This window comes from Equus asinus, chromosome 7 (genome assembly GCF_041296235.1).
Source record: "Equus asinus isolate D_3611 breed Donkey chromosome 7, EquAss-T2T_v2, whole genome shotgun sequence".
Classification (NCBI taxonomy): domain Eukaryota; kingdom Metazoa; phylum Chordata; class Mammalia; order Perissodactyla; family Equidae; genus Equus; species Equus asinus.
This window is the reverse complement of record NC_091796.1, coordinates 59,855,924-60,137,890: the sequence shown is the minus strand read 5'-3', so window position 1 is coordinate 60,137,890 and position 281,967 is coordinate 59,855,924. Positions and strand designations below refer to the sequence as shown.

The following is a 281,967-nucleotide window of genomic DNA, read 5'->3' as shown; positions in this document are numbered from 1 at the left end:
TCTTTGGAGTCCATATCGTTACTTAGGTAAAAACGACTACCTGCTCCTGGTTCGACCTCAAGGCCTAAGTTCCAGTCATCAGCTTTTTAGGCACAGAAACTCAACTTTGAGGTAAGCAAGGGTAACCTCATCTCTTCCTTTGCATTACTCACCCCTAAGTCCCTGAGGTTGAATTAAGGTCCTGATATGTCTTACTGTCACCCCAGGGTCTCAAGGCTCCTGGATCCCAGTCCAGATCTTTTTCTGCTACATCAGGTGACTTTCAGAGGAAGCTTGCATGATCAGGAAATAAACCCTCCAATGTTAAAACTAGGGGGAACCTAGAATAACCCCCTAGGTTTGTGAGAAAAGCAAGTACCAGAGAAGTGAAACTCCTAGTCCAAAGCCACACAGCTGGTTAATCCCCAACTCAGCCTGGCCATGTCTCCTGACTCACTGACGGAGCTCCTCCTCACATTGCCCACTTCCCCTCTCTCCCAAATCATGTTAACTGTGTGGTACTTTGCCCAAAAATCATGTCCCTGAAATGTCTGACTGTAAAGCAAATTTCTATAACCCAAACACCACTTTTTCACTGACTGCTTTCGTGAAATGGCAAATCAGTCCTGAGCAGATTACGTGGCTGAATTCAATATGGTAGAAATCAGCTGCAAATTATAGTAACAGTCAAAATAACTCAAAATGACTCAAAATAAGTCAAAACTACTGACTAGGACAAGTAGGAGCATTACGTCCATGTTGATTTTTTTCTTACTAGAAAATACAAAAATTTCATGGTATACGGACACTTTCCTCACCACATTTTAAAAGATTAAGTCATTCAACTAACGTTTATTAATGTGCCAGGCTCCACTCAAGGTGCCAAAGATACAAGAGTGATCAAAACAGTTCTAAAAATCACTGCCCTCATGCAAGTACACGCTCTTACATTCTAGTAGGAATCACATATTTAATTTTTTTTGTTTTCATAAATCAATTCAAGTTAAGACAGTTTGTTGATGCGCTTGCAAAGCACTGTGAAAAGTACACAATCCATGGTCTTTGTCCTTTAAAAATTTAAAGTAGCTGGGGAGAAAACAGACATGCAGCCACTCACCAAAACAATTATTGATAAAACATATACATGATGGAGCCACAAAAATTCATGATCTCAAAATAAATCCTGAAAATAAATCAGAGGAAGAAAAATCAGAGGCAACGTTTCAAAGCAACAATCTTGTCAAGGGAAGAGAGAGGGGAGTCTGGTGTGGAAAAGGCAGAGCCAGAGAACGTGACCCAGCAAGAGCTGGCCTGTTTGAGGTACAGTGAAGATGCCTCCCACCTGGGCCAGGGTGGGTAAGAATTGCCTGGACCCTTGAAGGCCTGACTGAGATGCTGTAGATTCAGCCTATAAAAAATCAAAGCTACCAAAACTTTTAAGCGAGACACTAACACACGTGGAGTCCTCTCCTGGCAGAACGCACGAGTCCCCGTGCTCGCTCATCAGACGCATGCTGCACGCTGTGTGTGCTACGTGCTGGGTGAGGAACCCATGTGATGGCCACCTCCCCTGGGGAAACGGACACTGAACAAACGAATGTCATGCTTGGGAAGAACTGTGAGTGAATTAACAGGCCTCAGAGACAGAGCTTCACAGGGAGACCCCGTCAGACATGAAAACCTCTAAGGAGGCAGTGGTCCCGCTGGACCCAGATGAAGGGTGAGGAGGACCAAGTCCCAGGGAGAGGAGGGCAAAGCGTCCAGGGAGGAAGCAGACTGTGAGGTCTGAGGCAGGGACAAGAGGTGGCTTCCTCAGGCAAAGGTGGCCCCAGGCCCCACAGCAGGGCTGGGGACAGGGGTTGCAGAGAGGCAGGTCAGGTCAGAACTAGGAGGATGTCACAGAGCTTTAATAAGGAGTGCTAGGATTGCTTTTTCTTGTTTTAATTCTAGCTGCTTTGTGGACAGTAGATTGGAGTCAGGAAAACCACCAAGAAAAGCAGTAGCTAGGCTGCACTGGGGAAATGCTGAGAGCCCGGTGAGGGCTCTGAGAACCAGGAAACAGAGCGTTTGCACTGTCCCCTCTGCTCTTTCCTCGTCTCAGCCAGGCTCACAGGGAACAGGGGCCAACATTACGGACAAGTCCAACACACCTGACAGATGCTGCAGCCCAGGCCAAGAATCTCTCTAGAAACGACGTGTCTGCCCCTTTGCCCCAGTGGCTCAGTGGTGCTGTAGGTACAGAGGCCGGCCTGACCGTGGGAGGTGAGAGAAGAGAGCAAACCTGTCCCTGCTTCGCCCGTCCCTGCCCTGCTCGCTGCCTCTCCAGAGCAAACTTCCTCCCACACCTGCCGCCCCGGCAGGAACATCCTGGCCCCTCCAGCCCCCGTGTTCTCAGGACTTTGCAACACCAAACTTGTGGCTGGGAACTTTTGAAGCACAGAATCTGGAAGAGTCAACAGTCTGACGTTCGCGTGTCCCTCTGCCTAAGCCCAGCCTGTGCCCGGCAGCACCTTCCAGCTCTTAAAGAGCCAGCTAAACCTGCTTCTTGTAACTGCCCTGGGGTTTTAACAGCTGCTCCGCCCGTCAACTGCTTCCATCAACTGCGGCTAACTCAGAACCGCCTCTGAGTTCTCACCCCCACACTGACCCCACACTCTTACCTCCTCGACGTCTTTGCTTTGCTTCTTAGCCTCCTCCTCCGTGCTCTTCCCCAGAACCAGCCTACCTTCTGAGAGTTTCTCAATAGTGCTGAGCGCTGGTGATCACCTCCATCAGCGAGTGTCAAGCCTTTTCAGGACACACTTAAATGCATTGTCAAAAGCATCACCAAAAGCTATTTCTTAGGAAGAATATAATGCTATGGAGCATTGTTCTGCCTAGGTTGACCATTCATAAGATTTGTCTGAAGTCCTGGGTCTGCTCTTCCGTTCTGCATCAACACCAAGGTTGTGACATCTGGACTCAATGTCCAGAAATCCATTATTTCCAATTTTGCACAGTTAGAACTGGGGGCTGCTATGTAGCCAGACTCTGCCCTGAATGTGCACTTTCCCCGGCCTAGCCGGCCTCAACCTCTGCTGGCCAAGGTCCTCCGGCCCATTTCCGTCCCCTCATCCTCCACCTTCACTGGAGACTACACTCTCTTCCCCTCACAACCAAATTTCTTGAAAGTTTGCTCAGTTTGTTCTCCCTTTCCTTACACCCCTCTGCCCACTCTTTAATCCACTGCCTTCAGGTGTCCCCAACCACAACACGGCCAAAACTGTCTTCTGTTAAAGACACCAGGGAGCTTCTCGTTATCAAAAGCTACGGATAGGTTTGTCCTCATCTTGGGACATCCCTGGGCCACTTATTCCATCATGTGAGCACTCTGTTTTGAAACTCTGAGCTCTTTGTGTTGCCAGGCTCCATAGTCCACAATCGGCTACGAAGATGCATTTAGACACAGCGTCTTCAAGAAGTTCCGAGTCTGGTGGGGGACATAGGCTGTTTTTTGAAATTTGTTGTAGCCAATGTGCTTACTCTCTAATCTTCTGTGAGTGGGTTTCTACTTCCCCAGAGGTATTTATCCATCTGCAACAGGAGGTGTTGGCCACTGCACAGACACCTCCCTGCTCAGCAAGTAGATAATGAAGGGCTTATGCAATTACCCAAAACTCCCTTGGCCAGTGAATTAAGCGACCATAGCTGAACTAAACTTGCTTTAGATATGGAGTGGGCAACTCTTCTAGTATCAGGGAGAGGTTTTGACCACGAGCAGGTTTTTAATTGAGTCTTGATGCTCCCATAATAAACTATCTCCTCACGAATAGAGCAAAGCTCCCACATGTGTGACCCCGTCGCTCTTGAGTCTTCTTTGCCACCAGGCACTCCTGGGAAGCACTGTGCTAAGAAAGAGCTGACTATCTGTTCGGTTCCAGGGGCTCAGCCCTCCCTGATCTCCTTCTTGGAGTCTGACTCGATTCCTGGGACTGGACAGTCGCTCGGGCAGTAGTGCTGTGGCGCCCAGGACTGGGAACCCTCCCAAATCTCTTTGCAATTCGACTTCCCTACAGCTGGCTGCTGAAGGCGAAGAGCGCCGCTGCTATGAACAGAGACTCTACTGCTGACCAAAGCCTTGCATGGCTTCCACAGAGAGCGCTGCCATGACTTTTCCTCTACCATTCCCAACAGTGGGCGGGAGCTCTGCTATTGGTAGCTGCCAGAGTTCTGCCAAAGCATGCAGACACTCCATGATGCAGACGGCCCAGTCTCTGTCCCGGAGTCACCTGGGCCAAACTTTGCAGCAGGATGCACTTCCCACATTCCTAGGGAGCAGGTCTCTGCCTTGATCCTTCTCCCCTCTGGGCCTGTGTGGGCGCCTTCATAAAACTTCACAAAAGCCTACCTGAAATACTGCCACACCCCCCAACCCCCACACACACACACACAGTTACTTTAGGTAAACCTGGCATCTTCAAATGTGCCCACATGTCCATATGTTGCAATTGGCATTGATCTCCGTTCAACACAATAGAGTGGGTGCCTAGAGAGGCACATGAGGGTGGGGATTGGGGATAAAGCAGGAAAAATGAAATGAGATGGGTGCCTTTCACAGACCAGTGATGATAATGAGCCAAGAACCAGGGAGTGTGAACAAATCTGTCTCAGCTTCGAGTGCTGCCTGGGAGGAGATGCTGCCGCTGCTTTGACTACATCCTGGGGACATAAGTCTGTCCTCCAGCTTCTGCTGTCTTCTTCAGAAGAGTACCTCTGGGCTACTGGAACCGCTTCAACTGGATGTGCTGAGAGCTGGAAGGTCCTGGGAGTTTATGGCCCTTGAGCAGCCCCTCACCAGCGGTTGATCACTGAAGTACAGGAAGCCCGCCGTGCAGCCAGGCAGGACCAAGACTGCAACGTGACTTAGGCTCCAGGGCTCCCCGCTGGGTCAGCAGAGGCTGAAACTCCACCTGGCTTGGCTCCTTCCTACTTGCTTCCCCTACTCTCTAACCGGTTTCTCCTGGGAGAATGTTCTTAACCAATCACTTGCGTCTGCCTCAGGGACTGCTTCTGGGGACCCCACCTAAGACAATTCCCAGCACGCAAAACGAATAATAAATTGCTATCGCCAACCTTGTGCATGCAAAGAATAACATGTATTTTCCTATAACCCAACCAAATTTCTACTGAGACCTCATGTCCCCCAGATTGAATAAATTCTTCAGTCAATTACAGGTTTGTTGCCTGTGATATACTAGTAAACCAGGATCTCCAGGGAAAAGAAAAAGTCCTGACTTCTAGCTTTTGCTAATTTCCGTGATATAAATGCTCCCACCATGGCCAGTGTCAAACTCCCAGTATGATTTCACTCAATGGGGCTGGAAAGAGGCGCACACAAGGGGATCTTGTAAGCCAGAAGAGCCAGCTCCAGCATGCCACCTTCCGTTCCCCAGCCCCCACTCTTGGGGTTCTGTCTGTGTTACTGTGAACACAGGTGATGTTGTGACACTGGGTGTGGTGTTGCCTAGTCCTGAGTCACCTGTCAGACTTTCCTCGTGCATGGCCAAGTGGTCTCTCAGTCCTGCTGATGTTGTCCGCTACCTTCATGACATATAAGGCTGTCTGTGGCCCTGTTTTCAAACTGCAGCATGACCTCATAATTCTCCCCCTCTGGGTCTTGCTGCAGTCTCTGTGTCCCACCAGGAAGTAGGGCACATCTCCTTACGCTTCTGTCTCTTCCTTCCCCAAGCTTGGAAAATCTACCAGAGGATGGGAGGTGAAATGGGTTAAACGGGGGTGATGGGGCACACCACTTTCTTTCTGAACGATTTTCAGCACTTTGCCCCATCTCTTCTTCCTTTGGGACACTATGATTAAAATAACATTAGTTCATTCATTCACTGAGCTAGACTTGGGGAATACAGTGAACTAGAAAAACCAGCTTCGTACTCCCACGGAGCCTGTCTTCAGTTTCTGTTCCTTACATTCAGCCATGTTAAAAGCTACCAGCTGCCTAGGAAAGCTTTCTAAGCAGAGGAAAGGTCAGTTGCAAAGGCCCCGAGAAAAGAACAAACTTGGTGTTTAAGTAACAGAAAGAAAGCCGGTGAGAGTGGCCCAATGCATGTTATAGGAGGAGAAGTAGAATAAGATTCAGAGAGGCAGGCAGAAGCCAGGTCATGCGGGGCACATGAGCAAGGTGGGAAGGGAGATTTTTATTCAAAATGCACAGGCAAACCACTGAAGGTTTGTAAGAAATACAGTGATATAATTGGATTTATGTTTTTAAAAGATTGCTGTAGCTGCTTTGTAGTGGAAGCGAGGAAATCACATAGATTAGGCTCTTGCAGAAAATTGAGTGAAAGAAAGTACTAGTTTGAATCAGGGTTGAGATAGTGGAGACAGAAGGAGAAGTATTTAAGATACATACTGAAGGTAGAAGTGACAGGACTGATCACTGATTGACGTGGAGCATGAAGAAGATGAACAGAGGAAGCCTCCTTGGTTTTGGGCTTGAGCAATGGATGGGCTGTGGTCTCTATCTGAGTTGAGGAAGACACAGAAAGGACTCACTGTGTTGGGGGAGTATGAATTCTATTTTGTACATGTTAAACTGAGATGATTATTAGACATCCAAGTGGAGATGTCAGGTAGTTAGTCCAGTATGAGAGTCAGGAACTCAGGAGAAGAGGTACAAGCTGGAGACAAAAATGTGGGTCATCAACATGTAGGAAGGATGTAAACCTTCCTTTATCCATGACCTGGGAGGAGAGGGAGGGTGGAAACGAGGTAAAAGAAGTGGAGTCAGCAGAGGAGCCTAAGAAGGAGCAACTAGAGATGAAGAAAAATCAGAAGAAAGTGACCACAAAGAGAGGCAAATTTTAGGAAGCGTATCGAATGTTGCTGAGTCCGATGGGGAAACAGAAGCTCCGCATGGGTGGGGCGGCATGGAGCTCCCTGGCAACCTCGACAAGAGCCATTTCAGTGGATGGTGGGCGCAAGTGCCAGAAGGCAGGGGGCTGAAGAGTAAACTGGACCTGAATTCCTACTCAGAATGACTCAATAGAAAGCAAGACATGTGTGGTGCAAAAAAGAGAGGAGATGATTGCAGGAGAACAAATGCTTGAGAGAGTAAGAGGCAATGACAGTCCAGGCAGATGCAGAGGGACAGCCCTTGATAGAAACAGAGACACCAACCAAGAGGAAGACAGAAAATAAAGGTATAGGAGAAAGTGGGTTTACGTATATGGCCATGAGAAGGTGGGGCTTCTGTTCATTTTTCTCTGGTTTCTTGGTGAGGCGTGAGGCAAGATCTCAGACTTCATAGGTTCTCATACAAAACAGATCTATTAAGGACTGTCTTGAGAGTAGAAAACTGCTTCCCCACCACCACTGGTACCTAATTCAAGAACTTACATGGAGCATTCAACAGTGAATGTTTACTGAAGACTGCGTCTGTGTTAATCCAGAATATATATAGCTGTATCTGGGCCTAAGATCATTATTTCATAAATCTGAATGTAATTTATGCATAGGCAATTGGACTATTTCTGGACGAACCAAACTGTCCCTCTAACCATGATTTTGGTGTCAAAACAAAAGCCATCCTTGACTGAGTTCTCCATTTCACAAGTTTTGGTGTCTAAAAGAGGCAGGCCTAGTCTGACTAATATTGCCGGATTATAAAGTCTTTTTTAAAAAATGGGGCCACAATAGGGCCTCCTTTATATCAAAGGGTTATGGATATGTATTTTGTGATACAAGATGTGCAGAGAGTTTATTGACACATATTTGACAGTGCCTTCTTTGCGGTTGGTTGGAAGGGTAAAGTGGGTTGACAGAGAATAGAGAACCTGACAAACTCTTTCCCGTTGGGAGTTGGGAGGGTGAAATGGTTGATGGAAAATGTAGGTTATGACAACGCCACCACATGGAGGTTTGGTGGACAATGGAGATTATGATGCTTTCCCCTTGGGTGGGTGGGAGGGGAGTGGGACTGAAGGAAAACAGAGATTGTGACTATGCCTCTCCCCACATGGCCAGGGAGTGGCAGTAGTGGAGAGCATGTGGTGACTTGACCCCACAGGGCCCTGGGTGGGGTCTAAACAGGACCATATTGACCTGCTTGGAATGTGCAGGATTGGGAGAGCAGGGGGGAGCGCTGTCTGCTCTGAGGCTGGAAAGATCAGCAGGAGTCTCTACCCAGCCAGACACAGAAAGGCCTGTGATACCAAGGAAAGCCGCGCCCACGCCTCAGTGTAATTGGCCCTTGAGCTGCCTCTCTTCCGCCTTTTGGCCAGTCCCAGCTGACCCCCAGGGCCCTCACCTCAACGCCTCCAGTGCTGCCCAGTGACCCCCAGTCTCTCTCCTAGAGTCCACCCGCATCAGCAACATCTAGAGACCACCTACCAATCCCTGATGTGTCTCCCACCCACCGCCTAGCTGTGGTGGAGCCAATGGGTGCAGAGCTCAGAGCCCGCATGATGCCCCTGGGTCTGCACCTCCTCAGACTCTACCACAGTCTGTCCCACTCAGGAACTTCTTCCTTGCTATGCTATGCCATCCTCCCCGTTGGCCCTCAGTCATCTCTGCCACCTCAGGCTCTCAGTACCTTCCCTAGTTGGCCCACATGCAGCCTCCCCTAATAACCTCACCTGTCCGTGGTCCAGCCCCACAGGATCTCCAGCCTGTGTCTTCTGGAGTAGGGGAAGGATGTCTCCAGGCAGCAGATGGGAAGGTAGGGTGTGGTCGCTGTGTGTCTCCATAGCCATTGTTGGATGCTGGACAGGCTGATGGATTGCCTTGTCACCTCTTTCATCAGCTACCTCCAAGGATAGAAAGTGGAAGAATGTCCTCAAGCTAGCAAGGACCTGGGTAAAGGGAATCCAGAGTTGCTTGTGTATCCACCTTGGGACTGTGATGGGCAGGAGGTGGCCCGTGGCAGGCAGGGAGCCCACATTTTCATGTGCTCTTCATGGGTTCTCCTCACGGCCCTGGGGGCTGGGTCTCCCATCATGCCCACTTTCAGGGTCACAGCAGTCACCTACTTGAAAGTGTACCATGAGAGAGGGGTTGGGCAGAAAATCCATGCCAGGGCCTTCTGTCTGAGGCCAACACCCTTGCTGGTCCTGCCTGTGCTGACAGGAGCATCTTGACCTCTCAGAAGCAGAAACACGAAGGCTCATGAGGCCCCGACTCAGACTCAGCATGTGTGAGCACCTTCCTTGTGTGGGGACCACGCTCAGGACTGGGGATACAGGGGGTAACGAAACGGGGCTGCCTGCTTTCAGGTTGCCCAGTGTCATGGGGAAGGGAGATAGCAATCAGACGGACCCACAAACACATTTGTGATTACAGTGGTGATAGGACAGTGAAGAAGACAGGGGGATCTGAGCTAGCACGGGGCCAGGAGGGCACGCTCGAGAAGATGACTGAGTGGATGATGGGCATGCCTAGCCAGGTGGCTGACACCCAGTGTGAGGGAAGAGCACACGCAGAGGCCCAGCGGCGTGAAGGAGATGGGCCAGTTCTGGGAACAGCCGAAGAGGAGGGGGCTTTAGAGCTGTGGGCATGGGCAGGTGAGGAGCCCCGTTCCTGGGACCGCAGCAGCTGATCGGGAGACGCAGGCCTGGCAGACCCCTTCCCTGGGAGCTGTGGAGTGGGGAGGAGCCCTGGATAGTCAGGGATCAGAGCATCTGCATATAACAAAATGTCAACCTAGCAATGACTGGGAAAAAGAATGTGAAGTTCTTCTCTATCCTGTAAAGAAGTTTGGATTCTCTGTGCCAAGATTAGGGCCCTGTCTCCGTCTTTCTGCTCCATCACCCTCCCGTGGCTTCCACCCCCGAGGTGCCACATGAGGGGGTCCAGCCATCACATGCCCACTCCATATCTGCAGGAGGAAGGAGAGGTGGCAGCGAAGGGGCTGCTGCCTCACTTCCAGATCCTCCTCAGAAATCCCACACAGCCCTTCTGCTCAAAAATTAGTCACGTGGCCACACCAGGGCTCAAGGGAGCCGAGAGACTGGTCTTCTTGGGATGGGTGTGTGGCTCCATAAGGAAGAGGAAGAGGGTGTGTGCATTGAGATGACAGGAGCCGCCTGAACAACTGCCAACCCCCTACTGGCATGTCCCCGACAAGCTCATCTGATGGTCCGCAGACGAATTCCTGGGCAGGAGGCAGGTTCCCTCCCTGCAGGGACTGGGGGACACAGGCCCTTCATCCTCGGGGTCCTCCCTCCTCTGGGCCAGGCCAAGACTTGTCCTCTGACTTGCTTTCACAGCAGAGACCCCAAGGAGTCCACTGGGCTGTTCAGGTTCTCCATCTCTCTCTCTGTTTTTTCCCTTGTTTTGTCTTGTTTTACACTAGTAAAGATATTGATCTGGGTGAAGGGCTGTGCTCTGTCGATGGCCCCGACTGTAAACCATTCGTTACACACTTGTATTCATTACACGTTTAGCACTGACTGCGAGGGAAGCAAGAGGCTAGGACACTGGAGGACACAACAGAATGAGACATGACTTTGACCTACAGCAGTCTATGTCTCATCAGGAGAAACACACATTTTGGTAGTTAGTGGAATCAGCACAAGAAACATTTAGATATTTAGATTATTCTGGGGATGAAGTGGATCAGCTAGGGTGCCTTCAGCTTCATGTCACAGAATTTCTGGCCCAAAGTGGCTTCAGTGAAGGTAGCTATGATCCCACCAACAAGGAGCCCAGCGTCGGGAGGCCCCAGGGCTAATGAATGCATCCTGTCAGCAGGGGCAGCCTTGCATCAGCTCCTCTGGGATTCTCTCCACCTCTTTCCTCAGGGTCTCACTGTGGCTGCTACAGCTGCTAACAGCACATACTCACCCTACCAGGTCAAAGGCAGAGAGCGATGACTGATTCCTCCCATCTGCCTTTCTTTAGTTAAAGAGAGAAAACTTTCCCAGACACCACCTGCCTCCTACAGAGGCGTCCTCTCGGGCTCTATTGGCCAGACCTGGGTCAAATGCCCTCTTTGCCCTCAGCCACTCCTAGCAAAGTGGAAGGGGAGGACTGTGACTGATTCCCTCCAGTCAAGATTCATTCCCTGGGAATGGGCCACTCCCTCTGGCCCACTGCATCAGGAAACCAGACGATTTACATTTTATTTATTGGTATTACTGTTATTCAGTGTAGAGGAAAGAAATGACTGCTGGGGAAAATACCAACAATGTTTGCAACAGGAGGCAAGGAGGTCAAGGACCAAACGTCCAGGTGTAGATAATGGATTGTCACTGTGGATGTAGAAGTCACCGAAATGATGGCAGGGGTGTGGTGGTGCCAGCAGAGAGCAGGGGTAATGTGTTCAGTGAGGATCACAGAGATGGGGAAGGGGCAGACAACTGCATAGGAGGGGGGATGGGTGCCGTCCAGGAAGGTGCTTCCACCTTCTCAGATGGGCAGCCTACTCCCTCTGTTGCGCTGGACCCTCAGCGTGAGGACCCTTCCTCTTCTTGGAATCTCGTCTCCTCTGTCCTTGCCCCAGGCCACCTGCAGCCCGCCTACCCTGCACTCGATCTCACTTTCCTTGAGGTCCCCTCCTCAGAACCGCTGTCAGATGGGAAAAGCTGCAGCCGCAAAGGGAGCAGTTGCAGTGTTAGGATCCAGGTGCGCTTAGTGTCACCATGGAAACCCAGGGCGGAGCTTTGGCGATGGGCGGGGCTCCAAGGAGGACCCGAGGAACAGCCCACCCTCCGCCGGCTCTCAGATCCCAGCTGGTCCTGGGAGCACCTGTTGGGGCTGCCTCCTGTGGGCAGGTCACTGCCCCCACCCCCAGTGGTTCCACCTGTGAGATGAAGACTGCAAGGGGAGAGGGAGCCAGGCGCTGCAAGGGGCAAGGGCCTGTGAGGGCACCTGACCGCCATGTAGTGGATTAAGGATGGTGTCTGCTCTGTGATGTCAGGAGGGCAGTGGTGAGAGCCTCCTGGCGATTGGCCAGCTGACCTGCCTGGTGATTGGACGCACAAGCAAGACTTCGCCCCACCCTGTTGACAACCATCTGGCGATTGGTACGGGGCACGGTTGTGACGGCAGGAGGAGGCAGGGTGATTATAAAAGCCAGGGTGCCGGCGGAGGCCTCACTGAGGGGAGAGACGGCATTTCCACGGCAGCCTTTCTTGCTCTTCCCAGTGTTGTCTGCTCTGTTCTCCAGCCAGATGACCATGCCCTTCCACTCCCACCCCCACCCACCCCACACCCGCCCTGCCCTGGGCCTGTCGCCCACACCCTGTGCTCCATCTTCGTGTTCAGGTTCACCTTGGCGTCCCTCTGGGGTCCCGCAAGTCCCCGCATCCGTAACCGGTGCCTCATGGATTTGCGCCCCTGGGCGCTCCTCACCTACTGCCTTCCCAATAGGCAGGGGTAAGTTGAGCACCAGGAGTCGGAGTACAAAGGGAGGACCTCACCAAAGAGTACATCAAGACAGGGAGGACCTCTCCCAGACCTCCAGCATGGCAACCCAGTTCAGCACAGGGCAAGTGAGTCTGCTAGACACCCAGCCCACTGGAAGCCCCTGACCCAGGGCAGCTGCTGACACACACACACCCATCCTCCGGGACCCAACCCACTTGCACATGATGTGTCCAGCCCCAAGTCTTCCATGTCCATTTCCCGAGTCCTCATCTGCCTGTGGCTGTCAGCACCTCTGCCAGGCCCAGGTGAGCTGGCTGGAAGAGGCTGCTCCCTGGTAGAAGAAATACCTCTCACAGTAGTCATTGTGCACCCCGCCACCATGCTGCACTCTGAGAATCTGAGCCCAGAAGTCGCAGACAGTGAGGAGAGCAGCCTCAGAAACCTCCCATCGCCTCCTGGCAGCCTCGTCCCTGGCCATGTCCTTGGCTCCCAGGTGCTGCCCCAACCACCAGAAAGGGAAGAACCAGTCCCAGCAGCCCCTCCTGCTCACTACAATTCAATCAGTCCGTAAAAAAGATGGAAGGTCAGGAAATAGAGCAGGGAGAACAACCTGAACACAAAAAAGTGGGGCATCTTGACCCACACGTGAGACATCCAAGGCTCCAAGTCTAGGCAGAAATCCATCTTCCAATGGAGGTACCAGGTCAGGGGCTGTCTGTCAAGGCAGAGGTTGCTGCCTCTGTTAGAGGCGGGCTCAGAAACATCAGTGGTTCACAGCCAGGTGCCAAGGTTTGGAGCTACTCAGAGCAATCTCCCTGATGGTGTTAACACACAAAATTGGAGTTCTCTTACCCTGTGTGCATTTTAAAAGCTAGTTATTATAGCATCAGCTTTTGGGAAAAGAAAACAGCATTATTGCTAGATCAATCTGCAAGGAACCAGGGAGCGTATGCCCACAAATCTGTCTCCAAAATCCAGAGCTTGGGGTAAAATTTATAGGATGAAGGGTAGGGCAGTCTGAAGTGTGGAGATAGATGATTGGAGGTAAGGAGAAGAGAGGTAATTGATGATCTGCCCAAACATAGTCAAGCTTCCTAGTTCGTCATAGGACACATGTTCACAAAATGGTGGTGTTAGCATGATCTGAGGGTGGAGTTTTCAGCTGTTTGATGTCAAAAAGGTCACTTATCAGGCATCTGTGCAGGCCCAGTTGGGTTGGTGGTCTCAACTGACCTGAACTGGTCAAGGGGTCTCAGTTCCTGAAAAACCACTCTTAGTCACTCTATTGATAAGATTGGGTCAGTTAAACTGGTCCTAGAGTGCCCATGATTATAAATCCCCACCTTTTTTTTTGTTCATTACCCAATCTTGAGGGAGATGGGGTGACAACTGCTCTAGCTTCTTCCTGCTGATAAGGGGCATAGGTTGTGCCATCTCATTGAACCAGTCTCTTAGTAAGACAGTGATGCATATGGGCTCCCAAAGTTAGGCCTATATTGTGTAAGCAAGTAACCACATATTGAACAAGAAGTATTTCTAGAGAAACAAAAAGAAAAACAAGGTTAATGATGGGAGAAAATTATAAACAAGTTTCTGAGCCTAGGGGCAGTCAATTAAGATTTCTAGATGTCAGAGTCAAAGCATCTTTTTTGGTTTAAAATGTCTCTGATGATGTCACTGGACATTCAGGTATCTGTCTGAGTGGCTTATACAGCAACAGGCATGAATCTCTCTTAAGTTTATATTGAGTTTTCCAGCTTCAGTTTCAGGCCTCTGGAAAAAGTGATTTCAGTTCTCAATGATCCCAAATGAAAATGATGGAAAAAATTGAAAACATTAGTTTGGAGATTTGTAGCCAGATATCTCAGGAGAAGGAGATATCTTAGGAGAAAACCTCAAAGATAATTAATAAAACTAGAACCTAATCTGCACAAATGTGTATTATGGTTTCTACTGAAACATAACTTTTCTCTCCAGAATCACCCTCATTTTTACCAAAGATAGCCAAATTAAGACTAATTGGCTGGCAAAATAAGTCTAGTTTCAATCAACTTGTCCCAGCTATGTACATTCGTACAGCAAGAATAGCAATTGATCATAAAGGCTCTTTTAAATCTACTTTGCTGGAACTTTTTATAAGGAATCTCAGATTGAACTTCAAAGGCCTCTTGCAGCCAGGAAAGTCAAGCCAAGGACTTGTCATCAGACTCTGCCTGCAATACCTGTAGATTTTGGTAGATTCTTCTCTTATTGAGGTTTCCCAAAATGACCTGAGGTTCTTCGCACCTGCCAGACAAGTGACCTTCTTTACTCAGTAAGATTGCTAGGAATCCTATAAGCAAGGTACCCAGCCAATATTTCCAAGTAGATTTATTTCATAAAGTCAATCGTTGTTCCTCAAAGCTGTCTGGCTGTATCAGAGTCTATGCATGTTTTCCTCAAATACGACATTCCAGACAAAGCCTTGGTAATCAATGTTTCCAACTGTGTCCTGTAATGAGGAGAACAGATTCTTATTGAACCTATGCAAATGTCTATATTGCCATGAAAATAAGAATACTCATTCATCAGGAGTTTCCAAACTCTGGAGGGATCAGGTAGGGAGAAAAAACAAATGTTTCCATTTTGCTTACAGAGGTATAATTTTACCAAATTGCTATAAGTCATAGTTAGCTTAAGAGGAGAAAAGCTTTCCTTAAATCTGGAAAAACAAAACATTTTTAAAAATCAGCAATATTTCAAATGAACAATTGTCAAAATCATAATCATCCTCATCAGTTCGTTTAGTCCCATGTAATCAACTCTTCACCTTGATCTTCTGTTAGTACTTTTATGAGGACATCAGTTTCTCTGTTAGAGTTCTATAATTTCTTACCCAGTTCAGTTTTATAATCTGAAAGTTTATCAGAAACCTTCATTCTAGAGCAAGTGTCAGAGTCCTCTGCATGAATCTCTCTGAAGATGAAATACATCTGCAAATACATCAGAGTAAAACAACTGTCTGAAAATGACAAAAGACTCAAAAAGGGCAATTGACAAAGAAACTTGATTATTTCTGTGATGTACAACACTTTAAAATAATAGCTAGAATTATGGATGACAACTAGGACAGATCAGAATTTTAGGAATGTTATATAATATTTAAAACAGTTATATCAATAACATTCACCCACACAATATAACCTAAGAAGATTTATCATCATTTATTTGACAATACTTCCCATGTAATTCAACATACCAAATAAGTTTAATTAGTTTAATATCTCCTTCTTTATAGAAAGAGAGAACAAATTCTTTGAGAAGCCCAGGGCCTCATTGGAAATTCTCAAAGTTTGAATTTGAGAGAAGTTTCAAAAATATCAAAAGGTTTTAAAACATTTAGGCAAATAGGAAACAATGCTTACTGTGAAACAATGCTTAGTTATCTACCCAACCAAAGTGACAATAGAAGATGTTAATGGCAAATACACAGAGTTAAAACATTTTTTTAAAAAAACAGCCCTAAGTTCTCTTAATAGAAAGATTTCAGCCTTTTAGAACATAGGAAATTATTTTGACAAATCACAGAATTTCTGTCTTTTAGATAGACTTACTCAAAAATAAAGAAAAACCTCTTATAATCTTTTTATCAAGAGCAGACAAAAAGTTTAAGAAAATTATCCTTTTAAGAGAGAGAAAATCAAATTCTAATTTTGTACCAGCTTACTTTTTGATATTAAAACTCATTCACTTAATTAAATTTATTTTAATCTCAACCAACTTGACCATGCACAAAACTCTTTCCTCAGGGTTACTCTTCCACAAACCTTCCATGACTTTCTTTTTACATTCAAAATTTGTCCCATGCCTTCTTTCTTTCTTCCTAGTACTTTAGGACAAATTTGTCTTTCTTAACAAAACAAAAATATTTTCATTCCTTAAATCTTCTTTACTAAAACATACATCTCACATTCCTTAATTTTTTATATATTGACATAATGTAGATTGGCAGATCCACAAATACTGTATAGAAAATATCTCAGTATGGCACAAAACATGTTTATCAATAAAACCCAAGTATTTTCCATTTTCTCTGTAATACAAAGACAAAGGTAGATAAATCTATGTTTAGTAATTAATATCTAATATTGTATCTTACATAGAAATGACCTAGGTACTCAGTAAATTCTCTCCTTTAACTCAATGTAGCAAAACTCTAAAGTTTCAAGTTACCAAAAGGTTTTGAAGTTATTTTAAGTATATACACCACAACACATAACTATTGTTAAAAATTTCACCCAACACTTTCATCTTTTTCACATCTATTTCATTTACTTGTTCCCAATAATTATTTAGATTGCCTACAAAACTTCATGAGACATTAGACAAAATAAGCTATTATTTTCAATTATTTTTAAAAACCAGTTTTGTAACAGAGATAGCATGAGCTTATTTGACCAATCAATGTAGGATAAAGATTGCATGTCAGCATTATGTCCATTGCTGATGACTTTGAAGACAGCCTATTTCAATCAAGTCAACATACTTAAATAAACTTCCATTTACCAAAGATTATTTTGTATCATGTTAACTTGAAAACATTAGGGTCAGGTTTTATTACATTTAGAAATAATTTATATAACCACTTACTTTAAGCCAATTGAATAGAGCTCTTTTAGAAATTATACCATCCAGAGGTAAGATATCACACATACATAACATACATATGGACACACATGCACAAAGACTACACAGTTTTGCTGGGCTTTTTGTATGAGGGTTCCCTTTTCTCCACATCCTTTCCAACAATTGTTGTTTTGTCTTGGTAATTATAGTCATTCTAACAGGTGTAAGGTGATATGTCATGGTAGTGGGGTTTTTCATGTTCACACCCAAAGACTAATTACAGTCCATCACCACACACATGTGCCTGTTCATTCCTTTCACCCTCATCCCTCCCCCCATCCCCTCTGGTAACCACCAATCCCATCTCTGTCTCTACGTGGCTGTTTGTTTCTGTTTTTATCTTCTACTTATGAGTTAGACAATGTGGCATTTGACTTTCTCCCTCTGACTTATTTCACTTAGCATAATACCCTCCAGGTCCATCCATGTTGTCACAAATGGCTGGTTTCATCATTTCTTATGGCCGAGTAGTATTCCATAGTGAATATATACCACATCTTCTTTATCCATTTGTCCTTGATGGACACTAGGTTGCTTCCAAGTCTTGGCTATTGTGACTAACGCTGTGATGAACATAGGGGTGCACATATATTTACACATTCTTGTTTTCATGTTCTTTGGATAAATATCAGCAGTGGAATAGCTGGATCATATGGTAGTTCTATTCTCAATTTTTTGAGGAATCTCTGTACTGTTTTCCATATTGGCTGCACCAGTTTACACTCCCACCAGCAGTGTATGACAGTTCCCTGCTCTCCACATTCTCTCCAACACTTGTTATTTCCTGTCTTGTTAATTACAGCCATTCTGAGTGGAGTGAGGTGATATCTCATTGCAGTTTTGATTTGCATTTCCCTGATAGTTAATGATGTTGAACATCTTTTCATGTGCCTGTTGGCCATTGGTATATCTTCTTTAGAGAAATGTCTGTTCATATCTTTTGCCCACTTTTTAATTGGGTTGTTAATTTTTTTGTTGTTGAGATTTGTGAGTTCTTTATATATTTTGGACATCAACCCCTTATCAGATACATGGTTTGCAATATCTTCTCCCAATTGTTATGTTGTCTTTTCATTTTGTTGATGGTTTCCTTTGCTATGCAGAAGCTTTTTAGTTTGATGTAGTCCCATTTGTTCATTTTTTCTATTGTTTCCCTTGCCCAGTCAGACATGGTACTTGAAAATATGCTGCTAAGACTCATGTCAAAGAGTGTACTGCCTATGCTTTCTTCTAGAATGAAGTGTCATTCTTTTGCATGTGGCTGTCCAGTTTTCCCAACACCATTTATTGAAGAGACTTTCCCCTCTCCATTGTATGTTCTCAGCTCCCTTGCTGAAAATTAGGATGTCCATATATGTATAGGTTTATTTCCAGGCTCTTGATTCTGTTCATTGATCTGTGTGTCTGTCTGTGCCAGTACCATGCTGTTTTGGTTACTATAGCTTTGTAGTATATTTTGAAATCAGGGAGTCTGATACCTCCAACTTCGTTCTTTTTTCTTAGGATTCCTTTGGCTATTCAAGGTCTTTTGTTGTTCCATATAAATTTTAGGATTCTTTGTTCTATTTCTGTGAAAATTGTTGTTGGAACTTTGATAGGGATTGCACTGAATCTGTAGATTGCTTTAGGAAGTATGGACCTTTTAACTATGGTAATTCTTCCAATCTAAGAGCACAAAATATCTTTCCATTTCTTTGTGTCTTCTTCAATTTCTTTCAACAGTGATTTATAGTTTTCAGTGTACAGGTCTTTCACCTCTTTAGTTAAATTTATTCCTAGGTATTTTATACTTTTTGTTGCAATTAAATGAGATTGTATTCTTAATTTCTCTTTCTGCTATTTTTTGTTAGTGTATAGAAAGGCAACTGATCTTTGTATGTTGGTTTTGTACCCTGCAACTTGACTGTATTCATTTATTATTTCTAAATAATACACAGATGCAAAGACTCCACAGCTATTGCTTTAAAATTACTGCCATGAATCAGGTACAATAATATAAGGTTCACTTGGTATGAAAGAATAATTGAATCCAAATTTTGTTTCAAGCTTTCTCTACTAATATTTGTGGTGAAGACACTGAGGATGCTAGATTTTAGGCAAAGGCACTCTATAGGAAGTTTTGCTTTCCTTTTTTCTTTTTTTTTTCTCTTCAGTCTTATGAATTGGTGGTGGGCTAGGTAACCATTCCCAGAGAGGAAATAAGCCTTTTTGAGATAAAGGAAATGGGTGGAATCTGAACTGCCTCTAGAGTGGCATTTCCAGTTTTGCAATGATTTTTTAAGGACAGTTGCTCTTAATTCCTCAAAACTTGGTTTGTGACTTAAATGATCTACCTGTTAAATGTAACTTAAGTTGATCTACCTGTCCAACTACATCATCCTTTGTTTGTTTCTTTCCCTTTGGGTACTTAGTTGTATATTAACTCAGGGAACAAGGCCCCCAGAAAAGTCCCTATCAGGCTCTGAATGTCAGCTAATTTCTGACTGTAAGTTGCTAAATCTGTTCAAATATCTTGTCAGCTCTTAGCTTGGATGAGCAGTAACTATACCTGGCAGTAGTGAACAGCAGTTTCCCAGGAAATCTCTCAGAGTCTCATTAACTCTAGGAGTAGATTATGCAAGTGTCTACAAAGCCATGACCTAATATGCTTTTCTTTTAGGTACCTTTTATAAGTGACTTTCTTCTTTCTGCAACAAAACTTTCAATAATGTTACTTCAGAATTTTGAAGTCTTTACTTTTAAGTGCACTTTCAAATGATCTTATCTAATCGGAATATTCCTTCTAATGGCCAATGTAATTCCCCTGAAGCTGATAGCAGTGTGGTAGGACCCTTAACCGCATAAAGGAGTGTAACCCACATTTCTGTCCAGCCATCTCTGACCGAAAAATGGGGTGCAACTGCATTTTTGTCCAACCATGTTTTGGAGACCTCACAACCTGATGATTGTCAAGCAAAGCTCTCAGGACATGAAACAAGCTTGGTAAGACTTTGCAGTTCTTTGTAAATATTTACAGCTTCTGGAATCTTTAGGTTTTGAGTAATTGTGCCAGAAGATGGAGCACTTGATTCTTTAAAGATTAAAGACTTTCCCTGTTCCTTGGTTTGGAAACTCAGAGCTCAAAATGGCCACAGTAATTTTAAATGATCTCAGATTATCTTTCCAGCTGTTCACAGTTATCCCATTTTAGGGGGCTTTTCCCAAGGTGGCTGCCACAAGTAAGGTAATTTCTAAAAAGAGTTTATTACCATCACCAAGAAACTCAGTCCCCAAAGAGCCAACTTTAATAAATAAAACAGGGGCCGGCCCAGTGGTGCAGCAGTTAAGTGCGCACGCTCTGCTTCAGCAGCCCTGGGTTTGCCCGTTCAGATCCTGGGTGCAGACAGGACACTGCTTGTCAAGCCATGCTGTGGTAGGCTTCCCACATATAAAGTAGAGGAAGATGGGCATGGATGTTAGCTCAGGGCCAGTCTTCCTCAGCAAAAAGAGGAGGATTGGCAGCAGATGTTAGCTCAGGGCTAATCTTCCTAAAAAAATAATAAGAATAAATAAATAAAACAGTCAGACATAGACAAACATGAACAGACACAGAAATCCAATACTCTGGGACTCTAACCAGGATGCTCTGGGACCCTACCCCAGAGTTCAGGACTCTAACCTGATCCTTTGAGTGCCCCAGTGGCCGTAACCCTTTTATATTTTGTCCCTTGGAGCAGGACTCAAACCTACAATTCTAGCCTTGGGACTTTAACGCAGCAAAAGTCTCCCCAGTGGGGACTCTAACCCACAATCCTGACAAGGTTGTTAGAAAATTTAGGCACAGGCACATTTTAATGAGGTCACTCACCCAAAAGACATCTGATCCTGGTGCTGTTTCTTCTCTTAAAAGGAAGAAGGGTTCCTGGGGGCCTGGGGCACCATGGCAGGAAATGGGATCTAATCAGTTGAGCCTCCAGACAAAATCGTCTGGGCAGCCACTTAGGGTCAGTGAAAAGACCCCACACCCCACTGGGAGCTCCAGAGCCTCGGGCGGGCAGTCACAGGACCTAGTCCCTTTGTAGTCGCCAAAGTTGTTACCACACAAAACCGGGGTTCTCCTACCCAATGCACATTTGAAAACCAATTATTGCAGCATCAGCTTTTGGGAAAAGAAAGCAGCTTTATTGCTAGATCGATCTGTAAGGAGACAGGAGGCATATGCCCTCAGATCTGCCTCCCCAGTCCTGGGCTTGGGGCAAAATTTATGGGATGAAGGGCAGGGCAGTCTGAACTGTGGAGACAGACGATTGGAGGTAAGGAGAAGAGAGGTAATTGAAGATCTTAGCAAGCATAGTCAAGCTTCACGGCTCTTCATAGGACAATGTTCACAAAATGGTGGTGTTGGCATGATCTGAGGGTGGAGTTTTCAGCTGTTTGATCTCAAAAAGGTCACCTATCGGGTATTTGCACAGGCCCAGTTGATGGGCTGGTGGTCTCAATTGGACTGAACTAGACAAGGGGTCTTAGTTCCTGAAAAACCACTCTTAATTACTCTGTTGTATGAGATGGGCCCAGTTGAATTCGTCCTGGAGGACCCATGGTTACAATGGGTCACAGTGCCCAGGTGCTGGTGGGCTCATGGCCTGAAGACCTTTGGCCTGGGACTGACTTCAGCCTGATGTCCTGGTGGCACGTCACTTGGGGAGCCTTTCTGTGGGGAGTTCTCTTGTCCAGAGGGAGCAAAGGCCGCTGTGTGTTAGAACAGGAGAACGAGCGGAAGTTGGAGGAGCTGTCCGTGGAAATCCGGTGTCTAGAGAAGGGTTTGACAGACTCTGAGGGAAAGCTCAAGGTGACCAAAACAGCTCTTACCACCGGCAGGGAAATTAATGAAGATCTGCGCAAGGGAGTGTCCGAGCCAAAAGGTTTCCTAAAACTGTGTGAAGAAAATCAAAAGCCAAAAAAGTCTGCTTGTCAACTTGGCATCACAGCAAGGACATGATTTAAAGCATCTTCCAGACGACCAGGCCTCCCTGGACACGGCACGAGATGAGGAGGTGGGGGTGCCAGCAAGTTCCGGAGGAGACCGGGCCCTGAGCCCAGAGGAGTCCCGGCTGAGCCCCTCCAGGCTGAGGACAGGGCCTCCCGAGGAGGTGACAGGGCGGGGTCACAAGGACAGGCCGAGCAGTGGAGCTGGCTGCTCCCGGGCCGTGAGCTGGGGAGCTTCCACCAAGAAATGCGGGGTTCCTGGAAGCTTTTGCCTTCCAGGCGACATTTCCACAGTACCAGGGGCTGACATCCTCACACACGGCCACCCCAGGAGGACATAAAAGAGAGCTGGGGTGGAATGTGGTCCCTCCTTGAGTGAGGTGGCGCGAGCTTCACGACGTTTGTGGGTTTTAAATACAGAAGTGTCCCGGGTGGTTGTGATGGACAGCCCGGGGTCGCAGTCACTGCACGGCCGCACGAGCAGTCGCATCCTCCAGCTGGCGAGTCCGGACAGGGCCAGTATCTAATTTGACCCTGAGAGCAGAGCCGTGAGGGGGCAGGGGTCCCCACAGCTCTGAGAAGGTGCCTGGAACCACAGGGAGGCGACACTGAGCACAGCCTGCCCGTTCCGTCAGCGCTTCTCGCACGTGGTGACTCCTCTGAAACTCAAAGCTGCGCTGAGGTGGGTGCCCTCCTGCTGGGAAGGAGGCGAAGCCGGGTCCGCACCCGATTGTTTCTGCCGCGACCGCTTCTGGCTAAGACCTCCCAGCCAATTTGTGGCAGACGTGGGCGCGGACCCCGACAGGACGGCTTCCAGCTCCACCCGCCCGGCAGCAGGTGCTTCTCCCCCCGCAGGCTCCTGTCTCCTGCGGGCCTTTGATGAGCAGATGTGCCGAGCAGATATGCGGGGGAAACCCGGGGTGGGGAGAGGCTGGAGGCAGGCAGGGGCAGCAGGCCCTGACCCTGGGGCAGGTGGGTGGGGTGAGGGCGGCAGGGGAGGGACTGGAGATGGGGGCCAGGGTTGGGCACTGCGTGCTCAGGGCCACGAACCCCTTGAAGGATAGGGGAGAGACGTGGGATTCGCTTTCATGCTCTGGGGGCAGGGGTGGAGGGACAGAGCAGGCGAGCAGGAGACAGGTGGACACAGGTGCTTTGGGAGATGGGAGGGTGTCTGTGGACATGGAGGCCGGGGCCCCTCCAAGAGACAGAGCTGAGAATCGGTGATGAGTTGGATGCTGGGGGCAGGGAGGGAGGAGGCGGCCAAGGTTCCAGGCTCAGCCCTCAAGTGCGATGGGCCCCTCAGCTCCAGGGACTGTGGCTGGAGCTCAGGTGAGGTGGGGACCCCATGAGTGGGCCACCTGAGGCTCAGGCCGAGGTGGAGGTGGAGAGCCTGGGGCTGTGGCCCAGGGCGGTGCTGGAGGCCCACGTGCTCATAGCAGCCGGGCCTAAAGGGAGGAGAGTCATCCAGAAGCTGGGTCTGGGGGAAGGTGACCTTGAGGGGGACTGGGACGCTGTCTGAGCCATTTCCTGGGCTGCTGGTTTCAGGAGCCAGTGGGGAGGGTGGTGGAGCCCAGGTGACTGGGAGCTGAGGGGAAGTGGCTCAGCGCTGGTGTTAACGGGATAAATGTGGTGTCAGACGGCGAGGACCCGGAGGAGGTGCAGTGTGAGGAGTGACATTTGGTGAAGGTCTGCCATGGGGTGGGCACTGTGGGACCTGGACCTCTGGGCCGGCCCTCCCACAGGCAGAGGCAGCATTTCACAGCCATTTCCTATCAACTGGGGGTCCCAGGTCTCCTGCACTGGGTGCGGACTGAGGGGCAGAGGTCAGAGGGCGCATGGTGCACTTGTGTGGTCCCAGCCCTGGAACCCTCCACTGCTCAACTGCTCAGACCCGACTCACCTGCATCCCAGGTCCTGAGACACAGCAGCCTCCTGGAGGCCAGAGCAGCAGGACCTGAGTTTGGGGGTGTGATCTGAAGCTGCTCATTCCTTCCCAGCCCCCAGTTCCCTCCCCTGTAAAACGCAGATGATTTGGGGATGGGGTGGGATGAGCAGGAGGCAGGAGATGACAGGGGTTGGGGAGGGGGCAACAGGGGCAGGGGCCTGATGGAGTCCCAGGGAGGCAGGGTCCACTGTGAGCCGGCTCACCTCCTCGTCGTGGCCCTTCCTTCCCGAAGGCAGAACATCAGCTCTGGGAGGAGCGCAGCCTGAGTGCTGTCTCTGCCCCACACCCGGCCGTCTCTGCCCGCTTTGTCACAGGCTGCCACAGCCCAGCACCTGCATTCCACAGACCCCTCCTGTCTCCTCCACTGCTGCTCGGCACCCACATGTCAGGTCCTGGGCCTCAGGGAAGCTTTGAGCTCCAGGAAGCCAGAGTGGGATGGCTAGCTTTAGGGAGCTATTCTGTGACATGTTGATAAATATGGCATATAGTGTGTGTGTGTATATATATATACATATAGAGAGAGAAATATTTATAGATTCACAGAAAGCTGCAGACTGTACAGAAATGTCCCAGGTACCCGTCACCCATTTTGCCCCAGTGTTAACATCTTAACATCACTTACAGTACTGATACCAGGAACCGACATGGGCACAGTGGGCGTGTCTGGTTCTGTCATTTTATCATGTGTACCTTCTCGTAACCAGCAGTACAATCCAGGTGCAGAACTGCTCCATCAGCACAAAGACCTCCCTCATGCTGCCACCCCTGCTCCCACCATTCCTACCCGTGGCGACCACCAATCTGCTGTCCACCTTGGGAGTTTTGTCAGTTCTACAATGTTACATGAATGGAATTTTTCCCACTCAGCAGCATGCCCCTGAGATCCAGCCAAGTTGTGTGCGTTCTTTCTCTGTTGTTGCTGAGTAGGGTTCCATAGTGTAAACATACCACAGTTGTCCATCCATTCACCTTTGAGGGACACTTTGGATGTTTCCACTTTTTTGGCTATCACAAATAAACTGCAGTGAACATCTCTGCACAGGTTTTGGTGGGAACTTAAGTTTCGTTCTCTGGGATGATGATCCAGGAGTGACTGCTGGGTTGTAGGGTATGTTTATGTTTAGCTTTTTAAGAACGTCTCAGACTGTCTTACAAGTCTGGCTGTACCATGCACGTCCTCACCAGCACATATGAGAGATCCACATTCTTGCCAACATTTGTGTTGTCACTGTTTTTTCTTTTAACCAGCTGTTCTAATAGGGGGGTAGTGATGTCTCATTAAGGTTTTCATTTGCATGTCCCTAATGGCGAGTGATGTGGAGCATCTTTTCATGTGCTTATTTGCCATCTGTGTATTCTCTTTGGTGAAATGTCTATTCATGTCTTTTGACCATTTTCTATTTGGATTGTTTGGTATTTAACTGTTAAGTTTTGGGAGTTCCTCATATATTCTAGATACAAGTCCTTTGTAAGATATGTGGTTTACAAATATGTTCCCCTAGTCTATAGCTGTCTTTTCATTATCCTAACAGTATGGTTAATAGAACAAAAGTTTTTAATTTTGTTCAAGTTCAGTTTATCATTGTTTTCTTTCATGGATAGTGCTTTTAGTGTCATGTCTAAGAATTCTTCACCAAGCCCTAGGTCCTGAAGATTTTCTCCTATGCTTCCTTCTAAAATTTTTGTACTTTTACATTTTGTTTTTAAATCTATGCTGTGACCAATTTGAGTTCGTTTTTGGATAAGGGATGAAGTTTAGGTCAAGGTATTTTTGTTCATTTGTTCTGTTTTTCCTGTGGCTGTCCAGTTGCTCTGCACCATTTGTTGAAGAGACTATCCTCCTCCATTAAATTGATTTTCACCTTTGTCAAAATCAGTGAGTTGTGCTAGTGTAGGTCTACTGCTCGGTCCTCTATTCTGGTTCATAGAGCATGTCTTTTCCTCCACCAATACCACAGTCTTGAGTCTTGAGATGGAGCATACTGATTCCTCCCATTTTATTCCTTTTCAAAATTGTTTTAGCTATCATAGTTCCTGTGCATTTCCAAATAAACTTTAGAATAATCTTGTCTTTGTCTATAAAAGAAAACTTTCTGGGATTTCTATAGGAATTGGGTTAAACAAGCATATCAACCTGGAGAGAACGGACATCTTTACTGTGTTGCATCTTCCAATCCATGAGCATGGTATGTCTCTCCACTCACTTACATCTTCAGTTTCTTTCGTCAGTGCTGTGTAGATTTAAGCATACAAGTCTTGTACTAGATTTTTAGATTTATATGTTTTAATAATCATAAATGGTATATTAAAATTTCGGTTTCCATGTGTTCATTGCTAGTGTATAGCAATAAAATATCTGTGTGCTTATGTTGTATCCTGAAACCTCGCTGAACTCACATATTAATTCTAAAGTGGTTTCTTGTTGTTTTGTTTTGATTGTACATTCACTGGAATTTTCTACGTAGACAATCATGCTGTCTACACAAAGGGACGGTTTTACTTTCCCCTTTCCAATCTCTCTGCCCCCCTCACTTGCCTTACTGCACTGACTAACTTCCTGCACGATGCTGAATGAGAGGGACGAGAGCGGACATCCCTGCCTTGTTCCCGATCTTAGGAGAAGAGCATTCAGTCTGTCACCATTCGATGTAATGTTAGCTGGAGGTTTTTTTAGATGCTCTTTATCAAGTTGAAGAATTCCCTCTGTTTTGATTTTTTCTGAGAGTTTTTATCATGAATGGGTGTTGAATTTTGTCAAATGCTCCCTCTGCATCAACTGATGTGCTCATGTGATTTTCCCTTTTTAGCCTGTTGATATGGTGGATTATGTTGATTGATTTTCAAGTGTTGAAACTGCCTTCCTCCCTGGAATAAACCCCACTTGATCATGGTGTACGGTTCTTTTCATATAGTGCTGAATTCTATGTGATAAGGTTTCTTGTGGATTTTTGGCATCTCTATTCACGGGGGATATTAGTTTGTGGGGTTTTTTCTATATTATCTTTGTCAAGTTGAGTGTCACAGTAATACTGGCTGCATAAAATAAGGTGGGAAGTGCTCTCTTGTTTCCTATTTCTGGAAAATATTATGTAAAATTGATGTTAATTCTTCTTTAAATGTTTGGAGGAATTCCCAGTGATACAATCCAGGCCTGGATGTATCTTTTTTGGGAGCTTTAAAATTATCAATTCAATTTCTTTGATAGTTATAGGGGTATTTAAATTACCTATTTCAAGTGGGGGATGGATAGTAGTTTGTGCTTTTTGAGAAATTGGTCCATTTCACCTAAGGTGTCAGTTTCTGTCGGTGGAGTATTCCCTTATTATTCTTTTGTTGTCTGCAGGGTCTAGGCTGATATGCCTTGTTTCATCCCCAATATTGATAATTTGTGTCTTCTCTTTTTATGTATCCATTTTGCAAGAGGTTTGTCAATTTTATTGATTGCTGTTTCATTGATTTTCTCTATTTTTCTTTTTCAACTTTGTTGATTTCTGCTCTTACTTCTATGCTTTCCTTCCTTCTGTTTGTTTTGGGTTTATTCTGCTCTTCTTTCTTCTAGTTTCTCAAGATGCAAGTTTAGATTATTGACATAGACATTTATAAAACACTCCAATCAACAAGAGCAAAAAAATTCGTATTGTTTTCAAGTCCCCACAGAACATATAACGAGATAGGCTGTGTCGTGGGTCATGAAACAAACCTCAACAAATTTAAAAGAATTGAAATCATACAGAGTATGTTCTCCAACGACAATGGAGTCATACTAAAAAATAATAGAGAGATTACAGGAAAATCTCCAAACTCTTGGAAACTAAACAACACACAGCTATAGAATTCATGGGTCAAAGAGCAAGTGTCAGGGAAATTAAAACCATTGAACTAAATTAAGCATATTAAAATTTGTAGAACACAGTTAATGCAGTGCTGAGAGGGAAATTTACAGCACTAAATGCTGACATTAAAAAAGAGGAAAAATCTCAGGGGCTGGTCCTGTGGCCTAGTGGTTAAGCTCAGCATGCTCTGCTTTGGCAGCCTGGGTTCAGTTCCCGGGCGCAGACCTACACCACTTGTCAGCAGCCATGCTGTGGTGGTGTCCCTCATACAAAATAGAGGAAGACTGGCACAGATGTGAGCAAAACTGATAAGAAGAGGAGACAGACATTAGATGGTGTTGGCTGGGGGTGTTGCTGAGTTTCTTCTCTATCCCTGTGCATTTTCCGTGTAGCTGTTCTATTGCTCGTTGAGAGGGCAGCGTTGAAGTCAACCACCAGAAGTGTTTTTCTTCTTTCAGTTCCATCAGTTTTTGCTTCCTGTGTTTTGCAGCTTTGTTGTTTGTTGCATACACACTTAAGAGTGCTGTGTCTTCTTGGTGAAAGCATACTTTTATCTTTCTGTAATGTCCCTCTCTGTCTCTGGAATTTTTTTTGCTCCAAAGTCTACCTTATGTGATATTAATATAGCCATCCCTGTTTTCCTTTAATACTCACATGACTTATCTTTGTCCATCCTTTTACTTTCAATCTTCCTATATTGATACATTTGAAGTGAGCTTTTTGTAGACAGAATATAGCTGAGTTACATTTTTCTAATCCACTCTGCATATCTCTCATTTGCTTTATTTAGACCATTTACACTTGATATAATTATTGATATGTTAGGGCTTAAGTCTGACATTTTATTTTTTGTTTTCTGTGGGTTCCCTCTGTTTTTTGTTTCCATTTTTTCTTTACCTTCCTGTGGGTGACTTGAACATTTTTATAATCTTATTTTGACTTGTGTTTTTCAGTGTATCTCTTTGTATAGTTTTTTGTGTGCTGGTTCTAAGTGTGATGTTACACGTACGTAACATCACAGTCCACTGGTCTCCACACTTTACAGTTTGAGTGATGTGTAGGCACCTTACCTCCCCTTAGGTCACCTTAGCCTCCCCTGTTGATAATATAATTGCATTCAATATTCCCTTTTCTTATATTGAGAACCACTATCAGAAAAAATGTTATAATTTTTGCTTCAACCATCAAACATAATTTAGAAATATCAAGAGGAGAAGAAAAGTTTATTGTATTTACTCATATTTTCACTCTTTCTGTTTTTCTTTCTTTGTGATGTTCCAGGATTTTTTTTTTTAATTTCTTTCCTCTCAAGAACTTCTTTCAACTCTTCTTTTAGGGTAGGTCTGATGGTGACAAACTCTTAATGTTCCTTCATCTGAGAGTCTTGATTTCATTTTCGTTCTTTAAAAATATTTTCACAGAATATAGAATTATGGGCTGGCAGTGATTTTCCTTCAGCACTCGAAAAATGGCATGCCACTTCTGGTTTCTAATGAGAAAGCCACTGTCATTCAAGTGTTTTCTCCTCTATAGGTAAGACGCTATTTCTCCCTCACTGCTTTCACGACCTTTTCTTTGTCTTTAGTTTTCAGAAGTTTGATAATCATGTGTGGTCTTAGTCTTCTCAGGCTGCCATAATGAAATACCACAGGCTGGGGGGCTTAAACAGCAGAAATTTACTTCTCACAGTTCTGGAGGCTGGAGGTCTGACATCAGGGTGACAGCGTCTCTTCTCATAAGGGCACTAATCCCATCATGGAGGTCCCACACTCACAACCCCATCTAAACCTAAGTACCTCCCACAGGCCCCACCTCCAAATACTGTCACATGGGGGTCAAGACGTCAACATGTGAATTCTGGAAGGACAAAACTCAGTCCACAGCATGTGTCTTGGTGTAGATTTCTTTGGATTTATCCTGTTGAGATTTTGCTCAGTTTCTTGAATTGTTCGATTAATGTCTTTTGCCAAATCGAGATTATTAGCCATTTTTTCTTCAAAAACTTTTTGATCCCCAATTTTTTCTTTTCTCATTCTGGGATTCCAATGACACGAATGCTAGATTTTTTGCCATAGTTTCACAGGTACCAGAGGTTCTGTTCTTTTTTTCTTTTCAGTCTATCTTCTCTCTGTTGTTTAGATTAGGTAATTTTTATTGTTCTAGCTTCAAGTTTACTGACTCTTTCCTCTATCTTCTCCAGTCTGCTATTGAGCTCTTTTATTGCATTTTGAAATTTCAGTTTTTGTGTTTTTTCAGTTCTAAATTCTCAATTTAGTTCTTCACATCTTCTATTTCTTTGCTCAGACTTTGTACATTTTCATTTCTTTCAATCATGTTTGTAATTGTTTGTTGAAGCATTTTTATGATGGCCACTTTAAAAACCTCATCAGATAATTGCAACATCTGTGTCATCTCAGTGTTGGGGGTCTTTTGATTGTTTAACTTGTTCAAGATAGTTTTTTCCTGGTCCTTATCCCCTCATCCCCAACACCAAATTGTAGTCACAGAAGGAGAATAGTCTGCAGGTCACCTCACCTGGAAACGCCAAAGGCCAGTCTGTCCCTCTCCCTGCATCAGCCCAGGGCAGGCCTCTAGTCCTCCCACATCCACCTGGGCACTCCCTTGGGGGAATGGACCCCTCACCAGCAACTCCAGGACCAGGTGTCTCATGGAGGATTCTCCCTCTAGGTAGCCATCTGGGACCTTTCCCAGGCTCCACCCAGCCTCCTCTGGCTGCAAGCCACAGATGCCTCTGATGCATTCCCTCTTGCTCAGGTTAATCAAGGCCAATCTCTCAACTTGCACCAGAAAACCAGGTAATACAGAACTGCTAAAATAAGTTGACTTTTCTCATAACCCCAATTAGTTAGAATGAAGGGAATATCCTCACCTCCCCCAAAACATGGATCAGACATTTCAACCTGAGTCCATCTACACCCAAAGTGCCTCACCTACCATGGATCATGGCTGGCCCCATAGACAAGACAGTCCATTCACTCATGGATAATGAAAACATATATTTGGGAAACACTTTTGACAAAAGTAACCCCAAACCCTTTCTACATGGAAGCTGGCTTGATGAAATGGAAGTGATGACCTGAACCACATTCTCGAAGTCAGGAAGTGGAAGTTCAATTCCACAAGACTTCTTCAGCTGAACTAAAGATGAGCTCACCGTGTTCATCTCATGCTCCTCAGTGTGGCAGCGGTGCGAGGCCTGGACTGGAGCGGGTGGCCCAGGGTGCAGCTGCAGCGATGCCCCAGATGCAGCTCGCTGGACTCAGGGTTCTGTGGGTATCGCAGGACAGTCAGCCTGGAGGAAGCATCCCTGTGCAGAGTCTTGTAGAAGCCCCTGCCTTTGTAGACATCTGCTTTCTATTATGAAAATGAGTGCAACTAGGCGGGCTGAGCCCTCTGTCCAACATGGCAAAATGAGAGATCAGATTCAATGACATGGGACCCAGGAGAAGAGGTGCTGGCTCTCTGGGAAAATCACAGAAGTAAAGCTGATGTTTCAATACTCCATTTTTGAATATCATATTTTCTAATGCAGATATAAAATATAATGTATTCATATAATAGTTTGCAGTAAACTGTGTTTTCCACAGCTCGGCAGGAAGGAAGATTTCCCCCCATTTCTGCCCTGATTGTCCCTGCTGCCCCCCTTGCTCTCCACCATCTGCACTGAGGGCCCTGAGGCGACCTCTGTCCTGCTGGCCACAGGGAAACTGAATGGACGTGTAGTAATTTCTGAATCAGAGCAACATAGATGTTGCTGAAAACACAAAATGAGTTGAAAGAAGAGGCAGCAGAGAAAGATGGAAGCTGAGGACTCTGTCCATCGTCCACCCGTTTGACAAGGATGACCACAGGGCTTCTCCCGGCTTCGAGGGCAGGGGCCATGCTGGGCACGGGGCACAGAGGGGGCATGGGTCTGTGGGACAACGCTGAATGAACCTCACAGAAACGGTCACCCCAACTCCCCACTTGCTCTTCCTCTCACTTGCTTATGCCCCAAAGTGTCATCCTGGCCCCCTCCTCCCAACACAGCCCCCGCCCGGGCCGCCGTTCTCCCTGCAGAAGCCTGAGTGACCCACGGTCTATCTCATCCTCTGCATCCTGCCCAGCCCTGCTCGAACCTCCCGTGGCTTCCAGGACACACGCTCCTCACCTGCCCTGCCCTGCCCGCGGGAGCCCCCAGGCCTGGGTGTCACCCCCTCCTTCACTGATCACCTCCCCTGGAAGGCTCCTCCCCATCTCCATGCGCCTTGGCCCCCTCAGGACCTCCCTGGGGACCCCGACAGAGAGGGCCTGCTCCCCCAACTAGCCTGTCACCCAGCCCCCTCTGTCCATCCCCTGAGCTCACGTTGCCCCTCCTCACACACTGGACTGGCTTCTGTCCCCCAGAAGGTGACCTCAGTGGGCCCAGGGACTGCTCTGAACCCCTCAACTTAGTGCAGGCCCAGCAGGTAGTTTGCGCTAACGAGCGCATGCTCTGTAGGGGAGGCCACGTTTAAGGAAACAGGCAAACTCGAGCTGGTTGTACGCAGTAGAGAGTAACATCTGACAGTAGCTGCTCGTCCGTGGTCCCGCAGTGACCCCAGATCTTTGTGAAGGCCTGTGCCTTAGAGCATGGGCCCCGTGAGCAGGACGGGCTCCGCCCGCGGACGGCGTGGGGGGCTCCGTTGCTGGTGAACCACGCGGTGGACGCAAGTGGAGACTGCGAGTTCCTGGGGCAGACGGAGCCTCGGGACGCGGGACCCCGGAGGGACGAAGGCCGGCTCCGAGGGGCCCGCGGCCGGCCGTCGGGGCGCCGTCAGGTCCGCGCTGCTCCAGCCTCACCCGCCTCCCGCCCGCGCCCCCCGCGCAGCATCTCGGCCTCCGCGGCCCCCGCTCCAGAGCGCAGACCGGGCCTGAAACGGGAAAGGGGGCCGCAGCTCGGGTTTCCAGAGCGCAGAGGAGCACCGGGGGAGGCGAACGCGGCTTGTCCGCCTGCAGACGCTGGAAAGGCGCGGGCCGCCCCGCCCAGGGCCCTCCGCCCCGCAGCTTCTGGGCGGTGCCGGCCGTCACGTGCGCGCCCTCCGAGCCTTCGAAAGGCCGCCGGAGCTCGGGCTCCGCCGCCTGGGGAGGAGGGACCCTGCCGCTTCTCACGCATCGCTGGTCCGTCGCGGCGGGTTTAGGGGACGAGGCGGGTGAGCGTTTCTCGCTACAAATGCTGGCGGAAAGTGCTGGGTCGAGAGGCACTTGGTTCTGGCTGGGTCGGGGTGTTGAGCGAGTCACGCGAGTGACCTTGTCTCGTCTGTCCCAATCTGACCCCACCCAGGGCGCCCTTCACACACCGGTGATGCAGAGAGAGACGCGGCAAAGGTTTGTTGAGTGAACCTGTGCACAGAGGAATGAGGCACCAGGGCCAGAAGGGGTGTGGCGGCAAGTGGCCACACTCCAGATCCGGGAATCGGGGATGGGGCACCCTCAAGCTGGACTCCCACGCTTTTGATTTCAGGAGCCAACCGTCCAGGGCGTGCTGGAGGGTTGGCACCTTTCTATTTTAGGAATAAGAGCATGAGGGGCAGTTCCGTCCACACCGTCACCGCCTCATCTAAGGAGGGAGATTTTCCCAGCCCCTGGGAAGGACGCAACTTCAGAGACAAGCCAGACCCTTCCAAGAAACAGGGACAGGTGGCTGATTGTCCTGGCCAGACCCCTTTCAGGGTGAAGGGACGTTCCCCACCATCATAGGACAGGGGGACAACAGGCCTCACCAGTGGTCAGGCACAGAGGATGTGCAGTCACCTGCCAGGAGAGGGCGCTGGGACGCAGGTGCACTGCGGAGCCTGCTGTCCTGGAACCCACACGGAGAAGGTGCCTCAGAGAAGCAGGTGTGGTCAGTGTGTCAGTTGCTGAGGGGCCAGGACGGGGGCACAGTTGTGCACCAGCTGGTGGGGGTCAGGTGGTCCTGCTGGTCCCCTTGTGTCCCTCTTGCTGGTTCCGTGGGCCGCCCCCAGCTGCTGCATCGTGGGCCGCTGCAGGCTCCTGCAGAGCACTGCCTGCGTGATGGGCCACTTAGGCCCAGGTGCAGGGAGTGGAAGCGACGGGCACTCAGGCTGCCCCCAGGGCTCCCGAGCCTTTGAGCCTTCGGCTGGCTGGCGCTGGAGGAGGCAGGTGTAACTTGTGCCCAGGGCCCCACAGGATCAGATGGCGCCCGTACACCACGTGGCCTCTGGGGTGCTTTGCAGTGGACGTGGCCCACTGGGAAGCAGCCCGCCAGCCCGGACCGCCATCCGCACTTAGAACGCCGCCGACCGGCGGCAGACGGGCTGAGCCTGGAGGGGAAAGCTCTCCCTTCGGAGCCACAGCGGGCGTCCTGGACGGCCAAGGGCTCTGCCCCAGGCTCTGTGCCCTCCTTCCACACACAGTGGAACGAGAGCACGGGACAGCGATGGGTGGATGGGCAGGTGAAGGATTTCCCACCTTTTGTGATGTACAGGTAGCTGTTTGAAGTACTCTGATGTCCTCTATTTAAATAAGCTAGACGTCCCCTGCTTGTCACCATCTCTGGTCCAACCTTTCTACAACCACGTGATCATTTAGGAAACCTCTTGTGTGACTTGTGACCAGTCAAGCCCTCAGCCGGCCTCAGGTCAGGTCACCTGCCAGCTGCGGGAGGAGAACTTCCCGGGCTGGGCGGCCTCCACCCATGGTGGGGGCCAGCTGCTGCCTCTGACGCCCTGTGTGCCCAGCTTCTGAGAGAACGGGGTCTCGGCAGTGCTGAGAGCCAAAGTCAGAGGCTCACACACCCCGAGCCAGGTCAGCCCCCTGGCCCTCATCCCCCCTCATCCCCAAACAGAGCCAGCTGGGACCCTGCAGGGGCTCCAGAACCATCAGCATCGGCACCACGGGAATGCGGACCCGCCCGGGACCAGGATGTCCCACCCTCAGAGCAGTCAGGGGTGGGGCCGGAGGAAATCACAGGACATAGGATTTGGAGATGGAATTTGGTGACAGCTGCTGACCTGTCCACCAGTCAAGACCCTCCATCAGCAAAAAGATTATGACTCGCTGAAGGCTCAGATGATGGTTAGCACTTTTTAGCAATAAAGTATTTTTTAATTAAGGTGTGGACATTGCTTTTTTAGACGTTAACGCTATTGCACACTAAGTAGACTACAGCACAATGTGAACGTCACTTTTACATGCACTGGGAAACAAGGAATCCACATGACTCGCTTTATGGTGACACTCGCTTTATTGAGGTGCTCTGGAACCGCGCCAGCACTACCTCTGAGGTGTGCCTGCATTTTGAGCTCTTGAGTTAACAATAACTACCATTTATTAAGTACTTGTTAGGCACTTTTCATACTGCATCAGTTGGAGTATTTTTCATTACAAATGACAGAAAACATACTTGAAATCTGTTTGAATAAAAGGGACTTCAGGGACCAGCCCCATGGCTGAGTGGTTAAGTTCACGTGCTCCACTTCAGTGGCCCAGGGTTTTCTGGGTTCAAATCCTGGGCAGGGACATGGCACCACTCATCAAGCCATGCTGAGGCAGCGTCCCACATGCCACAAGTAGAAGGACTCACAACTAAAAATATACAACTATGTAGTGGGAGGCTTTGGGGAGAAAAAGGAAAAATAAAATCTTTTTAAAAAATTGCCATTAAAAAAAAAAAAACGGAACTTCAGGGCTCACATAACCAAAATAGCATAGGGACCAGATGAGGCTTAAGTGGGCACTGGCTCAGTTTCTCCCAGCTCTTTCTCCACTGGCCTCCCCCCATGGTCAGCCTGTATCTCAGGATGGCTCCCCCAGTAGCCCATGGCTCTCAGGGTCACAGGTCTCATGGAATCTATGTCATCAGGCAAAAGAAAACGTTGCTTCCCCAAACCATCTAAATCCTGAGCTTGGCTCTGATTGGACCAACCCAGGTCACACGCCACAGGTCACATGACTGGGATTAAGCCAATCAAGCTGTGACCAGGTTAATCCCACCCAAGCCCCATGGTTGTTCACTTTCGGAAGGATGCCAAGGAGCTGACTGTCATTCAGAGGGTCTGCAATGTACACGCCATCTCATCTGATCCTCCTAACAACCCCAGGACATGGTCGTTAGTTTTCTCCTCCCAGATGAAGAGACTCAGGATGATCGGCAAAGAGGAGTGACGTGCAGAATCGGCCGGCCTTCCAGGGTGGAGCTGGGGCTGAATCCACGTCTGTGACCCCCAGCTCATACTTTTAACCCCGTACCTTACTGCCTCCCGTTTTAGAGATGGTTGACAGCACAGCTGATGGAAATTAGCGCATCTGTTTGGCAGCGTGGGGTGGAAATAGGCTGGAATTACACAGAAAGGAGGTGCTTTGAAAAAGAGAAGTGGCAGAAAAGAATGAGGTTCTGAAGCAGGAGAAGGAGCTGCCAGACTCTGTGGGGGCGAGGGGAGGTGAGAAGGGCCTGAGAGCAGGGGGCCGGCTCCAGAGAGTCTCTGTGGAAGGGAAAGTCTTGGGGAGAGGGCGCCTCCTGGAATCCAGAGAGAACCACAGTATTGGAGTCCAGGTGGCCATGTAGCGGGGAGGTCAAGCCTGAGGGCTGGGAATTTATACCTGGCAGTAAAATACCCTGTTTCATAGGAACTAAGAAGCCTTCCATTCAAAGATGCACCCAGATCACCGCGGAAGAAAAACTGGCAATAAAGCTGATATGATGCATTTTTAGCCGTGCAAACTTTTCTTTATATTTATTGAAAGAGCTCTTTTGGACTTCATAGACATGGATTTTTATCATCCATCGCTCTTGTGCTGACATAAAATTGAACGAATCAGTGCAATCCATCAGTTAGGGTATTTCCGATCAGCTACGTGGCGTCCCCCTTGGGTTCAGGGCACGGGCCTGTGTTTCCCGTGCTCACTAGACCCTAAAGGGTGGGAGAGAAGCAGCTTTCTTCTAAAGGCTTTTCCAGGGTCTCGTGACCTCTCGGCATCCAGTTGCGTCTCTGATGGGGACAGGCAGTCCATTGTCACGGATTACTCTCCGTGGGCGTCTCCTTTCGTTAGGGCACTTGGCTGTTGCTTTGCAAGAAAACATGAAATTGCAATGTGAAGTATTTGCTTCTTTAACGTCAAATTTACACCCTGACACTCTGTGTCCATGCTCATCACATACACAATATTTTTTCATTTCAAGGCCGAATCATACTGTAATATTTTTGAGAATATTTTAAAACAGCAATTGAACTCACTGCATGTAGTACTGATATTGCCTGTAACCGGATTAAAGTGACGACCACAGGAAACACTTTGATGGAGTGAGCACACGCATAGTTAACGACAACCATGGCAGGTTGTCATACCTGTCACCTGCCTGACAGTGTTGTAAGAAGCATCCCTGGCTCTTAAAATGTGCCGCTTTGATTCAACTCAGTGTGGTGGTTCCACGAGCATGTATTACCAAAGGCAGGAGAGGGCCCAAGGAAGAGCTGTCCGTGGGTCTGGCCCGCACACTGGGATCACCTGGGGACTCTACAGATGACCTCCGCCCAGGTCGCAGCCCCAGAGTTTCCGATGTGGAACAGGACTGAAGTGGAGCTCCCTGCATCCCAGTGGTTTAGAATGTCCCCAGACGATTCTGGTGTGCCTCTAGGGTTAGGCGGCAGGTGGCCAGGAGGTTCCAAGGTTTCTGGGAGAGGAGGGGCGTGGCCCCTATCAGGGCTGCACCTGCTGCCTGGGTGGGTCCCCGAGAGCTGACTGTGTCCCCCCGCAGTGCTGCAGCCATTTGCTACCAAAACACAAAAGCTGGAAGTGCGCACCCGGCTGTGGCCCCTCAGGACTCCCTGGCCAAGGAGAAGGCAGATTGTCCCTGTCCCTCACTCTGTGGAGCACCTGGGAGGAGTGTCCCAGGTGTTCCAGGACAAGAGCTCTTTAGGTTTTGTTCTGTGGCCCTGCCCTCCAGGGGGGACCAAACAGCAGACATTGGTGTGGCTCTGAGACACCTGGCTCTGCCTCCAGGTGTGCACTCCTGAGGACCCGCTTCCCCGTGCAAATCGCCTCCCATAAGGATGGCTGACTATCAGGGCACGAACTCTCCAGCACACCCGGGCATCTGGGCAGAGGCTCAGCCACCAGCTGTGTTAAATCCAGGGGGACCTTGCATTTCCTGTTCAGATGGGGCGCATTTGTTGGAAACGTTCCCCTCGCGGTGGACAACACGTACTGGCTGATCACAGAGCTCTTGTGGCCCAAGCTGGGTAATTCCAGCAGCCAGGGCCCTTCAACTGGCACTGCCCCGGGGGAACTCTGCGCCCATTCCAGTGAAGCCTCTCCTGGGCCACGGGACACAAATTTCTATGCAGTTAACTTGCAAACTATGGTCTCCGGCTCCCTGACTGATTCCCTGGGAAAGTGTGCGCCAGAGGGGTTCAGGATGGGGACTTGTGGCCAGAGCTGCAGGCCTTCAGAGGGGAGAGGCAGGCGTGGGGAGGACTCCTGTTCGAACAGGACAACGGAGGCGAGTCTGCCTCCTGCCCCGCAAGCTGTCCTCTCCGGCACCTTCCCTCCGCGCCCGCCCGCGTCTGGCTCTCTGCGCCCGCCCTGCCCTCCGGGGCCCTGGGAGCTGCTCCCTAACCCGGGGCTGTCACCCCGCTGAGGTCCGCGCTGGGGAAGGTCGCGGTGCAGACATTGAGCTGTGCGTAATCCTCCGAAGCGATGATGCGCTTCACGCAGCGTATCAGCCATGCGCTGATTTGAAACTTTGGGGAAGAAACTAATTATCCAGAGCAGAGATAGACGTGTGGCCCGAGGATGGGCTTCAGGGATGGAAACGGAAGCCGCAGTGTTTGTGGGAGTGCGTGCGCTTTTTTAAGTGGGACAGGGTTCAAAACTTTTTTAGATTCTCGAATGGGTTGGTGGCCCCAGAAATGGTTAAGGACCTTTTTGTTTGTAGGAAGGCTCATTTGATTTTGGACTTTCGTCTCTCACATCGATGTTGGAACTCCTGCTGCTTAGGTAGTTTGACAGAATTTCCTGAGGGGCCACAACGGAGCCTGGTGTCAGTCACAGGGAAGCATAAATTAGAAGTAGAGGAGAAAGGAAAAGGAAAACACAAGGGTTGGAACACAAAACAGAATTAAGACTGTCGAGGCCAATACCAGCCTTGTTTACAATAGCCCAAAGGTGGAAACCAATCAATGTCCAGTGTCAGATGAATGGACAGACCAAATGCCGTCCATCCACACAACGGGATATTATCCCGCCTTAAAAAGGAAGGAAATTCTGACACGCCACAGCGTGGATCAACCTTGAAGACGTTATTGCAAGTGAAATAAGCCTGACCCAAGAGGACAAATACTGTATGATTCCACGTATATGAGGTATGTGGAGGAGTCAGATCCACAGAGGCTGAAACGGCGGGTGCCAGGGGCTGGGGAGGGAACTGGGGAGATAGTGTTTGACGCGTGCAGAGCTCCAGCTGGGGATGATGAGACAGTTCTGGAGACGGATGGTGGTGATGGTTGCACACAATGTGAATGTACTTGGTGCCACTGAACTGTACACTTAAAATGATACATTTTATGTTATGTGTATTTTACCAAAATTTTAAAAATGAAAAAAAAAAAAGACTGAGGCCAATGTCAAAATGCCAGCGTCCTATACATATGTTACAGTGGGTTACACACTTGGCTCTAAGCTTTCAGCAGCCGAGTCTCAAGCCTGTTTCCTTGGAGAGTGAGGGGCTTACCTGACTTATGAAGCAAAACACTTTGTCATAATGGCCACTTAAGTACTGACAATTAAAACCAATACCTATTACACGGCCATTTAAACATGTGACAATTTGCTAATGCTTTCATAAGCTAATGGGACCTGAAAGAGAAGGTGAATTATGTTTAAAGTGATATATGTAATTTAAAATGAGAGTAATATCCGATAAATTGGTGTTTTACCAAATAGATGGAGATGCTGAGACAGCATGAAGAAGCGGGGAAATTTGGGAGAATGGACACAGATCCCTCTTTAAATCAGCAGATGAATGAAAACCAAGCATTCTGCCTCAGGTTGGGGAGGGAGAGCCAGCCCTGGGGTCACGTGCATCCCCAACCCTACGTTTCCAGCACCAGGAAAATCTTGCTTCAGCCCAGGGAAGGCTGCCACTAGCTTCTGCACTTTGCTGACCAGCCAGGACCCATGAGGTCTCATGACCCAGGATCTAATGATGCTGGAAGGATGCAGAAGCCCTTACACACAGCCCCTGAACGGCACATTCTCTTGCCAGGCTGGAGCAGACCCCCAGGAAAGCGCAAGTGCCCCTGCTGGCCAGCTCCTATAGTGGCCTGGCTCCAGCACAAGGTGCCTGGGGGGTGGAATCCGCCTGGGTTGCTAGTCCTGTCGTCCTGGTCCCCTGCTGGTGTCACCTCGCAGGGAGTTCTAGGCTCCTTTCTCCTGTTGCCAGATCACACTCCCTGGAGGTGGCAAGCTGGCCTGAAAGTATCCAGAAATACAGTCTCCTGCTCTTCCAGGGAGGCCAGGGGTCTCCCTCACCCAACTGCGCTTCGGGCCTGAACTCTCAGGAAAAGACCCCTTGCACCCCACCGAGAGATGGCTCCCCCAACCCCCACCTCCTGGCCGGCCCCATTGTCCTGATTCAGTGCCTGTGTGGGGACTGCTCTGTCAAAAACCCACCCTAAAGTGCAGTGACCAGGGCCAGGGCAGGGTTTCCCTGCCTCACAGGGGCTGCATTCTGCTGACCCGTGGGTAGCAGGGCCAACCCGCGATCGCCCGGGGCCTCCTCCTAGGCAGCAGGAGTGCACCCCAAAGCATTAACAGCCAGTGGGGGCGGGTGAGGAGAGGGGCCACCCTCAGCCTCCCTCCCCGAGGGGGCTTCAGTTCCAGCACCCCCTGCAGGACTGCCCCTTCTCCATCCTTCTGCAAGGTCCGGGAGGAGGGAGGCGTGGGTGCCGGACAAGGCGGGGGCCGCGGGCAGCCGGGCCTGTCGGGGGCAGGAGGGCAGCTGCCATTCAGCCTCTGGGGCCCCGGGGGCCTCTCTGCGCCCCGCGCTGTAACCCGAGAGTGCGGGCCAGCGGCCGAGTGAGGCGTCCGCCGGTTTCAGCGCTCCCTCCAGCGGCCGGGGGACTCCACCGTCCAGGAGCTTGGGGCCGCCTCCGTGCCTGCCGCGCGCGCCAGGGTCTGCGCTGGCCGGGGAGGCCCGGAGCCGGGGGTCCCCGCGCCTCGGGCGCCTCTGCGTCTCCGCAGCACCGGCCCTGGCGGTCCGCGCCGCCCCCGGTCCCCGGCGCTTCTCGGTCTGGCCTGTTTTCCAGGGACCCCCGGGCGGCGCTGCAGCGAGCGCTCCCCCGGCGTTCACGCGCGTTCCCAAGGCTCGCCGATCCCAGCTGCGTGTCCTCCTTCCGCGAAGTCGCCGCTCATCAGCCGGGTCCACACGGAGAAAGTGGAGGGAGACGCCTCTGAGGAAACGCGCCGGGCGGACTGCCAGGGCGAGAGCAGGCGTCCGGCAGCGGTTCGTCTTCAGAGAGGGGGAAAGGAAGGGAGGCAAAGAACCCACGTGTTTTCTCGAAACCTGCCAGCTGCCAAGAAGCGCCCGACCGAGCTGTGCAGATGCGGAAACTAAGACAGAGAGATTAGATAGTAGATGGACTGCCCGAGATCAACAGACGATGAGGGGGCCGGCCTGATGGCGCAGCAGTTAAGTTCGCATGTGCCGCTTCGGAGGCCCGGTTCGCCCGTTCGGATTCCGGGTGCGGACAGGGCACCGCTTGGCAAGCCATGCTGTGGTAGGCGTCCCACATATAAAGTAGAGGAAGATGGGCACGGATGTGAGCTCAGGGACAGTCTTCCTCAGCAAAAAGAGGAGGATTGGCAGCAGATGTTAGCTCAGGGCTCATCTTCCTCAAAAAAAAAAAAAGGCCAAAGAGTCAAGTGGCCGTGGCTTGAACCCAGGATGTTGGTTCCAGAGCCTGGACCCTCCGGGGAGGGCCTGTGGGGTGCGGGGGTGCAGGCAGCCTGAGTTCAAGTCCTGCCACGGCCCCATGGCGATGGCGCAACCTCGGGGAACCCCCCCTCCCCCCAAGAGCAGTCTCTGCGCCTGAGACACGGGGTTGACAACACCAGCTTCCTGGGGCCCTTTGGGAGGAGTAAACGGCGCAGTCTGCCGCGAGCTCGTGCGGACAAATGGCTCCAAGGCCAGTGTTTTCTACACCGGGAGCAAGGGGCGGCTTTCAGACGCGTTCTTAGTTAGGTTAGCTGTGGTAATTACATTTTCATTCGATCATTTATATTAACATGGAGGGATAAGGGGGCATCTTACTGTGCTTTGATGAACCGAGAGAAACCTCCGCGGACTGCCCAGCAGAGCGTCTGCCGCCCGTGGTGGCAGCATCTCTGTTGACGGGCCCAGTGGCTGCTCTCCGAGCTCCAGGGCCTGGAAGCCCGGCTCGGCCATGGATGCAACTGCAAGAGCCTGGAGTCCACGCTGGCATCACTGCCCAGACGCAGCAACGAAGGGCGACTTCTTCCGATGCCTGACGATTGTCATTAGCTGCATGGACCAACACTGTATTTACCACAATTTTTACTTTCTCCCTGCGAAAGTCCTTGGGTAGATATAATTCCTCACCCTGACGCCATGTCGGCTGCAGTGGACGTCCATGTGGCTCCTGTTTCCTTCTGTCCCATACCACATCCCTGTGGGAAACAGGGAAGACCCTGCCTCTGGACAGGTGAGGGAGTGGAGGCCGGGCAGTGGCCGCCCAGGCGGGCCCTCCGTGGGCTGTGGAGGTTTAGTTTCATTTCTGTCTCACAGGGGGCAGCAGGGGCTTTGGGACACAGTTTCTGCTCTCTTAGAGGAAGAGAGAGGAGTGAATCGCTGTCCTGTTCTTTCTCTAAATACTAGAGTTCTTCCCCTCTGGGCTGGGGCACGTGCCCTGATCCCCTTTGTATTTCACCACAAGCTATGTCTCCATCCCAGAATGAGGCTTTAGACAACTCCTTTGAGAGGGATGAGGCCTGTCAAGAAATATAATGGGTCTGAAATTTTACCCACCTTAGACTCTAACAAGTTATCCTGTTACTATTTTGTGGATGCTGGCAGGAGACACAAGACTCCTGGGTCAGAGGTAAAGGATTTTATTAAAAGCACAGCAAACAACATGAGCACATTTGCGTTAGTTCTCCTTGTCCCGACATAACACAGGCATTGTGCAATGGTCCCAGATGAAACCCGCACAAGAGTAGGAGGCCTTATAGGAGAGGAACCTCGGGTCAAGGGCCCAGCACTTGAGCAGGCAGCAAACAAGGCACCCTTCCACTGTGACCTACCTAATCGTCCGGGTGACTAACTTGAGAAACTGTTCCATATTGGAAGACAGAGGAGCTCAACTGCCCGGTGCACTCAGCTAGAGCATGCGGGATGGTCAGGGCCTATGGCAGACTGCCTCTCCCAACAGGGCCCACATACATTTTATACCTCCAGTCTTTCCTTCAGAATTACTTTAATCCAAGAGCGCACAACCCTGAGCGCTGATGGCCCTGGGCTGGCTGTTGAAGACTGCTTCAAACGTTGTATTCATTGCTGAAGGAAAATGGGATTGTGGGATGTAAATCTTTCTCCCTATGTTTAAACAAAAACACTCAAAACCCTGCCCCCCCCATCCATCCATCCGAGGTTTCAGTTCCCGCTTTGCTGTTACATAAACTCTCAGTTCCTGTTAGATTGTAATACTGAAAAAGAAACACCACCTACTCTCAAATTTGGAAGGGGAACTCAACATAAAAAGGAAAGCAGTATCTAACAAGCAAATCAAACTTCACACGCCCTAAGCCAAACGTCTGCTCTTCACACACCACATTTGCTCCTCCTGGACGCCCCACAACAGCAGAAAGCAGCTCCATCCTCGCGGTCTCTCAGGCCAACAGCCTTGGACACTCGCCTGCCGCCTCTCTGCCATTTCGCAGCCTGCTCAATGAATCCAGAACCTGGCCTGTGCCCTCCTCTAATGGGGAAGCCTCTGTAATTTCTTGCCTGGATTATTAAATAGCCTGCTAATTGTTTTGCTACTTTCATCTTTGCTTTCTCATGTTGATTCTCAATCCAGCAGCCAGAGTGATCCTTTCAACATGAAAAGCTAGATCCTATCATCCTCTGCTCAAAACCTCCCACTGACTCCCAACTCCTTCAGAGTAAAAGGTCAGGTTCTTACAGTGACCTGCCAGGTCCTATATAACCTGCAACCCTCTCTGGTCTGATCTCTGACTTCTCTCTTCTAACGGCCTCCATTGCAATCACACTGGCCTCCTGCCTACTCTGGACACACTGAGCCCACCCAGCTCCGGCACCTGCACTGCCATTCCCTCTGCCTGGTGCGCCTCCTCTAGGTGTCCTCAGGGCTTACCCCGCTCCTCCTTGGCTCTACGCTCACCGCCTACCCCAGCACTCCCCACACCTCTGTGCTGTATTTTTACCCATGGCAGTTGTCATCATCTGACACGCTACAGATGTTCATATCCTGGTTGTTGTCTGTTTCCTCCCCCAGACGAGAGCTCTGTGAAGTCAGGGGTTCTTTTTGCACTTATGCTTATTGTGCTATGCCCAATGCCTAGAACAGTGCCTGCCATACACTAGGCATCCAATAAATGGTTGTTGAATTCATTAACTCAACAAGTATTTATCACCTGCCTTGTCAGTTTGCAGTCCAAGGCGGTGAGAGAGACAATCAACAGAAACTTATAACACAGTACACTTAGTGCCACCTTTGGAGAAGTGCGGGGTATTACAGACTCATAAAACAGGACTAGACTGGGGAGGGTCACGTGGAAATTCTTTTAAAAATAAGGACCCCACAGAAGTCCCTGGGACATCCTGTGTGTCCCACTTTAGCATACCCAGCATCCTACCCCACCCAAGGAGTTCTGGTGTTTTTGTTTTAATTGTGAATATATGTGTGTCAGTCATTGCTTAATAGCAAAGTGAGGGAAGATTTACTTATCAAAAGTGATAGCCCAGGAATCAACTAAACAATGCTAAATCAACTAAAACAATTTTTAAATAATTTTAAATTATTTTGTACTGCTTTGTATACTTTTTATATTGAATTTAAGTATCTTTAAAACTTTACTGAACAATATATTCCAATTATGCCAATTCTCTCCTAATTATTATTAATGTGGGTATATGTTTCACAAAATTGTCTCTCTCCTTCTCTCCCTGGCCCTGAAAGCTCCTCTCCTCGAATTCAACCTAACTTCGGCCTGAATTGGCTTCCCCTATACCAACTGCAGCCCGGAAGTTTCTATGGCTCTGGCTCCTAGAAGATCAGAAGCTGCCCTTGTCTTTGCCCTCTATCCTCTTGAGTTGCTCCAGATTCTATCTACCCACATGCCTTTTCATGGAATATCACTTCGTTCACACATACCTCTCCATTGCATGGTCTGTGTGGCTTTCTCACACCCCTTCATTCACCTTATTTTTCTGCTTTTTCTGGTGACTTATCTTTCTTCAAACATCACGGGTTCAAATAAACCATAAAATGGAAATTTTTCCTATAGGCCAGGGTTACAAAATCAGCTTTTCTGGTTGTTTTCCCTTCCGCTTCCTCCTTCTTCTCCTCTTGTCTTTCGTTCCTAGAGGTTTGTGTGTTTTTGTTGGGGTTTGGTTCTGTTTTGTTTTTTGGTCTTTTTTTTTTGACAAGGAATATAGATGACACCCACAACTTATAATTTCTTTTCCCGAACACCATGGAGCTTTGCCTGAGAGCCTCTCTGCCATTACCACCCACTCCTTGGCCTACCTTTCTCTTCTCCCAAGCCCACGGGAAGCAGGAATCTCAAAACAAAAGTTCCTTTCAGTTTATAAAAAACAATAGCTAACAGCTAATATGTATTAAGTACTGACAACGTGCCAAGTGTTCTGCATGCACCCTGTCACTTGAACTTTGTGACACCACCTTGAGGCAGGCACAAACGCAAACCCTCAGGCTCAGGGATCTGAGTGTTCAGTGGTGGAACATTTTTTTTTTCCTTTAAAAGGTAAAAATTTTATTTTTGAGGACCTTTATACTGCACATTTTCAAAGAGCATCACATGAGAAAGCAAAAATGTTATCCTCCCTTCATCCTAGAAATAAATAAGAGTATAAAATTTCTTTTTAAGAAATTTAATTTTAAATCATGACACTTGGAAGTTTAGCACCAGCATCCAAAATGAACAAAAAAGAGAAAAAAACATTTACCATATACTTCAGATTTCTTTCTTTGGGGTTCTCTCCATATGGTATCGATATTTCTTCTTTCAATTCATATTTCCAAAATAGTAAAAACCAGAAAAAATATATAAACCTAGTGGTTGCTGAGTCTGGGGATGTTGCTCTCTTGTCTTCTGCACGGGCCTTCCCGGGATCTCAGCGTGCTGGAAAAATCTGCTGACATTTTCCCTTTGTAGTTGTTTGTTTCATAAAGAATATAGTGAACATTCTAATGTCCACATCTTGGTTAGTCTTCCACTTTACTGCATGGATGTTTCTTTGGTGTTGGTAAGGTGGTGTTCTGCTTTTTGATCTGTTTAAATTATTGAATGGTCATTAATTCTTTAGGTCCTGCTGATGGTGAACGTGCCCGGGAAGCCTGGTGTTACTAAACCAAGCTCCCACCACCATGCGACGCTGGTCAGGGAGGCTGACAAGGGATAACAAAGCAGTAAACAAAATTGCAGCTATCACAAGAAATCATTAGGAATTGCTGATTTGTAGAATACTGGCAAAATTTGGTCCTTGTCTTTGAGGAAAGGTAGTAGGGTTACTTTTAAAATGGCTCCTTTCCTGGTTCTCTAGGTTTTGCTCTCCGGTGAGCCTCACCCTATTGGGTTTGAGTAGAATGCTGGTAAAGCTCCTCAGATTTAGGTCCCAGGATGATTCAAGTCAGCATCCCTGAGGAGCACAGCAGTGAGATTCTCAGCAACTTCTAGGACCTGCCTCCCTGTGCTGGTTCCCTTCCCACCCATCACACCTCTGGCCCAGGACCAAGCTTTACTTTATCCCAGTACCTGAGGACACCAGAGCCTGCAGGATTCTGCCCGGTCTCTGGGTTTTCTTTCTAATTAAGGCCCCTCTCTCTGGCCCTGAAGCTTTCTCTCCTCAAATTCAAGCTAACTTCCACCTGAATTGACTTGGATATATCTTCCTTCCCCTATACCAACCACAGCCCAGAAGTTTCTATGGCTCTAGCTCCTAGACGATCAGAAGCTGCCTTGGCCTTGGCCTTCTATCCTTTTCAGTTTGTCTAAAATATTCATCACCAAGCCATTCTGATTGGTTTTCCCTTTATTGAATCTCAGCTCCCCTTCAGTACACTGTTCAGTTGGCACCTGGGGCCATGATGGTCTGGTGACCACAATGGCAGGTGCCACTATAGGGGAACCCATCTGCCTCGCATAGGATCTTCCAGCAGCAGCTGCTGTTTCCTGTTTGAAAGCTCAAGCCCCGAGTAAACCCACTACTAAGTCAGAGCTTCCAGTCAGGGGACTGTTCTAATTCTCCACTCACCTGCACAACAGAGATGACACTACACCCAGGGCTGTCACTGCCCCTCCCAGTCCAGGTGACCAGCTCTCCCAACCCCAGTTTCTTCCCTTGGCTCCCTCCGATGACTCATCTGTGGGTTACATGCCTTCCGCGTAAGAGGAGTGTCCTCTAGTCTAGCCTCTACTAGGACATTCCCACAGGACTGAATCGTGTTTCTCACACCTCAGTCTTTCATATACGTAGTCACAATTTTTGTCACAGCTGGGTAACACCTATATTATTAGTTGTTTTTCTTTGAATCAACTCAGCTTTTAACTTTAAATTTAATTTACTTCTGTGTTGTCCTAAATAATATCATTTGATTTGAGGTGCAGTTATATATTTGCAAATACACATTAACTAAACACATAATTATGAGAACTGAGTCCCTCTGGGTCAACTGTTTGTTCCAAGAAATTCTTGCCCAAGAAGATAAGACTGTACATCATTTTTCTTTTCTTTTCTTTTTTGAGGAAGATTAGCCCTGAGCTAACATCCACCATCAATCCTCCTCTCTTAGCTGAGGAAGATTGGCCCTGAGCTAACATCTGTGCCCATCTTCCTCTATTTTATATGTGGGATGCCTGCTACAGCATGGCTCGATAAGTGGTGCGTATGTCCGTGCCCAGGATTCGAACCTGTGAACCCTGGGCCACAGAAGCCGAGCATGTGAACTTAACTGCTGTGCCACCGGCCCAGCCCCAAGACTGTACATCAATAAATAACTTTACTGTTTGCTTCAGGAAGTCCTTGCAAATGATTTTATTCAGGTAAACAGTTTGCTTACCTGAGCAAACTGTTATGAGATAGCAATTTACTCTTCCAGACTGTCACCTGTGTGTCCTCCATCCTGAACCGCTGTGTCATAAACTGTGCCCAACTCTAATTCTTTCTCTGCCTTGAAAGACCCACCTTCAAATGCTTGAGCCCAGACCTCAAAACACTATGAATATTCTTCCTTGAAGTTTTCCTTCGGAGACACAACTAAAACTGTCAAAATGGTGGTCTCCGTTTTTGCAGTGAGTCTAATAAACAGCTCTGTTCACTCAACGGGTTTTTCTCATGGTCTTTTGGGAGCTGACAGTCAGGAACTAAAAGATTTTAAAATGTTCAACTGGGCACCACGTGAAAGCATCCCAAACGCTCTGACTGGGGCACCGAGCACACTGACCAACATCCCCTTTAGAAGCAAACAGGAGAAGGAAAGGGCTTCCCCCAGCACCCTTCTCTGACACTCCCTGCCTTTCTCCTCCCCTCTCTATTCCCTTCTCACCCCATGTCCTCGCCACCATGGCCCTTTTCGCACAGAATCTCTCCCTGCCTTCCGTGACTCTGAAGGCAGGGCACAAACTAAGAGGGAAAGGTGATCACCAGCAGATGAGCGGATCGTTGTAGAGTGAAAGTTATAAAGTCATATTCAGCCTCTGTGGTTTGAAAGATTGTTAACTTACAACAGAATGGACCATTCATGGAACTAGTCATTACACTGGCCAAACTAAAGCCAAATTTCAAGTAAATGAAGATTCACCGTCCAATACAGAGCAGCATCCCACCCAGCTACTTGGTCAGGTGGTATGATTTGAGAATGTCAAGAAGACACCTCTGCCCCAAATTTCTTGCCTTTCTCCCATTTTTCCCACAATGCACAGGTTGTATAGGGTATGAAATTTTAACTTTAAACTTAAGGAAAACGGTAACTTTAACTTTTTAACTTTAACTTAAGGACTGCCTTTCTGGTCTTTCGAGGACACAAGATCTGGGGAGATATGATGCTAACAACCATTGGTATTTATTGGTCATTGTCTTAGTCAGTTCCAGATGCTATAACAAAAGTACCACAGGGACTGTGTGGCTTAAACAACAAACATTTATTCTCACAGTTCTGGAGGCTGAAAGTCCAAGATCAAGGGCCTGGCAGATCTGTGTCTGGTGAGGACCCTCTTGCTGGTTTGCAGACAGCTGCCTTCTCTCTGTCTCCTCACACAGCAGGGAGGGAGAGAGAGAGAGATCAATCTCATGTCTCTTCTATAAGGACACTAAGCCCATTCATGAAGGCTCCATCCTCATGAAAATCACCTCCCAAAGGCCTCACCTCCAAATACCATCTCACTGGGGATTAGGCTTCAATATGTGAATTTTGAGGGACATAAACATTCAGCTCATAGCAATCGCTTACTACAGCTAGGATCTGTTTCAAGGTGTCTAGGTGCATTATGCATTTTGACTCTTAAAGAACCCTGTGAATGGGAGATACTATTTTCCACAATTTAGAGGTAATGGAACTGAGGCTTCAGAAGGTTTGATAACTTGCCCAAGGTCACACAGCTGGTAAATGGCAGGCCCAAGCAGTCTTGCCTCATTTCTGCTTCCCTACCATTACCATGAGTGGATTCATAATGTAAAAACAACATCTGACGTGGGTATAGCCCCATCGTTCTTACAGCTCGCATACTCATTTTCTTATTTCCTCATCAGGATACCCACCTTGAGGAGGCAAAGATAAGTGCTAATACTAGCAATAGTTTGTCAGTTCAGTTTCCTCTGGGATAAGGCTGCAGCAGGTTGAGGAAGGAAGGAGGAAGAGGCAGAAAGGGACTGAAGAGAGACCAAGTGGAAGGGAAAGGGTGCAAAATGGAGCTGGATACGGAGACCCAGAGAACACACTGGTGGCTGCCGGGGCCAGGGAATGGGTGAAGGGGGGAAAAAGTTATAAACTTCTGGTTATAAGATAAATAAGTCCTGGGGGTGTAAGGTAGAGCATGGTAACTGTAGCTAACAATACTGTGTCATATATTTGGAAGTTGCTAAAAAGAGTAGATCTTAATAGTTCTCAATAATAAGAAAAAAATTGTAACTATGTTTGGTGACAGATATTAACTAGACTTATTGTGGCGATCATTTCACCACATACACAGGTATTGAATCGTTATGTTGTACACCTGAAATTAATACAATGTTATATGTTAATTATAACTCAATTAAAAAAAATAGAGCTGGGTCCTCACTCTTCTCCCAGGGCCTCCTCTGCTCACACAAAATGCTGCTGTTGTGTTTGGGTAGAAAGTCCCCCAGGACAGCGTCCCACTTCGAGAAGGAAAAACCATGAGAGAACATGTTCTCTGTAAAATATAGAAGGCACTACAGAAGCAAGGAAAACATTTCTACTGAGATTTACAAATAAATTAAGCATAGCCTTAAACAGAGTAAGAAGGTGCCACACCAGACTGGCCGGAGGAAGAAGGAAAATCCCTTACTGGGGTTCTGGCTCCATCATAGGTTTGAATTTATTTTAGGGATATTTGCAATTCTAAGATACAGAAATCTAGGGCAATAAAGGAAAATGAAAACTACTTAAAATGGTATCAGTGAACTGGTGACTCTTGCTGTGTCTAGAGAATTGTGTACCCACCACATGACGGGCACATCGTCTACGTGGCCCATTTGTTTCTCACGACAATGCCATGCAGTAAGAGTTATTAGCTTCATTTTCAGATTAGGATGCTGAGACTCAGAAAGCCTAACATACAGCTGGAAGTTTCTGTGTCAGAATTTAAAACCAGGCTTGTCCTACTCTGCAGGCTGTGCCTCATCACGATGGAGCTTCCATATCCATTATCCTTCCATCAAGGAGAACGAAAAGACCCGGCGGCAAGCACAGACGTCCCATCTCTATGCATCTAATTCCAACCCGTTTGCTGCCTTGGGATATCTTAAACTGCCTTTTGTAGAAATAGAGAAGTGTGTTTACATACAGGGAAACCTCATTCATTCGGAATACAACACAGATTTTAGCTTTCATTTGATTTTGTTGAGAACGATAGAGCAGAGGCTTTTGAACTTTTTTGAACTTGACCCACAGAATGAAAAGTGCTTCACATCACACCCTAGTGCACACAAATACACATGTGTGTAACAGAAGTTTCACAGAACGGTACTCACTACACCCGTGAGAAGCACTCCGACATTTTAGATTCTAGTCTAGTCTTTCTATTCTTTCTTTCTTTTTTTTGTTCATAGTCTTCCTTAATGATCCTTTTTTAAAAATTGTGGTGAGAACACTTAACATGAGATCTACCCTCCTAACAAAATTTTAAGTGCATAATACAATGTTGTTAACTACAGACACAACGTTGTTCAGCAGATCTCTAGAGCTCATTCATCCTATATAACTGAAACTTTAAACTCATTGAACATCTCCCCATTTCTTCCTCCCCTCAGCAACCACCATTGGCAACCACCATTCTCCTCCGGCTAGTACGTGTTTGGCTCTTTGAGATACCTCATGTAAGTGGAATCCTGCAGTGGAAAATAGTATGGAGACTCCTCAAAAATTGAAAAATACATATTTTCTTTTTTTTTACTGGTCATGACTCACTATATTAATGTCAGGATCCACTAACATGTTGTTACCGCAGTTTGAAATACATTGCAAGAAAAACCTAACTTGCTTTTTTCTTTCAATTACACAGTAGAGTAGTTAAAGGTGGTGTTGAAGTCTTGTGAAGTAGGTAGGAAGAGACAAGGGGAGGGTAAAAAAGAGAGAAAGGTTTTTAAAATTAACTATTGATGGCAACTCAGTGGAAATATTAACATCCTTATGCATTTTTAATTATTGAAAAGTAGAAGAGATGCTACTTATAAATGTTGCTTATTTTTTCCTACAGGCTGATCAAAGATGGCAAAATACCAGATTTGCTTCACTAAAAAGTCATTTTAAAGTCCAAATGGAACTAACACTCAAAAGTTAATTCATCTTCTGTGTCTCAAATAATATTCACCAGCTCTTTTACTGAGTAGGGCAAGTCTCTCTGCAGCGAATGCACCAAAGCACTTCCATGTCATCATCCACTAGATGGCGATGTAGATCGACAGTAGCTCTTCCTTTGCCTTACTGACTCATTTCTAGGCTGCAGAAGAATTTAGAAACCCAGGGTTACCCAGTAATTCACATGAATTCGGCCTGAAAGTTTACTTCATTTTCCTGGCATGTTTCTGCCTTTTCTTGGAACGTCCCTGGATTTCACCTTCACTCTTGCTGACAGGCTGGAATTTAAAATTAGTAATATCCCTGGCTATTTCCTCGTGGCCGTACAGATGAACTGCTGCTGTGTAGTCAAAACCATCATAACACCTGTATTTATCAATAATCTGTAAAGTTAGTGTATGCCACTAAGCTTTTATTTCTTGCCCCTTCCATGTAACATTTAAGAAATACCGTGGGGACTTGTGTCATGTCCCACTGTTAACATTTCTGTATCTCTTAGTTGTTCTACATACTGTAGTCATCGGAAATTTTTAATGGACATTTTGTTTAACTGAAAAGAATGGTCAGATACACATTGGCAAGCCATTTTACCTGAAGGAAACAATAGCTGATAAGTTGGAAATGTATCATAAACAAAAATGTATGCTTTTTGTGATGTGGAAACAATCTTTGGAAAGAATCCCATATATGAGAGATTTTAAAAATTCTCTTCAAGTGATGTCTATATATAGATTTATTTACACTTACTTGGAAGTCTTATTTTTACAATAATTTTTGGTGTAGGTAAAGAGAAGGTATTTATGAATGATTTTCTCTTGCTATGTATTGCATTTGTATATCATTTCAATTTTCAGAATACATGCTACTTTCACAAACAGGAAAATAAAGATGTTTTGCTATAAAAATAATATGTAACTATGACGAAAACCTTGGATTTTAGTATGGCATAACCTAGAAAGTTGTTACTAACATTACTATTAGGTCAGCTGAATGAATTTAAGTGCTGTGGAGGTTAATCTTGACTGTGAATCGCTGATTTAGGAAATAATATTTCTGAATTTAGGTCATTTCTACCGTGATCCTACATATAATTAAGTATCCTTCTTAAAGTGGAAAGAATATCAAGCTGTTCATTATTCTTACTGTAAAACAATTAGTAAGACAGCTGTAGCAGCACCTTTAGTTGTTAAATCAGCAAAATGAGTATATCTAATATTCTACTATTCTTCAGGCTGCACAGTGACCCACATCCATGCGGTGGTCCATAGGTTTACAGAATGAGAAGCTCTTTCGCTGACATTAGTTCATTTTGTACTCCTGATAACTGTATGACATAAGTGGCGCATATCGAGGTTCTAAGGCATAAAGTTAATAAGTTCCATGTAAGTTCCTCCATCCGAGGAGTTGCAGAGCCAGGGAAGGGCCAACCATGTGATCCTGAGTTCAGGCTATTTGCCTTTCATTTTTGCGGCCTTGAAGACTGTGCCCACAAATGCTCCCTACATGTGAGTGAGGAAGAGGGAGTCTTTTTAGCAGCCATTTAAAGCATTGGATGCTCTTTCTTGCTTTTTCTTCACCTGCATGAGGGGAGTGAGCCAGGGAGAGCAACAGGAATGATTCAGAACAGGCTGCATGGGCCTATCATGCTCATACCCAGTGTTGACTGAGTTCTTCATGACACCTGTGGGCAAGGCTTTATAGGTCCTATTGATGCTGTATCCTGAGGCCATATTGATTTGTGTCATTGTCCACCACTTTTCAGACTGCATCTCCCTAAGGCTACTGGTGTGTTCATTCAAGTGATGAGTATGTGTTGACCATTCCTGAGTGCCGGGGACTTCTGCCGGGTGGTGCACCTGTGGAGCCCAGCCCAGCAGACAGGCTCCCTGCCCACGTGGAGTCTGAAGTCCAGCAGGGGAGATAGACATTAATGAAATGAGCACACAGACAAACGTATAATCACTAATCCTACTGTGAAACAGAAGTAAAGGTTTTATGAGAGACTGTGACAGGGTGAGACATAATTTAGATAGGGAGGAATGTGTCCGGAAGTTTCTTTCAGAAGCGTTCCTTAAGCTGAGACCTAAACGAAGAGTAGGGATTTACCAGGAAAGATTGTAGGAAACGTCCTAAGAAGAGGAGCCGTCCTATATGAAAGCCCTGAGGCAGGAAACGCTTCGCCTGTGGGAGGAATCGAAGCTCCTGTGGCCGCCCTAGAGGAGGAAGGGAGCGGTGGCGGCAGGCGGAGAGGGGGCGGGCGAGGCCCCAGCGTTGGACCCCCTTGTGTGTATTAAGAATGTTGCACTTTGGGGGGTGGGGGGAGGGCACAGAGGGGGAAGTGGTGTACCCACAACATGACTAACAAAAATGTACAACTGAAATCTCACAAGGTTGTAATCTATCATAACATTAATAAAAAAAAAAAAAACTAATGGGGGAAAAAAAAAAATGTTGCACTTTATCCTAACGGTGGCAAACCATCGGTGAATTTTAAGTAGAAAAGAGGTGTAATTAGATTTATGTTTTCAAAAGATGACCTTGGCAGCTTCGATTCGATTAGAATGAGGTGAGCGTCTCGGGGCAGACCAGCTTGGAGGCGCCTGCCGTGCTCGGGGGACAGATGGTGGCCGCTGCATGAGGGCGGTGCTGGGGGTGAAGGGGAAGAGAAACGCCCCGGCGGGGGTCGAACAGCGTGCGAGGGGATGTGCTCAGCTCAGGTGTGGGCTTGTCAGGGATCAGACACGTGGGAGACGTTCAAGTGGAGACGCCAAGGAGGCATTTGGATTGAAGAGGCCATTGTTGAAAAGATAGCATCGGCCGGAGCTGCCGCTTTGGGAGACGACATCCTAGACGTGGTACTGAAATCCACGAAAGCCCGTGAGACCAGCTCAGGAGAAAGAGTGCGGGAAAGCAAGCAGGCCCAGCACGCAACCCGCGGAGGCCTCTGCGTGAACAAGTAGGTAAAGGAGAAGGAAACAGTGGAGGAGCTTGAGAAGGGGCCATCAGCAAGCGAGGAAGAACCAGGACAGCGTGGCGTCTACCAAGGCAGAGGAGAGGCCGCTTGCTGAGGAGCAAGGCTGCCCAGGCCAGATGCTGCTGACAGGCGACAAGGTGAGGACCGTAACCTGTGTCTTGGAAAAGTACCCGACAGTAGTTCAAAGAGGACAGCGCTGCATATTAGAAATGCAGTTTGGGGGCGTCCCGAGGCCGAGTGGTTAAGTTCGCACGCTCCGCTTCGGCGGCCCAGGGTTTGGCGGGTTCGGATCCTGGGCGCGGACGTGGCACCGCTCCCCAGGCCATACTGGGACGGCGACCCACATAGCAGAGCTGGAGGACCTACAACTAGAATATACAACTATGTACTGCAGGGCTTTGGGGAGAAGAAGAAAAAGATGATTGGCAACAGATGTTAGCTCAGGGCCAGTCTTTGAAGAAAAAAGAAAAAAAAAGAATATGCTGTTTCAACTAGAAGGAACTGGTACCCTTCTTTACTTCCAAGAAGGATCTTTTACCACATACTATAAAACTGTCCTGACTGGAATATTTTATTTCACAGCATTCAGATTTCTGAGCTTTCTGTAGCAGCCAGATTGGTACAAGCTGTCAGGATCACTTTTTTCCCCCAATATTTAATTATGAAAATTTTCAACCATTCAGAAAAGTTGAAAGAATTATACAACAAACATTCGTGTATCTCTTATCTAGATTCTACAACCAACATTTTGTTACACCTGCTTTATCATATATCTATCCATCTAACCATCCCTCTATCCACCCACCAATCTATCGTATTTTTGGATGCATTTCAAAGTAAGTTTTAAGTATAAGAAGATTTCACAACTAAAAACTCTAGCATCTCTGTCATTAACTAGAGTTCAACATCTGCTTATGATTCTATTTCTTTTGAGGTAAAATTTAAAAAGAATGAAATGCCCAAAACGTTAGTGTACCACTTGATGCCTTTTGACAAATGCATACCCTTGTGTACCCATCCTATTAAGTTATAGAACGTTAAATCACCCACAAAGTTTGTCACTGCCACTTTATCTTTCAGAAAGTGCAGGAAATGTAGGTAAGGAGTCCTGGCTGTGCTCATGGTAAGAACACAGCAAAAGTTAATTCCCTCCTCCCTTCTGCCAGGGGCTCTGCCACTCACATAGATCCACCCACATTTTCACCAAGATAGAAACAGATATTGAACTCTTCCTAAACGTGCTTTTGTAAACATTTCACAATAAACCCTTTGTAGAGAAGGACAATGGTGTCCAGTGAACCAAGCCCAATCCGGGAAAATCCTAATTCCTCACTCAGAATCCTGCTCTGCTGGTGCTGAGCAGGCTCATGTTGCAGTCTTCTTATTTGTCAAACAGCAACAATAATCATCCATATCACACAGGTATAAAAATTACCTTGATATTTTAATATAATAACTAATATAACCCCGGGGGAAGGAAAGGTAAAAAAGACTTCAGTTCCAGGTTGTGAACATTTTGACTAATCTGCCATATTTTCACAGTGTGCCCTGTTGGTGCCATGGCCTCACCTCATTACTAAGGTAAGGCCTGTTGGGCAGAGGCCTGAATCAGGGACGTTCCGTGTAAAGGGTTGTACCTGCTCAGATTTGGCTTCAGAATCAGGACTGGAGATGCCAACTAGGTCTGACAGGTTCAAACATCTACTGTTAACCACCCCTGAAAGAGGCTGCGGGGTTAGTTCATTTTCTTGCTATTGTTTTGTTTTGTAACTCTGGGCTTTAGGAGGATCACACACAAGACTGATTTGTTGGAGTAAAGAGAGTGTTTCTCAGCTTACGCTGGTTTTAAGGAACCTGGGGACATTAGCTGAGGTAACAGCACCTTTTAAGATTTAATTAAACTTTGTTTGAGCCATCTTCCCAAGCTCTGTGAGAAGTCTAATGCTCCCTTATAGATTTATAGATTTATGTTCCTCTCTAGCTCCTGAATCTTGCTCTTGCTGAACTTATACCTCTGTTGGGGTTCACTTCACTGCTGTCATCTTTTTTTCTGCTCTGGGCCAACCCAGACATGGAATTCAGCTTCTTTCCTTTGATTTCCCCCAAGACAACTTTCCTAAGCAAATCCCTGTGGAATCCTATTTCGCACTTTAATCTCTCTCCCTTCTACTCTTGGCTCCCAAATTCCTCTTGATGCTTAGATTCAGGTTCGTTTAGCTATGACTTTACTCCCTTGTATTCTTGCATCCATGGCCCCGGGACCTTACTTTCTACCACAAATGGATAACCAAGGTATTTTTCTAAACAAAGATAGTTCTCTAAGAGGAACCGTGGTGCAAATTCTTTAAAGTATATATGTATATACACATGTATACACACACACATGCACAGACACAAACATACTTACATATATATACATAATACATATATGCATATAGGTGTCATACATATGTACATAATATACAATACATAGAAATATATAATCACATGAATGTGTGTGTAATTAAATATATGATACATAACCTACATGCATACACATGAACACACACATATATATACCCTACAACATACATCTACGTAGCTATCAACTACCTTCACTATGGAATTGGTGCACTCTTTAGTCCTGCGTCATTCTGCTGAATTCTATTTCTCCTCTTTTTATTTCTTCATTGCCACAGATCATCCTCTATGATTGAATGGACCCCATCTAGTTTGCACTGTTTAGTTTAGAAAATGAGAGACTGGCAATTTTTGTTCGGTTACTCATTTATTCGATCACACATTCACTCAACATATAATAATTGAGCACTTATGATGGAATATCATATTGGATCCTATAGAAGAAAGAGATGGGTAAGGGTGGGGTCCTTGTCTTTAGAAACTTAACATCCATCTGGATGAGCAACACTTAACACACATGAAACAAAACGCCCTCAAATGCACAATTCTCATCAGAAGAACAGCAAATTAGAGCAGAAAGCTAAAGCCTTGCAGTGTTCCCCAATGCTGCTGTTTCAGCAGAATGAGCAGGAGGAAAAAAACCACTGTGGTCAAAAGAAACTGCTGGCTTATGGATTTTTTTAAAATTACAATTTGCATGCTCTTCTAACAGTGTTAGTTCTGCTTAGATGGCAGAGTGGCTTTCATGAAAGTATGAGCTCAGCCTTGTCTCATGCCTGTTTAAAGAAAGAGGTCAGGTAAAATGACTGTAGTTACAGCATGAGGCTAATTGAAAACCACAGTGTCTTTCAGAGGAGACGAAAAAACCACGCCCTGGAAATTTTTTGCCCACTAAAAGCCCCACGAAGTTGTCTCAGAAACACACATATAGGCAATGTCCTCTTTTCTCCTTAGGAGCGTCCTCAAGGAAAACAGCTTACAAATCTGAAGTGTAGACCAGTAGAACAGTTCAGCAGCCTGGGTTAATTCTGAATTGAGTAGCACGTGCTCCCTGAGTGTGAAGGGAGCTCCCGGTCAGGAAGAACTCTGAACTCGTCAGCGTCTGGCTAAATTGCACGTGCCTTGAGAAGAAGTTGTGATTGACCAGGTCTACACAAACACACAAGTCACGAGCACTAGGAATCCAGTCCCTCTAACACACTGGCCATGCTTTGGGTGTTGTTTTCTTTTCTGCTGATTTGATTTTAGACTGTGGCAAAAGGGGAAGATGCAGCACTGAGACAAGGCAAAATAATAGGAAATGTATCTTATTTTTTAACCTCTCTATATGGCTGTTTGGGATGAAGGACTTAATCCTTATGTAGCCCTTCCAAATCTCTTCATATAGTGCAGCAATTTATGACTGAGCTCTACACTGAATATTCTAATCATTTAAGACATTTTAGACCACTTTGGAACAGAAGTGAGTAATGACTGAATAAATTAGCAAAAACCCATGCTGTATATATTGCAGGATGTCTCCATAAAAGTCAGTAACTTCATCAGTGTTCATTTGACATCAAAGTGGACCCAAGGTCAGAAAAGAGAAGGACTCTCATCGTACATACTGATAAACACGGTCTATCTGTGGGGTTTTTTTCTTTCTGCTTTTTCTCCCCAAATACCCCCAGTACATAGTCGTATATTTTTAGTTGTAAGTCCTTCTAGTTGTGGCATGTGGGATGCCGCCTCAGCATGGCCTGAGGAGCAGTGCCACGTCCACGCCAGGATCCGAACCGTGGAAACCCTGCACCGCCGAAGCAGAGTGCACAAGCTTAAGCAGTTGGCCATGGGGCCAGCCCCTTATCAGTGGTTTTGGTAATTTTTTTTAATTTGAAAATTAAATGTATTTTTAGTGTACCCATGGAGGAATTTACACACAAATTTCATGAAGAATAGCAAGTATGAAGGTCCTGAAGGGTGATATTCTTGTATGCAGAGGAAAGACGTGACCACTCCTTTCTGGATGGTCGTGAACTACGATAAATGACTTCTTTCCACAGAATCTCCAAAAGAGAGTGGGGCAGGCATTCACAGTCTATCAAGGTTAGTTAGACAGTACTTTTCTAGGAATTGGCTCTGTTTTTCCTTCCATACTTCTGTGACAAAATGAGAGATAAATTATTTGTTAGAGGAAATACTAATGGTCTTAATTCAAAAACGTTAGTAAGATGAACCTAGCATGTTGGATGTGATACTACAGAACTTGTGCCTCAGTTTCATAAATTTGCAGGTCGTAGATCTCATACTTCCCCAAACTGTAGAAAAACTGGCCATTTCTGGGAAATCCTTACTTCTCACATTATGCTCCTTTTTATTCTTTTTACTTATTTACACTGCTTAATGAAATCAGGAAATCATATGATGTAGTCTAACTTGAAAATCTTTTAAATTGATACTTCAAATTCTATAAATTATATCCAGATTTAGTATTGATTCTCTAAGTTTGCCTGAATATTAGAAAAGTTCTCTCCTTGTGTGACAGAGGTGGCATTATAAACAAGTGGGGAAATGATGGACTATCAATGAATGATGCTGAAAATATTGATGGTGACTATCTTAGGGCAGTAGGATTTCAGGTGAACTTTTTATGTATTTCTTCATATTTTAATAATTATTTGAATTTTAACAATGACCATAAATTGTTTATATAATCAGAAAGTTATTTCCATTGTAAAAATTACAATATTGGAAAAATTGGCTTCCTATATGTAGATAAATAAAATTAGATCCTTACCTGACACTCTATTTACAGATAAGTTACAGAAAGAATAAAGACCAAAATATGCCAAGGAAAACTTTTATACGATTAGCAGGAAATACACAGGTTATCTTCATGACCTTGAGTTAAGCAGAATTTCTTAAAACAAGACAGAAAGAGCATGAATCATAAAGAAAAAGATTTATAAATTAGCTTATAATTTTTCAATGATGCCAAAATTCAAGCTTAACTTAAAAATTTAGTTAAAATACAAGTCACAGACTAGAAGATATTTGTAATGTATTAGAAAGTATCTAAGATATACAAGGAATTAAAGTTAATAAGCAATAAAACAAAACCCCCAATTTAAAAAATGGGCAAAAAAAAAAATGAACAGGAAACAGAAAAGGAAAACAAAATCACCAAAATTCACAAAAATATGCTCCTCCTCGCTATATTTAGAGAAACACGAATTAAATTAGATGCCACTTTATATCCCTCTGATTGTCTACAGGACGTTTGACCTGACAATACGAGATGCTGGAAAGGATGCAGAAAATAGGAACTTGCATATTCTACTAGTGGGAGTGAAAACTAATACAACTGATATCAAATTAACAATATCCAGTAAAGCTAAAAATTTACCTTCCTCATAACCTAGAAAGTCCTCCTCTACAGAAACATGCAAATATGTGCACAGGAGACAGCTACAGAAAGCTGGGAACAATCTAAAATCCATCTGAGGGGAAATGAAAAATGAAGTTTATATTCCCAAGAAGATTAAAATAGCAGTTTAAAAAATAAACTAGATCTCTATGTATTAATGTTACTAACATAAATCCCAAAAATATACCATTGAGAGAAGAAAAAAAAAGCAGGTTGTGAAAATACTTAAACAATATGATACAAATTATTTTAAATTTAAAAGATACTGTATATATTGACAACGGATACGTAGATTCATAATCACTAGAATCATGTGCTGGAGGATACTACCAGAGGTTGTCTCTGGGGAGAAAAGTGGGGAAGGCAATTGAGGAGAGGAACAAAATGGCCCTGAATTTTATCTGAATATTATATTATTTTATTAAAAATACTTATAAAGCATATCGTAATATGTAAAGGAATGAACTTAGACTCTCGTCCCTGCTGGTTATAGAGCCTGACCATCAAACCAGAGTCGCCGAGCACTGGCTTTGCGGGAAGAGCATCCGCAGGGCCCTGGGCGGGACTGCCCTCCAGCAGGAGTGGGAATAGAGAAGTGCTCCAGTCTCAATCTCTATCTATAATCATGACGTGGAGCAAACACTGCTGGATGCCCAGCACGAATCTAGATGATGTCTCTCAGAGAGCACCCACTGCGATGACCCCTCCCTCACAGACACCACGGGATACTGACAGAGTTTCTGAAATAGACATCTCGTAGCACCGGAGGAAGAAACAGATCTCAGCCTGAAGAAGATTATATTGAGACAAGAAACAAAACATTTTGAAAAAAACCTCAGATTGGATATGGGATTGGTCAAGTCTGTCTGAAAAGAACCCCCCTCCCCTCCAAAAGACAAACTTGAAACTTCTTTAAATATCCAAAGCACGTGGCCTCTTGCAGCATGAGGAACACATGTGTTATGAAGAAAGGAGATGTTTTCTCACCAAAATTTCTAAAAGATTTTCTTCTGACTCTGCTGTTTTCTCCCATCTGCTGGTCACTGGACTGCGGATCTATGTTGGAAGGCGTCTGACAACCTCTATCGGCACCTTTGACAAAGACTTGGAATCTGACTTTGTTCACATAGTGGAGGTTGTCTGGTAAAGACTGCACTTAACTATGCCGTTTATTCTTTGTTAAGCAGGAACCAGGAAACCAAGGTGCAAATACAAACTCCACAGTAGAGTTTCTACACTAAAATATGTATGCTTTTACAGTGTAAGGACAAACTTCCCACTGTTAAGTAACAGTTAAGTGTCAGTTTTCTATCAGAGGACCTGCTCAGTCTATTTCAGACTCTTCATCAGTGTAGGTTGCTCTATTGAACCTTATCCCTTGTGCTGAACTTTTGAGGGCTTTTGGAATCAGCATTAGTCTAAGAAATGCTGCATCTACATTAAAAAACTGGAAATAGAAAAAAAATAAATCTTTGCCAAATCCTCCAGAGATTACTATATTTGCATACAGTTTAAAACCAAACTTTATAAAAGCTTTTTGGTTAAACCAGAAAAAAAGTAATTTATTTAAAAATAAACGTTTGTTCTTCCCCAGTGTTGCTGGGGACATTTCAGGCTTAGTTTGGGTGACTGTAGGTGGAGCCAGTTGCAGCAATGGGAAGCGACCCCATCTTTGGCTTTTGCTGTTCAAGAGCTGGGAGAGCTTAGGAGGTCAAGAGCCCAATACAAGAGCATAATCACCCCTCTGGGACCTCAGGGACCTTGCTTGGGGCAGAGGTGGGGCTTGATGGGGTGACAAATCTTAAAGCTTTGCTGAAGGCAATCAAGCCCTGTGTTGATTTATAGCTGTTAGCAACTATTTTATTTGTCAATATTCTAAAAATTATTGGGAAGTCTGCATCACTTAAAAAAAATCATCTCTCAACCCAAAGATAAGGCAAGCCGTTTTCTCTTGAGAAAAGTACAGCTTGATATTTTTTCCCTCTAGATTTCTAGGTCAGTTTAAGGATATTTGATACAAGCATCATAAGTGTTGTGATTAAATAGCTATATTTCTCAGAAAACTCCTGTTTTTGGTAACCTCCCCTCATTTCTAACAGGCTTAATGCAAACTTAACTTGATAAGTGTGCTTGGAAATAGAACATTCCGCAGGTTCTATGTATTAACTACTGCCTGGAGCACCCACAGATATGTTCTCACGCTGCTACTTGGCAGATCCTTGGAGATAGGGCTGAAAATCAGCAGGCACTGAACTCCGTCCAGCATACAGCCACTGTCGACCTACTTAACTCGTTAGTACTGAGCTTCACCAGGAGTTCAGCACTGTGCCTATCACCCTGTCCTGGAGGATCATTATGGCCACAGTTGCCTGGGTCTTGGCAGATTTAGTGTTTCGAGTCCTTCCTAGTCCACTGCTTCTCCAGCCTTCCTTTCCCCATTGCTGGAGCAATCTGGTCCCTGTTGCCACCCTTCGTCTCAGACAGTCTCTAGGACTCATCACCCTGGATCTAGTGCTGAGTATCTAGTAGGGAATACATGACCTGACCCCCTGAGGATCTCTCCTGCTTTATCTCCACTCTGTCCCTCCCTCGGCCCCCGCGCCTCCAGTCCATGTGTACGCACACACATGCTATTGCTCTCAACCGGTGCCAGCCTGTTTAACATCCCCAGTCGTGACTTTAGTCAGGCTGCTTCCTCTTTCCTCTGGCTGGAATGCATCATTTTCACCAAAAGGGAAGCACCATGACTAAGAAAGGATATGATAGGGTTCCTTGATCATTCATGCTTTTTAGAACACTGCTACATTCTGTCTATGTTCAAGGCAAGTTCTGGCTCCAGTGGAAAGCGTGGCCTCTCGGGGTCACTGACCCTGCTTACTCAGTCGTAGAAATGGTACACTTACCTTGTATTCCAACTTTACATTTTATTGTGAAAATCTTTCCACAACTTTCTGAGGGAAGAACCATTGTCTTCATTCTCCTGTGAGGAAACTGAGCTCAGAAAGGCTAAACATCTTGCCCAAAGTCTCCCTTCTGGAAAGCTGGGAAGCTACGATTCAAACCAGAGTCTCCAATTCCAAAGCCCGTGCTCCTCATCCGTGTCTCCACGATCCTGATCTTGGACTCACTTCTTTTTTGTCCCTGTTGCCTGAGTCCATGTGTCGTCTCAGGGTCAGTACCAAAGTCTCTCTAGGACTGGGTCCTTGCTTTGTTCCAGCAGCTGCTCCTCAAAGAATGGAAGGCTCCCTCAGACCTGACTGAGTGCCTGAGTCCAGCTCGCTGCTGATAATGCTCTGGGTCACCGCCTGGCTGCCTGGCTATCCAAACGCAACCCCAAGTTGCCCTTTCTGTGCTCTCCCCTCTGCTAGGGTACTAGACCCCTACAGGCCCTACATCTGAAGCTGACTGCTGACGTAACCACAACCTTTTATTGCCACCCCCTTGGGCTACTGCCCTGCAGCCTCATTTTCTCTCAGCGCCAGCAGCTGGATCTGAGCTCCCAGTCTTCACCCTCTCCAGCAAGCAAGTGAACTTACATGTCCTGCGCTTCCCAGCCTTGTCCACTGATCCCACCTCACCAAGTTATGTCTAGTGCTTTCCTGAGGCGCTTAAGCAAGACAGCTTCAACCGGACTAATTAAATCAGACTCTGACTTAAGCCTCCTATCTTTATTTGTTCACTAGGGTATTAAGTGGAGTTTCCCCAGTAGCCAACTTTGAGATGAAGATTTAAGCCCAAGTAGTTTGTTCTGAGGGTGACCCAAGGAGGTGTTATTAAGTGGGTTACCCTTGTGAGTACCTGGGTTCAGTGGGGAACTATGGATGATAGCACAGAACACGCTCAGAGTCATCCCATCGAAGGAAGGCAAGGAAGTTTTGGGGTTTTTCCTGCCGTTCACATGGCCGCTGGCTGAGCACTGCGCCTGCACGCCTGGCTGAAGCCCTCAAGTGGAAGTTGTGCGTGCTTGCGGTAGGTTGTAGTAGGGAGTTGTGCGTGCTTGCGGTGGGTTGCCCTGGCATATACTGTGATGGCGAGTACCTAGAGGTTATAGGCAGAGCACAAGCAGCATCTGCCATAGTCAGTAAAAATAACACTCAAAGCTGTTGTTTTAGTCATTCTGGAAAGCTTCTGGAGGAAGTATGCAGTGTTACAATTAATATGACCCGTGGAAGTCTTCCAAAGTTTCTTATGTTTGCCTCATGAACCGTGCGTCAGAGCTCTGCGTAGGACCGCTTTGGCACCCCCTCGCTCCAGCCTCTCTCCAGCACGTGCGCCAGAATTCTCAGGTTTTTCAGGAAATTCAGAAGTCTTTCATGTGTTTTTTTGCTTTTTTACCAACTGTGAGAACAGAGTTTATCCTTCATAATTATTGAGCCCTCCCTCACATGAAAGAGCATGAACTAGGTGCTATGACAGAGGAAAGAAAAAAAGAACTCTTCTTACCCCCAAGGAACATGTAGTCTATTGGGAAATTACAATTTGTATCATCATTCTTCTTTTCATACGGAATACAGGGTAAGAACTAAAGGGATGGAGTTGCTCGAGAGCCTTTCCAGCTGGAAAATCTATAAGAGCAGAAATCAAGTTAGCTTGAGACTAGAATTAAAATGCCAGAATCACAGAATTGAGTCCCTGATTTAAAGCTCTTCCAAGTTACTCAAGATGGCACTTCTTTTATTAACATTGTGCTATAGTTACTGTTCTGAATCCAGCTAAACTGTCAACTCCTTAAGAACAAGGATAATTTCCCTATTAGTTATCTACTGCTGCATAACAAATTACCCCAAAGCTTAGCTTAAAACAAGATATGTTTATGATCTCACAGTTTCTGTGAGTCAGGAATCTGGGCACAGTTTACCTGGGTCCCCTGTCTCAGAGTCTGTTACAAGGCTGAAATCAAGATGTCACCCAAGGCTCAAATCTCATCTGAAGGCCTGGCTGGGGAGGGATCTGCTTCCAAGCTCACGTGGTTGTTGCAGGATAAAGTTCTTCACAGACTGGTAAACTGAGGGCCTCGGTTCCTAGACTGCTTTTGTCTAGAGGCCACCCTCAGTTCCTTGCCGGGTGGGCCTCTTCAATATGGCTTCACCAAAGCATGCAAGCGAGGAAGACAATGGAGACAGAAGTCAGAGTCTTTTCTAACCTAGTCATAGAAGCGACATTCCATCACCTTTGCTATATTTCACTCTTAGAAGTCACTAGGTCCAGTCCACACTTAAGAGGAGGAGGTCACATAAGGCATGACAAAATCTGTCCTTCTTAGGATTTGTTTGCCCCAGGGTTACACATTTAACACAAAATGCTATGCCAATTTAGAAAGCAGTCATGGAGAGGGGAAGTTTACTTGCAGCGATACTAAATAAATATTTGATTAAATGAATGTTAACAAGGTGTTCCCCATGTTGGCACTGGCATCTTCATTTTTCAATACCTTTTAAAATGCTAATCTGAGAAAGCCTATAATATGAATAGATAGAAACTGTATCTAGGGGCCAGCCCAGTGGCATACTGGTTAACTTTACACACTCTGCTTCAGCGGCCTGGGGTTCACAGGTTTGGATCCTGGGTGCAGACCTACTCCATTCATCAGCCATGCTGTGGAGGCATCCCACATACAAAATAGAGGAAGACTGGCACAGTGTTAGCTCAGTGACAATCTTCCTCACAAAACTGTCACTGAGCTAACACTGTGCCAATCTTCCTCACTAAATAAATAAATAAGAAAGAAACTGTATCTAGTAAAATCTGCAATTGCTATCACAGTCAGATTGAGTCTTTATAGCACAGTCATTGGGCAAGCAGAGTTTAGAATCAGGTTTATCTAGAGAGGTTGACCAGCGAGGATTCAGTATGCATGTATCTGGGGAGAGTGTTTCATAGAGACTTTGAATTGGAGTTCAGCAGAAGAGCGAATTCATGTGAAAATTAGTGCAAACCCTTATCTACACAAGGTCAGCTATACATTGTTGTAAGCCCTTAGAAGTCTAGGATTGCAGTGGGTTTTAAGAATGTGTCATTATTTGTCTCAGATGAAATGCTGGTTACAAAAGGAAGTTCTCTTTTTGTGCATGTGAGGAAGATTCGCCCTGAGCTAACATCCATGCCAATCTTCCTCTATTTTGTATGTGGGATGCCTCCACAGCATGGCTGATGAGTGGAGTAGGTCCACACCCAGGATCTGAACCCATGAACCCGTGCCACCGAAGCACAGCGTGCAGAACTTTAACCACTGGGCCACGGGGCCAGCCCCGAAAAGGAAGTTCTTTTATTCTGAGAAATTAATTCTTGGTCTCAGAACTGATATAATTCTCTCATTCCTCTCTCTGTCTCATTTCCTCTATCTCAAGGAAGAGTGATTTCCTGATTCTGTACACATGAGATATTTGTGGAAAGTCACAAACATTACTGGCCTATTCAGCCTTCTTAACTCTGTTTTGGGTGATTTAAACCATGCATATTAATACTAGCATTCCTGAGATGTTGACAGATGAGTAAGAATCAGACTGTGTACTTTGTAAGAACAACAGAGGGGCTCCCAAGAGCTACAAATTCTGCAAAACAAATCTCTTAAGTAAATAATGGGAAATGATAGTTTATTTTAAGTCCTCTGAAAAGTTGAAAAATGATGCAGAAGGAAAGGGCTCATCTGTTTTCAGTCAGCTTTTGACCTTTGACTATATAAACACAAGAAACGAATGAGCTAGAGCTAGGAAACAGAGCTGTACCTCTCTACTACCCAGATGAACAAAATTCATCTTCCCATTAGGTTTTACAGAGATATACTAGAGCACCACCACACAGAACATTACACTGAATAGTTTATTATCAAAGAAGAAGGCAGTTGTTAAGACTCTGGCAATCTTGGTAACTTTTTTAAAATCTGTAAAGCAAGGAGATTGGATCAGGTCTTTTCTAGTCCTTCCTCCTCTAAAATGCCGATTCCAAGACTCATTAGATCGAGCTACCCCAGAATCCACATGACAATTCCTGTCTTCCACCTCCCTGATATCACAGCCCCTTCTTCTCTGGCTTAAAAATTCTATCACACGCCACCTTGACATTAACACACAACCGTTAATACACAGTCATGTGCAAGTCCCCGCCAAAAGCATATTGCTCCATGAAGAACAACGCAGGCCTCAGCACCAGTATCAATCGCCTTTGTTACCACACTCTGAAATTACCTGGGAGGGAGTGGGCCCCAGAGGAAGTGGGGAATCGTCTCCTCTAACCCTTTTTATTAGCAGGATCAGTTTAGGAGTTTAGTTATTTGCCACCTTGACCTTTTAGCCGCTCTGTAACAATACTTATCTTTCATTTCTTTGGTGAAAACTTACCTTCAAGAAACCATATTTATGACAAATCCCTATGTAGTCTTCAGGGGTCTGCACTACACCAACTCCCCCAGTAATATTTTGGCACTCCTTCCTCTGAGTTCCCATTTCATCTTGCACACAGACTCCTTACTCTAATTATTTCCCTGTAGCGTGTAAAGACTTCCCAAGAAGGGACCATGTCTTCTATCTTTGTATCTCCACTGCCCTAGTGCCTAGCACATCAAAGGGGCTGAATATATGTTTGTGCAGAACATAAATGAATGGAAGTCTTTTCTGACCAATTTCATCCTGCTCTGTATTTTTCACTATACAGCTTAGGTTATTTACATCACACTGCACAAGTAGAGGAAGCAAATGAACTACTGAGATGAAATATACTTTTTCTTAGTCAAGGAATATCTTCTATGAGCAAGGAGAATTGGCTATTTCAAAAAACGTTATATGAATCTTTTTGTAACTGGTCAAGGAAGACAGAAATTCAGATAAGCAAAGAGATTTTAAGGGGCAGCCTTGTGGGAAGGAGTCCAGAGCTGTTCCTTCTGCCTAGAATTAAAACTGCCCAAAGAGCCTAGGAACTGCTCTGTTTCCCTCTTCCCAGCCCACATTCTTCAATGCCCTAAATTAAAATCTGAATAAAAATTAACACCAGTAAAAGGAAGTACACACTAAAGAGGTTTTCATTCACTAAAAAGAAGTGCGTATAGAAGAGAATTGTGATTTTTTCTTTATTAGACTGTTTCTCAAAATGAACACAGCTTTATTTTTTCTTGTAATAAAAATAACATTAATTGAAATAAATTCAGACAATACAGAAAGTGTAAAGAAAAAAATGAAAATTACCTTTAATCCCATCACCCAGAGAGAACTCTTATCAACATTTTTTTTAATTCAGGGAACATTGGTTTATAACATTATATAAATTTCATTGTACATCATTATATTTTGACTTCTGTAAAGACTACAACCTGTTCACCACCTCTTATTAATATTTTGATATGTACCTTTCCATATTTTTTCTATGCACATACAAATATATATCATTATATGTATAACATATATAACATGTATATTATGTTATACATTATGTCATGTTATACATGTTTTCTAAAATTTTTAAAATTAAACTTAACATATCATGGGCATCTTTCCTTTATGATAAATACCAATCTTCATTATTATTTCTAAATCTGCAGAGCAACATGCCATTGTATGGTTGTACTATAATTTGTTTAATCAACTCTCCATTGATGATGATAATTTACATGGCTTTCATGATAATATTCAGTATTATGAATAACACTGTGATGAACATATCTGTACAAGCAACTTCGTAGACTTTTCTTGTTATTTCCTTATGATAAATTCACAGAAACAAAATTGCTGGGTAAAAGGCTTTGCAAATTAAGAAAGTGAATACATACTGCCTAATTACTCTCCGGGGAGGCTGATCTTAGCACATTACTACGATCCTTGGAGGAGAGACTGTTGCTCCACACACAGCCAATACTGGCAATTAACAATCTTAAAATTCTGTCAATCTATTAGGCAAAAATTATATTCATGGTTGTTTAATTACTTTGATAACTTGATAGGGAAGCACTGATCAAATTCTGGAGAGAAAATTTCACTTGAGCCATGGAAGCCACCAGGATTCAGTCCTACAGTAGGGAAGTTACGAGTGACCTGACTCTGATGTGGCTTAAGGGACTTTCTGCTTCTTATGTTTTAAACAGTCCGTAGCTAAAGTCTGCATAGTTAAGTTACCGGCTGTTTTGATTTTCATTTCCTCTCTTAGTCCTACACGTCCAAGATTAACTTGAGAAGAATTTGAAAGGATCGCGAAGAAGTTATTCACTACCCTACATCCCTCCTCATCCTCAACGAGCAGGAAACAGGTCTACCTTCAGTGTGCCACTGTGACCACATTACTCTTCTTTGCATCATCAGATTTCCTGTGAAAAGTACTTTCTTCCCTCTCTTTCTAAAACTCTCTCTTACTCATCTAGCAGTAAGTTTATCCCTTTTTTTCTTTCCTTTGAGTTCTGACTTCATAACAACTGGCTCTTAGTTTCTCTTCTTCCCTCAAAGCACAACTGGGCCTGCATTTCACATCATTCATTAGAAAAGCCAGCGAGGCAGGCTGGTCCGAATTGCTGGAGCGGGCATGTGAGAGGCTGCTTTAATAAGTAAGATGTGACCTAGGAGACAGTTATAATTTAGAATACCTGACTCAAGTGTTGTAAAGATGGAGCAGACCACATTGTTAGATACTTGAGAGAACAGTGTGCCAGGAACCACATTAATAATCTCCCATAAACTGAAGGATTTGATATTCTAATTGTACTTTTAGAAACTGAGAGCCAGCCTTGATGACCTTGTGGTTGAAGTTCAGTGCTCTCACCACTTTGGCGCCCCAGGTTTGGTTCCTGGTCACGGAACCATACCACCTGTCTGTCAGTAGCCATGCTGTGGTGGTGGCTCACATAGAAGAACTAGAATGACTTACAACTAGGATATACAACCATGCACTGGGGCTTTGGGGAGGAAAAAAAAAGAGGAAGATTGGCAACAGATGTTAGCTCAGGGTGAATCTTCCCCTGCAAAAAAGAAAAAAAAATAAATTGAGAACCAAAGCTTCACAGAATCTAGTAAGTGACGAGGTCAGAGTTCAAATCCAAACCCTTGTGATTACAAAGCTCATGGTTTTCATTATACCATGAACTCTACAGTGCCTATTTGTGATGGTTTAAATGGAGAAGAAATCACAAGAATTGCAGAGCCAAAGTTCCCACACTTCGTCATTCTTCCTGACTATTCTAGGTCCCCTAGCACCCAGACTCCCATCCCCTACCCCCAAAGACATGTACTGTTTAATTAAAGGGTTGGTCACTATAGTTAAGGCCAACTTCCCTGAGCTTATAGTAGTAGCACTAACTTAGAATAGTGGAATATACCTAACCAGGCAGCCATAACGTTCATCACATGTATGTAATGAAGCCAATCTCAATCAAGCCTATAGGGTTAGGTCACTAACATTTGAAATCACTGATGTCCATGTTAGTCTGTGCCCAGAAACAATGGCTTTGAGAATGGAAGGAAGAACAGAGATTTTTCAAAAAGCCCCCACGATTCTATCCTAAGGACTCTGGGAAGAATAGTCGATTGTGCATTAGGTTACTTTATAAGTGGGGTGGCTCTAGAAATGAACTCACATTACTGAATGTGAGAGAGATTAATCCTAATGTTTTCACTTGAGAATTATTTGGGTCATGCTGGACATTAACAAATCTTTTGGACTAGTGAACAGAGTGGTGTCACAACTTACTAGCAGTTGAATGACTTGTTGAACTAAAAGAATTTTACTTTCTGTATCATCTTCGAGAATGTGTTAATAGGCTAGATGCTCCCTTAGCCAGGATCCTTAATGTTTTAAACATTACTCTTTGCACTCTTTGGTTCTGCTCTTAGGTAAGAGAAATTAGGAACACTTGCTAAGTGCTTGCTTACTGTTAAGACACCAATGAGATACACACGGTCTCCATGGATTGTGAATTCCAAGAGATGCTACTCTACTATGGAAGACCACAGGCTAACATTTATTGAGCATTTACTCTATGCTAGGTACTTTTAAAAGAACTTTACAAGGGTTAACTAATTTCACTCCCATAATAAAACTATGAGGAGGGCACTATTACTAAATGGAAGGCCAGAGAGAATAACTTGCCTAAAGTCACACAGCTAGAAGGCAGTAGAGATAGGATCTGAACCAGCAGTCTCATTCTGAAGCCTGTTCTCCTAACCGCCACGACAGGTATGCCAATGAGACAAAGTCTGCTGGAGGAACATCTGGAACACTTGAAAGGTAAGAGTTCTTTTTCTTCCTTGGAATGTTGTCATCTACATATGATACTTGGAACTGCTGCAGCCATCCTGTGACCATAATGGGAGTCACAGCTGAGTATGTGGAGTAGAAAGATGGAAGGCACTCAAGTTTTCAAGGACATCCTTGAGTAACTGAATTATCTAGTCTTGGAACTACTCTACCTCTGGAATTCTTTTCATGTGAGATAGCGAACCCAATACTATTTAATTTATTTTAGTTAGGTGTCCATTACTTGTATCAAAAAGCATTCTCACTGATATAAATGCAAATAAACATAAAACCAACCAGAGACATATAGCCTTTTCAGAGAGGACAAATATTTGCATCATGCGCAAGATTTTCATTTAGCCAACAAATACTGAATACCTTCCATATGCCAGGTACAGTGCAAGTTGTTGAACTGAACAAGTTGGGAAGGGTAGGTTTCTGCACCTATGGAGGTTATAATCTGGGGGTAAATGTGGTAAGAGAGTGGAGGCAGGCATATTTAGGGAAAGTTTCATGAGGACTAATCCAGACTAAGAGGTCAGAGAAGGCCCTAATAGAATCCAGTAAAAACATGCATACCAGATGCAAAGAATCCATGCCAGATCAGTCAGTTTGCATGTACTTAATTCGCGATGTGCTTTTGTTTTAGTTGTTTAAGAACTATAAGAACAGTGTTATGTGTATAATAGTGTTGCATGTATATATAGTTAGATAACTTTATAATAAATAATTTAAATCAACATTGAGACCCAGAACATTTTTCCCTTTTAAAGGAAAATACTGAAGCCAATATAGGAGAAGCACACTATTATAAAACATAAAGCAAAGGAATAGGAACCAAGGCATTTTGTGTCTATTCCTAGCTCACTGGCTGGCAGCCCTCTGTTACTTGAATTCCATAATTTGTAAACCATGATTCATAAAGAGTTGCAACGGAATATTTTAGAGTTTTTAAATTAATAAGAAAGAAATTTTAAAAATCCCTGTACTGCTGTGAAAGTTCCAGAAATCACTCACAAATTTATTAAGAAAATGGGCAAAAGGAAGAGGGTGGGTACAGGACATGACACACAAGAAAAGAAGGTAGTGAAGGGAAAAACCTAGGGGCATTTAGTGCCTGGCAAACTCTCCACAGCAGGAAACAGTGCTGTGCATATCATAGCCGTTACTGAATTCATACTTGTTGGAATTTCCAAAGATGACCAAACAAACATCACGAAGGAAGTGGCTTTTTTGTTTTTAAGTTTTGTTATGGAAAATTTCTAACATGTACAAAAATACCGAGAATAGTAATGAGAACTACCACGCAGCTTCAACAGTCATCACTCATGGCCAATCTTGTTTCATTCATATCTCCCACCCTCCGTTATTGTGAAGCAAATTCCAGACATGTTATTTCACCCCTGACTATGTTGGCACACGTTTCTAAAGCAAAAGAATTGAAACGAAAGTATTTGGTGTCCACGCCTGGCTCACTGAGTGGCAGCCTCTGTATCTTCGAGTCTATAATTTGTAAAATATGATTTATAGGGAGTTGCGACGGAATTTTAAAAAAAGTAACCACAAAAAAAAAAGAGGTGGCTAAATCCTCATAAGGTTCTCCAGGAGGGAAGCTCACCCCATAAATCCAGGTCGGCGTTTCATCTCCCGGGAGCCCAAGATGACACAGGCAGACGCTTCCTTTCAAGGTTGGGACCCCAGCCGCAGCCAGCAGGACCCGGCCTTTTAGGGCCCTAGCTGGTCCTCGCCCCGCCCCTCCGCCCGGGAAGTCTCCGCCCACTGGGCCCCAGCAGCCCCCGCGCGCCCCCGCAGCCTCGGCGTAGGGAGCGGCGCACCGCCCAGGACGCGCTAGGCCTGGGCTCGGGAGCGCGCACGCCGTGCGTCCCAGGCTCGCTCGGGATTCTCGCCTGGTGGCGCCCTGAAAGGCGCGCAGGTTGGTCCGCCATGTTCCTCTCCGCGGTGCTCAGGGCCCGGGCGCCGGGCCTCGCCGCCCAGTGGGTAAGGACGCTCGGAATGAGCCCAGGCGCCTCCGCCGTTCTCCCTCTCTCCGCGCCTCCTTGTTGTGGGCACAGGAGAGCCCTGGGCTCTGGCCGGGCCTGCAGGCGGCGGCAAGGACACTGCGGCCTTCGCCCTGTCCCCTGGCGGCTGCTGCTGCAGCTCCTCCGTGAGCCAGGAGCTCCGAGGGAGGGTCGGCAGAGGAAGCGGCGCGGGTGCGTGGCCTCCCCCCAGGGCTGGGGATTTACACCTAGTTTGGTCAAGGAGAGGAGGAAGGAGGGGCCGCTCGGTCGTCTGTTGTTGCTGTTTCGCTCTAGCGCGGAACGTGGCCTGTCGTGGGTCGGCCAGGTCTGTTTCCGAAACCCGCCCGCGAAGGAGGCACCTTGCAGCCCTAGCCTCGTGACCTTATTGCTGTCGGGTTGCAGCGTCCTGGAGACAACTCTGGGATTGAGGCTCTAGCTTGCTTGGTGAAAGCTTAATGAGCATTTCCTTGAGCCAAGAGAAGGGTGACCACGGTGTTTCATTTACTGTAGTTGTGTTTTGCATATCGGAAAAATTCGGTAATAATCGTATCAAACTAACTGAAGGAACACCACCACATAGACTGCACTCAGCAGGATTTTAGAGCTTGGATGGTCTTTTGAGATCCAAGTACGTTCATCTCTTTTAGGCAAGGAAATTGAATCTCAGAGATGTTGAAACACTTGCTCAGGTTAACTTAAAAATGCAGATTCCAGAAATGACGACCATAACAACAGCGCATTTCCTGGAAATAAAGAAGCCTTTTTTTCCCCTAGCGGTACAGTTGAGGTTGAGTCGGTTCTCAGCAGCAGAGGAGGAGAGAGTTCGTGGTAGTATAGAACGAGGTCAGGGCTTTAGAGTTCGACCTGAGTTCGGATGGTGGCTTCACCGCCTTTTCTTGCTTTGTAACTTTGGGCTGTTATTTTTCTCACTTAGTTCCTTCAGTTGTAAAATGGGAATGTTCCAATTTGCAGAGTTTAGTCTTTCAGTAAACATTTGAGGTCCTACTGTGGGTCATGTGCCGCTGGGCTCCAGGTAACAATGTGGGTAATAATGGTAGGTAGCATTTGGTGACTGCTTTCTATGTGCCAAGCACTGTGTTAAATATTTACTTCTAAATCTCATGAAGTTGGTACTGTTATTTCCCCATATTACAGATAAGAAACAGATTTAGACAATCCCTGTTCTTGCCAAGTTGATAGTCTCATGTAAGAGGAACTTCACATTAAGGTAATTGTCATTTAATGTGAAAGTACAGTGTTACAGAGATGAGTAAGGTCATGCAGTTTGCTTTGAAGGTAGTATAAGATTTTTCCTGGAGGCAATACTAATAGATTGGGGTTGGAGTCAAATAGATTGGGGAGAGGGCAGTCTAGGTGGAAAGGACAACATGAGAAAAGACTAGTTTTTGTTTTTTTCTCTTTAAGCTACCATTCTGAAGTTGCTCAAGTTTACTGAGGGAAATTGCTATGTGTGGTGAAGATTTAATGAGTGCTATAATAATAGAAGGGTATGCCACCCCGAGCAGAGACTAGGGAAGTGATTTCACTTTGCTTAGGGAAAAGAGAGAGCGGTTCAGGGACTTTGGAGGGGTAAGAGGAGGACGTGAACCTTAGTCGTGGTAGATGAGAGGGAGGTATAGTGTGACATAGCGTTGTAGTTATAGGTAGCCGTATGTACAGGACAGTGAAGTGTGAGAGCACAGCAGGATGGACAAGGAATAATGAGTTGTGAAAGATGAGACTGGAGAAGGTCATAAAGACCTTGGTATGTCATACCACAGAGTTTAGATTTTATTCTGTAGGTAGTGAACAATTTTAAGTAGATGAGTAGCAAAATCAGATTTATTCCCAGCACTACCACCTCACCCTCCCCCCATTGTAATTTTAGGACAGAATCTCTGGAGATGTGGAGAAGGATGAGATTGGAAGTCAGAAGAAGGTTATTGTAGTAATCGAGGAGAGAAATGAAAGACTTTGAACTGGGGATAGTCACAGAAAAAACGGAGTAGCAGGAAAAACAATTTAAAAGTTGTTGAGGTAGGATGGGTAGGACTTGGTAACTGACTAAATTGAGAGAGTAAGAGAGAGAAAAGAGGACTCTGGGATGTTTCTCATGATCATGGTTTAGGCCACTGTCTGTAATGACTATCTAATGTTGAATTACAACGAGGTTGAAAGAAATATTTGTTACATCCTTTGAGCAAGGTGAGGCATAATTTTTTAAAAAATTGTCATGGATAGCAAATTGATATAAAGATGAGAAACAAAATGAAGGCATTAAAAAGGACATTTCTCTGCATAAAGGAGTATTAATAGATTTCTTTGGGGATCAGTACAGTAGGCAGCTTTATTTGATAATTTCAGAGGTGAAAGGGTGCAGAACCCACCTATTTGTAGAAGTATGTGACAAATCTGTGAAGAAAAGCAACTGTTTGGGATTAAACTGCAGACAGTTACATAGCTATGACGGTTACTGGGAAAAGTTTAATTTTATCAAGGTAGTAAAAGTATGCATCTTGGGGGAAAATCTGGAAATTTTCCTTATAAGTTAAGGTTCTGAGCCATGATTTGCAACCCAGAAAAGTGATCTTGTCGTTACTAATACCATGTCTAATATATGTTTAATAGAAAGACATATTAGAATATTTACAAATAGTACTATTGAAAATATAGCAGGATATAATTTTATCCTTGTCTTAACCAATTTATAATGAAAACGGAATACTGCACACAATTTTTAATCCTCTTCACATCAAGAATAGCATAACATAGGTAGAAAACGTCCAGGAAATAGTAACTAAAATCTGGTGAGTGTTTCAGCTTCTGTGTGAGGTTAGACTTAAGAAACTTTGGTGGGGGCCGGCCCGGTGGCGCAGCGGTTAAGTGCGCACGTACCACTTCAGGGCCGGGGTTTGCCGGTTTGGATCCCGGATGCAGACATGGCACCACTTGGCAAGCCATGCTGTGGTAGGCGTCCCACGTATAAAGTAGAGGAAGATGGGCACGGATCTTAGCTCAGGGCCAGTCTTCCTCAGCAAAAAGAGGAGGATTGGCAGCACATGTTAGCTCAGGGCTAATCTTCCTCAAAAAAAAAAAAAAACTTTGGCTACCTGAGAAGGGGAAGGTTCAGAAAGGAGAAGTGAAGAATAAATCACTAAGAGGAGAGAATGGATAAAAAGACTTTGTTAACTCAGTTACAAAACAGTGCTAGTTGACGTTTAAAGGAAATACTCTTGAATCAAAAGAATGCAGTTTTGTTCCTAAGGGGATATTATGGTAGTTCCATGAAAAAATAATTATACAGTTTGAAAAATACAAATAATATCATGTTGTGTTCAGATGGTTACATTTATGGTGATATGTGGTACATGTTGTTAACATTTTGAGGTATGGAGAAGGAAGTTCCTTATTATCAGTGACTAAATATTCCTTAATATCCCTCAGTATTTCCAAAGATCCTGGGTTGGGAAAGATCATTTAGCATTTCTTGTTCTTGGAATCATTAGCATGTTGAAAATCATTCATAAAATCCGTGAACTGTGAGCCAGGATACAGGCACTGTATACCCTACAGCAATAATCCCCCAACTTGATCAAAAGAATCACCTAGGATGCTTTAAAAATATAGATACTTGGGCTCCTTCTGGTCATAGGTTTATTAAATTTTAAACAAATGTATGTTTACCTGAGTATTAATCTTTAAGACTAGAAAATGAAGCAATTTAAGTTTATACAGCATTTGTTTGTGTTTATTTGACTTTCATGTTAAACTAAAAAGTTCGTGCTTAAGTTTTACCAGTTAATTCTTTAGGCTAAAAGCTCTTAAAATCATTTAAACTTTTGAAAATGAATGTTTGCTGTTACAATCAACTCTTAATTATTTAGGGTCTCATTTGTTTTTGAGATTATTGAGGTCCGTTGTTTGACCTTTTTTTCCTTCAGTAGCATTTTAGGGGCACAAGAAGAAATTATAATGAGAAATGAGTGTTACTGTTTAATTAAAGCTCCAAAAATAATAATAATAGTGGCTAACACATGAGTATTTATAATGATACCATGCTAAACACTTTATCTCATTTAATCTTCTTTAACAGTTTAAGATACTGCTGTTATTTTGTAGATGAGCAAACCTAGGTACAGAAAGGCAGAGCAGCTTGCCCAAGATTACATTAATTGGTGAAGATGAGACTAAACCTCGTGACTAAAATAATGTTTGGACATTTCATTTCTATGGAGTATTCCTGTCCTTAGGACATTTGAGTGTTGTTTGTATTCCTATTCGATTTTAGATGTCTAAAGAATGCTTTGTTTAATTTATGGTCAAGATAGCTGAAAGTAATCATTAATATTGTTGCCATTAATATGGTCATCTTAATCTGTAATGCTCCTTTCATACCTAGGCTGTTCATGTAGCTTTTCTATAATATAAATTTGGCCAAATTTTAGTTGTTAATTCTCTCATAGTGCTAGAAAAATTGCTTCTGTTTCTTTAATATGAATTAACATTTTTAGTTTTTAACGATGGAACTTGATATGGAAGACATTTGTAAAAGCCCTCCTATGTATATCTGAAAATATACAAAACAATTTTAGTGGTTAAGGCTTGTACTCAAGTCAGGAAAACTTATGTTTGGGTTTTCATTTATTTAGCTGTGTGATCTAGGAAAAGTTTTTTCCTCCCTTTGAGCCTTAGTTTCCACATTTGCAAAATGGGATGATAATAATACTTATACGGTATGGTTGCTGTGAGGAGTAAATGAGTTACAGTATTTTTAAAGTTTGTAGCGCAGTATCTAAAGCATTGTATTTATTATCAGTATCCTTGAAATAGATTTCAGTTACCATTAACCCATCATCTACTTTATTAAACTAAAATGCATTGAACAACTGATTTCTCAAGGATTTTTTAAAATGTAAAAATACCTACCCTGAGTGTATCATGGACAAAGACTTTTGGGGAAATACAGTACAGTACAGATTAAATAAGCCAGTAGGTATTGGTAAATAATGGGAAGAAACTACAGAGGGAGCCAGCATCACTTTTCTTTTCCAGGAGGTGTTTCACATGTGAGTTGTGACCCCCATGCAGGTGCACACAGTATATAGTGGATTTAATCTGTAAATGTTCAGAGTAGTCTAAAAGGTATATTCCCTGCCTCAGTTGGTTGCTAATAAAGGAAAAGACTGTTTTCCATTTGCCTGACCTTGGTCCTCTCCTGACTAATTAGGGTAGTGATTGTGTCAGTTTCGTTTTACAGCTTCCTTGTCCTTTAAGTTGCCCTCGCTAGATGTGGCCTTTTATACTACACGTCTGATAGAATTGAAAGGTGAGCAGAGTTGGATACTGATGATGTTTGAGCAACAGAAGAAACTAAGGAAAAAAACCCTCTTCTTTGGGAGTGGGTGGAAGAATGTGAAATTTTAGTTTTTGTCATTTTGAACTTTTGGTATCAGTATTGCAAATGATGTTAAAAGAGAAGGGCTAGTAGAAAGAGCAGAGGACTTAGATTCAAAAGGCATGGGCTCAGAATCCATCTCTGTCACTAATTGTGTGGTGGAGGGCAAGTTACTGTCTCTGAGCCTAAATTTCTTTAAAAGTAAAATGTAAATAATAACTTCTAACCACAGATATTTGAGAAGTCAATGAAAAAAGGTATGTTGAAGTACTTAACACAAAGCTACTCAAGGTTACTTGAATCCAAAGAAATCTCTGCCGCTATTTCTCTGCTGTAAATCTTCTCTGCTCCTTCTGAAACACCCTGAAAAAAGAATAAACTAGAATTGAAATTCACTATTAATTCTGCATTATATATCAGATTATGTTCTTGTTTATTAAAAAAACGTTGTTTGAATTTTCAATTGGAGTTCACTGAATTCAGTTGGAACTCACTGAAGTATAGACATTTCAGAGTCTTATGAGAAACTAGACTCTAGTCTAAGGGGAGAACACTGAGCTTACTCTTCAAATCAGTCCAGCCTAGCTAAGTTGTTTTTTTCCAGTTCTAAAACTGGTCCTGGGGTGCCTCTTTATTCCAAAGTGAAACTGGATTCAGATGGCCCTTTAAGTAATGTAAAGATGTTAATCAAACTTTTAATATCTTATTTATTCCTTTGTTGAAAGTGACTGACATAGATATTATAACAGATGTAAAATAGGTCAAGTTATTAAAGATATCAAAAAACAGGGCAGCTTTGGGGCCAGCCCAGAGGCGTATTGTTAAGTTTGTGTGCTCCGCTTCAGCAGCCTGGAGTTCATGGGTTCCGATCCTGGGCGCAGAGCTACACACCATTCATCAAGCCACGCTGTGGCGGTGTCCCACATACAAAATAGAGAAAGATTGGTGCAGATGTTAGCTCAGGGCCAAACTTCCTCACCAAAAAGCAAGACAGAACGAAACAGGCCAGCTTTGAAAATGGCCATGTGCTAACTTGCTATGAATAATAGTTTATGCTGGTTGAAAAAAAGAAGGCTAATATTTATCAATGTACTGTCACTGTTCTGCTTGCTTCTTTTGTTTCATACACAAAATCTGAGCCCTTTTTCTACTATTTTGAAGAAGTCAACTTCAGACATTTAAATTAAGTTGCTTGAATGCTATGCTAACATATATATATTTAGGTTTTCTGCGGGAACAGAAAAGTGGCATTTACTATTTAAAAAAAAACAAACAGTAAATAGCTTGTTTTAAATAGAGTACATACATGCATCCTTTTCTCTCTAAACTGGAACATCATGAGCCAAGGGAGGCAGGCCTTTTCATTTCTAATCTGTTTCCCTCTGTATGTATACCTGATTTTCTTTTTCTTTCCTTTTTTTTTTTTTTGGTGAGAAAGATTGGCCTTGAGCTAACATCTGTTGCTTATCCTGCGCTTTATTTTTTTTCCACTTTTTGTGTGTGTGTGTGTGTGTGTGAGAACTCACATTTCTTTTTTTTTTTATTGAGTTGATAATAGTTTACATCGTTGTGAAGCTTCACTTGTACATTATTTCTTGTCCGTTACCATGTAAGTGCTCCCCTTCAACCCCTGTGCCTACCCCCGACCCACTTCCCCTGGTAACCACTGAACTGTTCTCTTTGTCCGTGTGTTTATCTTCTACATATGAGTAAAGTCATTTGGTGTTTGTCTTTCTCAGTCTGGCTTATTTTGCTTAACATAATACTCTCCAGGTCCATCCATGTTGTAGCAAATAGGATGATTTTGTGTTTTTTATGTTTTTTTTATGGTGGAATAGTATTCCATTGTGTGTGTATGTATATATATATATACCCCACCTCTTTTTTATCCAATCATCGGTCCATGGGCACTTGGATTGCTTCCATGTCTGGGCTATTGTGAATACTGCTGCCATGAACACAGGGGTACACAAGTCACTTTGGATTGTTGATTTCAGGTTGTTTGGGTAGATACCCAGTAGTGGAATAGCTGGGTCGTATGGTAGTTCTATTTTTAGTTTTTTGGAGGACTCTCCATACTGTTTTCCATAGTGGCTGCACCAGTTTGCATTCCCACCAACAGTGTATGAAGGTTCCCTTCTCTTCACAACCTCTCCAACATTTGTTATTTTCAGTCTTAGTGATTATAGCCATTTTAACAGGCATAAGGTGGTATGTTAGTGTAGTTCTGATTTGCATTTCCCTGATGATTAGTGATGTTGAACATCTTTTCATGTGTCTTTTGGTCATCTGTATATCTTCTTTGGAGAAATGTCTGTTCATATCCTCTGCCTATTTTTTGATTGAATTGTTTGTTTTTTTGTTGTTAGTTGTGTGAGTTCTTTATATATTTTGGAGATTAACCTCTTGTTGCATACATGATTTGCAAATATTTCCTCCCAGTTGGTGGGTTGTCTTTTTGTTTTGTTCCTGGTCTCCTTTGCCTTGCAGAAGCTCTTTGGTCTGATGAAGTCCACTTGTTAATTTTTTCTTTTGTTTCTCTTGTCTGAGTAGATGTAGTATTCAAAAAGATCCCAGAAAGACAGTAGTTTTAAGATTAGTTTGGTGATGTTAGACAGGATGATTTGGATTGGGGAAGGGTCAGCTAGAAAACTGTTAGAGTAGTGCATAGACCTGAAATAATGTCTGAAATAGAATGGTGATAGTAATAGAGGAAAAGGACTAAAGACTTTGTTTTTAAAAATTGAAATGTGATACATATACATTGCAAAAACTTCAAACAGTATGCAAGGATATATGTTATAGTAAATATAAAATATGATAAATATTGTGTATATTAAAGAATAGGGGTACAGTAGTCCCTTTTATCCTTGGGGGATATGTTCCAAGACTCCCAGTGGATGCTGGAAACCTCTGATAGTACCAAACTCTATATATAGTGTTTTTTCCTGTACATACACATCTCTGATAAAGTTTAATTTATAAATTAGGCACAGTAAGAGATTAATGACAATAACTTCTCTTTGGCATATCTGAATTGCTAGCATCACTACCCTTGAGCTTTGGGGCCATTATTAAGTAAAATAAGGGGTACTTAAACACAAGCACTGCGATACTGCAGTGGTGGAGATGACTATTAAATGACTAATGGGCGAGTAGTGTGCATATACAGTGGGGAGATGCTGGACAAATGGATGATTCAAATCCAGGCAGAACAGTGAGGGGCGGCATGGGATTTTATCACGCTGCTCAGAATGATGCACAATTTAAAACTTAAGAATTGTTTATTTCTGGAATTTTCCATTTAATATTTCGGACCACAGTTGACCACAGGCAACTGAAACCACAGATGGGGGGACTACTCTGCAAGGATATAAATTATGGTACATAAATATGGTACATATATTATATTAAAGAGTAAATTTTTTTCCTCACTCCAGATCCTTGGTCACCCTCTGTCTCTGTCAGAGACAGCCACTGTTACTGGTTTCTTTTATATCATCTTTGTATTCATCTCATTTATTCCTTTATTTCTTGTATAATATTCACTATATTATAATACTTTCTATATTTTGAAAAATCGGTAGGACACGGAGACTAGCGTGTTTGTACATGTTGACCTTTTGTCAAGAGCTGTGAAGGCGCTGAGATTTTACCCTACTTAGAAGCTAACAAGTTAACCTCCCTCGGCTTCATGGATGTTGGCTGAGACTCCTGGGTCAGAGACAGAGGACTTTATCACTCGGGGCCCATCAGGCAGCGTAAGCTTCCTGTTCACGTTAGTTCCTCTTGACCCTCAAATTTCGTGGGAGTGACCTGGAGCAGCTCCAGTGAATGCTGTGCATCATAGCTGAGGAATCCAACCCCAGCTTCAAGAAAACTTACCCAGCCTTTGCCCCAGGGGGAGACATTCACTACACAAATCCTTGAAAAGATAATCTGGAACAAAAGCTGTTAGTGCCTAGTGCCTCTACTCCTAAGATGTGTAGAAACCTGAGACCCATAGAGGATCGTCTACCCACACTACTTCTTCCTTCCCCACTGCAAGTGAAAGATAAATCTGTATGTTCATTTCAGTAGAGAGGAAGGAGATGGTATTTTGCAACCATCTAAAATATACTTTGACCAGAAAAATTGACAGTCTTATAATAATAAGATAATAAAAATTGACAGTCTTAGAAATAATAAATAAAAAATAATTATGTGCAAATGCAAGAAACTCAGTAATATGTTATTTTGTGACAGTGTGACAGTGACCCTTTGTTGAATCAACTTACAAAGCACAATTTTAAAATATTTGTTCAGTTCTTAAAATGCAGTTGTTTAAATCTTGCATTTTTTAGTTATTAAATGTTTTATCCCCATGTCAGCTAAGCAGATGTGATAATGGTTTAACAGGTTATATAGTACTTTCAGAGAAACTATTATTTGAACCTTAGAACACTCCAATAAGTAAGTATCACTGTTTTACAGGTGCAGAAATTAAGGCTTAAGGAAACTGGCTTGTGCAAGGTCACATGTTAGTACGTAGCAAGAGTGGTGATCTAAACCCAGATCTTCCAAAAAATAAATAGTTGATCTGAAACTGTAGCGTTTTTTTTCCTATAACTTAGCTGCTTTTTTTTTTTTTTTGACTGTTCTCAATCAGTAGTCTGTCTTCAGCAATTTGAATTTTAAAACGCTTTATTTTGGATAGAAGTATCTGTGTGTGTGTGTTTGTGTAAACACATGTTCATATCTAGAATTACAAGTGAGCCAGAAAGTGCCTCAAAATAAATTTTCTAGCATGTAGCTACATAGGCCCAAAGACCAATTTTCAAGATTATCTCTATATTTTTTTATTTTAAGTAAAAGTATGTGCCAGATCCTGGAATAATGAGGAAGGGATCAAATGTTGACCCATAACTGAAGCTGTTTTAACTTGGAGGTTGTTGGTGGTTTCTTTGATATACAGGGAAGTTAGAAGGAGAAATAGGACTAAACGTAGAGGTGTTAAGTTTCATTTTGTACCTGATGAATGTTTTGTTTTAAATAAGATTTTTTTTCCAGTGTGTCAATTAATCCATGCTAAATAGGAAACTTGGAAAATAGAGAAAAATATAAGAAACAAAGTACAGAATAGTTTTTTTAACATCATAATAACAGAGATAAGCACTTTTAATTGTTATGGACTTCCAATCTTTGCATTAGTGTCTATGTTGAATATAATTGGGATGGTAGTTTATGCTGTTTTTGTTTAACTCTTATATTTTCCAGTTATGGTTGTGGCACAAATACTTTCTGTGTCATTATTTTTAGGAAATAGGATTTTTGTTAGCTATATAATATGATTTTTGTTGGAATTACTAGTATTTCTTTTAAAACCTCCCTATGTTGGGCTTTTTGGTTGCTTGTGTTTTGCTATGATAAATACTACAGAAAACATTTTTATATAAACCTTTATCATTTTATACTTTAGGATAAATTTCTGAAAGTAGAATTACTAGGTTAAAAGATGGAAACTTTCTTTAGTCTGTCCGTACACCATGCCAATTTGCTCTCCTAAAGGCTGTATCAGTTTTTACCTAATGTATAAGCATGCCCACTTCTCTATATGCTTAAGAGAATTGAATATTATCTTTAAAAAAAAATCTTTGCTAATTTGATAGCTAGAAATGTTATCTCATTTAAAATTGCATGTTTTTAATTACTACTAAGTTTATTTGAATTGTGTGACATTTTTGTTCATTTTTCTCATTAATTATAGTCATATGCCGCATAATGACGTTTTTGTCAATGATGCGCTGCATATACCCCAGTGGGCCTGTAAGATAGTATCATATAGTCTAAATGTGTAGTAGGCTCTACCATCTAGGTTTGTATAAGTACACTCTATGATGTGTGCACAACGATGAAATCGCCTAACGGATGCATTTCTCAGGTTGTGTCATTAAGCTATGCATGACTACATATATATTTATGATCTCTTCACACTCACTTTTTGTCATCAGATGTGTACAGTATGTCCTCCGTATCTGTGGGTTCGGGTCGGCAGTTTCAGCCAACTGCGGATGGTAAACAATCCGCAGTTAACTTGACTCCTCAGATACTGAGCCCAGCAAATACTGAGGGCCAAGTTAGAGACTTGAGCATCTGGGGATTTTGCTATCTGCGGGAGTCCTGGAAGAGTCTTCCTCAGATCCTGCGGGATGACTGTGTATGATTCAAGAGTCATCATCGTAGATGAGAATGGATATAGATGAGAATGGATAAGCTCTCAGAGGCAGAAGATCTACAGAGAAAAGAACATAGGACAGAACTGAGCCCTGAGGAAAACACACCCTGAGAGAGTGGTAAAAAGCCAGTTAAAGTAAACAGAAAATGTTAGAGTTCAGAAGTTAAGAAAAGAGAGAATTGGGTACTTTCCCTCCTTTTAAATTAGTCCTTCCTTGCTTTGTTGTGAAATCCTTTGTTTTCGCTCAGAATTTATTAAGTAACTCACTAATGTTACTGAATAAAAATTGTTCTTTGATTTTTTTTTTTTTTAGTGTCTTCTCAGCTAAAGTGATGGCAGGGACTGTCACTGTCTTCTAAATAAAGCTTTATTTTTCAAAGTTGATATTGTTCTTTTTTTTTTTGAGGAAGATTAGCCCTGAGCTAACATCTGCTGCTAATCCTCCTCTTTTTGCTGAGGATGACTGGCCCTGAGCTCACATCTTTGCCCATCTTCCTCTACTTTATATGTGGCACGCCTGCCACAGCATGGCTTATTAAGCAGTGCCATGTCCGCACCTGGGATCTGAACCGGTGAACCCCGGGCCGCTGAAGCGGAACGTGTGCACTTCACTGCTGAGCCCCTGATATTATTCTTACGGTATTTTTTTTTTTTTTTTAATTATGGCCTTAGTTTTATGTTTGTTTATCTCAATCCAGGTTCTGGACAGGTAAGTCAAGGATATAGGCATAATCTTGTATTTACAAATTGACCTTGGAGCAATTTGGGAGAAATTGAATAAAAGAATAAGAACATAAACTCTCTTGATACATGTTGCATTCTTTTAAAAAAAAGTTCATCATATGTTTCAGACACCAAAAAAGAATGTAATAAACACTGTATGCCTAAGAAAACAAAACCAGCATAGTTGAAGCCCCCTTGTGTACCACTAGCTGATCAAATTCTCCCACCCCTCCATTATCCTGAAACTGATATTTATCACTCCCATATTTTATACATATGTCTCTCTTTCTGTACCTGGGTCTTGTCTTCTTAATTAAAGCAAGTATTCTACATGAACTTATTTCTTCAACTGAAATTTTATTTGAACCTAGGAAAGGGTTAAATATATGATTGGTACATCACCGCTTTTACTTCCTTCTCTGTTTGCCTTGGAATTGTCCAGCTTTGCCAGTTCCATGCTTGGTTTAATCTAGTGTTCTGCCATCTGTGGTTAGTAGAACTCGGAAATCAGATGATTTCTGAACAATAGTCGAATTGCTTTTCAGGACTTGGGGAGTTTGGGAGAGTAGCAGCAGGGCAAGGAGAAATCAAGGGCAAGGGAGAAGGTAATCAAATGGATTCTTTCCAAAACAGTTGAGTATGATCAGTCTGCATAGCATCATAAGCAGCTTTCTGAAACTTTGATGGCTGGAGTTTCTGAAGAACTTAGTAAAGAATTGAAAAGGGGGACACAGTTGACTCATTTGTACAGAGTATGTGACTCATTTGTACAGAATGAAAACATGTTTATGAAGGTCCGCATTAAACGAAAGCTGGCATCCAACTTGAGGCAGACAAGAGTGACAGGCAGCAAGTCAGCGGCACGCTAACTCTCCAGATGCTCGCCTGCAGGGTGCAGTGGGAAGGGCACGTGGCTCAGCAGAGCGGGGTGTGGTGCTGGCTCTTCCACTTACTCTTAGTGGGCCACCTCATGCAGGTTAATAACCTTACCTTTGGATCTCCATTTCCTTATGTCTGTCTTGAAATAGACGTGGGCAGGTTGTAGGGTAGTAGACTCTATCTCTTAAGATCTTTTACTTCCATAAGTTGATTCTATTGTTTTTAATTATGAATCTTAAAGTATTTACTTACAAAAAATTTCTTAAGGTTTGTGATTTACTAAACTTTCTTAAAATTTTAGGGAAGACATATAAGGAATTTGCATAAGACAGCTGTGCAAAATGGAGCTGGAGGAGCCTTATTTGTGGTAAGTACTTAGATTTCTTCAGAATAAAAAGACTTGGAAATTTGGGTAAATCTGTTGTAATAATCCAAAATATCTTAAACACCAGTGTCTTTGGTATATGCTGGCAATTGTAGGAAGTTAAATATAGCTAATTGAATTTACTACATTTCAAAAGATGTGTGGTGCCAGCTGAACCTCTCAAGTTTCAGTTGGCACCAGGGCAACTCTGGGAACAAGAATTTAGATGATTCTTTGGTGAAGTTACTGTGAGCACTGGTCACACTAGGTACTTAAAAGTCAGTCATGTTGGCTCACTGAAGATTCTGAGGCTGCAACAACTTGGGGAATCCCAAAATGGCACTAGTTTGAAACTCATCAATTTTAGTAGCATAGTGAATACATCGGCACTTGGCCTTTATATTTTTGGTTTCCGGGGTTTAAGTACAGGTACAGGTCAGTAAACTCCCCAGCTTAGTTGCACAATTCAGAAAGGATAAGATAATCTGTCCCCTTTCTGTGACAAGGTACAAGTTTCAAGGATTAATCTAGTGTTGTTTAAAGGCAATTTAGTGGACTTGTATGATGATTTAGAGTTAGTGTGGTATAGTTTTGTAACCTGAGTTATTTCCAGGCTGCATCTTAACAAATGCTGAGTTAGCCGTACTATTGATAAGTAGGTTTCTACTTTATATTTTATCATCCTTGTTCAAAAACGTATCAAATTTGCCACATATTTGAGATCATTGTCCAAAGTTTCTGTTTTCTTTCCTCTCTTATGTCCTTGAAAAAGCAGTACTCTGAGAGTTAACATATTAAGGGATTCAATTCTGTGTTCACCGTTTATACAAAACATTAATTGGTGTAAGCGTTAATCTCAGTGTGACTCATTTGATTTCCTGTTGACATGCCATTTCTTGTCGGTTTTTGAAGAGGGCCTGCTCTTTTATGGAGAAGAAATAAAGCTGCTTGCTGTTGGCCAGTTTCTGTTATGGAAAACTAGCTGTGGGATAGTTTTTGTTATGTGGGGAAGAGATGGTACTTTTGTACCTTCCCTGAAGTAATGGGTCCCTTTGACAATCTGATACACTCTCTTTTGGAAAAATGCACATATGTTCACACTCAGAATTTTGTGTCTTGATTTTCTAAGGCTTCCAGTAATTGCTAATGTTTTGGTAATTACTTTTAGAAGATCCTATTCTCTAATCAAATTGGGTAAAACTTATTTTGATTTTTGCTCCTAAAGCTAGTTCACTTAACCTTTAGAGGGTGATTTTTAAGACTTACCTAAAATTTTGATATGCTAATGTTACTTTGGTAATCATACTTATCAAATGTGTATTTAAGAATTAGTTTAAGCCATTCTTGATGAACGGATAGATTGGTATATATCATGTTGGAATTAAAGTGAAGAGATAAACGATCACTAGCAGCATAGTAATGTACAAAGTTATTCACACTTTTGATGGAATTTTGAAAAACATTTTTTTCCCTTTTATAGCATAGAGATACTCCTGAGAATAACCCAGATACTCCATTTGATTTCACACCAGAAAACTATAAGGTATTTAACATTACAATTAATTTACAAAATATTTAGTATCTTCCAGATGTATAAAAACAAGTCCTTTTTCTTTGATACAGAGGATAGAAGCAATTGTAAAAAACTATCCTGAAGGGCATAAAGCAGCAGCAGTGCTTCCAATCCTGGATTTAGCCCAAAGACAGAATGGATGGCTGCCCATCTCTGCTATGAACAAGGTACTGAATTCATTTTTGCCTTAGTTGGGAAAGAGGAGAGAGGGTGTATGTTAACTTCCTTAGGTAGGAATTCCTCCAGAAGTCATTAACGTCAGACTCTAGGAGTTTGAAGCTGTTTAATCATTTATATGTTTCCTCAAATTACATTTATGTTTTGTTGATTCCCTTAATAACGCAGATAACTGAAAGAGTAGAGGTTTTTATCCTTAAGGAAATAGTAAAGGCATTATAGCGTAAGAGGTTTTCTTTTCTTTATTTTTTCCTTTTTGAGAGAAGTGGCCATAATAAAGATAAAAGATCCCAAATGTGTATAATTTGCTGTCAAGATGTCCTGAAAATTAATGTACTATTTAAATACTAGAATTACAGAGAAAAAAATCTACTCACAGCTAATATGAATCTCTTTAATATTCTGCATCTTTGGCTACAGGCTTTGACAAAAATCTATATAATATATGGTATTTATGACACTTGATTATGGCACCTTGGAATTAACAACCTACAGAAATCCTATGGGTGATCTATTTAAATGAAGTTAGTCTATTCATACATATTTTAAGATTCATTTGTTTTCTGATAGTGTTTTCAGCAATAATCCAAATTTCAAGCTTATTTATATCCTACAAATGTAACTACATTTGTGTGGTATTATGTTACAGTGTATACTTTACAAAGTGCCATACAAAACCACATATTATTTGATTCTTATGAGAATCATACAACTAATAAGCCAGTGTCATATAGTGAAAAATATATTTGACTTTGAGCTAAGAGATCTGACTTTTCTCTGAGCTTACTTCCTCGTCTGCCCTGAAGAGTTTGCACTAGGAACATCTCTTCCAGTTATTATGTTATGATGTCTGAGTGATAGAGCTAGGACTGATCATTTCCAATTCAGTGCATTTTCTACTTGACTGTTGTAGAGATTCTGCTATACTTCATTCTTCTCACTTTCTAAATTTTATTTGGTTTAACTATTAGGCTAGACCATTATGATCTTTCTTGGAGAACAGGAAAGTCCTCAGTTTGTCTAATGGAATCCCAAATGCAAATTTTAGATTTAGTTCATTGATCTCTTACTTACTTTGTACAGTACACTAACCTTGTTGTGAACTCTTAGTATTTTTTTGACTATGAAAAATGTTATAAAGCAAGTTAGGTTGGTACTATACTTAGTAAATATAGTCAGGTGGTTATTTTTTCAATAAATCACGTATTTCTTTAGAGGTTTTCTAAATTACTTACATTGTTTTTTAAATTATAATAGCCAATAATAATGATTTACGTATGTTTCTAATCATAGACACTTTTTTTCTTTTTGCAAAAATTAATGTTTTTAATAATGGCAAGCTTGTTGGAAGTCTTGCTGAGTCGCCGGCTTAGCAGAACAAACTAGAATAAATGAGAAAGTAATGTGAGAACATTTCAAAAATATTGTTCCTGTTCTATTTAGAATTGGATGCGTATGTGTGAGAGACAGGAAATAGCGTATAGAGAATAGAATCAAGATTCTTTCCACTTTACATTTGAAACTTTTGTTGTTACTGTTCCCCGCTGCCCCTCCTGCTGCCCCAGCCCGCAAAGGAAAGCCCAACTTTACAACAAAAACAAAATCCAGAAGCTCACGCATTAGTTCTGTAACTGTCACTAAGTCATAAGGTGGTGCACAGCAGCATCCCAGGGGAGGTTTTCAAATTAGACATCAGGGCCTTACTTTCTTTCATGTCAAAACCTGGATATATGCATAATTTTTAAGCGCCAGATACAAAATCTTAAGACCTTATAGATTAATGATATTAAACCAACTAGAAAATTGTAGCCAGGATTATAGTCAGAATAGACTGCATGTGGACCAGCCCTAGTAAATAGCTAAAAAACCTGTTTTCCTTAACAGACTTGTCCTGACCAAGAGTTGTGCTCAGATAGTGATTCCCTTGGTCCTGAACCCCAGTATGTCAAAACAAGTATTTTCTGTAAATACCTTAATGTGAAGGATTGGGAAGTACTAGCCTGTAAGATCCAGCTTTTCTAAAGAGTGTCTTGATAGGAAACAAAAGTAGTGTTTTGAATTGTTCTGGATAGCCTTGTATGTTTGTGTGTGGTGTGTATAAGTATGTATGTGTGTGTAAGTATAAGTATTTAGATATGTAAGCCATTACGGGCTAATAAATGAGGCTTGATTCTCAACCATTTTTCTGTCACCATACCATTTGCATGCACTGTACATCACCAGTAACATTAAGGCTTTTTTGAAAAATTCGTGAAAGTTTGAAAAATTACAGTTGTTTAATATATTGGGGTTTGGCCACCAAATTTTTGCTATTTTAAATTACAAAAATCTAAGAATTAAAATGATTAAGTAGAAATTCTTCATAGTGACAAAGATTTAGAGAAAAGATCCTTTTGCAAAGACCGAGTGGAGAGGAGGAGGAGAAGGAAGTGCCTCTGGGCTCTGTGGTTCAAGAGTTAAGATGTCTGCAAAAATTACTTATACCTCACAATATCAAATACAGGTATATTTTCTGCTTTTGAAGAACTAAAATTTTTCTGTTTTTACTAAATTGAAGGAGTACTGAAATTATGCTTTTTTATAACATACCAAAAGCTGAATTAATAAACTTCATAATTATGTTATTTAAAATTTTTCTAATATTTTAGGTTGCAGAAGTTTTACAAGTACCTCCAATGAGAGTATATGAAGTAGCAACTTTTTATACAATGTACAATCGGAAGCCAGTTGGAAAGTACCACATTCAGGTCTGCACTACTACCCCTTGCATGCTTCGAAACTCTGACAGCATACTGGAGGCCATTCAGAAAAAGCTTGGTATGGGACACATTATATTTATAACTTTTGTGGAAAATAGAATTGTCTTTCTAGATTTAACCTATTTCTACCTAATTTTTCCAACTTTTGCCATTTTATTGGATCTATACTTCACAAGTAAATTTTTGTCTTACTGTCTTTGCCCATCTTTATCTCTTTCATATTCTTCCTTAGTTCTCAGCCTCAAAACTGAGTTTTCACCTTTTTCCCCCCTAATCATTAAGTATGTTTGAAAAGGTTATAGGAGTTTTAAAGTTTTCTTTGTTTAGAAAATTAAGTTTAACTCATTGTGTGATAGTGTGTGGTACATAAAAAAATCACACTTGTCCATGTATTCTTCCAGATGAGCCTTGGAACAAATAAGATATGAGAAGAGTAAGAATGCTTCAGGCAGGGAAATTTGAAATAAGATGTTATTATAGTACCATTTACAAAATTAAAAAGACATTTTTCCATACAAAATTGCCATTGCTGCATTTAAAACTATATATATCGAATAAAGTAAAAGGAGGTATCTTTTAATTTTGTTTGTTATTGAATATCAAGTACTTGCATGTTGTAGAAATAGTTGGGCAGTACTGAAATAAATAAAACAGAAAGCTGAAGTCTGTTCACAATCCTGCCCCCCACCTCTCAGGTGCAAATTCTGATAATAGTTGCATATGTTAGTTTTAGATTTTATATTGTTTGATTATTTTTATTATTAAATACACAAATGTAATATGTCTGTGTTTGCTTTTTGGTCCTTATGTTGCATAGCAAATATATATTTTTATATTAAAAATAAATATATTTATTTTGCTATGCAACATAAAGACATACTATACTATAGCATAGTATAGTATGTCTGCTTCTTTTTTCTAAGTTATTCTGCAATTACTTTAATGTATACAAGTTTGCATACTTGTCCTATTGTATACTGAGGTTGTTTACAAGAAGTAGAATTGCTGGGTCAAAATTTTACTGTATTTTGCCAAAATGCCTTCCTTAAAGATATGAGAGTACATGCTTTCCTCACATTCTTAATGATCTTTGACGTTAGCAGTTTCCTGAGTCTTTGCCAATTTTTTAACTGATTTTAGTAGATGTTTTTAACTGATTTTAGTAGATTAATTATCACAATCAAAATGAAAATAATACAGTCTGATGCACTGCTATATAACAACAAACATGGGAGATAAGTCCCCTGAAATTTGATTGTTTTTAAATAAGTACACTTGAGAAATCCTTGAAACTTGTAGTATAATTATCAGAGTTGTTTTATTTATGAAATTTAATGCTCTTAAATACTTTTTGTATACCTCTGTAATATGTTGCTCATTTTGTTTGTTTTTTTTCTTAAACCATATTGCTATTAAAATATAACCTGGTCCTCACAGTGATCATCTATATTTTTAGGAATAAAGGTTGGAGAGACCACACCTGACAAACTTTTCACTCTTATAGAGGTGGAATGTTTAGGGGCCTGTGTTAATGCACCAATGGTTCAGATAAATGACAACTACTATGTGAGTATTTCAGTTAATATAAATTAAAGCTGCATTATGTCACACTTAAAATATTTTAAATATTTGGTTTCTTGTCGTATAGATTTTGGTTTCTGAATTATTCATTTAGAAGAAACTGTTGGCATAAATATCCAGGCGGCTTTCTTTTCTTTTAGCTTTTTTTTTAAAATTTTTCCTTTTTCTCCCCAAAGGCCCCCCAGTACATAGTTGTGTATTTTTAGTTGTGGGTCCTTCTAGTTGTGGCATGTGGGATGCCGCCTCAGCATGGCCTGATGAGTGGTGCCATGTCTGAGCCCAGGATTCGAACTGGCGAATCCCTGGGCTGCCGAAGCAGAGCGTGTGAACTTAACCACTCAGCCATGGGGCCAGTCCCCATAAGGCTGTTTTTTCTGGTTTCCAAAGTTTATTAAAAATCAAAGAATAGAAAAACTTTACATAAATATATGTCAGTTTTAGCTTCCACATTATTGTCCACCAGAAGGTTTTTAAAAAAATTATTCTTAAACATTTTTGCATTTAACTGCAGGAGATAATGACACATTTAAAAACTTTTAAAGTATGAAAAATTTAGTAATTTACATATACAGAAAATAACTACCAAGACTTAACAGATAACATTTTGCCACACTTACTTCAGGTGTTATTTTTATCATTATTGTCATTGTCTGTAGAAATAAGCTACAGATGTAGGTAAACCACCCCCACCCAAAATCTTACTCCTTTCCTTTCATTCCCAGAGAGAACCACTATCATAAATTTAGTGTGTATTCTTCCTGTACATGTTTTTAAACTTTTAATATATGTATCCAGCTATGCTAATATGTAATACTATATTGCTTATTTTAAAAATTTTACAGAGATGGTATCATACCTCGTTCTAAGTACTGTTTTAGCTTAATCTCACAAGTTTTGATTAGTAATATTTTTATCATTCAGTTCTAAGTATTTTTGTGTGTGTGTGTGAGGAAGATTCACCCTGAGCTTTAACATCTGTTGCCAATCCTCCTCTTCTTTTGCTTGAGGAAGCTTAGCCCTGAGCTAACATCTGTGCCAGTCTTGCTCTACTTTGTATGTGGGACACTTCCACAGCATGGCTGATGAGTGGAGTAGGTCCGTACCAGGGATCTGAACCTGCAAACCCTGGGCTGCCGAAGCAGAGCAGGCAGAACTTTAACTGCTTAGCCACAGGGCCAGCCCCCAGTTTTAAGTATTTTTAAATTTGCATTTTGGTTTCATCTTTGACCTGTGTTTTTTTGAAGTGTTCTTAATATCCAAGTATGTGGAGTTTTCTAGTTATCCTTCTTTTTTATTTATTTATTTATTTATTTTTGAGGAAGATCAGCCCTGAGCTAACATCTGCTGCCAATCCTCCTCTTTTTACTGAGGAAGACTGGCCCTGAGCTAACATCCGTGCCCATCTTCCTCCACCCCATATGTGGGACACCTATCACAGCATGGCTTGCCAAGTGGTGCCATGTCTGCACCCAGGATCCAAACCAGTGAACCCCAGGCCGCCGAAGTGGAATGCGTGCACTTAACCGCTACGCCACTGGGCTGGCGCCTAGTTATCGTTTTTTTTTAATTTTTTGCTACCCTAATTATGTCATGGTCTTCATTCATAATATCTCATTAGCTCATGCTTCTTAGAAATTTGTTTATGGAAATTCTTTGAGGCTTCCATTGAAGGTGTATTCTTCAAGAAGGGATTTACTTTGCTTCTCTCTTGCTCTCAGAAATACTACTGGCCCAAAAGAAAGCCCCTCTCCTTACACCCTCCTCCCTTCCCCCAATGTGTAAGGTTCTAGACTAGCAGGTTTCTTTTTTTTGAAGGACAGTTTAATTTCTAATTTACCCTTGCATTGAGGGTATAGCTTTTGGGGGTCCTAACTTTCTATGATTTGGATGGTCTCTTGTGGCCTGGAGCTTGGTCCCTTGCTCCTCTAGGCTGTGAATCCCTGAAGCCAAGTTTGCTTGGTGTTCCACTTGTCTCCCTGGGTTTTCCTTGAGTTTCTGGCCTCTGAGTATTTCTTTCTTGCCAGCATATTGATGAAATTTAAAAGTTTTTGTTTGTTTTTAATTTTTTCCAGCATTTTTTTAGTTGTTACAACAGGAGGTTCAGTTGGGATAGCTAGTTTGCCATAATGCAGTGGAAATCTACGATTTTCTTTTTTTTTGGTGAAAAAGAGTGGTCCTGAGCTAATATCTGTTGCCAAGCTTCCTCTTTTTGCTGAGGGAGATTGGCCCTGAGCTAACATCTATGCCAGTCTTCCTCTATTTTGTATATAGGATGCTGCCACACCATGGCTGGATGAGCGGTGTGTAGGTCTGTGCCTGGGATCTGAACCTCTGAACCCCAGGCCACTGAAGTGGAGCACACTGTACCACTACACCACCAGGCTAGCTGCTACAATTTTCTTTTTAATGAAGATGAAATTCGATTCTTTGGCCTTTTAGATTTCTGGGGTGTTGTCATTCTGTAGTGATTTTCTTCATTTAGTGATCAATGATTCAAATTTCTTACCTTCTCTATTTCCCATATTTAAAAAAAAAAAGTCCTTTAAAAATACAGCCATAGGGGCTGGCCCCGTGGCCGAGTGGTTAAGTTCGCGTGCTCCGCTGCAGGCGGCCCAGTGTTTTGTTGGTTCGAATCCTGGGCGCGGACATGGCACTGCTCATCGAACCACGCTGGGGCAGCGTCCCACATGCCACAACTAGAGGGACCCACAACGAAGCGTATACAACTATGTACCCGGGGGCTTTGAGGAGAAAAAGGAAAAAATAAAATCTTAAAAAAAAAAAAAAATACAGCCATAGCTTTTCCTTTTCCCACATTTCTGCAATTTACTCATAATAATGAGGATCCAGATTTTAGCAGGAATTAGACAGTCAGGGCTTTGTATGAAGCATTGTATGTCTAAATATAGTAGCCTACAGATTTATCCAAAGATAAACATTCTTCCAGTCAGTATGGTATGGTCTTTGGCAGGGTAGTTAACTTTTATGGCCCCGAGGTGACCGGTGGATAAAATGAAATAGTCACATAAAGTTTGAATGGATTCCGCTTAGGAAAAACACAGATATCAAATACATTTTGAGGAGGGTTGCATAGATTTGAATATGGACTTGACGTTTGATTTTATTAAGGAATTATTGTTAGTTAAAAGGTGTGGTAAAGGCATTGTGTTAGTTAAGAAAATGATCCTAGGCATCATCTGCTGAAGTATTAGGGGTGAAGTGTCGTGATATCTGTAACTTGCTTTCAAATGATACAGCCGAAACAAAAAAAAGGCATATGTGTACATAAGGCAAATATGGCAAATTAAAAAATTGTTGGATCCAGGTGGTAAGAATATGGGTATTCATGTATAGTTTTCAAATTTTCAGAAGAAAGAGTTGGAGGGGGAATAAAATCGTTGGATGAGTTTAAAGACTCCTTCTAGCTGTGAGGTTCTGAGCATCTGCTGAACCCCAAGCAGTTTGAAAGCAGCTTTAAGATTTTATTTCTCCCCAAAGCCCCCCGGTACATAGTTGTATATATTTTTCTTAGTTATGGGTCCTTCTAGTTGTGGCATGTGGGACACTGCCTCAGCGTGGCCTGATGAGCAGTGCCATGTCCACACCCAGGATCCGAACCAGCAAAACCCTGGGCAACCAAAGCAGAGCGCGCAAACTTAACCACTCAGCCACGGGGCCAGCCCTTGAAAGCAGCTTTTTATTTTTATAAATGTTTAATCACTCAGCAAATATTAAAGGCCTTCTGTGTGGCTAGGCACTGGAATAGTGTTGAATCACGATTTCTCTAGCAAAGTACAGGTCCTACCAAACATTTTCTTAAGCACTTAATTTTGGAGGGGAAAGGGGAATATGATATGGGTTAGGCATTTTCTCTTAGTTTTATCTTGCTTATTCTGATTTGACTGTCTTTTGATTAATCCTAGGGTGCAGTTAGGCGTATGAGCGTGTATGTATGTGTTTTAATTGCATTTGTTATTTTAAATAACACAACCCTTCCTTGAGGTTAGAATTTTACATAGGTACACAGTGTATAAAATATAAAGCTGCTCTGGTTGAAATGGGGATTAGAGGGTCAGGATCATTAAAATACATGTGTCAAAAATAAATTTTTTTACCTTTTCCTTCAAAAATTAAGTGAATTTTGAAACAGTGAATTTCACCTGGGAAAGAAAGAAGATATCACTAGCGTATTAGATCTTTAGGTTAGGGATAGATATTAGGCATCTACTTTTAAGCTACTATTACTGCTGGTGCTAATTACTATTTGCTGTTCGCTGTTCACTCTTTCTTCAAGGAGATAGCATTTGTTGAGCATGTGCCATGGCACTGTTCTATTTTATGTATTTTCTCATTTAATCCTCAAAAACACTGAAGTAGATTTACAAATGAAGAACCGAACTTAGGGAGGCTGAGTAACTCGTCTAAGATTACTGTCTAGTAAGTGTTAGAGCCAGGACTCATGCAGAACTGTTTCACTTCAGAGCACTACTCTGTATTGCCTCTTCATCTGCAGCTCTTACTGCATACTGCATTTAGCAGTGTACACTATATATAGGAGTTACTCAGTTGCTGCTACCTTGGTAACTAACTTATGAGCTGAGAGAGACAAACAGTAAGTTTGATATTAGGAATTTACATAGGTTTCAATAGTAGGAGGTAATCTTAATATGATATGACTTTCTGTTTTTTCTAGGAGGATCTGACACCTAAGGATATTGAGGAAATTATTGATGCACTCAAGGCTGGCACAATTCCAAAACCTGGGCCAAGGTATGCTTTTATTTCTAGATAATAAAATTTAATGGCTTAACCTAAATTAAACTAAACTTAATTTTCAAAATTTTATATTGTAAGTTCACAGGAGTTGTCAGGAGCCTTGGATAGTATCTCAACCAACTTGTCATCTAAAGCAAGAATATTTTTTTTCCTTCTAAAACCCTTCAGATAATCATTTTGTATCTACTTGAATATTTATAGAGAAGGGACAGTTACTACAAATAGAAATCTATTCCATTGTTTAAAAGTTCATACTGCCAGAAGATTGATCGAAAGTCTGTCTCCCTCTAATTTCTGCCTGAAGGTCCAATTCTGACCTTTGAACCAACATAAGATACTTTTCATACCTCTTCCAAATGATAGCTCCTCAGGTAACTTGAAATATCGATCTTGTCTTCCTCCTATCTTCAGATGTAATATGTACAGTTGTCATTGTTTTTCCTTACATGACAGTTTTGATCTCCCTCCTCTGCAGGTCTTCTAGTTAGCTAATGACTTTCTTAATGTGATACTTAAACAAATCCTAGTATCTGAGGTATACAGAGCAGTGCAGAGCATTGTGAGACTGTCTCCTTTGCTTTGGACATTATGCCTGTAATAATGCGGCCTAATTACATCAACTTTCACTTCAGATACATTACATCAGTAATTGCACTTACAATCAGTCAGAATGCCTAGATCTTTTTCGGCTTAAACACTGTTTATACAGTTTGCTCCCATCGTGCAGTTGTGTTATACTAACTGCTTTTCTTTCAATTATGAACCTGAACTTTTGCTGCTAAACAAACTCCTATTCCAAATCTAAGTGTTCACATTCACAAAATTCTCTCTTAATACTAGCAACTATTTGCATGGTTTTATAGTTATAATCCCTTTGTATTTTTTTCTGCTCATGTCATGTAAAAATTTCCTTCTCTCAACATATTTGTAGGTTTTAATGGCCATATAGTATTCTAATGTATTAAAAGAACTATGGTGTGTCCTTTGTTCTTCTGTTTTAAAATATATTTTTCTACTTTTTGTTATAAGTAACAATTCCCTGAAGTTGAATTATTAGGTCCTAGGGTATGAGTGGTGCTGTAGTCTGCACTCTAGAAGTATTCACTCATTGTTCTGGCAGGCTAATAAGTCTACCTAATAAGAAAAACAGATCAACTCAAGATAAGTTTAGTAAAGGCAAGCTGGCCCCTACTGACTATTACTTTCCTTTCTAAGAAACATGCTTCTTTTAACACTTGAATTTGCTTAAAGAAGTTTGACATTCTCTTCCTAGTTCCTCACTTTCTTGGGCTACACTTACTTTTTAGGGGTAATTTCCATTGTGAAGAATCATTCTCCTTTATGGAGGCTACTGAAGTGAAACCTTTTGTTATTTAACATCACAATATCTTTCTCAGCCACTGGTCCTTTTCCTTACTTAACCTTACTTTAAATGTAGCCTCCCTCGCCTGCACCCCCCACCCCGCGACAAAGTCCATAATATTTTCCACAAACTTCACTTGCTTTTTTAGGACTCAGATCTTTTAAAATAAGTTTATGCTATTCTTGTATTTGTTCTTAAACCCATAACTTTCAACTTTTGGGTAGAAAAATAAAGCAGGGTTAGGGTTTAGAGAATGGGGGTAAATTTAGTCAGGAGAGGACTCGCTGAGGTGATATTTGAGCCATTACCTGAATGCTAAAGCCCAAAGGAACCACATAAAGAACTGGACGAATGATGTTCCAGGGAGGGGAAAGAAGATGTATTAAGGTCCTGGATGAAAAATCAGATGACAGTATGGTTGCAGTGAGGTGATCAAGGAGGAAAGTGGTGGAAGTGGTCAGAGATGTAGGTAGGGGCCCAGAAAAGTAATTTGGGTTGAATCCTAAATATAATAAAGAGCTGTTGTTGGAATGTTTTTTCAGTAGGGAATGATACGAGTGATCTTGTTAAAATTCTCGTCCTAATTGCTGTGTTGAGAACTGTTTAAACTTAGCGCATGTTGTGAGGCAGAGGGATCATGAGTGGTTTCTAGCTTTTTGGTCTGAGCACCTCAGTAGTTCATTTAACTAAAATGGAGAGGATTGGGGTAGAGCAAGTTTGGGGGAAAAAGGTCACTTTGTTTTGGACATGTTAAGTTTGAGATGCCTACTAAAGATCCATGATAGTTGCTGAAAGGTAGATATGAGCCTGGAATTTAGGGAATAGATTATGGCTGGAAATATGAATTGAGGATTCATCAGTTATTATAGATGGTATTTAAAGCTGTAAGTCTTGAGAGGTTATCAGGGGTGAAATTAGAGTTTGTTGTTGTTTTTAATATAGGAGATTCTATAACATCATTGTATTTTAACATTAATAAACAGGAACTAAGTACCACACACAGTTAAGTATTTCAGAATCTGGGGCCAGCCCCGTGGCCGAGTGGTTAAGTTCACGAGCTCCAGCTTCGGTGGCCCAGGGTTTCGCTGGTTCGGATCCTGGGCGCAGACATGGCAGCACTCATCGGGCCATGCCGAGGCGGCATCCCACATACCACAACCAGAAGGACCCAGAACTAAAAATATACAACTATGTACTGGGGGGGGGGGGGGGGGGGGCTTTGGGGAGAAAAAGGAAAAATAAAATCTTTAAAAAAAAAACGTATTTCAGCATCTAATAATAATAAAGATGTTGCTTATCAGTAATTGTAAATAGTTCTTCACTGGGATTTTTTTGACAGTGTTCTAGATTTGAGCCAAAGACTTTAGATTATTAGTTTCTGAACCTCTTTTTATTTCCTACTTATCACCTTTTACTTAAAAAGCAGAGATAAATCTACTTATTTTTCAATAATTGCAAAGCATCCACCAATGATGTATGTAAAGATTGTGTTTTGACATGGTATAATAGTAGAATGTCTTCCCACATTTGAAAACAACTTTCTCTCCTTCCCCAAGTTAATTTCTTGGATGTAAAGGATAATGAGAGAGACTGATGATAGTAACAACCAGACTGTAGTTACAGTTATTTAAAATTAACTGACACTGGCTAATTCCTTTTTATTAGTATTTTTATAATAATGCTCTTTGCTCACACATTTGAAAGAGGTGCTCATCGTTAGTCTTTGAGTAATGAGAGCAATTAAACCGGTGCAATAGTGACTGATTACTGAGTACCACTATCAGGTCTACCCTGGCCAAAATTAGTAAGAGATGGATGTCTCTATGTGGTTCAAAACTGTTTTATTATTTTTTGTAAACAATGGCTAGAAAGAAAATATTTGTGTGCTTTGTGCGATTGTTCTTATTTTCAATTAAAGTATTGAAAACTTCTAAACCTGCTTGCAAATTACTAATTACTAGGTTTTTTTAGTATGGATTAGCAAAAACTAATTTTAAATCCAATTTGAATTCTTCATATTTAGTTTTATAAAGATATCTTAAATTTTGCAGAATTCTGTCGAGTGCAGATAATATCTGAAATTTAAAAAATATATAAGTAGGCTACAAAATATATATACAAAAAATACAGGTGGTTGCTGTTGGATAACTAGACAATAAAGTCACTTTTGGTTTTTTATATTAAAAATAGGGGCAGAGGGGGATATATCTTAGCAATATGAAAAAGATAAGCACTCAACTTTCATAAAGTACTTTTTTAAGCCATAAAAAATATACAGAGCCAACCCTGATGGCCTAGTGGTTAAAATTCAGTGCTCACTACTTGGGCGGCCTGGGTTCACTTCCTGGTCGCAGAACCACACCACTTGTCTGTCAGTTGCCACACTGTGGTGGTGGCTCATGTAGAAGAACTAGAACAACTTACAACTAGGATATACAACTATGTACTGGGGGTTTAGGGAGGGAAAAAAAGAGGAAGTTTGGCAACAGATGTTACCTCAGGGCAAATCTTTCCCTGCAAAAAAAAAAAAAATACAGCAAGGCCAATTTTTCTAGAATGCAAATGAGTTAAAGTAATGAATGTACAAATAGTGTTGCAATGGCTGAAAAAACAGGTTTACCTTTTGAATTGTAATGAAGAGAGCAAAGTAATTAATGGATGGCATTTTAAGCATAATGTATCAGGGAAATAGTTTTTGCGTTTTATTCAGTGACAACCTGACTGTAAATTGTGGTTGTCAATGGATAAGGCCAGATCACTGCCTCTCTGGAGTGTTCTGTGACTTGTACACAGATAAAAGGAGTAGATCAAAGAAAGTTTGTGGCCTTTACTGGGGGATTTTACAGCCTTTATAATATTTTAATGCAGGCAGACTTAACAGACCACTGGAAGTATGTCATGGGACTGTAATTTCATGGAACAAACTTTAGGAAACTGGACCAGATTATTCTTCAAATTACTTTCTTATATAAAATTCCATAATCCTGTGAAGAGCTCAGGCAGTGTACATGATTAATTCTCCCATTTATTGTCCCAGAAACTTCAGTTTTTATAATCTTCCTAAATTGGTACTTTCTCTTGCTAAAGAGGGTAGCTGAGGTTAAACCACAAGAGGGAACCTAGTAAAGGAGGAGAAGAAAGGTTCTCCAAAATAAATTCATTTCATTGGCAATTAAAGAGCAGCAGGAGTACCTGTGTTACCAGGTAACATAAAAAAAATTACAGGGGCCAGCCTGGTGGCATAGTAGTAAAGTTCGTGTGCTCTGCTTCAGTGGCATGGGGTTTGCAGATTCAGATTCTGGGCACGAACCTACACACTGCTCATCAAGCCATGCTGTGGCAGTGTCCCACGTACAAAATAGAGGAAGATTGGCACAGATGTTAGCTCAGGGACAATCTTCTTCAAGCAACAAGAGGAAGATGGGCAGTGGATGATAGCTCAGGCCAGTCTTCCTCACCACCAGCAACAAAAACAAACCAAAACAACAAAGCCAGAGCCAAATACTTGTTTTTTATTAAAGTTAAATCATTTGGCCACTTACCCTACATTAGTTTTAGGCTCTGACAGATAGTACACAGTGATTGCTTTTTGACCTGGTTTTCATAGTGAACCTAACTACAAATATATTAACTAATTTCTGGCTTTGTAGGCATTCTTTGTTACAATATGCTACTTAGTTACTTGCATTATATAATGTAATAGCTTGAAAGATGTTATAAATGATTATGTTGTGTCATTTTCCTGTCCCCTCAACAAAAAATTATTTCCTAGGGCTCTAAAAACACTTATAAGATTGATGACGTAATGTGAAGGACAAAGCCAGAGGGAGTAAAAAGATACAAATTGAACAAACTCTTCAGCTAAAATTTGTGGCAGGAACAAGGTAAATGAACAAAGCCAGGGAATAGGAGTAGGTGCTGAGCTGGGCTCTAATGACAGAGGTCAGACAGGGCAGAGGTTGAGCGATTACCTGGGAACGTATGTGTGGGGGTGAAAAAAAGACAGGTTCTTCTATTTCCCTGCTGCCTCTCTTCATAGATTCCTACATAAGGACCTGTTCTTGTTTTCTTTTCTTTGTGGTTGTGGTAGCCACCCAGATCTGGAACCTGTTTTTGAAAAATTAATACTACTAATATAGCCTTTAAAAACATAAATAAAAATAGATTTTGTCTTCACTGCTTCTAAGGGACATCCTCCCAAATCTTCAGATGTCTCAAGGAATCTAATTTCTGTTTTTCCAAGTATAGTGTATAAGTGTGTATGTATTCCCTTCTGTTCACTGTGACAGTGAATCTCAATCTAAATAAAATTCAAATATAAGAAGAATAAATGTAGTGCTTTAGTTTATGAAGACATGATTTTAAAAATGTCCTCTGGGGGTTGGGTTATTTCGCCATAGTTCTTAACTCTGTTCCTTGGGCAGATGCTGAATTCTCCAAGCCTTGGTTTCTGTATCTGTAAAATAAGGCCAGAATTACTTGTCTGATGGCATTGTTGTAAAGAGTAAATGAGCTAATAATTTTATACACTGCTCAATAAATGGGAACCAGTATTAGTGTTATTTTTTATAATTTGCATATTTATGGTGAATTTTGGTATGTCAGTTTTCATACTTATCTTTAGGAAGAGAAAATTTTGCAGTATTTGAAATGTTTGGATTAAATAATCTATGCTAGTTCTTGGGGGAAAAAGAGGGCTGTTGTGAGGTAACAATTACAATTTTTTTTAAGTAAAGATTTTATAAATGTTAATCATTAATAGTCAATTTAATGTTACTTGCTTTTCTTTTCAGGAGTGGACGTTTCTCTTGTGAGCCAGCTGGGGGTCTTACCTCTTTGACTGAACCACCCAAAGGACCTGGCTTTGGTTTGCAAGCAGGCCTTTAATTTATATTCATCTGTAAATATGTCACTGGAGAAATAAAATAGGAATCTCCTATCTCCATAAGTGTTTTATATTTGTTCATTTTGATCTATGAACATCTTGGTGGTAACCTAGCAACTTGCAGCTATAAGTACCATGTCAAAACTTAAGAGCACCATTTTAAAGTCTTCTGTCTATGGCTAACAATGAAGACATGACTCCATAATCTAGTTAACAGTTACTGCAACATCATTTATTCTCAACTGCCAGATGACTTTTTTCAATATTAGGTTATTGTGAGGTAAAAATTTTGTCAAATTTCAAATACATTTTGCTTTCCCATCTTCACGCATAGCCAAGTCCTAAGTTAACATGTTCTTTCTGTCAACCTGATTTATGTCAGTACTCCCTTGAAACATTTTTATATTTACAGCACATAATTTGTTCAACTGGTAAGTGACACCTTAAGCAGACTGTAGGTATAAGGAGGATAAGGTAGTTATCTCTAGAAGTACTGCTTATCATTTTTAAAGAAGGAATATACAAAATATTTTGACATCCTTGGCTATTCTGATAGTGCAAGTATACAAAAATTAACTGGGTGAAGAAATTGGAAGTACAATCTGAGTTGGAAAGATCAGTAGATATGCAAAATATACTCTTCGGTTGAATGCATGTTACTACTTAGAAGGATAAAACCTTTTGCATATTATATCCAGTTCAAGAAACTAGCTATAGTACATTAGTTTTGTACGTTGAAAAAAAATTAATAGCCAGCTTTAATGGCGGGATAAATCTAAACTAATCCAGTTGTTTCAGGATTTCTCAAAGTCACTGTTTGGCCTTGTTCTTGTGACAGACTAATCACTAGTAATCATGATGCTTAAAAACATGATTATTTTTAAGAATGTCTTTAAAAATTTGTTTTTGTTTTTATGTGAGAAGGTAAACAATAACACTAATTTTAAAAGTGATACAAAAAGTTAACACAACGAAAATGCCTCCCTTCTACTCTAGAGCCCTCGACCTTCCCATAAGCAACTACTTTTACAGTTATTTTTATCCCTTTTTAAAAAGTCTGTACATTTTGACTGTCTTCTCTTTGTTAACCCATTAAGCCTTTTATTTAAAATCATGAAAAAACACGGGTATTCCTTTAAATTAATGCTTCTGTTGACTTTTGTAAAAATGCTTTACACTTTGACATAAAAAAATTGTTTTTTAAATAGAAATAAAGGGAGGTTTCAAATACTGGGTGAAAAAACAAAGTCATGTATTAAGGATATGCACTGGTTGTCAGTTTTTATGTAATATCTTAGAAGTAGAAAATTAATTTTAGGTCATTATAATTATAGGCAACTGTTATACCATTATCAAAACATATTCTATATTTCTTAGATCATACCTTACGTTGTACTGCAGTGGTATACATTAGGATTTTGAGTTGTCTTGCTTAATTTTTTTGCCCATTCTTTTTGAAAATCCTGTCAATTTTACCACAAGAGCACTGATTTTAATGATAGTTTCCCAGCTTTTAAAAACAGCTGGCAGGTAAAATTTCATTACAGTAATCTAAGATGGTTCCAAAATGTATATGAACACGCTGATTAAAATTTCCTTGCCAGTTTTCGGGAGCTGAAATGACAGATCCCAGCCGATTTCTCAAACCAGTAGGGAGAGGCAGTGTTATGTGTTTACCACCAGTTTGCTCCCTCGTTTCCTCTTCTCAGTTCCTAATTCTATACTGTTTTTAAAAAGAGGGTATTTGAGGAGGAAATTTGCTTATTGCTGTTTAATGGCAACAGTAAACTAACAATTCAACTTTTCATTCTCCCTACTGGCAAAGGATCTAATACCTGGGGTTTTTTTTGTTTCTTTTTGGAGCAGCTACTGAAAGTTCCTAGGGAAAGCTACTGATTGCTCAGAATTGCTTGCTGTAACTGGATGGAACCAGTGCTTAAGAAAATCCTACAGCACATAATAAAGTACTAAGAGTATTCACTGCAAAGACATTACATCTGTATAGACTAAGTCATATGATAAGCTATGATCTGAGATTGTATTTTTCATTTTTTACATTCACCTTCCTGAAATATGGCAGGATTTTTTGAATTATCTGATTTAACTTGACAGTGTAGCAAAGCATAATAGTAGTTGATTCTAAAGGTGTGAAAAATAAGCTGGAAAGAAAAGTTTTGCAGACTGGCATCTACTTCAGATATCAAATATACACGTTTTTAAGTGTCTATTAGTAATAACCTTAAATAAATATTATAAAACTTAACTTTGGCTAAGAGTGATATTTAATGCTTCGGGTCCTTGACCTTCTAGTACTATTTTTTTTTAACTTTTTTTTTTGAGGAAGATCAGCCCTGAGCTAACATCTGCTGCCAATCCTCCTGTTTGCTCAGGAAGACTAGCCCTGAGCTAACCTCCGTGCCAGTCTTCCTGTATTTTATACGTGGGATGCCTATCACAGCATGGCTTTTTGCCAAGCGGTGCCATGTCCACATCCGGGATCCAAACCGGCTAACCCCGGGCTGCCGAGAAGCAGAATGTGTGAACTTAACCACTGCACCATAGGGCCGGCCCCCTAGTACTATTTAAAAAACATTTTCCCACTTGCTGAAAATGGATTCCAGGACTTGAACCAACAAAAGACAGGGTTATACAATTAAAAGCCTTAGCAGCTTACTAGTCAACTAGCTTGTGGATATAAACTAGTTTTCTTCAGTCTTCTTTTGAGACCTCTATCCATAAAATCTACAATAAGAATTAATTTCTTGATTCATACTTCTAGCTTCACATTGCAAAGGAAAATGAGCTCCTCTTGCCTTCATAGTTTCATTTGGACCTTTCAAATAACAAATTGTGGCTGATTTATAATTTGCCACAAATGATCTTGGAAGGCAGGTATACTAACCACTGTACCACCAACGCTTCCACATAGAATCTTAATAGGAGCTTCATTTAAAAAACTTTTTGCAACTTGATGAATTCTACAATTAACTTTTCTTTTACAGGCAGTATCCTATTGAGCGTGGTCAATACAGTGCCCTCGATCACAACTGCCTTATGAGTCTTTCATGTATTCAGTGATTTTAAGTAGTAACAAGGTTGTGCGTATAGCTGTTGACATAAATTATTTCAGAAAATCCAAGATTAGCTACCTTTCAACTTTGAAGCGAGGCGCTAAACTCCTATAGAAAGAGCTACTGCCATCAATACTAACTGACCTCCTCCCTGTGACAGTGAGTTAAATGGGAACCAACTCAATGACTTGAAGAGATGTCAGAATTTGTTAAATTTTTAGTGGATTTTTTTTCTTTATATTTCATGCCATAAATATCCAAATTAAATATAACTATTCCAACTCTAGCCACAAGGTGATCTCTCACTATTCACACAACCTAATGTTTTATAGGTGGGAGAAATCGGTTAACTAGGAAAGGAAAAAAAGTGATCTTTAATGAAGTTTATGCTTTATATAGTAACCTGTTGGGATTTAGCGTTCTCTGCCAACTCTGAAATGTCCCGTCATCTACTGTGGTGAGTGACAAATTTGTAACTGCATTCATTGTCACAAATGAGTGCTGTAATTTAGAGGCTTCTATTAACAATGAGGGAGACGACGGTTTCCCTTCAATTATGTAACCCCTTTGGTAGTCGAATAAGGACATGTGCAAATTGTTGCATATTAACCTCGATGTAAATTAAAAGCATCCAGCAAAAAGGCAGAGTACCGCAGCTGGAAGGTCGAGAGAGTCAGTTTTCCTCAACACACTCTTCTGCAGTACCTGAGCAGTTCCCTCTGAAACACTACCTCAGATGCGGAAAATGCACTTAAATTTCTCTAAAAAGGTCATGCGAAGTGTGAATGAAAGAGGGCGTACTGTGGCGTCCGTGCCGTCCCCACGGCAGCTGCCCGTTAACGTGCTTTCGGGACGGGTCCCCGGGCCCCGCCTGGCGCAGCCGAGGGCGGGCGCCGCGACCCTTCCTGGGGCGCGTCCGGGTCCCCGGGCTCCGGCGCAGGTGCCGCCCGCCGGGGCGCAGGCGCACTGCGGCGCCGACACCGCGCCCACGCCCGCGCCTCTCCAACGCGCCGGGGCAGCCGGCCGCGGCCGCAAGCTCGGGGGCAGGCCGCCTCTGCCTCGAGCCTAGCTCGCAGCACCGTTCCACCGGGGCCGAGCTCACGAACTCGTCCACCCACCCCTGTAAAAATAACATGCGAATACCCTATGTAGAGTCTCTCTTCATTGCCGCCGCCGCCGCCGCCATTTCCAGAAGTTTCCAGTCATATCCACCGCCACGGTCGCCGCAGAAAGTGACAGCAGAGCCCCCTGGCCCGGCAGCGGCAGCGGTGCTTCCTGGCTGCTCCCTCGCTCAGCCTTTGGCTCCCCCTCCCTTCTCGGGCTGCGGACGCGAAGGGGAGGCGGTGAGACTCGGGGGGGTAGAGAGGGTACAGCACAGAGGGAGGAGTTCCGGCCCGCACCCCCGCCGCCTCCACTTGGTACGTCCCGACGCCCCGCCCCGCGGCTCGGGAAGCTTCCCGTAGAGCTGAAAGAGCGGCGGGCGCCGGGGGCGGGGCGGTCACGCCGCCCGTCCCGTGCCCGCCGAGTCACGTGCCCGCGCCACAGCCAATCGCCAGGCGGCGCTGCCTGGGAGCGAGGAGGCTGTGGTGAGAGACGGACCAGACCGGAGATGTTTTCAAGCCCGGCCTCGGCGGCGTTCGTGGCGGTTGCAGTGGCGACGAAGACAACGATAGCGACGGCAACGCTGAGGCACTCGTTCAGGGGGTAAACCCTCCTGCGCCGGCCGTGCCGTGGGTCCGTGCGGGCGAGGGGGGCGTGGCGACAGGCGAGGAGGAAGGAGGGCGCGGTTTCGAGCCCCGTCCCCGGCGCCTGGGAGGAGACCCCTCGGTTCCGCGCCGCTCGCGTCCTCCCTCCCCAGAGCAAGGTAGGGGACGCGCCCTGCCCGCCCCGCCCCGCCCCGCGCCGCCCGCTGGCCCGCCCGCCTGCGGCCCCGCCGGCCCGGCGGTGACAGGCGCTCGTGGCCCCGGCGCGGGCCCGCCCGCCGCCGCCGCCGGCCTCCAGGAGCCCCGAGGAGCCGCGGCGCCGCCGCAGCTGCCTGCGGGGCGGGGGGCGGGCGGGGCGGGGGACTCGGCGGGCCGGGCCGCCGCCGCCTCCCGGAACATGGCGGGGCCGGGAGGAGCGTGTGCATGCGAGTGTGCGCGGCCCGAGAGGGCGCCGCCGGCGTGCCGCGCCGGGCCCGGCGGGCGGGGCGGACGGGGGCCGGCGGCCGGGGAGGGGGCGCGGGCAGCGGGGAGCCGCCGCCCGCGTCGTCGAGGAGGGAGGGCGCCCGCGCCGCGGTGCTGTCCCGGCGGCCGCCGGCCGGTGCCTCCGCGGGCGGCCGGCGAGCGCCGGTTCGGGTGACGTGCGCAGAGCCTGGGAGCCGTGAGGTCCTCGGCTCGCTTTGAGGGCACTGTGGTGTGTGACGCATCCTCGAGGATCCCAAAGCGCTGGAGAAACGGTGGTACAAAGAGGTTACGGAAGCCCGGCTGACAGCTGTTTTGATAGTAACAGTAAGAACAGTTCGCGGTGGGAAGTTAACACTGTTGCAGCAGTTGAAGGCGTAGGGCACGTTTTAAGCAGTGTGGTGATCGGGATCGTCCTTTCAGTGGACGCCCGCGGCTGAAGCGCGAACGCGGGTCAAGTGGGTTGCAGATCTAGTGTTTGTCACGCTTCGGAATTAGCTCTAATCCTCAAGTTGAAACGAACCTGTGTTCTCAGTCATCGGTTCCCTTTTAATTTTGAGACGGCTCGTGTGAATTATAGAGGAAGGCGAACTAGTAAAATAGGTATTTTAAAATAAATTGACTTTATGAAAAACATGCTCAAGTAGGTTGTTAAAAATCTTGGGCACTCATCTGTTTCAGTTTCTTCAATCGTTGTACAAAGGCTTTCCTGGAGATTAGCTCAGAACTGGCAGAACATATGCTCTATTGGTGCCAAGTGGCTTAAAAACAAAATGAGATAGTGTCGAACACTGTAAGATCGAGTCGTAAGTGTTAATTGGTATTCGTGGAAAGAAAAGAGTAAAAGGCAGGATGCCTTTAATATCCTTAATCGTTATGGTTTCCATAGTTGTTAGAATGGTTTTGTGAACAGCCGGAGCTGGGAAAATGGAAATCTCTTGGTGTGTATTCCGTGAAGAATATTTGAGGAAGAGTAGAGAAAACAAAAATATTCACATGAGGAAAGAACTTAGTAGGTGAAAATATGTTGTGCGGTCTCTGGTTTTAGTTCTTTAATATCAGGAAGAGGGGGAAAAGCTTGAGTTTTGTTTGGAGAGGACTGCCGAATCAGTGGAATGAATTTAAAAGGAAGATGTTTTTATCAGAATGCTTATATGTTACTTTTTTTAAATAGAAGTTGTTGAAAAATGTGACTGATACTCTTCTGATGTAGATTGGAGAAATGGTAGTCAATAGGGATATTTGGAAAACACTCCTTTGGAAAGAGGTTTTTATTCTCAAGAAGATTCAATTTCTTGGTATTAGTTGACTAGTTTTCTTTAAACCATTCTTATGTTTTAAGAGCCTTATTTGAGTCTAAAAAAAGAATGATTAGTGAGAGTAATCATTTCCATCATAGTCCATAAGAGGTTTGGGCCGCTTTCTATATATAAGCTTGATAATGCTGAAGCAACATCTGTCAGATAAGCATGAAGAATTTGTCCAGTAATTGCAATAGGTTGCTTAAGAGCTATTGACACTACTTTCTGACATGGAACTTGTTGCTAAAACTAACATCAGTATGTGTTTCTAAAATGCCTGTGCTCTGTAGTAAAGAGCACAGTCTTGGAGATTTATCCTTAGAACTGGAAGGGACCTCAAAATTTCTAATCCATTTCCCTCATGTTACAGATGAAAATATAAAGGCCTGGAAAGGTGAAATGATTTACTGAAGTTTGCACAGCTAGTTAAAACAGTCTGTGGTTTGGGCCTAAAGATTTCTATGAAGATACTAATTTGCCTCTTTCTTTAAGAAGTAGCTTTATGGAGTAGTGGAGAGAACATTGAAATGTGAGAGGGCCTGGTTTTAAATTCTTGTTTGTCATTTCCTAACTGTGGTTTTTGACAAATCACGTTAACTCCCAGAACCTTGCTTTCTTAATCTACAAAGAATAATTTTCCTACGTATTTTACAGGGTTGTGGAATGGAATAAATGTGATTACATATAGAAAGCACATTGAATACTATAGACTTTTATACATATAAAAAGTGGTAATATTATTTTTAAAATAGATACAGTTCTTATTCTGTAACAAGGTGTTTAGATCCCTAGGTTTTTGCTTAGTCTTAGCTTTATTGTTTTCAGCACCTGCTGATTATAGCTCCCTGTAGATGCATTTTCTGATCCCCACTTAGTTCTAATCTTAGTAAAGCCTCTTATGAACATTTTAAATATTGCAGTTGTTAGAGCCAGACTTTCTCTGGAGCATATGAAGTTTCTTCATATAGCATTTGAAAACATTATCTTATACACTCATGCATGCATAATTTATCTGTTTCTTTAACAGACAGTGGCTTTTTAAAAGTAATAGTGAAAGTATCTTAATTGCAATGTTAATTTGTTGCTAGTTTTTAGAAATGGCAATAACAGGAGATAATTTCCTTTATAAACTCAGCTTTGAATAGTTCATCTTAAGGTTATCTTGTAGATTTAAAATACATTGAAGTGTTAAGGCAGAGTTTTTGTGTGTTGACTTTTGCTGCTGTTTGAAGACCTTTTCTTCTAGCGCTTTGAATTGGTAATACTGGAAACCAACATATCAGTATTGTATTGCGTAGATTATTTGTAACCTTGAAGCTAAAGATTATGACAAACATTTGTTGAGCACTTAGAATATGCATGTATCTGCTTCAAAGTTTTAAGTGAAATATTTCAGATAATTTTCACAGCAACCTTGTGAAACATGCTATTATTATTCTAACATATGGCTGAGGAAAATGGGGCTTTGAATGGTTATATGATGTGTAGATAGATATTCATAGACCTAAAAAAGTGACGGACTCTGTTGTCCCCATTCTTAACCATTTCTCAGTGCTCTGCCTCTCATTAATAAGTGTGTTTAGTTGATTTCGAAATGTTTTAAGGCAATGTTTCTTAAGTTTATACTTTGTGAAAAATGTTTGGGGGCCAACTATTCCACCTTCTGTGTTGGTCAAAAAACAAAAAGAAAATACCTTATGAGAATCATGGAAGATAGGCTGGCAAGCCTTTCTATGAGATGCTGATATAGTTGGGTTTTTTTCCTGTTAATTGTCAGAAGCAAATTATTCTCACCAGTTACAGGAGGACTACAGTTGTTAACATTGTAAGAGGCTGTTCTAACAAACTCCATCTTGATATTGATGTTATTGTTCTAAAGAAACATACCTTAATCAGAGTGAATGAACAGAAAAGATAACTTACCAAACTCACTTAGGCCTTTTGTATGAACGAATAGATCCAGCAATAGTAAATTTAAGTTTATCCAGCTTAGAAGATAGCATCCAAGACTAGGTTTTCTGATTAGTGAGACCCTCTAAAATTCTAAGAAGTTCAACTTCAAACTTAACTTCTTAGAAAATTAAGTTTAAACAGAGAAGTGCTTCCAAATTGAGACAAGTAGAAGAGGTAAATTACAAAGTTGCAAGTTATAAGGTGGAAATCGTTTCTTTTTCTTTGGCATTTAAAAATTGTCTTTTTTGGCCAATCTTTTAACATTATTTATTGCACTAAAATTGTTTCAAAATATGTAGTAGTTTGCTTTTCTGGTTATCAGTTTGTATTTGGGTCATAATTAAAGGAAAAGTCACAAGTATTAGTGATAAATATCTTATTTTTAAACTACCTTACTGCTTGAAAGAGTTGTGAGAGAGCCCTGCAGCTTCTCAGATTTCAGATTGTTCTTCCTTCTGCATAAGGGTTTTGTCCGCATTCTCAGATCTAAGAGAGTACAAAAACCGTGCATGTGTGGCTTTCTCTTCCTAGAAATAGCTGTATTGACGGGATAAAAGATGATAGTACGTTAAAAATTATGATGCTTTGTAGTTCATGAAGTAATTTTTGCATCTGATCTCTTTTGAATTTCACAGTGACTCTGAGTTGGTAAAATCGTGGCTAATCGAATGATATTGAATCTTAGATAGGATCCAGGTTAAAATTCTCTGGAGTAATGCTAGACTCCTTTGAAATTCACTTATGAAAGAGAAGCATTAGCTTCTAAAGGACAAGGAAAGAAACACATGTACTTTTATTCTCTTCCATCAAAACCACATTGTACACAGCTTTCTTTCTATTCTTTTCTACCACTTCTGAAACTTAAGCAGGGTAGAAGTCAATACTAAAAACGTTCTTTACACCACTTTACTAATTAGTGGTGATTTTAAAGATGTTAAAGACGGTTAGGTGAGAAAATTAAACTTTTACACAATGGTGCCAGCCCGTGGCCGAGAGGTTAAATTCACTCGCTCTGCTGTGGCGGCCCAGGGTTTCACCAGTTTGAATGCTGGGCGCGGACCTGGCACCGCTCATCAGGCCATGCTGAGGTGGCATCCCATATGCCACAACTAGAAGAACCCATAACTAAGAATATACAACTATGTACTGGGGGGCTTTGGGGAGAAAAAGGAAAAAAATAAAATCTTTTAAAAAAAAAGTTTTTACACAATGTTTCCTACTGTAATTTGCACAAAAATATTATAACTAGAAATAAAGCCTTGGCTTGCATTCCAGTGTTCTATATGAAAGTCTTGCAACCTCTGAGTTAAAGTAAGTCCTTTTTACCAGAATTTGATTTTGACTATTTGGAAGTTTCTTGGTGATCAATTAAGAGAACTTCTTTAGGTACTGTTAGATGCTTTCGTATATGTTATCTTAATATGTGATGAGAGTAGATATCTTACATATCTAGTTATGAAAATACTTCTAAAAGTTGTCACTGGAATTTCTCCAACACTAGATGTGGTTATTCAAGAGCTAACTCGAAATTTGTTATTTAAATGTAATTCTATTACTTGGAGAGAGATTTTTTCTTAACATCAACCCAATTCATTCATAGATTTATAGTTGAGGTGATCACCCGTTAGTGGTTATTCAACCTTCAGAGCTTATCCCTTGTCTTCCAGGATCCATAAAAACATTCCTAGAATGAAGATGCGTGTTCTCTTTAAGCTGCAGTTGAACAGGACAAAAGATACCTCTTTACCAAGTTTCTGTTTGTCCTCACGTTATTGAAAGTAAATAGGAATGTTTGACAGCAGATTGGCTTACTGGTTCTTCATTTCCTTTGTCCTTTCCCACTTCGCCGTTCCTCCTCCTCTTTCAGGCGATAGTGCTCTCTTGCTTTGCAAACACCCAGTAAAAATAAATCTGTACCTATCTGTTGTTGGTCAACAATTTAAATTTGTGTTATTAAATTTAAATTACATTACCACTTTCATTTTACATTTTAAGGCTTTTATCTTTTATTGTGGTTATGAATGTATTTGATTTTAGCTACAGGAATTTGGATCATGGGCTAATACACGGGCAAATAATCATTTGCATTTTCTCTTCTGTGAATTGATACATGTTATCCTTTGGCCATTTTTCTCTCTTCTTTGTTGCTTCTTATTCAAAACTTGTAGGAGTGGCCAATCAAAAATTTAAACAATTTTTAAACCATTTTTATTAGGGTTTTTAGATTTCAAAAGTAATATATGCTTATTGTTAAAATAAAAATTATATAATAAAAGGGTTAATAGTTCTCCAGCCTCCCCTTATGGATATTCTTTTATATTAGAGATTATTAATCTGTGTGTTATATGTTATAAATGTTTTTCCTAATCATTTATTTTCTGAATTAAAACTTTTTTGTTGTTGTTGTTGAGGAAGATTCTCCCTGAACTAACATCTGTTACCAATCCTCCTCTTTTTGCTTGAGGAAGATTGTCACTGAGCTAACATCTGTGCCAGTGTTCCTCTGTTTTGTATGTGGGACACGGTCACAGCATGGCTTGCTGGAGTGGTGTGTAGGTCCATGACCAGGATCCAAAACTGCAAACCCTGGGCTACTGAAGCAGAGCACACAAACTTAACCACTATGCCACTGGGCTGGCCCCCAAAACTTCTATTTTACAGCACCACTGCCTCTTGGCAAGCCCCAGAAGAAACTGGCTCTCTCCAAACTACTAACTACCTTATTGAGGTGATAACTCTCAGGCTATTTTCTTATGCCTTCACACTCCTAGTCCAAGAATTTCTTCTGCCTCTGGCTTTTGTGATCTCAGATGTTAGGGAAGAAACAGCAGAAAATGTGAGAATCCTTTGAGCATAGGAGAAAACATGGAGGCTCACATTTGAGTCATAGTCATTATAAAGTGCTAATTGACTGGTGGAGGCATAATTACAAATGTTCTGTGATTAATAAGAGGCTCACCACGGAACTTTTGATTCAGTGACCTTGTGAAGTTTATCTTATTCCCCTTTTATAGATGAGATTTGGTGACTGTATTGCTCCCTTACCAAACTACGCCTTCAGAGAAGTTGATGATGATATTAAGAGGGAAAAACAGGATAAAATGATAGATAAATTTTGAGTCTTTTGGGGAAAAATAATTATTTTGTATTGTGGATTTTTACAAGGAGTGAAAGGTCTTGAATGATCCAGTCTGACAATGTGATGGGTTGTCTCTGGATGTTGAATTTGAAAGTAACTGGAATTTTTATCTTTTTATTTGTGAATTTTTGAGTCTTACCACAATGAACAAGTATTATGCATATAATAAAGAGGGTTTTAAACACGGCATGGTTAGTTAAATTTAAAATAAATGTTTCTATGAACAGCATTGCTTTTGGCATTGTTGAGGCAGGCATTTGGGAAAATATAAGTGAAGGAAATATTATAGTTTGTGTCTTTTTAAGGGTTTACACTCATTGAAGAAAACATAGACATGAAAATGGGAGGACAATATTAGTATTTAATCATCAAAATTGCTTTCTAGTTGGTGTGGAAAGGAGTGTGGTAAGCCCTGCAAGGACATGGATCGGGTCTCTCTTGTTCACTGTTGTACCCCCAAATTTCATCGCACTGTGAAGGGTCAGCATATACTTACTGAATAACAGAGAATCACTCCGATACCAATGTCAGAAGAGGGATCTGACTGGCATAATTGGGGGAACTGGCGCTAAGGGAGAAAAGATGGGTAGCAGCTGAGAAAGACCATGATTACCAGAATGAGGGGGTTAATAGGAATGAATTTCTAAGAAGAGGAATAATGTAACACAGATTTCTTAGAAAATAATTCTAGGAATTATGTGGAATTTAAATAGGAGGCAAGAAGATGGTTGAAAAGTCTCTTAGGTTTTAGGTACCAATGCTAAGCACATATCTGAAGAAGATAGTCTCTGCCTGTATGGAGCTTAAAATCTATCAGGAAGCGTTAAATTACTTAAAACAAGGATCCGTAATTAGAGATTCTATAAATGTTTTGAAGTTATATTGCAAATTCCATAGTAAATAATGTGTTTAGGGGAAGGACGTGTGACTTTCAGGCTCTGAAATAGGTCTGTACAAAAAAGACTAAGGATCGCTGACTTTGAAATTTAAGTCAACTTTTGATGTAGAACTACAGTCCTCCCTCAGTGTCGGGGGGGATTGGTTCCCAGAAGCCCCACGGAGACCAAATCCAGAATGCGCAAGTCCCTTAGATGAGATGGCACAGTACAACGCGGAGGGCCAAAGGTATTGTGTTCTCAATAGTCCTCTGTTACATTCTTAACTAGTCCTAAACTTGTGTTTTTAGGCATTATTTTTTATAGTATATTTCCTTTAATAGATAAAGCTCTTTAATATTGGTACCATCAGTGGGTAGAATTTTAAAATTTTTTCCCAGTTCATAACATTTGAATGATTATATATCAGGAAATGTTTTATTTTAAAAATAAAACCAAATATACAATATTTTTTCCCATTGGGGTTGGAGTTTTCACAGTACCACCCTTTTCTTGTTACTTTCTTATAGCTATTAGAATGCGGTGAATTTACTCTGCTCTGGTTCCTCATTATATGTCTCCTTATCATTCTCATCAGCATTCTTTGGCAAGGAAACAGTTTATAATTCTAAATTGGTCTGGACGAAAGAGCTACCAATAATACATACTACTACCCTAAGTCAGTTTAGAGCATGGGGTTTTTTTTTAATGCCTTGAAATATGCAGTTCTCCTGAATTCTTGTGCATAGTATAGTATGTAGATTTATGTTGGAGAGTGAGTGAGATACAGAAAAAGTGAGGTAGCAAATCAGGACTAAAATAAAGCCCAAACAATTCAGCCCTGGTGTGAAGTCATACGGAAGCTACAGTTTTGGCTGTAACTGAAGCAGTGTTATAACCCACAAAATTGTTGGGTCAGAGTGGGAATAGTGTGGTATGCAGATTAGAAATAACTTGATACTTCCATTAGCATTGCTTTCTTGGGGGTACTGATTTCAGCAACCTATAACTGCATAAAAAGTTTGGGCATAGATAAAGATGATTTTCAGGATCACAGGCTTATATTGCAGAAGCAGTGATTATGGTAAACTATTCTGATTTTTTTATGCTGTGACCTTTATCCCATATCTCTTATATTTTTATGTGCCACTGTTAAAACTACACCTAAGTATGTCAGCAATTAAAAGTCGTTTCCTTTCATTTAAGGCTAAAGTGCCTATCATTTTTAAAGAAAGCAGTAAAAGTGAGGTCGTTATTTGGGATTAAACGGTGAATAGTACTTTGGTACCAGATGAATGGTATGTTGCTAAGATTGGCTGTTTGTCTTTTGAGGGGTGGGAGAAGGGGGCAAAGTTAAAATACCAAAAACAAATTTTTTATTTTGAAACATTTAGGTAACTTAAAAGGTACAGAAATAGGTAACTTAAAAGGTACAGACAATAATGTAATGAACACCTGAGCACCTATCACCAACTTAGGAATTAAACATTACAAATTCAGTTGAAGCTCCCTGTGTACCGTTCCTTGATTCATTTCTTCACTTTCCCAGGGGAATTCCTGTCTCCCTCCCTTTGCACAAACTTTTCTGATCAGTGACTTTTCCCTTTCTCTAGACCTATGTAAATTTGTTTTTCTTCAAAGTTCACCTCAGTGACCTTTTCCGTTTTAACTCTGTTACATATTGTATAAAACAGTAAGCTCAGTCTGACTAGGGAAATTGAAAATAAGATTGTATACTTGAGGTAGAAATCGACCTTAAAATCTAGGCGAAGGAAAGTTAGACTTCAACACTGCACTGTGTGCAGAAGAGAACTGATAAAATAGATGTGAGAGTAACCTAACGAAATAATTATTTTGGGAAGATGTCTGGTAGCGGCAGTATGGAACAGTGGGTCTGAAAGGAAGTGGTAAATTGCTAACTCATTTTGACTGACTTTTTCTCTCCTACTTACTCTGTTTGCAAGATTTTGCTTGGCCTCCAAACACTTTACCATTTTGCGGGAAGAGAAGGGAGCTGGTGGCAAAATGCTTAATTATGGATGTTTCTAGTTTTCAGAATTTGGGGCATTACTGCTGACCCCATTTAGAATCCATTGACAGCCAAGTGAATATGTATTGGCCCTTAGATTTCTACTTTCAACATTGGTAATTTTTTCAGCTCCCAGTGCCAGAGATGCAAGTAAAGCTGCCAAACCATTTTCTCTGAGGTGTTGCAGCCCTCTACTGGTCTATGGAAGTTGCACAATTTAGAACCTGGTAGGGCTAAAAAGAGGTCAGGAAACTCAGCAACTCATTTTTAGAATCTAAGAACCTTAGAAGTCGTTTATGCAAACTTTCTCAATTGCAGCTGAGCATTTTATATTTCCACTTTAGTAAGTGTATATATAGATGGAAATAAATGTATATAGAGCTATATTAGATACCAAGGGCAAATAGATAATTCTAAGCACGACTGCCTGTATTACTCTCTTTAAAAACTCTAAATGCATGTGGTCTTTTATGGCCCAATGTTTGACAGTGTCAAAAACTTTTTACCACTAATCTCTTGTAAATATTATCTAATGAAGTAAAGAGAATTTTATTTTTAAAAAACTTGAGGTATTGTTTAGTTCTTACTATTAGAAGATAAATTGCTGTTAGAAAATAAATACAACAGATAAATGCTAATTGCTTCTTTTATTTTGAAAGCATTTTTACTTCTTGTTGCTGGAGCCAGAAACTTGGGTTTCATTCTAGCTTCCTTGCTCTTGTTTACTGTTCCTCCCAACCTCACAGTATGCTCATTATACTTTAAGTGATCTCCTTATCGCTCATCTAATTCCTCCTTGGTCTGTCTTCCAAAGTTTTACCAATGGCACCTTTCTAAATATACTACTCAGATTATGTCACTATCTTTTAAAAAGCCTTAAATTGCTTTTTTTCATCATAAAGATCAAACAACACAATGACAAGGTGTGTCATCATGTGATCCCTTCCTACTTTCTTTAGTCTCATTTTCTACCCCACTGGCTTTGATTTTTGCTCTCCCTTCAATGGGGCCTGCTTTCTTGTATGGATGTGTCTGTCACTGACTAATTGCCCCGAGGAACTCAAGGGTGGGTTTGGAAGCATTTAACTGTTTTTCCAAATTGTTTTTTCCCTTTTGTTAAGGAGAGGCAATCACCGACCACCCTGAACCCAACCAGCCTCACCAGGAGAACCACATCTGTGTCCTTTGCCGTATTTTTAATGCTAAGATCTCTCCAGGAGGAGCTTAAGCCTTGTTACTTTATGACCTGCAGTGTAGTGGAAGCATGTTTTCTAACTGAGCTCACACAATTGCCATCAAATACGCAACTCTCCTTGTTGAATATTCATTCCCCATCCGAAATAAAAGGTCCCTGCTTCCCTTTGTTCTGGGTTGCCACGACTCTGGAAACGATTCCTCATGGTCTCCTGTTTGCTGCAAATATACTGTACTTTGTGAGATAACTACTTGTGGTAGAGAGTCTTATATGACTCACCAGGAGGCAAATCCACTTGGGTTTCAGTAACATGTCCACACCTGTGCACATGCTTATCCTTCTCCATCTGCACCCCTGTCCATATCTACCTGCCTCATAGTCATTCTTAAGATTCTGTTTTAGGGGCTGGCCCCATGGCCGAGTGGTTAAGTTCGCGAGCTCCACTGCAGCCGGCCCAGTGTTTCGTTGGTTCGAATCCTGGGCGTGGACATGGCACTGCTCATCAAGCCACGCTGAGGCAGCATCCCACATGTCACAACTAGAAGGACCCGCAACGAAGAATATACAACTATGTAGTGGGGGGCTTTGGGGAGAAAAAGGAAAAAAAATAAAATCTTAAAAAAAAAAATGAGGAAACGCAAATTTATAAAAAAAATAAATAAAATCTTAAAAAAAAATTAGGAAACGCAAATTTATTAAAAAAAAAAAAGACTCTATTTTAGTGTTACCTCTTCTAGAAATCTGCCACCCATACCCCTATATACATGAACTGAGTTGCGCGATCCCTTTGTGCTAGTATTATCATACTTGTATAGCATTTATTATTCCATACGGTAATTAATTTGTCCTTGGCCCCTAAAAGCTGTAAATTCCCTTTAGGCTAGAATTGTGTCTTGTTCATCTTTAGTTCCATTGCTTGGCATATCGATGCTTAATAAATGTTAAAAGATTATTGCATGAGCCAACTGGGGTATGATAGATGAAGGAAATATACCCATAGTTGAGTAATTCAACGTCACACACAATTCGTTGTTTTGAAGTTATGAGGAGAATCGATTCTTCCAGACAAATCTGTGTTGGATATACTTCTCATGATATATCTATATTGAGGAAAGGGGTGGGGGGTGATAAAGAATGGTAGAATTTTAGAGCTGGACTGGACCTTATTTTAAAACAAGGAAACTGAAACCCAAAGAGTTTACTAGAAAGAGTTACAAGAATCCAGGTCTTCTAGTACTTTATTTACTTTGCTAAATTCCTACTAATAGATTTTGCCTTAGACTTGGTTAGGATTGGTAGATACTGGTTGTTTATACTTTAAGCACTTGTTATCTAAATATCACTGCATTTTATACATAGGTTTACCATAATAAACATATATAGCTAAACCAAATTGACTGTTTATAATGTATTTACTTTATGTGGTTTTCTGAATCATCTGCCATGCCCAGATTCCTGAAAGATATAATATTTAGCAACACCAGCCCAAACTGCAGCCTGTATTTACTGGATTGAGCTTCTGTCCTGAATCTTTTGCTGCCTTTCATATTGTGGTGACTGGGTTAGAAAACATAAAACACATAAAAGTACTTTTTGCCTCTTTCCCTCTACCTCTGTCTGAAGCAGTCTCATTATTCTTTCCCCTTGGGTTCTGCCCAGAACACTGAAGTTCTCCAGAGCAAACCAAGTGGAAGTCAACCTATTTTATTATTTTTAAAATTTTTATTTTGAGTAGTAGTACATGTTGATTATAAAAATTAATATAGGGGCTGGCCCTGTGGTTGAGTGGTTAAATTCGTGCACTCTGCTTTGGTGGCTGAGGGTTTCGCCACTTCGGATCCTGGACTCGGACATCGCACTGCTCATCAAGCCATGCTGAGGCGGCGTCCCACATGCCACAACCAGAGGCACTCACAACTGGAATATACAACTATACACCAGGGGACTTTGGGGAGAAGAAGGAAAAAAAAAAGATTGGCAACAGATGTTAGCTCAGGTGCCAATCTTTAAAAAAAAAAAAGTTAATATAGAACTATATAAAATAGACCATAAATATTCCTAAAGGACTTTAAAGAACATTGTTTTAAGGACATTGAGAACAGTTTATTTTAAAGGATGTGGATGTTTGTCTTCATCTTTTGCATACTGTTGGTTAAATTTGTGATTTTTATGATATTGATTTCTTTGTCTGGAATAAACCTCATACTTCCTTGTGGAAAAATGTCATGGAATAGCTGCCAGAAAACATTTCGGTGAAAATCAACCATTGCTTACTTTGGGAAGGCGTGATAAAGAAAGCAAGACCCTCTTCATAGACTGAATCCTCACTTGAATGGTTTAAGTACTTAAGGGGGGAAAAAGTCCAGTTAAGATCTCAAGAGTGGCCATTTATTTTGAGGCCTTTTCCATTATTTTTTTTTTAAACTACTTATAAAATGTGAGGGAATTACGCTGTTTGGTCTTTGTATAAGTGGGAAACACTTAGTGTTTATGTCTAATGGTTTATTCTTTTTTGCATGGGAGAAAACAGCAATGAGGATGTCACGATTGTTTTAATAATATAAGCTATCATTTTTTGCACTCACAGAAAAATAGAATTTGGAGTTAAATTGTTCTAAGTCTCTTATTCTGGAGTGAGAATTTTGGAAGGATAGGAGGTCTTCAATGTCATCTAACCTAATTTTACTTTTAGGAAGAAACAAATAATTGAGAAGTGATGAAGGTCAACTGGAAAATCATTGATAGATCTCAGAATAGCATCTTGGACTTAAGGTTCCCAGATCAAATCACAGAGAAAATAATAGTTACTTTCCTAAGGGAATGACTGTTATGGACCATTGAGTTCTATTGTTGTGATTTGGTCCTTTACTAGTTGCCTTTTTTCTCAAAACAATTTGGAGGGAGCATTTTTACCCCCAAAGCAGCTGTAGACCAGTGAAAGCTGGAACAGAAAAAAGTTAGGAATTCCCATTCTATGCTTATTCTTTAGGTAGAATGTAAAATTGGTGGTAAATTTAGAGTGCAGCATTTGGATACTTTGTTTGCCAGGGGCTATGCTAAGATATCCCTTTAGTTACTTTGCATAGCCTTATCAGTTGAGCTTAATCATTTCATAATATAGGTGAAGAAATTAAGTAACTTGGACTTTGTTTTCAGTTGTATTTAATCTAAAGTGCATGTTCTGGGCACCTCTGGACAAGAGGGCAGACTGGGGAAGCTCTCTTCTTTTTCGAAGGTATGGAAATACTAGATAAAAATAAAACATTTAAGAAGTCCACATTTGCACTTGAAAGCAAGAAAGAGGAATCTGCAGGTGTCTGAAATGGAAAAAGAGCTCAAAGTCATGATAGAAGACAAAAATTGAAGCCTTGTCCTATAAGGAAAATAGACAGCTGCCCTTTAGTGTGTGAGCTTTAATGCATTGGTGGCATCCACAGGCCCAGGAATGGCATGGAGCTGAGCCCAGACCAGCAAGGGTCTGAATTATTCATGAATGGGGCCTAAAAAAAAGCCCATCTGCCAGCCTGGGTTTATACTTCCTGGCATAGCTTCTTCCTATCTTTTTATTTTTAACCTTTATAGTATCCTGTTGTGGTCTCTCTTACAAGATATATTACTGAATCTTATTTTTATCCAGCCTCTAAGACTCTTATCTTTTGATTAATTTTAATCCATTTTCATTTATTGTAATAACACATATATTGGGAATTATTTACATTCTATTTACTGTACTTCTGTTTGTTTTCCACAATCAGTTTCTTAATTTTAAATATGTATCTTCTCTCCAAGCAAGACAAGTACTTTAACCACCTTCTCACTTTCCTCTAGTCTCCACTACAACACCCCTTACTCCCCAGTTTCCCAGCTGCCATGTTTTGATGTTCTGTAGAATTTTAGTTCTGGATTGTTAGGGGTATTCTTCTAGTACCCATCCATTCTTTTTCTATGAAATATGCGTTATTAGGTTATTTACTGTACTCTCATATATCAAATAGTGTCCTCATAGATTTATTTCAATTTTTATTTGAGTGCCTATTTAAAAGCAATTTTTACACAGGGTTTTTGTTTATATGTAAACATTCTAAGGCCTTTTTATGCCTGAAAATATCAGTAGTTCACCCTCACTTTTAAATGATAACTTAGTTTGATTAAAGAGTTTTGGTTTGAAATTATTTTCCTTTAACATTTTGAAAATATTACTACATTGTTCTCTTGCCTATGGCATTGCTTTTCCAAAGTTCTGATGTCAGTTTGATTTCTTTTCCTGTGTGTGTGACTTGCAGTTCCTCTCTAGAAGATTTTGAAATTTTTTGTCTTTTTCAGTTTATTGTGTGTCTAGGTGTAGTTTCTTTTTTGTCTTGTTTTAAATTCATATTCATTCATTCATTCTTTCGTTCAACAAATGCTTAGTCTACTGTATGCCAGTAAGTATTCTAGACACTTTAATCTGAGATTTTTCATCTTTCCTCAATTCTGGGAAATTATTAGTTTTTTCAAAATATTGTGTTTTCTCCATTTTTTTTCTTTCTGGGAATTCTATTTTATGGATTCTGTCACTTCTGACTTCTCCATATCTCATAATTTTAATATTTTCCATTTCTTTATCTCTTCCTGATGCTTTCTGCAACTATCCTCTACCTAATCTTCTAGCTCACTAATTCACTCTTTGGCTTATACATTCTATCATTTATCTACTCTGTAGAGTTCTTTATTTTAACCATTACACTCTTATATTCTTCATTTCTTCTTGGTTCTTTTTAGTCCTGCTGCATATTGTCAATTTTCTCTTATGTCTTTGACGATTTTTTGGTGAGGAAGATTGGCCCTGAGCTACCGTCTCTTACCAGTCTTCTTCTTTTTGCTTGAGGAAGATTGTCGCTAAGCTAACATCTTTGCCGGTCTTCCTCTATTTTATATGGGATGCCACTACAACGTAGCTTGACGAGCAGTGTGAGGTCTGCACTTGGGATCTGAGCCTGTGAACCCCAGGTCACCGAAGTGGAGTGCATGAACTTAACCACTGTGCCATCAGGCCAGCCCCAAGGATTTTAAATGTTTTTTAAAATTCTTCATATGTCTGTCTCATTAATTCTGCTACATATAGTGTAGATGGTTTATTTTGAGTTTAGGTTTTATTCTAAGTTCAATGGGAAGCCAAAAAGAATTGGGCAGGGCCGTGGTATCATCTGACTTTTAGTTTTAAAAGATTACTCTTCTGCTTGTCTCAGAGGTATGTGCATAAGAGAGAGAAGGAGGAAGGGAGGAGTGGAGTAAGAATAGAAGCAGGAAGATCATTTGCAAAGTTTTTGCAGTAGCCTATTCACGTGATGATGGTGGCTTAGGATAGGTAGCAATTGAGGTGGAAAGACATGGATTTAATTTGAGATATGTTTTAGAGAGAGTCAACATTTCTTAATTTTTGGCTTAAATAATGGATGGATGGTGGTGCCATTTATTGAAATGGAGGAGATGGATGGATGAGTGTGGAGGAGGAAATTTGATGGGGAAAATGAATGCTCTGTAATCTTTTTTTGGTTTGATATGCTTATTAAACATTAATGTGAAGATGTCAAATAGTTGAATATACAAATATGGAGTTTTAGATGGGGACTAAGATGAGATACAGATTTGGAAGTCAGGGGCATTTCAGTGATATTTAAAGCTAGAGGGCTGGATTAGGCCATTTAGGGAGTGTGTTGTAGAATAGAAAACCATCCAGGATCAAGTCCTGATTTAGTCCAGCGTTTAGAGTTGTTTCTGTAGAAACAGAGCAGTCAAGAAAAAAAGAGTTTCTTTTAAGGGCTTATTCTATCCGTTTGCATAATTTTCAGCATAAAAATGTAATGTTTTGTTGAACCAGTGTGTATAAATGGATATTTAGATCCCCCCCCCCCTCAGTGTTTTGGACATAACAAGCAACATTTTAGTGGACCTAACAAGCAACATTTTAGTGTATGTTTTTGCATATTTTTGTAGTACACTTGTAAAATAAATTACTAAAAGTTGAATTGTTAGGACAAAAGGCTGTGCATTTTTATTTTAATGGCTTTGCCAGATTCCTCTCCAAAGAGGTTATCCCAGTTTCATTGCCATCAGCAGTGTATGACTATTCTGGTTTCTCTGAATGCTTGCCAACAGAGCCTTAATCCTTTTTAGTCTTTTTGAGTGAAAAGTCATCTTAGTATATAAAATAATGAATGAGTTTGAATGCTTCTGTATGTTTACTCAGCATTTGTATTTCTTGTTCTTTGAACTGCTTCTTCATGTCTTCTTCTGATTTCTATTTTATTATTTTTTTTGCTGAGGAAGATTTGCCCTGAGCTAACATCTGCTGCCAATCTTCCTCTTTTTGTGTGTGAGCCACCACCACAGCATGGCCACTGATAGACGAGTGGTGTAGGTCTGTGCCCAAGAACTAAACCTGGGCCGCCAAAGAGGAGCATGCCAAACTTAACCACTAGGCCGCTGGGGCTGGCCTTCTGATTTTTTTATGATAAGTTGTTTGTTTTTTATTGATTTGTTAGAACTCTGTGATTTTTCTTTTTCATATGTGTTAACAAATGTTTTCACTTGTCTGATTTCTGTGTATGATATTTGCATGTCTAGTTTTAAATTTTTATTTATGACTTCAAAAAAATGACTTTTAGCTTTTATATCATGTTTTAGAAACTTTCCTTATCTTTAAGATAATTTTTGGGGGCCGGCCCAGTGGCACAGTGGTTAAGTGTGCACCTTCTGCTTCAGCAGCCCCGGGTTTGCTAGTTTGGATCCTGGGTGCAGACATGGCACTGCTTGGCAGGCCATGCTGTGGTAGGTGTCCCACATATAAAGTAGAGGAAGATGGGCATGGATGTTAGCTCAGGGTCAGTCTTCCTCAGCAAAAAGAGGAGGATTGGCAGCAGATATTAGCTCAGGGCTAATCTTCCTCAAGAAAAAGGAAAGATTTTTTTTTTCTTACTTATGTGGTTTAATTTTCACATTTATTTCTTTGAGCCAGATGACAACATTTTTAACTTATCAAAATTATTCTGAAATTTATTTGGTAAGAAATGACAGGTTAATCTTGAGAAAGAAAAATGATAAGGCACTAAAATTTATTATAAAGCTTTACAAAAAAGAATAAAAAATTTAAAAATATCCAGATGCAAAAAAAGCCCCAAATCAAGTAGTATAGTATTGGTACAAGAATGGAAAGATAGAATAATGAAACAGACTAGAAAGCCCAGAAACAGATGTGGGTGTATAAAGGAATAAGACTGTTATTAAAAACTAGTATTACAGATAGATGGGAAGAGTTAATGTCAAAAGAAGTTAAAGAAAATAAGAGTGAATATATTTTCTGATCTTGGAATAGAGAGGTTTTAAGCCTAAGAGAAAAGGAAAGATTCATAAACAAAATAGAGGCATAAAAGTCTGTTTTTGATTGGTTTACAATGGATTGTATAATATACACTGTTCATAGCATTATTTACAGTAGTCAAAAGGTGAAAACAACCCAAATATCCATCAGTGGATAAATGGATAGACAAAATGTGGTGTATTCATAAGTGGATGGAATATTATTCAGTCTTTAAAAGGAAGACAATTCTGACACATGCTACAACATGGGTGAACTTAGAAGACATGCTAAGTGAAGTAAGTCAGATGTAAAAGGACAAATATTATGTAATTCTGCTTATGTGAGGTACCCAGAATATTCAGATTCAGAAAGACATGGTGTTTACCAGGGGCTAGGAAGAGTGGGGAATGGGGAGTTACTGTTTAATGAATACAGTTTCACTTGGGATGGATGAAAAAGTCTAAAGATGGATGGTGGTGATGGTTGCACAACAGTGTGAATGTACTTGGTGCCACAGAATTGCATACTTAGAAGAAATAACAAGTGTTGGCAAGGATGTGGAGAGAAGAGAACCCTTGTGCACTGTTGGTAGGAATATAATTGGTGTAGCTACTATGGAAAACAGAATGGAGGTTCCTCAAAAAATTAAAAATAGAACTGCCATCTGATCCAGCAATTCCACTTCTGGGTATTTATCCAAAGGAAATGAAAGCACTAACTCGAAAAGATATATACACACCCCCATGTTCATTGCAGCATTATTTACAATAGTCAAGACATGGAATGGATGAATGAATGGATAAAGAAGATGTGGTATATATAACAATGGAATACTGTTTAGCCATAAAAAGAAGGGAATTTTGCCATTTACAACAACACAGATTGACCTTGAGGGCATTATGCTAAGTGAAATAAGTCAGACGGAGAAAGGGGAATACTGCATGATCTCTCTTACATATGGAATCTAAAAAAAAAAAAATCAAAAACCAAGTTCATAGGTAGAGAGAACAGATTGGTAGTTGCCAGTGGTGGGGTTGGGGGTCTGAAGAAATGGGTGAAGAGAATCAAAAGATTAAGAAAAATGGTGGGAAAAATAAATGTCATGGGGATATAATGTACAGTATGTGACTATAGTTAATAATACTGTATTGCATATTGGAAAGTTGCTAAGAGAGTAAATCTTTTTTTTTTTTAAAGATTGGCACCTGAGCTAACAACTCTTGCCAATCTGTTTTTTGTTTCATTCTTCTCCCCAAAACCTCCCAGTACATAGCTGTAGATTCTAGTTGTGAGTGCTTCTGGTTGTGCTATGTAGGATGCCGCCTCATCGCGGCCTGATGAGCCGTGCCCTGTCAACGCCCAGGATCCAAACTGGCAAAACCCTGGGCTGCCAAAGCAGAGCATGCGAACTTAACCGCTTGGCCACGGGGCCAGCCCTGAGTGTAAATCTTAAAAGTTCTCATCACAAGAGAAAAAGTTTTTGTAACTATGTATGGTGATGATTTTGCAACATATGCAAATATTGAAATTAATATAATGTTCATGTCAATGATACCTCAATTTTTAAAAAAATGGTTAAAATGGTAAATTTTATATTAGGTATGTTTAACCCCAGTTTAAATATATATATACAACAAAATGACAGCATAGTTTTTCTTGTTTTATAGATCAGTAGGAAAATAATGATTACCACAGTAGAAAATGGCAAAGGATACTAACAAAATTCTGAAGAGGAAAAATAGATAAGTGGCTGAAGTGAAGTGAATAGATTTTTGATATTGAGAAGTCAAAAACCCTAAGGGATCAGAGTGTGAGATGGGATATAGACATGAACTTTGAAGAAAACCAAGATTGGGGCAGGCTTTGAAGTAAAGATAAAGGCTGTAAGTGACAAAAAATTACTATGAAGTAAAGTAACTAGGAGGTATATAGGTACTTGCTATGACAAGAGTAGAGGGAAGTGTTGCTTAATGATTCCCAAACCATTAAAATTACCTGGGAATTTTTTCTTTTTGAATAACCTTTTTACTTTAGAATACCTTTAGATTTACAGAAAAATTGCAAAGATAGTACAGAGAGCTCCTGTATACCTCACACCAGTTTCCTCTATTATTAATGTCTTACATTAGCATGGTACATTTATTGTAATTGATGCACCAATATTGATACATTATTACTAACTAAAGTCCATGCTTTATTCAGATTTCTACAGTTTTTACCTAATGTCATTCTTCTGTTCCAGGATCCCATCCAGGATGCCACATTTCACTTAGTCATCATGTCTCTTTAAATTCTTCATGGCTATGACAGTTTCTCATACTTCTCTTATTTTTGATGACCTTGACAATTTTAAGGAGTACTGGTCAGGTACTTTTGTAGAGTCCCCCACTATTGGAATTTGTCTTATGTTTTTCTTGGATTAGACTGGGTTATGCGTTTTGGAGAGGAAGATTACAAAGGTAAAATGCCATTTTCATCAAATCTTATCAAGGGTACACTATCAACATGACTTATCACTGTCAATGCTAACTTTGGTCACCTTGCTGAGATAGTATTTGCCAGGTGTTTCAAGCTATGCTCTTTTCCCTCTTTCCATACCATATTCTTCAGAAGGGATTTCCCTGTGCACTCCACACTTATGGAATGAACAGTTATTCTCCACCTCCTTGAGATCAGAATATCTCCGTAAACTACCTAGAATTCTTCTTCATGGAAAATTTCTGTGTCTTCTCCTACTTTTTAATTTGTTTCATCATTTGTTTATATCAGTATGAACACAAATATTTATACCTTGGGTTATAACCCAATTACTACTTTACTTATTCTGTTGCTCAAAGTATTCTGACTTTGCCAATTGGGATGTCTTTCAGTTGACACCTGTATTCCTTTGACATATTCCCATTGTTGCATTTATATATTTATGTATATTTTTTGAGCACTTCTTTACTTTGTGGCAGCGCAGAAGTCTCCAGACTCATCTTACATATTTCCTGCGTCAGTCCTAGGATCAGCCATTTCTCTAAGGAGCCCTGGTTCCTTTTATTGGAGAAAGGTGCTAGTAACCAAGATCTTGGTGTTAGGTGTGCTCCTTGCTACTGGGATGTTCTTGCTTCTGGGCTTGCTTAGTTGACATAGGAAGGAAATATATTTGTGTATACTGATTTTATATATACATATCTATAAATACTTATATATGTAATTATCTGTGTCTACATTAAGCTAAACATGAGTTCATACTGATATCTCAAACAGTAATCCATTACCACGTTCCAGCCTTCTCCTGACTTGCCTGTCTGCAGCCTCCCACTCTTAACAGTCAGAAACCTGGCTCCCACCATTCACTATTCCATTTACTCAAGTGTTCATTTCCAGAATACATGTATAGTGGTTTCAGACTTGTTAACCCATACTACTGGGCAGGTTTTTTAATTGAAATAAAATTCATGTGACATAATTAACCATTTTAAAGTGTATAATACAGTGGTTTTAGGTGTGTTCACAGTATTGTGCAGCCATCACCACTATCCAGTTCCAGAACATTTTCATTATCCTAAAAGAAACTCTGTGTCCATTAAGCAGTTACTACCTGTTTCCCTCTTCCCCCAGTCCCTGGCAGCCACTAAGGTAGCTTTTTAAAAGTATTTATCTCCTCTCTCAGATATTCTGATTCCAATAGGTCTAAGGATGAAATCAGGAATCTGTCTCTTTGAAAAAGCCTTCTGCCTTGCTTCTGGTAATTGGGCAAATTTGAATCACCAAGTGGCATGAGCCTTAAAGAACAGCATATTTTGAGTAAACTGAAATATTAGAAGCAGTAATGTGAATCAAGGAACACCTCATCAAAGCTGAAGACAATACCAACGGAGTTTGATCGTCTTTAGTTTAAACGTCATCTTGGATAGGGTTGAAGTCAGGAAAAGAAACCATTTTATAAACTGTGAGCTTGTTGCATCTGTGTTTAGATTTCAGTTAAGTTTTAATCTGCAGTCTGTATTCATCCGTTGCTAAATTTTGGTGTCAGTACTTTGTTCTGCATGTTTTCTCTTAGGTCTTTTTTTCCTCCTGATGTTTTTTTTCCTTCTGTTTGTCTTAGCCCAGTCAGAGGAAAGCTACCCCTCTTCCTACCCCCAGTAATGAGTACTAATTGCCAAGTAGCTGTGAAACTGTGGTAAAGTTAAGCATATCTGATAAATTACTTGGGAAAGACTTAGTCACAGACTCTGACTGTAATCTCTTCTTCTTTGTAGATGGAAGCTAAAGACAAATCTTTGTGTTCTGTGATTCCCCTAGGAAGAATTTTTCAGTCAAAACTTACGATTGGAAGATAGAGTGACTAGAGCAAACAGAATAAAATAATGTTTAAAGCATTGCTTCTGAAGGTCCAGTGCTCACTAAATGCTGGAAGACTATAAAGTGATCTCTAACTACAGACTTTCCTTTAGTTCTTAGAGAAACACTTCTGTAGATTTTCACTTTTACGTTTGTAATCTACATGTACATAGCGTACAACTGCACAGATTGTGTTATGTTTCTGTTCTCCAAAGTTCTCCTCTAGCCATACTGCCAACTAGAGGTGTTTATTTCTCTCATCCCTAATCTTACAAATAGTCTGCCAGAGTCCTCTCTCTATTCTTGAATTTTTTCCCTAACCCTCCCTCTTTTTGTTATGTTGAATAGTTTTTACCCACAGACATGGTCCCAAGGCTTATTTCCTTCTTGAGTCAGAGCATCTTCTCAGCAAAGTTTGGCCTCTTCCTGTGGGCAGTTTTGTACTCTGCTATGATAAAGTTTTCTTCAAATTGTTAGCCTTAGGATGAAGGATAATTCATAAACAAAAAAGAGCAACTTATTGATGTTTCCTGAAGAGTCACTTTAGTTGTTGTACTAAGAAGTCTGTCAGGCAAGACTTGGCATCATTGCAGTTACCTTGGCTTTCAAGAAGGATGCTTATCTGTGTGTATCACCATTCTTGTTTTGAGTTAGTTGTGTTGATTCTGCTGTTCTTGTTATTAAATCATAACAGCGTTAGTTTAGTGATCTTGCTGCTTATTAAATTTGTTATACTTGTTTGGTTAAGCTTTACATTGTGGGTAGTGATGTGCATTTTTATCTATAATTGCTTTTGGCAAATTTCCAATAACTGGACTTTTTAGACATGCATGCATTGTGTCCCAAAGATGAATTGGTCAGACTCCTTTTGCTAAAGCAAATGTATACATAATCCAAGAAAATTTGCTTGTAGAGTGATTTTTTCCTCCTAGTAAGAAGGATTGGGTAAGGTAAATGGATGGTGACATCTTTATCACCACCCTATATAGATCAAGAGATCTGAGATAAAGTAGTTATATTCCAGTTGTGTGATCCCCACCCCCCAACCCCAGCTTCAGAAGCAGTTTCTAGAGATCCCAATGTAAGGCAGCTTTGAAAAATGCAGTTTGGAAAAATACTGTTTGAAGTTCTATTCAAATGTAAAGAATAGTGTAAAATTTAAATCATTTTCAGGAAGGAGAAATATAAACTGGTTTGCAGGCTTCTGTTGAGACTTTGAAACTTAAAAATCTACAGAGGTCAGTAGGTGAGTAAGAAAACAAATTTTCTACCTAGAGTACAGAAGAAAATAGACTTCCAGATAAGCCAGTGTTAAAGGTTATAAATCAGAGGCAGTGACAAGAAACTGATAGTTGCTCCATATACTTCCTAGAAAAGATGGAAACAGGTCAATCTAGGAGAAGAAAGCTATGGAGCATTTGTGACATAACTAATAAGCAGTAGAGGAACAAACTACATGGGATACCAGTGTTGAATGCTCTTTAGGATCAGTCTTCTTATAAGTGAAAATACTCTCCCAGTGAGTTGTCATCCTGTGAAAGAAGGAAATGACAGTCAAATACATGTTTTTAATGAGACTCTCAGGCTGCCTAGGGTGCCCCACATACCCACATGTGGGCATGTTGTGTATATATAGGGTTTAATACGGAAGGTGAATCCCCTATTTTAAATTAGCCTAAGTGAATCCTTTTCTAATGAGATCTTTTATAATATCTTTAAAAATACTCTGTAATTCATTTTTCAAACTTTGCTAATGATAAGAACCACTGAGATTCTTGTTAAAAGGACAAATTCTTGAGTCCATTTCAGGCCTACTAAATACGTATTTTATTTTATTCTTTTTTCAGTTATTTTTTTGAGGTCATAAGGTTTATAACATTGTGTAACTTCAAGTATACATTATTATTTACCAGTTTCTTTATAGACTGCATCGTGCTCACCACTAATAGGCTAATTTTTATCCATCACCATTACCCCTTTCGCCTACCTCTTGACTCCATTCCTTTCTAGTAACCACAGATCTGTTTTCTTTATCTTCCACATATGAGTGAAATCAGGCTATGGTTCTCTTTCTCTGGCTTATCTTGCTTAACATAATACCATTAAAATCCATCCATGTTGTTGCAAATGGTATGATTTTCTTTTTTTACGGCTGAGTAGTATTCCATTGTGTATGTATACCACATCTTCCTTATCCACTCATCCGTTGATGAGCACTTGGCTTCCACATCTTGGCCATTGTGAATAATGCTGCAGTGAACATAGGGATGCATAAGTCTCTTTGAATTATTGATTTCAGGTTCTTTGGATGAATACCCAGTAGTAGGATACCTGGGTCATATGGCATTTCTATCTTTAATTTTATGAGAAATCTCCATACTGTTTTCCATAGTGACTGCACCAGTTTGCATTCTCACCAGCTGTGTATGACGGTTCTCTTCTCCACATCCTATCCAACATTTGTTATTTTTTGTCTTGGTAATTATAGCCATTCTAACAGATAAAAGGTGATATCTCATTGTACTTTTGATTTTCATTTCCCTGTGATTAGTGATATTGAACATCTTTTCATGTGCCCATTGACCATCTGTATATCTTCTTTGGAAGAATGTTCATATTCTCTGCCCATTATTTGATTAGGTTTGTTATCTTTGTTGTTGAGTTATGTGAGTTCTTTATATATTTTGGAAATTAATCTTTTATCAGATGTATGATTTGCAAATACTTTCTCCCAGTTGGTGGGTTGTCTTTTTGTTTTGTTGATGCTTTCCTTTGCCTTGCAGAAGCTCTTTAGTTTGATGTAGTTCCCTGTGTTTATTTTTTCTTTTGTTTCCTTTGCCTCAGTAGACATGATATTTGAAAAGATGCTGCTAAGACCAGTGTCCAAGAGTGTACTGCCTATATTTTCTTCTAGGAGTTTTATGGTTTCATGTCTTAGGTTCAAATCTTTAATTCATTGAGTTAATTTTTGTGTATGATATAAGGCAGTAGTCTAGTTTCATTCTTTTGCATGTGGCTGTCCAGTTTTCCCACCACCATTTATTGAAGAGACTTTCCTTTCTCCCTTGTATGTTTTTGGCTCCTTTGTTGAAGAGTAGCTACCCGTATGTCTGGGTTTACAATTCTATTCCATTGATTTATGTGTCTGTTTTTGTGCCAGTACCATGCTGTTTTGATTACTAGAGCTTTGTAGTATATTTTGAAGTCAGGGATTCTAATGGCTCCAGTTTTGTTCTTTTTTCTCAAGATTGCTTTAGGAATTCGAGGTCCTTTGTTGCTCCATATAAATTTTAGTCTTCTTTGTTCTATTTCCATGAAGAATGTCATTGGGATTCTGATTGGTATTGCATTGAATCTGTAGATTGCTTTAAGGAATATGGACATTTTAACTTTGTTTTTTCTTCCAATCCATGTGCATGGAATATCTTTTGATTTCTTTATGTCATCTTTGATTTCTTTTGATAATGTCTTAGATTTTTCATTGATTGTACAGGTCTTTCACATCTTTAGTTAAATTTATTCCTAGATATTTTGTTGTTCTTATTGCTGTTGTAACTGGTATTGTATTCTTGAGTTCTTTTTCTGCTAGTTCATTATTAGTGTATAGAAGTGCAACTGATTTTTGTAAGTTAATTTTGTACTGTGCAACTTTGCTGTAGTTGATTATTTCTAATAGTTTTGTGGTAGATTATTTAGAGTTATATATATATGATCATGTCATCTACAAACAGGCAGAGTTTCACTTCTTCATTTCTATTTGGATACCCTTTAATTCTTTTCCTTGCCTAATTGCTGTGGCCAAAACCTCCAGTACTCTGTTGAATAGGAGTGGTGAGAGTGGGCAGCCTTGTGCTGTTCCTGTTCTCAGAGGGATGGCTTTCAATTTTTCCCCATTGAGTATTATTTTGGCTATGGGTTTGTCATAGATGGCCTTTATTATGTTGAGGTCCTTTCCTTCTATACCTATTTTTATTGAGAATTTTTATCATAAATGGATCTTGGATCTTGCCAAATGTTTTTCTGCATCCATTGAGATATTCCTATGATTTTTATTCCTCATTTTGTTAATGTGGTGTATCACATTGATTGATTTGCAGATGTTGAACCATCCCTGTGCCCCTGGTATAAAGCCCACTTGATCCTGGTGTATAATGCTTTTAAGGTATTGCTGTATTCAGTTTGCCAATAGTTTGTTGAGGACTTTTGTGTCTATGTTCATGAGTACTATTGGCCTGTGATTCTCCTTCTTTGTGTTTTCTTGTCTGGTTTTGGTATCAGGGTGATATTGGCCTCATAGAGTGACTTAGGAAGCGTTCTGTAGTCTTCAGTTTTTTGGAATAGTTTGAGATGGATAGCTGTTAAGTTTTCTTTGAATGTTTGGTGGAACTCTCTGGAGAAGCCATCTGGTCCTACACTTTTGTTTTTTGGGAGATTTTTGATTACTATTTCAATCTCTTAAGAGTGGTCTATTCAGATGCTCTATTTCTTCATGCTTCAGTTTTGTGAGGTACTAGGAGTCTAAGAATTTTTCCTTTTTTTCTAGGTTATCCAATTTGTTGGCATGTAGTTTTTCATGATACTCTTTCATAATCCTTTATATTTCTATGGTATCTGTTGTAATTTCTCCTCTTTCATTTCTAATTTTAATTATTTGAACTTTCTATCTTTTTTTCTTAGTGAGTCTAGCTAACAGTTTGTCAATTTTATCTTCTCAAAGAACCAGCTCTTAGTTTCTTTGATCCTTTCTGCAGATTTTTTGGTCTTTATTTCATTTATTTCTGCTCTGATTTTTATTTCTTCCTGCTGCTGACTTTTAGCTTTGTTTATTCTTCTTTTTCTAGTTCTGTTATGTGTAGTTTTAAGATTTATTTATTTGAGATCTTTCTTGTTTGCTAAGGTGGGCCTGTATTGCTATGAATTTCCCTCCTACCACCGCTTTTGCCGCATTTGTAAGAGTTGGTATGATGTCTTTTCATTTTCATTTGTCTCCAGGTAATTTTTGATGTCCTTTGATTTCTTCATTGATCCGCTGGTTGTTCAGTAGCATATTGTTTAGTCTCTACATGTTTGTGACTTTCCCTGCTTTTTTCTTGAATTTGATTTCTAGTTTCATAGCATTGTGGTTGGTAAAGATGCTTTATATGATTTCAGTCTTCTTAAATTTTTTGAGGGTTGCCTTGTTTCCCAGCATATGGTCTATCTTTGAGAATGTTCCATGTACACTTGAGAATATGTATTCTGCTGTTTTTGGATGGAGTGTTCTATATATTATTAAGTCCATTGGTTTAGTGTTTCATTTAAGTCCATTACTTCCTTGTTGGATACCTATCGTTTGATTTAATTGGGGTGTTGAGGTCCCCCACTATTATTGTGTTGCTGTTAATTTCTTTCTTTTGGTCAGTTAATAGTTGCTTTGTATACTTGGGTGTTCCTGTGTTAGGTACATATATATCCATAAATGTTATGTCCTCTTGGTGGAGTGTCCCTTTTATCATTATATAGTGCGTCTCTGTCACTTTTTTATCTTGAAGTCTGCTTTGTCTGTTACAAGTACAGCAACACCTGCTTTCTTTTGCTTGCCATTTGCTTGGAGTATCGTCTTCCATCCCTTCACTCTGAACCTGTGTTTATCTTTAGAGCTGAGGTGTGTTTTCTGGAGGCAGCATATTGTTGGATCTTGTTTTTTTAATCCATCCAGCACCTCTTTTGATCAGAGAATTGCATCCATTTACATTTAGAGTGTTTATTGTTACATGAAGGCTTAATACTGCCGCTTTCTTTCTTGTTTTTCAGTTCTGTATTTCCCTTGTTTCTCTTCCCTTGTATTTCTGACTGCCATATCATCTGTGATGGTTTTCTCAGTTTTCTGTTTGTTTATGATTTGTGTCTCTGCTGTGATTTTTTGTTTAGTGGTTACCATGAGGTTTGTATAAAAGATGTTGTAGATGAGATGGTCCATTTTCTGATAGCTGCTTATCTCCATTAGCCTAACCAAGTTCCATCCCTCTCCTCTTCCCTGTCAGAGTTATAGTTGTCACAAATTTTTTGGTTTGGTGTGTGTGTTTGTGATTAAAGTGAAATGATTGTAGTTATTTTTGATGCTTTCCTTCCCTTTATCTTTTATGTTATAACTTAGTGTTTGTTAACCTGTTCTTATAGAGAGCTGCAATTTTCTGGTTTTGTCTATTTATCTCCTTGCTCAAGGCTTTGTAAACCTTTGCCTTTTTGTTTCAGGTATGAGGGCATCCCTGATCATTTCTTGTAGAGCAGAACTAGTGGCAGTGAACTTCCTCAGCTTTTGTTTGTTTATCTGGGAAAGCTTTTATTTCTCCATTGTATCTGAAGAATAGTTTTGGTCGATAGAGTTTCTTGGCTGTAAGTTTTTGTCTTTCGGTATTTTGAATATATCATTCCAGTCTCTCCAAGCCTGTAACATTCCTGCTGAGAAATCTACTGAAAGTCTGATAGGGGTTCCTTTGTAAATTATTCTCTTCTGCCTTGCTGCCCTTAATATTTTTTCTTTGTCACCAACTTTTACAAGTTTTGCTATTACATGCCTTGGAGATGGTCTTTCGCGTTGATGTAATTAGAAGTTTTATTGACTTCATATACTTGTAAGTCCAGTTCCTTCCCTAGGTTTTGGAAGTTCTGAGCTATTATTTCTTTGAACAGCCTCTCTGCTCCTTTTTCTCTCCGGAATACCTGTAATCCTTATGTTGCATTTCCTGATTGAGTCAGATATTTCTCAAAACTTTTTTTAAGTCTTAGTTGTCTCTCCTCCTCTGCCTGAAGCATTTCTATATTCTTGTTCTCTAAATTACTAATTCTGTCCTCCATAATGTCAGCTCTGTTTTTCAAGCTTTCTAGATTGGTTTTGGTTTCATTCATTGTGTTCTTCATCTCTAGAGTTTCTGTTTGGTGTTTTTTTTTTTTTTCAGGGTTTTAATCTGTTTTGTGAAGTATTCCTTCTGTTTATTAATTTTATTCCTGCGCTCATTGAACTGTCTTTCTGAGTTTTCTTGTAACTTATTGAGTTTCTTTATTACAACTATTTTGAGATCTGTGTCATTCACATTGTAAATTTCTATGACTTCAGTGTTGGTGTCTCGAGAGATGTCATTTTCCTTCTGCTCTGGAGTGTTAATGTAGTTCTTTATGGCATTTGATGAAGTGATCCTTTTCCAGCAAATAGTGGTAGTATCAGGTCACAGGTTCTGCCTGCCACCACTGGGGGTGGGGGTTGGGAGCTGTGTTATCTGAACTTGCCGCATCTGCTGGAAGTTGTGCCAATAGGGATCACTTGCGTTTGCCCACTGGCTTCAGCTGCTTGGCAGGTCACATGCGTACTCAGGCGCTCTGGTGCGGATCTGTAGCTTTGGCCAGGGATTGGCCAAGGTTGTGTGCTAGGCGTGGGGTTGGGGGGACACTTTCTTTCATGTGCATGTCCACTCTCTGCTCACAGGTGGTTCGCCTGGGCTTCTCCTTGGTAGGGGCACCCATGTGGTGACTGAGCCTTGCCACTCAATGTAGAGCATTCCCTTAGGCCAGGTTATCACTTCAAAAGTGAGGCATTCACATGTAGGCCTGCCTGCTCCCCTGCCTTCTCTTACAGTTGCGCATCAGCTGCTGTGTGATGACCTGTGACCTAAATCCTTGCCACTGGGGAAGGAGAGGGGATCCACTCACCTCCTTCCAGTGCTTCCCGGGGATCCAGTGCTCCCACCTTCGGATGTATGGCTGCATGAGTCTCTCAGATGTCCTGTTGTGCTTTGTATAGAATCCTCTGTTGGTTAATGAATGTCTGGTTGTAACTTAGTAGGGGAGAGACCAAGGGAACAGCTTACTCCACCATGATGCTGATGTCCCTAAATCTGTATTTTAACATGTACTTCAGGACGTTTTTATCATCAAGACTTCTGAGAACAGTATTACTTATTTGCTTGAGAAATTTAAGTTCTTATGGATTAGATTTTCTTCACTAATAGTCAAATAATGTGAATTAACTGGTATTTTTAAGTACAGGTTCTGTGACCATTTGAGAGCTTTGAAAATTCTCGGTTTGTGTTTGAGAGTAGCATGCATGTAGGAAGGAGGGGCAGTGGGACATGAGACTGACTATGAAGAATGCTTCAAGTCAATGGTGTTAACCAGAAATAGTCACTTATCTGTTACTCCTCACTATGATAGGAATTTTTGAGTTTTTGGTGTAATGTTGACTAAGTTAAGAATTATCTTTGTTCTTAAAGTGCTTGTACTAAAGAAATAGATGGCACATATACAACTTCTTCACCCAAGTGATGTTTAGTTTACACTAGAGTTTTTGATGTACCTGTTTATGTGGACTTGCTACCTGTGAATAGCAACTAGAATGTTTTATCTCCATTATAAACAATTATTCAGAGATAGCAGTAATATTGAAAAATATATTTTTAGGGCCAGCCCCGGTGGCCTAGTGGTTAAGTTCAGCACACTCCACTTTGGCGGCCCAAGTTCAGTTCCTGGGCGTGAACCTATACCATTCGTCTGTCAGTGGCCATGCTGTGGTGGTGGCTCACATACAAAAAGAGGAAGATTGGCAGTGGATGTTGGCTCAGGACAAATCTTTTTCAGCAAAAAACCAAATGCATCCGTGTGTACTATTTTTAGTGTCCCTTGAATGATCACAAATAGTAATATCATTTTTATAAAAACAAGAAAATAGAAGATATATTTTACTGCTATAGCTAAATAGAGTGGAAAAACTTTTGAATGTAATAGCATACATTTATAGACTGTCAACCCTGGAAGTGACTTGCTGTTAGGTGAATAAATAGACTCTTTGGTCTATAAGGAGCAAAAATATATTTATTGAAAAGGAAGAAACATCTTTGAAAAGACAGAATCAAAGCTTTAAACTGCATCCCTTACCTGATGGATAGCAAAGTCTATCATAAAGCTTGAAGATGGTTGGCCCTTAACAAGTATTGAAGCCTCTGCGCAGCCTTAGGGCAAGGAGATTCAAGAACAAGCAGTGTAATAGCCACCAAGAATGTCATACGAAAGATAGAAGAAAAGAATAATTCTTCTTAGCCACACAAAGATGCCACTAGCTATTTTCATTTGTAAAGTTGCTGTACCACTTTGCATTTCCTCCTAACCCCCAGCGATATATGAGAGTTCCAGTTTCTCTACATGTTAATACTTGGTCTTCCTTATTCTTTTTAATTTTAGCTGTTCTTTTGAGTATAAAGTGACATCTCATTATTAATCCCCTGATGACAAATGAGATTGAGCATGTTTTTCTGTGCTTGTCATTTATTATATAGTCTTTGGTGAACTGTTAGAATCTTTTGGTCCTTTTAAAATCAGATTATCATCTTCTTACTGCTTTGTAAAAGTTACTTGTATATTCTGGATGAAGTCCTTTATAAAGATATGATTTGCAAATATTTTCTCCCAGTATGATTTGCTTTCCATTTTTCTTAATAATGTCATTTAAAGAGAGCAAGTTTGATTTGTGAAGTCGAACTTATCCACATTTTTCCTTTTATAGTTTCTACTTCTCATAGCCTATTTAAGAAATCTCTAACTCAAGGTCACTAAAATAGTCTGTTTTCTACTAGAAAACATATAACTTTAGCACGTTTAGGATGTGATGCATTTTGTGGTAATATTTCTCTATGAGGTGAGGTAAGGGTCAAAGCTATTGGGGGGCGATATGGAAATACAGTTCTTCCAACACCATTTGTTAAAAGGACTATATCCTTTCCCCGATAATTGCATTGGCAGCTTTTTGAAAATCAGTTGGACGTATATGTAGAAGTCTGTTTCTGGACTTTGGATCTGTTTCACTAATCTGAAAGTCTGTCTTTTAGCCAGTAAACACTGTCTTGCTTGCTGTATCTTTATACTAAGTAGTGAAATCAGGTAATATGAGTCTGTGAATTTGGCTTTTTCCCAAAATTATTTAGACTTTTCTAGGCCATTAACATTTTTACGTATATATGATCTACAGTTTGTCATTTTCTATTAAAAAAAAAGTCCTGGGATTTTGACTATGATTACATTGAATTTGCAGGTCAGTTTGGGGCAGAATTGACATCTTATCAATACTCAGTCTTCTAATCCATAAACATAGTATAGCTCTCCATTTATTTAGGTCTTTAATTTATTTCGGCGGTGTTTTGTATTTGTCAATACATGCATTGTCTTACATGTATTGTTATATTTATTGCTAAGAATTTAGTATTTGTGATGCTTTTGTATGTCATATTTTAAATTTCAATTTGCAATTGCTTCTTGCTAATATATGGAAATAAAATCAATTTTAATATATTGAATGTGTATCCTATGTCCTTCCTATGCTTACTTATAAGTTCTAGCAGTTTCTCTGTAGATATCTTGCCTTTGGCTACATAGATGATCATGTCATCCAGAAATAAGACCTGTTTTACTTCTTTTCCAAGCTATATATACCTTTACTTTATTTTTCTTGCCTTATTGAACTAGTTAGGACCACCGGTAAGTACAATTTTGAATAGGAGTGGTGCAGTCATCTGCATAGATGCAGAAAAAGCATTGACAAAATTCAATATCCTTTCATGATAAAAACTCTTAACAAATTAGGTATCGAAAGAATGTGCCTTAGCACAAAAATGGCCATATATATAAGCACACAGTGAACATACTCAACAGTGAAAAGCTTTAGCTTTGCCTCTAAGATCAGGAACTAGACAAGGGTGCCTGCTCTCACCATTTCTATTCAACATAGTACTGAAAGTCCTAGCCAGAGCAGTTAGGCAAGAAAAGGAAATAAAAGACATCCAAATCAGAAAAGAATAAGTTAAGTTGTCTCTGTTTGCAGATGATGTGATCTTATGTATTAAAAAAACCCTAAAGATTCCACCAAAAAGATTACTGAAACTAATAAATGAATTCAGTACGTTTGCCAGATACAAAATCAACATACAAAATAGTAGTTGCATTTATATACAGCAACAACGAATTATCTGAAGAAAAAATTTAAAATGAAAATTCCGTTTACAATACCATCAAAAAGAATAAAATACTTAGGAATAAATTGAACCAAGGAGGTGAAAGATAAGATATTGACAAAAGAAGTTGAAGACAAATAAGTAGAAAGATATCTTGAGTGCATGGATAGGAAAGAATTAATAAAATGTCCATAGTACCTAAAGTGATCTACAGATTCAAAGCAATCTCTATCAAAATTCCAATGGTATTTTTTGCAGAAGTAGAAAAAACAATCCTGAAATTTGTATCAAACCAGAAAAGATACCAAATAGCCAAAGCAGTCTTGAGAAAGAAGAACAAAGCTGGAGGTGTCACACTTCCAGAATTCAAGCTCTATTACAAAGCTGTAGTAATCAAAACAGAATGGTACTGGCATCAAAACAGACAGACCAATGGAACAGAATAGAGAGCCCAGAAATAAGTGTATGCATATATGATAAACTAATCTTTGACAAGAGCACAAAATGAGGAAAGGACAGTATTTTCAATGAGCGATGTTGGGAAAACTGGATATCTACATGCAGAAGAATGAAATTGGACCCTTAGACCATACCCCAATATTGAAATGGATTAACGACTTAAATATAAAACCTAAAACAATAAAATTCCTACAAGAAAATATAGGGGAAAACCACCTTAACATTGGTCTTGGCAGTGATTTCATGAATATGATGCCACAAGCACAGGTAACACAAGCAAAAATAAATAAATGGGACCACATCAAGTTAAAAGTATAAGACATTGATGAAAGAAATTGCATGACAAATGAAGTGAAAAAGCAGCCTATGGGGTGGGAGAAAATATTTGCAAACCATACATCTGATAAGAGGTTAATGTCCAAAATAAAGAACGAAGTCATACAACTCAATAGCAAAAAAGTAGAGTAAAATAACCCAGTTAAAAAGTGGGCAAAGGACCAGAACAGATGCTTTTCCAAAGAAAACATGCAGGTGGCCAAGTATATGAAAAGGTGCTCAACATCACTAGTCATCAGGGAAATGCAAATCAAAACCACAGTCAGATATCACCTCATGCCTGTAAGGATGGCTATTACCAAAAAGGCAAGAGAGAGCAGGTGTTGGTAAGGGTGTGGCGGAAAGAGTCCCTTGTATACTGTTGGTGGGAGTGTAAGTTGGTGCAGCCATTATTGAAAACAGTATGGAGCTTCTTCAAAAAATTAAAACTGGAACTGCCCTCTGATCCAGCAATTCCACTTCTGGGTATATATCCAAAGGAAATAAAATCAGTATTTCAGAAATTTGTACTCCCATGTTTGTTGCAGCATTATTCACAATAGCCAAAGTATAGAATCAACCTAAGTGTCTGTTGATGGATGAATGAAGACAGAATATGTGGTATATATATTTACAATGCAATATTATTTAGCCATAAAAAAGGAAGATCCTGCCTTTGATGAACTCAGAGAAGCAGAAAGTAGAATGGTGGTTGCCAGGGGCTCAGGGAGTGGGGGAAATGGGAAGATGGTCAAAAGATACAAACTTTCAGTTATAAGATGAGTAAGTTCTGGGGATGTAAATGTACAGCATGGCAACTATAGTTAATAATACTGTACTATATACTTGAAATTTGCTAAGAGAGTAAACCATAAGTGTTCTTACAACACACACAGAAAATGCTAACTGTGTGAGGTGATGGGTGTGTTAATTAGCTTGATTGTGGTAATATTTCACAGTGTATACGTATATCACATCATCACATTGTATACCTTAAATATATACAATTTTTGTCAGTTATACCTCACTAAAGCTGGTTGGAGGGAAAGTGATGAGAGTGGACATCCTTGCCTCATTGTTGATCTTAGGAGAGAAAGAAGGCATTTAAGTTGTGTTTTATCACTAGTTTGCTGAGAGTTGTTTGTCATCAGTGAACATTAAATTTTATCAAATGCTTTTTCTGTATCTGTTGAAATGATCTTTTTTTTAATTGCTTTTAGTCTGTTAATACAGTGAATTACACAGATTGATTTTCAAACATTCAGCTGACCTTGAATTCCTGGGATAAATCCCACTTGATCATGATGTGTTTATCCTTTTTATGTATAGTTAGTTTTGATTTGCTGATATTTTGTTGAGAATGTTTTGTGTATGATCGTGAGGTATATTGGTCTGTAGTTTTATTTTGAAAGACTCCACTTTTGGTATCAGGGTTTTGTTGGCCTCATAAAATATGTTCCTACCTCTTTCCTTTTTCAGGAGAGTTTGTATAGAATTGGTATTATTTCTTCCTTGTGTGTTTTGTAGAATTTACCATTGAAGCCATCTAGGCCTGGAGTTTTCTTTGTTTTTAAATGTGAAGTCAATTTGTTTAATAAATATTGAGGTATTGAAATTATGTTTTCTTCCGTGAGCTTTGGTAGTGTGTGCCTTTCAAGGAATTTGTTTATTTCATTTAATTTGTTGAATTTATTTGTATAAAGTTGTTCATAATATTCCGTTATTATCATCTATGTGTTTATAGGACCTGTAGTGATATTTCCTCTTCCATTGTTGATTTTGGTTATGTAGGTCTCTCTTTTATTTCTAATAGATCTGGCTAAAGATTTACTAGTCAGCTTTGTGGTCTAGTTAAGATTCAGCCCTCTCACCACTGTGGCCCAATTTCATTTCCCAGTCATGGAACCACAGCATCTGTCAGTTGTCCTCCTGTGGTGGCTGTGTGTTGCTATGATGCTGAAAGCTATGCCACCAGTATGTCAAATACCAGCAGGATCAGCCATGGTGGACAAGTTTCAGCTGAGCTTCCAGACTAAAACAGGCTAGGAAGAAGGACCTGGCCACCTACTTCCACAAAAATTTGCCACCAAAACCCTATGAATAGCGGCAGAGCACTGTCTGATATAGCACCAGAAGGTGAGAGAATGGCACAGAAAGATCGGGCAGGGTTCTGCTCTGCTGTACAGAGAGTTGCTAAGAGTTGGAATCAACTCTATGGAACTGACAACAGAGAATTTTTCTGTTTTTCAGGATCTGATGATTTATTTTATAACTAAGGAGGATTTTCTTTCTTTTTTTATTGAGATCATAATAATTTATAACATCGTGAATTTTTTTTTCCTGCATTGTCTCCCCAAATTCCCCCAGTACATAGTTGTATATCTTAGTTACAGGTCCTTCTAGTTGTGGCATAACATCGTGAAATTTTGATCGTACGTTGTTGTTTGTCTGTCACCATATATATCTGTGCCCCTTTACCCCTATGCCCACCTCCCAGTGCCCTTCCCCTCTGGTAACCACTGGTCTGATTTCTTTGTCTATGTGTGTGTTTGTCTTGCACGTATGAATGAAATCATACAGTGTTTGTCTTTGTCTGGCTTATCTCGCCTAACATTATATTCTCAAGTTCCATCCATGTTGTTGCAAATGGGATGATTTTGACTTTTTTTAGGAGGAGTATTCAGTTGTATACATTTACCACATCTTTATCCGTTCATCAGTCGATAGGCACTTGTGTTGCTCCCAGGTCTTGGCTATTGTGAATAATGCTGCAATGAACATATAAGTCTCTTTGAATTGTTGATTTCAAGTTGTTTGGATAAATAGCCAGTAGTAGGCTAGCTGGGTTGTATGGTATTTCTATTTTTAATTTTTTGAGAAATCTCCATACTGTTTTCCATAGTGGCTGCAACAGTTTGCATTCCGACCCACAGTTTATGAGGATTCCCTTTTCTCCACATCCTTTCCAGCATTTATTATTTTTTGTCTTGGTGTTTATCACTATTCTAATGGGTGTCAGGTGATATCTCAGTGTAGTTTTGATTTACGTTTCCCTGATGATTAGTGATGTTGAACATCTTTTCATGTGCTTATTGGTCATCTTCATATCTTCTTTGAAAAACGTCTGTTCGTATCCTCTGCCCATTTTTTGATTCAGGTTGTTTGTTTTTTGTTGTTGAGTTGTATGAGTTCTTTATATTTTAGAATATGAGTTCTTTATATCTTTATGTTAACCCCTTGTCGGATATATGCTTTGCAAATGTTTTCTCCCAGTTGGTGGGTTGTCTTTTCATTTTGTTCCTGGTTTCCTTTGCCTTGCAGAAGCTGTTTACTCTGATGAAGTCACACTTGTTTATGTTTTCTTGTGTTTCCCTTGTCCAAGTAGTCATAGTATTCAAAAAGATCCTTCTAAGGCTGATAGCAAAGAATGTACTGCCTATATTTTCTTTTAGGAGTATTATGGTTTCATGTCTTACCTTCATGTCTTTTTTTTGTTTTTTTTGAGGAAGATTAGCCCTGAGCTAACATCTGCTGCCAGTCTTCTTTTTGCTGAGGAAGACTGGCCGTGAGCTAACATCCATGCTATATTCCTCTACTTTATATGTGGGACACTTACCACAGCGTGGCTTGCCAAGTGGTGCCATGTCTGCACCAGGGATCCGAACCAGTGAATCCCAGGCCTCTAAAGCAGAATGTGCAAAACTTAACTGCTGCACCACCGGGCTGGCCCCCTACCTTCAAGTCTTTAATTCATTTTGAGTTGATTTTTACAACAGAGATTTATTGATCTTTTTAGAGAACTAATTTTCAATTTCATTGATTTTTTTTCTTTATTTTTTAATTTGGATGTATTCCTGTTATCTTTCTATAAATGAGTCTGGTTTGATTTCTTTATTGTGTAAGAACAAATTTTGTAGGATTTTAATTATTTTAAATTTATTTCCATTCGTTTATGATCCGTGATATGGCCTATCTTGGTGAATATTGTGTGCCCTTGGAAAGAATGAGTGTTCTCTTGTTGGGCACATTTTTAAAGAAACATCAGAGTCCCTTGATTCGAATCAATGACATTTTTCAGTTCTTTCATATCCTTGTTAATTTTCTGTCTTACTCAGGAGAGTTGTTGAAGCCTCCAACTATAATCATGAATTTGTCTATTTCTTCTGTCAGTTTTTGCTTCCTGTATTTTGAAGCTCTCTTGCTAGTTGCATGCACATTTAGTGAACTGACACTTTTATCAGTTTGTAATATGTAATGTCCCTCTTTGCTCTGAGGTCTATTTTGTCTAATGTTAATACGGTTACTTCAGCATTCCTTTGATTAGTGCTTGCATGGCATATTTTTTTCCACTCTTTTACTTTTAACCTACCTGTGTCATTATGTTTGAAGTGAAATTCTTGTTAGTAGCATATAGTTTGGTCATTTTTTCCCTTCTTCTGACAGTCTTTGTCTTCTAATGGGTGTGTTTGAACCATTTGCATTCTTATAATTATTGATATTTTTGGATTAGGTCTATCATTTTATTATTTTGTCTGTTCTTTCTGTTTTTCATTCCTCAGTTCTTTTTCTGCCTGCTGTTGGGTTATTTGTACATTTTAAAATATTCCAGTGTAGTTTACATAATGTATTATTTATTATCTCTTTGCATAGTTTTTATAGTGGTTGCTCTAGTGATTACAATATAGATTGTGGACCCAGAACCTAACTACGTATTAAGTGCTTAGTATTTGTTGATTGAAGTAATATTTTTGGAATCTAATTGTGGTTTTTATTGCTAGGTCTGAAATTTTTTGAGTTAATGAAAAATAATATAAGGGTTTTTTTAAACATACAGTCTATTAATATAATATTATTGGCATGTATAATTTTCTCAAAAAATAAGACACTCCGTCGTTCACCATTAACTTGCTTTGCATGATCTACAAAGGAGATGCTGCTTTCTCTTTATAGTCTTGCCTGTCGATGTTTACAGCTCCATTTTGCTTTTGGGTCAGAATTTTTGTTTATATATGACTTATAACTCTCTAACTCTGGAAGCTTTACACAGGGCTAGTTTTGGGGACAGTGCTATGTTTAAATGATTCTGTTATGTGGTCATAATTGAAACAGTTGAGTGGCCCCAAGGTAAACTGCCTCTCTTGTGTGTAGTGTCAAGCAAGTTTATTTCTTCAAGTTTGTTTCCTCCTCAATAAAGTGAAAGATTTGAACTGTTTGAACTCTAGCAGTTTTTTGTTTTGGAATATACTTTTAATTTGGCTGTATCCAGATTAATCTAGTTTTGATAATTTACAAATTAATTCAGTTCATTTAAGGGATTTTTGCTTTTGTTTCTGTAGAAACCGAATAAAATTTAAAGCACCAATAGAACAATTTGAAGCACATAAGAGTTTTCTAATCCTCTCTTCAAGTTGTCTTGAGGTTTAATAATTAACATAGATACTAGAATGTAGCTTAGTTAGACCTATGATATCCATTTATAGTGAATTTAGAGCATGGAATAGTTAAAATTAAACTTGTCAGTCGTTCTGCTTGTGACCAAGTCATGCTCCTGTTGGTCAGCAGCCTCAGTCTAGCCCAGTGCTGTGCAATAGAGCTTTCTGTGATAATAGAAATGTTGTATATCTGCACTTTAATTTTAATTTATCTAACTTTCAGCAACCATATGTGGCTAATAGGTCATCAGACAGCAACACAGGTCTAGCCTCATGGCTTCCCCTTTTATATGTAAAACCCCCTTCTTGGAATTTTTTCTGGATCTCTCAAGTGTAACCTTGTACGTTAGCATAAGCTTCTAAGAGGGTCCTTAGCCTATTAAGTCAACTTGCAGTGCAGGAGACAGAAGGCTGAACAAATTGGAAAGAGAACGATACGTGAAGTGATAATTACAGAACAGTATGATAAAGATTAAATCAATGAGTAGGTTGATAAAGTAACTGAATGCCTGAGGATGTCTGAGAGTTCAGTGAAGGAAAGTAAACCACTCTAGGGATTTTAAGTAGGAAGGGTTTAATTAATTTAATTTAATTTAAAATAGAATTAGTTATGTTGTAAAATAACTTCAAACCTTTCAGGTTCTTGGTTGAATCTTCAGAAATAGCTTCCAGACCAATGCAGAACTACCAGAGAATCTATTAATACCTCCTATCTCTGGAGCTATGCTTGGAATGACAAATTCTTTGCCATTCCTTCCACTTTGTCTGCTTCTAGTGGCCAGAAAACTGGATATTAGTCTAGAGAATGTGTGAAGAAATATAAAAGTACTTTTTTTCTTTTCAGTGACAAGTTGAGTGGTCTTGAACAAGAGAACTGTAATTAGAAGCTTAAATTGTTGAAACTTATTTTAGGTTACTATAGCCTCTCTGAGAAAATAAATTGTAGATATAGAGAGAAAACCAAATTGCACTCATTGTGGCTCATAAACTTTAAGTCGGTTTTATTGCATATGTATATAAATAACCCTTATATATTCATTCTTTACAGATCCAGGATGAGAAGACTGATAAAAGCATCAGCTAGCTGAACAGCTATAAGATGCCCAAATCTGGGTTCACAAAACCAGTTCAGAGTGAAAATTCTGACAGTGATAGCAATATGGTCGAAAAACCATATGGAAGAAAGGTATGTGATGTGATTATACTAAAGATTTGTTGACTCTTGGAACTGGGAAAAAGACTCGCTGATTTTGAAGTTTTAGTAATTACTCATAAGATAAAAAGCAGTATGGATGCCAGATAAATCTATACCATTTTTCTAAGCCATTTAGAAATACTTTGGATTCCTGGGCATAAGATGGTTTTCCATTCCCTGAGATAACACAGTTACTAAGATCACACGATTACTTAAAAAATCATTAAGAGAGGGGAAAAAATCTAAGACCTCACAGTTGTTTGGCATTTCTTCACCTGAGCCCTGGTACCAAAACACACATACACAGTAGCTGTTCCGTTTTCCTTGTATATAACCTTGGATGATTTATGTAACTTTTACAACCTCGGTATCTGTCTGGATTAGAGGACAATTAGTGCTTGATAGAATTGCTGTGACGGTAAAATGACATAAGTATTGTGCTTATTTAATACAATGCTTGGTACATAGTAAGTGCTCAGTAAATGTTAGCAGTGTTTGTTGTTGATTAGTCGTCCTTGCCAGTGACTTGTGATTCTGTCTTTTTACCTCTATCCTTCTGCATTCCTATTTAATTTAGACCTTCAAAACCTTCATTTAGATTTCTGCAATGTTCTCCTCTCTCTCCTTAGACTCTCCTTTATCTAGTTAGTTTTACGTATTATCTTTGAATTTTTCTTTCTTTCTTGTTTTTTTCCTTTTGTTTTTTTTCCCCTGAGGTGTTTTGTTGTTGAAGGATATCTGAAATGGTTCCACTTTTTGGCTCATATGAATAAAGCTACTGTGAATATATGTGTGCAAATCTTTTAACAACTTTATTGAGGTATAATTTATATTCCATTACATTTACTCATTTAGTGTAGAATTTGGTGACTATTTAGTAAATTTATAGAGTTGTGCAACCATTATCACAATCCAATATATACTGTTTCCGTCATTGTTAAAAGATCCTCATGCCCATTTGTAGTCAGTCCTTGTTCCCACTCCAACCCGCAGGGATCCCCAAATCTGCTTTCAAAATCAGGAAGTGTGAGTTTTCAAACTTTGTTCTTTGTAAAAGTTGTTTTGGCTATTCAGGGTCCTTTGCATTTCCATGTAAGTTTTAGCGTTACTTTGTCAGTTCCTGCAAAAAAGCCTACGGAGGTTTTGATAGGAATTTCATTGAATCTGTAGAATGAATCTATAGATCACTTTGAATAGTATTGCCATCTTAACAATATGTCTTCCAATCCATCACCACAGAATATCTATTTATTTAGATTTTCAGTTTCCCTGAGTGATGCTTTGTAGAGTTTTCAATTTACAAATCTTGCACTTCCGTTGTTAAATTACTGGTATTTTATTCTTTTGGATGCTATTGTGGATAATTTCATTTTGGATTTTTTATTGCTAGTATGTAGAAATACAGTTGTTTTTTGTGGGGTTTTTTGGTGAGGAAGATGGACCCTGAGCTAACTTCTGTGCCAATCTTCCTCTATTTTTATATGTGGGACACCGCCACAGCACAGCTTGATGAGCAATGTGTAGTTCTGCACCCAGGATCCAAACCCACACACCACGGGCTGCCAAAGCAGAGCACACGAACTTAACCACTATGCAACCTGGCCAGCTCCTACAATTGACTTTTATGTAGTACACTTGTACCCTGCAGCCTTACTGCACTCATTTATTGGTTCTAAAAGTTTGTGAATACCGTAGGAATTTCTACATATGAAATCATGTCATTTATGATAAAGATAATTTTACTTCTTTGCCAACATGGATACTTTTATTTCTTTTTCTTGCCTGATTGCATTGGCAGTCTCTGCCTTTTGAGTGCAGTGTTTAAGCCACTAACATTGAATGTAATTATTGAAAGTTTGGATTTATATCTGCCATTTTGCTCTCTGTTCTGATATGTTTCATGTCTTTTTTATTTCTCTCCCATCTGTGCTTCCTTTTTTTGTTTTAAATATTTTTCAGTGTACTACTTAAAGTTCTATGATTTTATTAAACTATGTTTCTTACATTGTAATCTTATGATACTGATCTAGGGATTATAACATGTATCCTTTTACTACAGGTTAGTATTGACTTAATTCCAGTAAAATTCCAGCAACTTTGCTCCTATATAGCTCTTTTTCCTTCCTTTCCTTTGTGCTGTCTACATAATATAGATTACAACTTCATTTGTATTAACCCAGCAACAGAATGTTATAATTATTGTTTTATACAATCTTATCTTTTAAAGAAAGAAGAGAAATATATATTTATACAGTTCATTTTACCTACAAATTTACCAATTTTGGCACTCTTAATTTGATTTAATTTACTGTCTGGTATCATTTCCTTAGTGTCTAGAAGAATTTTCCATAGTATTTACTGTAAGACAGATCTTTAGCCATGATTTCTCTCAGTCTTCATTGATCTAGGGATATCTTGATTTTGCCATTTTTTAATTACAGCTTTATTGAGATATAATTCACATACTGTACAGTTTTTTCAATTAAAGTATACAGTTCAATAGTTTTTAGTATATGCAGAATTGTGCAATCATCACCACTATCAATTTTAGAACTTTTTCACCCAAAAAAGAGACACTGTGTACTGAGTAGTAGTCCCTTCGTGTTCTGTCCCCAACCCCCACAACCCTCAGCAGCCACTAATTCACTTTGTCTTTATAGATTTGCCTGTTCTGGATATTTTATATAAATGGAGTTATACAATAGGTGGTGTTTTGTGATGGCCTTTCTTTTTAAAGGGTAGTTTTGTTGGATGGACAATTCTTAAGTTGACTCTTTTTCTTTTAGTAGATTGAGTACAACAGTGAGCCTTCATTATCTGCAGGATTTGTGTTCACAGTTGTTAACGGAAGGCTGACTTTATTCATTGTCATCTGCCATTTTATGTAAGACACTTGAAGCATCCACACATTTAGGTATCTGTGGGAGTTCATGCATTTTGGCATCCAGGTGGGTTCCTGGAACCAATCCCCTGTGGATACCAAGAGACAACCATATGTCATCCCACTTCTTTCTTGCTTTAACTGTTTCTGATGAGAAGTCAGCTGTATTATAATTGTACTCTTGTGGTGATGATTTTTTTTCATTGCTGCTCTCTGTCTTGTATTGAAGCAGTTTGACCTTAATGTATGTACAATCCCTTTGTGTTTATCCTACTTGAGATTTGTTGAGCTTCTTGGATTTGTAGATTAATAGTTTTCATGAAATTTGGGATGGTTAATTTACTGATTTTTTTTTTCTTTTTTTCGTGCCATCTCACCTTTGCTGTTGAACATATCAAATACATTTCCAATTACTCTGCTTTGCAAATCTGTTATTTCCATTTGACTTCTTTTGTAATTTTTCTTTTTTTGATATTCTCTATTTAATAAGTCATTGTTGTCTTACTTTAGTTCTTTAAATATTGTTTTATTTATTCCTTTCTTTAGGATAGCTGCTTTATAGTCTTCGGCTAATCTAATATCTGGGCCCACTTAGAGAAGTTTGCATTGAATACTTTTTTCCTTGCTTTTTTGTATGTCTTAATTTTTATTGGAAGCTGGACAATTTAGATCATGTATTGTACCAGCTGTGGATTCTCATTGTTTTCCACCTGAAAGTTTTAATTGTTGCTACATTTTTTCTGTTTTTGGTAATACATCAGGAGTTTATCTGTGCTGTTTGTCACAACCACTGGTGTCCATTTTTTCTTTTGCTTTTTTAGTCTCACTTTCTGGGTGTTGGCCCTTGTGTTGCATAGATTAGTCAACAGCCATTGATTGGTCAGAAGTCATCCTCAAACACCCTGAGCCAATAAGTCTTCCACCTCTGCTAACAGACTTACCTGTGTGTTGGGGAGTGGCATTCAACGTTCAGGCATTTTTCAGATCTGGCATTTACTTTCTGCTGGACTCACCCAGGTTTTCCCTTTCCTTGTGTGCAGCCTCCTAGTCAACTAAGAGTATGTAGAGAGCTTGGACCCTCTCAGAGCTTACTTGCATATGCACGCAGTCTTCTAGTCAGTCAGGGATATATATATATACACACGGAGAGATTAGTCCTTCTCAGGTCTTCCCAGCACATTTACATAGCTTCTCTGTCAGCCAGGGATGTGTGACACTTATCTAGCACCGTCTGTGGCTCTCTCATTACTTCAGTCTCCTTGTTAAATTTCTGACTTGTCCACTAGCTTCCGCTCCCTGACAGTGGAACCACAACCTTAGGCTAATAGAACAAGGTCTTTTTTCTTTTTCTGCCTCCATTCATTTCCTACCTTGTTTGCTATTTTTATCAACAGAGTGGCTGGGTGTGTGTATTTGGCTCTGTACACTAATTCAAGTTGACGCTCTCTGGCAGCAAAGATGCTAGTTTTCATTGCCAGCCCCACCCTTGAGCACTTGATGCAGACTAAGCATTGGCCAGGAAATGAGAGCAACCCCAGCAAGAATGCTAAAGATATTCATGATTCTTATCCATAGTTCAGCAGTTTTTCTTAAAGAAAGTGCTTCTCAGTTTGTTGTTTGCTTCTGTTCAATTTCTGGAACAGTTTCCAGATTTATTATTGGCTCGTGGCAAGATAAGTTGCCAATATCTTCACTCCACCATAGACAGAAGTTTCCCCAAATGTATTTTAATGTGCCAAAGGTGACAAATCATAAGGAGATGGACTTCATTAGTTTCTTCATTTTTATCCAAAAAAACCTTTTATGAGATTCCTGTTGTGTTATGTACCTTTCCTGTGGCCCTTGGAACAAATGAGTGGTTAAAGCATGGTCTAAATCTTTATGAAGACTCTTAACTAATTGGTCTACTTTTGTGTCTGAAATGTTTTGCTCTCAGGACCCCTTGATACTCCTCAACATAATTGATGATCCTAAAGAAGTTGTTAATATATTGATATATCAGTTGATGTGAGAAAGTAAAACAAAAAATTTTAAATGTTTCTTAATTGGTTTAAAACACAGTACAACTATTACATGTTAACACACATATTTTTATGGAAGACAACTACATACTGCAAGACAAAAAATATTAGTGGGAAGAGTGTCATTGATTTTGCAAAACTTTAGTGTCTGACTTAACAGAAGATAGCCAAATTCTCATCTGCTTTTGCATTCAGTATGTTTGGATATCATTTGTGGTGTATGTAGTCTCTAGAAAATTCCAGTATACATTCTTGAAAGAATGAGAGAGAAAGATAGAATGACATCTTAGTGTTATTATGAGCATATTTCTGATCTTGCATATCCCCTGAAATGATATCATGACCATACTTTGAGAATTTCTGTACCATTGTAAGAAGCACACTAATGAACATAGTGAGTGTACAATGATGAGATGAAAGGGAGAGCAGGAGTCAGTCAATTATAGGGGATTCAGCGATGGTCTCACAGAAGAAAAGATACTTAATCTGGATGCTCAAGGATGAATAAGTATGTGATGAGCAGGTAGGTGGGAGAAAAGGGTAATCCAAGCAGAAGATGTAAAAAAGATGAATCTGAGAGAGTGATGTCAGCATTCTGGCAGAATGAGGTCTTCCCTTAGTCTCTCCCCCTTAAGATATGATGTAAAGGACATTCATAAACCAACAGAGTACATTCACACAACACAATAGACATCTGAGAGAGCCACACAGCCTTATGTCTGAGGGTGGAGATGCTGGACACCCCCAAGAGACAGTAGAAGGAGGTAAGGGGCTCTTTTTCCTCCTGTGCGGTAGGGACTGAGGGGTGGGATCTCACGGCGGCCAGATGGTGACCCTGAGAGAAGGGAGAGAAGGCAGCCTTTTGTGGGAACACTTGCACTCTTGGAGTTATCGGGAGATAGCCTGTGGGAGCACCCCACACCAAGGCAGCTAAGCAGTTGCGGGGGCATCCACTTCAAGCCTGACAGACAGTGAATGCAGAGCTGGGGTACTCGAGATGGCACTCACAAAAGAAAGTGCCCACCCTCCCCTGCCTGGTGCGCTACCTTGGCCCAATGGATGGAGCAGGGGATCCCCACCAACGCGCACGTGCATATGTTTGTAAAGCAGCAGCGGCAAGCTGACAAGACAAGAGGAGCCCTGTCAGCATAGCTTCCAAAGGACAGGCACAGATGTCAGATCGAGACATGCTCAGAGTACACAGCTCCTGCCCCCAACCCCATCCCAGTGGCAACAGGTGGAATCTGCAACCAGATATTACCACTATGGAAAAGGCACAAATTCACCCCGTCAGATAGTATGATGAGGTATATTAATACTCCAGACCAGGAGGAAAATGACAAGCACAAAGAAATGAATCCTGAAGGCACAGTAATTTACAGTCTAAAAATGACAGGGGCGGGTGACGTCAGTGACATGGTGGAGTGAGCTCACCCGGGACACTCCCCCCTCCAAACTACAATCAAAGCAGAACAACTGAATTTCAACCAATGACTCTAATAATACAGAGATCGTCAGAGACCCACAGCAGCAAAAGGACAGAGGGCAGAGAGATTGTAGCCGCCCTCAGAGGAGCTGGAACGGGGTAAGAGACAACTTCGCTCCCTCCCCTACAGACTGGGATTGCTGCTGTGGGTGAGGGAAGGAGCCGGGGAGGGGCCATGCATCCGCAGGATCATCCAGGACTCCCACAACCCGTGCAGTGGAAATCCGCTAACAGGGGAAAGCTTTCGCATGCGGGGACCCCATCAAGCCAGGGCCTAGGGAAGCCAGAGACTGAGAGCTGACCGGAATCCAGGTCTGTGCCTGAGGTAAAGTGCCCCTCCTCCCTGTACCCATGCTGCGTGCTGCCGTCACAGCTGAAGGCGGAGGGCTCAGAATGTGTGGCTCTCGACCCCCACCTAGTGGCGACATGCTGTAACTGCAACCAAATAATAGCATCATGCTCAAAAAGCGCTCCTCTACCATTCAGCAATTTACAAAAGCTCCAGACCAGAAGGAAAAACTAAAAACACAGAATTAAGTCCTGAGGACTTGGAAATAGGTAAACTAATTGAAAATGAGTTCAGAGTAGCTATCATCAAAAAGCTCAATGAGGTAAAGGGAACTATAGAGAAAAAAGTCAACGAGTTCTGGACTTACTTCACAAAAGAGATAGAAACTATAAAGAAGAATCAATCAGAAATACTAGAGATGAAAAATACAATGGATCAGATAAAACAGGTTATGGATTCCCTGAATGCACGTGTAGACACCATAGAGGACAAAATTAGCATAATCGAAGATAGACAGGCTGAATGGCTCCAGACAGAGCAAGAAAGAGAACTAAGAATTTTAAAAAATGAAAATAATCTCCAACAAATCGCAGATTCAATGAGGAAATCCAATTTAAAAATTTTTGGAATCCCTGAGGGCGTGGAAAAGGAAAATGAAGCAGAAAGTATGCTTGACGAAATTATAGAAGAAAACTTCCCAAATCTAGGGATTGAGGGAGAAATGTATGTGGAGAAAGTTTTCACATCTCCTAGATTTGTCACTGTAAAAAGACCTACTGCAAGGCATATAGTAGTAAAAATGGAAAAATGAACAACAAGAAAAGAATACTGAGGGCAGCAAGACAGAAGAAAACAACCTACAAAGGAACTCCTATCAGGCTTTCAGCGGGTTTCTCTACAGAAACCTTACAAGCTAGGAAAGAATGGAATGACATATTCAAAACTTTAAAAGAAAAATCTTCAGCCAAGAATACTCTATCTAGCAAAAATATCCTTCAGATATGAGGGAGAAATTAAATCTTTTCCAGACAAACAAAAGTTAAGGGAATTTGTAACCAAAAGACCTCCACTACAAGAAATCCTCAGGAAGGCTGTCATACCTGAAAAAAGACAAAAAAGGAGAAAGGGGTCACAAACCACAGAGTAGGGAGACAAGTAGAATCAGAATAGGATAGCGAATATTCAACTATAGCAAATATTCAACTATACTGTTAGGATAAATGGGAGGAAACCACTAAAGCAAAGACAATCTTATCACTCTAACCACAAAGTCATAACACGAATTGGAATAAGAGAGGAAAATAATAATTTAGGAGGGGAAGAGGAAAGGGACTAAATCAGTCTAGGCTAAGTAAGTAAGAGACCACCAGAAAATGGACTATATTATACATGAGATTCTAAATACAAACTTCAGGGTAGCCACTAAACTAAAAAACACAACAGAGACACAAAACATAAATAAGGAAAAATCTAAGAAACCCAGCATAAGAAACTGCAGAAGTCAATGGGAAGGCTAAAACACACAGGACGAGAAACAAAGGTAACGCAGGAAAACCAGATAATGAGCAACAGAATGACAGCGTTAAGCCCTCATGCATCAGTAATCACCCTCAATGTAAACAGATTGAACTCTCCAATAAAAAGACACAGAGTGGCAAAATGGATTAAAGAACAATATCCAACAATTTTTTGCCTCCAGGAAACACACCTCATCCCCAAGGAGAAACACAGGCTCACAGTGAAGGGGTGGAAAACAATACTCCAAGCTAATAGCAAACAAAAGAAAGCAGGTGTCACAATACTTAGATCAGACAAAAGAGATTTTAAAATAAGGCAGGTCAAGAGAGACACGGAGGGACAATATATAATGATCAAAGGGACACTTCATCAAGAAGAAATAAAATAAATATCTATGCACCTAACACAGGGGCACCAAGGTTCATAAAGCAACTATTAACAGACCTAAAAGAAGATGTTAAAAATAACACAATAATAGTAGGGGACCTCAACACCCCACTCACATCATTGCACAGATCGTCCAGACAGAAAATTAACAAGGAAACAGTGGAGCTAAACAAAAAGCTGAAACAATTGGTCTTAATAGACATATATGGAACACTTCATCCAAAAACAGCAGAATATACATTCTTCGAAAGTGCGCATTGGAACATTCTCAAGGGTAGACCATATGTTGTGAAACAAGGCAAGCCTCTACAAATTTAAAAAAATTGAAATAATACCAAGCATCTTCTCTGATCATAATGCTATAAACCTAGAAAGTAATTACAAGAAAAAAGCTGAGAAAGGCTCAAGGATGTGGAGACTAAACTATACACTATTGAACAAGCAGTGCATCATTGAAGAAATTAAATAAGAAATCAAAAAATACCTGGAGACAAATGAAAATGATAACATGCGATATCAACTCATATGGGGTACAGCAAAACCTGTATTAAAAGGAAAATTCATCGCAATACAGACACATCTTAACAAACAAGAAAAATCCCAAATAAGCAATCTCAAATTACACCTAACTGAATTAGAGAAAGAAGAACAAACAAAGCCCAAAGTCAGCAGAAGGAGAGAAATAATAAAAATCAGAGCAGAAATAAACGCTATTGAAACAAAAAAGGCAGTAGAAATGATCAGTGAAACAAAGAGCTGATTCTTTGAGAAGATAAATAAAATTGACAAACCCCTAGCCAGACCTGCAAAGAAAAAAAGGGAGAAAGCTCCAATAAACAAAGTCAGAAATGATAGAGGAGAAATAACAACAGACTCCACAGAAATACAACAGCTTATAAGAGAATACTACGAAAAACTGTATGCCAACAAAACGGATAACCTAGAGGAAATGGATAAATTCTTGGACTCTTACAGTCTCCCAAAGCTCACTCAAGAAGAAGCAATTTGAACAGACCAATCACAAGGAAAGAAATTGAAACAGCAATCAAAAGCATCCCAAAGAATAAAACCTCAGGACCAGTTGGCTTTCCTGGGGAATTCTACCAAACTTTCAGAGAAGATTTAATAACTATCCTTTTCAGGCTATTCCAAAAAATTAGGGAGGGTGGAACACTTCCTAACACATTCACCGAGGCAAACATCATGCTTATACCAAAGCCTGACAAGGACAGCATGAAGAAAGAGAACTACAGGCCAATATCGCTGATGAACATAGATGCAAAAATTCTAAACAAAATTTTGGCAACCAGAATTCAGCAATACATCAAAAGGATCATACATCATGATCAAGTGGAATTCACACCAGGGACACAGGGATGGCTCAACATCCACAAATCAATCAACGTGATACACCACATCAACAAACTGAGAAATAAAAACCACATGATCATCTCAGTAGATGCAGAGAAAGCAGTTGACAAGATCCAACAGCCATTTACGATAAAAACTCTGAACAAAATGGGCATAGAAGGGAACTACTTCAACATAATAAAGGCCATATATGACAAACCCACAGCCAACATCCTACTCAATGAGCAAAAACTGAGCGCCATCCCCCTGAAAACAGGAACAAGACAAGGATGCCCTCTGTCACCACTCTTATTTAACATAGTACTGGAGTTCCTGGCGAGAGCAATCAAGCAAGAAAAAGGAATAAAAGGAATCCACATAGGGAGGGAAGAAGTGAAACTTTCACCGTTTGCAGACAACATGATCTTATATATAGTAAACCCCAAAGAATCCATTGGAAAACTTTGGAAGTAATCAACAACTACAGCAAAGTTGCAGGGTATAAAATCAATTTGCATAAATCAGCATTTCTATACTCTAATAATGAACTAACAGAAAAAGAACTCAAGAACACAATACCATTCACAATCACTACAAAAAGAATAAAATACCTTGGGGTGAATTTAGCTAAGGAAGTGAAAGACCTATACAATGAAAATTACAAGACCTTTCTGAAAGAAATGGATGGTGACATAAAAAGATGGAATGATATTCCATGTACATGGGTTGGAAGAATAAACATAGTTAAAATGTACATTTTATCTAAAGCAATCTACAGATTCAATGCCATCCCAATCAGAGTCCCAATGACATTCTTTACAGAATTAGAACATAGAATCCTAAAATTCATATGGGGCAACAAAAGACTCCGAATTGCTAAAGCAATCCTGAGAAAAAAGAACAAAACTGGAGGCATCACAATCCCTGACTTCAAAACATACTACAAAGCTACAGTAATGAAAACAGCATGGTACTGGTACAAAAACAGGTGCACAGATCAATGGAACAGAATTGAAAGCCGAGAAATAAAACCACACATCTGTGGACAGCTAATCTTCGACAAAGGACCTGAGGGCATACAATGGAGAAAAGAAAGTCTTTTCAACAAATGGTGCTGGGAAAACTAGAAAGGCATATGTAAAAGAATGAAAATTGACCATTCTTTCTCACCATTCACCAAGATGAACTCAAAATGGTTCAAAGACCTAAAGGTCAGACCCGAAACCATAATGCTTCTAGAAGAAAACGTAAGCAGTACACTCTGACATCATTATTAAAAGGATCTTTTCAGACACCATGTCTTCTCAGAGGAGGGAAACAATAGAAAGAATAAATAAATAAGACTTCATCAGACTAAAGAGCTTCTTCAAGGCAAATGAAAACAGGATTGAAAGAAAACAACCCACTAACTGGGAAAAAATATTTGCAAGTCATACATCTGACAAAGGCTTAATATTCATAAAATATAAAGAACTCACACAACTCAACAAAAAATCGAACAACCCGATCAAAAATGGGCAGGAGACATGAACAGACATTTCTCCAAAGAAGATCTACTGATGGCCAATAGGCACATGCAAAAATGTTCACCATCGCTGATCATCAGGGAAATGCAAATCAAAACTACACTAAGATATCACCTTACACCCGTTAGAATGACAAAAATATCTAAAACTAATAGTAACAAATGTTGGAGAAGTTGTGGAGAAAAAGGAACCCTTATACACTGCTGGTGGGGATGCAAACTGGTGCAGCCACTATGGAAAACAGTATGGAGATTCCTCAAAAAATTAAAAATAGAACTACCATATGACCCAGCTATCCTACTACTGGGTATTTATCCAAAGAGCTTGAAGTCAGCAATTCCAAAAGTCCCATGCACCCCAATGTTCATTGCAGCATTATTTACAATAGCCAAGACGTGGAAGCAACCTAAGTGCTCATCAGCAGATGATTGGATGAAGATGATGTGGTATGTATATACAATGGAATACTGCTCAGCCATAAGAAAGAACGAAATCATCCCATTTGCAACAACATGGATGGACCTTGAGGGAATTATGTTAAGTGAAATAAGCCAGATAGAGAAGGACAATCTCTGTATGACTCCACTCATATGAGGAATTTAAAAATGTAGACAAAGAGAAAAGATCAGTGGCTACCAGGGGAAAGAGGGGGTGGGGGTGGACACACAGAGTGAAGGGATGCACCTACAATACGACTGACAGACAATAATGTACAACTGAAATTTCACAAGGTTGTAAGCTATCATTAACTCAATAAAAATTTTTTTTAAAAGTAAATAAAATTATTAAAACAATGACAGAATTCAAAATAGCTATCATAAAAAAACTCAATGAGGTACAAGAAATCTCTCATGGACAGTTCAATGAAATCAGTAATAGAATTAATGAACAGAGGGAATGAATTCTTCACAAGAGATTGAAATTATAAAGAAAAACCAATCAGAAATGTTGGAGATGAAAAACACAATGATGGGATAAAGAAAAATCTGGAGTCTTTAAATAACAGACCTGATATTGTGGAGGATGGAATTAGCAATTTAGAGGACAGACATATAGAAATGATTCAGATGGAAAAGGAGAGAGTACTAAGACTAAAAAGAAATGAAGAAATTCTCTGAGAAATATCTGACTCAATTAGGAAATGCAATATAAGGATTACAGGTATTCCAGAGAGAGAAAGGAAAAGAGAGATTGTTCAAAGAAATAATACCTGAGATCTTCCCAAACCTGGGGAAAGAGCTGAAATTACAAGTAAAAGAAGCTAATAGAACTCTTGGTTACATAAATGTACAGAAAAAAAAAAACCTTCTCCAAGGCGTATATTAGTAAAGCTGGCAAAAATCATTGACAAAGAAAAAGTATTAAGGGTAGCAAATCAGAAGAAAATACCCTACAAAGGAACCCCTGTCAGGTTTTCACTGGATTTAGCAGCAGAAATCTTACAAGCTAGGAAAGAGTGGAATGATACATTCAAAACTTTGACAGACAAGAACTTTCAGCTAAGAATACTGTATCCAGTGAAAATACCCTTCAGATATGATAGAAAAATAGAATCTTTCTAGATAAACAAAAGCTGAGCAAGTTCATCACCACAAGACCCCTTCCTACAGGAAATGATCAAGAAGGCCCTCATCCCTTAAAAAAAAAAAAGAAAAAAAAGAGTTTACAAAACCTTGAACAAGAAGATAAATAGGCAGACAAAATCAGAAAACCGCAGCTCTCTATCAGAATAGGTTAGCAAACAATTGTAACGCTAAATGTAAAGGGAAGGAAAATATCAAGAATAACCATAATCACTTCATTTTAACCACAAACTCACAAAACAAAACAAAATAAGTTGTGACAACAATAACTTAGGTGGGGAAGAGGAAGGGAATAGAACCTGCTTAGACTAAGGAAACAAGAGGCTATCAGAAAATGGCCTATCTCACCTAGGAGATCTTTTATACAAACCTCACAGTAACCACTAAACAAAAATCAGAACAGAGACACAGATGATAAATAGAAAACTGAAAAAGCCGTTATAGAGAACCACCAAACTGAATTGGCAGTCCAAAATGCACAGGACGAGAAACAAGGGAAAAACAGAACTGGAAAACAAGTGATAAAATGGCAACATTAAGCCCTCGTATAAGCATTAAGTCACTCTAAATATAAATGGATTGAATTCTCCAATCCAAACTGGCTGGATGGATCACAGAACATGACCCAGCAACATGCTGCCTCCAGGAAACACATCTCAGCTCTAAAGACAAATATAGGCTCAGAGGGAAGGGGTGGAAGACGATACTCCATGCTAATGCCAAACAAAAGAAAGCAGGTGTTTGCTGTACTTATATCAGAGAAAATAGACTTCAAGAAAAAAGGCAGTGAGTGACAAACGGGCAGTATATAATGATAAAAGTGACACTGCACCAAGAGGACATAACAATTATTAATATTTATGCACCAAACACAGGATACCAAAGTACATAAAGCAACTATTAACAGACCTAGAAGGAGATATTAACAGCAACACAGTAATAGTAGAGGGCTTCAACACCCCATTTAGATCAATGGATAGATCACCCAGATAGAATGTCAACAAGGAAATAGTGGAATTAAACAAACTAGACCAGATGGATTTAGTAGAAACATATAGAACACTCTGTCGAAAAACAGCAGAATACATATTCTTCTCATGTGTACATGGGAAATTCTCAAAGATAGACCATATGTTGGGAAACAGGGCAAGGCCTCGATAAATTTAAGAAGATTGAAATCATAGCAACATCTTTTCTGACCATAATGCTATAAAACTAGAAGTCAACTGTCAACTGCAAGGGAAAAGCTGGGAATGCCACAAATATGTGGAGACTAAACAGCATGCTACTGAACAACCAATAGATTGTTGAAAAAATTAAAGGAGAAATAAAAAAGTATCTGTAGACAAATGAAAATGCACCATACAACTCGCATGGGATGCAGTAAAAGAGGTCCTAAGAGGGAAATTCATAGTAATACAGGCCCATGTTAACAAACAAGAAAAGTCTCAAATAAGTAATCCTAAACTACATCTAACAGAACTAGGGAGGGCCGGCTCCGTGGCCGAGTGGTTAAGTTCCCGCGCTCCACTACAGTGGCTCAGTGTTCCGATCCTGGGCGCGGACATGGCACCGCTTGTCAGGCCACGTTGAGGCAGTGTCCCTCGTCCCAAAACTAGAAGGACCTGCAACTAAGATATACAACTGTGTACAGGGGGGTTTTGGGGAGATAAAGCAGAAAAAAAAAAAAGACGGCAAAGCTGGGGAGGAGGGAAAAAAAAACAACTAGGGAAAGGAGAACAGACAAAGCCCAAATTCAGCAGATGAAGGGAAATAGTAAAAACTAGAACAGAAATAAATGAAATTGAAACCAAAAAACCAGTAGAAAGGATCAATGAAACTAAGAGCTGATTCTTTGAGAAGATAAACAAAATTGACAAACCCCTAGCCAGACTCACTAAGAGAAAAGGAGAGACAGTTCAAATAAATAAAATTGGAAATGAAAGAGGAGAAATTACAATGGATATCACAGAAATACAAAGGATTATAAGAGAATACCATGAAAAACTGTATGCCAACAAATTGGACAATCTAGAAGAAATACATAAATTCTTAGACTTATACACCCTCCCAAAACTGAACCAAGAAAGAGAGTCTAAATAGACCAATCACAAGTAAAGAGGTTGAAACAGTAATCAAAAACCTCCCAAAAATAAAACTCCAGGACCCGATGGCCTCTCTAGAGAATGCTACCAAACATTCAAAGAGGATTTAATTTGTATCCTTCTCAAATTATTCCAAAAAATTGAAGACCTCTTCTTAACACATTTTACAAGGTCAACATCACCCTGATCCCAAACCCAGACAAGGACAACACAAAGAAGAAAAATTACAGGCCACTATCACTGATGAACATAGATGCAAAGGTCGTCAAGAAAATATTGGCAAAGCGAATACAGCAGTACATTAAAAGCATCATACACCATGATCAGGTAGGATTTATACCGGAGATGCAGGGATGGTTCAACATCTGCAAATCAATCAATGTGAAACACTGCATTAACAAAATGAGGAATAAAAAACACATGATCATCTCAATAGATGCAGAGAAAGCATTTGACAAGAGCCAACATCCATTTATGATCAAAATTCTGAATAAAATGGGTATAGAAGGAAAGTATGTCAACATAATAAAGGCCATCTATGACAAACCCAGAGACAACATCATACTCAAAGTAATGTTTGATGAAAAACTGAAAGCCATCCCTCTGAGAACAGGAACAAGACAAGGGTGCCCACTCTCACCACTCTTATTCAGCATAGTACTAGAGGTTTTGGCCAGAGCAGTTAGGCAAGAAAAAGACATAAAAGGACATAAATTGGACATAAAAGACATAAATTGGAATGAAGAAGTGAAACTCTTGCTATTTGTGGATGACATGATTTTGTGTATATATTAAAAAAAACCCTAAAGGATCCATTAGAAAACTGTTACCCCAAAGTTGCAGGATACAAGATCAACTTACAGAAATCAGTTGCATTTCTATACTCTAATAATGATCTAACAAAAAGCTCAACAATACAATCCCATTTATAATTGCAACAAGAAAAATAAAATATTTAGGACTAAATTCAACCAAGAGGTGAAAGACCCATGCAGTGAAAACTGTAAGACATTATTGAAGCAAATTGATGATGACATAAAGAAATGGAAAGACATTCCATGCACATGGATTAGAAGAATAAACATACTTAAAATGTCCATATTACCTAGAGCAATCTACAGATTTTATGCAATCCCAATCAGCATCCCAATGATAGTATTCATGGAAATAGAACAAACAATCTTAAAATTCATATGGGGCAAAAAAATACCCCGAATAGCTAAAGCAATCCTCAGGGGAAAAAAGAACAAATCTGGAGGCATCACAATTGTTGACTTCAAAATATGCTACGAAGCTGTTGTAATCAAAACAGCAGGAGACTGGTACAGAAACAGACAGGTAGATCAATGGAACAGAATTGCTAGCTCAGAAATAAAACTGCACGTCTACTGACAGTTAATCTCTGACAAAGGAGCTAAGAATGTACAATGGAGAAAGGAAAGTCTCTTCACTAAGTGGTCCTGGGGAAAACTGGACAGCCACTAGGAAAAGAATGAAAGTAGACCATTATCCTTCACCATAACAAAAAATTAACTCAAATTGGATTATAGACCTGAGGGTAAGACGTGAAACCATAAAACTCCTAGAAGAAAATATAGGCAGTATACTCTGACATTGGTCTTTGGAGGATCTTTTTGAATACCATATCTACTCAGGCAAGGGAAACAAAAGAAAAAATAAACAAGTGGGGCTTCATCAGAGTAAAGAGCTTCTGCAAGGCAAAGGAAACCAGGAACAAAACAAAAAGACAACTCACTAACTGGAATAAAATATTTGCAAATCATATATCTGACAAGGGATTAATCTCCAAAATATATAAAGAATTCATACAACTCAACAACAACAAAAACATCCAATCAAAAAATGGGCAGATATGTACAGACATTTTTCAAAGAAGATAGATAACCAATAGGCACGTGAAAAGATGTTCAATGTCAGTAATCATCAGGGAAATGCAAATCAAAACTAACTTGAGATATCATCTTATGCCCGTTAGAATGGCTATAATCACCAAGACAAAAAATAACAAATGTTGGAGAGAATGTGGAGAAAAGAGAACCCTCATACACTACTGGTGGGAATGTAATCTGCTGCAGCCACTATAGAAAACAGTATGGAGATTTCTCTTAAAATTAAAAATAGAAATACCATATGACCCAGCTATCCCACTACTGGGTGTTATCCAAAGAACTTGAAATCAACAATTCAAGACTTATCCACCCTTATGTTCATTGCAGCATTATTCACAATAACTAAGAAGTGAAAGCAACCCAAGTGCCCACCAATTGAAGAATGGATAAAGATGATGATGTATATATATACAATGGAATACTACTCTGCCACAGAAAAAAAAACAATCGTCCTATTTGCAACAACACGGATGGAGCTTGAGTGTATTATGTTAAGCAAGATAAGTCAGACGGAGAAAGACAAACACTATGCTTTCACTTACATGTGGAAGATAAACACATTGACAAAGAGATCAGACCAGTGGTTACCAGAGGGGAAGGGGGTTGAGGGTGGGCATAAGGGTTTAAGGGGCACATATATATATATGGTGACTCACAGAAAACAATGTACAACTGAAATTTCATAATGTTATAGCCTATTATCAGCTCAATAATTAAAAAAAAAAAGCATGAGTCTGTTACAGTAGGGCATAAGAATTTACAATGTAGCCCATGAAGGATGGAGGATTGGAGAGGAGCATTAGACAGAGGCCAGATCATTGTGACCTTGTGTGCCTTGCTAAAGATCTTGGAATTTATTCTGTAGCCGGTGGGCCAGAAGTGAAGGTCCATAGTAGAGACCAGTTGCAGAGTGTTATTAAAAAACCCAAGCAAAAGGCGGTTTGGGCAGTGGCTGTGGGGATGGAGAGAAGTTGTCAGATCTAAGAGTGAATGAATTAAACTTACTCATTTATGTAGAAAAAGTCTGGATCCACTCAGCTTGCTTGGACTCTTCTCTGAGAGGGAATTCAGGAAAAGGAACAGGTTGTTTTGAGAATGTTTGGTTTGTACTTAACTGAATTAAGTTCGCCGTCGGAACGTCCAGCTAGGAGCCTTAGTAGGCAATTAGATATGAGTCTAGTGCCCAGAACAGCTAGATTGAAAATAAATATATGAGGATTTGTGGAAAAGTAACCCATAGGTGTGGAGAGGTCACTCAAAGAGAGGGATGCAAGAATGGAGGAGAATATACACTAAGGAAGTTAAATATTTTAGGGGTCATTGAAAGACAGGGAGTGAGAAAGAAAAAAACCCAGGAGAGGTTACACAGAGAAGAGTGGCTGAGGCAGTCTGTACATCACATGCCACAGAGGTGAAAAGGAAAGATGAAGCAATTGGATTTTGTCAGTTGAGACATCTTAAAATGACGTTTGTAAAAGTAATTTCAGTAGAGTTGTCAGGACAGAATACAGTGGTAGATTTGAGGAAAGAATTAGAAATTTTATTTCTAAAGTTTTAAATATAGTGAAGATTTCATTTGTGAAATTACATCCGGTCTGCTTGATGTCACCTTTTGGGTTTGAATTTATAAGGCTAAACTTGTTGGAGCTTTTATTCTTCTTAGGTACTTAGTATGTATCTTTTGAAAGCTGCCACTAAATATACAGTCGTGCCTGAGCATTGCCTTCTTAAAAGTGTAGAGACAAGAGCAGAAAGCAAACACATTAAGAATACTTATTAATCATTAGATTTATAAAAGAAATAGAAGAGTAAATACAGAGTATTACATTCCTCATTAATTTTTGGCTTACCTAAAGGGATATATTTAGCTGTTCTCAGTCTCTGTTTAATCATTCAGTATTTTTTCAAGATGACATGGTTGGTTGTTTGGGTAAGTGTCAAAAGCTCTTCTGAGGTAATATGCAGGGTACTTACTGCCGTGTTTTTGGATTTCCAAGCAGTTTGACATCAAAAGCTGTTGTTAGAAGTAATTTTTTTCAGTTTTAAAGATGACTGTTTCCACCTTGAGAGAGAAAGAGCCATAATTTCTATTCCTAATTTTCTGCTTATAGACCATATTCCTACTGCTGCTTACAACAAAATGTAATTAGGAGGAAGGCTGGGAGAGAAGGCATGACCATATTATTTACCTATATATTTGCAAAGTATATTCTTATGATTGTGTTTTTTTAGTGAGTGATTGGCCTTGAAGCCAGCCTCTAGCTTCTGCTGAGTTTTTCCTTCATAACATTTTTAGAAATGAATATGCAATTGTTCTATTAGATAACTAGAGACCTTATTTACAGTTTAACATGACTCAGACTGTTGTTATGAGATCCTAAATTAATAATGTGAACCAAAATTTAATTTCGTAAATCTATTTGAATAGACCAGTTTCAAATAAGAATCACATTCTCTAGCTGTATACATGTTATATAAAATACTTTCATTAACTCGTTAAATATCATAGTAGTCAGGAGTTCATCAAAAATGTCCACTCACAATTCTTCAACTATTTTGTCCTTTCATTGATAAACTGTGGAATTTTTTTCATTAGTTTCTGTTTAGAAATTTTTCCACTAGTTTCTGGTAGTTTTTAGCTGTAAATTAGTATTTTATATAGCTGTAAATTAGTATTTATTATTTGCAAAACAAAATCTTTTGCAAAACCTCCTATAATTATCTAAAACCTGGGTTAAATTGATAAAGAATGAGAGTGGATGTTAATTATTTAAGCTTGTACATAGCTCTCTTATCTTTTTCATCATCAATAGAGTTCAGACCTTCATTATCTCCTATCCAAGTGATAATCAAGAAATTTGTCTTTTATTAGTCAAGTAATATAGTACATGTTCGTTGTAGAAAAAATAGAAAATATATATGTAAGAAAAATAGGAATCACCCTGTTAAAAACTATGAAGGATCTGATATTTTACCCTATCCTACTTGTAAGCTAATCAGTTTCATGGATGCTGGCAGAAGACATGAAACTTTTGGGTCAGATATAAAGGACAATTTATTTCTCATATCAATAGCAGTAGCCACATGTCAACATTTGTTCCTGTTGCCCTGAGCCCCATTTCTCACAAGGGGATGCAAAGAGGACAACTACATATACAGTGGGTTGTGTTACAAGAGAGGAACCCCAAATCTTTTATAATGGGCAGTAGGTCTATCTGACCTTTGTCTTAAAAGGAGAAATTATTTATTATACTGAGCAGTAAACAGAGCTGCCTTTTGCTCCAGAAAGAGATATTGTCTGTATCTTCCAAGGCTGTTGTCTATACAAATATCCTTGAAAAGACAATCTGGAAGAAAGGGAGTTAGTGCCTCTGCTTGCAAGATGTGTAGAAATGCAAGAGAGCCATGGAGAATTGTTTCCCAACACCCCTGTAATGCCTTCACTGACAGATGACCATTAACATTTCGGTTTATATCCTACAAGAATTTTGTTGTTTTCTATTTATGTCTGTATGTGTGTATATGTATATATTTTCTCTAGTTTTTTAAGTCAATTTTTACTTTTTTTTATCTTACTGAGTTGGTAAAGGCTACCAGCACATTGTTTAATAGTAGCAGTGATAGAAGGTCATTCTTGTCTTGCCACTGATGTTTTCATTACTCCGTATGATAGCTGTTCTAGGTTATTGAAAGAACAACATTAAGTTAAATGAAAAACATTTAAAATATTTTAAAGTAATAAACCTAACAGAGTTATGGACTTGTCTGTGTCATGGAAAAAGAATGTGCCAATGATTCTCTCCTGAATGGACAGAGTATTTGTATCATGTGCTAATAGAGAAATTTCAAGACAATCAGAAGTAACTATTTCCTTTGAAAGTTACTTTTCCCAGATCTGAAAATAATTTTTAAAGTATTAAGACTCTCACAAAAACCCTTTTTCAAATAACACTTCCAAGGACAGTTTTATTTTACAGAGAACAGATAGGTTGGTAGCAGTTACAAATTTTCACACTGATTACCATATTCCACAAGAAAGCGTGATCTGTGTATTCTTATGAATATTTTCCATTTAACGTGTTGTCAGATGGGTTTCTTTTAACCTGTTTTATGGTACAGAACAGTACTTACACAGGTGCAAGGGAAAAGGGACATCTTCATGTTTTTCTTAGATTCTTTTATTAATAACAAAGACTCAAATATATATTTAAGGCTAATCCCTATAATTTTTTGGGGGGGGGGGGAGATCAGCCCTGAGCTAACTGCTACCAATCCTCCTCTTTTTGCTGAGGAAGACTGTTCCTGAGCTAGCATCCATGCCAATCTTCCTCTACTTTACATGTGGGATGCCTACCACAAGCATGGTGTGCCAAGCGGTGCCGTGTCCGCACCCGGGATCTGAACTGGCGAACCCTGGGGCCACCAAAGCGGAACGTGTGCACTTAACTGCTGCACCACCGGGCCAGCCCCAAATTCCCTAGAATTTTGTCTATTAACCTTTGTATTAATCATACCTTTTTACTTCTGATGCGTTGACATCTGGGGCCTTACTGACTCAGGGTAGGGGTAGAGGGGGACAACTGCCCCTCTCAGGGCCAGCCAATTCCTAGAGAGAGTAAATAACTCACTTGTCACCATGCCTTTTGTATGTAAATCAACCAATCCAGAAGCTATCTCCAGCCACCAACTTTATCCAGCTCAAACACGCTGGACCACTTATCACCCCAGAGCTGGGTACCAGACAATTAGAGAAACAGCACCTATGCCACAGAGCCTGCTGAAATTACTCACACTAGCCGATGCTAAGCCTGCTTACCCTGCCTTGCCTTTTCCCACCCTCTGAAACCACAATTAAAGCTTTTGCCCACATTTCCCTTCTTTCCCTTTGCCTCCTGACCTACCTTGGTACTTCCCTATCTAGCCCTGTGTGGTGTGCCCCCTCTTCTTGGGATCTGTAACAAATTGTCTTTTCAATGACAGTGGTCTCCTGATCTGTTAGCCTCACCATACCTGAATAATAATAAAATCTACACTTTAAAACAAGCTTACAAGCAAAATGCATAACAGAAGCTCCATTTTATTGGCAGAAGTGAAAAAACGGCTCAAGAGGACTTTACTTAATAACTGAGAAATAAATAATATAAGGCTTTTATTCTTCAGTAATCTTTACTAGTTAAGTTACAAGGAAGTCACACTCTCTTCCTAATTTGCTAATATATTTATCGAGAATGAATATGGAGTCTATTTAGGTGTTATTCTTGTCATCTATTACGATCATCATACAGTTTTTCTTTAATCTTTTGATGCAGTGAATTGTCTTAAGAGATTTTCTAATAATGGGAACTATTATATTCTTTGGGTGAGCCCTGCTTGATTATGATATATTACCTTTCTAAGACCCTAAATTTTATTTGACAGTTTATTTAGGATAGTTTATTTTTGCGTTTATTTCATAAGCGATTTTAGTTTATAATTTTTGTCTCATACTCTTCTTTGGTGTCAGTTTTATTTTAGACTTTTAAAATGGATGAGTAGCTTCTAGTCTTATTTTTATGCTGTAGTATTGTTATATGAAATAGGAAATATCTGTTCCTTCAATCTTTTACTAAAAATCTCTTGTAGAATCTTCTGGGCTAGGTACCTTTTTTGAACATAAAGTCTTTGGCTGTTGTCTTCTATGATCATTAGTCTATACATGTTTTCATGTAGTCTATTCTCATTTTCTTTCATGAACCAATTTTTAGTAATGCATGTTTTCCCAAAAATCTTTTTTTCCAGGCCTTACATTTTTGGTGATGTAGAAATGAATACAGTATTCTTTTGTAACTTTTTAATATCCCCCCTGGAATTGTATTTATGTCTCAATCTCAGTCTTTATTATTTTTTTCTTTCTCATTTTCATTATTAGACTCACTACAAGTTTTATTCTATTGCTTTTAGAATCATCTTTGGTTTTATTGATGAATTCCACTTTTTAGAAAAATTCAGTATTTTATTTTTTATATCGCTTCTTCCCCTCTTCCTTCCTTTAATTTATTTTCCATCTTGGGTTGAAAGCCAGTATCTTCTGCAATTTGAGTCTACTTCTGATTTGCTTCTGACAATCTCTGCAATTATGATATCTGTTATTTTTTATCATAGTTTTGGGACTGTTCTTTTAAGTTCTCCTGCTAAGGTGATGTGGCTTAGTTCTTAGTATCTAGTATGTTTTTCACAAAGAGGTCGTCATAGCCCAGTTTAGCTGTGCTGTACCAGTTTGGATGTTGGACTATAAGAGTGAACTTGATAGTAGCTGTAGACCATGAGGGTAGGATACTTCACCTGAATGAGTGGGCACATGGTATGAATAAAAGCACAACCTGTTTAATTCCATCCAGAATCATTTTTTCACATTTATATATTTGTTCATTGGTGATAATGTCTATATTATACTTAGAGTCCTGCTACGTTCAAGATATTTTGTTTTATTGTTATTATTTTTAAATTCTATTAAGTAGAAGTAGGGGAATATGAAGCAAGTTAGAAAAAATGTTATAATCACTGAAAGTGTGTCTTGGTACAATGAAGACAGTGATGGTTTGTAATACCCTCTCTGCTTTTGTGTGTGTTTGAAAATTTCCTTTATAAAATATTCTTTTTTAATACTCTGTTGTTTAGCTAATATTATTATAACTTTATTTAAATTTGATTTTTTAATAGAGTAAAGACAAGATTGCATCCTATAGCAAAACTCCAAAAATTGATCGAAGTGATGTGGGCAAGGAGATGAAAGAGAAATCATCCATGAAACGTAAACTTCCTTTTACAATTAGCCCCTCAAGAAATGAAGAACGAGATTCAGACACAGGTAAAATAGTTTGTTGTTTTCTGGTAAAATCTTAAGCATTCTTTTACTATGATTTTTCTCATATCATTACTCTTGCACCCCACTTTATGGAGAAGTGTTTATATTTCACTATTTCAGATTTATCATTTTCGGCAGAAATTCATATATTTCTCACCCAAACATGATTTCTAATCAGAGACAAAAACATTTGCTTTTTTCCTTTCCCTTTTAACGTTTGTTACAAATCTCTTACCACTTGCAGGACTTAATTTCTTGGGGAGCATTTCAGTGATGAAGAATTTGGTCTATGATATGGCACATAGGATATGGTAGATTTCAGAAAAAATTGTTGTTTTCATAGACAGATTATTGAACCCACTAAAGAAAAAAGTTTAGGCATTTTAGATTCACAAATGAATCAGAAATATGTACCGCCTGCCCCACCAAAAAGAAAAAAGTATTGAGGCTAACTGTCTAAGCCCAATTCATAGTACTTTTTTTTCCTCAAAACTCTTATATATCAGAAGTGATGCTTAACATCACTCAATTCCAGTTATTCATAATACCTTATTACCACTATCTAATAAATTACTAAGTTGTGTTTTAGCCCTGAACTAACCATTTCTTGAAATTAATAAAACTTGAATATTTATTAAATATTTATCATAAGTGTTTTATCCTTTGTGTGAAATATTATTAATGAGCTGTTCTAAAGAATGTTTTAGCTTCATTCACAGAAAGTTAATGTTCTATTCTGAGTTCATGTACACAGATTATATTCTACTTATATCTTTCTAGCCATCTAAATCATCAATATGGAAATGATCTTTTGAGTCTGGAATCTGAAAAGTCCCTAAAGACTTTTGAAACGCTTTAGAAAATACTTCATTTTTAGTATACACTTTTAGTAAATATGTCTCCTTTTGTGTATTTTGCTGTCTCTCTTAGCCTGAACTAGAAATTGTTTTTAAACATTCATGACATTTTAAACGTTGAAAATTGCTCTTTTTTGCAGTGATTAAGAAATTATGTACTTTATTCATTTTAAGTTACACTGTTTTTTCCTAGAGATTCAGAATCTTTTTTTTCCTGAGGTATGACTCTCCTTGTCCTTAAGCAGTGTTCTCAAGCTATTAGTAGGTCACTTAGCAGAGAAAAAGTTACTTGTGTGCCTTTAGATATATAAGATCTAACTGTTTTCATATTTTCTCCCTAGAAGTCCTTTTGCTAGTCATTTTTAAAGTACTTACGTTAACCAGGTTTTGTTTTCCAATGACAGTGATATTTCTACTAGTAGTTTGAAGAAGGGATTTAGATAAATTCAAAGAATGTTAACATATTTTTAGAAATAAAGTTTCAAAATAACAAACTTCCAATGAGAACTTTTGTTATTAAATCAAGTGGATTGTCTGTCTTTCATTTAGAGTAAAATAAAGGAGAAAACGTTATTAGGAAGACATAAACTTTAGGCACTGAATAAACGTAATCTAATTTATATTTTATTAATCGGATTTTATACTTTTTCCCTGTGCTACAATTTTTTCCACTAGTTGAATTTAGTGTGATGATGTAGCTCTCTCTCTTTAAGACTGTTTCGTAACAAACTCTTATTTTTCTTTTGGAAAGGTTTCATACTAACACAAATAAGACTTTGATGGATTTACACATATTTATTTATATTTTTGGTAGGCTAAACTTATAAATTATAAATTTTTGGTAGGCTAAATTTATAAAATTTATAAATTTTATAGAGTATACTATATTTTAAATTATTAGCTGAAACTATAAAGATATAGAAGGGAGAAATATTTACAACATATATGACAACCCTTATCTTAATATATTTAAGTATCTCAAATATGAAGAGAAAAACACAAAAAGGGAAAATGGACAAAAGAAACAAACAAGTAGTTTAAAACAAGATTACAGTTGGCAAGGAAATATGTGAAAAAATACATCAGCAGTAATTAAAGAAATAGATTTTATCATGATTGACAAAATTGTTGTTAGACTGAATCATACCAAGTAGTCACTGGTTGGAAATAGGAACTGGCTTTAGTTGGTCTAAATTATAGGAATACCTTGTTGAAGGTAAATATGACAACATATATCAGAAACTAAAAGTTTGCTAACATTTGACTTATTTTTTCTTTTGGCATTTATTCTATTTAAATAATTATTGAGAATAAAAATTATCTTTCAAGTATGTATATCTCAGCTTTGTTTATAATAGCAAAAAACCCCCAGGAAAATAGTATCAAGTAATGTAGGATTTGTTAAATTATGATAAATTCAATGAAGAAATATAATTTTTTACCCTTAAAATAAATGAGATGGAAAGATGTTCATAATATACGAAGTGAAAAAAATGGTTATGAAATAATATGTACCGTTTGCATTGAAAGTCATATTCTGTATATTTATATTTGTATGTATATGCGCAAAGGACATAGATTAACACACATAGGGAAAGATAAGATTGTTTAAACATAAAAGACTGGTTCATTGTAGAACTAAGCCTAAACCTAGTGGATGTATTATGGGTCCAGAACAAAAATGTAAACATTATAAACCCTGACTTAGTGAAAATAAGAGAGGGGATGGGGAATGAGGAGAAGATGTTAACGGTGCTACTCAGATCATCATCTCTCCTAGCACAGGATTAGCTGGAATTGTTTAAAATGGAAACATACAGTTTTTAACAATGATTATTTAAAACTTTTAATTTTTCCTTATTCAGTATTCTTTTATATATATTTATCTGTGTTTCTTTGTATTTTAGTATATGACATCTCTTATAGAGAAGAATCAGTTCCTTTCGTTTCTTTTTATGTTGGCTTAAACTAAAATTAATTTTACTGCTTTTTATTTAAAAATAGTGCATATATATTTTCCTATTCTTACATAAATTTATTTCTCTGTCTCTCTCCCCCTACTAGTTCTTTTGTCTTTATTATATATATTTTAAGGGATGCTTGGAATAATGCTCACCAGATGTTAACATTTTATTTCCAGGATTTGGGATGATTTGTTACTTTTCTTCTTTGGATTCTTTTGTATGGCTTGAATTTTTAAAATAGTGAATATATATTATTTTTATAAAACACAGTCATTGCTTTTTTTTTTTAAAAGATACTCATATTGTCCAAGGAAGGCTCAGTGGTCCTCCAAATCAGTAATAATGCCATCAACTGGATGAGTCATTCTTAATCTTCATTTTGAGATACCCTAGTGTGTCTTAAACTTTCTAAATTCTCAATTATTTAATATTTATTTGTTTTTTTAAAAATAGCATTTTGTAGAAGACTAATTGCTTGGCTAGACAGATAAAATTTAGAGGAAAATTACAGCATAGTTTAAAGTCATGCCGCTGGGTCCTTATAGTTGTATCATAATACTATTCACTTCAGCAAATCTCCACTTGTGTGCTTATATCAGTCTGGTATCCATCCCACCTTGTCCTATTCTATCAGAGAATTCTCATGAATTTTGTCCCATGAAATGTTAAGAGCCCTGTATATACAATGACTCATTGAACCTGTAGAAGCAACTACTTCTTATCTAGAAGACAAATTATTTCTTATACCTACTACATCAGCTCACTTTTTCACTTATTTTTAGCTTTTACTTTGAATCTCTCCTAGTCTAGAATCCTGACAGGATAAGTTGCTATAGTTATAATAGAGGTAAATCATAGCTTACTGTTTATTATCGGAGACTTTGGAGTCTGACAGACCAGTATTGAATCCCTGCTCAGCCCTCTACTAGACCTGGCCAGATAATTTGAATTCTTTATAAGTTCCAGTTTTCTCATCTGTAAAAGTGCTTGTAATAATATCAGCTTCAGAGAATTGTGACGTTTAAGTAACAATGTGTAAAAACAGTTTGTGATATGTTAATTAAAACAGAAAGGTGACTGACACTGGCTTAAATAGATAGGGATTTTTAATCTAATGCAATGAGACCAAGCATAGGCAGCCCAGAGTTGGTCCAGCAGTTCAGTAACACTATCGGGGACTGGGCTCTTTTCACCTTTCTGCTCTGCCACCCTTAGGTCGTACATGGGCTTTGTCCTTAAGCATTTTGCCTTATGGTCACAAAATATCTTCTGCTTCTTCCTGGACGGGAAGTAGGAGAGGAAGGACCAAGAACAAAAGTATCTTTGTCCCAGTGAGACTTTTGTCTTTTTACTGATGAAATAACCTCCCTAGGAACTTCTGCCTGCATCTCATTGGTTAGATTACCCTAGTTGCAGGGGAGTCTGAAAAGTCAAATACTTTTAGCTGGCATTGATTATTGTCACCCTAATCAGAATTGGAGTATTCCTGGTAAGAAGGGGAGAATGAATATTGAGTAGGCACCTTACAATACTGCTGCTGTATACAGTTTTTAGCACAGTAATTAATAAATAATAGCTGTTATCTTTCATAGTTGTTAATGTTTCTACCTAAGTGAACTTTATTCCTACACTATCAGTCATAAAAACATAGTTATTTTCTTTCCTAGTCCAATAGTGTTTAATGGAAAGGCACAATCCTTTGATATCAAAGTACTGAACAGCTGTCTTGAGGCTACACGTGAGAGAGTCTCCTCTTGGCCTCCAAACTAAATTTGCAATTTCTCTGTTAGGAGGAATGCCATCAAGAGCATCTTTGCAGATTGTATTTTTATTATACCCTGAGTTATTTCCTTCTTATCATTCCCAGGAGTAGGGTTACAAGGTTAAAAGGGTTAAACATTTCTGTGATGTTTCTCCAAAATAATTATACCTAGTTACAAAGCCTCCAGCAGTATATGAATGTTCTTTAACCTCAAATGGCATTGGGGCACATGTTTTTCTTTAGGTTTGATAGATCTGATGTTTTGTAGGGGTAAACCAGTAGTACTATATCATTTTAGTTTGTATGTTTAAAGAAGTAGAAAGATACCACATCCTTCACTTGTTAAAATATTGGTTTCCTCCTGGTAGGCATTATTTATTTGCTTACTAATTTTTTCTTTTGGCATATGTAGATAATGTGTTATGAGAAAATCCAGAGAGGCACAGGATGATCTGTTGCGAAGTACGTGGTGGCAGTTGTAGGGCACGTTCAAATGTTTTAACCACCTCTGCCAGCCAGCCTTAGAAGTTCTATTTTCCTGACGTTTTAAATGCTGTTAAAGTAGATTTACCCTATTTAATGTGGCTCAGGCAAATTTGGAGAGAGGAACTTTTTTAAAAAAGAAAACAAATATAAATTTTCTGGTAACTATGTTAAAGTAGCAGATAAAATCGGTGCTTTGGTTAATAAGGGTAGTCACCTTTTGGTGATTTTCATGGAATTTGTTTATTACAGATGTACTCCCATTCCTCCCCCCGATATTTTACTATAAAAGTTTTCAAACATACAATGCAAACCTTTTTAATCATTCTCGTATTTTTCTCTTTACTCTCTTGCAACCCAAAACAGAATATTAACTTTAAAAGATGGCTTTTAAAATACAATTATTGCTTATCTTGCCTTGTACAGAGAACATATCAGGGAGAGAGAATTGCCTGGCTTAGCGCTCGGTGTTTTACAAAAACCTCATAGGTAGCAATAGTCTTAGAGTCTAGTCTCAGTATAGCACAGAAGGAAGAAGTGGTTGAGTAAAGCAATAGGTTGTGGAAGCTTTTCATTTTCTAGCTCCTGAATTAAATCTTTATAGGACACACATTCAAATGCCCCAAATATAAACACTTATTGGAGTAAAAGCCAAGGGGTATGTGGAGTCAGGGTGCATTGATCACTTTCACAGAAAGATTTGGATAAACTGCTTCCTTATATTAATATTATGAATCATCAAAGTGCTTTGATCTGTCACAGTAATATGATCTGCTTTCAAAAATCCATTTAATTGGATTTGTTGGCACAGCTTATTGATGGCCACTTTTTCTTGCTTTGCAATCTATGGAGGCCATTTTTTATTTTTGCTTGACTTTAAATGAAATGTCAAATATTCTTCATGGAATTCTTCTATTTGCTAGCTTAATATGTTCAGTTTTGAAATATAAGTGTTCATTGAAAGGCTTGTCATTCAGTCCATTTACCCACTTGCATTAGAATTGTTCTAAATGTTATTTTATTAATGGTTCCCTTTCAATTGAGTAAGCCTTCTTGTCACTAAACTTTTACGCTTATCTTTAAAATTTTCAAATACTATGTTTAGGGGTTACTTGTTCTCTAAATTGGTTTTCTTCCAGCACTTTTGTTGTCCTTATATTTAACTCATGAATAATGTCTATAATAATGATCCTGGAAAGAAAAGTATATGTCAGTAGATTGAGAATATGAAGATCAAAATAATATTATTGTGAGTTAAAATGGCATATTGCTCTGGCCATACTGCCAAAAGTCAATTCTCCATATTCTTATTTGTCTGTCATGAATCGTTAGGAAGAATTTCATATCCTTATCTTAACTGATAAACTTTGTTTTTACTGCTGCTTTCTTTCTAAGAGGCCATTAGGTAGTGGTCAGTGTAGTAACTGATACCATTTGAAATGTGTATAATTTATAGAAAGATCTGTAGTCTAGAAGATACTGGAGTTCAGAGTGGTCTCTTGTCTTCTAAGTAGTTTTGGCATGCAGAGAACAAAAAGGGCGATTGAAGTCAATTCAAGTTTTCTAAACAAATTCTAAACAGAAAAACAGTTATTAGAATACTGCCTCTTTTATCATTATTCATAGATTGAAGAAATATATAGTCTCAAAGGAGGTGTGTTTTAAGAAACAACATCAGTAATAATCTGTTATTGCAAACTGCATGGTTGACTTTCTCAGCTTTAACATTCCATTTGAAGAAACTGAAATCTTAAGTATTGGCCAAACTTGTGTTTGAAATGTACTTTTGGCTTTACCTTAAAAATAATCTTTTGGAAAAACAATGATAGATCATTGACTAACTAACTAGTGGTCTTTTGAAAAATGTTGGTTTGTTGAATTCTGCATTTCCCTTCGTGTGCTTTTTTTCTTTTCTCCTGTCTCTTCTCATTCTGTAGATTCAGATCCAGGACATACAAGTGAAAATTGGGGGGAGAGACTTATATCTTCTTACAGGACATACTCAGGTAATTAGATTATCAGGGGCTCCTGTTTAGCCAGTGGTTTCTGTCACATTTACAATTAATTATTGTACTGTCAATAACTTTTTTAGAAACCAGTACATAGATATCTTTGTTTGAATAAGTGAACTACATGAGTGACAGCAAAGTTTCCAGTTTTTGTTTGAGATATCCAGTCCATCATGTCCAACACATGCTTAAATATGAACATTATAAGCAAGACTACTGTATACCACTACTCAGATGTTATACAGCACAACATGGGGACACCGTTCGCATAGAAAACAATTATGAAAGTCAACCCCTTGGAGTTGTGCAGTGCAGCGACCATTATGGGAAGTTACCCCTAGGTCCTTAGTCTCTTTTGCTTGGACTCTTCACAGGATATACTAAGTGTATTGATTTTGATAGCCAATGCCATCTTACTCTTCAATCATGCAGTGTTTCTTAAAAAAACACACATTTAAAAACTTTTTTAATTTTAAAATGACTTTGCTGCCCATGTTGAATTCAGAAGTGGATTAAAAATTCCTGGAGAGGGGCCGGCCCTGTGGCCGAGTGGTTAAGTTCGCATGCTCTACTTCGGGTGCCCAGGGTTTCGCTGGTTCGAATCCTGTGCACGGACATGGCACTGCTCATCAAGCCATGCTGAGGCAGCATCCCACGTGCCACAGCTAGAAGGACCCACAACTAAAAATATGCAACTATGTACCAGGGGACTTTGGGAGAAAAAGGAAAAATAAAATCTTTAAAAAAAAAAAAAATTCCTGGAGAAATGCCATTACCATTAACTGAATTGGAACCTCTCTATTCAGCTATGGCACCAGGGATTATGCTTCATGATTTCTCCAGATAGAAGAATATAAAAGAATATATAAATATTGTCATTTTAAAGAGTAAACGTGTTCTCTTGTATGTGAAAATTAATTGTTTTGATTGTCCTTTTTTCTTTGAATGGGCTTATATCTTTCTCTCTTAACTTTTTTTAATGTAAAATATTGTTTAGTCCTTGGGTATCTAAGTACCAAGTTTTCAGCATATGTTGTTTGGCTATAAAAACTGAAACAAACCTTCTGTTTCTAATATCCTTTATATTTATTTTATAAATTTGTGGAGTTGGAGTGGGGGTTTTGTAGAACCAAATAATTACTTTTAAAATTATCCTGAAAGCTGTTAATTGAGCCGATAAGTTAATTGTACTTGGTTATCAAAATTTGGGGAGCATGTTTACAATCAGCATTAAATTGAAAAGACCTACACTTACTGTGGAGTTAGGTGTACTTTTCTAAAATGGAACTCATAAGTGCCAGAGGGTACCTGAAAGAGCTAAATGTGATGAAGCCATCCATGATCTGAGTATTATTGCTGGCAATTAAAAGACACAAGTGCCCAGCTGTTAGAGATTTGTGTAGATATTTTAGAACCAGAGAGTAATGGCAACATTTTTTCTCAGAATTGAAGTATACACATTCCAAACATGATTGATTTAATTATGTTCGGCTGTATTTGAATTGTAGCTCCATTGTTTCATTCCTTATACAGTGACTGCTTTGTAGGAAAATGTCATATTCTTTAGTTTTTGAGACACTCATAGGTTTATGAACCAGTTCCCCAAGAAAAACAATTTTGTCTCTTCTCCGTAATATACTCTACGCTTAATTGGGATGTGACAATGTTGAGCTTTCTGTATATTCTGACAAGACCTGAAAAGAAAGCATTAATTTTTGAGATTATAAGACTGATTCATCTCTATATTTCTAAGGATCCTCTGAACCTAGAAATAAAGAATATTGGATTGTTGAAAAGTCTCTTTCTCTATTTTTCTTTGGTCTTAAGTGAATCACTTGGATTTTTCTTTAAAAATCTCTAGGGTTGCTGAGTGGAATTCAGGTCTGTTGTAGACTGTGTAAATGAGCACGTGTCAGTATTCCTGTGTTTAAAGTTTAGAGTTCCGACCCATTATTGGGACAAATAAATAACATATTTCAGGTACTGAAACTCGAGAAGTACCTAACTTTTTCAAATATATAGTATATGATCATTTTTTACTTATGACAGGTCAGAGGAAACAGGTTCTTCACAGGATAGATCCCAAGTAGTGGAAGTTACGTTGAATGCTTTAAAATTTGAAAAAGCACACTTTGGGATATCTTTAATCTAACACTTATAATTTTGAAGAATAGTATAATCTCTAATCTAACTGTCTTATACCAGCTTACTGTTCACTTACCTTCTTTTCCTATCTCATGTAAAGCATAAACTCAGACAAATGACTAAGGTTAACTTAATTAAAAAATACAGTTCAGATTGGATGCTAGTACCTAATTTGAATTTTTACTTGGATATTTGGAGTATATCCAGTTTGTTTATTCTTTTCGAAAATATAATAATTATATCTGTGATCATATGGAAGCATGGAATTCTAATAATGAATTTATAAGTGTCTCACTTTCTTCTGTAAACTGAGTATGTATCACTTTTTAACTTTTTTTTTTTTTCCTGAGGAAGATTTGCCCTGAGCTAACATCTGTGCCAATCTTCCTCTATTTTTTATGTGGATCACCACTACAGCGTGGCTGCCAGCGAGTGGTGTAGGTCTGAAAACAGGCTGCTGAAGTGGAGCACTCTGAACTTAACCACTAGGCCAGTCCCCCTAGCTTACTCTTTTTAAAACATTGTATTAAAATGCAGTTAAAACCAAAAAATCAGTTATTTTGCAAATGAGAAAATAAAAGACAAAGCTTTCCCCAAAATTTTAGGAAATTTTTTTTTTTTTTTTTTTTTTAAAGATTTTATTTTTTCCTTTTTCTCCCCAAAGCCCCCCGGTACATAGTTGTGTATTCTTCGTTGTGGGTTCCTCTAGTTGTGGCATGTGGGACGCTGCCTCAGCGTGGTCTGACGAGCAGTGCCATGTCCGCGCCCAGGATTCGAACCGACGAAACACTGGGCCGCCTGCAGTGGAGCGCGCGAACTTAACCACTCGGCCACGGGGCCAGCCCTAGGAAATATTTTAAGGATAGATACTATGTATTTTTTAAAAACTTTTTTCCTCCAGTTACTTATTTTTGTTAAAACATGTTTTCTACTTTCTATAAAATTTTCACACATAAATATTTTAATTTTTGGTGAGAAGTACGTTCATTATATTTAAAGCTTTGTTATTCAGATGGAAAACTATTAAAAGAACAATAGTTGTGGTTCCTCATTAAATATGAAAGAACCAAAGTGTACAGAACATTATTAGGAGAAAGTATATGTTTCAGAAAAAACTAGACTTCTCCAAAAGACTTGTTTAGGGCTTTATAATTTAGTAAGTTAGTTAAAACACTGTACTGAAACTGGATTTATACTAATTGGATCATTAATGATAATGAAATGAGAAATATGAAAATAAGAGAATACATTAGAACTGTTAACAACGGCTGACTTAAATCTTGAAAGTTTTTGTTATGTAAGATCAAATACTGACAAAACGGACACTTGAGAAGCTATTGAATTTTGAGTGATTTGTGAACAGCAGAGTTTAAATATTTAGGACCTCTGATTTTTCTAGGCCGTTAGATACAAGTTTATCCTGATTAAGGGGTACACTGCAAGAGTTATTACTTTAAATTCTTATACCTTAAATAATATTTAAATAATATCAAACTTTGATTAGTGTCTTGAAACTTGCTAGATTAATAAATGCTTTTCTCCTAGAGTAGTCTAGCTACTGGCCACAGCTGCCTGAAAAAAACCACAATATTGACTACTAAGCCTTCCCTTCTTCCACTCATTTTTGCTGTGTTTTACATTTATTTTTTAATTTTACATATTTATTTTTGTAGCTTGTCTTTGCAGGGACCCTCAAACCTGGATCAGTAAATCCCACATATTTGAATAGGGTTTCCCAAGAAATAGATGCCTAGGCTAGACAGTTAATAGGCAGAACCTCCATGTTAGCTCTTGCAGAGCCACCTGAATTAACTGCCTGAGAAGTCCTAAAGAAAGACCCTGTATCTCTTTGACCTATGGATTCCAGTACTATCTGAATTTCCTGGAGAATGCTGGCTGCATATCAAAGGATTTACTTCCCAAATAGCTAAATCTGAGAGATGATTTTACGATGGATCAAATCTCTTTGAAAAGTCCTTAGATACTTTTGTATCTTCACAGGATCTCTATTAACACCCCCTCCCCCCGAAATCTGTAATTTGCTCATTTTTAGCTTTGAGTAATACCATTCCATGTTCAGCTGTCCTATCACTGGAATAAAGTGATTTAGTGCTTTATTTCAGTAATTACTGCGTGTGATGAGACTTGTCTTAAATACTTATCTCCTTAGAAGATCGTACAAATTGTTAGTGGAGTTAGGAAAGTAATTTGAAGGAACGTAGCTGTAGCATATAGAAGGAACATGGGCTTAGTAGTAATTAAGAAGAATAAACTTATAATGAATGAAAGAGAAGTTTCAAAGATGTAATACTAAGGAATGTTTGAAATGTTATTGAAGAAGTTAAGTCTCAATAAGACAAATCATTAAAATACTAATTTTGCTTGGAATAAATTTCCAAATGTTACTGATTTTCTGAAAACAAAGAATTAATAATATATATATATTTTTTAGCATTCATGAAGAAAATTGCTTATGTAAGTCCAGTGCTCTTTTGCCTGCCCATTGCTAGTTCTTATATAATACACATTTCTCTTGTACACGTATATAGCATCTATTTTTTTTTAAAGTCATGTTATGTTGTGCTTTTGAGTGCTTGCATTTGTTTCAAATTCTTACATATTTATTAATAATTCCAGAGAAAGAAGGTCCAGAAAAGAAGAAGACAAAAAAAGAAGCTGGAAATAAGAAGTCTACACCAGTTAGCATTCTTTTTGGTTATCCACTCTCGGAACGAAAGCAGATGGCACTTCTTATGCAGATGACAGCAAGGGACAACAGTCCAGGTGACACTTACCATCATTGAGTTCATGTGTATTCTTAGTTTTCCTCAGACTCTAGCCTTAACAATTATTTTTAACTACTTTATGTTTTTGTCCTTCCTTGAACTTAATCAAAATTTCTTATGTTTGTAATTTTACATTTATTTGCATGACAGTTGTTTATTGTCTGTATCCTCCACTAGATGAGAAGGTGTACAAGCGCAGAGATCTTTGTGCTTAGTGGACTTTCCGTACATATTTGTCAACTAAAATGAGTAATTTAGAAATGAGTCAGTTAACTTGAGAAATCTGTTGCAGAACTATGTGCTTTTACCTTACTGAAGAATTTTTTACCCCACTTTCTATAAAGCTGCTTCTAAGTTTATAGATGACTTTTCAGTTCGCTAGGACCTTGCCGATAACTTGTAATGTTATCACATTATTACTTTTAGAAATGAGTGTAATCCATGTTATACTGTTTAAGATCTGCTAAATTATTTTAAAAGGGAAAATATTTGTTCACACTTCCAGTTAAGATGTTGTGCTACATGTATGTGTGTGTGTGTTTATTCGTGTACTGTGCCCTCCAAAAATAATTGAAGCTGGCTTACCAGCAGGACCAAAACAACCTGCTGATTATTAAAAGGAGCTAGAAACATAGATAAAAATCCAGACAGCTGGGCTGAGATAGTTATTACTTTTGAGCATTGAATTTAGCTGTGCATTCTGGCAGCTACGAACACAAGTTCTCACTGACTGATAGAAGAAAGTACATCACTTTTGTCTAGAGAAAAATAAATTTTCTTTTGGCTCTGAATTCAAGGCATCTTACATAGGACTTTGGGTAACATAACGGACCATGTTGAAATGCATTGAAAAGGGAACAGTTTTTCTACTGAACTTTTCCTATATTGGCTCTTTTTATAAAAGCTGGGACAACATGGTAAAATACTTAAGAGTTTCTATGTATCATAGTTTCCATCAAAGCATGAGGGTATCTGATGTTTTTTACTAATAAAAATATGTTAGAGCTTTCTGCTTTTTATGTAGAACATGTTGTTTTGGTTGTTCTCCCACCTTTCCACCCCCAACTTAGGAAAGATTGGCAAAATTAAAGATATTTTACAGTGTTAAAACTTAAAATGTTTCTGTAAAATGTTGGCTTTGAATCAGATTTAATAGTTAGATAGAAAGACTTTTATCTTTTAAAAATGATTTTTTTATGCCATGAGCCTCTATCCTTAGACTAAATTAAAGAATTAATACAGTAAAGCAAAAAGTTAGTCTTCCCTCATCTCCAATGACCTCCCCCCTTGAGAGGCAACCACTACTAACAGTTTCTTATCTTCTAGAAATTTTCTAGGCATAAACATGCGAATATATATCTTTTGTAGTAGTTTCTTTTTAAATTTAAGGTTATAGTATGATACTGTTCTGCAGTTGGTTCTTTTCATTTAAGAGTACATCTTAGTTAACTTTGTAACATACGTAGAACTAGAGTGGAAATATCTAGCTGTTTGCCTGGAAATAGATATGCTTGGAGTTGAGGGTTCATTGTTTTATCCATTACGTAATTAATCTTCTGTGTTTTTATGTTTGCCCTGATTGCCATTATGGATAGTACTACTTTTATTTTGTGTTTGTGAATGTTATTTTGGTATGGCTAACAAAATTTTTTTTGAGTTACTTTCTTGCAAGTTGTTTGAATTAAAAAGTCTCTCTTTGTTTTTAAGTTCAACAGCTAATTTTCTTAATAATTTGACTGTAAAGATTATAATAAAATTCATTTATTCATTCAACAAATATTGCATGAGTACCACTATGTACCAAGAAGTTTCCTGAGTAGTCAAGATACAGTGACTAAGATAGACAATGTTCTTGCTCTTATGGAGCGTACGTGATAGAAATGCATAGATAGGAAACTCTTACTGACACAGTATACCTTAAAATCCGAAAAGTGTAAACCTTAAACTTTTTTCTTATTGAGGAAAGGATGATATTACTTTAGTGCTCTAATCATGTCAGTTTGCAAGAAAATTATTACATGATGCTAGAAAATTATTTTTCAGACTTGCTTTCTCTTGAAGTAGTTGTTTCTTTTAAATGGATGTAAATTTTCAGAATTAATTATTAACATTGCACATAATGTCTTGAATCCTTAACTGATTAAGACTAGTTTTTTCTTTGTTTTTTTCCCCCCAATAGTTCTGAAATGAGGAGGAGAGGACTTTGGGCATCACCTAGTTTAACTTTCTTGTTTTTAATAAAGAAACTGGAACAAAAATCAAAAGATGGGAATCAAAGAAAGCACAATTTTTTTACTTTTATCAGCCCACTTTTTAAAGGCTTTTATCCATACTGTCCATATTTCTTATATATCTTAAGCTTCGTTTTCATGCTAAAGTCATCCATGACCTTAATTTGCATTTAGTATTTGAACAGACCTCCAACATTTTGTCCAAGTCAGAGGTGTGAACTCTAGCCTTCAGTGTCGTTTCATCTAGGTCTTACAATAATAGCATAATATGCTTTGGAAAGTAGATTTTTTTTTGCAGTTTATAAGATTATTCATTGAGCACATGCTTTTAAGGTGCATGCTTGATACTTTATCTTCATTTTAAACCAGTGTTATGAATTGACAGAATAAAACATTTTTTTCTAAATTGGCTCATGCAATATTTGATAACCCTAAAGGAAGTAGAAACCCTAACTCTATGTTTTGGGTCAAATTATTAATGTATCATCCAAGTCAAGTTTCAGATCATCGGAGTGAGAAGATACTCTCCCTGTTCCAGGAAATTAACACATTACCTATAAAAATGAATGAATTAAAAATTCATTTTTATCACTGAAACAAAATTCATTTTGTTTAAATGAATATACAAAATATTTAGCCCAGAACTTTTGTCAACTTTGTTCTTTCTTATAGATTCCACACCAAATCATCCATCACAAACAACACCAGCCCAAAAGAAAACTCCTAGTTCCTCATCTCGACAAAAAGATAAAGTTAATAAAAGAAATGAACGTGGTGAAACTCCTTTACACATGGCAGCTATTCGAGGAGATGTGAAACAAGTTAAAGAATTAATAAGTTTAGGGGCAAATGTGAATGTGAAAGATTTTGCAGGTAAGAGGGATAATTAAAGACTAATAATCAGGAACTAAAATTTAAAACTTTTCATCTAAACAGATTCTGGTTACTGTTTAATGGTTCTACATTCTTTAATCCTCCTGCTAAAGTGAACGAGTTCTAAAGTGTACTTTATCACAAACTATTTTGGAATGTGTACGTGAAACCCTGATCTCTGCTACAATTTCATGTCAATGATTACTCACATTTTTAAATATTAAACTTATATTTTTGTTTACTTATATAACATATTACTATATAATTCCTTATCCAATTTAGGTTTTATTCTAGTGAATTAGTGTTATATAATGTTTTCAAAGTAGTTCATTCATAAGTCTTTCAAGAACAGTTACTGAGCCAGCCTGATGGTCTAGTGCTTAAAGTTCGGCACTCTCTGGTTTGGCAGCTGGGGTTTGGTTCCCAAGTGCAGAACGACACCATTCATCTGTCAGTAGCCATGCTGTGGCTTACGTAGAAGAACTGGAAGGACCTACAACTAGAATATACAACTGTGTACTGGGGCTTAGAGGAGGAAAGACTAATTAATTAATTAATTAGTTTAAATAACACGTTAATTTGAACATGAGGACTATAAGAAAGTAGTGGTGGTGTGTCCTTTTAATTATTCAAATGCCATGCGAATACATTCTTACTGTAAAGAATTCAAACAGTAGAAGTATACAGGGCACAATGTAGAAATCTCTTTAGTTTCACCTACTATATGTTAATACCCCCCTTCTTCCCCACAGAACTATTGTTAACAATTTGGAGGTTATCTTTTCCATGCATTTTCATTATAAATGTGAAATGAACATTTTTTTATGCAGCTTTTTTAAAGAAATCAGATCACTCCATCTATAGCTATCAACCTCTAGTTCTGTAATCTGCCATTTACTTAATGTCTTACAGATATTTCTGTCAGTACATACAGGTAATTCTACTTCATTCATTTCATTTCATCAGCTGCAAATACTGTATAATATAGATTCCATGGGTAGTACTTAAGTGAACACTCTTACAAAAATATCTTTGTGTATAGCTATGGAAGGATTTCAATAGAAAGGAAACTGCTAAATCATAGGGGATACATATTTAAAATGTTAAAATTTAAAATACAGGTAAATGGCCCTTCAAAAAATCTTTTGTTGTCAGTTTACGCTCCCATCAAGAGTATATGAAAGAGCCCTTTTCCTCACGTTTTCACTAAAACTGAATATTATCAATTTAATTAATAATCTGACAATGTAAAAAAGATCTTATTTTAATTTGAATTTTCTTTTCAATAGTGACAGTGAATATTTCTTCTTGTGCATATTATAAGTTTGTATGTATTCTGTGAATTGCCAGATCCAGTCTTTTGCCCATTTTCTTATGGTTCGGTAGAATTATTAATATGTAAGAGCCCTTCCTTTAGTGTAGATTTTAATTCTCTATCGAATATGTAAAGATTTTCACTGTCTGTGGGTATGTTTGGATTTTCATTAGAGTGTTGTTTACTGTACTAAAGTTTTAATATTTTATGATAATATCGGTTAATCTTTTCATTTGGGTTCTTTGGTATTTTATTTAAGAAAGCCTTCTCTGACCCCATATCTTAAAACTATACCCCTATATTTTGTCATTTCCTAATTTTGGTTTTTGTTTTGCTTTTACGTTAGCCCTATTAGAATACTCCTGAAATTTATTTCTCTGTTTGATATGAGTGGGGAAAAGGGCAATATACAGGTCTTTACTTTAAAGAATGAGACTTAAAATGTGCAGCATCCATTCTAGAGGAAAACTTGGTATTAGTATCTATCGGAAACCAAAAAAATGTAGTTTTCCCTTTTTTTAACAATTTCACTTCTAAGAATTTGTCTTAAGTATTTAATCATGGATGTGCATGAAGATTTAGTTGTTAGGATGTTTGTTACAGCATTGTTTCTAATATTTAAAAATTAGAAATAATCTAAATGCCCAGTAGTAGGAGCTTGTTTAAATTAGTCAGTGCAATACTGTGTTGTAGAAAAGTGTAATGACATAGATTGTTTTCATTGTAAATAGAAGAAGCAGGTTAAAAAACCTTCCCAGTTTTGTTCTAAAATTATAAATACGGGAGGGAGGGAAGCTCGTAGGATTTCTGCTAGGTTCTTTATTATATCTGGATGGTGGAATTAAGGGTAATGCTGCTTTTCTGCTTTGTATTTTTATGTTTCCTAATTTGTCTTTCATGAACATGTAACTTTTTTATTACAAAAGTAACTAAAATGATAAATTTATTTCCATTTAAATAAGTATTAAGTCTAGAAAAGATTATAGCACCTTAACAGATGAAAACCGTTAAAACATAGGGGTTTTTGTTTACTAAAAGGCCCTAACAAGCTTATTAATGTTTTGCCTCGTTTTTCTATTTTTCCATAGTTCAGATGATTGTTATAAATTACAGCAAGTTTCTATTTATTGGATAAGCTTAAATGTTTAATACTTTTGTCAATTACTTTTGCCCTAACGGAAATAGTAATTATTGTGAATGAACCTTTTGTAAAATTGGTGATGTTCTTAGTTTTTATTTCCACCAGCTTGTTTGTCACTCCTTTTTCCTTCTGTACTATGTGCATTTAGAATCAGTATGTTATACAGGGTTATGTATATAAAAAGTATATATATTGAATTAATACAAGTGAACCATATATTAAGTTAATACTCTAACTTTAGGTTGGACACCACTGCATGAAGCTTGCAATGTTGGATATTATGATGTTGCTAAGATCCTTATAGCAGCTGGAGCAGATGTTAACACACAAGGATTAGATGATGACACTCCACTTCATGATTCTGCTAGTAGTGGGCACAGAGATGTAAGTATGATAGAAAAATCAACAATACACATTTCCGAAATATAGATTCAACCCAGAATAATTTAGTTTACTTCTTAGTCATATAATCTCGTGTCATATTTCACTCATTGCCTGATTAGCTCATCTATATTTTATTTTCTTTTCTTTCTACCTTCTGCTAATTCCTGTCATAATCAGATTTAGTATTATCTTTTCATAAAAATCTGTTTAATTTGATAATTAATTGAACAGCTTGGCAAAATTTTTATTTCAAGGCCAGTCTGTCAGATGTAGTGGTTAAAGCAGATTTTACATATAATAAAAATTTTACAGTGTCATCCTGCCTATCTTTTTATTTTTTTAGACTTGTTAATATTTAGTGATCCCTTTATACAAAACACCTATTCCTGCATTTTACCTGACATTATTTAATATATTCCAATGGCTTATGTGTATAATAATAAAAACATGATATTGTAATCAAACATGATTATATATGCTTACAAATTAATGGCATTTTTAAATATCATGTTTAATTTGTTTTGTTGTAGTAATATGAACCATGCTGAGTTTTACATTCCAGTACCATTTGGAATCTTGGGCATGTTGATATCAAAGTTAAAACAGTCTTTGAGTAATGAAGCTCATGTTTTGAGTGTGTTTAATGCTGAATTCAGTTGCTGTAACCTGCCAGAGCCAGAGCAAGTCAGCCTGGGCACTATTAGCAATGATTCTAAAGCAGGATTTTGTTTTTCAAATAAATAGGTTTTCTCTTTTACTTGTTACTTTTATCAAAGAATACTTTGCACATAGTTTAGAAAGTTGAAAATTACTACTCAGCTTATAAGGATAACTCCTGGCTCCTTCCCATCCCTCCCCACTTCCCAGTACCTTTAGCCAAAAACAGCTATTGTAGATGGTTTCTTCGAGTAGTTACCTCTATTTCTAACAAGATGCAAGCTATTTTGCTTTTCAATTTTTAGTTGCTATTTATTGACTTCCTGCAAAGGATTTTATTAAATATTGCTGCTGGAAGACTCACAGAGTATATACTGTAATTATATTTTCTTTTTTGGATTTTTGTTTATTACCTGGGTTCATACATTGCCTTGTTCTACTTTTTGTTATTTAGTGTTCTGTACAACTATTGTGGGGTTGTTCCTTACTCTCTGATACAACTATAAAATGCCTCTAAATAAGGTCAGACACATTGATCAGTTTACTATTTTTGAGGAATATCTGTGGGATTTCTCATATCCTTATATACAAAATAATTGTATCCTGCTCTAATCGGGAGTAATTGCTCTTTAGATCGGTAGCATAGGTGCTGTCCTGGGATATTCCTTACCATTAATCCCATGTGAGATTCTCACACTTGTCTCCATGAGATTTCTTTTCTGGGTGCCCGTCTTAATTCTCCAAGGATATTAAATGGTTTGTTCTACTTCCTGCGTGGTCAGAAATTTCCCAAAGATCCTTCATGTTATTGCTCTGTTTTGGTGTATTTTTCAAGTTAGAGATCTTCTGCCAACTTCTGTTCACTCATGTTTGAATGAAGCTCTAAAAAGCCTGATTGACAAGATGTGTAATGTACGGAGCTTGTTGATTAGTGGACTCTCTGTAGTATGTTTGGAGGACAAGATGGCTGTTTTGTTAGAAGTCTCCTAAATGTCAGTATTTGTAGGTCCTTCCCTTGGGACAGATAGTTTCTCCAGAAAGAAATACTTTACTTTCCAGTCTGGGTGACATAAGAACGTTTTCCAGCATTCTAGAAGCCAAGCATAGGAAGAGTTTTGGTGTGACAGTGGTGAGGGGAGACTGCAAACTTATTCTATCTTACAGAAATTTTTATTTCATCCTCCTGACTTAAGTACCGCAAAATGGTTCTCCTCTGTGCTGATACCTAAACACAGAAACTTACTCTTATTTAAGAATAAATCTCTCTTCTTCAGGGATGGATAAGGTGCATTCAGCTGGCTGTGAGGCCTTGAGAAGAGAATCATAATCATTATAATTACTGTTTCCCTGGTATCTCTCAGAGACCTGTGAAAGTTTGAATAATTTCATGACCACCATATGCCAGGGCTATTAGTACTCCACATTATGGCTAACCAGCATGTAATTATAGCTTAAAAATCCTTTTTTAGAGTTTGCTCCTAGGACCACTCTCAGCAGCATCTGCTGTAGGTTGGGTACCCTGAGATTCTGAGACAGAAATTTGCAGATGATTGCAGAGATAGGAGGAGGGGAGACGTGATCTCTGAAACAGCACCTGTAAAGATGTGACAGCAGCAAGATAGGACAGAGGGAGAAGCTGAACTGTGATGCAGTTGTAACAAAGGCCTCAGGGCCTTTCTCTCAGGGAATTCCTGATACTGGGATGCTTTTCCAAGATATTCTGATTTAGGGCTAGGTCTTTGTGCCCCTATGTGGACCAGTTATTGGATGGTAGCTGCTGACAGCAAAGAGGCCTAACCCTTACGGGATGCTGCTCCCTTTGGCAGTGGCAATTCCTGGTGAAGAACTCAGCTGTAAGTTGTTAGCAAGCAATACTCTAAGCAGTTGGGGAAATAAGTATCTTGTTCCAGAAGAGAGGATCTGTGCAGTACACAATATCCACTATACACTTGGGCTAGAAGCTTCTGCACTGCACTGTTACCTGGCCCTATTGATCCGTTTTCACATACCTCTCAGCTCCAATCCACAGTATAGGCTCGGCTCATGGAAACACACACCATGTCTTCAACACTAGTGAACATACAGCCAGCCCTGGTGGTCGAATGGTTAAGATTTGGCGCTTTCACTACCAGGGGCTAGGTTTGTTTTGCAATCAGGGAACCACAACACCCATCTCTTGGTTGTCATACGGTGGCAGCTGTGTGTTGCTATGATGCTGATATGCCACCAGTGTTTCAGATACCAGCAGGGTCACCCATGATGGACAGGTTTCAGTGGAGCTTCCAGACTAAACAGACTAGGAAGAAGGACCTGGCCATCCACTTCCAAAAAAATGGGCCATGAAAACCCTATGAATGGCAGTGGAGCATTGTCTGCTAGGGCACTGGAAGGTGAGAGGATGGCACAAAAAGACTGGGCAGGGTTCTACTCTGCTGTACACAGGGTTGCTAGGAGTTGGATTTGACTTGATGGCACTAACTTGCAAATTGTTTCCATGACCACCCTCCCTCCTTCCTTTGATATCAGCAGCAAATCCAATCAACCTTTCACTCAGGTTTCTCCAGGCAAGAGTCAAACACTGGTGTATGTGAACTCCCAAACTCCAGACACTCAGGTAAAACTTTATTTTCATGGTGACCTCAAGCCTGAGTGCCTGTTATGTGGCATAAGGTCTGGAAATTCCCTTTAAAAATTTCCTTCCTTATACGTTGTTTTCCTATTGAATAGACCAGTGATAGTGATGGAAGAAGAAGATTTGGTTATCTTTTGGCAAGTCTGGCAAATGTACACAGCATTTCTTTTCTTTTTCCTTTCTTTTTTTTTTTTTTTTGAGGAAGATTAGCCCTAAGCTAGCATCTTCTGCCAATCCTCCTCTTTTTGCTGAGGGAGACTGGCCCTGAGCTAACATCCATGCCCATCTTCCTTTACTTTATATGTGGGACGCCTGCCACAGCACGGCTTGACAAGCAGTGCGTAGATCTGCACCTGGGATCCGAACCAGCGAACCCGGGGCTGCCAAAGCAGAACGTGCGAACTTAACTGCTATGCCACCGAGCTGGCCCCCACGCATTTCTTTTTAAACTGGATGAACACTACCATCATATTTAATATCTTGTTTTACTCTCAGTTCCATGAAATTAGCAATTACCTCTGCTTGAAACTCACTGCCCAAAATAACATTTTCTTTGAGGAGTATTTGAACAATCTGCATGGAAATGGACACAGGTCTTCTTTTACATCTTTATTGCAGGTGAAGATGTAATTGCTTATTGATCTAAACAACATTTGGAATTACTGAAATTTTTCATATTAAAAAAGACCTAGTAATGGAGTGTCACATGAATTATTTATCTGAGATTTTTGTACCTTTGTATTTTTAGGTAGTTGGATTTGTCTTTTTTGAGTCAATATACTTCAGTGAATACTTCCCAAAGTCAAATAACTTAATATGAAAAATGGCAATTAGATTCTATAGTAAGAAAAATACTCATATTCACAGAATAATATGATGACTGGAGCATGAAGCCAAATAGTAATAACTTATCTTTCATGATCATGTATTTTATTTGTGAATTACGTTACATTAACTTCTCACGGCAATGTTTGTGTGTTTTCACTATGAGACTAGAAATGTTCCAAATACTTTATATGTATGTATTCTTTTAATCATCACAATAAGCGAACAACCTTCTGGTGTCTCTTGTTAAAACTGTATGGCCTGTTAAATTTCAATACCCTCAACTTCTCGCAGAGCGTGGAGAAGCAATAACACAAGAGGTCCCACTCCTCCAAGATACTCCCAAGTTTATTGAACTAGTGTGGGTCCAAACTAAGGGACTGAAAGGGATAAATCTGTGTCTTTTTAGGACAAAAATGATTCATTATTCTGGAAGAGTTGTTTTTCAATACAGTATCTCCACGCTCTGGTGAGTAAGGTATAAGACATGCTTTGTAATGTCCTAGATCGGATTTCGATATTATCTCATATGTTTCTACTGGAAAAATCCCCCTTTTTTTCCCTCTCTCTAGCAGCAAACATTCTCTGCCTTATTTTCTTTTTTTGACACACAATAAAAAATTTTAGTGTCATGCTGCCTATCTTATTAAAAGGGCATTTTATTTTGATTGAGGAAAAAATGGAATTTAGAGTGAATATAGATGTGAATTCAGTTCTGGCCTGGCCGGTTTGCCAACTGTGTGATCTTGAACACATTACTTTTCTTCTTCAAACCTCCATTTCCTTATCTTTAAGTTAAATAATACCTATCTGAAGAGGATATTTTGAAGGAAAAAAGACACTGCATGTAAACACACCTTGAAATCTAAAATGTTATAGAAATGTCAGAGGTGAAAGTTTAAAAAGCTATTTTTCAGATACACTCAGTATTTTAGAAACTAGAACTTGGAAATTAAAAATGCTGTTTTTCTCATTTATGTTTTTTATAAGATATTTTTCATGATTCTCAAAGAAGTTCTAATTTTGAACAAAAATATAGCCTGTAAATGTTATTTTTCCTAAACTGCTCCTTGCTTACCAACGGACCAGTCTTTTCTCCTCCTTTGGCAGTTTGTACATACCTGGATGATAGCACTTACTACATTATTTTTTACTGATCTACTTGTCTCTTTCCTGCAAAACACAGTGAATACCACACATACAGGCTTTTTGTATTGTTTTGTGTTAGAGACCCCTGGAACCACTTGCCACAGGAGAAGCACTTAATAAATCCTGCATGGATGCATGTGTAGGTACATGGATGGATGGATGAAGGGATAGATAACTGACTGAGGCTAAGGAGAATGCCAAAGACTTAATCCATAAGGCCTGACAAATATAGGGTATATTTATTTCCCTTTCCACTGAATTTATCAGAAACTGATTTTTTTTTCCTGTGATATTTTAAGTGTTATTCTTTTGGCCCTTTCTCTTTTTTTTAGTGCATTATTGAGAGTTTATCAAAGATAGTTTTTATTTAAATGTGATATATAAAGATTTCCTGATTTCTAAATGTAATGTTAAAGAATTATGCCTTGTGAGTAAGACATGTTTCTATGAATACAAGTTTCTAAATGTGCACATAGCCACAAAATATTTCTAGAAGCTGACCTTTGAGCTCATATACTTATAGGGACTCAAACACTATTTCTGGTCTCTTTCCAGAGGGAGACTGGCATGCTATTTTCAAGAGACCTTTGCTTTTCCTCCTACCAACATGCCTAGGATAGTAGGAGTCACAATTCAGAGCTATTGAGAGCTATTTTCTCCTTGTTCTTTTACTTGTGCCTGAGGAGGAGGAGGAGGGAACTGAGAGCCGCCAAAGACTCTCATTTGTATATATCTGTACCATATATTATGAGTCACTACCAAAGAACTGGATTTCTTTCACTCATTAGTGCTCCTGACAACTTCAACCATCTATAAAACATTTCTGAGGTGGGAGAAGCAGAAAGACAGCAATTCTGTAGCCGGTTTTAAATTATTTAGAGTAAGAAGATTAGCATATCTTACTAAGAACCTAGTCTTTAGCCTGCCTTTTGCAAGTGTATAATACTTCATGATATAGATTTTTATAATACTCTTATTCTAGTTCTGTTTTGGATATATACCTTTATTTTCTTCTTGTCTGATCATTTTCACTTACTTCGAATTTGTTGCCTGCTATGTTTTAAGCAACTTTAAGTTACTTTAACTCCTTTTTGGAATAATTAATCTATAAAGTGTTGATTATTTAGGTTACAGTTTTCGTAACATGTTTGAATGAACCACCTGTCCCTGACTCATCATAGGCATGTCATAAATATTTGTTGATTATTTCCTCATGGGTATAAAAAGCTTTCAGCACTATCAAGATCCTTTATTCTGTTTTCTCATTCTAGAGTTCTAGCCTAAGGAAATAAGCTTAAAAATGGAAATTTTTCAACTTATGAAGATGTTCACTACAGTATTATTTGTAGTAACTAAAAGTTTTTTACTTCGGTTACCTTCTCAAACCCCTGAAATGATAGTAAAGGGAGATTTTAAAGGACATAGACCCACAAGGACAAAGAACAGAAGAGACAAGAAAATCAACATTTTGGCAAATGGAAATTAGAGGAATGAGTGGTTACTGACCTAAAATAAGGGTTTGGCAGACTTTTTCTGGAAAGGGCCAAATAGTAAATATTTTAGATTTTGCAAGCCACATGCTTCCTCCGCCACCCCCTCTTCCCTCTTCCTGCTCCTCTGTACTTCTCGTTTACTAATCCTTTTTAAAGTATTTTTTTTTAAATATGTAAACTATTCTTAGTTGGCAGGCCAGATTTGGCCTACAGACCAAATTTGCCAACCCCTGATTTAGAAGATCCAAGAAAATTGAAACCAAAGCCATTCCAACTCCTAGAAAAACTAAAGCTCAGGAATTGATGGCACTGGGTACTTCCGGAAGTGCCTCTTAAGACAGGACTGAAACAAGAGGATTGGATCAGTCTTTTTGACCTTCATATCCCCTTCTGACTCTACACATCCAGATGACTGCACTTTTCCCAGCCTAGCAGATGATTGGAGGTTTGTTTCCTGGCAAGTGTAAATCATATATTCTGGACTGCCAGACTGCCAGAATAGTTGAGAGTAAGGATTGAGTGTAAGTTAATTAAGTAAAACATATAGAACATTAAGACTCCAGCTTCCTATCAGCAACCAGGATGCTGACAGTAAGGCTTAGAGTTCTAGCCAAGAGTTGAAAGATTTCTCCACAGGAAATTGAACTAGCCAAGGTTGGGAGGATGAGGGGGTGGGCATCTGATGAAGTGGCCTAGTCATATCGCACTAGCATGAAGTCCATCTGTCAACTAGTCCTACCCATGCTACAAAGCTAAGTCTTTTAGTGCCTTACCCTTAATGTAGACAGCCAATGATCAGTCACCTGACATTTGAGGAAAGTCTCTAATGTGGAAAGCAAAGACCAAAACAAGTAAATAGAAAAGTAGGAACTTGGAAAATACAATAATGCCAGGAGGAACTTCAAAAAAACCACTGACTTTGCCAAAGAGATGAGTTTATTGTCGCCATGAAACAACTGGATGCATTAAACAAGGAACAGTCAAGAAATTTTAAAAAGCTCTTGAAAATTAATAATATGGTAGCATAAATGAAAAAATGGAGTATTGAGGGTTAAAGTTGAGGAAATCTAGAAACTAGGAAACAGAAAGACAAAGATGGAGGAGGGGAAATTCAGAAAAAGAAGATTAATTTACGAGATCCAATATCTTAACAAGAGTTCTTAGAAGACAGAACAGTGAAAACAAAAAGGACATTATCAAATAAATAAAACTAGAAATTTTCCCAGAACTGAGGGAACATGGGGTTTCAGATTGAAAGGGCAATTGAGTGCTCAGGTCAATGGATATAAAAAGACCAGGACAAAGATACGTTATCCTGGAATTTCAGAACAATGGGAGCAAAGAATGTCCTCAGGCTTAGAGAGAGAAAAGCAAGTTTCATAAAGGTAGAAAATCAGAATGGCATCAGACTTTCAGTAACAACACTAGAAGCTAGAAGATAATGGAGTGATGCCTTCAAAATTGGAGAGAAAATTATTCTATATCTAGGCTAAGTATTAATCCAGTGAGGATAGGATAGAAATATTTTCTGACATGTAAACATTTCAAAATACTTACTTTACTCTTTCTCAGGAATCTCCTGGAGTTGATGATTCAACAAAATGAGGGAGTAAACCAAGAAAGAAGATAAGATCTATATAATCCAACATAAAATTGAGAAGAAGGGTGTTTCTGGGATGGTAGGATTAAGGGAGATGCCAAGATGACAACTAGGAAGCAAATCTGGAGAGCCACCAACCATTTTAGAGCAAGTTAGGAGGTCTGGAGAAAGGAGTTTCTAACCAAAAAGAATGATAGTATATTAAATTGAAGAGATCTGTACTTGTAGCAGAAAAGGGGGTGAATTAAAGGTGACTATGTAGAAAACTAAGCAAATGAAAAATCAGGATAACTTCATGGGGGAAAATAAAATTGCATAAGAATGGAAATTTAGTCATAGTGTACTACTTGGCTCAACATTTATATTAATCATAATAATGCATACAAAAAAATAATATAACTCTATTGGAAAATTAGGAGGGAGGGAGGTGTGTGTGTATGGGAGGAGAGTTGGGGAAAGAGTGCTGAATCCATGTCTTCCATTGTAAGACTGTAGACAGTGCCTAAAACTGAAAAATATAGAAGCAAGAGGCTAAGTATGTTGCTTGGAGATAAGTGTCAGGGACAGTTGTTCTTCAGCAGCAGCCTTGAAAAGCTAGTTGATCTTTTAAAATCATAAGCATGTATAATTTGATAAAAAGTAGTAAACAAAATGAAGAATAAGCTATTAACAGTTGGAATCATGAGTAGTTTTTCTTCACACATTCTTTTACATTTCAAATTTTCCACATCAATAGCTGCTGCTTTCATAGTCTAGAAAAAATTTTTCATTATTTAATTCACTATGAATCTTCCATTATTCTTAAATACTTTCATTTGTTAGAAATTCCTACTTTACAGAATCTTGTTTAATATTGTTTCTTTGAAAAGACATGATATATTTTCTAAGTACCAGAAAATGTCATAGTTATGTGTTGGAAATACAAAGACAAATAAAGACTTGATCCCACATGAAGTTTATGGTCTAGAATAAGGGGAGCAATATGTTAATAAATTATAGTATATATTTACGTATGATAGAACACACTAAGGTCAATGGAATTGGAAGCTCAAAACAAGAGATGGTAAGGAAGCAGAATTAATAGCACTTGGCCACCTATTAGATGTAGAGTCTAAGTGAAAAACAAGTGTCAGTGATGACTCCCAGCTTTTTGTCTTCAATGACTGGGTATATTTTGCTGCCAGTCACTGAGAAGTGAAATAGATAGAAGATAAGGGTGTAAGTTTAATGAACTCTGTTTGGCACCTATTGGTTTCAGCTGTTCTACTGAAATAAAAATATATTGAGTTGCATATATCCAGTGAACATGTGGATGTTTGGGTTTGGAGCTCAAGAGAGAAGGCTGAGAAAGCAAGAAAATGAGAATGAATGAATGGATTGCATAATTGTCATCACATTCACACAGTCGAGTGAGTGAGATCTCCAAAGAGATGATGTAGACTAGAGCATGAGACAGTGAATCAAGGATAGAGCTCTAGGGAAACAATCATTGGCTTAGATCTTTACAGATCTTAGAAGACCTATTTCATAGGACTGAGAATAGCATAATTTTAAGTAGAAAAGTCAAGGGCCAATAAAAAGGTCAAGGCTGCAGGGGTTAAACATCTTTTCAGGAGCTTGACTGTAAAGGAAAGAAGAGAGTGAGCTAGAGGAGGGGAGTATAAGTTTGAACAGTTTTTTGTTTTATCTGTTTCATGTCTTAAGGTGAAAGAGACGTGAACTGGAGAGAGGGGCTTCTAGAAAGGAGCCAGTCAAAAAGAAGTTAAAAATATAGAAAGGAAAAGGATAAGAAGCAACAAAGAAAAGAAATGGAACAACTAACCAGGCAGATCCTAGTTTTGTGGAGCCCAAAGCTTACAAAATTTGGTGGGGGAGGGAAAAAAAAAAAATTTGGTGGGGGAGGAGAGGGTTTCTTTAAGAAAAATTTCAAAGCAATGAATACAAAATTAGATATAGGGCCTTGTAAGGAGACCATGAAAGTGAGAACCTTGAAATTTAAGCCTTGTTAGTTCTAAGTAAATCTGTGTCAGTTAATGTTAGTTTAAATTCCTGGGAGACGGGGAAAAGAACAAGACTAAGAGCCCTCGTCATGATACTAGCCTTAAACAGAAGGGAAATACTTCTTTTTGAGACTCCCTCTAGAATACACATTCCAAGAGGCCAGGGAGCTTGTTATTCTTGTTCACTGATTTATCTGCAAAACTTGGAGCAGTACATATCAGTAGGTAATAAATATTTGTTGAATGATGAAACACAAAGAAAAATGATAAGATTTAGTGCTAAAATAGCCCAGCTTAAATTTTAAGGAGGAAATTTCTTTGTAGTAGATAAGGTCATCAGATGCAGGGTGATGGCAATGAAGATGGAACTTGAAGAGAGTAATCATGATTTAGAATAGTCACTATGAGGATTGGAGGCAGAGTAGATCAGATAGAAGGATATTATGAGTGCTATCAAGAGAATAGTTGAAATGATACAGTCTATGAAGGGACTAAATCTTCCTGTTATTTAATGTTGCAGATAGTGAAACTGTTACTTCGTCATGGTGGAAATCCATTTCAAGCTAATAAACACGGGGAGCGCCCAGTGGATGTAGCAGAAACAGAGGAATTGGAATTGCTGCTAAAAAGAGAGGTGCCTTTATCTGATGATGATGAAAGTTACACAGGTTCGTTTCATATAATCTACATTCAACTCTTTGTTTGACATGAAATTTAGTAGAACATTTTACTTCTACTTTATAACACGTAAAATGTTTGAGTACCTTAGAATAATGCTAGCCAGCTTTTAAGATTTGTGGATTTAGAAACCTAGGTATTTGCTACATATTCTCTGTATAAATGGAGTTATAATGCTATTGCCCTATTTCCATGATTTTTTCCCCACAAATTGCTGATATTACATTGCAGCCTACTGCAGAATCTCTCCCCATTAATACCTCCACTGCTGCTATCCTGACTTCTTTTCATTCTTTTATGAATTAGAGAGCTACTAACCAAGCTCTTCCTGTCTTTTCCCGGTATTACTGAGTCGTCTCTGCATTTTTACTTTTGTGATATAGGTGGTTGAACTCTGGTCATTGTTGCAAGGTAGGGGCACAGTTTTACGAATACAATTTCAAAAAGGAAAGATCCACAAGAATATTTCAGAAAACTTTTGGCATGCTCAGAGTTTTTTTAAGAAAACCCAAACAATTAAAAATATAACAGAAAAAACCTTCCTTTATTGAAGAAAGTCTTTTGTCTACAGATTGGAAGCGTTCACCATGTTTCAGGCAAAAATCAATGAAAAAGAACTTAATAAGTCTCATAACTAGCCATATCCTCACAGAATTTTAAAGAATTTCTATAAGCAATTAGGTAATTCTACTTTTTTGTTGTTATATGTAAGGTAATAATAATCAAACCATACTTATTTAATCTCAGCCATTGCCAGAAGACAATAGGAGAACGTCTATAGTTTTGAGGCAGAAAGATCTACCCTTTACTTTTTTTTTTCTTTTATTGAGTTATAATTGACATATAACACTAGTGTCAGGTGTACAGAATAATGATTTGATATTTGTATTCATTGTAAAATGATCACTCCAATAAGTCTGGTTAACATTTATCACCATACATAGTTACAAAAACTTTTTTTCGTTGTGATGAGGACTTTCGAGATGTACTCTCTTAGCAACTTTCAAATACAGTATTATTAACTGTAGTCATCATGTCATCATTATGACACAGTCATCTTGATGCAGTCATCATGATGGACATTACATCCCCATGACTTATTTTATAACTGGAAGATCATACCTTTTGACCCCCTTCACCCATTTCACCCACCTCCTAACAACTACTTCTGGCAACCATCAATCTATTCTCTATATCTCTGAACTTAGTCTTTGTTTTTAGATTCTACATAGAAATGACATCATATGGTATTTGTATTTCTTTCTCTGTCTGACCAATTTCACTTAGCATAATGCCCTCAAGTTCCATCCGTATTGTCACAAATGGCAAGATTTCCTTCTTTTTATGGCTGAATAGTATTCCACTGTGTGTGTGTGTGTGTGTGTGTACACATACCACATTTTCTTTATCCATTCATCCCTCAGTGGACACTTAGATTGTTTCCATATCTTAGCTATTGTAAATAATGCTACAATGAACATAGGAGTACACATATCTTTTCAAATTAGTGTTTTCATTTTCTTTGGATAAATACCTAGAAGTGGAATTGTTGGATCATATGGTAATTCTCTTTTTAATTTTTTAAGTCACTTCCGTACTGTTTTCCATAGCGGCTGCACCAATTTACATTGCCACCAACAGTGCACAAGGGTTCCCTTTTCTCTACATCCTCACCAATACTTATTATGTGTTGTCTTTTTGATAATAGCCATTCTAACAGGTGTGAGGTGATACCTCATTGTGGTTTTGATTTGCAGTCCCTGATGATTAGTGACGTTGAGTATCTTTTCATGTACATGTTGGCCATCCATATGTCTTCCTTGGAAAAATGTCTATTCAGATCCTCTGCCTGTTTTTACATCAGATTGTCTGTCTACTGTTGAGTTGTATCACTTCTTTATATATTTTGGATATTAACCCCTTACAAGATATATGGTTTGCAAATACTTTCTTTCGTTAAGTAGGTTGCCTTTTCATTTTGTTGATGATTTCCTTTGCTGCGCAGAAGTTAAAATCTCAATATTTTATTATGAAAATGTCTAAACATACAGCAAAGTTCAAAGAATTTTAGAGTGAGCACCCTGTAGTCACCAGCTACATTTTACAGTTGTTAATTTTTTGCTATATTTCCTGTATTATATTATCAAATATCTATCTATCTGTCCATCCATCTACCCATCAATCCATCTTATTTTTTAATGCATTTCAAAACAAGTTGTGAACATTTCTAAATACTTTAGCATGCATTTCATTAATCAGAGTTCAGTTTTTGTATATGAGTATTTTAGGTAATATTTACATTTGTGAAAGTAACAATTCTTTATTTAATATAACATTCTTTGAGTATGAGAAACACATAGACCTGTATAAGCCAGGCTTATCAAGAAACAGAATATCTCCATCACTCCAAAAAGTTCCTTATGCCCCTTCCTAGTCAGTCCCTTCCCCTACCTGATCACTTACACCCTTCATGGTAAAGATGATTAGGCAAGAGTCAGTAATAGCTGATAAATCTAGGGGGAATTTTTTGATGAAGAGCAGGATATTTACATGAAAGGAGGGAAAAAACCCAGTGATTATATGTTAGAGAAATCTAGCAACACCTGAACTGTATGATCAAAATTAACATCATCAAAGGAGGGACAGATATACATCATGTGCTTCCAGATGTGATATCATGAGAAGGATATAACATCGCTTTTATAGCATTCTGGCTAAGAATGCATAATCATGAAGAATGTTCCTTTTTGAATGCCAATGTCATAGAAGATTAAGAAATGTCAGTGTTATGAAATATCAGTAAAGGCAGTATGTTCCAGACTATCTAAAGAGGTAATAATTAAAGGCAATACCTGATCCTAGCCTGGATTCTGTACTAGAGGGGAAAAATGATTATAAAGGACATTTTTAGATCATTTAACTAGGAATATGGACAGTAGATTAGTGTTTATCAATGTAAATTTATGAAGTTGACAACTATACTGTGGCAACAAGAAAATATCCTTATGTCTTAGGAAATAGGCACTGATGTCAAAGGGATAAAGAGCCATGATGTTTGTAATTTACCTTCATATAGTTCAGGGAAAAAAATGTATATATACACACATGTATATAGAGAGAGCACATTATCAAACAAGAGTAAAACATTAACAATAGGCAAATCTGGGTAAAGGATATATGGTGTTTAATATTTTTTATTTTTCTAACTTTTTGTGAGTGAAATTATTTCCAAAGAAAACTTAAAATATTTACAAATACATAAAATTTCCTTGTTTTGTTCAGTGAGAAAGATCTAAAAGCAACAACTAAGACAGTAACGCTAATCATTCCTAGTGCCTGGATTATAATCTTGAAATATTTTTCTATTAAAAGAAAACCAAGTCTTCTTGGAAAAAACAGATGATTCTGAGTCTGGGGCAGGAAATATATAATATGAGCTTGCATTGCATATTTCAGGGAAGCTGTTAAAGACTAATATAAGGTCTTGTCAAAAGGCCTTATCAGAGAACCAGTTTATTATCTTAAGGATTAGGCAAAAAAGAGAAAAAATCGTTTATCTTCCCTTTCCTATATGAACTCCATCATTGGGTAACCTCGTTATAGGTAAGGAGAAGTGTTTTCTTATAAAATTAATCCAGCTAAAAGAATGCAAAAAAAAATCGGCCATTTTGCAACTCCCAATTAGTTAATACATCCAAGCATTGAGTATCAACAGTTGCTAACATTAAATAAAAAATGAGCAAGAAAGAAAACATTACATGCCCCCTGATGAAAGAATACCCTACACTGCCACTCCTCAGGATGCAGCTGCCATTTGCAGGAACCACCAAAGTCAGGGGAACATAGTGAACTGCACCAAGAAAAATCCAAACTGTGGGAACGCAAACTGTTGTGCTTCTTCAACAGGTAAATTGCATGGAAATGAAAATGAAGAAGCTGTAGAAAAAAATAAAAATGACTTAAAAGCATATCAAACTTTAAAAAATGAGCAAGACTAAGAAGTTAAGCATGTATTTAATAGGTGATTTATACTTGTTTGGGGTAATTTTGTACAAAACTCAGTTAAGATAAATGGCACATATAAGATGCAGGATATTGATTTTTTTTTTTTTTAATACTAAGAAATTCTGAAGATGATGTGTTAGGGGGAAAACCTGATAGGTTTTCAATAGTTTTGAGAAGGGACCAGCAGTAGTGAGAGTTTCTGTATTTCACTTAGGAAATGGTCAGGGCTTCCACTAATTATAACCCATCCAAAAGTGGCGCTGTTTATAGGAAGAGGAGACAAGGGGGGTGAATAAAGAGAGAAAACTATAATTTAAAGCATTGACAGCAGTATTTGGTGGTAGTAATGTTCATGAATAGAGCTAAAACTATAGGCGAAATTATAAAGCTGGCAACTTTCCTTTCAGTATCTATTTTCACCTCACCCTCCAGTAAATGTAAATGCCTTAAGTGTTTGGTACATAGACATTGCTCAATAAATATTTGTTGAATTGGTGAGGAGGGGTTACTGTCCCTTAGGAGTTATGCCAGGACTCTCCAACCCCCATGAGTCCAAGGAACAGCTGAACGTGTAGGCCAGGGTCATCCATTACTGAGACTAAGGAAGTTTGAGAAGACGTAGAGTCAAGCAGCTGGCTTCCTCCTGGTGCTTCAGCTGCTAACTGGCAGTCACAGGAGTGAATGCGCTTTACTGTCCACCACGTGCAGGAGAGCTGCCTCTTGGACTACTCCAACATTGGGTTGCAGTGAACTAATGAAGAACGACAACCCTCCAAGGTTACCTAGAAATCTGAGAGAACATTTTGAACAAATAGAATGTTAACTCAGCTAAACAAAACTACTAGAGGAAACAGATAACTTCAACAACAACAAAAATGAGCACTTAAGAAAGTTCAAGTATGGCACAAAAAGACTTTTTGAAGCTAATGATCACTGGACTTAAATTATTAGACTGGAAAATCAAGTAAAATAAGTCGTCACAAAACAGCAAAAATACAAAGAGAAAGAATCCTTTAAGAAAAGATAAAAGACAGGGAATAGATCTATGAGACCTAACAGATCTAACATGTGAATAATAATTGTTTATGGGAATTTAAAAGGGGGGAAAATGAAACAGGTGGAAGATAGTCCATAATTATACAAAAGAAGAAAATTTTCTTGAGCTGAAGAAAACCTGAGTCTATCAATTATAAAGTTCATTGAGCTCCAGGTAGATTGATGAAGACACACACATACACCCCTAGACATATATTGGTCAGATTTTTAGTTCTGAATGTAACAGATTACATACAAGGAAGTATTGTCACGTTGGCATTGGACTTGTAACTTGCAACAGTGGAAGATAGACTACTGAGAGACAAGTGCCTACAACATGACAATCCTGTACCTAAGCAAGGTATTAGTCTCCTGTCAGGATGAAAGAAAGATAATTATAGACATTTAAGGATTTAAAAGGTATATCGGGGGCTGGCCCCATGGCCGAATAGTTAAGTTGGTGCGCTCCGCTGCGGCGGCTGAGGGTTTTGTTGGTTCAGATCCTGGGCGCAGACAGGGCACCGCTCATCAAGCCATGCTGAGGCAGCATCCCATGAGCCACAACTAGAAGGACCCACAACTAAAATATACAACTGTGTACTGGGGGGATTTGGGGAGAAAAAGCAGAAAGAAAAACATATATCAAAATGTATATTTTCTTACATTTTTTAAAAGAAATAATAGAAAAATAAACTAACAACTTATAAAAGTGGTTACCTAATAGGAGAAGGAATAAAAAGGGAGGTATATGAATTGTACAGTCTTTTTTGAAGAACAGTCTGGCAGCAGCTAACAAAATACAAAAGCTCTTATCTTTATTATGGATACATACTGTGAAATATTTCTGGATGAAATAATGATGAATGGGATGTGCTTCAAAATGATACAGGGGTAGGGTGAATAGGGGTATGGACTGGCTGAAGATTGATGGCTGTTAGAACTGAGTGATGGGTACATTGGCATTCGGTGTAATATTCTGTCTACTTTTGTGTAAGTTCAAAATTTACCATTATAAAAATGTTTTTAAAAATACCCATGCTCTTTGATCTAGCAGTGACACTTCTGCAAATATCCCATGTTTATTACAGCACTGTTTTTAGTGGCAAAAGAAAAAATGTATAGTTATACAGGGGATTGCTTGCATAAATCAAGGTATATGGCCACACCATGGACTATTGTACAGCCATGAAGAAGGGTGTCTTAAAGCTGTACTAGTTACTTGGAGAGATTTTCATAAGATGTAGTTGAGTTAGAAAAATCAAGATGAATATTCATAATATCATTTTTATAAAATGAGCAATCTTTTAAAAACCTATATGTTTGTATATGTATGTATTTGTATAAAATGTTATAAGCATGGAGCAAAATCTAGAAGGATGTATACCAGGCTGTTAATGAGGCTGTGTTGAAGGGCGAGTGGCAGAGGAGGGATTGAATTGGGTAGAAGGCAGAAAGGTAGAACTGGACCAGTCGTGTGATGTTATTTTTGTATACAAGACTCAACAAAATCTTCTTTTACCCTACCACCCTGTTTGTTTAGTCCTTTATGCCCTTCCCTTCACAACTAAGCTTCTTAAAGTGCACTCCATTGAATCGGTGTTTACTAACATCACACATGATCTTCTAACTGCCAGATGTATTAACCATCTTACAATGTCTCTGTAGAATTTGACGTTGTTAACCGCGTTCTTCCTAATGTTCTCTTGTCTTGGTTTCTGGGACATAGTTCTCTCCTGGCTTTCACCCAGCTTCCCAGACTGTTCCTTCTCAGTTTCCTTCTAGAATCTCATCTTTACTTCTTCCTCATTCCCTTCACATAGACCCCTGTGCTGGTTTTTCCAAAGATTTTACTTTCTCATGAGAGAAGATTTTACCCTCTTCCCATGCCACATAGTCTCCCAAATAAAGTTCACCCACACTCACAGTTTTAACTACTATCTATATGGTAAGACCTTCCAAAAAGCTCTTTCTCTTAAGCTTAAAACCTATATATTTAGCTGCCCTCTGGATATTACCACTTAGAATTCCCAGAGAAATCAGTGTGCCTGAATGGAACTTCTTTTTTCCCCATTTACACTCCTCTTCTTGTTTTTTTCTACCTCAGTTAATGGTAACGTCATTCAGCTATATATACATAAATATGTCATATACTTGGTAGTCATCCTAAACTCCTTTTCCTCCAGCTCAGTTATTCAACAACTATTTTTAAGCCCTCATTATGTGTTAGGCATTGTTTAAGCACTGGGGATAACAGCTGATTAAGAAAATGGAGATACTAACACAATCATTGGCTAAATCCTGTCAATATCTACTTTCAAAATATTTATAAATCCATCTACCAGTTACAAGCTGAAAGTCATTTGAACATCTTTGTGCTGTGTGGGATCAGGATTATAATAGCTGAAATTACATTGGCTTCCCTAAGAAAATAAGATTTGGAAAATAGGAATTTTTTATCTGGTATGTTAATTCTGAAATTTTAGTCTCTTTAGAAAACAGTAGCTGTGAAAAGCAGCTTTTGTTATAAAACTTTCTATTAGAAAGAAGTACCACAACTTTGCATTAGAAAGAAGTGCTGCAACACATTTTTCCCATGGAAGAAGGAAGGTATCTTGTTTGAACTTACATGTTTAATTAGAGTGGAACACATCTTCTAGAACCTTTTTTAATTTTCACTGGTTTTGATTGTTTCCTGTGTTCATCAGCTCTGTATTGATTTTTCAGAATATTTATTTTCCACATGGTGAATGTCCCTGAATTATTGCTTGATCAAAGTCCCTCAAGGAATGTTGCAAAAATCATCAGTAAGTATCATACAGAGATTTTGGAGTTGCTGAAAAAGACTGATGAAAAATACCCAATTTATTGCTTAATTTACAGGAGGTCCTTGTTAGACTTAACTTTGTTAAACTTCATTTAATCAAATTCAGAATGTATTAATACTTAGTTGAGAATTAATTTAACTGCCCATAGACATTTATATTTGTAAAGCCTGATAGCATTGTTACCCATCTGGTATATTGTGTCATCCATGTGACAGATACACTTTAAGTGTTACAAAGTTAGAGAATATAACCAGGACTCTGAATTTCAGAACTTAATAAATTTGGAGTAAAATAAAAGGATGTTATATATGCAACATTTTAAATACAGTTTATTCCATTAGGCATTGTGCTTTATGATAGTGGTACTCAGAATAGCTATTCCACAAACTGTTACTGGTTCTCAGGACAAGGAGTTTGTGCCAGAATGTAAATCGGCGCACTACTTCCTTCATCAAAAAGGAAAAAATGCTATGAAAAAAAATCAGCTGAACTAAACAGTGTGCTAGTGACATAATTTATTTAAGTTTTTGATACAAGCTGCTTATTTTGTCATGGATTAGTAATAAACAGTTTGCAGTTTGGCCTCAGTTCACGGACAACACTGAGTATTTTTATGTCGTACATATCAGATATTTATGGTATTTTTGCAGAAATACGTGTCCTGCTTAGTACAGCTTATTTGTATACAAATGTGTGGCACTTTTAAGTTTGCATAATTCTTGAGTCTGGTTTTTTTTTACCCCCTAACTTCTTCCCTTTTCCCATGGTCTTATTCCACATTACTTTCCTATACAGAAATTCTATGTCATAATGGTGTTTGCTACAAATAATTGCTTACTGCTACTCTGCTGAGAATTTAGTCATATTCAGAGAGCCAGATCACGCTCATAAAACATAATTATGGTACTGGAGAAGGGGGTAACTCCGTCACATAGTGTCCCCCCCATACTTTCTGACACTCATTAATTGCCAAAGTGGAGATTCTGTTACAAGTTTGCAGACACTGATTTTATTACTTAAATAGAGTGCCCAGTGGGCAAACTTAAAAATGCTAGTCATTGTCAAAAAGAATTATGTCTTCACCTTTTTCTAATCTTACTTTGACTGCCAGTAATCTGGCTTTGTTTATTAAGCAGCTGCTATAAACTTTCCTAACTTGCATACTTCAGCTTACACAAGGAAACGCTCCATCATAATAAACAGATGAGCTAGTTTTAGAGTCTACTGCAGAACAGATTAGGAGACTTTTAAAAAGACAGTGATATATTGTTACCCACTGGTGTTCACTGAGTGCATTTCTGTGTCATAAAATACACAAAATGACCAGTATTTTGAAGCCTTATTTTTCTTAATGTTAAAATACTAAATTGTAACTATTCCAAATATATTGTCATAATTTGTGAAACTCATTTCCTCAGTTTTATATTTTAGGAGCTATGAAAATAGAACTATTGATAGATGCTTATATGGAATTATAACAGTTAATAAATCAAGAGATCAAATAAACAATTATTTAAGTCAAAATAAACCAGAAATTTTTATTAAATGGATTTTGTGATATTAACAATTTAACCATAAGTAGGAAGAAGAAACACCTTAGAAAGTTTTTAAGCAAATCTTTTAACCTTACAAGTATGAAGACTATGGGAAGAAGTTACATGGGGTGTTTTTAGGGTATCAAAATATATATTAGCATATTTGATCATTAGGAATTTAGACTTGATAGAGCATTTTATAGGGTAAAGAAGTTTGCATACTACTTTACCTGAAATTAATGATTCCTCCATTTAACACATAAAGAATATTTTATCTTCTTGCTTTCTAAATGACATTTTAAAATCACTTCCAGTATATGCATTAGGTAATGGGTTAAGCCAGTATGGAAAATTGTAATCCTTTTATAACCCAAGAACCTTATTTTACTTAACCAGGACTGTTAACACCGTCTTTGATTAAATCTATTTCTGAAGTGGTTGAGTGGCAGCAAGCACTATGTTTGGTGTTTGGCACCCTTTATCTTTCACATATCCTTGTGGTATCAGTGCTTAGAAGAAATGAAAAAGGCACTTAGGTGCCCATCATGTGCAGAGGGCTGAGCATACAGCACAACAGGCAATGAGGCATTCTTTTATTTAGTGACCAATTAAAAGAAATTCCGTCATGATGTTTTCCATGCTCTGCTTTGTGACATACATGGTGCACTTTACACACAGAGTTCGAAATTTTAATTTTTCAAAACTTTTTCCTAAATACCTGAATCTTAAACAAACAAAACTTCTACAGTTCTCTTACTTAAAAATCAGTACTTTTAAATCAATACAGATTTTATCATGTGTTGTATGTGTACTAATTATATTAACTTAGTTCCAAAGTGTAAGAATTTTTAAGTCTTGGTGGAGTGTTTTTTAAAGAAAAATATATATGTCAAGTTTGTTAAGTGAAGAAAAGGAAAAGACGTTATGAATACCTAAATTACCATATGCTGTAAACATTTGACTTATATATCAGAAAAATAAATGGGAAGTTGTGGTTGCAACTGAGATGTTCTTTGGATGTCTGCAAATGACTATATTATCAGTCTTTAAATCTTCTGTTACATAAAATATTCTGCTAAGTATCTCTCTTTGAAGTTCATGTAAATATAGTAGTCAAGAAGTTTCCAAGTGTTTTTGCCCAAAATATATAAAATTGTTTATTGAAAATACCAAAACTAATAGATTTTTTTATAAAAATATATTAGCTTGATGATTTTCCTTAAAAATTGAATTTCTATCAGTGCCTAGCAACTTAAAGTGAGTCTGTCACATAATTATAGTAGTTGAGATATTGCTGAATATTTAAGACTAAAATTCTAAAGGGTACATTTGGGCAGAACCCTTAAAAAAAAAGACCTTTGACTTAAAAATATTAATTATATTTGCATACATTTAAATGAATTCAGCCTTAGCTATATCATCCTTTCTGTAGAAACATGTTTTATCTAGTCATGGTTAAAGGGACCTCCATGTAATATGATGAAATAGCTGAGACTGGGTGATTTTGTCAGTTTCCTTTAGTGACATCAAAATTTTTGTAGTGATACCAAGTCATGTTTTCAGAGGGAAAAAAATGTTGATTAATTTGTACTTTATAGAATCAGTTTCTGTATTACTGACATTTTAGGAGAAAGGCAATGTGTAACTACTTGAAGGGTATCTGAGTGCTGTGGTACTTGATTTTACTTCTTATGTAGATTTTGCTTTTAAACTTAGTATTTTCAACTGTTGATTATATTCTCTTCCCTCCCCAGCTCACCCCTAAACTCAACTGTAATGGTCTTACTTATATCTATTACTATAGAAATACACTGAAAATATGTTCTCATGTGGCATACTTATTTCCAAAAAGATGTATGACTACTTTTCTCCTATAAAGTAGAATTAGAATATCTAACCTTTACTTAGGAAAATAGAGGTTTAGAAATGGAGAGTTAGAATAGACTATATAAAATTACCTGGTATTTTATTTTCCTGTCTACAAACTACATTTTTCAATTAATTTAGGGATATGAAAGCTGTAAAGATTTGTTTCTTTAAATGCCAGGTGTAGGGGCTGGCCCGGTGGTGCAGCGGTTAAGTGTGCACGTTCTGCTTCTGGTGGCCCGGGGTTCGCCAGTTCGATCCCAGGTGCGGATATGGCACTGCTTGGCAAGCCATGCTGTGGTAGGCGTCCCACATATAAAGTAGAGGAAGATGGGCACGGATGTTAGCTCAGGGCCAGGCTTCCTCAGCAAAAAAGAAGAGGACTGGCAGTAGTTAGCTCAGGGCTAATCTTCCTCAAAAAAAAAAAAATTTAAATGCCAGGTGTATTTTTCTAATGTTACTTCTTTGGCTAGGTAACATAAATAAGTTATAGTTATATCATTAATTCTTAAATATATTGTGGTTAGTGAGCTATTGCAGAGCAAAGGAACAGCCCAAAATAGGCATAAGAGAGGCCTGCAACAGTTGTGAAATATCCTCGTAGTAAGGCCCCAGAGACTCTCTGAAACTCAGAGTCAGCTTGTTCAGGGAACAGTCTCAGCAGAAGACTGCAATTAGAGAGCAGCACAGATCACTACAAACGGGCCTCTCACTCACGAAACTGCTGCAGAAATGAGTTCTCCCTTTATCAGTATGAAAAGGAATCCAAAGATTTGAGGAAAACCAACTGAATGAAAGAGGAAAGAGGCCAAGATGAACAAACAGAACAATGGATCCTGGAAAATAGAAATAATAGAGGAAGCAGAAGGGTAAGTTCTACTGAGTATTCCTGGAGATTCTTGGAGGTCAGTTGATCCACTAACTATAACAACAAAAGGCTACTGTGAAAAAGTAGACTTGGAAAGTCCTTTGAATTCAAAATATTTATCATTACTGAAAATAAATATTCTACAGGCCTAAAGGATAGACTGGACATTGCTGAAGATGTAATTTGAGATCTTAAGAGAAGGGCAACATATAAAACATAAAATATTAAAAAAATGAAACATTGGAAATATAAGAAAAACTGTAAAAAACAAACTATACCCAGGATATGTAGTGTTCATCTTACAAAGAAGAGCAAATATTGGGGAAAATTTTCTTAATTGAAGAAAATGTCCTTTAACTGAAGAAAGACTTATGTTTATAGATCGAAAGAGAAAAAACAAAAAAAAACACGTCTAGATATACAACTTCAAGGGTAAAGATTTTTCTGAAAACCTGTAAGCTCCCAGAATCCGAGGGAAAGGTGTTACCTGCAAAGAAAGGAGACTGACTGGCATCAGATTTCTCATTCTTAATTCTGTTATTAGAAGACAGCCTGAGCTATAGTTACAACGTTCTATGAAAAATCATTTTGATCATAAAATTCCATTCCCAACCAACTATCACTCAAGTGTAAGGGCTAAAGAAAACATCCCTGGACATACCTTCTGAGCTCTTTCTGAAAAAATTGTTCAAATATATTATTTTTCAGTGACACAATAGGAGTCTAAAAGGAAAATATGAAGACTAACTCAGGATTTTAATGAAAAATTACAGCAGGGAGCAATTGGCATATTTTAGAACAAAATGTCAGAGAGCTTTGTAAAGAATGTTATTAGAGGAGAGTAGATAACAATACATATATTGTGTGAATTAGATTCTGAGAGTTCACTGTGTCCTGGTGTTGATGATATGAAGGATATTGTCTGATCTGATGAACAAGAAAAAAGGCAAAAACTTCAGGGACGATAAACCATGAGGACGAGTCGTGCGCTAAATATAAAGCAGCAAGCTAAAATGTGATGTGATTTTGGGCTGCTCATAGACTGTAAGTCCTCTTTCTGAAATGACAGTAGTGGGTCTCCATTGGTCAGGTGATTTAGAAGACACAAGAGACTAGACCTGAGGTTCAGAAATTCTCTTCACTTTATTATTTCAAAGTTAGTTAAATTCAAATAAAATCAAATGTAATACTTAGGAAGAATGATTCTCTTCGGTGGTGGGATTATCTTGTGGGTGGCATTCCTTTACCCATCTCTGTGTTTTCTTGGTTTTCTAACATGAACTGTCTTACTTTTATAATAAAAGAACAATAAATGCTATTTGGAAATAAATGAAACAAAATCTTAATAAAGATAACTAAGGAAGTATAGCCAAGGATGTTTTTATGCACTAGCCCATGTCTGAATAAAAAGGACATAAACACTATTCCAAATGTAAAGAGCTTTTTTTCTTTTTTAAGTAGTATTTCTAGAGCTAAAAGAATTCTTAATTCTGGTTGAATACATTGTGCAAAAAAAATGGCTTTCGACGTTGCAGAGGTTTTGACAATGGAAATCAAGTCATAAGCCATTATTTTTTCTACTCCTCTCTTTGGAATGGCTGTATTAATCTTAAGAGCTCAGATTTCAGTACACCTGTACTATCTAGGTTTGATCCCTGGATCTCAAATCGTGGGCAAGTTTGTTAACCTTTACGTGCTCAGGTTACACATCTGTAAAATAGGGATTACAGTACATACTTTGGAGGTGTGGTAAATGAAAGTTAGATGAGTTAACATATGAATCATAGAATATTGACTGGCACTGAGTAAGCACTTGATAATTATTAGCTTTAAAAATAATGAATATCTGAAATACAGTTATCACATTAGATATGTCCAGTTATTTAAAATTAAATATTTAGAACCATACTTTATATGATATTGCAGCCTTATAAAATGATGGATGAGGTGATACTATTGTACAAGATATTGTATGTCTAAGGTGTGAATATCTCAAAGTCAAGCGAAGAATAACAGATAGCAAGTTGATATTTGAAATTCAACTTTAACCTCAGGTGGATATGTTTTACAGTGTTATGTTTGCTTATTTTGTTTTTATATATACTTTTTTTTTCGAGGAAGATTAGCCCAGAGCTAACATCTGCTGCCAATCCTCCTCTTTTTTGCTGAGAAAAACTGGCCCTGAGCTAATATCCGTGCCCATCTTACTCTACTTTATATGTGGAACGCCTGCCACAGCATGGCTTGCCAAGCAGTGCCATGTCTGCACCCAGGATCCAAACCGGTGAACCCCAGGTCGCCGAAGCAGAATGTGCGAACTTAACCACTGCACCACCAAGCAGGGCCCTGCTTATTTTTTTTTTTTTATTTAAAGCATTTTACATGTAAATTAACGTCTCATTTAATATAATCATTTTAGAGCCTAGGTTTTTGTGGCAGAGTTGCTTTCTCAATATGCTCAATTATGGAATAAACATAGAAATAGAAAGTATTTATTTAAACGCTTTTGGAAAGATTACAAATTGTGGCATCATTTTATTGGGTGTGTATAGTTCATCCTGACTATTTTCAGTGCATTTTATGTACTCAGAAGTAACATAGCATAGCATGATGGTTGTGAGTACCAATTTTGGAGTTAGAGAAATTTAGGTTTGAAGAGCTAGCTCTGCCACTTCTTAACTGTGTGGTCATGGATAAATTTATTATTAACATTGTTACATAGGAGTATTATGGGTATATAAGGTGGATACAAAGATAAATGAGATAATTTATAGACTTGCGTAAATATGGTATTTGTTTTAAGCTTTCACCAAGGATTATTTTCAACAAAAAGTTCTCCTTCACTTGTTACGTTGTAGAAACTTTTTTTAATCATTATATAATGACATTAAATTGCAGTTAGCAAATGATAAAAGGTTTGTATAGTTGTGTCACCCCTTTCCCTGTCCCCATACCCATTTCCCCTCTCTGTTTTTTGAGGAATATTAAAAAATGTTTTACACAAGTGGTTGTCAATTATGACTAGTGCTGTTATGTATAAAAATATAAATTCCACTGGACACTAATATAAGAAAATTGTTTCTTTGTTCACTCTGTTTCTTCTCTGCCCTCACTGCCTCCCTCTCCCTGCACCATGAAATGTCAGTATCTTGACTTAAAAGACCAATGGTTTCCACTGCCCTCATTCTAAAGGACCGCAGTCCTCCATTGTCACCCTGGAATCAGTGAAATAAGTGCCTGAAGTCAGACTGAATCATTTTGTCTTCAGTCTTCTGATGCAAAGTTAAACAAATAGGAAAAGTAATGAGATTGAACTAAGGCATTTTTAAGTGAAAATATGTGCTGTATTGAGTTTGGCAGTATTTGATGTTAAATGTACATTTCATTTAAATGCTATTAATTTAACAAAGCACTTTTCTCTTTTGTCCTAGGCAAGGGGTTAATATTTATCACATGTATGGTATGTGATAGGATATGCTAGACACATTACATAAATTAGTTCATTTAATCCTCACAACAGCTCTATGAGTTAATCCCTAATTCATAGCTTACTGACCTAATAAGTGGCAGGGCAAAGATTTGAACCTAGGAGTAATGGCAGAACCTGTGTACTTTTCCATTATGCCATACTGATTGTTACTGAGTATGAAAAGTTTAGTCAGATGATCCTGATGTCAGCATATAACTACAATATGAATTTAGTGTATATTTATTTGACTTAATGATACCTGTTATGAGGTGTGACATTACTAAACTCTTCTTCATTATCTTGGAATGTAGCACCTTCTGTTGGGCAAAAAGGATTCTGAAAATGAAATAAAGTAGCTGGTGTTTTTTTGGTTTTTGCCAAAGAGCCTAACACTAACTAAAATGTTTAATGAAAGAATACGTTTTCATATGTAATGTATTTCTGAAAATGTGCATACATGTTACCTGGTTTTGTGCTTAGAAAGTTAAGAAAATTATTTTTTTAAAAACCCTCAAGTGTAGTATATATGTTTAGAGTTTTTGGTTTGTTCTGTACATTGCATAATATATTCATTATTTAAAACAGTTTTAGGGGCCGGCCTGGTGGCACAGCGGTTAAGTGCGCACATTCTTGCTTCGGCAGCCTGGGGTTCGCCGGTTCGGATCCCAGATGCAGACATGGCACCACTTGGCAAGCCATGCTGTGGTAGGCATCCCACATATAAAGTGGAGGAAGCTGGATACTGGTGTTAGCCCAGGGCCAGTCTTCCTCAAAAAAAAAAAAAATTTTTTTTTAATTTAATTGAAAGCAAATTAATGGTTTTACTTTTATCCTATAAAATTTCAAATATATGCAAAAGTAGAAAGAACAGTATTATGAACCCCTTTGTACTTACTGCCCAGTTTTAATAATTACCACCTATGACCAATCTTGTTTTACCTCTCTCCATTCTTCCTTACCCCATCATTTTGAAGTCATTTCATTGGAAAATACTTTGGTAGGTATCTCTAATTAAAGATAGGAATTTTTTAAATTTTAAATATGCCCATAATACCATTATCATACCTAAACTAACTAAATTCTATTACTGTTAAATATCCAGTTATTATTCCAAGTTCTGATTGCCTCATAAACCATAATTTTTTTTAACTTTTTCAAAATCAGAGTCCAAATAAAGTGTATATTGCAATTGGATGATATGTCTGAGTATCTTTTAATCTATAGATATCCCCCTCCCATTCTTATATTCTTGCAATTTTTGTTGAAATAACCTGATCATTGGCCTGGTAAATTTTACGAAAGTCTGGATTTTGCTCATTGCATCTCCGTGATTTCATTTAAGGAAAATTACTCTTCCAAATATTTTTTCATCTCAATTTCAGATTTTCTTCCTTTACCTACAATGAGTTTAATGGTAAACTGACTTCACTTTTGGGGAGAAAAAGTTATTTGTGGTAATTGCAAGGGGATTTTGCTAAATGATGAGCAGGAGATTATTTTAATGGTTCTGATCAATTTTCATAGTTTTTGTCAAGACCAAGGTGAACATTAGGCTTATTTTGAAACTAATTTCTAGCATTTAATATTGACATAAGCTGTCTGTACAACTTATTAAAATATTTTATGTGCTGATTTTGCCTATAATTTTAAATCTTTATTTCGATCACTGCTTTTCAAAATGTTGACACACTCTATGTTTATCTAGTATTTCATATGGTTTTTTTCTTGACAGTTGAACAATCTTCATTTCAGTTAGCTTCTGAAGAAGGCTAAAGATTTGCTACTTTCATTACATCTAGTAGGTTCCATCTTTATCTTAATTGTATTGTTGCTACTGTCAACACTTTTTCCATTTTCGTCAAATACAAACAAAATACATATGTATTAAATTGTACAAACACCACTATATAAAGATGGTGCCATTGTTTAAAAGTAAATTTCTGGCTGACTGAAAAAGGTTCAGGAGCTGACATATAAAACCATGAGCTCAGTATAGGAAGATAGGCATGGTAATACATAATGTGTAGAGGTACAGGCTATCTGAAAGCTATGGGCGGCCTAAAGCAAATCAAATAACAGATCTGTGTTCCACATGGGAACTAATGGATGTGGATGAAACACTTACCACCTCTTCAGATTGCTAAGTTTAAGGGAGATATCAGCAATCAATTAGCCAGACAGTAGTCAATGGCAACATCATTTGCCATCTGGATACTATACAAAATTGTAAAGTGCATAAATTTGTATTTCATATTTCTCTCTCTTTCTGCAGTCCTCCTATCCAACCATACAACACCTCCTCTTGATTTCTTGATGACATAATACGGTTCCAAAGCTCTCTATTTGTATGTTTATTGTACATTTATTAAGCACCTATGAAAGTCCCTAAGTATTTTAAGTCACAGACTTATATTTGACGTATCTGTTGAATAATTTGAAAAACAGAAGCAGAAAATTACAGCTGCCTCACCACAAAGGACTCCAAATTCCATAAATAGGCCTTTTTTCCTCAGTAAGCACACTACCACCCCTACCATTCTCCATCCCACAAATATAAAATACAGAAGTTTTTATTTCTCTGGGTGGTATAGATTGAGGCAAGTACTGTTTATTAATTTATAGAAAGCTGAATTGTGTGTGTGTATGCATGTCCTGAAGTACTCTTCATCTAGAGTAGGTGGAATGCATCAGGGATATTGTGGGGCAGATAGCCTTCCCTCTTTGCTCCTTGCCTTTTCTAGGAAACAGACAATCTTTGACCTCCCATATCCCAGTGAACAGAGTAACAGGCATAAAAAATGCACACCTTTTGGAATGGTTTCAAACCAGTCTTGTTCCCAGGGGGTAAATGAGAAGTTAACTTTACCTCCTTCCAAACACTCCAAATAAACGTATAACCTAAGTAAATACAAATGCAAACATAGCCTCGAGAAAAGTCCCCTAGGCAACATCCTGCCCACAACAGATTACTCCCCTTAAGCCATTCCCATATGTAAATTCTTGAACTGCTCCTCTCCCTGACCACTAATCTAGAATATCTCCTACTTAAATAGGTGGAAAATAATAAAGAACAACTAATCAGAAACCACATAAATATGCATGGAAGTTTGGGGAAGAGGAAGTAGTATACTGTTGTGGCTAATGTGTACAGCAGGGACTGAAAGATGGGAGGCAGTTTAGAACACACTATGAAGTCAGACAGAAACACCCTGGGCTACATCCCCTAGTGGTGAGGTGACCTTGGACAAGGTACTTACTGGCTCTGACTCTGTTTACATGCTTCTTAAGTGAGGATAACAATTGCTGTTGTGAAGACCAAATATTATTTGGATAGCAAATAGCAGGATTCAATAAATGGTTGTAGTAGTGGAAATAGTGCTTCAGATTTTGAAAAGTCTTATACCATTATCTTTGGAGTTTTTGTTTTATCCTAGAGTAGGAAGCCCTCTTAGGAGAAGAGACATAATATGATCTATAATGCTGGCCACATTGTGGTTTAAGATGATGACTGATCTAGGCAAGAAATGATGAGAACTTGAGCTGGGACAGTGGTAGTGGGAATAGAAAATGGATTTAAGAGACGGTCCAGAGACGAAGAGTTGGGAGAATTGAAAATGGCTCTGAGGTTTTTAGTTTGAGTAAGTGGATAGATTGTTATGCCACAGAGGTGGGAAATACTGGCTTTAAACAGCAAGAAGCAGCAGTTGTGGAAGAAAAAGTAATGACTTAAATGTTTTCAGTCTTGAGCTGGAGTGGTTGAAAGGAGTCCAGAATGTTTCAGGTTAGGCAGTTGAATCTCAGAGGAAAGTAGAGACTTGGACTTGACTGTAAATTCTTTAAGTTTTAAGTTCATGGTGTATTTAGTTTTGTATCGTCATCACCCACTACCAAATATATGTGACATTAGTAGAATATCTGTTTCCTAAAAATGTTTAATCATTAATATAATTAAAACTGATTTTAAAAGCCCAGCATCTGTTGACTTTCTTGTTAGTGAAGCATGTGAAATGGAATTGCGTTGTCAAAAGCATGCTGGTTAATTTGGAGAGATTTCAAAGGAGCAATTCACTTTATATACTGTCTTCTCCCTACTTTGGTCACATCTGCTCCATTTGGTTACTGTTCCTTTTGGATACCATACGAGAAAAGTTGGAAATTTATGGTTGCCTCAGTAGGGAAAAAGTGAAGCCTAAGGAAATAGTGATCTCAATATTTAGCTGTTCTTTAAATGTCACTAATGTTAGTTGTAAATATCGGAAAGTGCCTGGGCATGTACAAGAGCAACTTTCAGATATGTTTAAATGTAATCAATTAAGCTCCACTTTATTGTTTAGCATGTTTTCATGGAGAAGAAAAATGCTTTAATGAAAAATTTATTGTTTTAATGCTGGCTTAACCTTCAATTTCTCATTTTCCTTCCTAGTTTCTCAAATAAAATTATTTAGATGATAAAACTTTTTAAAGGAGCTTTTTTTGAGAAATAATTTGATAAAATATTTTAAATACAAGTTCAAATTTAGTGATAAGACATGAAAGACTGAAAAGATTGGAAGAAAATGGAAAGCAATTTAGTATAATGATAACCATGGCCATTTCACTACAAGAATTTGAAGATTTGGAGATTCTGGGTGATTTTTTCACTGTAAACAGTCATCCTAAGAAAGGCAGAAGAAACAATTTTTTTTTTAAGTTACTGCACTGGAATTCCAAGGTGAGCTTTATCTGTGTTCCTGGGTAAAGTACATCAGAAAGTTTAAGGCCGCTTAGGGAAGAAAAGGAATTTCAGCCTGGTCTGCAAGTGAAATGACATCATAGAAGTGTACTACCTTTGTTGAGATCCCAGACTAGCCAGCTTGTGAGAGCAGCACAGGGTCATTGCTGCTGGTGCTGAGAACCAGCATGCAGAGGAGCGAGCCTCATGGGCGCATGGGACTCAGCGACCAGAGCCAGGTTATGATCTTTCACCAGGGTAATTCCACACTCTTTGTCATGGACATTAATGGACATCAGACCAACTTACTCACTTTAGAGCTTGCAGTTTTTCCCTGTTAAGAAAGTAGGAGTCTTTTAGAAAGAACCATAGGGAAAAGGCATATCTGCATTGGAGAGCATTGCTTAATTACCTTCAACAGATGAATCAGGAATGTAGATGACAAACCTTGCATCTCTCTCAGGGTACACAAATATGTGTAACTCCCTTAGAGAATTTACATTTAACCTTTAATGTGTATATTCAAAATGGTAAGCACTATGATAAAATAAGTGAAACATACATAAGACTATAGGTCTAGTATAATTTAAGTAATGTATTAAGTGCCCTGACATGTCCTTTTTGTTGCATAGGCAAAAAAAGACCAGAAGAAAATAGGCTGAAGAAATTATAAAGTGACGTTACACAGGAGGAAATACAAACATATGGAAAAATCAGCCACACCAATAATCAAAAAAATCAATCAGTGATACCATTTTATACCTATTAGGGAACTTTTTAAAATATTTTTTCTGATGATGAAAGTAATGCATCTGTTATGCTAGGAATTTGGGAAATACCGAAAAGCTTGAAGAAGAAAATAAAAATCACCCATAATTCCTCTGGCCAGAGTTTACTATAGATACTATTTTGATGTATTTCTCTTTTCTTTTTTCCTACACAAACACTCACAAATTGATAAAGTGCTATTTTCAAGTAACATTGTATACAAAAATTTGTTCTTCATTATTAAATATATCTATATCAGATGATTGAAAGCAACCTGAATGTCCCCTTAGTAGAAGAATCAGTTGAAGTGATTACATTTTAACTCGATGTAATATGCAGCCCTGGAAAGTAGTAATGAGGAAAATATAACTTCAAAAGAAAATGTCTTCAATCTGTTAATTGGAAAAAAGCCATATGTGAAATGGTGTAAAGCTGTGATCTGAGCTGCTTGTTTATATAATACTTATTTTTATGCCCCCAAATCCTACCTGAAATCCCTGTGCGTCCTTCTTACCTCAGCTTCAGTCCTGCTCTTCTGAGAAGCCTGCTTTTCTTGTCCAGTTCTCTCAGGCAGACTCTTGCTCAGATGCACCCTTTGGGCCTAGTAGCTGCTACCCTTTTAGTGGTTATCAGGTTGTATGACCATTAAGAGACAGAACTGTTTTTTTCATCCTAGCTCCTAGCACTGTGTGCCTGCTGGAGCGTAACAAATTTTTATTGAAGGCTGACTCTAAGTGTAGAACTGAGTTTTGTGGGATATCCTGAGGAAAAAATAATTCCCAATTTCCAGTAAAACTAATGAGAAACAGAGTATAAATAGAATAGTTATATATAAACCAGAAGAATTAAATCCTTGAAAACTGCAAGCAGAGAAAAGTCGTCAAGAACAAATTATAAATAAGGCATTAACAAGAGAAAATAACACCTGTTGTATTGGTACATATTCTTGTATTCATTTAATCAAGGACCAAAATAGGGAGTCCAAAATAGGTGTTTCTTTTTTGCAACATGAAGTTCTGTAGTTTAATACTACATATTGCAATATGGATAACTGGGAATGGAGAGCAGTTTCAACATATGTATAAGCCATTATAATTCCAAAAGTGTTCTTTTTATACCATGTGTCAGTATAACTATGTCACTCATTGGCATTTGATATTGTCTTAGAATGTTACCACATCTTCTCCAAAAACAAGATGGTGGCCTCTGCAGCCTTCTAGGCAGTGCTGAGTACCTTAGAGACCTCCAAAATGCTTCTGGAATTTGACTTTTCACGTGAAGAAAATATTGGGAGCTAGATCACTTCAGAGGAAGCTTGTTGTATTAAAATAAATTTACAATTTTAATATTATTAATTACTTAGCAAAAGAAGTGTTTAATTATCACTTTTGTTATGAGTTTGGTTTTTTCCTCCTCTTGGTCAGAGGCCTATTTTCTTTTCCTTTAGTTAGAGACCTGGATTTTCTTTTCAGTTAGAGGCCCCATGCGTACAACATACATTTCAGCTAAGAAAAGATGCCCACCAAGGAAGAAAAAAAATATTTTGCTTAAAAATGATAGAGTGAAATAGACTCTAGCAGTGCTTTGGCTATATTTATACAACAGCTTGGATGCAGTTAAATTTTCATGTACTTCAATTTTAATGTACTTAAAAATATATAGGAATTGAGCCCATTTTTTCCCATTGTACTAAAGTATATATTAGTATCAAGTCTAAATTATAGATAAGTAAACTAAGGAATAGAGTAGCTTTCCTCAAATTACACATTTATTCAGTTTATCTGTTGTGATCTTAATTATATAATTGGGGGATATATTTTTGATTTTTCTGATTTTTTTTCTACCAGATAGGTTTCTTGTATAGGCAAAACCATCTTTGTTTAAGTTATTGTGCATTATGGGAATCACTTGGACTCTTATTATTTTACTAATAAAAATTCTGAAATATGTAAAACAATCATGATATTTACTTAAACCCTTTAAGTTAGTGGTTCTTAATCTTTTTGCATCAAAGAATCTTACTAAGTTCAATATTCTTTCTCCAGAAAAAAAAAATAATGTGTACATACATAATATTTCCCCTGAATCCAGTCCCCTGGGTTATGAAGCTCTGCTTTAGATTATACATTTTGATATATGTCTTGTAAATTCAGTATATTGTATGCTTTTAAAAGTGTCAGGGGATCTCATCCTGAAGCACATTCTCCATAAAGCTTTTCCACAACCTTGTAACCAGAGTTCTTATATACTTCTATTGTGTTACTCACATATAAATCTGAAATTTTTTTAATTGTTTGAAATATTTAATGTGTATGCTATATTTTCCTCTCAGTCTTATTTTTCTGACAGTTAGGTTTGTTTTAATTTTGTAATTTATATTTTTTAAAGATTGGCACCTCAGCTAACATCTGTTGCCAGTCTTCTTCTTCTTTTTTTCCTTCTTTTTCTCCCTGAAGCCCCCCGGTACATAGTTGTATATTCTAGTTGTGAGTGCCTCTGGTTGTGGTATGTGGGACGCCGCCTCAGCATGGCCTGACAAATGGTGCCATGTTCGCGCCCAGGATCTGAACTGGTGAAACCCTGGGCTGCCGAAGCGGAGAGCGCGAACTTAACCTACTCGGCCACGGGGCTGGCCCCTGACAATTGTCTTTTAACCAACAACAGATTTTCTTTTCTTATTCTAGATTCTGAAGAGGCTCGGTCTGTAAATCCTTCCAGTGTTGATGAAAATATTGACTCTGAGACAGAGAAAGACTCTCTCATCTGTGAAAGTAAACAAATAATTCCAAGTAAAGCACCTCTTCCATCTGCCCTTGATGAATATGAGTTCAAAGATGATGATGATGAAGAATTAAATAAGATGATTGATGATAGGCATATTCTTAGGAAAGAGCTACGAAAAGAGAGTGAATCTGAAATAGAAAAGAATAGTTTGTTTGCGAAACAGGAAAAAACTTTCTATCCTAAATCACTGAAAAGTAAAAAACAAAAGCCATCTAGGGTTTTGTATTCAAGTTCTGAAAGTTCGGATGAAGAAATTCTTCAGAACAAAAAGGTTTCTGCTCCATGTTCTGTCCCTGAAACATCAAATTCTGATACACAAACCAAAAAAGAATATGGAATTTCAAATGAACACAAACAGAAAGGCAAAGTTAAAAGAAAATTAAAGAACCAGAACAAAAATAAAGAAAACCAAGAACTGAAGCAAGAAAAAGAAGGGAAAGAAAATACCAGAGTAACAAACTTGGCGGTTAATACCACACTAGACTGTTCAGAAAAGACCAGAGAGGAGGGGAATTTTAGGAAATCTTTTAGCCCAAAAGATGATTCTTCATTACATTTATTTCATATTTCCACTGGTAAATCTCCCAAACATTCTTGTGGACTAAGTGAAAAGCAGTCATCACCACTGAAACAAGAACATACTAAAACATGTTTATCACCAGGAAGTTCTGAAACATCATTACAACCTGATCTTGTTCGGTACGATAATACAGAATCTGAATTCTTGCCAGAAAGTTCAAGTGTAAAATCTTGTAAGCATAAGGAAAAAAGCAAACATCAGAAAGATTTCCACTTAGAATTTGGTGAAAAGTCAAATGCCAAAATAAAGGATGAAGATCATAGTCCAACATTTGAAAATTCAGATTGCACACTGAAAAAAATGGATAAAGAGGGTAAAACATTAAAAAAGCATAAATTGAAACATAAAGAGAGGGAAAAAGAAAAGCATAAAAAAGAAATTGAAGGTGAAAAGGAAAAATACAAAAATAGGGATGGCACTAAAGAGCTGCAGCGGAGTGTGGAATTTGATAGAGAATTTTGGAAAGAAAATTTTTTTAAAAGTGATGAAACTGAAGATCTATTTTTAAATATGGAACATGAGTCCCTAATATTAGAAAAAAAATCGAAATTGGAAAAAAACATAAAAGATGATAAATCAACCAAGGAAAAGCATGTCTCAAAAGAGAGGAACTTTAAAGAAGAACGAGAAAAGATTAAAAAGGAAAGTGAGAAGTCTTTTAGGGAGGAAAAAATAAAAGATTTAAAAGAAGAAAGAGAGAATGTGCCCATAGATAAAGAAACAGAATTCAGTTCTTTAGGTGTAAGTGTTAGTGAGGAATCTATAGGGTTACATTCAATGGAAAAGGAAATAGAAATTGAAAAGCATATAAAAGAAAGTAAGGAGAAATCTGAGAAACGATTTCAGGCTAAAGAAAAGGACATTGAAAAGACTGAAAAAAAAAATTCTGAAAAAGAGAAGAAAAAACATGAGCATAAATCAGAGAAAGACAAATTAGATCTTAGTGAATGTGTCGACAAAATAAAAGAAAAAGACAAGCTGTATTCACATCACACAGAGAAATGCCATAAAGAAGGTGAGAAGATAAAAAATATTACTGCTATTAAAAAAGCTGATGACAGAGAGAAAAGTAGAGAAAAGATAGAGAGAAAACATGACAAAGAAAAATCTGACAGAGAGAGGCATGTAGCAGAAAGCAAAGAAAAGCATTTGATGGAAAAAAAACCCAAACAATTAGATAATAGTGACTATACTAAATCAGAAAAAAGCAAAAATAAAGATAGGGAGATAGATAAAAAGGAAAAATCGAGAGAGAAAGAAAGCGTAAATATAACTAACTCCAAACACTTCCAGGAAGAGAAGAAGTCAAGTATAGCAGACAGTAGTAAAGCACAACATGAAAAAACTTTATCCCTTAAAGAAAAAACAAAAGATGAACCTTTGAAAACTCCTGATGGAAAAGAAAAAGATAAAAAAGATAAAGATATAGACAGATACAAAGAACGAGACAAACATAAAGATAAAATTCAACTTAATAGTTTACTCAAACTAAAATCTGAAGCAGATAAGCCTAAACCTAAGTCATCACCAGCATCAAAAGATGCTCGACCTAAAGAAAAGAGGTTAGTGAATGATGATTTAATGCAGACAAGTTTTGAACGAATGCTAAGCCTTAAAGATCTAGAAATAGAGCAGTGGCACAAAAAACATAAGGAAAAAATAAAGCAAAAAGAAAAGGAACGGTTGAGAAATCGTAATTGTTTGGAACTTAAAGTAAAAGATAAAGAAAAAACAAAGCATGCACTAGTTGAGTCTAAAAATAAAGAACTTATTAGGTCAAAGAGTTCAGAGCTGACTGATGCTTATACCAAGGAGAAACAATCTAAAGATGCTATAAGTAACAGATCACAATCTGTTGACACCAAAAATATAATGAATTTGGGGAAGTCATCCTTTGTTTCAGATAATAGCTTAAACAGATCTCCTAGATCAGAAAGTGAAAAGCTGGGTCTCAGCTCCAGATCTGTATCCCTGATTTCGGTTGCCAGCTCAGAAGATTCCTGCCATACTACAGTGACAACCCCAAGGCCTCCAGTTGAGTATGATTCTGACTTTATGTTAGAGGGTTCAGATTCCCAAATGTCCTTTTCCCAGTCACCTTTTTTCCCAGTTGCCAAATCTCCTGCCCTTCATGAAAGGGAGTTAGATAGCCTGGCTGAACTGCCAGAGCGGATTAAGCCACCGTATACAAGCAGACTTCCAACATCCCATCTCCGATCATCTTCTATAGAAGATGCTAAACTAGTCATAAGTGAGGGGAGACCAACTGTAGAAGTTCGAAGATGTAGCATGCCATCTGTCATCTGTGAACATACAAAACAGTTCCAGACAATATCAGAAGAAAGCAATCAAAGTGGCTTAGCTGTGCCAAGAGATATTTGTCCTTCTCCCAAACCTGAGGTATCCTTACATGTGCCTGAAAGAGAACTTTCAAATGTGTCTAACATACATTCCAGCTTTGCAGCCTCTCCAACTAGATCTGTAAACAGCAAATATATTTCAGCTGATATAAATGTTACCAAGAGTACTGCTGCAGTGAGCACTTTAATGAACAGTCCTGTGCATTTAGAGCCATCCAATCAGGTTGGTGTGATCCAAAATAAATCATGGGGCATACCTGTGGATAGACTGGAGTCATTAAGCACCAGTGACTTTATCTCCCCAAATTCTAGTACACCTGATCAAGATTCTTCTGTTCAGGGTTTTTGTAATTCTGAAAACAAAATACTGAAAGAACAGAATACTGATTTTTTGTCCCTGCACCAGACTGACCCTCCAGGACACTCTTGTGCTCAAGATCCACCATCCTTTCTGCCTTCACAGCACCCTTGCTCTTTCCACAGCCAATCACTTTCAGATGCTGAGTCTGTTTCTAAACATGTGTCTTTGTCATCTGTTGCCAATCAAGAGCCTGGTATTTTACAACAGAAAAATGCAGTTCAAATTATCAGTTCTGCTTTAGATAGTGAGTCTGCAAAAGATATGGAGAATACTTTTGTCCTAACAGATGTTCAAAAGACAGATGCCTTTGTCCCAGTGTACTCTGAAAGCATCGTTCAAGAAGCATCACCAAATTTTGAGAAGGCTAATACTTTGCCTGTATTACCATCAGAAAAGGACTTTAGTGGAAGTGATGCCTCTTCCCAGCTCAGTACACCTTATGCATTCAGCAGACTAATGTATAAGTCTTCCGGTAGTCATGGGGTTGAAAATAGCACTTCTGATATTCAGATTATTTCACATGAAAAAGAAAGCAAACTGGAGAGCTTGGTTTTAACTCATTTGAATGATAAGTGTGATTCTGATTTATGTGACATGAATGCAGGGATGCCGAAAGGAAACCTAAATGAACAAGATAATCCAAAACATTGTCCTGAAAGTGAAAAGTGTTTGCTTTCCATCGAAGATGAAGAATCACAACAAAGTACTTTATCAAGTCTGGAAAACCAGTCACAACAATCAGCTCAACCAGAAGTGCATAAATATGGTCAATTAGTTAAAGTAGAATTAGAAGAAAATGCTGAAGATGATAAAACTGAAAACCAGATCCCTCAAAGGATGACTAGAAACAAAGCAAACACAGTGGCAAGTCAAAACAAACAGATCCTTGCTAGCTGTGCACTATTGCCAGAAAAGGACAGCGAATCTTCATCTCCTAGAGGCAGAATAAGATTAACTGAAGAAGATGATCCTCAAATTCACCACCCACGGAAAAGGAAAGTGTCCCGTGTACCTCAGCCTGTGCAAGTGAGTCCCTCTTTGCTACAAGCAAAAGAAAAAACTCAGCAGTCTTTGGCAGCCATCGTAGATTCTCTGAAACTAGATGAGATTCAGCCATACAGTTCAGAGAGAGCAAATCCATATTTTGAATACTTGCATATAAGGAAAAAGATTGAAGAAAAGCGCAAATTGTTGTGTAGTGTTATTCCTCAAGCACCTCAGTATTATGATGAATATGTGACATTTAATGGATCATATCTCCTGGATGGAAACCCCTTAAGCAAGATTTGCATTCCCACAGTAAGTAACATCACTTGAAATACATCTACTACACTGACCAGTAGAAATACACTGCAAGTCACAAATATAGTTTTAAATTTTCTAGTAGCCATACTTTAAAAAGTAAAAAGAAATAGGTGAAATTAATTTTAATATTTTATTTAACCCACTATATCCAAAATACTATTTCTCAATATAGAAAAATTGAGATGTTTTATGTTCTTTTTTTTTGTACTGAGTATTTGAAATCCAGTGGGCTTGATTACATCTCCGTTCATGCTAGCCACATTTCAGTAAGTGCTCAGTAGTTGTGTGTAGCTAGTGGCTACTTTATTGAACAGCACTGTTTTACAGTATCTTTTTCCTTACCTGCTTTTCCTTTTGTCCCAAAGGAAGTATGTTTTTATTTCTTTGGAGGGTAACGCCTTTACATGTGCTTTTGATCCCATTCCCTTCAGCCTCCCATACACTTCTCCCTGTATATTTTTCAGTTTTGCCTCTCCATTGGCCCTTATCCACCCACTCCAAACTTATTTGAGTTGTCTTCATCCTGGGGAGAAAGAAGTTATCCTTTGACTATGCCACTTCATCAACCTCACCCTCTCTCTCCTTCACTGCCGCACTCTTGGAAAGTAGTCTGTGCCTGATGTTACCTTTTATCACTTCCTATTCATCCATTCACTGTTAAGCAGTGGCAGAGGTCACCAGTGAGCTCGTGATTGCCATATACACTGGCCTCTTCCTTTTTCTTTCTACTTGATCTCTGTCACGTTTGACATTATCATCGTCTTGTTCTTCATAAAATTCTCCCCTTCCTGGTCTTTCATGATGGTGCTCTCTTCTGATTCCCTTGTCTCACTGACTGATCTTTTTCTCTTTTAATGATTCATTCCTCTACCCACCCTTTAACTATCAGACTTCTCTAGGAGTTAATTCTTCAGTCAGCTTTTTTGTTGATTTGGTCTTACCTATTTCTGTGATTTCAGCAGTCTTCCATGTGCCAGTTAGTCCCCCCAAATTTTCTAGCTATATCTTCTCTGTTGGTTTGAATCAAATATAGGTGCCTCCTGAGCATCATCACCTAAATGACCTTCAGACACCTATCATAGATTTGGTTCCCCAGGAAGCTGACTCTGAGATTGTGTACAAGAGGTTTACTGATGAGTGCTGTTAGGAACAGTACCTGTAAGTATGTGAGGGAAGTAGAATTGGGAGAGCAAGAAGTTGAACGGGAATGCAGTTGCAACAGTGACCTCAGCTGAACCCACAGGAGCTTTGGAGTGGGGTGGCCTTTCTGATAGATAGCCTGCACTCAGGGAGGGAACATGACCTTGGGCATGCCAACTCTCTTCCCTGAAACATAGTTCCTAGAGAGGAACTCCAATGAGAGTTGTCACCCAGCAACCCTCCTAGGAGCTGGGAGGTGAGTGCCTTATTCCTGATGGGGATGTCTAACCATGCACCACAGCATCCACTCTGACCTCATCCTTCACACAGACCAAAAGGAATGATTTGTCCCTCATTCTCTCAATAACAGATCTTTCTTGGTTAGTGATGACACCAAGGTAGAAGCCTGTCAGCCACCAGATTGTAACCATTCTACACTGGAACTCTCTCCAGAAACTGTACCTTCTACCACTGCCTTGGTTTAGGGCCCTCATCATTCTCTCTCACTTAGAACATCGCAGCAACTTTTTCACTTCTTGTTTCTCCTAGTTTTTTTCTCTGCTGGAGCATTCTCTTTTGTTGTTAACTTTACATCCCTTTAAAAGCAACAAAAAGCTATTTCCCTATTTAAGTTCTCAGCTGCGATTGGCTGACTTCACCATTGTTTACAGCCTAAAATCCACATCTAAGCATAGCATAACCATTCATTTCACAGTCTGACCCCAATCTACACATCTAGCTTCATTTTCTCAGTACTGTTTCCAAATTGACCCAATATTTCAGGCTAACTGAACTGACTCCTCTATGGAAATCTCTTGTCCTGCTTTTGGTACTTTGGCAGTGTTTGTCCCTCTGCCTGAAATGTTGTTCTTACCAGCCTCCCTTTTCTGTCCTCTTCCATGCCTTTGTTCCAGCTGTGATGTCACCTGTGTCAAAACTCATCGAAGAATTGCTTGTGTCTTCGCTATACCTCCCCTGTGACATTGTAGTTAACTGTTTACATGCGTCTACCTCTGCACTATAATATGATGAAGGGCTGGAACACTGTTTATTTCTTGTAGAATGAGTCCCAAATTTATCTTCAGCCCTGAATACACTACTGATTTCCATAACCGTGTTTCTACCTGCTTCTGGATATTTCCTGAAAGTCCCAAAATATCCTTAAAGTTATTGTGTCCAATTCCAAACACATTTATCTCAAATGTCTTCTTTTTGCCCTCACTGCTTTAGTTACTATCATTATCTGCTATCTAATTTCCCAGGCTGGAAACCCAAAATTTAACCTTCACCTCTTCCCCTCTGCTCTCCCATCACATCAGTCACTAAGTCATCTTGTTCATCTCACATCCTTTCCCCTTCTCTTTCTTACCATGGCCATGCAAGGACTTCATTAGCTCCTTAGGCTCTTGACTCCCATGTGTGAATATTGCATAACTGAATACAAGCATACCTCGTTTTATTGTGCTTCGCTTTATTGTGCTTCACAGATACTACGTTTTTACAAGAGCTTGCACCAGCAAAAAGATTATGATTCGCTGAAGGCTCAGATTATGATTGGCATTTTTTAGTAATAAAGTATTTTTTAATTAAGGTATGGACATTGTTTTTTAGACGTAGTGCTATTGCACACTTAACAGACTACAGTATAGTGTAAACATAACTTTTATGTGCACTGGGAAACCAAAAACCTCATGAGTCGCTTTATCTTGATATTCACTTTGTTGCAGTGATCTGGAACCAAACCCACAATCTCTCCGAGCTGTGCCTGTATTCAAAGTATTACAAATGTAAATAATTCACAACTATGTGCTAATAAGCATTGTACTAACTGTCAAAAATGAGCAGAACAGACATTCTGAACAACTGCCATAGGTTCTAGTTTAATCTCTTCATATTGTCTGGGTTCTTTATATAAAACTCATATCTGATTGTATGACTACCCAGCTAACATCTTTAGAGACTCCCAATTTTCTATAGACCAAAGTCCCATCAGTTCATACAAGGTCCTCCCGTACTTTCGTGGGCTTGGCTGAAGTTACTACCCTCCTGTACATTATGGCCCCCAGGCTGTTCTGTGCTGTTCCACATTGTGCCTGCTCCTGCTTTCAAAGCCCAGTTCAGAGAAGATGAAAAAGTTAGAGGCAAGATAGTGCTTTAGTTCCACATCCACAGAATATGCCTGATGCTAGTGCCTTTTAAATGTTAAAAGACAGAAGATTTTGATATTACCCTACTAATGATAATCAGGAGTAGTAGATTGAAAAGAATAGAGTTGTTAATAAATTCGTCATTCTTTCAAATTCTTTCAGCAAAATAATGATTGAAAGATTATAAAGCTAATAATTTTGTTTCCTTTATTTCCCCTTAAAGTAAAGGAAATTTTAACTAAAATATGTAGTATCATAGGCTTGAAAAATAGGTGAAACTATAAAGAACAAATTAAAATTAGAACTTTGTACAAAGCAATTTCTAGTGAGCCATTTTAGATTGCCTTTTTAGCACTATCTGCCTATAGAGATATATATATATGAATATATATGTATATATAGTATGACACATATTTGTGTATGTGCTATGTATGCCTGTTTCTTACTCATTATATGATATCACCGTTTCTTACTTGTACAGAGATGATGTAATAGAAGTTTAATTCCCTTGCAGCAATTTTGGGGTTATAACTTTGATTAAATTAGAATTTAATTGTATTAGGTGTTGTTTCAAAAGGGGCTATAAACAGAGCTGAGAATGATTTCTGGATGCAGTGGGGAGTTTTTTTATTTGTTTGTTTTTAATGAGGATTACTAAAGTAGAGAAACACAGAGTGCAATATAGTAGAGCAGTCGATTTCCAAGTACTATGCATGAATTCATCTGAGTTTTTAATATTTTTCTAATTGCTTTTCTTCCCCAAATCCCCCCAGTACGTAGTTGTATGTTTTAGTTGTGGGTCCTTCTAGTTGTGGCACGTGGGACGCCGCCTCAACATGGCCTGACGAGCGGTGTCATGTTCGCATCCAGGATCCGAACCAGCCAAACACCAGGCCGCCGAAGCGGAGCACGGGAACCCAACCACTCGACCACGGGGCCGACCCCTCATCTGGGTTTTGGTGCAAATCAGTTGTGTGATCTTGAATAATTCACTTTGCTTCTCGGATCCTTAGTTTTCACATTTGTAAAACAAGGCCACTTACCTTCCCTGAAAGAAGGCTGAAATAGTATATGCCATTGCCCGTTAAAACATGATACAGATTTAAGGGGTTACCATTATTTTATCCAGTTGAAAATGACTTTAAGGTTTATATATACTAGAGCTAATATGCGAACCTCCACCTTTTGCTCATGAAAGGCTTTTGAGTTTATTGGACTGAACTCGTTTGTTCAAAACTTAGTTTCAAGAAATAATAAAGAGGGCCAGCCTGGTGGCACAGCGATTAAGTGGGCGCCTTCTGCTTCCGTGGCCCGGGGTTCCCCGGTTTGGATCCTGGGTGCAGACATGGCACTGCTTGTCAAGCCATGCTGTGGCAGGCATCCCACATACAAAGTAGAGGAAGATGGGCAGGGATGTTGGCTCAGGGCCAGTCTTCCTCAGCAAAAAGAGGAGGATTGGCAGCAGATAGCTCAGGGCTAATCGTCCTCAAAAAAAAAAAAGAGAAGAAATAAGAAAGAGCAGAATAACAGAAACCACTCTTGGCACTGCATGTCCTTTCCAGCATGGATGTATCCACTTGTCTCCTCTGAGTCAGCTAGCTGCTGTTGTTTCCAAGTAGTCTCTTCACGTTTACGGGATCTGGTTATGAAACCCATTAGAAATTTGGTGAAACATCTCCAAAGTCAGTTTATGTTTGTTCTTCTGTCAAACATTTTTCTCATAATTTAACCAAAATGCTGCCATTTTTCCAGAGGAAACCAAGGAAAGAAAAATAAAATTGCAGGGCCGGCCTGGTGGCCAAGTGGTTAAGTTCGCATGCTCCACTTCTGCGGCCCAGGGTTTTACTGGTTCGGATCCTGGGCGCAGACATGGCACTGCTTGTCAAGCCATGCTGAGGCGGCATCCCACATGTCACAACTAGAAAAACCCACAACCGAAAAAAGATACAACTATGTACTGGGGGGCTTTGGTGAGAAAAAGGAAAAGTAAAATGTTTAAAAAAAAAAAAGAAAAGAAAAAAAGAATTGCAGGTCAAATTCTCAAAAACCAAATGAATAAAAGGGAGGAAAAAAAAGGACTTGTCACAACCTGGTATCTCCTGTGGTTGGTGGTACCAGTACATGGAAACCCTACAGGGGGATTCCAAGGGTGGATAACAATAAGAAAGAGCATCCCTGGGAAGCTGTCAAGAGGTTTTATATTCCAGAGACTCCTGGGACTGACAGATATTAACAACAAAATCTCCAAGCATGGTTTATTTACAGGTAGCTGAGGAAGAACAGCAAAGGGAACGTTTCCTCAAAGATCTCTGTATATATTCCTTTGGTGATTTTACCACTACATTGATATAAGTTAAGAATTTCCAAATTTATATTCTGCTCAAAACCCTCCCCTCAGCTGCTTTTTTCCTAACTGGAGAACTCTACTTGGATGTCCGTAAGCTCCACAAACTCAACGTATCAGCACTGAACTTACCCAGAACCTTGCTTCTCTTTCTCTCCTCCTATCCTCTCCTGTGGTCTCTATTACCAGCCATCCAGTTCTCATGCTAAACAGCCTACAGGTCCTACTTGGCTGCTCCCTCTTTTTTATCCTTATTTAGTCAATCATCTGTATTTTTAGACCTCTTCCCCTCCACTTCCTCCTCCATCCCACACCAGTGATCTGCTTTCTTAATTCCTTGCCTACAATCTTGTCTCCCTAATATCTATTCTCCAGACACAGCATTGAGCTGGAAGACTTTCAGTGGTTCCCCATTGCATACAAAATTTACCTTGATGTGTTATGCATACTGTCTGTTCCACAGTATGTTAATTAAATGGGGGAGGCGAGGGGGGATGGCTCATGGTTCAGATAAGTTTGGGGAACAGTGTTAATCGAAAAATAAATAGGTTTCAGGGCCAGCCCCGTGGCCTAGTGGTTAAGTTGTCACTCTCCACTTCAGTGGCCCAGGGTTTCACCAGTTCAGATCCTGGGTGTGGACCTAGCAGTGCTCATCAGGCCATGCTGAGGCGGTGTCCCACATAGCACAACCAGAAGGACCTACAGCTAGAATATTACAGCTATGTACCTGGGGAGCCTTGGGGAGAAGGGAAAAAAAGAGGAAGATTGGCAAACAAATGTTAGGGCCAATCTTTAGGGGGAAAAAAGGTTTCTTCACTGCAACACTTCACTGCAAGAACCATTAAAATTTAATTTGTTAATTGTGAGACACCTAAAAAAAACTACGTATACACAGTGTTTTCCAAACTTGTTCTTGGAACCACTTCCTATAAATCATCTTTATGGATCCAGTGTTCTGTGGAACATACTTTAGGAAGAGCTGGTTTACAGGATAGAGTGCAATCTATTACTTTGCCCTGCTGATCCTTCCATCCTCGTATATCACCATTTCTTCCCTCAAATTTGATGTTTGCTTGTAGTTGCCTCCAGACAGCATACTTTTCTTTGTTTCATGAATTTGATCATACCATATTCTCTTCTGGGAATTATCTCCCTCTCCTTTTTCCCCACAGCTCATTTCTTGTAACTGTTTAGCTAGCTCTTCCTTTAAGATGCACCTCAGGCATTACCCTCTCAAAGAAGCTTTCTCTGACACCCAGTCTCAAAGGAGTAGATATCCTTCCTCTGTGCTGCTTGGAGGAGGCCTGTGTGATGACTTTGTAGAACTAAAACAATAGCATCAAATTCTAACTCTTGTTAAATTTAGAGAAATTTACAGGACACAGAAATCAAACAAATGTATAATTGCAATTAGAGGCCTGAAAAATGATCAGCCCCAGTAAGTTATTTGTCCTATAGAATTTTCCACATTGATTCAACTGATTGAACTCTTGTGATGTTATTTAATATGTTTTTCAGTCCCCCATAATTCCCAAAACTGTTTACTGATTATAGAGTCTTGATTAGATCCAGGTTTGATTCTTTGGCAAGAGCTTTTCATATATTGTATAATTCCTATAGCACCATGTCAGGAAGGATAGAGTTGTCTTTTTGTCCAAACTTCAGAAGAGTCAACTAAGTTACACTGTGCCAGAACATACTGATCTATCTTCCTGTGCCCTACTATGGTGACAGTAATTATAAGCTAGGATGAAGGAGGGGATATATAGATACTCCAAGGGTTTAGAGGGGGAGTATTCAGGGATCACAGACAGTTATTGTCGTACTTGGAAGTCTCTTTATGTTAACAGTAGAGTGCACTCATAGATTGAGTCAGCGTCTGTAACTTCCAGCATCTACCGGAAAGCAGTCTAGTATACTAATCACATCGAAATTTATATTTTCATTAAGTTATGCACTAAAAGGGTTTAATTTTATAAGAATAGCCCATTATTGTAAATAAGACACAGTATTTTTAACTATATGTATATTTTTTGAATTAGATTACACCACCGCCTTCACTGTCAGATCCACTTAAAGAGCTTTTTCGGCAACAGGAAGTTGTAAGGATGAAACTACGGTTGCAACACAGTATTGAAAGGGTAAGAAATGTTTAAATACACATTTATGCTAAAAGTAACTGTATTTTAATGATAGACTATAATAGCCTATGGATTTTTGTAAGTGGATTTTCCTTCTTTAAATGGTTTGATTTTGCTATCTTGTGCTTATGCAATTAAATGGAGAATTTTTAAGCTGCTTTTAGGATAACTGCTCCCATGTTACAATTTGTGTTGAGTCTATTTGGGATATATGGAACTCTCATAATGTCATGTTATCGTTTGTTGAATTTCAGAGCTAGAGCAGTGAATGCCTAGTTGGACATTGGCATTTCCAAGCTCTGCCGTTATTGCTTTGTACCACCTGCTTTAGTGCAAAATTCTTACAAAAGGCTGTGCTTATTGGTCCTTGTAGGTCTGCCCTTGTATTCCAGTTTCCAGTGGTTCATCTTGGCATGAAATGACAGGAGAAAACCCATCTGATTATTTGTAAAAATCGTAAAAGTCATTTCACTTGGATTGACAAAAATATAACCCCTTAAATCTTTTGTTAGGGTCAGGGACTTCTGAAAATGTAATATAGGCTATGAACCTTTTTCACAGAGATATACACATACTCACATACAAACAAAACTTATATGCAATTTCTTTGGTTCACAACGTTTGGTTCTTAATATTTTTTGTGCCATGAATCCTTGTAACAGTGTGGTAAATATAAAACCTTTCCTCCGAATAATGATTTTAAGTGAATAAAATTACAAAGAGAACCACAAATAAAAGAAAGAGGCACTGATAGAGAACTTAGAATGTGGCGTGACCCGTTCAGTGAGCTCTTTGTTAGCAATAAGAAGTTAGGTCATATAGCACATCAGTAGCTATTTCAGCCGTCAGACTTGTTTGAAGACCCCGGATAGATGTTCATCCATACGTCTGTCCATGTTACCAAAGCCATGCTGCCTTACAGACGGCTAAGAACTCTCATTTGAACTGTGCGATTTGCAGAACTTTAACAAATTGCAAAAATGACTCAGATCCTACCACGTATTGACCAACAAACAATTCAGAATTTCAGAATACTAGAAAGCAACTTAAATGTCTGACCAATCCAAGAACAGACAACTTTACTGTTTGGTGACTGAATAAACTACGAGCTGCAGACCTGCTTGCCAGTTGGCCGGCTACATCACACAAGTGTATTTAGCACATTTTAAGTGGCTTCATTTTACTTGAAAAACAAGTCGTTGAAGAATTGATTTTTTTTTTTTAATTCTTTGTTCAACTAGGAAAAACTCATTGTATCCAATGAACAGGAAGTTCTCCGAGTTCACTACAGAGCTGCAAGAACACTGGCAAATCAAACACTGCCATTTAGTGCATGCACGGTCTTACTAGACGCAGAAGTGTACAGTGTCCCGCTGGATGCTCAGGTAACGTGCTCACTGATGCAGTTACAATGCTCTTAAGTACAGCTTTGGTGTTTCTATAGTCTATTTCCATAGAAGAAACTTGAATTCAATGATCAATAAAGCTCAAAGGAGAAAAACAACCCTTTTGGACTAAAGTACTTGCAGATCACCTAATCTTCTGTTTTCTAAAGTCCTCTAAACATTAGGTTTATATTATAAAAGCAGATAATTACAAAACAGATCTATGTTGAGGATAATGCCCTTAAAGATAACTTGTAATTTGTTTCTAAAGTGGATGTTTATAAATTGAATTCTGACCTTTAGGCAACTGGAAAGCTACCATAAGTGGGAAAATGAAGCAGGCAGATTGAACCTCTCGGTTGTGCCACTGCTAAAATAGGGCAAGGCTATTGTTTTGATCTTGGATGTTGTTGGAATAAAGTAATATAATTGTGGAAAAACTGTAGCTATTATCTTGAATAAAGTTTAGTGCCGCCTATAAATTACGTGAATTCAGAACCAGGCATATCAGTTGTCAGAGTTTTTTTTGTGCCTCATAAACCGGAATGAAATTCATTGGTCATAAGAGAAAATTTAATGATTAAAAGATATAAACATGGACAATGAAGGATAATCACAAAAAAGACTAGGAAATGCTGTTTTAAATCAGACAAACTAGAAAGACGAAGGATGTGGAGGTAAGGGTATATTACAGGGAAAGTTGCGTAGTTCTCTCTAGGCTTTGTTTCTCTCATCTGTGAAAAAAGGAGAGTAAACTTCATCGGTAGATTTCAAAGTCTTAAGCCACCAACTGTTTTATTGAAATGAAAGTATTAAGAGAGAGCTGAAAGGGCTATTAAAATGAATAATTGGACCTTAAGAAAGAACTATTTGACTCTAAGGAAACAGACACTAGAAAGGCCATGGAGAGACTTTCCATAATTTCCAACTTTAAAGATTTTAAAGGGAAGAATGAATGTTTTTTAATAACTAAAATGAACACGTTAACCGTGTTGCTAAAGGCTGCTCTAGACCATGTGATATCTTGAGGTCTTTTTAAGTTTCGTGCAATTTTACAGTAGTGAAAACAGTTTTAGAACAATATAAAGCAAGCTACAAGGAGAGTCTCTTGAAATTTCTAGTTCAGGATGGTTGAAGAAACACACCTGTTTATTTTTTCTTCCTCCCAGAACTCACTGAAATGACAAAAGACACATGAAAATAAATCCATAGCAGAGCTGGAAATTGAGATGGAAGGCCACTGGACCAGAACATTAAGACATTTCTGTTAAAAGACAGATGAGAACATATTGATAGTGAAATACAGCAGAGTTGAGGAATCTATAGCCCCAAATGGGTGATAAAGAGAATTTCAAAAATAAGTAAATTTTCCCAGTAAACCCTCAGAGTGATCCCCAAATCAGAGACTAAAGAGGATCAGCCACAATCAGCCTAATAATTAAAGGGCAGAAGGACTTGGTCATTCTGTTAAGGAAAACTGTGGAACAGTTACCCATCCTTTTACAACTGGCTTTAGAGTAGAAGGTCTCTCAACCAAGTAGCAGGCTTGTTTCATATGAGAATAGCTCTGAGGAATTAAGGGAAAAGAGTATAAATAAATCTGCCTTTCCTGAGGAGGGGCTTGGATCATCCATTAGCCTGCTTTCTTATCATACCTCTTCTTTCTCAAAATAAACTTGTAATATTAAACACTTCAACAATAAAACTTAAAATAGTCAAAACATCTTACTTGAGGACCAAAGAGGAAGTGATAATGGCTAAAAATGTGAATAGAGTGATTGTGGGGCTACCTGATGCCTGGATGTCACTTTGATAGTGCTGGGAGCAGTAGTGGGGTAGGAATAGTGGTAATAATTATAGCGACTGCTTATTGGACTGAGGGCTTCCTATATGCATTCTGATGAGGGCTCTAGAGACTCCTAATTCTCAGAACAAGATTAAAAGAGATAGTCTTATCTCATTTTACAGATAGAAAATTGAGAGAGTACATAAGTAGTTCAAGATCACACAGTAAGATACAAAGCTGACTCGGCTGTAGCCTATCTTAATTTCAAAACAGGTATTCTGAAGACAGAATGCAGAACTTTTTGTAAGTACTCCAAAATATCGGTCTTGGAAAAGATGTCGCCTTCAAAGACCTGTCTCCCACCTTAACACTTTTTCTCCCCATGTATGGTAAACTTGAACATTAAAATTAAATATGAAATCAATTATATTTTAATAAGAATGTCACAGGCATAATATTTCATATGACATTCGCCTTTTTGAGAAACATCTTTGACTCACGGAGCAGTAGAATTCTATTTAGTTAATAACTAAACCCAGCGTTCTAAGAATTCTAATAACCAATCTGTCTACTCAATATGGAAATAAACACTTTATCAAATTTTTTAAGTATTTAAATTATATTTTCTCCTTTTTTGAAATATATTCCCATCATTACTTAAAAAGTGGAGTATACCATAAAAAGATAGAATGACATGTAGGTTTTAAAGTAAGCTTTTGTATATGATAATATTCAACTACTTTTAATGTTCTCTTTCAGTCTGATGACAGTAAAACTTCTGTAAGGGATCGCTTTAATGCAAGACAATTCATGTCTTGGTTACAAGATGTGGATGATAAATTTGACAAATTAAAGGTATGTATGTTTAGAAGTTCACTTTAACTGGATGCTTCCCCTTTCATAAACAGAAGTTGCAGCTATTTTAGAGAGAGGATTAGGAAAGGAAATATTGGTTAGTCCTGAGTTCTCACGCCAGGCCACAATTGGAATATAAAGGAAAATAAAGACCACGAGTCTACTTTTCAGGACCGATGTAATATAAAAATGAAACTAGCACAGAAAAAGCAGTTTCTAATAGAAATCTTCATGCTTGTTGTCCAGTATACGAGTCTGGTTATGGCTCTAACACATGAAAGACTTGGGAGAACAATAAGAGAAGGAGAATATGTTTTGCAAATCACCTATAGAGAAATTATTCGGAGATTTTGAATCATTTCAGAAATCACTTCTCCTGAGATTTTCCTCCTTTTGATAGTTTGAAATGTCATTATTTGAAGGAATAGTTTCAAATTAAAGCCTGTAAGATGAGATGAGTGTGTTGCAGACCCAGAAATAGTTGGCTTATCGACTCAGACGGGGTAAAGCAGAAATGGGTGTGTAATTCAAAAACTTTTTATGCCCCTAATATATCCACTTTCATTCCTAAAGAAACTATGGATGAGATTAATTTTTGAACGAAGCAAATTTAATAGAAAAATCTATTTACTTGTCTCTTCTTTTAAATAGACCTGTCTTTTAATGAGGCAACAACATGAAGCTGCAGCTTTAAATGCCGTCCAGAGATTAGAATGGCAGCTCAAACTCCAAGAACTTGATCCTGCCACCTATAAGTCTATCAGCATTTACGAAATCCAGGAGTTCTATGTTCCCCTTGTTGATGTTAATGACGACTTTGAATTGACTCCTATATAGCCGCCATTACTTCCTGGCGGTGCGGTCTTAAACTGATGAGGCGCAAGAGTGTTACACTGTGGAATACTGCCTTTTGACAAAAATACTGATGTTATGCCTTTATAATTGTTAGTAAAGTTCAACTAAAGTTGGTTATGTAGTAAACACTGTCATTTTATAAAAAATGAAAAGAATTATTTTGGATCTTAGATCCAGACAGTTTCTAACTGAAAACTATTATTTATATTGGTGAAAGGTAGCTGTTGCATTAGAGCATGTTGGCAGACTGTGGGAGATATTTAAGAAGCTGAGAATCTGCTAACGGCGCTGGAAGTTGTTAGCACTCTAAGGAACAAGATAACCACTAGTATTCAAATCTCTTTCCAGTTTTATTAAAATATATCAGTAAACTAAAAGGTTCAATTCCTACCAAACAGTTTCTAAAGTGGAAGAAAAACTTGGCACAAAATTTCTTCAGTTTATTATATCTGTACATTAATTGTATAGTTTTCTTTTTGAAAGTTTTAATAGTGTCTTCCTTTTTAATAACTTATTTTATACATATTGTGCAGATGTAAATCTTGTAATTAATGGTCAAAATGTATACAAAGGGATTGCTAGTCAGAACATGTACAAAGAAATAATTGTAGAACTGTTTTGTCTAATGTTTTCTTGGACCAAAGTTGTAGTTTGTATGGAGTGTAGTAGTATATTCAGATAGCAGACGTTTAAATAAAGCATGCATGTGTTTGAGTTAGCTTGTTTTCATCACCATAACTGTAAAGATTGTGACATAGTTGTATTGCATGCGTCCTATAATTTAACTCTCTCCATAATTGATGCCTAAAGTAGTGTAAGGTGTTTCATACTAGTCTCCTGGGATAGTACCTGTGACTTACTGTGGCGGACGTATTATTCAGAATTAGTCATACAAAGAAACAGCTCTTTTTTCATCTCACAGTAGAGCCTCTTCCTCCCCACCCCCCAAAAAATGCCTTTGAATGAAAATTCTGAAATTGTAAATGTCTATTTTAATACTCAAGTATGAAAGAATCTGTGAATATTTGTAAATATGTTTAATAAATTTTATTGGTCATGTTAAATCATTGTAAAACTTTTTTACATTATGTTTTAAGCTTAATAACTTTTGCACTTTTAAAATAAAAACTACTCAAATCAAAAAAGAGGTATTTGGTAGTCAAAATAAGTAACAGAAAGAGGCATATTCTGCTCAATCTCTGCAATGTTTATGAAAAATTGTATTTTTTCCTTGTATCAAGAGGCAAAACATAATTTCAGAATTTTATAATTAAAACAAGATTTGGTATGCTGTTTTAGTACAATAATTAGCAACATACCTAGACAAAATCCAGTTTCTCCTATAAAATGATGTAGATTAAATATTAAGGAATATTTCAGACCTGAAACCTACTGCTAAACTTATTCAACATTTTTGAAAGGAAAATTAGGTTATATGTAAAATTGATCATAAGTATATGAGATAAAGTTTACAGAACTTTCCACAATACTTTGTTGAATTATAAAATAACAGTGGATGGTTTTTATTCTGGTAGAAAAAAATAAAAAGAAAATATGAGGAAATAAAGTGATTTAAATTCAGCTTGCAGGTTGGAAATCCCAGCTAATGGGAGAGAATGTAAAAATTGAAGTTTTTGAGTGCAAAGGTATATATTAAGCTTAGGGATTTTTTAATTTTTACGTCACTTTATATTTTAACTCATACAATACTTAGCATGCGCAATAAAGCAGCACGTGTAAAAAATACACAGTGCAAGGACTTTATTATAAAGGTCGGATGTAGTATTCTTTAGAAGTTTAGGTGAGAGATTTGGGCCTTTTTTATTGGATAAATGGGGCCAAGAAAGGCAGGGTAGATTTTGAAGCACTGGTTTTGTTGAAGTTAAGTTTATTAAGGCTGGGAACATTAAAAGTTAATTTATAAAAGCAATACTTTTTAATATGAAAAACTTAATGCAGATTTTGTTTATACTTTTGCCTAAAAATAAAAAAACACATTATTGAGCATTGAAGTCAGAAAATATGAGAGGAGTAAGTTTATAACAGCATTTTATTCTGATGGTCCAACCAGAGAAGGGGGCAGAAAATGCCTGCTGGGACAAGCAGAACCAGCTACAGAAGGGAAGCAGCAAGCAGGCAGGGGTCTGGCCTCGTTAGTCGTCCTGGCTTCTTAGTACCGACAGTTGTCACCCTCTTCACTGGTACCTCAAGTTGCTGGAGTCTCTGCCGTGAACCTGCTTCTGCAGATTCCTTTGTGAAGGGACTTGAAGCTCATTGGGATAGCTTAAAAGAAAAGTGAATGCCTTCTCAGTGGGAATTTATACTTAAGTCACTAAGGGCTTTTGATATTAAAGATATTCTGAAGCTCTGAAATGCTAGAGGAAAACTTGGAATGGGGTCTATGCCTAAAAAAGATTTAGGGTTCTGAAAGAGAAATAAAGGATGGTTAGTTTAATCAGTGATTTTTTTTAACTATTCAAATATCATGAACAAGATACTAAATTGTACCTAAGGATTTGTATTTCTTTAAATCTTGTTCTAAATCATATCTGTTTAATAAATGGCTAGTTGATATTTGTGCATGTTATTTAATAAAGAGTTATATTTTTATAGAAAAAATAAGAGTGAAATGTGTGCTGAATACTTTATTTTCCACTCCCATATGGCTCTAAGTGAAACACCAATGTTTACCTGGGCAGCTAGCAAAATTGTAGAAATACTCATTTTGGGGAAACAACCAACTTCTGAAGAATTACCTTTTCAAGTTCAGGTTTGTTAGTAATGAGGTCTCAAAAATGAGTTTTTAGTCTTAGACATGCTGTAAACTTCATCGCCACAAGAATCTGAAGCCAAGACCCCGTGAGGCTCATCTTTATGGCTTGAAGAATTACACAGTTACTCTGGAAATTGAGCGCAGTGCTACGTATGTATTTTTTTAATTATCCAAAAAGTTAGCAATATTTTTATTCTATCTCTGATATCCTGACACATAAAAACTCAAAATTTTATAGAGAGGAAATTGACTATTTAAACTATGAAAATTAATAAAGGGAAACCTCATTAAAAATGGATCAGGGGACTGGCCCAGTGGCATAATGATGAAGTTCATATGCTCCGCTTCAGCAGCCCAGGGTTCAAAGGTTCGGATCCCGGGCACGGACTCACACACTGCTCATTAAGCCACACTGTGGCAGCAACCTACATACAAAATAGAGGAAGATTGGCACAGATGTTAGCTGAGGGCCAATCTTCTCAAGTAAAAAGAGGAAGATTGGCCCTGAGCTAACAAGCTAACCTCCATTGCCAATCTGCGACACTAAAAAAAGAACAAATGGAACCAGGAGGCCAGAAGGGGGAGCTCCCACAGTGCCACTCAAGGTCAGTTACAGGAAAGATAGGCAATTACAGACCCTAACTGGAAAGAAGTCAACAGGAAAGAATTGTCAATCATAGGAGGAAATGCACATTGCATCCCAAACAGCAATCGACTACCCCAGCAATTTAACCAGTGAGTAACCATCACCACCCTGAAGTCTTGCGTTTCTCCAATGGACCTTCATTCAATACAAGCCCTCCCAATTTCCTCCTTTTTCTCCATGAAATAACGTTCCTCTCCTTTGTTAGCTTTGCCTGTGGGCTGCCGTAACACGCACATCCCCAACTGCAGTTCTGTGGCTCTTCCCGAATAAGTTTGTTTTGCTGGTAAAATAACTGGCTGTTTTGTTTTGAAGTTTGGCAAAAGTCATCAGATAGTCTTAACTTCTTGTATTTTAAAGAAAGCATTTTCACAATTTTTTTAAAAGTCCATTATGCTAAGTGAAAGCAGCCAGATACAAGAGGTCACGTATTGTAAGGTTCCGTTTCCGTCAAATGTGCAGACTAGGGGGATCCGTGGAGACAGAAAGCAGATGAGTGGTGGCTTGGCCTGGGAGTGGGGGAGGGACGGGGATGGGTGTGATAGCTGAAGAACGTGGGGTTTCTTTTTGAGGTGATGAAAATGTAAAATTGTGTTGGTTGCACAGCTCTGTGACTATCCTCCAAACCGCTGGAGTGTATACTTTAGACGGGTGGACTGTATAGTATGTGGACTATTTCTCAATAAAGCTATTTAAAAAAATGCAACATAGAAGGCAAAAAGATGTTTACAAGAGATACTGATCTTTGGAAAAGCTGTGTGATGTTTAACTGGTGAAAATATCTTATAATTCATCTTCTTAGTGCTTCTTGGGCCTGTAGTCCCCTTTGTACCTAAAATGGAGATAGAAAGCCTCCACAGAAGTCGTTACCCAGAATATTTCCAGTCAGTAAAACCGGGATTCATAGAAGAAACAGAAACAATTTCACTAATCAAAATGGCTAAAAAACCTCTAGAGTTATAAGTATTAGCATAAAAAGTGACAAATCTAGAAAGTTCTTTCCAGTGGTTAAATCTTAAATGCAATACAATGTCTGCAAATAATGTAAATGTTTTATGCATGTGCAGTAACTCCGTAAGAGAAAATAGCATATAAAATTATTTACCTAAAGATAAACACAGTCTGCTGGCATGGAGATTCAGTTTTATTAGGTGGATTAGTTAGAGAATTTAAGGTTGTATATGAAACACCACCTGTGTGCCCATCGCTCAGTTTAAGAGAACATCATCAGTACCTTCTCCTTAGTCTTTTTTTTTTTCAGTTGTGTAATTTGTGTCCAATAGAAATACCCAGATCTTAAGTAGACAGTTTGGTAAGTCCTAACAAATGTATGCACTCATGTTACCATCGCCCAAATCGAGATACTATAAAACATTTCCGCCACCCCAGAAAGTCCCCTCCTGTCCCTTCTCATCAGTACTCCCTACCCCAGAGGCAGCCACTCTGCTCATTCCCATCGCCAGATATTATTTGTACCTATTCTTGAACTTCATGGGAATATAATCAAACAGTATATACTTTTTTTTTTTTAAAGATTTTTTTTTTTTTTCCTTTTTCTCCCCAAAGCCCCCCGGTACATAGTTGTGTATTCTTCGTTGTGGGTTCTTCTAGTTGTGGCATGTGGGACGCTGCCTCAGCGTGGTCTGATGAGCAGTGCCATGTCCGCGCCCAGGATTCCAACCAACGAAACACTGGGCCGCCCGCAGCGGAGCGCGCGAACCTAACCGCTCGGCCACGGGGCCAGCCCCAATCAAACAGTATATACTTTTTTCTGTCTGCCTTCTTTCAACGTAAGGGTCTGAAATTCATCCATGTTGCATATGTCAGTAATATGTTCCTTTTTTATTAAAGGAGTAGTAGTATATTCTACAAACTTGTTTATTCATTCTCTTGTGTGTACACATTTGGGCTGTTTCCAGTTTGGGGCTATTGAGAATAAAACTGCTATGGACACGCAAGTCTCTTTGTGGACATACTCTTTCAATTCTCTTGGGTACATACCTAGGAGTACAATTACTACATAGGACATAAAATATAGGTGTTTAACTTCATTAGAAACTGACAATTCTCCAAAGTGGTGGTGCCATTTTATACCCCTATCAGCAGCCTATGAGAGGCCCAGTTGCTCTGAATCTTCATCGATATTTGGTATTGTCAGTCTTCAATTTTAGCAATTTGTGTGGATATGTGGGGTGTTCTATTGTGCTTTTAATTTGCCTTTCTCTGATGATGAGAAATTAGTCTCATTAGATGAGACTAATGAGGCTGAACATACCTTTTCATATGCTCATTGGCCATTTGAACATCTTATTTTGTGACATGTCCTCAAGTGTTTTGCTCATTGTTTATTGAGTTGTCTTTTTATTATTGATTTGTAGGAATTCTTTATTCCAAATACAAGTCCTTTGTCAGATGTATTTGTCATGAATGTTTGTACCTAGTCTGGCCTGCCTTTCCATTTTGCTTAATGACTGGTCTGCTCACTTTTTAATAACACTTTTACACTGTCATGACTTTTTCAGAGTACTGTATTTAATGGATACCATAACACCCCCACCCCCGCACAAATTTTCCCTTTAATTACTAGCAACCAAACATTTGGGTGTACAAACATAGCTTTAGGTTCCTAGAAACACCACCTCTATTAACTTTAAAGCCACTAGTATTTGAATATAAGAAGTTTTTAAAATCCTTTTCTGAATTAACCTATTATTTTCTTGACACCCTTTCCGTATTGTCTAGGTTGTGGAACTACTCTTTATGTAGTTCCTAACACTGTTTGTTTATTTGCTTGCTTGCTTGTTTTTTTAAGCAGGGTGTGGGAGTTCTTAAAAAATCCCAGTATCATAAGTGGACTTTTCAGAGGCAGGTGAATTGTCCGAACTGTGTCCTGTGGGCGTAGTCTCCGGCTCCTAGGCTGACTCACAGTTAGCTTTCCATGGACTCTTCCAGCACACACTTGATACATGTCCTGTGCCAGGGACTGTGTCACTTGATTTACACAGCATGCACCTGGGTCATCAGTTCCCAAATTTTTTGGTCACAGGACCCCTCTGGACTCCTAAAAGTACTTTGTGAGATGTCAGTTGATATTTACCATAGTAAAAACTAAAACAATTTTTTAAAAATTTATTAACCCATTTTGTTTATTTTTGCGAAAACTGTATTTCCAGAAATAGAAAAGTGCATTATTTTAAATTTTTGTAAATCTCCTTTAATATCTGGCCAAATAGAAGAAAGCTAGAATTTCATATCTGCTTCTGCACTCAATGTGTTGTATCTGTTGTTTATTTTGTTTGTGTTTGGTTTGGTTGAAGAAAATCTGGCCGCACAGAAATATGTAGTAGGAACAGGAGGGATATTTTAATAGATTTTCAGGTAATTGTGGGCATTCATTCTTCTGTCTACTTTCCCTTACAGAAAAATGAACATCTGGTACTGAATAGCCTCTTTTAGACCAAAGAGCAAATGTCATCTCAGATAGTCTCCTCACCTAGTCTGATGAAGAGGATAATATAGTTTCAGCCCAGCCGTAGTATAAGTTAGAACTAAAAAATTCCTAAGCAGATGGAGTATGGATTGTGACAAAAGTAACCTTCGGAACTCTAGGCTGAACTGAAAACATTTGAATAGGCTTATGAGTCTAATTTCATTCAGAATCTCACAGCCATTAGGTTTTTCTGCATGAGAAACTAAGTATTCTGGATTATTCGCAGGACTATTCTAGCCAACAAGAAAGATCCACAGTGGCAGACGTTCCCAGATTCTCCACCAGGAGAGTTCTTCAACATGATGAAGAGGGGCCAAAGGTCACATATAGAACTCTGAACTCTGGTAGAGAGAGTGCCTGGAAGTCAATTTAATGCTCTAAAATTACAAAATATATGATGCTAAGGATGTAATTCTTCTAATTCTTGGGGTTATTTTAGTATTTTCTTAATGGATTTGTACACTGTGCAACCTTTCACTATACAGCATATTCCTGGTAGGTTATGGTAAACTCAACGCTCCTAATCTTGAGGCTCCCACTCATGAGTAAAAATGACTACTGAGGCAAACTGCCCTCTCTGTGCATCCATTATGAATGAAATTACATGATGGCACTAATATTTTCCCCTAATTAACAATTTCAGAAAAACAGGCTGCAACTTTTTAGTGGCAGCTTGTTACTGCCGTTAATTCAAGAGTACATTTATATTATAGCCCATAGCCTTTTCCCTATTAGCCACCTCTATGCAAGAGTAATTGCTTTATACCATAATTCTCTTATAACAGAGGCACATTTGGCTTAGGAGATTCATTCTTTTTATGTGCTAAAAATAATGCTCTCAAACTTTCACTTCCACCCATGATGAAGTAGAACAACCTTATGACCTCATGAGGGGGCTGGGAAAGTTTGTGTTTTCCCATCAGCCAAGGAAGAAAGATCTCCCAATACCCAGGGCATCAAGTAGAGTACTCAGGAGGGTAACACCTTGGTAGTGGGGCCAAATAAGCCATGAATCCACCCTAGTCAATCCTAAAGTAAGCTTCAAAAGGATCAAACTGATTCCAGCTAACTTAATTTTGTAACTGAACCTAATCCATCACTAGTTAAAGGAATACAACAAAATCCAGTAACCAACAATGAGAAAATCACACTGCCTAGCATCCAATTAAAAAATGATCGGGCAGGAAATTATGACCCTTAGCCAGAAAAAAATAGAAGCAGAACCAGCAATGAAAGCAATGATGTAACTAGTAAAGTATGTTAATAGAACTATTATAAATCTTCTGTGATGTACAGAAAGAGGAAAACAGTAAGGAAATAACGGAAGATAAAGTTCTAAAACCCGAAATCAAAATTCTGGAGAAATGAAAAATACACTGGATGAGATTAACTGATTAGACATTGCAGAAGTAAAGCAAATTTTAAACCAGTAAGTTTTAGGGGACCAGTGCCATAGCTGAGTGGTTAAGTTCGTGTACTCTGCTCTGGCAGCCCAGGGTTTTGCTGGTTTAGATCCTGGGCATGGACCTAGCACCACTCATCAAGCCATGCTGAGGCGGTGTCCCCCATAGCACAACCAGAAGGACCCGCAACTAAAATATACAACTAGGTACTGAGGGGCTTTGGGGAGAAGAAGGAAAAATGTTAAAACTTTAAAAATTTTTTTTAAACAGTAAGTTTTAAAACATAGCAATAAGAAATTATCCAAAATGAAAAATAGAAGGAAAAAAGATTGAAAGAAATGAACAGAGCATCAGGAAGCAGTGTGATAATATCAAGTGGCCTAATACATGTAATTAGACACCCAAAGGAGAGGAGAAGGACAGGTAACAAAAAGAATTTTAAGAACTAATGGCTGGAGAAAACACTGTCAACCTAGAATTTGTATTTGCCAAAAATATCTTTCAAAAATAAAAGCTAATAAATGATTTTTACAAAAGCTGAAAGATGGAAATTTGGATTTATACAAAGGAATGAGAAGCATCCAAAATGATAAAAATGTATTGTGGGGATTATAGCATATATAGAAGTAAAATCTATAACAGTGGTACAAGACTGGTAGAGGGGGATGAAAGTATACTGTGTAAGGCCTTATAAAATGCATGAAGTGGTGTGATATTAGTTGAAGGTAGACTGTGATAAGCTTTGAGTTGTATACTGTAAACACTAAAGCAGCCGCTAAAGAAGAAGAAGAGTTATAGCTAATAAGACAATAATGAAGATTAAATGGAGCCATACAGAATATTTCATCAAAAAGGAGCAGGAAAGAGGAAAAAAGAATGAAGAACAGAACGAACAAATAGAAAAGAAATAGCAAGATCGTGGATTTAAACTCAGCTCTACAGATGATCACGTTAAATGTAAATTTATATTTAAAAGCAGTGATTATCAAAATAGATTTAAAAACAAGCCCCAACTATATGTTATCTATAAGAAATTCATTTTAAATATAATGACAAAGACAAGTTAAAAGGATGAAAACAACAATGAGATGTCACTATATACCTATTAGAGTGGTGAAAATCCAAAACACTGACAACATCAAATGCTGTCAAGTTTGTGGAGCAACAGGAACTCTCATTCATTACTTGTGGGAATGCAAAATGGTACAGCACCTTTGGAAGACAGTTGGCAGTTTCTTACAAAACTAAACATACTCTTCCTATATGATCCAACAATCATGCTCTTTGGTATTTAGCCAAATGAGTTGAAAACTTATGTCTACACAAAAAATTTGCACACAGATGTTTACAGAGGCTTTATTCATGATTGCCAAAATTTGGAAGCAATCGAGAGTCCTTTAGTAGATAAATGAATAAATAAACTGTAGTATATCCAGACAATGGGATATTAATCAGCACAAAAAAAGAAATGAGCTATCAAGCCATGAGAAGACACAGCAGACCCTTAAATGCATGTTACTAAGTGAAAGAAGCCAGCCTGGCAAAGCTCCACAGTGTGATTCCACCTATATGACATTCTGGAGAAGGCACAACTATAAAGACAGTAAGATCAGTGGTTGCCGGGGGTCCTAAGGGAAGGGAGGGATGATTAGTTGGAGCGCTGGGGATTGCTAGGACAATGAAACTACTCTGTATGATACCGTGATGTTGGATACATGTTGTTACACATTTGTCAAGACCCATACGATGTCCACCACCAAGTGAACCCTAACGTCCACTGTGGGCTTGGAGTCACCTATCACCTGTCGATGTGTCAATGTCGGAACGTCACTTGGAACAAATGTACCACTCTCGTGCAGGATGTTGACGGGGGAGGTCCATGGAGCGGGCTGGTGACGTATATGAGAACTCTACTTTCCGCGCAATTTTGCTATAAATCTAAAATTGCTCTAAAAAAAGTAAATTCTAAATTTTTTAAGGTGAAAAGATGGAAAACATATAACATGCTAATATTAATTAAATAAAAGCTGGAGTAGCTTTATTCTGTCGGGAAACTAGATTTCAGAGCAAGAGTATTACCATACATAAAGAGGATAACTTTATAATGATAAAGGGGTCAATTCATGAATAGGATATAAAAATAATAACTATTTATTCACCTAATATCAAAGCTTCAAAGTATATGAAGTACAAATTGGAGAACTGAAAGGAGAAATGGACAGTTCACAATTATAGTTGGATCTTTCAACACCCCTACTTCAAAATTTTGTATGGAGAGCAAGTAGAAAGAAAATAAGTAAGGATACAGAAGATGTGAACCACGCCAATCAGCATTCCCTGATGACAGTGATAGAACACACCCAATAATACACATAGAACATCCACCAAAATTGACGATATTCTGGGTCATAGAGTAAGTCTCAATATTTAAAAGGATGGAATCATACAATGTATATTCTATAACCACAACAAAATTAAATTAGAAATTAATAACAGAAAGATAGCCTCAAAATCCCTAACAGAAATTAAACAGCACACTTCTAAATGATCCCTGTGTCAAAAAAGAAGGCATGAAGAGAAATTAGAATGTATTGTGAACCGAATGAAAATGAAAACATGACACGTCAAAACTTGTGGGCAAGTAAGATATTTCCTCAAGGAAAAAAATCTATCATTAAACAGTTTATTATAAAAGAAATATGTATTCAAACCAATTATCTAAGTTTCCACTCTAAGAAACCAGAAAAACAAGAGCAAATTAAACACCAAGTAAGCAGAAGAAAAGAAATAATGGTAAGAGCCAACATCAGTAAAAGTAGAAAACTGGAAAACAATAGAGAAAAACCAATGAAACCAGAGCCTGATTCTTTCCAAAAGACAAAATTGATAAGCCTATAACCAGTGATCGGGGGGGAAAAAGAGAAAAGATACAAATTATCAATATTATAAATGAATGAGTGGACGTGACTACAGGTCCTACAGACATTGAAAGGCTATTAACAGAATATTATGAAGAATTTTATGCCAATAAGTTCTACAGTTTGAATGAAATGGACAAATTCTTTGAAAAACAATCTGTAAAACCTCCGTTAAGAAGAAATCGATAATGAGAATAATCCTTTATCTATTAAAGAAATTGAATTTGAGTTTAAAATCATTCTCAAAAATCTCCAGGCCCTGATAGCTTCACTGGTGAATTCTGCCAAACATTTAAGGAAGAAATAATACCAATTCTACACAAATTCTTCCAGAAAATAGAAGAAAAGAAAATTCTTCCAAGCTTATGTTATGAGGCTAGCAATCTTATGCAAAAAAAAAAAAAATTACAAGAAAACTACAGACTAACATTCTTCATGAACATATTCACAAAAATCCTTAACAAAAATTTAACAAACCAGGGGCTGGCCCCATGGCCGAGTGGTTAAGTTCCTGCACTCTGCTTCGGCGGCCCAGGGTTTCACTGGTTCGGATCCTGGGCGCCGACATGGCACTGCTCATAAGGCCATGCTGAGGCTGCATCCCCTGTGCCACAATTAGAAGGACCCACAACTAAAATATACAACTACGTACTGGGGGGGGGGGGGGGTTGGGGAGAAAAAGCAAGAAAAAAAAAAGATTGGCAACAGTTGTTAGCTCAGGTGCCAATCTTTTAAAAAGAAATAAAATTTAGCAAACCAAATCTAGCAACATGTAAGAACAATAATACATCAGGACCAAGTGGGGTTTTAGCCCAGGAATGAAAGCTTCATTCAACATTTGAAAATCAATCAATGTAATTCATCATATTAAGAGACTAAAAAAGCAAAATAATATAAATATCTCAGTAGATGCAGGAAAGCACTTGACAGAATTCAACAATCATTCATAATAAAATCTCGCAGCAAACTAGAAATACAAGAGAATTTCCTCAACCTGATAAGGAGCGTCTATGAATAACCTACAGCTAACATTGTGTTAGTAGTGAATCACCAAAAGCTTTCTCCCTAAGATCAGAAACAAGGCAAGGATGCCTGCTCTCACAAGCTCTATTCAACATTGAGCTGGAGTCCTAATCAGGTTGATAGGCAATAAGAAGAAATAAAGGGCATACAGACGGAAAGAAGGAAAAAATTCCTATTTATTCAAAGTCAGCATAATCCATGTCTAGAAAACCCTAAGAAATCTGCCCCAAAAGCTCCCAGAACCAATAACTGACTTGAGCAGGGTCACAGGATACCAGATCAATGTGCAAAAGCAACTGTATTTCTGTAATCGTAAGAAACTACTGGAAACTGAAAATGAAAATAGAATCAAGAATATGAAATAGTTAGGGATAAATTCAACAAAATTTGTGCAAGTCTTGTATGTACTGTAAAAACTACAAAATATTGCTGAGAGAGAACAAGGAAGAACTAAATAAATGGAGAGAGAGACTATATTCATGGACTCAAGGCCTCAACATTGTGAAGATGTCAACTCCCCCCAAGTTGTCTATAGATGTAACAAAATTCCAATCAATAACCCAGCAGGCAGTTCTGTAGAAATTGATAAACTGATTCTAAAATTTAGATAGAAATACAAATAATCTAGTAGAGCCTAAAAAATTTTTAAAGAAAAATAGTTATAGCACCTACACTACCTAATCCCAAGACTTACTAAAAAGCTCTACTAATCCAGAGGATGTGGTAGTGGCGTAAATATAGACATTTCTATCAGAGGAACTGAACAGAAAATGCAGAAATAGACCCACATACATAGGGGCAGTTGATTTTCGACCAAGATGCCCAGGCAATTGAATGGGGGAAGGATAGTGCTTGCAAGAATCGGTGCTGAAATAAGTGGGCATCCATAAGCAAAACGGGAAACTGCACACTTCCTTCACACCATACACAAAACATCACTTAAAATGGATCAAGACGTAAGTGTGTGGGCTGAAAGTATGAAACTTCTAGAAGAAAACAGGAGAAAATCTTAGTGACATTAAGTTAGGCAAAGATTCCTTAATTAGGATAGAAAAAGTACAAACTATAAAAGAAAAAAATTGATTAGTTGACTTCATTAAAATTAAAAACTTTTATTCTTCAAACGACACTGTTAAAATGAAAAGGTAAGCCACATACTGGGAGAAAATATTGCTTAAAAACATCTATCTGATAAAATATTTGATTCCAGAATACATAAAATATATTTTTTCAGCTCAATAATAAGACAAAACAATGGGCCAAAATTTGAACAGATACTTCACTAAAAAAGATATATGAATAGCCAAAAAAAGCACATAAAAAGATGCTCAACATCGTTAGTCATTAGGGAAATGCAAATTAAAACCACAATGCTATACCTCTATACACCCACTAGAATGGCTAACATTAAGAAGACTTAAGGGGCTGGCCTGGTGGCTCAGCAGTTAAATTCACACGTTCTGCTTCTCAGCGGCCCAGGGTTCGCCAGTTTGGATCCCCGGTGCGGACATGGCACCGCTTGGCAAAAGCCGTGCTGTCATAGGCATCCCACATATAAAGTAGAGGAAGATGGGCATGGATGTTAGCTCAGGGCCAGTCTTCCTCAGCAAAAAGAGGAGGATTGGCAATAGTTAGCTCAGGGTTAATCTTCCTCCAAAAAAAAAAAGAAGACTTAAGATACCAAGTTTTGACAAGAGTGTGCAACAAATGGAACTCTCTTCCATTGCTAGTGAAAATGCAAAGTGGTACTGCTACTTTGGAAATCCATTTGGCAGTTTCTTATAATGAAAAAAATACACTTACCATACAACCCAGCAATTCCACTCCTAGATATTTAGCTAAAAGAAAGGAAAACTTCTATCAACGTAAGAATTTGCATGTCATTGTTTATAGCAATTTTATTCATAATAGCTCAGATCTAGAATGAACTCAAATGTCCATCAACTGATGAATGAATAAATAAACTGTGGTATATCCATGCAGTGGACTATCACTCAGTAATAAAAATGAATGAACTACCAATATGTGGAACAGCATGGATGAATCTCAAAATCAGTACAGTTAGTGAAAGAAGCCAGACGCTTAAGACCACAGAACGTGTAATTTCATTTATATAATCTTCTAGAAAAGGCAACACTGTAGTGATAGAAAGCAGATGACTCACTGTCAGGGACCAGGGATTAGCAAGGGGAATATAGGGAAACTCTACAATGATGCAAATATTATGATTGTAGTTGTGGTCAAACCACTGTATATATTTGTCAAAACTCATCAAATTCTATACTCATCAAATTGAATTTATCATGTTTAAATTATGCCTCAATGAAGCTCACAAAAAAATAGCAATGCTTTTTATTTATTTATTTATTTTACATTGGATTATAACAATCTATAGCTTTCACATGTACATCGTACTATATTTCGAATTCAGTGTAGATTACATCATGTTCACCACCCAAAAACTAATTATAGTCCATCCCCTCACATGTGAGCCTAATTATCCCTTTTGACCCCCCCTTCCCCTATGGTAACCACCAATCCAATGTCCATTGCTATGTGTGTGTTTGTCGTTTTTATCTTCTACTTATGAGTGAGATCATACAGTATTTGACTTTCTCCTTCTGACTTATTTCACTCAGCATAATATCCTCAAGGACCATCCATGTTGTCACAAATGGCCGGATTTCATCATTTCTTATGGCTGAATAGCATTCCATTGTGTATATATACCACATCTTCTTTATCCATTCGTCCCTTGATGGGCACCTAGGTTGCTTCCAAGTCTTGGCTGTTGTGTATAATGCTGCAGTGAACATAGGGGTGCAGGTATCTTTATGCCTTTGCATTTTCAAGTTCTTTGGATAAATACCCAGCAGTGGGATGGCTGGATCCTATGGCAGATCTACTCTTAATTTTCTGAGGATACTCCATACTGCTTTCCATAGTGGCTGCACCAGTTTGCACTCCCACCAGCAGTGTACGAGGGTTCCCTTCTCTCCACATCCTCTCCAGCACTTGTTGTTTCCTGTCTTGTTAATTATAGCCACTCTGACCGGAGTGAGGTGATACCTCATTGTAGTTTTGATTTGCATTTCCCTCATAGCTAATGATGTTGAGCATCTTTTTATATTCCTGCTGGCCATCCATATATCTTCTTTGGAGAAATCTCTGTTCAGATCTTTTGCCCATTTTTTAATTGGGTTGTTGGTTTCCTTGTTGTTGAGATGTAGGAGTTAATATCCAAAATGTTTTTGGATATTAACTCCTTATCTGATATATGGTTTGCAAATATCTTCTCCCAATTGTTAGATTGTCTTTTCATTTTGTTGATGGTTTCCTTTGCTGTGCAGAAGCTTTTTGGTTTGATGTAGTCCCATTTGTTCATTTTTTCTATTGTTTCCCTTGCCCGGTCAGACATGGTACTTGATAATATGCTGTTAAGACCAATATCAAAGAGCATACCGCCTATGTTTTCTTCCAAGTTTCATGGTTTCGGGTCTTATATTCAAGTCTTCAATCCATTTTGAGTTGATTTTTGTGCATGGTGTAAGGTACTGGTCTACTTTCATTCTTTTGCATGTGGCTGTCCAGTTTTCCCAATACCATTTATTGAAGAGGCTCTTCTTTCTCCATCATATGCTCTTGGCTCCCTTGTCAAATATTAGCTGTCCATAAATGTGTGAGTTTATTTCTGGGCTCTCGATTCTTTTCCATTAATCTGTGTGTCTGTTTTTATGCCAGTACCATCCTGTTTTGGTTACTATGACTCTGTAGTATATTTTGAAATCAGGGAGTGTGATACCTCCAGCTTTGTTCTTTTTTCTCAAGATTCCTTTGGCTATTTGGGGTCTTTTGTTGTTCCATATAAATTTTAGGATTCTTTGTTCTATTTCTGTGAAAAATGTTGTTGGAACTTTGACAGGGATTGCATTGAACCTGTAGATTGCTTAAGGAAGTATGGACATTTTAACGATGTTAATTCTTCCAATCCAAGAGCACAGAATATCTTTCCATTTCTTTGTGTCTTCTTCGATTTCTTTTAACAATGTTTTGTAATTTTCAGTGTACAGATCTTTCACCTCTTTGGTTAAGTTTATTCCTAGGTATTTTATGCTTTTTGTTTCAATTGTAAATGGAATTGTATTCTTAATTTCTCTTTCTGCTACTTCATTGTTAGTGTATAGAAACGCAACCAACTTTTGTATGTTGATTTTGTATCCCACGACTTGACTGTATTCATTTACTGTTTCTAAAAGTCTTTTAGTGGATTCTTTAGGGGTTTCTATATATAAAATCATATTGTCTGCAAAGAGAGACAGTTTCACATCTTCTTTTCCAATATGGATCCCTTTTATTTCTTTTTCTTGCCTGATTGCTCTGGCTAGGACTTCTAATACTATGTTAAATAAAAGTGGTGACGGTGGGCATCCTTGTCTGGTTCCTGTTCTTAAAGGGATAGCTTTCAGTTTTTCTGCATTGAGAATGATATTAGCTCTGGGTTTGTCATATATGGCCTTTATTATGTTGAGGTATTTTCCTTCTATACCCATTTTATTTAGAGTCTTTATCATAAATGGATGCTGTATCTTGTCAAATGCTTTCTCTGCATCTATTGATCATGTGATTTTTATTCTTCATCTTGTTAATGTGGTATATCACGTTGAGAGATTTACGGATTTCGAACCATCCCTGCATCCCAGGAATGAAACCCACTTTATCATGATGTATGATCTTTTTAATGTATTGTTGTATTCGATTTGCTAGTATTTTGCTGAGGATTTTTGCATTGATGTTCATCAGTGATATTAGCCTGTAATTTTCTATTTTTGTGTTGTCCTTGTCTGGTTTTGGTATCAGGATAATGTTGGCTTCATAGAATGAGTTAGGAAGGCTCCCTTCCTCTTCAATTTTTTGGACAAGTTTGAGAAGGATAGATATTAAGTCTTCTTTGAATGTTGTAGAATTCACCAGGGAAGCCATCTGGTCCTGGACTTTCATTTTTTGGGGAGGTTTTTGATTGCTGTTTCCATCTCCTTACTGGTGACTGCTCTATTCAAATTCTCTACTTCTTCTTGGTCCAGTTTTGGAAGGTTGTATGTTTCTGAGAATTTATGCATTTCTTCTAGATTATCCAATTTGTTGGCATATAGCTTTTCATGGTATTCTCTTATTATCTTTTGTATTTCTGAGGTGTCCATTGTAATCTCTCCTCTTTCATTTCTGATTTTATTTATTTGAGGCTTCTCTCTTTTTTTCTTGGTGAGTCTAGCTAAGGGTTTGTCAGTTTTGTTTATCTTTTCAAAGAACCAGATCTTGGTTTCATTAATTTTTTCTATTGTTTTTTTAGTCTCTATTTTGTTTATTTCTGCTCTGATTTTTATTATTTCCTTCCATCTGCTGATTTGGGGCTTTGTTTGTTCTTCTTTTTTCAGTACCTTTAGATGCACTGTTAGATTGTTTATTTGGAATTTTTCTTCTTTGTTGAGGTAGACCTGAATTTCTATTAACTTCCCTCTTAGAACCACTTTTACTGTATCCCATAGATTTTGGCATGTTGTATTTTCATTTTCATTTGTCTCCAGGAATTTTTTGATTTCTTCATTGACCCAATCGTTGTTCCGTAGCATTTTGTTTAATCTCCACATTTTTCTGGATTTTCTGGTTTTCTTCCTGTAGTTGATTTCTAGTTTCATACCTTTGTGATCAGAAACGATACATGGTATTATTTCGATCTTCTTAAATTTATTGAGACTTGTTTTGTGGCCTAATATGTGATCAATCCTGGAGAATGTTCCATGTCCATTTGAAAAGAATGTGTATTCTGTGGTTTTTGGATGGAATTTCTATATATCTACTAAGTCCATCTGGTCTAATGTGTCATTTAAGGCTAATGTTTCCTTATTGATCTTCCGTTTGGATGATCTATCCATTGGTGTAAGTGAAGTGCTAAAGTCCCCTACTATTACTGTATTACTGTTTATTTCTCCTTTTATGTCTGTTAATAATTGCTTTATATATTTAGGTGCTCCTATGTTGGGTGCATAGATATTTACAAGTGTTATGTTTTCTTGTTGGATTGTTCCCTTTATCATTATGTAGTGCCCTTCTTTGTCTCTTGTTACAGTTTTTGTTTTAAAGTCTATTTTGTCTGATGTAAGTATTGCTACCCCTGCTTTCTTTTCTTTGCCATTTGCATGGAATATCTTTTCCCATCCTTTAACTTTCAGTTTGTGAGTGTCTTTAGGTCTGAAGTGTGTCTCTTGTATGCAGCATATACCTGGGTCTTGTTTTTTTATCCAGTTGGCCACCCTATGCCTTTTGATTGAAGAATTTAATCCATTGACATTTAAAGTAGCTATTGATAAATAGTATTTATTGTCATTTTGTTACTTTTTTTCCTGGGTGTTTAGTAGTCCTTCTCTGTTCCTTTCTTTTTCTCTTGCTCTCTTCCCTTGTGGTTTGATGGCTTTCTTTAGTAAGATGTTTGATTTCTTTTGTCTTACTTTTTTTCTTACTTATTATAGGTTTCTGATTTGTGGTTACCATGAGGATCCTATTTAATATTCTATGTATATAACAGTCTATGTCAGGTTGACCGACTCTTTAGCTTGACCTCTTTCTAAAAGCTCTACTTTTTCACTCCCCTCCTCCCACATTTTATGTTTTTGAAATCATAGTCTCTTGTTTAGTGTGTGTATATCCATTACCCTCTTATCATTGAAATAGGTGATTTTAGTACATTTGTCTTTTAACCTTCATATTATCTTCACAGGTAGAGGTTCTGCTACCTTTACTATATTTTTACCTTTACAAGTGATTTTACTACCTGTCTTTTTTTTGATAATTTTTTTTAATCTCTATTTGTGGTCATCACTTTCCCACTTAAATAAGTCCCTTCAGCATTTCTTGTAGAATTGGTTTTTTGGTGATAAACTCCTTTAATTTTTGCTTGTCTGGGGAGCTTTTTATCTCTCCTTCCATTCTGAATGACAGCTTTGATGGATAGAGTATTCTTGGCTGTAGGTTTTTTCCTTTTAGCACTTTAAATACATCATGCCATTCTCTTCCCGCCTGTAGGGTCTCAGCTGAGAAGTCTGCTGACAGCCTTATGGGCTTTCCTTTGTATGTCACTTGTGGCCTTTCTCTTGCTGCTTTTAGGATTCTCTCTTTATCTTTAATTTTGGACATTTTAATTATAATACATCTTGGTGTGGGCCTCTTTGGGCTTATCTTGTTTGGAGCTCTCTGTGCTTCTTCTGTTTGGATGTCTGTTTCCTTCCTCAGGTTAGGAAAATTTTTATCTATTATTTCTTCAAATAAATTTTCTGCCCCCTTTTCTCTCTCTTCTCTTTCTGGGACACCTATAATCCGAATGTTGGCATGCTTAATATTGTCCCAGAGTTCCCTTAGGCTGTTCTCATTCTTTTTGTCTAATTCTTTTTCCTTTTTTCTGTTCAGCTTGGGTGATTTCCTCTAGTCTTTCATCTAGCTCGCTGATCCATTCTTCTGCATCCTCTACTCTGCTATTGAGTCCCTCTAGTGAATTTTTCATTTCCAGTATTGTATTCTTCATTTCTGATTGCTTCTTTTTTTTTTATATCTTCCAGTTCTTTGTTGATGAGCTTACTGTGTTCATCCATTCTTCTCCCAATATCTGAGCATCCTTATGATACTTTGTTTGAACTCTTTGTCTAGTAGGTCACTTATTTCTGTTTCATTTAGTCCTTTTCCTGGGGTTTTGTCCTGTTCCCTTGCTTGGAAAGTATTCCTTTGTCTCCTCATTATGCCTCTTTCTCTGTGCTTATTTCTATGTATTAGGTGAGTCAGCTATGTCTCCTTATCTTGGAGAAGTGGCCTTATGTATGAGATGCCTTATGAGGCCCAGCAGTGTGCTTCCCTCTCATCACCAGTCCAAATTATCCAGGAATGACCCCTTTGTGGGCTACTTGTGTCCTTCTGCTTTGGCAGGGTTGCTCTTAATGCAGATACCCAGGGAGTCTAGTCTTTCCTTCCCTTGCCAGCTGTTTGTAAATCCAGTTTGGGGAGCCTCAGCTCTGTTGGCTACCAAGTCTATCAGCACAGTCCTATTGCAGTTTTCCTCTTAATTGGGTTGGTACCCAGTGTAGCTGGTTGCTAGATTCAGGGGCTTACAGTTGCAATAGGCCTCAGGCCTACAAGGCTGTTGTCAGTTCTCTTAGGAGTGCAGCTGAGTGGGGCTGGCCCTAGGCATAGGAGCACTCAACTGTTTCAGGCTTTGGAAGGTGGGGCTGATCCATTTTATGGCTATTTGTGAAGCACAAGTCTTCTGCCACTGATAAGCCTCACCCCCCACAGGACCACATACACTGTCAACATAGTCCTGGTCCGTGCACACTTCCCAACCCCCAGGAGCATACACTGACACTGCACTGCAGAGGTCCCCACCTCTGCCCCAATGCCCCCCACAGTTCACCTGGTTCTCACACAGGCCCTGCCCCACAGAGCCAGACACACTCACCTGCCTGTAGAGGATCAAGGCACCCAGTCAATGCAGGCCAAAAAGTAGCCTGAGGACTTGCTGTTGGGTGGGGCTTTTCCCTAGGGTGGGCTGGCTTCCCTGGCTGAACTGGATTAAATCTGTGCTCTAGTAGGTGTGGCAGGCCTCTGGGCTAACAGGCCAAGGGAAGAACCTCAATGGCACCCACCAGGGTCTGTGTCAGCACGCCTGGACCAGGTCAGAACAATGGCCCCCACCAATGCCTCAGTCTCCAGAGAGGTCCCTCCTCTCACCAAGATGGCCCCAGAGCCCACCAGGTGAGTCTTGTCTCACCAAAGGACTGTAAGCCATCTCTCTGGTGATTTTCAGTTGCTACAATGAGTGAGTTTGTGCGTGGGCCCTTTAAGACCAGGGTCTTTTCGGCTTTCAACTGATAGCTTTTCTGGGGCTATCCTCACTGCAGTTAATAGCCAGTGAAGACAGACAGTAAGACCCCCGTCTCAGTTGAGCTGAGTCTGAAGGATGCTTATAGCAGTACCGTCCCTGCTCCCTACCTCACTCCTCCAGGGAGGGCTGCATACCTTAGGGTGTCTCCTGCCTGGCCAGCTGAGAAGCTCCACTGCTCCCAAAAGTGGCTTTTTTTTCTCTCCAGCAGGAATTTCTGCCTCTTCCACCTTAGTCAGGACTGTCCCTTGTTGTAGGGGTTCTTTTTATCCAGTTTTCAATTTTCCATCATCAGTTTTCAGTTATCCAGGGTAATTTTTCCAAAAATAGTTGTAACCTGGTTGTGTTTGTGGGAGGAGATGAGTTCAGAGTCTACTTACGCCACCATCTTGACGAGATCTCTCAATGCTTTTTATTTATTTATTTATTTATTTTTCTGCTCTATCTCCCCAAATCCCCCTGGTACATAGTTGTATTTCTTAGTTGCAGGTCCTTCTAGTTGTGGCATGTGGGACGCCACCTCAACATGGCCTGATGAGCAATGCCATGTCCACACTCAGGATGCGAACCAACAAAACCCTGGGCCACCGAAGCGGAGTGCATAGACTTAACCACTCAGCCATGGGGCCAGCCCTGAATAGTTTCAATTTCTTTTGTGAAGAAGCTCCTGAGTTTATTGAACTCTCTATCTGCATTTTCTTGTAACTTGTTGAGTTTTTTTATGATAGCTATTTTGAATTCTCCGTCATTTAGATCATGTATTTCTGTGAAATCAATTTCAGGATTGATTTCCAGGTACTTGTCATTTTCCTTCTGGTCTGGAGATTTAGTAAATTTTTTCATACTGCTTGATGGCATGGATTTGTGCTTCTGCATAGTGGTAGTATTGATCACTGCTTCCACCTGCTACCAATGGGTGGGGGTCAAGCATTGTGTATTCTAAGCCCACCAATCCATGGCTCAGCTCCTAGCTGCTGCTTTTCTGGTCCTACTGACCTGGGGAGCCTGGTGGGGAGGAGGGGTACTTTCTTTCTCTTGTTTGATCCTGAGGAGTTCTTGTTCTGCCCTCACTACCTGCTCTCCTGGGGTGTTAGCTTGATGAAGACAGCTCTGCGACAGCTGGTCACCTCTGTGTGGGGCTTTCTCTCAGGTTATGAGAGACCTCAGAGAGCGATGGTGTTCCCATGTAGGGCTGTGCCCTCTCCCCTTTCTTCTTCAAGCCACACGCAGTCCCTGAGTTGCTGCCCTTTGGGAAGAAGAGAAGATTTCTCTTACTTTATTCCAATTCCTCAGGGGGGCGAGTGGGGGGCTCCAGCACTTCCGCCTTCAGATTTATGGCTACATGGGTATCTCTGATGTCTTTTGTGTTGTGTGAATGTCCTCTGTTGGTATATGAATGTCCTTTTTGTTGTATCTTAGAGGGGAGAGTTTAAGAGGAGAGCTCATTCTGCCATCATAGTGATGTCACTCCTCTCTTTTGTTTTTAATTGAGATATAATTAGCTCTCTCCCTTCTTGGTCCACCTCCTCTTTCTATCTTTTATGCCTCGCCTGTGCTAGACACACAGTTAGCACTCAATGAATGTGTGTTGAATGAATGAATAAATATTGGAGGCCTGGCTCCCACTGCTGTGTTTGCCACAACATCCCCCAACATCCCTGATTTCCACTTCCTCAGCTGCACAGTGAGGAGTTTGGACCACATGGTCTCTGAGGGCCCTGTCAGTTCTCCTGTGTTTGGAAACTCTATATGAATTCATTGTGCTGTTGTTTGGATTATCACGTGCATGCCCACAATGCTCCTCACACACCTATGCACTCCTTATGACCTGTCTCACCCACTCTGCAGGCAGTTCTGGAGTTTTTGCTTTCATAGGAATCACTTCAAAGCCACTCCTTTTCATCTCTATTATGTTTTAGTTGGAACCATTGTCAGTATGTGTATGCTAATATTTGGATTGGAGCCAAACAATTATGCCTACTTTTCCTGATGATAAAATGTCCAATATCACATTGCTGTAGTCAGGAGCATAACTACAAGTGTGCAGTTACCAAGCATATCTTCAGAAAAGTTCATCAGCTGTTACTGCAGATCACAAGAGCCCTCTCCACACATGGATAATTAGGGCCAAATGATGCCCACGACAAGGCAAAAGGAGATGAGTGGGAGCAGCTTTATGTCTCTGTAGCTTTGCCTCTGGCTTATATTCATTCCCTTGCCTTTTTCAATTTTTTTCCCTCTGTAGATCTGGGCTTTTAAAGCATAATTAATCTATAATGTGCTAAAGAACTGACTTTTAGAAAGTGGATAACTCAAGTGTAGAGAACAGGATCATCTGAGCCACATTATTTTGGCCCCTCATAGAAAGACTATACCTGTTGTAATGGTTAATTTTATGTCAGCTTAACTGAGTTAAGGGATGCCCAGAGAGCTGGTAAAACATTATTTCTGGGTGTCAGTGAGGGTATTTCTGGAAGAGATTAACATTTGATTCAGTTGATTGAGTAAAGAAGATCCACCCTCACCAATGTAGATGGGCATCATCCAATCCATTGGGGGCCTGAATGGAACACAAAGGCAGAGGAAATGTGAGTTCTCCCTCTTCTTGATTGGGGACATCCATCTTCTGCCTTTGGACATCAGAGTTTCTGCTTCTCAGGCCTTCGGACTCCAGGACTTGCACTGAACATATATATCTCTCCTATTTGTTCTGTTTCTCTGGAGAACCCTGACTAACATACCCTCCTCTAGTGAGGAACACTTTTATGTTTCAGGCATGGTGCCAAGGATGGAGTCTACTACACCACATAAGGACCAGGAGCACTCTTCTCTTGGTTTTCCTCCTACTTCTCTGACAATTTCTTCTCCCTTACCTTGACATTTTAGACTTCCCCAAGGCTTAGTCTTCTTCTACCTATTCTCTGTCCCTAGTGAACTCACCCATTTCCATGGCTTTCAATGCCACTGACATGGTAATTACTCCTAAATTTATATCGCCAGTCCAAACTTCTCCTCTCAGTGCCGAACCTCATATCTGTCAAACTAATTGACATTTCTATTTGGATGCCTAGTAGATGTCTCAAACTTGACATGACCCATACTCTTGATTTCCTTCCCCAAACCTGTTTTTCTTTCCTTTTTCCCCAGTTCACTAAACGGCACCACTAATAGTCTGAACTAGAAACCTAGGAATCATCCGCACTCTTCCTCTCTCTCCCTTACCTCCTCCAGCTTCCAGTGTGTCACCAAGTCTTATTGTTTCTGCTCCAAAATATACCTTATATCCATCCATCTCCACTGCTACCACGCCAGTCCAAACCAGCCTCATCTTGACAGCCTGACTGGTCTTCCTGCTCCAGCCTCACCTACTTCAAATCTAGTTTTCATCAATCTGTACATGCCACACCTTGCTTTAAAACATTCAGTAGCTTTCCACTGCACTTAGAATCCTTACCAGGGCTTCCAAAGCCTGCATGATCTGGCACCTCCTGCTTGACTTTTTAACCACGTAACTGTGGGCCCTCCAGGACCAGTTCAACTGACCCCATCTCTTATCAACAGAGTAACTAAGAATTGCCTTTCAGAAAATCTGCAAAGTCATGTAGCCAGGGCATATGCAAAAGAAATTGTGACCTGAAACAACCTCGCAACCAAAGATTTTCCTTCCCACGGAACCCAAGGATCAGAACACGACCAGAAATTGAAGGTTGGACACTTATCAGAAGCGACAGGTCCCTCATTCAGGAAGATCCAGTGTTAAAATTCCTTCCCCACCTCATCAAAAATGTTTACAATCCCACGATAAATGTTTAGAACACTATCATAAATGTTTAAAACCTTACCATAAATGTTTGAAGCCCACCAATCAAAACCTGTCCCACCAGCGTTTCCGAGTGCCAACCTCTTCTCCCTAACCCATTAAATTTTGCCCCAAATCCTGAGTCAGGGAGACAGAACGGAGGGCACACCCACCCTCTCTCCCTGAAGATCAATCTCAGAGAATAGAGTTGATCTCTTTTCCCAAAGGATGGGGCCATAATTAATTGGCTTGTTTATGCGCATCAGGCAGAGGACCCCAATTTTGTGCGGTAACAACCACATTCCCTCTTTCTCATCTTAGAATGTCAACACACACTGTTCCCTCTGCCTCTTGCCCTCACCTTGAAAATGGTTGGCTGTGGCTTTAATGTCCCTCCCCAGAGAAATCCTCCTTATCTTCCAATCTAAGTTAGGGTCTCCCTCTTATTCTCTCTCCCAGCACACTTTAAATTTCCTTCAAAGAGCTTATCATATTTTATAATTATAGATTTATATGTCCATTTTATAGATGAGGACACTGAAGCATAGAGACATTAGGTTACTTGTCGAGAATCGCACATCTAGCAATAGCCAAAGCCTAACCCAGTGCTTGGTACATAATGGATCCTAGTCTTTGTGGATATTCCAAAGGCCTCCGAATACCTGCACACAGTTAAATGATGCATTAATGACACAATGCTTGGCCTGAAGAAGCTTCCAAAATTAGTTGAGGAAACAAAACACATATACTAATAGTGAAAGGTCAGTGCAAATAAACAATTTAGGAGCTCAGAGGCTGTTGGGGACTTTAGCTGAGGAAGTCAACCATTTAATCGATTCATTCAATTAGCACTGACTGAGCACTTACCATGTGCCAGGTACTGTGTCGAGTCATGGAAGATGATATTTGATATTTGGATAGGGTGATATTTGAACAGGGTTTAAAGAGTGGGTAGGATTTATGTAGCCAGAAAAAAGTAAGAATCCTGTCCCAAGCAAAAAGAAGAATGTGCCAAAACAAAAAAGTGGAAAAGCATGAAGTGTGAAAATAGACCAGCTTGCCTCATGGAGAGGATTTGTGTAACATCAAAAAAGATCTACATATATTGGCATGAAAAGCAAGTTGCAGTGAAGTATTCTTAACATAATTTTATTTCTTTGCAAATATATGTTGATATATGTGACTTAAAAAGGGCAGAAGAAATATACATGAAACTAGGAGCAATCTCTAAGGGCTAAAATGGCAAGGGACTCTCATTAATTTTTAAATTTTTAAATTTTCCCCAGCCAAGCATGTATTACTTCTGTAATCAGAAAAAAAAAAAAGGCTAACGTGAAAATAAATTAGTAAATATTTTAAATAAGTAAGTAAGGAGTAGGACCTAATTTGGTAGGCAACAGTGAACCATACGGAAGTATTGGATTTGGGTAAGTCTTAGATGCATTTGAGAACACTTTGTAAATATCCCAATAGCCCTTGATAGCCCTTTGCAAGTATGTTTTGCTGAAATAGCATCTTGTCCAGCAGGCAGGGTCTGCACACCATCCCACTGGTTAGCTGGGCCTCCTACACCCCCCAGGCTGTGAGCCTGGGAAGAGCCTGCTTGAGTGTTACTTTTACCTGGTGGATTTAACAACCCATCACTGTAGAGGGAATTACAAGGGACTTTAGAATTCAAAATACAAATATATATATCTCCTCAAGATTTTCTACATTTCTTTTTGTTTGAAACAGGAAGAGTAGAGAGGCTTTTGGAAGTAATCTATTTTCTTTCCCCATTCTTTTGATAGCTTTGAAGTAATTCCCATGACAAAGCAGGAAGGGAAGAGCGGAGTGGGAGAGAAGGAAGGAGAAAGAAGGTTTCTCCCCAAATGGGCCTTCCTTCTCCAGTAGATCTTTCCTACCACAGGAGCAGGATGAAAAGCTGAAAAACTGGGCTCACTTTAGTTTAAATCTAGAAATCAAGTCAACTACTTCAGTTGAGTCACCCATATGGAAAGAGATAAGAATGAGAAAAGGGGCTTACAGATGTGATTAAGTAAAAGATCTTGAGATGGAAGGTTGTCCTGGAATATCTGGGTGAGCTCAATGTAACCATAAGGGTCCTTATAGGGTAGAGAGAGGAAGGTCAGAGAGGGAGATGTGATGATGGTAGAAGAGTCGAGAGACAGAGAGAGACAAAATGGGAGGAGGGGATATTGATGTGAAGATGCTACACTGCTGGCCTTGAAGATGGAGGAATGGGCCACAACAGAAAGAATGTAGGTGGCTTCTAGAAGCTGCAAAGGCAAGACAATGGAAGGCAAGACTCTCCTGTAGGGCCTCCAGAAGGAACACAGCTCTTCTGATACCGTGATTTTAGGATTTTTAACCTTCAAAACTGTAAGGTAATAAATTTGTGTTGCTTTACAGCAGCAAATGTGTAACAATTTGTTACAGCAGCAATAGGGAGCTAATACACCCCTTAATGTGGTTGACTGAGGGTCTCAACCACTGACACATCCATATCTGGTTGAAGGTTAGGTGACATTTGACCTTTTCATTAAACCCTACTAAGTGCCTTTATTACATCGATCATAAAGCTTCTGGTAAGATAAAATAGCCACTACAGTAACCCCTGCAGCTCTCAGATTCCCCAACTACCAGCCACAGATCCAGAACCACTTAATATCCACCTGGGGGGTCAACTACCACTTGACCTTCTAGGGAATATATTAATTTAATTTAAATTAAAAATAAGTGTATTTTTTCTTATTACCAAAGTAATACAAACAAATACATCAGAAAATACACACATGCAAAAAGAAAAACATTATCAACAACAAAAATCACTCATAACCTCATCAAGAAATAAGCACATCTAACACCGTGGTTCTCTTTCCAGGCCTTTTTAAATGACTGTATACACAATTTGTAATATTAGTCATTCTAAAAATATAAGCACTACTTTAAAGCATTAATATAACATGAATATCTTTCTATGTCAACAATATTCAATAACGTTAGTTCTCAAAGTATGATCTGGGGACCCTGGGGATCCAAGAGTTTTTCAGGGGGTTATGAGCTCAAAACTATTTTCATTTTAATTCCAAGACATTATTTGCCCTTTTCATTCGCCTCTCAAAGTAGGGAGTAGTTTCCTAGAGGTTACATAATATGTGCTACTGCAACAGTGTTTACAAGCAAGGACCCTCTGCCCAAGGCACACAGAAGTCATACTATGGCACCAGCTTTTGAGAAAAGAAAAGGCTTTATTGTGAGACCAACCAGCAAGGAAAGAGGAGGCAAGGCTCTCAAATCTGCCTCTCTGATCCAAAGTTAGGGGTGAAATGTAAGAAATTAGGGACTATCAAGCTACAGCAGGGCCCATGTAAGCTGGCTAGTCTCAATCAAGCTACTTGGGCTGCCAGAAGCCAGATTTTCCTTATTGGAGGAAGATTCTTGGTTCTGGGGTCATCCTGGGGTTATGGCTCCTGCCTGGCCCATGTGTAGTGCCATCTCTGTTATTGAGAAAAGTTTTATTAAAATAATCTGTTTTAAGGAAGCAAAACTAATTTAAAAGCTGGTCAATGTTTTATGTGTTGTTTCAACTCCCCCATTTTCTTTGTACATTCCTCAATTTTGAGGGAAAAAGGACAATGACCACTCTAGCTAATTCCTGCTGATTAGGGATGTACATTGTTCCATCTCATTGACCCAGTGTCTTAGTCCTGATGATGGGCAAGTTCAGTTAAATTCATTTCAGAAGGCGGTGATGCAGGTGAACTCCAAAAGCTAGATTTTAAGTAGTAACTGATAACAAGGATAGATCAGAATTAGGAATATTGTAATTTTTAACTACTTATATTAATAACATTTACCCACACAATATAACCTAAGAAGGTTTATCATCATTTATTTGACAATGTTTCTCAAGTAATTTAACATACTAAATAAGCTTAATTAGTTTAATATCTCCCTCTTTCTAGAAAAAGAGGACAAATTCTTTGAGAAGTCCTAGGGGTCCATTGGAAATTCTCAAAGTTACATTTAGGACTTTATTTAGGATTTCAATTTGGGGGAAGTTTGTTAAAAATATCAAAAGGTATTAAAACACTAAACAGTTAAAAACAACAACAACAACACCTTAGTTCTCTTAATAGAGATACCTCAGCTTTTTGAACAAATGCAATTATTTTGAAAAAACAGAATTTCTTCCTTTAGGTAGACTTCCTCAAAAATAAAAATCTTTTAAGCTCAAGGGAGTGGGCGGAGCAAAATGGCTGGGTGAGCTGACCCGCGATTCTCTCTCCTCCAAAATACAACAAAAGATTGGAAGAACTGAATTCCAGAGAATAAACATAATGCCAGCTCGTTAGAGACCTACAATACCAAGAAGGTGGAGATCATAAACTTTGCTTACACCTTCGGAGGTGCTGGAACGGTAGGAGAGAACATCGCTCCCTCCCCTAGAGTCTGCGATCGCTGCGGCGCGGGTCGGGAAGGAGCGGGGGAGGGGCCGCGCAACCAGGGGATCATCCAGGACTCCTGCCGCTGATTCAGTGGAGACCCGCTGATGAGGGGAAAGCTTCCGTCTGCGGGGACCCTATAAATCAAGGGCCTTGGGAGACCAGAGAACAGAACTGATCTGAACCCAGACCAGCGCGTGTGAGTAACAGCCCTCCCCCGCAGCAAAGCCAGTGGGCGCAGCCATCTTGCCCCAAGGCGGAGAGCTAACACGCCACTCTCGACCCCCATCTAGTGACGACAGGCTGTAACTGCAACTGAATTCTACCACCATGAGAAAAACCGCTCCTCTACCATCCAGCAATTTATAAGAGCCCCAGACCAGAAGGAAAACAATAAAAACACAGAATTAAGTCCTGAGGACTTGGAATTAGGTAAACTAAGTGATAATGAATTCAGAGCAGCTATAATCAAAACTCAATGAGGTAGAGAGAAAGATAGAGAAACAAGCCGAGTTCTGGAGTTACTTCACAAAAGAGATTGAAATCATAAAGAAGAATCAAACAGAATTCCTTGAGATGAAAAACACAATGGACCAGATAAAACAGAATACGGATTCCCTGAATGCCCGTGTAGACAACCTAGAGGAGCAAATCAGCATAATCGAGGACAGACAGGCTGAATGGCGCCAGACAGAGGAAGAAAGAGAACTAAGAATTTAAAAAAATGAGGAAAATCTCCGAGAGATAATGGATTCAATGAGGAGTAAGAACATAAGGATCATAGGAATTCCCGAGAATATGGAAAAGGAAAATGGAGCAGAAAGAGTGCTTAATGAAATTATTGAAGAGAACTTCCCAAATCTAGGGATCAACGGAGAAATGTGTGTAGAGGAGGGTTTTAGATCTCCTAGATTTGTCAATGTAAAAAGACCCACCGCAAGGCACATAATAGTAAAGTTGGCAAATAGGAATGATAAGGAAAGAATACTCAGGGAAGTAAGAAAAAAAAAGAGAATAACCTATAAAGGAGCCCCTATCAGACTGTCAGCGGATTTCTCTACAGAAACCCTACAAGCTAGGAGAGAATGGAGTGATATATTCAAAACTTTAAAGGATAAAAACCTTCAGCCAAGAATACTCTATCCAGCAAGAATTTCCTTCAGATATGAGGGAGAAATTAAATCTTTTCCAGACAAACAAAAGTTAAGGGAATTTGTAACTAAAAGCCCTCCATTACAAGAAACCCTCAAGAAGGCTCTCATACTTGAAAAAAGAAAAAAGGGAGAAAGGGGACACAATCCACAGACTAGGGAGACCGATGGATAGAACCAGAACAGGATAGCAAATATTCAACTATAGCATTAGGGTAAAAATAAGGAAACTACCAAAACAAGGACGATCTTAGCACTCTAACTACAAATTAACAAGACGAGTTGGAATAAAAAATGAAAATAATTATTTAGGAGGGGAAGAGCAAAGGGTCTAAATCAGTATTGGTCGAGTAAGTAAGAGACCACCAGAGAATAGACTATATTATACACGAGATTCTAAATACAAACTTCAAGGTAGACACTAAAATAAAGTACAGAACAGAGTCACAAATCATAGATAAGGAAAAATCTAAGAAACCCAGCATAAGAAATTGCAGTATTAAATGGGTAGTCTAAAGCACACAGGAAAACAAGATAATGAGCGACAGATTGACAGCATTAAGTCCACATGCATCAATAATCACTCTCAATGTGAATGGATTGAACTCTCCAATAAAAAGACATAGAGTGGCAAAATGGATTAAAGAACAAGATCCAACAATTTGTTGCCTCCAGGAAACACACCTCAGCCCCAAGGACAAACACAGACTCAGGGTGAAGGGGTGGAGGACAATACTTCAAGCAAATAGCAAGGAAAAAAAGGCAGGTGTTGCAATTCTCATATCAGACCAAGTGGATTTCAAAATAAGACAGGTAAAGAGAGCCACAGAGGGACAATATATAATGATCAAAGGGACACTTCATCAAGAAGAAATAACGCTTATAAATATCTATGCACCCAACACAGGAGCACCAAGATTCATAAAGCAACTATTAACAGACCTAAAGGAAGATGTTAAAAACAACACAATAATAGTAGGGGACCTCAACACCCCACTCACATCAATGGACAGATCATCCAGACAGAAAATCAACAAGGAAATAGTGGAGCTGAATGAAAAACTAAAACAATTGGACTTAATAGACATATATAGATCACTCCACCCTGAAGGAGCTGAATACACATTCTTCTCAAGTGCACATGGAACATTCTCTAGGATAGACCATATGTTGGGAAACAAGGCAAGCCTCTACAAATTTAAAAAAATTGAAATAATAACAAGCATCTTCTCAGATCATAGTGCTATAAGGCTAGAAATTAACTACAAGAAAAAAGCTGAGAAAGGCACAAAGATGTGGAGACTAAACAACACACTACTGAACAAGCAATGGATCATTGAAGAAATTAAAGAAGAAATAAAAAAATACCTGGAAACAAATGAAAATGATAGCATGCCATAACAACTCATATGGGATACAGCAAAAGCTGTATTAAGAGGAAAATTCATCGCAATACAGGCACATCTTAACAAACAAGAAAAATCCCAAATAAGCAACCTTAAAGCACACCTAACTGAACTAGAGAAAAAAGAACAAATGAAGCCCAAAGTCAGCAGAAGGAGAGAAATAATAAAAATCAGAGCAGAAATAAATACTATTGAAACGAAAAAGGCAGTAGAAAGGATCAATGAGACAAACAGCTGGTTTTTTGAGAAGATAAATAAAATTGACAAACCACTAGCCAGACTTACAAAGAAAAAAAGGGAGAAAGCTCAAATAAACAAAATCAGAAATGAGCGAGGAGAAATAACAACAGACTCTGCAGAAATACAACAGATTATAAGAGAATACTACAAAAAACTATATGCCAACAGAATGGATAACCTAGAGGAAACGGATAAATTCCTGGACTCCTACAATCTCCCAAAGCTCACTCAAGAAGAGGCAGACAATTTGAACAGACCAATCACAAGGAAAGAGATTGAAACAGCAATCAAAAGCATCCCAAAGAATGAAACCCCAGGACCAGATGGCTTTCCTGGGGAATTCTACCAAACTTTCAGAAAGGATTTAATACCTATCCTTTTCAAGCTATTCCAAAAAATTAGGGAAGATGGAACACTTCCTAATACATTCTATGAGGCCAACATCACGCTGATACCAAAACCTGACAAGGACACCACGAAAAAAGAGAACTACAGGCCAATATCACTGATGAACATAGATGCAAAAATTCTCAACAAAATTTTGGCAACCAGAATTCAGCAATTCATTAAAAGAATCATACATCAGGATCAGGTGGGATTCATACCAGGGACACAGGGATGGTTCAACATCCGCAAATCAATCAACGTGATACACCACATCAACAAACTGAGGAATAAAAACCACATGATCATCTCAATACATGCAGAGAAGGCATTTGACAAGATCCAACAGCCATTTATGATAAAAACTCTGAACAAAATGGGCATAGAAGGAAACTACCTCAACATAATAAAGGCCATATACGACAAACCCATAGCCAACATCATACTCAATGGGCAAAAACTGAACCCCATCCCCCTGAAAACAGGAACAAGACAAGGATGCCCTCTATCACCACTCTTATTTAACATAGTACTGGAGGTCCTGGCCAGAGCAATCAGGCAAGAAAAAGGAATAAAAGGAATCCAAATAGGGAGGGAAGAAGTGAAACTCTCGCTGTTTGCAGACGACATGATCTTATATATAGAAAACCCCAAAGAATCCATTGGAAAACTGTTAGAAGTAATCAACAACTACAGCAAAGTTGCAGGGTATAAAATCAATTTGCATAAATCAGTAGCATTTCTATACTCCAGTAATGAACCAACAGAAAAAGAACTCAAGAATACAATACCATTCACAATCGCAACAAAAAGAATAAAATACCTTGGGGTAAATTTAACTAAGGAAGTGAAGGACCTATATAATGAAAATTACAAGGCCTTTCTGAGAGAATTGGATGACGACATAAGGAGATGGAAAGACATTCCATGTACATGGATTGGAAGAATAAACATAGTTAAAATGTCCATTCTACCTAAAGCAATCTACAGATTCAGCGCCATCCCAATCAGAATCCCAATGACATTCTTTACAGAATTAGAACAAAGAATCCTAAAATTCATATGGGGCAACAAAAGACTCCGAATTGCTAAAGCAATCCTGAGAAAAAAGAACAAAACGGGAGGCATCACAATCCCTGACTTCAAAACATACTACAAAGCTACAGTAATCAAAACAGCATGGTACTGGTACAAAAACAGGTGCACAGATCAATGGAACAGAATTGAAAGCCCAGAAATAAAACCACACATCTATGGACAGCTTATCTTTGACAAAGGAGCTGAGGGCATACAATGGAGAAAAGAAAGTCTTTTCAACAAATGGTGCTGGGAAAACTGGAAAGCCACACGTAAAAGAATGAAAATTGACCATTCTTTTTCACCATTCAGCAAAATAAACTCAAAATGGATCAAAGACCTAAAGGTGAGACCTGAAACCATAAGCCTTCTGGAAGAAAACGTAGGCAGTACACTCTTTGACATCAGTATTAAAAGGATCTTTTCGGACACCATGCCTTCTCAGAGAAGGGAAACAATAGAAAGAATAAACAAATGGGACTTCATCAGATTAAAGAGCTTCTTCAAGGCAAATGAAAACAAGATTGAAACAAAAAACAACCCACTAACTGGGAAAAAATATTTGCAAGTCATATATCTGACAAAGGCTTAATATCCTTAATATATAAAGAACTCTCGCAACTCAACCACAAAACATGAAACAACCCAATCAAAAAATGGGCTGGAGACATGAACAGACATTTCTCCAAAGAAGATATACTGATGGCCAATAGGCACATGAAAAGATGCTCATCATCGCTGATCATCAGGGAAATGCAAATCAAAACTACACTAAGATATCACCTTACACCCGTTAGAATGACAAAAATATCTAAAACTAATAGCAACAAATGTTGGAGAGGTTGCGGAGAAAAAGGAACCCTCATACACTGCTGGTGGGAATGCAAACTGGTGCAGCCACTATGGAAAACAGTATGGAGATTCCTCAAAAAACTAAAAATAGAACTACCATACGATCCAGCCATCCCACTACTGGGTATTTATCCAAAGAGCCTGAAGTCAGCAATCCCAAAAGTCCTGTGCACCCCAATGTTTATTGCAGCATTATTTACAATAGCCAAGACGTGGAAGCAACCTAAGTGCCCATCAACAGACGAATGGATAAAGAAGATGTGGTACATATATACAATGGAATACTACTCAGCTGCAAAACAGAACAAAATCATTCCATTTGCAATAACATGGATGGACCTTGAGAGAATTATGTTAAGTGAAATAAGCCAGCAAGAGAAAGATAATCTGTGTATGACTCCACTCATATGAGGAATTTAAAACTATGGACCAAGAACAATTTAGTGGATACCAGGGGAAAGGTGGGGTGGGGGGTGGGCACAAAGGGTGAAGTGGTGCACCTACAACATGACTGACAAACATTAATGTACAACTGAAATTTCACAAGATTGTAACCTATCATTAACTCAATAAAAAAAATAAGAAAAAAAGGAAAAAATAAATAAATAAAAAAATTAAAATCTTTTATAATCTCTTTCTGAAGAACAGACTAAAAGTCCAAGAAAATCATCCTTTTAAGAGAAAGAAAACCAAATTTTAATTTTTGTACCAGCTTACTTTTGATAGTACAACTTATTTACTTAATTAAATTCATTTTAACCAATACGCAAAACTTTTCCTCAGGGTTCCTCTTCCACAAACCTTCTATAACTTTCTTTTTGCATTCAGAATTTGTCCCAAGTCTTCTCTCCTTCCTAGCACTTCAGGACAAATTTATCTTTCTTAACAAAGCAAACAAAAACATCTCCAATCTTTATACCTTTTTTGCTATGAATCAGGTATAATACAAAACTCACTAGTTCATAAAAGAATAGATCCAAATTTTGTTTCAGGATTTTCTACTAATATTTGTGGAGAAGACACTCAAGATGCTAGATTTTGGGCAAGGGCACTTCTCTAGCTGTCCTTACTTCCTTTTACAGAACAAGTCTAATTGCAAGATGGTACTATAGTGCAAAGACACATCCTCAGGCCACACCTCATCTGACCCCTGTGAGTATGGGGCCAGGCCATATTACAAAAGAAAATATGCCATTTACATTTCCCACTTTAGAGGGCTTTTTCAAGGTGGCCATAACAAACAAGGTCTTTCTAGGAGTGGTGTTTAGGGTCTGATGGTGTGGTGCTTGTGGGAACAGCTCCCCCAAGAATGACCAGATGAACATTTGTCTCCTTTATGTGTTTTGGCACCAATAAAGTTCAGGTAAGCCCCAGACAAGCTGCTGCTGCTGGCTGCTTCACCTCAGACAGTGAAGGCTTGATAAGGTATGTTCTTCAGGGCGAAGGGTCCCTGGGATGCCATTGTATGTCATGGACAGACACCCCCACATCTCTATAAAATCCCCAGTCACTTAGGAACATCCCAAAGACTGGGGGGAACAGCTCCCCTTTTCTATGGAGTCAGAAGACCCTCATAGAATTAACTTATAAAGGGAGTTTGTTATGGTCACCAAGAAACTCAGTCCCCAAACAGCCAATTCAATTTGGGCAAAGAACATTAATACACGATACAATTCTGCACAATACATAGACATTACAATTCAGAACCAGACTACCAGGATTAACTCACGAGCGAACACTTTATCCTGGCTCTAACTATCTTGGGTGGTTCAGGCCCAAGATTTTGGACACAGCCTGCCAGGATTCCCCAGAATACAAGTCAAACTTATATTTCCAAGGGATCAAACTAGAGAGATGAGGTAAAGGACAGTAGCTTTTTTAAGGTTACTCATCCAGAGCCCAGAGACATCCTGATCCTGAAGCAATTTCTTTTCACAAAAGTTAAAGAAGTGCTGAGGAGCCTGGAGTGCTGCAGCAGGAAACGGACTCCAGTCAGTGGAACCTCTAGACCAAGTAGTCTAGGCGGCTGCTTATGGTTGGCAACGAGAGTCCTTACCCTGCCAGGGGCTGCAGAGCCTTGGGCAGGTGGTCACAGGACCATGGTCCCTTCGTGGTTGCCAGAAACTGTTAGCGATCAAGGGCCCACTGCCCAACATGCACAGAAGTCAATACTATGGCACCGGCTTTTGAGAAAAGATTTTACTGTAAGGTTGACTGGCAAGGAGACAGGAGACAAAGCTCTCAAATCTGTCTCTCCAATCCAAGGTTTGGTGTGAAATTTAAGGAGTTAGGGGCTATTCATCTACAGCACGGCCCATGTAAGCCGACTGGCTAATCTCAAATCAAGCCATATATAGTAATCAGGCTACTTGGGCTGCCAGAAGCCAGATTTTCCTTCCTGAAGATTCTTGGTTCTGGGGTCATCCTAGGGCTATGGGTTCCTGCCTGGCACATGCAGAGTACCATCTTTGTTACTGAGCAAAATTTGATTAAAACAAACTGTTTTAAGGAAGCAAAACTACTTTAAGCTGGTCAATGTTTTTTGTGCAGTTTCAACAGTTTGAATGCAGAAGCAGGCGCGAAAATCCAGCTAACTTCTATTAAGCTTGAGATTAAAGAGAATAGCACAAATGTAAAACAATGCCAGTCTTCTCACTAATTTTTTATGTTTTGGAAAAATATGTATTTTTCATAAAGTATGTTATTCATGTTCTCATATAATGGAGTCTATTATTTTTAAATGAAATAATGAGTAAATATTTCTTAAATTTCTCAGTTTTAATTTTAAAAGTTTTGATAGATGCAGCATACATAAACAACCTCTTTGGAGCCTTTAATAATTTTCAAGAGTGTAAAGGGGTCCTGAGTCCAAAAAGTTTGTGAATCTCTGAACTACAGTATT

At 39.1% G+C, this 281,967-nt stretch overlaps 3 protein-coding genes and 1 pseudogene across 16 annotated transcripts; 3 read left to right on the top strand and 1 right to left on the bottom strand.

Annotated features, from left to right (window-relative positions):
- Positions 1–36,459: 36,459 nt before the first annotated feature.
- LOC123287057 (uncharacterized) lies at positions 36,460–43,813 on the bottom strand. The gene is made up of 4 exons (XM_070514529.1): positions 43,594–43,813; positions 42,368–42,520; positions 42,059–42,289; positions 36,460–36,813 (listed from the first exon to the last, which is right to left on the bottom strand). Exons 1-4 carry the CDS (start codon positions 43,811–43,813, stop codon positions 36,689–36,691), a joined length of 729 nt encoding a protein of 242 aa, XP_070370630.1. The 3' UTR covers positions 36,460–36,688.
- Positions 43,814–54,769: 10,956 nt separating this feature from the next.
- LOC106828631 (BCL2/adenovirus E1B 19 kDa protein-interacting protein 3-like) lies at positions 54,770–65,272 on the top strand (annotated as a pseudogene).
- Positions 65,273–73,696: 8,424 nt separating this feature from the next.
- Positions 73,697–107,025, top strand: NDUFV2 (NADH:ubiquinone oxidoreductase core subunit V2). Its single transcript, XM_014837339.2, has 8 exons — positions 73,697–74,053; positions 87,586–87,651; positions 89,129–89,191; positions 89,272–89,388; positions 92,047–92,215; positions 93,614–93,723; positions 98,432–98,508; positions 104,671–107,025. The coding sequence occupies exons 1-8, from the start codon at positions 74,000–74,002 to the stop codon at positions 104,762–104,764; spliced, it is 750 nt and encodes a 249-aa protein (XP_014692825.1). The 5' UTR covers positions 73,697–73,999; the 3' UTR covers positions 104,765–107,025.
- A 1,792-nt stretch (positions 107,026–108,817) lies between these two features.
- Positions 108,818–247,160, top strand: ANKRD12 (ankyrin repeat domain 12). Of its 14 annotated transcripts, none has more exons than XM_070513563.1 (14): positions 109,408–109,537; positions 150,383–150,520; positions 174,285–174,432; positions 181,433–181,501; positions 186,287–186,433; positions 189,339–189,539; positions 192,237–192,379; positions 203,256–203,403; positions 211,178–211,257; positions 227,180–231,879; positions 239,559–239,657; positions 240,899–241,042; positions 243,588–243,683; positions 244,335–247,160. In XM_070513563.1, the coding sequence occupies exons 9-14, from the start codon at positions 211,194–211,196 to the stop codon at positions 244,518–244,520; spliced, it is 5,289 nt and encodes a 1,762-aa protein (XP_070369664.1). In that variant the 5' UTR covers positions 109,408–109,537; positions 150,383–150,520; positions 174,285–174,432; positions 181,433–181,501; positions 186,287–186,433; positions 189,339–189,539; positions 192,237–192,379; positions 203,256–203,403; positions 211,178–211,193; the 3' UTR covers positions 244,521–247,160. The 14 variants fall into 14 exon arrangements, with proteins under 14 accessions (XP_044629372.1, XP_044629368.1, XP_044629369.1 ...); XM_070513562.1 differs by lacking the exon at positions 109,408–109,537 and adding an exon at positions 110,085–110,322; XM_044773433.2 differs by lacking the exon at positions 211,178–211,257 and having other exon boundaries at positions 109,377–109,697.
- Positions 247,161–281,967: the final 34,807 nt, after the last annotated feature.

What these genes read in the sequence shown, in the direction of transcription:
- LOC123287057 (XM_070514529.1), bottom strand. Translation starts at nt 43,813, where the DNA reads ATGAAAGTAGCAAAACAATTAGCAGGCTATTTAATAATCCAGGCAAGA. An exon ending in GTCCAGGAGGAGCAAATGTG is followed by an intron (nt 42,521 to 43,593) that starts GTGTGTGAAGAG and finishes AAACCTCCACAG; the next exon opens with CCCACGGAGGGCCCGCCTGG. An exon ending in TCTCGGTTCATCAAAGCACA is followed by an intron (nt 36,814 to 42,058) that starts GTAAGATGCCCC and finishes TTTCTTGCAAAG; the next exon opens with CAACAGCCAAGTGCCCTAAC.
- NDUFV2 (XM_014837339.2), top strand. Translation starts at nt 74,000, where the DNA reads ATGTTCCTCTCCGCGGTGCTCAGGGCCCGGGCGCCGGGCCTCGCCGCC. An exon ending in CGGGCCTCGCCGCCCAGTGG is followed by an intron (nt 74,054 to 87,585) that starts GTAAGGACGCTC and finishes TTAAAATTTTAG; the next exon opens with GGAAGACATATAAGGAATTT. An exon ending in ATTCCAAAACCTGGGCCAAG is followed by an intron (nt 98,509 to 104,670) that starts GTATGCTTTTAT and finishes TTTTCTTTTCAG; the next exon opens with GAGTGGACGTTTCTCTTGTG.
- ANKRD12 (XM_044773433.2), top strand. Translation starts at nt 150,434, where the DNA reads ATGCCCAAATCTGGGTTCACAAAACCAGTTCAGAGTGAAAATTCTGAC. An exon ending in AGCAAGGGACAACAGTCCAG is followed by an intron (nt 186,434 to 189,338) that starts GTGACACTTACC and finishes TCTTTCTTATAG; the next exon opens with ATTCCACACCAAATCATCCA. An exon ending in TGCAACACAGTATTGAAAGG is followed by an intron (nt 239,658 to 240,898) that starts GTAAGAAATGTT and finishes TTGTTCAACTAG; the next exon opens with GAAAAACTCATTGTATCCAA.